This window comes from Diadema setosum, chromosome 12, assembly GCF_964275005.1.
Source record: "Diadema setosum chromosome 12, eeDiaSeto1, whole genome shotgun sequence".
NCBI lineage: Eukaryota > Metazoa > Echinodermata > Echinoidea > Diadematoida > Diadematidae > Diadema > Diadema setosum.
In genome coordinates, this window is record NC_092696.1 from 23159425 (window position 1) to 23447782 (window position 288358).

Here is a 288358-nt window from a genome sequence, read left to right on the forward strand (position 1 = left end):
ATCAGGCCAAAACTGACGGTTCAAGTTCGACGTTTTCAGCGAGTAACACTCAAAGTAGAATAGGCAGTGACATCATCAACTCAGACCTGTCCATTGATTTGCAAATAATAAAATATCAAAATCATGTTTTCGTTCAATGATTTGTCAACTACAACCTCTTTCCCTAAACACTCATTGTTGCGAAATACTTACAAAGCAAAAATTGATTGATTACTTTATTGTGCGCAATGAAAATTCTTCGTACATTGGATATCACAACAAAATAAACAAGAAATAGAGTACAAATACGCCGAAGACATATCACAATGTCATATGAAACACAATATTCTTATCGATTTCACTTCAAAAGGGGGAGTAAATTTGTATGAAGATCACTGGGAAACTGCGAAGTAATGATCATCACCCCTGCAAATCTACGTATATTACTCAACACCCAAATCATTTAACTTCCTTATTTCTCATCAACAGTACAATGCACCCTACTTTTTTATGACTGATGTTGACATCTCTGTTGTTATGTTTATATTGTACGTATGCGCTGTTGATCATGTTGTGGATGGAGAAAAATCAAATTTAGACTTCAACCTGAACTATATGGTAGGGTCTAATATCACTGACACATGAATACTGGGAGTCCTAAACGTTATATGTATCTCCAATAAAACTTCGATCACTCTGTTGCATTAAAGACACCTTAAACATGATGTGTAGTTCTAGTCGTCAAGTCACAGACAGACTGACTACATAAGCCAGTTGCAATCGCTCACTTAGAAGTGGGGTTTGATTTTTTACTTTGGCGGCTATTTCTGCCCAGATGACGTCATAATGCCGTCTGGTCTCTTCTTTACTTGGTGCCCTACTTTTCTCACCAACGACGTGAGTTCAGTTTTTGTTTTTGTTTTTGTCTTTTTCTCTTACGTCACAGACAAATCTCTGTATTATTTACAGCTTCACTTTTGAGTAAAGGTGTGTTCATTCCTTGTTCTTGTTCCTCTTTCTTTCCAAATAATATTCTTATATCAGCTTCGTCATTTTATGGTAGCATCATTAATGTCGTTAATATGATGATGGCATTGATGATGATGATAATGATGATAATGATGACAAAGTTAAATTATCTTCGTTATGGATATTGTTGCTATTTACAACATATCATTACTACCATCATTACTACTATAAATTGTGATTTTTTTTTCTTCATCTCTCTGCCTCATCCAATTGTATTTGATTTAAGAAAGGAAACATTCTGACAATTACATCATGGATGTGGACATTAGGAGCACGTTGAGGGATTTACACAGCACAAAAGATTCCAGAATGGGCAATACGTGTACTTTTCACAGCATTGAAAAGAAATGAAAAGAAAACAAAGAGTCTACTTCGGCAGCAGCAGCAACAGCACCAAAACGAATGTTTTACTCGCCTTTTCAAGAAACAGTTATTAAACTCTTTATTCACCGAAGTTTAATATTTGCACTACAAGTTAAAAGACTTCATAAGAAACACGTTAATTTTTTCGATGTAATATACACACACATGATTATATCTAAATAATAGGATGTGTATTTCATTCATTCCCACGGGGTAACTAGGAGACGCACCCCCGTGAAGGACACCCGTCCGGAGGTGTGGTCCTCTGTGGTCACTATATAGACAGTGATGGAATACTTCTTGGGACAGTTTGAAGGTCTGCACAATTAACGCCTTTTTGAAAACTTTCATTCTATCCATTTCCTCTCAGTTTATCCTTTGCAGAATCAGTGATAACTGTGTGAAAGCGATAGTATGTTTCCTTTTTCATACCAAGAAATGAAAGTACCTTCAAAAAGAAAGCATATCTTTTCTTTTTCTTTTTTATTTTCAGACAATAGGACTATGCATGTCATTTGGTTAATGAATCTGATGTCCCGTGAACTGGCACATGTCCAAGAAAATATTATCCAAACATTTTTTTTTTTTTTTTAACTTCGTGGGTATGTGAAGTTAGCAGATCTATCGTGACAAACTTTGATAAAAGAAAAGACATCACCCAGAGGTTTTAACGATGATATTGAGTAAAAGAAGGGGGCTAAAATAAGTTTATAAACAAGCCAACATATCGACAAGCAAATGTGAAACATTCATTTCATTTTATTCATTTATTTGTTTCCATATCCAAATAATACAAAACAATTGCAAAATAGGATAATCCATTTGTGCAAGAAGGTAAAGTGTCGTGAACCACTGATACAAATCCAAACGATAATACAAAAGTATAGTACATGTGCAGCTGCACCTACAAACACATATAAATACACGTGATTTCCAAAGTTGATCATCGTGAATTCACTGTGAGTTTAAATAAACTTAAGTTTAAACAAGACCCAACGAAATCTTAAATGTTTGCAGGATAGCTCTCTGAGAGGTATTGATTACTTTCGATTACTCTGTCTTTTGGTATCCAAGTATAAGCTGTGCATTCTCAGACTTCAAACCCTTGCAGTTTCTTGGTCTTTAAGTGTGCTTGGCTGAAAACCCGTCTTCAGCCTGAGGTGGAGGAGTAGCGAGCTCGGAAGTTCAGCTGAAATATGAGGAGAAATAGCTGGATTGTGATTCAGCGTAAGCACGATGAGCCACAGGATTATAAAATGGAACATATGGACGAGGGGAAGCTAAAAATAATTTCCAGGGAAATGATTTGAGATGGTTCGTGGTTGGAAACGCGATAGTCAAGAGGGATTTTCACGATTCCATGAGCAGTTCAGAATACCAGAGCTGCAAGCATTGGATACAAAGAGCGTACTGGATCAGGTTTAAGATGACAATAAGAGGTCGGTAAATGCATAGTGCGTATAGTCTAAACGCAGACGCCGTGCATGGATAAATGAGGGATATGAGAAAGAGCCAATACACTTGTAATAATAATAATGATAATAATGATAATAATAATAATAATAGTAATAATAATAATAATAATAATAATAATAATAATAATAATGATAATGATAGTAATGATAATAATGACAATAATAATAATAATTATTATTATAATAATAATAATAGATATTAAAGGGTGTGTACAGTTCTGGTCGAGGTGAGGATTTAGCTTTTAACGTTTTGCTATGATATTCAGAAACCACTCTATGAGATGTCAAAGAGCATGCAGTTCTAAGGGGTATCAAAAGTTTATTCGATGAAAATCGGTTTTGAAATGGCTGAGATGTCCAAAAACAAGGTGAAACAAAGAGATCCTAATAAAGTTGTGGCATGTCGCCTTTTATTATTAGCACTTTTTTGGATATCTCAGCCATTTGAAAACCAATTTTCATCAAATAAACGTTGAATCCTTCTTAAAATTACATGCTCTTTCATATTTCAGAAGAAGCTTTTCATTATCTTACTTAGGAATGTTTAAAACATGAATCCCCACCTCAACCAGTACTGTACAGTCCCTTTAAATGAATGAATAACTGAATACATAAATAATGACTATATGAAAACAAAAAATAAAACTATACGGAAAGTGCGGGGACGATACTCTTATTGGCGACAAAAAAGAGCAGAATTAAACCCTTTCAAGACCATCTTCTCAAGACACCACTGAAAACGTATGAAAATAGTTTGCGGCTGACAATTACAGAGTTAAAGAGATCTCTTATTGCCGATATCCGAGTCAGCGTCACACAGGTTTCTCAAGATCAGAGGGAGCTATTCTATTACACTCCTTCGAATTACACAGAATACAGTCGACCATCGTCTGGGACACTTATTCCACCGCTATATGAGTTTCTATAAATGTGAATATTTTTTTTTTTTTATCCTGCTTTTCAGTTTTGGTTTATTCTATTTTCCTGATATTCGTGTCTTCTCTTGTTCCAACCTTTCTTGTCTCCATCAAACTTTCTTCCCCTTCTGGTCTCGCTATCAGCCTTTCAATTCCATTAATTCCTCATATTTTTAGTTTTAACTTTCCCTCTACAGTCAACTTTCTCCTCCATCTTGTCCCTTCATCTTCACCCCCCCCCCCCTCCCCCCCCCCCTTTCTCCTCCTCTGTCACCATCTTGTCCCTGCTTTGAAGAGACTGGACTGAGAAGGAATTTTGAACTTTCGTCAAAGAGCACGACGATTGCCATCTTCCCCGTTCTCCTGACACGGCCCGCCCCCAGCTGTGTCTGGAGGTTGGGATACCAGCTGGGAGACTCGAGCCTACCAGGAGGTGTTTGAGAGCAAGGTGCCACCACTTTCGGAATCCCCTTTCCCGAAGGAGATTTAGAAATGACCTGTTGTGAGCTCTCAAAGCTACAGAATGTCAGCAAAACAAACTGCAAAGCTGAAGGGCAGAATGGAAACAACAGACATGCCTTTTACACAATCAAACATAAATGATAAGACATGATAATTCGAGTACTTTGGAAATTAAAGAGAAATACTGAAAATAATTTTAAAACGCATAGACAAAGACTAACAGTAAAAGTGGAAGATTTGCCATGACTCGATATCTTTTGTTGTTCTATATTCCAGTGTGGATGCATGAAGAAAGCTACGATTCATGCTGATATTTGCTTGTTTATTCAAAACTTCGACGCATTCACTCGGAAATGGGGAGAGGGACGCATTCTTTGATTGAATGAAAGTATTGCAGTTCATTTACCATCCGTAAGAATGTCCTGTCAGTTAATCCGTCAACAGTAAATTTAAGTTCTTGGAAGAGAAAAAAAACATTTCCCATTAGTTGGCTTCCTGATTGTGTTAAACGCGATAAACTGATGAATATATTCACGTCTTTCTGTATATCAGAATGTTAACTGAAATTGCACATGATCTCGACATATGGCCTAAATAAGATTAAGGATGTAATCATCTTGTTCATAAGAGACATGAACCTCAGCCTCTACTGCAAACTGATGTGAAAACACTTGGAAAGCCTGTACCATTAAAAAGAACTTTTACGAACTTTCAGCCCATCACTCGGTCTGATTTAATGTTGGATTGGAAGTACATGATTGTAAATTTCATCTTCATACGTTAAAGATGAGAGATGTTACATGTAATCGGCAGTCACTCGGCGAGCTCCCCCCCCCCCCCATCTCTCTCTCTCTCTCCCTCGCTTTCTCATTGTCTTAGTCTTCATTTTCTGATCAATGCGCCTGCTGTAACAAATTAAAATCATTAATCTAAATACATACACGTTAAACAATTACGAATAAAAGATTTATGAATCATATTTACTGCTTTACAAGTCGTGTGTATGCATGGACCATAGAACGCCGCTTATATTTCGATTTCTTCCAATTTAGGGTAAAGTTTCGGAATGAGATTGTCTCAAAAACTGAAAAGAGGTCAACAAATAGATATGAAATATAATGCATACGGGAATAGGAAACTGAACTGCCCCCTCCTTCCCATTCCTATGTCAAACCACATTCATATAATTCCATGCATATTAATTCAAACTTTGGTCCCTTGAGACATATTCTGCCCCTCCCCCATTTTGATTCCTTTTTTTTCTCTTGTTATTCATAATACCTTTGCAATCATTCTCATATTCGTTTTCATGTCTCTCAAATGTCACGTCAAACTCAGGTGGTGTAGTTTTCGTCCTGTTCGACTGATTGTTCTCTCTCGGCAGTCAGTGAGATGTTTTGTGACAGAGTGGGGGTACTTTTATTTCACTACATCAGCGTGTCCTGCAAGTCTAAGCTTTGCTCAGTAAATATCGTGCGCGATTGCTTCGAGGGTCTTCTTACGCTCATCTAGCCTGGCGTCAAGTCGCTTTCGAGAATCTTTTTACGGATACAACAGAATGCAACACATTGGTTCCCCCATACAATTACATGGTGGTGCCTAACAGTGAGAAAATAGAGTTATTGAAAGAAGTAAATAAAGTTGCTGGCTTTGGCAATACGAGGACTGCGTTAGTACATCTTCAATGGTGTAAATCTAATTGGATCTTGTAACCGTAACATTTTGAACGCACTGTATAATGGTGTTGATCTTAAACACACTTTGCGTTGATTTTAGAGAGTAGCAAAACGGAAATGCTGATCTAACATGTCTCTATTTCTGAATTAAATTATTATTCGATGCAGGTAACAAGACCGCACCGACAGCTAGAGTTGTAATTACATTATCTTTGGTGTATGATCAAATTTATTATATTCTGATATTTTATCATTTTTCTCCGAATAAATAAAGTAAACTGTAATGATAATTATTGATTTCTAAAATTGTAATGGTCTATGTTTTTCGTTGTTATATTCTTGACCAAAGTGAGTCCTAATTATAATTTTCAATGCATACCAGTTAATTTCTAGCGGTTACACATGATTTTGCATGACAAATAGCTATCCATCTTAACAGTATACATGTGTCCTCTAAGTATACTTTGTTTCACAATATGAACATCTCTGAATTAGCATATGTCTTTACAAATGAGATTGTTGGTATTAGGTATTGAGCCGTAAAGTGCCTTGAAAACCACATAATCATAATTCACATGCTGGGGTTATATTGCCATTAACATTACTTTCATTGTGACAGCCTTTCCAATATTCTCTCATAGCCATCATTATCATTATTAATGGCATTATCGTATTTCTTGTTGTTATCGTCTGTTCAAAAGGGATTTTTGTTTTTGTTTTTGTTTATAATCCTCGCTGGTCCTCCGTCGGGACATCCAGATAGTGCAGGTTAAGGTCAAGACTGCAGCGAAGACACGTTCCATAATTCTTTGGAAAATGTGTCCCCCTTTTTTTTCTTTTTTTTTTTTCATGTCTGTGTGAAAATGAAGCACTTGGAATGGTGATACACAGAGGGGGTGATTTGGAATTAATTGAGCGGCCTAATCAACATGGCGATGAAAATTGTCCCGATTAGGACCGGAAAAGTGGAAGAGTGTAATACTGAAGACATCTCGCAATGAAATTCCTCTAACACACGTGTTTCATCGATTCATTCGCACTGTCGGAACAAGAAGCAGTATTAGTGACAGCGTAATGCATACGAATAGCGTGGGCTGAGTGGCGTACGACGAGCGGCCGCACGTTTGTTGACAATTAAAGTACCCTTCAGAGGCAGAGTCGCGCGCGCGAGTCATTTATGAAACAAAGGCAGAAGCACAAAATATTTGTTTCTCCCTTGCCATCTTCGTTCCTTTTGATATCCCCGCCGTGTATTAAAAATTTTCTGAAAATAACGAGCTCTCCTGATGGCGTACGATTTTTTACACCGTCTTCCACTTGTGGGAAGAGTGGGTATTAGTTTCTTCTTAAGGAAAACTTCGATGGTGTGGGTGTTGTGAAAAAGAAACAAACACTCAGTCGAGAAGTACAGTGACTTTTGATGGAAGAGCGAAACATTTTCTTCAATTGAAGTGACTTAATGGTAGGTTTACGTACACTGTCTCCTGTCTATGTAGTGAGATGGGAGAGCGGGCGAAGTTATACGGGATAGAAAGACGGGTTTTGTAAAGAAGTACAATGACATTCATCAGAGCTGTATAGCTGGGATGGAAACATTTCTTATTCTCAAAGATTTAGCAAAACACACAATCGAAACAATGAAACACATTCAAATAGCTCAAGAAGTAGGTCACAATGGTTATTGACTGTGCTTGGTATCTTAGTACTCATTTTATATTTGTTTGTGACATGAAACGGGAGGAGAAATCTTTGAAGGCTTCCGTGGCGGAAGAACGATGGGTGGTGTATAGAAGGCTTAACGGTGCACCACGTACATTCTTTCCTGGGTATGTATGTGGCCCTGAAAAGAGCCTACCCACTCCCGACGTTTCGCCAAGCATGTTTTTGCCGTTTTCAAGAGAATGAGTAATTGGAGAGAAAATCTGGCTTAAAAACGGGAGAAGTGTGACACGCGCAAAAGGAAGTGTGGGGTTCGAACTCCTCCTCACGAATAAGTCGCGACGATACTTCTAAAATGTTTGACGAGGTCGTGCTAGAAAAAATAGAAAAATGAAAAAGGAGAAGAAGTATTCTAGGAAAAGGAAGCGAAGAGGAGAAAAGGAATAAACGGATGATGAAGATGAAGATGATGATGATGATGATGATGATGATGATGATGATGATGATGATGATAAAGATGAAGATGATTTACAACTATACCTTTTGTTCTCGTTCGTTTACACGCTGTTAAAATCGCGTTAAATGATGCAAGCTGAATCTACAGTAACCTGCTTATCGAAATTGAGTCTTACTCACTAAAACTAATTAAACAGTCTGTATAGAAAGACCTAGAAATTCCATTCTCGATCTTGACAACTTTTTCTTACCGCTATATGTCGTCATAAATTGACGTCATGATAGCAGAATTTTCATACATGGAGTCCTTGACCGATCTTGAGATGCCTTCATCTCCTATAATTCACAGAATTTACAAGCTATGCTTCTCTTGTGAATTCCTCTTTTCCATGTAGAGTTACAAAATAAGATTGTATTGCTTACTTATTTATTTATCTAAAAACCAAAGTTGATATTACTATGATATTGTATCCATGTTTTGTTGAAAATTATGTGATTCAAAGTTCCTTAAAATATTATGTAGGCCTACTCATGTAAGGGTTTTGTATATTGCTTTGTATTACTTTATATGAAAATAAATTCATTTGAATTGAATTAAATTGAAAATGTTTTGGCTTCATGCATATTTTGGATGTCACGGCAGGCTTAAAAAAACACACAACCTATATAGTGTGTTCATAACAGATTAGGATATTTCCTCTTGGAGGAAGAAAGTATTATTTGCATCGTGGAGTCTGGAATAAAAATAGGATAATTGTAATTTGAAGCGACTTCTCATCCAGTCATTTGATGCGTGCAGACATGTCGCAACATTCGATTTGTGACTTTGATGTCGCGGATTAAAATGAGAACACTTTTGTTTTCAATTCAACTGGGAAATATTTAATATGCTGTCTGTAGATGTTGGGCAGGGCCTGTAAAATAGAGAGCTAAAGCATCCAAATGTTAGGCTATTGTTTTCGTGACAAGAAAAACCCGAACAAACAACAACTTCGATTTTCAGTAAACTTTGAACACAGCCAATCAAGAGGTCGCACTGCAGTATCACATCTCATCTAAATAACGTAATGTCTTATCCATCTTGTGACTAGTTTTCGTTCTTTGTAAAAAGATGACAGATTATTTCACCACTCAACTCACAGAACTAGTTTAAAGTACAACATTATACTTTAACTCATATAGAAGATATCATGTACAACGAAAAATGAATTCTATTCAATTCAATTCAATTCAATTCAATTCAATTCAATTCAATTTATTTCACTTTCTTCTTCCACAGAACATAATAGAAAAAATAACACAAATCACAAATGAATTCTAAAAGGCATCAGGGAATCGTTTCATTTATGTAATCTAAAATGTTTCCTTTCAAACTTAAATCATAACAAATGTCAATGTTGGCGAAAGAATAACAACAACAAATTATATATTGTCAGAAATTCATGTTCATGTTAAGATAGACATACCGAAATGTAACTAAACTGGTGTTACTCGAGTAGAGAGATTTCAAGTAGTTATACCGTCCAAGGCATAAGGCCCAGCATGTGATTGTCTGTGACTATGTTTTGAAATACTATATCTTGAGTACTTCGAAGTACTTGTAGGTCCAGCGCTCGTACATCATATCTTCATTGGGGAAATTTTTAAGTCGAAAATATGTGTTCAGAACTGGAGAATGTTTGACAAAAGGAGTGTTTTCGTTGGGGCGATACACCCCTGGGACCCCGAAGTTTACGGGTAGCAATTTGCGAAGAAAATGAAGTTATTCCTCGCCCGAATTAGTTTCAGTTTTCCCGCGAGAGAGGGCTTCGACGAGCACCGAATTAATTTCATTCTTTTTTCTTTCCATTCGGTCATTTCTTTGAAGCACTGTCAGGACAGCAACACATGTTCCCAAACCGGCTATTGTGGAAGGAAATATGTTCCAAGTTTCATTCATCGTGTTCATGTCGCTTTTTTTTTTCCTGTGAATCTCAAGTAATCAGGTACAGTCTTATGTGTTGCCAGCCTGTTTCAGGCTTTGTTTATTCCGAAACCCGCCTTCACGACATCTTCTAGATTTGACACGAAAGAAAGTATTTGAGGGAGAAAGTACTAACAATGAAATGATTTGACCGTAGTATTTGTACGTTCCCTCCCATTCTTCGTGACTTGTTTGTATGAGTTTCTCAAGCATAAAAGAAATATCATCTCAATAGAATTTCATCATCTAAACAGAGCAGAGGTTCCTTCTTCAATTTTGGATGAAAATACGCAAGTTTTGAAGTTTTTAATGTTTTCATGAGAAAGTAATAAGGACAGTGATAGGAGAGATATGACGTCTCCCCGTATCTCCTCCATCTGCCATATTGCTCTCATGGTGTATATGAATATATATACGCATACATAGGGCAACTGTTGCTTTCCCCTCTGAATCATTTATATCATTTGATATCATTCGTTTTGAAAAACAAATCAACATCGTTTGAAAACAAAATAAATAAATGTTCGCAATCCGATGATGACAACATTAGGCAATTATGCTATGTCTGATCTGTATGGAGTGTGACCCACATCTCTCTCGTGGAGAGATGTAAATGAAAAAAAAAAAAACATTTCTGTCCAATCTGAATGAAGCTTTCACTGTTCTATATGTTTCGTGTTTTTATATTTATCAAGGTTTAACAGACCAACATTTCATCAAGGGACCCATAAATTACAAGCTCCGCTTTTAAGTAGGTCCCCAACATTTCATGTTTGTAAAATTGTCTTCTCTTGTCTTCTTTTTTTAATTACGACGCTATATATGTCTGGTCTTATGTTCAATCAATTGTATCATGTTATTTGTGTTTGAGATGTGGAACAATAAAATCAAATCAAATCAAATCAAGGTTAGCTTGACAATGGAGTGGAGATCGTCTTCACCATGTCTTCACCGTGTAAAAAAACAAGAGGCAGTCAATGACAAACGGGCATTCTTTCTCAGTCCAATGTCACATCAAAGATGAGTAACTTGTTTTTGTATCATTTCCAAGAAGTCGCCTTTACAACATGCTAAGTGTTGTCTTATGTATAATCGTGATAAAAATTTGATTTGTGATCTTCAAGTCTTTTGCTTCTGTTTTTCTTAATTTGAAAATGAAACATCACCATAGTGACAAACGTGATCGATGGATGCACACGCTTTGCTGTTTTCTTTTCTACAAGCAGTGATTCACGGCAGTCACAATAGTTTTAAGTTATCATGGTTATATCCACGTGATGAGACAGAAATATCCACTGAACACTTTGAATAAAGCACAAATCAAGATTGAAATTTAACAGTTTGAAGTCTAGATTGAACTCGTTATATCATGTCAGTAAACTAAGAACAAAGGAAACGAACATTGAATCATTAACTCTGACAGTCCTTGGTGTAAATGTTTACAAGTTTCCGAATCAATGCTTTGGAGGTGTAATAAATGTTCTTCTTTAAATTTATGTGCTTCAAGGTTTTCAACGAAGTTGAATGCGTCCCATTTGTAAACTGTCTCAGTTTCTTCCTTATTTTTTACTGTGAAGAAAACATTGAGACACATTCAGTGGCTGTAGTCGATCTTTTACAATTCAAGAGGCTCTTAGTCCTCACGGAGTGATGATTTACAAAGAATCCTTACATTTCCCTCCAGTGATTCTCTCTTCTAAGAGCACTCCTACGGCAAAATCTTATCAGCATAAATTGTAAGAAAATCAATAGCTGAGATGGAATTAGCATTTGGCAGATGGTAAATACTTATTTACCAATGGAAAGTGAAGCACTTAAGCTAAATTGTGTTTTACATACACACATACATACGATGAAGATTGATGACTTATTTTTAAGGCTTCGCTATATCGTAATTTTGTTTTCAAGAATGTCCTCCATTCTCCTGATGAAAAAATTGTAACATAAGCTTTCTAACTGTTGCATGAGGACCAAGCAGCAAATGCATCAATAATGATACATGGTTGGGTCGTCAACCCAAGGACGGCTCTCGAAGACCTCATCCCCTTGACTTTAGAATGATGACTATTACTCTAAACTACACGCTCTCAGTTCTTTTCCTTTACTGGCGGTGATTTGAGAAATGATTTGTGATACAATGTCTTGTCACTTGTAGATATAGTAAGATGTAGCTCTCCCTTGTGGACTCTCTTTGATGGTTCTCACCAAAGACCTTTTCTGCCTATAATCAATGCAAGGTAATAAATTCATGCACAGGTATTTTTCCGCGCCATTGTCTTTTTGGCGCCAAAGTATGAACGTGAATGGGTTTCTATACGGCTGCCTGCTCCTCGCATGCCAACACACAGTCTACCCGAGTTCGAAGCCCCCACACATCTTTGCATCAATTCCATCATAGTTCGGCGCACTTGAACCGGCGCGCCGGGGTTAATAGAGACAAGAAAACGAACCATAAATCTTGCAATTTGCTCGGCGAATAGAACACAAAAAGCATCGATGAAAACCCAAATCCCCCAACAACCGCGAACGCTGATATACGATAGAGTCATTATTACAAACATGATGTTATGCGGCGCGGGAATCTTAATCGGGAGTATACTTTCACCGCTCTGAGCGATCTTGATGGCATTATAATGTCCCATAATACCACGAGTTGAGAGTCTCTCCATTTCTCCTTGAACAAGACGCTTGAATAGGAGTATAGTGTTTCAAGTTTCAACCACGGGGATATCCTAAAGGCGCAAGGGCATGAGTCAATATATCTCGTCTACTTCATGAAAGAAATATATGAGAGTAGAGGAGAAAATGATCATCAATGGAGGATAACAGATGAAAGAAGAACATAATGATGGTAATGAAGGAATTGAGATTAAAAAGGACATGAAAAATGAAAGGGGAAGAAGGAGAAGATGCATAGAAGGCGAAGGAAGAGGAGAGGAAGAATAAGAAAAGGAGATGAAAAACAGGACTAAGAGAAAGAAGAAGAAAAGATGAGGAGAAAAATAAACAAAAAAGTACAGAAATAAAGAGCGATTTGAGATTCAAATTTTCATGCAGTCTGAAGATATAAACGTTTGACCAAGGAGGTATGAGAGAACTCTCATACCTCCTTGGTTTGACTAAGATTAAGGGTTTTGTATGAATGTGAGTTTAATGTAACATATTTGCAATCATTGCAATATTATCATCAGCATCCTTTCTACTACAACTTGAATTAGCACCATCATTATTATTATCATAATCATCGTTATTATTGCTATTATCATTAGTTGTAGGAGTAGTAGTGATAGTTGCTGTTGTTATTGTTGTCGTTGATGTTGTTGTAATAGTATCATCATCATTATCACATTGCAGGGGAGAACTGATCACAAGGCGTATTTTTTTTCCCTGAGGCGCAACAGACTTTCTACATCTACATCCGTCTTCTGTCAGAAGTGCTTCCGGGTCAGTGTGATACGAGGACGATGTCAAAATTGAATCACTCTGTGCGAAACTTGGAGCTCGTAGCAACCAAGACCACACAATGGCTTGCACAGCCAGCCACGTCGGTTACCTGGCCTCTGTGACCCTCATGGGGTCAGCCATCACGGACTCAGTCGAAAAAAGGAGGTCACACCTTTTGCATTCGGACTGCTAAACACATCGGGCTAAGACTGAAAGACTTTTAACAGATGTGAATCCTTTATCAACGAGGGGAGTATACCTGCAGCTCGTGCTTGCGCATTGTTTGTCATTTGATTGCTTCAGAATTGGAGGATGTTTCGGGGAACTTCTAATGACAGAGAAATTTTTGAGATCATAGACATGTAACGTCGGAGCTGGCAGTATAGGTACAACAATGGTGATGGTGTCGGCAGCAAAATGACTGAGAGGAAGAAGAACTTATAGAGAATGAGCAGCAAGAGGAGTCTAAGAAGTAGTAGTATGGGTTTAGTGGAAACAGTAACAACAATGATAGTAAAGAAGGAGGAGAGGTGACAATAAAAGTAGACGTAGAAGTAGCAGTAGAATGGGCTTAAATGGTACAGCAGATGGCAATTGTGATAGCAGCTCCTGGGTCGTGGGTTTTGTGTTCCGTTAAGAGGAAATTATCTCAAAGGCTACAACTACACGTCATGTTATGTTGTACAACGGTACTAACAAATACACAGAGAATTCCACTTAATTTTCTGTTTTAAGAGTGAACATTCCCTCGGCTGGTTACTGACATCTGTATTGTCTCCCTGCCTTCTGAATGGGGTACGTGTAAAGTGCTCTTTCTTGATCTTTGGTCATGCTGGTATAGCTCCTATTAAAAACCAGCAAGCCGTCTGAGATCTACAGACTACGCGCCTGTGAATGACACACGTAACTATGAATATTCATGAGGGAGGATGGGGGTTTTCCCGTAAGGAGTATCATCCGGCGTGTCCAGAGAAAAATCATTTACGAGATGGCATCCGATGACGTCTCCTATGTCGGGTTCCGCTCCTGCTCCGTCCGTCGCCTTTCGGTCCGGTCATTGGTTTGTCGGAGAGGGAGCGCCGAGATCTTGACGAGGGAGAACAGCCATCAAGACCTGAACACCATGTTGGTCCATCCAGGGAAATGACAGAAGGACAAGTACGTTGAAGGAAGAAAAGGGGCAGAGGAAGGGAGGGGAGGGGAGAGAGGGATGGGTAGAAAGGGAGATGGATGCACAAATAGAGTAGACAGATAGATAGACAGATAAAAAGATAGAGAGAGGGGAGAGCATGATTGGAATGAATAGAAGCATAATAAATTTGTTAGCTATAGAGAGGTGACTACAGCATCAGAAGGAAGAAAAAGTGTAAACTGGGGGCCAGAAATAGAGATAGAGAGGGATAGATAGATAGGGGGTGGTAGAGCGAGAGCGAGAAACAGACAGGCAGACTGAACGTCCGAATCAAAAACGAGATGAAAAAAGTGTAAAGGAGTTTAGGACATTGATGAGAAAGGTATAGAGGATACTTGGGATAAGGAGGCCATTGTTGGGTGATGCAAGCTCTGAAATATAGAAAGTAAAATGCACTAGTGAAATAGGGGCCATCACTGCGATAAGTTGGAGGACCTTAAACTGAGCTGGAAGAAAAATGTAGAAGAAAGGGAAGAATAAAAAGAGATAAACTGAGAAAGAAAATTGTGATTTACAAGGAGAGTGAAGAGAGAAAGGAAGAGAGGGGAAGGGAGGGATAGAGGGACAGGCAAAGGAGAGGCAGGATCGGGGGAGTCTAGGCGGTGGAATGGAAGGAGGGCATGGACGGGGAGCGATGGGAGAGCAAAGTACAAAGACAGGGTCACGTAGTCCGGCTGACCCGGAGCGATGCAATTTGGTGGGACCAGCATGGGGCAGCTTTCATCTAAACACCCAGGGGTGGGGTTAGGGGAGGGTTCAGGGTGGGGCTCAAGGTGGGGATCGGGATGGGGCTGTAGGAGCTATGCCGATTGAGAGAATAATAATTCTGGTATAGTTGATATCAGTAGGAGCAAAGTAGGTCTTTCCGATCACAGGTCCCGAGTTCAAAGCCTGCCACCTGCGTACTTTCTGAGACGAGGTGTTCTACCGTGGAGCTGTCCCGGATTTGTAATGAGCACTTGGCAGCGCTGTTGAAGTAATAATGGACCCTCCTGATGAGCAGTGCTAACACTGTAAAATAGTATCACTATTGCCACGTTATTGCTATTGCCATAGATTGATGATAATACCAATAATAATAATAATAATAATAATAATAATAATAGAAATAATAATAATAATAATAATCATAATAATATAATAATAATAATAATAATAATAATAATAATAATAATAATAATAATAATAACAATAATAACAATATCATTATTATCATTATTATTGTTATTATTATTATCATTATTATTATTATCATTATTATTATTATTATTATTATTATCGTCATCATCATCATTATTATTATTATTATTATTATTATTATTATTATTATTATTATTATTGGCATTAGCATTAGCAGTATTAGCATTACTATAATTATTGTTTCATTACCAACATTATCATACTTATCATCCTTGTTGATATCATTGCTATCCTCACCATTCTTATCATTATAGCAAGATAATAACACTAGCTCACTGCAATAATTCAAATAACTGCGCATGATTACGCAGATAGAAAGTATTGTGTCGATTCTACAAGAATTGCCGATGACAAACTTTTTAATAAAAAATGTATTTTTGTCATGTATCATAGGTTGCCAAAGAGTCAAGCTTTTAGCTTATTGTTGGCAATCGTATTCTGTATGGTAATTTATAACGCATGTAATTATGTCACAGATATATGTGTAATGAAAATTGTTGAAATTGCAGAAAATAGCCATAGTGTGTAGTTCCACATACATGTGTATATATATTATGCTTGATGATATTGCTGGAAAAAAGGAATTGTAAATGATGTGCCATACAGAGAATAAATCAAATAAAATCATAATCACACACATGACCGATCTTTGTAAGGTTTCCCGCTTTAATCTCAGAAGTTGCCTTGTTCATATAGATACCATGTATAGGTATCCCCATGACAAGGCCCTGAAAGTGTCAGAGATCAAATAGCACACGTACTGAATGGTAGAAATTACATTCAACCAGAAAGTTGTGAAATGTTAAAGCTTTACATGTTTAACGTTCTAGTGATATTGGTTCCAGGCACGTAATGAGATTGCATGAGATGGATTTGAAATGGCATAAGATCTGAAACATAGAAAGTAAAAGACACAAGTGAAATCACAGGGCCACGACTGCGATAAGCCGGATGAACCTAAAATGAGATGAAATTCATTTTCATTACCAACATGAACGTGTCGTGACACTGCCAGTCATCATTCACAGAGTAGATTCGATTCTACTTGTATTACTTCCGCATCTATTTCTCTCTATTTTTTCCATATTTCCGTATCCTTTCCACGCATCCCAATATTTTTTCGATATAGTTCTGTCGAGGATCGCTGGATCTGTTTTGCCTTTCTGCCCGTTGTATTGTCTTGCTATTATGACAGTCTTGTCTCGTTCTGTCTTGTATTTAAGTCCCCCTTTATAAGTTTTATCGTCCCAGTCTTGTTTAATGTCCATTCGCCTGTGTATGTGTGTCTGTCTGTTACTCTGTCTTCTTATTGGGCTTCCAGACTTTTTTATCTGACTTTATTCCCAATTTTTCCCCTTTTTGCATCAGTTCATTTTCTATTGACATTCTGTACCTGAGGGGCCCACATTCTACAAGCATTGCCTTTTTAGTGGGTCCCTCCATTTTTCGCTATTTTGTGTAATGTTATATCGTCTATATCACTTCAGTCAATTTTCAATATAACATTATTTGTTACCCCAAGGTTCCACAATTATGTTTACTCAATTTACTCTGTTTTGATTATATGTAACCTTATTCTCTGTTACCAAAGAAAGTGAAATGTTTATGTTTTTTTCGAAAAACGAAATAAAGTTTGAATTGAATTGAATTGAATTCAAAAACGTTTCTAATTGTTTTATCAGCGTGATTCATGTTATTTGCATGCACTGTGCCTAAAAGTGTATATTTCCCTTCATTTGATCATGGAGCTCCAGGATTTGATCGTTGATTTTTACAAGGATAAGAGAAATTATAGAGACCCGCCCATTCGAATAATACGATAATACAATATAATTTCAATGCACATTATTGTAGATGCATGTACTATAGAATAAACTGCATCTATTGGGCCAAGGAAGTGTAGATATCCTCTTGAGCAGCTACATTGTATATGCTTCGCTCCATTATTCATCTCAAAATTGTGAAGAGCGTGAAAATTTCCAATTCATGTTCAGATGTTTAAATTGATATTCATGGGAAAGTTTAAGAACATGAAGAAATCTGCAAAGTGTCAAATGTTCAAATGAAAGCAAAAGTATTCGTATATCTTTGCAAAATTAGTATAAGTGATCAATATCTCAAATATTGATTGTCAATGTTTCAACATAACGATTTTACAAAATTTCAACATAAAGATTTAACAAAATGTGATTATGGGAGGGGAGTTCACTCTAAAAATCTGTACAGAAAAAAAAAATAAACAAACCTCAAGTCCTGTCTTCAAAATTCTTTGGACAAAGGGGATTTTAGCATTTCATTAGGGCCTAAAGAGAAAATCAATTCAATCCAGTTCAAATTCATGCACCTTTATTTCATACTACCGCATAACACAAGGTACAGATGAACAGGTGATACAGATTCGCGAACATGTTAATGTTTCAGATTCGCAATGAACGAATTTAGACCATGGAAGTTGTGATCTCGCCTTCCTGGTAAAGCCTCCTTATTCCGCTACCTCATTCACAATGAAATGAATATTTTTGTATTTATTTATAAACAAGTTGCTGACTGGAATGAGACTACGAATGGTCTGGCAACTAGCGAGTGAAATCACTATAGTACCAAAGCTATGTCTGTAAATGGGGAAAGGTCCAGTCATTGATGCAGACTGACGATTCTGACGAGTCATTCGTAGTTGATCCATGCATTTGAAACTAGTTACCACTAAGGTTGATTCGAGTGTATTCATCTCAAAAGTCTATCCCATTTGAAAGCAGAACAAGTTTGAGGACCGTACTTCTTTCACTGTATTTACAAATAGAGTTCAATTTTTAAACGGTGAAACGTTACGCTGACAGATGCGAGATTTGTAACGCAACTACACCATTGCTAATACTGCTATTTATCGCATAACCACTGAGCTAGTCTTCCCGTTTCCATGGTAACATTTGCCAATCAAACCATGATCAACGATCATGCTCTTGGCAAGAGACGGAAAGCAAAGTGTCCAACACTACACTCGTCACCTCTTCCCACTTTCAAGCCATCGGGCAATCGCTAAAATTGGATTAGAAGTCAGACAAGTTATGACTGACACAGGAGAGTAAGCGAGGGAAATAGAGAAGATATATATATATATATATACTGATTTGTCTAACAAGAATGTTTGGTATAAGAGCTAAAGAATTAAATCGTTTCTCTAGTCCTCTCCCCGTATAGATTAAACTCAGTTCAGTTCATTTTCAATTTCGGGCCTTTCTTTTTTTTTTTTTTTTAGACATTCTATTAATGACACTACTTCCAACACCCCACGCATGGGAAATAGAACGAGATATTGGTGCCCATAAAGATGTTGTATCTGACATGAATCTGTAGCATGCCTTACGTGTGCTACACTATTAACATGGTATCGGTATCGGTGATATCGGTAACGGTAGTATCGGTAACACCAATACTGAAAGTAGAACTGAAAGCAGTTGTAAAACTGATATATTATAATGCGTTAGGAAGAGCATTTTGAAGGGGTATTTTCATTATGATGAGGACAGAAATCTTAACTTAACAAGAGTACATAACATAACATAATATAACATGAATAGATGAATAGATACATTCATTTGTTTTTCATAGCATCATTATTTACATATATTATGTAAAGGCTCAAAACGAACATTTTCTCTTTTGGCCCTTTCGGACCACTGCAATTTTTAAATCAGAAATTTTGGTGGTTCGAAAGAGAAATAATCGGGGCCCGAAATCCACGGAATCATTACAATTCATTTTGAGTCTTTAGTGCCCAATTGGGCCCAACCAAAAGATAGCCTATTTGGACATCAATGTTAGGTGGTCCCAGGCCATTGGACCACCGCTAATGTCGAGCCCTGATTATTATACACATATACGAAAATGTATATCCATTATATGCAATCCTTAGGTTTTCTTAGTACTGTATCGTCCTGAAGTGACATGACGAGCTGCTGCAGTCTTCATGTCCAGCGATGACGGCACCGAAACTTCAAAAGTTCATACCTCTTGAACGGATTGTTCGATTATTCTCCATGCTGGAAAGAACACAGTGTCCCACAGTGTGAGAAACACAGTGTGTGAGAAACACAGTGTGAACACAGTGTGAAATCTCTTCACACTGTTACATTCAAGCGTTTTAACAGTATGAACACAATGTGAGTCATCAAGTCACAGTGTGAAACAAAACATTACTACGTGAACACTCTGTGAAAACCACACCACAGTGGGAAATCACGTACACACTGTAAAACTCGACTATGTGAACACACTGTGTTCTTTCCAGTAGGGAGATCACACTTCACAGATGTGTTCTGCTGACATGGTTTTATTCATTCAGTTCGAATCTAGTTTTATATTTGGGGTAAATTTTCTTTTTATTTGAGCCTTCCAATCGTTTCCATGTTACTTGGAAGAATCCCAATCAAGATTTGCAAAACGCCAGCCAACATATCTCCAGCTATAAGAGTCAATTTGGTGGTTTCTATACAAGCCACACGTTACTACCATGGCATACTTCCGTGCAAAATCGTGTCAGGTGCCGATTAACTACTCTGATATTTATCTCATCTCGATATGTAATTAGTGGAAAATTTGAAAGTACACACTGAACAAATCGATCAGATTCTGTCAATGATTTACAGTATTTAAAGGCATTATCTACCATTTGCAGATGAAACAAAAACCCAGTTTTAGTGCTTCAAAATAGTTCTACAATTTGAGTTAGGGATAGAAACTACCAATGTAAAAATTTAAATCAATACAAAATGTGAACAATAGTTATATCAAAAATGTTTCTTGACTAAACTGTCTACAGTTAAGGTTTATTGAGAAAAACAGTGATATCTCCTCATATTTTAGGCTATATTGCAAAATTTTATATGGTAGGATGTTTTGCGATGCAATTGATCGACACATATGCATTAAATGATAATGTGATATCTCGAACATTTCTTAAATCACTGCTCCCAATGGTAAGCAGTACCTTTAATGATAGGGAAATCGGTAGAATAGCAAGCACATTTAGAGGACAATTACGGACAAGTTAAAAGTTAGTCTGAAAAGAGAGAGCGTTTTATTCATAGCACAATAGTAAAAATGTGATCCAAATCAGACAGAAATTAAGGAAATTATGAAAATGTGAAATTCTGCTAATTTTCACAAAACAGTTCTTGACCAGTCAATATGGATATGCAAATGAGTGAGTTGATGATATCACCTCACCATTTGCCATAGTCTATCATTTTGTACACAAAATCCATCAACTTTCTTCTTATTTTGTTCAAAAGCGACTATGCCCAAGTCAAAAATCCTATTAATATGACTGCATAATCGATGTTTTGGAGCTTTTCAGCCAGGAATAACATTATGTTTCACACTTAAAATGCAGACAAATTTTTTTTTCGGGTTTTTTTTTTTTTTGGGGGGGGAGGGGTACATAATAGAAAATTACGACAACATTAACTCACTCATTTGCATATTCATATCACCTTTTCGAGGACTGTTTTGCAAAAATTAGCTAATCTTAAAGATTTCATAACTTTCTTACTTTTTTATCAGATTTTGATGAAAATTTTTATTGTTGTGCTTTTGCGAATAAATTGCTGCCAAATGCTCGTTGTATGTTCTTATTTTAAATCAAGTTATTTCTATGTAAGAATTGTCCTTTAAATCATTGTAATCAGTTACTTGTCATATTTTGAGAGGGGTGGGGAGGGGAGGGGAGGGGAGGGGTGGGGGTTATTTCTATGTCTGCCCTGGACGCACGCACGTCTCTTTTTTAGCTCCGTGTGTTTGGGAGGGACTTGGATTTCACCGGGAGCTTTGAAGTTGCCGCGCCGACGGACCCGGCGCAGTCCCAAGGGGGCGACCGGTAGGGGTGCCGCGCTCTCCTCTTCGACTCCAAATTAGATTTGTAACTCGTTTTTCGGGCCCCGGGCACTGTTATGATACAAGATTAGGAGTTCAAGAATCAAACATGGTCTACACTTGGTCTTGCCCTTTCCTTCCTGTTCTTCATCTCTCTCTTCCTTCTCTCCCCTCCCCTCTCTCTCTCTCTCTCCATCTATCTCTCTTGCTCATACTATTTGCCTATATTACAATTCCATACACACTTTAAAACCTCTAGATCTATATTCATCACTTATTTTTCAAAACTTTCTCTTTTTTTACATCGTCCTATCTCATCCTTCAATCTGCCAAATATCGCTCTGTCTTCCCACTATCTATCTGCATAATGTACGCTCCTAACTATCTACAAATAACATTAAAATGACAATAATACAAATAGCGACAGTGGTGATTAAAAATGTTGACTGAGATAATAATGAGGATATCAATATAAAAGGTAAAACATCAAAATATATGACAGATGGTCACAGTATTATCATATCCACGTTTAGTCTTTGCACGACGGCCTCGCCATTATTATGTTTGTATATTAGCGTTTTGAAACATCAGCACAGACTGCAATAAGATTAGTGATATTATTGTTACTAAAACTATGATTATTATCATTATTGTTAACAATATTCATCACATTAACGTTATAACCTTCAGTTTTGAAACCATTAAGATTATTTTCAATATCATCTGAATCATTATAGAAGTAGAAGTAGTAGCCAAAGTATAGCATAGTATAGCCATACAGTATATCACCACATGAACCACGTGATCGCAAGGAAACCCATCACGTGACAGGACTTCCCACACCTTTCTTCTTTTACACCCTCATCTCGAGGAAGTACTTTCTCGCTCTACGGGAAAGCAGTGAACCCTACAGGCTTGAATGTTTATCAACATGGTGACAACATGGAAGAAGAAAAAGCCGAGAAAGATGGGGAAGCCTTCGAGATTCAAAGTCACAGAGAGAGGAGCGTTGGAAACGCAATGAAATTAGCGTTAATCAAATGATCAAATTAGCTCCATGTGTTTGATCACTTATTGTTCTTTTTGATTAAACACCGAGTGTATGTTGTGGCCTTGTTTAGAAGCATCGAAAAGGGCACAAAGAATGTATGGATGATATTTTCAAGACGTGTTGCGCTGTTTTCTCCTTTTTTTCGGAAAATAGATCATTGCCCCTAACTAATTCGATAAGCGAAAAATCATCCAAATCAGGCTTCTCTTCCCCTCCAACGGGAGGGGGTCTTGTCTTCGTTGGATCTGACATTCTTCTAGGATACTATATGCAATTAAAAGAAAATGAAAACAATAACGGAAGAGCATGTAGGTTGAAATGAGTCTTTTTGATCCCCTCGAAGAAACAAGAAATGCAACTCATATCCGCACTGAGGATTACGTAATTCTACTGTACTTAAATTTCAAGATAAAGAAATGCCTCAAAATTGTCAAAATCAAATAAAATCGAAATTTCTTCTCCATGGCTAAGACCTCACTATCGCAGTATACGTGATTTCCTGTCTGTAAGATATGAAAACTAGAAGCAGAAGCAATGGTAAGACAAATAATTGGAAAATTAATGCAAGGTGGAAACACAGTCAAAAATTGCTTTAATTTCCGTTCAGGTTCTGTTAGATTATTTTTAGTCATCTTCGTAAAGTAGATGAATCATTTGGGCATTGCTTTCATAGTTTGAATGTATTTCCATGATTTCATTTCCCACAACTTAGCGATATGTTCTTATGTTACTAAAAAGTGACACATTGTGTTCAGCGGTCTGGGCTCACGAAGGGGGGGGGGGTGAGAGTAGCCTAAAAAGGAAGAAAATGAATTAAGATTCCACTGCCATAACTTATGATAACACTTTTTGACAGTCAACTATGCTTAACCCTTAGAGCCCTTTTTTCGAGCAATTGGATCCATTTCTATCGATGGCCTAATGATTGAACAGGGCAGCGGAGGGTGCTAAAGTAACATAACAATTATGATATACTTGTATTTTAAAGGAGGGAAATGGTTGAAATACTTAAATTTAGATAGTTCATAGTATTTCATATAATCAATATTTTGAGTAAATAATGAATGAAGTATTGTAACGAAAAACGAAAAAAGAGTGAAAATCAATAGCAGTTGTGATGAAGATATCATTACTGATATTCTCAGCTGCTGCAATGTGTTGGGTCAGTTACTATGCTTAATTCGTTAAAAAACGTTGAAATCCTTTAAGTTTTTTTTTTTTTTTTTTTTTGGCACACAGATGTTATAAGTGTATAGTTTTCGGTATCTTTTCATATTCTCTCTTTTTTGTCTATTTACTTTAATGACACCAAAACCAATCAAACATTCAGGGGAATCCCTTCCTGAATTACATAGGACTGAAGTTCATGTACTAAAAATGGAAATTGTTCGACGTAAGGTAATCAAAGGTCACCGAGTGATTATTCGCATTTGTCACCTCTGTTCGTATTCCTAAATTTGTATCCTCGTTAATTCCTAGCATGACCCCACACAGAAACTTTCTTCCATGAGCAATGCATGCAGCGCGGGTCCAATGCACACTATACTGGAAAAGATTAGCTCCAGTGACAGAACAGGAGCGCGACGCTTTATCAGAAATTAGGTTAACAAACCCGAAGTAGACAGTGACGGAGTAGTAAGAAACTTGGGTCTCGTGCTCTAGACGTCCATTTTGTCTTGACATGATAATCTAATGTGGTATCACTTCTCTCTTGATATCCGATCTCTGATGATATTGCAATATATGCTTAATCCACCTTCTCTCTTTCCTTGTCGCTTTCTCACTCTTCTTTCTCTTTCTTGCATCAATTCTCCCAGCGTCAGGGAAAAAGTTTTGCATTTCAAAAGAAAACAAAAGTTTAGACTTTGGATGATGTCAGCAGACACGAAGACCGATCTGTCGAAATTCGGAGAGTTGGGGGTTCAAAGTGACAGGTGGTTAATTCCATTAATTGGTTGTTAATTGAGTTAATCTCTGGAGGGCGAGTTGAGAGTGCTTTAGGCACGATATCGGGATATCAGTCCTCACAAAGATGGCAAAACTATCACGATCCTCACATTTTTTTTTCACTCCATGTAGAAAATAACTATTATGGCTCTTGACTAGAGTGATAGTTTGGGGGTTTTTAACAACCACCCTTCCCCAGCCTCTCTCTCTCTCTCTCTCTCTCTTTCCTCTATCCGTCTATCTATTCAATTATCTATTCATATATTCATCCTTTTATATGTTACAGTCTATCTCTATATAAATCTATCTATTAGATACACATTTTGTCAGGTTTTATTGTTAGTTGTTAGTTTTATTTTCGTCATCATTGTTGTAATTAGTACTGCCGTTATTGTTAACAAAGTGTTGCTGATTTAAGCGTCACAGAATTCTGACCACAGCCCACGCCGAGCGTGTTTAAATCCTCTCAGGCTGGTTGGAATGCGAGTAAGATCAGATAATATTTATGTTGTCTTGAATATTGGCGCCTTTGCCAAACTGAACAAACTGACTGTCAGTTTGACATAAGACTTTCCTAAAAAAAACTATTCGCATTTTGGTTCTTATTCATCACAGAGTTTTGATGGTAGTGGAATTATCGAAGAAAAGAAAGTGGATTCCGTAATAAAAACTGGTCACTATGCATCCTGACGTTTACATTTTCCCCTTTGATATGTACTTAAAATTGAAGATGGATTTAAAGGATTTGAAAGGATTTAAAAAGCTAAACTTAAAACTAAAAACACGTTACAGCACGAAGTCATTATTCCTTTTCAAAAATATGATTCAATATCAGGAATATTTATGAACTTAAAAGACTGACAAAGTACAAATTTATGAAGAAAATCGTAAAACATATTTATGATTACAAGCATTAATTATATCTTGAAAAAGAAAATATGTCATTCTGACATAAGGCATTCGTGGGGGTAGGGTAGGATGCAAAGAACGTATTGTCACGTGAAACAGCAGTTGATCCATGACTTTGATTTTTAAGAAATTGTCTTATTGATTACAAAAAGTGGCCATTTACACACATTAATATACAATTACAAAGAAAAAAAATAAAAAAAAATAATCAAAGTACTTGATTTATGAATTAGCAACTGGATATTATTTTTAAAACAAATGTGACCTCGAGGATTATGTGAATATTTCATGTGAAATATTTTATCATTTACAGGTGATTCGAGTACAGTCATTTTAGATTTCAAGTACGTTTTGCCCCATATCGCTGTAAAGTTTTCCGCGCTCTTGTGATTGTTTTAAAGTGTCTACACAGAAAACATAGTTTTTCTTCAGACGTCATTTTCTATTGTGTTTGTAATCATTTTAGCACCAGTTGTTTGTCTGATTTTCGAATGTTATCATCACAAATAATGTTTCATTTACGTCACGTTTGTGTCAAATTGATCTAAAGTAGTTTTGGTGTTTGCTTTTTTCTTCCTTTTTACATTGATCTTTGAGTATCCCTTTGTCTTGTTTTGATTGTTTTGAAAAAGAGTTTGAATCCACTGCGCATGGGGTATGGAATGTAGAAACTCACTCGCACATACAGAAGCATGGTCTCGAGGTACTTAAAGTACGGGAAAAAAAATGTTTGCCTCTGGGGCATATGTCATTTGATTACTATTTTAATCTTGCAAAGTTCATTATGTCAATTGAAATGTGTTTTTAATCAGCACTAAATACTTTGTTTTTCATAAAGAAATTCTCTGTAAAGGTTGTTCTCTCTCTAATGTGCTGACTGAAGTAACCCAATGCAGCATATCATATGTTAATTTCATTCTCCATTTTATAACATGAATTAAAGCCTCAACAAACAAACTAAAAACTTCGAATGGTTACCACAAAATTATTTAATTAGCTAGCACAAAATATGTAAACTCATAACTAAATGATAAGTTAAGAGAAAGAAAGAAACAGTGATAGATCTTCAAGAAGTTATCTTAAGTCAATACACTCAAAGCAGAGTTCAGTTGTGCAGGTCTTAGCGTCCGTGGTGCATTAAGGAAGTTAAATTTTTACTAAGATATGACTGCATTATCTTTAACCATATTCGTTCGCTCCAAGTTATCCAGAAAGATTTATTGTGGTACCAAAGTAAAACAATCAAGACTCTGACTCATATTGCTTGGAAATGAAAACAAAAGCAAAGGCAAAGGCAAAATTGTACCATACCTGTACAGCAAAACATTTGTATGTCAAATGTCACCACTGTGGAAATTGCTGTCAGTACCTTTCGTTAAGTATCAAGGTAGAGGGAAAAAAAGCATAATACCACCTGCCGCTTCGCAGCCAAGTGCTGCAGCTATTTTTCGCTGCTACCTACTTGAAAGACCTCTTAGGACATCCCTCATGTTGTTCTAACACTCGCGGACATACATGATTCGCAGAGCAGCCAAACCCTGTGCGGCCAATAATGGCCCTTGTTGCGGAAACCTATTCTGACCGCTTATGACAATAATTTCATTACACACTTCGCTCAGATTCGAGGGTTTTCAATCTCGTGCCATCTCCATCACCATCTAATCGCCACGTGTATATTGTTTGCATTTACGAAGTTCTCCTGACCTTTTAACCTCTCAATCCTCAGTGGACGTACAGAAATCAGTTTCCTCCTTTTGAACTGAGAAAAAAAAAATCATTTGAGGGATGCTCGCTGAAATTTTTGAAGAGACGATACCGGCGCTAAATTGGCAATCTCTGTATATGGCTTATCATCGGGTCGGTGCGGGCAATCAGCGGATCCTTGTAAGATCATCGCCCCGATAGTTCCCGGTTCTGCGCTCCTTGGGCCAACGCTGCTACGCAACTCCGTCCTAATCAACTACATTTGCCACAATATTGTTATCAAGAAATTTGGCAATCATTATCTTGTTTTTTCGCAAATTTAAGGCATGACTTGACAGCTTTTGAAGGCAAGACAGTGTGTAAATACCACGGCCAACTTACAACAGTATCTATCGTCCTTGGATTACGGATTTCATCCCATTTGCCAATACATGGTTAGATTGTGAATTGTTCTTCGGCTGTGGGAAAGTTGTTTACGAGGAGGAAGAACGATCGTTCAGCGTTCAATCTTAGAAGAGGATGGTCTCGTGACTGGGTACACTTTATTCGTATTATGACACAGTTCCACAACTAACTCTACACACTCCTGAGGAAAGAGCTACCGTGCGAGTGATAGCTAGTTCATCGGGATTACAACTATTCGGCTCAATTCACTTGTTATTCGGCCACGTTGGAAGGAAATACATCACAGTTTCCTATGTACAGAATGATTTTTAACAACACCAACGGGCAAATGCCCGACGACCTCATGTCGACCTTGCACCAAAAATTGCCGTATGTGGGACTAGGCACGGGTGACGAGGGCCCCGGCGGACAACACCAGCTGCTTCACCACCAGCGGGCCATGTCGGCAGGGGGACTCTCGGCCATGAGTGCTATGGCGGCATCGCACCGCGGCATCATGAGCTACAACACCGAACACTCCATCGAGGGCATCTTGGGCGGAGCTCGGTCGCGCTCGCTCAGCGGTTCGCCAGGTAAGATGCAGGCAATGTCAACACTTACCCGCTCACATACCAGCTTCCTCACCCGTTTCCTCCCCAGGGCCCACTGATCCATGCAGCCCGAAAGCCGGCTCAACCACGGCAGAGTTCTCTTCCTACAAAACCTACACTCCTGTTGCGACAACTTGGTTTCCTTTCTCCTCCTTCTTTCTATGCAATTTCTTCGGTTGTTGTACCTTGGCCGTCTGTTCTTGGTCTGTCATCATTCACTACATATGGTATTGTTTTGAGTCGATTCGTGCTTTTGGCGAACGTCTAAATCTCCACTCAGTTCATGATGAAATCGGTGCGTAAGCGTTTCTGAAATCGCCAAACTTGTGTTGTTTACATAACGTTACAGATTTGTTCAAGCACCTATATCTAACTGCAGAAATGCATTCAAGGAAATTAAATTTTATATAGCTCATGCGTCTGTTTTTCTGGCAGGGAAGTACCCAATGGTGCTCTTCCGGTTGTACGGGATCTTCACCGCGTGGTTACGGGGCGCTACATGCAAGATGATTATCAATCGATCGTAGCAAATTGGGTTCTGTGCTAGTTAAGAAAAATTGTGATAATTCTGCTGATTAAAAACAATCATCTCAAAGAGTATGTATTAGAACGTAACAGAATATAACTCAACAGCACAGATGGAGCTATAGATGTAATAGGTGAAACTGTAATTACAATTAAAAGTCTCATTGCAATTTTCCTATGTCTAGACAGCTGCAGGCGATTCTTACAACCTTCTCCGCCACTGGAAAAACGAGTCTGCCGTGGTCAGTTGGTCAAGTGAGCAATCAGAACCTTTTTTAATCCTTGTACATAGATATATGAAGAAATTTCAGTTCGTGCCAGTCATACTGTTGCCAGTATCAACCTTCACACGCACACAGACATATTCCAGTAAAGTCTAAATTTACTTAGACGCCGTGGAGTTCAAACAGCCACATTGAATTGAGCAATGTTTTTACCATGACACCTTTTATTTTGTTGTTTTTTATGAACATGTATGATAAAATCGTCAGTCAAAATCTTTTTAGGAAGTAATTCTACATTCAGATCACTTGGAGTAAATTTGATCATTGTCTTTTCTTTTTATTGGACCGCTAAGGCTCACGTACATCATGTTAATCATACTCGAGGTTACACACTTAGTTTTGGCAGACAGCATGTCTCGTAATATGACTAAGAATATCTATGAATATATTTATCAAGAGATAAATATCTTTCATAAAATCTGAAGCTAAGAGGCATTATTTCGTTTTTCATCCCTCAGTTTGTGAGGTACTCTGACAGGTGTGAATTAGACAGCGTTTGTTCCAGATCATTAATTGCCACTGGTAATTATCTGGATTTGGCTAGATGTAAACAGAGCTTGTTCTTTCTCCATTGCGCTTAGCCACAAATATTCCATTCATTCATCGTATCGGTTTATGGACTTGTAGTTATCGGTCTCAATAATTGATTGCATTCTGTTACATCCTTTTCTATTGTGTTAATTGATAGTGCTTTGATTTTGCTTTGTTTTTTATTTCTTGTTCATACATCACAGATACGTATCGTCCATTTTAAACCTATAAAAAAAATAAAGGTTCGATTTTTCACTTGGTTCCATAGTCATTTGTATGTCTAGCAGGATACTTTTAGTCTTCAGTTTAATTTGGTCCTTTAGATGCAACGGACAGTGCATATTTTCAAAGACAGAGCTTTTCTGTTTTTGTAAGCATAAATCACTTTAATTCATAAATGCGTCTGATAAAAAAAAAAAGAAGAAAAGATTGTGTGAAAGTGCCAAAATATACGAACAAGAGTTTTCCACATACATATTGACCTCTTATCGGTTATTTTCAAGAAGGCGAGACCTGATATGAGAGGTTTGATCATGTGACAGAAATGTGGTCGTTGCTATTATGAAGCGGACGTGTAGTGCTGGAAGTTTCTTGAATGATTATTGACGAAAGAAAGATACAATGAATTTTTGTCTGTTATGATTCGTCCATTATGCTTTGGCGATGAATGCCTTGCCCTTTAAAATGTTGTCAACGAGCAATAGCTTTATCAGTCCCACCCCCACATCCCCTTGTAAATCTACCTTCATTAGCCCATTTCCACCCTCAAAAGAAGCTCAGCCCACCCCACCCCACCCCCACCCCCCGAAAACCTGACAAAGAACAACAGAAAAGGGAAGAATAATGAAGGAAAAGGGCGGGACAAAACAATAACATTCTAGATTGGTAGACTAAACACTCACATCAGTTTACACAGGTATCATGGTGAAATATTGCACAAAAGATAAGATTGCACAAACTTGTTATTTCCGGGCAAATTATTTCTTGTATAAAAAGAAGAGGGAGATATATCACTCGCCGTTTGACGTCATTATAAGAGGCGAACGTAAACAGGTGTTTGACTGCTATCATATTATTTTACACGTATCAACTTCTCATTATGAGATGATGTTACACTACTACTGTGGTAACTTCTCATTATGCATTTTGTTTTGTTTGTTTTGTTCTGAATTGTTTTTAAGCCATATCAATCGGTTGTTGTTGTTTTTTCAACACGAAGCCAAGGAAACATCATTTCTCCTTTCTGCTATCATGTTGCTCGCTTCCGTTTTACGTTGATACCGCGACATCGAATGGTTACGATCATAATCATCATTTTGATGACATGTTTTTGTGCATTCGAGCTGCTTATGTGACCCAAGTTATGAGCGGACACAGTTTCAATTCTTCTACAAGAGCGATCATGTCAAAACGTTTTTTTTCCTCGGGTTGAAAAGAAAGTTGGCTCAGAGTGAACTGCTATTGTATTGGTTGGCATCCGTTCAGTATTGATTGTCAAAATGCTGGCTTAAATGTCTCCGGTGAATTTGACAGCTCTCGACGGCGCGCTCCATTCCTATGTTCAATATCTTGGCAAAGTTTTATTGTCTAACAGTTGCCGCGTCCTGAAATTAACCTTTCATGTCTTCCTGATGTTCGATGGGATAAAATCAGTGTCGTATTACGCAGTGATGGGCTAAAAATCGTTGCTATACCAGAACTTTTAATCATCTATCCTGATAGTGATTTTGAAAGCAAGAAATGAGAGAAGATTTGTAAACTGCTGATCACTTTCCTCATTGTGAAAGAGGAATTACAGTCCGGTTATATGTTAGTGTGATTAAAACGAGTAAAATCTTACTTGCACAACAGTAAAAAAAAATTGATCAAAATCGAATAAAAATTAGAAAAGTTCTGACACTGTGAAGTGTTGCTAATTTCTGCAGAACAGTTCTCGTGTAATTGATATGAATATGTAAATGGGTGAGTTGGTGATGTCATCACCTTACAATTTTCCATTACCGTGTACACACAAAAAAATGCCAAAAAATATGACGTATATTCCTGATTGGATAATTTCAGAATAGTGATCAGTTGAATATATCAGGATGTAAGATTTATTGCTTTAGAATGAAAAACTGGAAATTTAAGAATCTTATGCACAAACTATATTGCAAGTTGTGAGGGGATGACATCATCACTTCACTATTTGCATATTCATACTGGCTGTTCAAGAACTGTTTTCTTAAAATTAACGGAAGTTAACTTCCTTTTTTACATCCGACTTTGATCAAATTATCATTGCTGTGCTAAAAAAAAAAATACTCCTTTTCATACCATTTTTCAACTGCACTGGAACTTCCCATAAGTAGACCGTAATTGCCGCTTTCTGTACTACAAAACAACTGTCTTCGCAACACATTTATGTCATCATATTCATCCATATGAGGGGTGCAAAGAAAAAAAAATAAAAAGCAGTAGCTATATACATGCCGATAAATTAACATTGTTGACATTATTCTGTGTTATGACATCATGCGATTCTTTACAAAAACCCTGAATGACTACATTTTATAAGCATTGTCAATGTAAATGCACTGAGGCCAAAACAGTAACTGGGATAATTATTTTTGTGGTGAAAGTCATGATAACAGCACAAAAGAATCAGAACCTTTAGAGTGAAGTTTTTCATGCCACAGCTTTATTTCTTAATGTGCCTCTTTGACTTGGTGTTTATATTATCAGATGAGTTTTCTACTATATTTTACAGCATACTTTGGAAATAAACGTTCTGTCTAAACCCCTCCCCGCTGTTTGATATGCACTGTATCTTTTTCTCAGTCACAAACAATCACGCATTTTTTCCTCTCCATTTTCTCTCTATCTCTTTCCCTTTCTCTGTTTCTCTACATATCTATGTAACTCTCTTTCTGTTTTAATAGAAAAGTCATACATATTTGTCGTGCGTGAGAAGGTGGATGTCATATATGGTGAAAACGCGATCGCTTCTCCAAATAAGCTATGTTGCACACTCATGATAACGACATAGCCACTACCATCGTGAAATTTGCAGTACATCATTTAAAACTGTTATTGAGGCTTTTTCACGAGCTATGACGAGCGATATGGACAAAGTCCTACTCGTTCTTTATCCTCTAATTAATATGCTCTGGAGGTTTGGAAATCGCATCTGCGCGCGAGCTGAGCGAATTCGCACACCTGAATTGGAGTGAACTTGGATCTGGCCTGCAGTATTGTTTCAGATTTCTTTCACATGCCTTGCCGGGACTAGGTGGTGAAACGGACAGAGTGCAGCCATCCCATTCATAATTCCTTCCTCGTTTGATAGGCGTTGACATGCTAGCTGTATGGGAGTATGCTGTTGGTGTGTTTTCAATCATAGGAAGATAGAAAACACATATCACCAAACTTGAAATCAACATGCAAAACACTATGTTAATCACTACATTGATAAACATATTATAGCACTTTCATTTTGTCAATTGACGTCTAAAATGTGAATTTATAGATATAAGCCTTTGACTTTCTGCAGGAGTACTTCCCTAGGAAGTTTTCTTTCTTTGCTGTCGCAACTCCGCATTACCAGAGGTTCGTAGCACGAAATATGGAGTCTTATTCCTCCATCTCGACGAGTGCTCGAGGCGTTCAGGTTTCATCTCCCACTGTCCGCCCAGATCTCGTCATCACAATATGAGAGTGAGAGAAAGAAACAGAACATAGATATATACATAAAACAACCATTGCGTCGATTTTCTTGCTACTTTACCCTGGTATCCTAGATGGGATGTGATTTAGGGCCGAATCCCTCAGGTCGAAGGTCAGTAAAGGTCTGTTAAAATGTTATTTAGCAGCAAGAACTTCAGCGTAATGTAGTATACTTTTGTAGCAAAGATAGACTCATTTGGAAATTTAATGAAATCAGGGGATGAAAGGGTAAGGTCAAGCTCAAAGTTCACTGAACTTCACTAAAACTAAACGCCCGTTTTCCAGCCAATATTGTGAATGGAAGTAGATAATCGAGTATGACCAATGAATACAAAATTGGGTATCTGGTCATCAGTGCAAAGAGGGGATAAGGTCAATCTTATAGGTCAGTGGTCAAGAAAATCTCTCACCAAAGTAATTGAGGGGCCATACTTGTTGCGGAATTGTGTGATTAAGCTATATAGGCATCCCAGTCGATTGCTGTGATGATGCTTCTACGTTGGATGTGATAAAAACGATCACTAGGCCTACATTGTCTGTAACGAACTTGGAAGCAACGTTACTTCGAAAAATTTCACTTTTTTTCTTTTCCTTTACGTTCTGTGGCGAAGATTTTTAGAATGACATATATGCCAAATATCACCTTCATGTATAGGGCCTAAATGGTATCGATAGCTCTTTGGGTTAGTGTCAAGTTGTGTATTTGGCACGAACAGAAGACGTTCAGGCACAATTGAATGAATGAATAGGATTATGAAGCTGTTGAAAGTACCACAGTTTTTTTTTTTCGAAAACAGGAATTCTCTGGCTCTGAAAGTTTGAAAAAATATAAAGCTTAATAGGAGAGTTACAAGTCCTCCTGTGGCCACTGAGCTACCAGATATATTATGGACATCTTCAAAAGCAAAATTCGCGGGTAATAATGTAATAGCTTTTTATAGTTCAAGTCAAATGAGAAGAATATTCTCTCTCAAGCAGATTTGATTTTGATTTAAAACTTATAATTAATTTTGACCGTTGTAAACGCAAAGGAAACAACGGAAAAAGAAAGAGAAAGTAAACAGTGATTTGATTTAGTGTTCCCTTTAAACGATTCTTCATATTCTTTATCCATTATCGAGAAATGCAGAGTGACCACCCTTCTCCACCTTACAAAACTGAGGAAAATGACATGTCCCTCTTAATTTGTTCACCATAATTGTTACAACCTTATCCAGCCATCTTCAAAAACTACTTAGCGTTGCACAGAGTGTGTACACGTAATCATACCTAATATATGACAAGCAGTGTTCGTGATACGAAACACGCCTGTGCATCTACTCTGGATGGAAGAAGGACTAGGCAAAAAGTGGAAGAGAAAACGCGCCACAATGTTCTCTCCATTTTAATCCGGAGTCGTGCCTGAAACAAGTTGTGCGTGTCCATCTACTTTGAGGCCGGTTGTTAAATCGATAATTGCCGTCGAATTGGGAATGATTTATGATTTATAGAATCTGTGATTAGAATTGCGTCGCGGATGTCTCTACCAGGTTCTATTACAATTGCAGGAAGAATGGCGATGGTCTGTTACATGGATATCTTGGGTAGAAACTCAAGAATATTGCACCCATACCTAATAAATACTTCTGAGATATACAGTATTGATTGCATGGTCTCCTGCTATCGAGGGATGTCTCCAGAGAATAAGACAGCACAGCACTGGTTTATACGACGTGTAAATAAAAAATAATTTCAGACAATTCGCTTCATCTGACTTATTTCGGTGTTTGTTTGTTTGTTTGTTCGTTTTGGGGTTTTTTTTTGGGGGGGGTTTTTTAGTGTTTGTAACAATAGTCCAGTTTTATATAATGTATAGCTGTTTTCCCTTCTAAATCATGACTAAGTCAAGATTAATCTATACCACTTTTTGGAATAATTTCCCTCTGTTCGTAAGGCAAGCAGCTACAGTTAATGAGTTTCAGGTTAAAAACTCATCGTCTTAAAATTGTTTATGCCGCTTAAGTTTGAATTATGTATGTCCTGCCTATTATTTTGTAATGCGCAGTAGAGTATATTATTATAGCAGTTGCGCAGTATAAGTGTCTTTTATTGTTGTAATTATTATTGTTTTTATTGATATTATTATCATTATTATTATTATTATCATTATTATTATCACTATTTGACCGTGCGGTTATAAGTTCTATAATGAATGTTTCATTTTACCAACTTTATACTTTAATTTGAATGTGTAATTTTGGGATCAAACTCTCCTTTATTAAATGAAAGTGTGCTCTTTTTACCCTTCTTGAATCTGGAGAGCTTGTATTATCTAAATTTGTGACAAAATCTCTTAGGATAATCTCTCTTTTTGGTGCTGTATCATGACCATCAGTCAATGGATATGATAACTGCATACTTCAAGTTAAATTGGCTCCAAAGTCATGCAATGAATATTCCAATCTGAAACTCCACAAATCTTGCATGACTGCCTCCTTTCAATATTTATCATCAAAATAAATTTCACAAGTTCGAGTTTTTTTTAACATGCTTCATACACCCATAATATTTAGTCTTTGGCTCAGCAAATGTTATATTGTTTTGATCAAACTGTGATATAACGTGTTAAATTTAAGTTTGACATTCATTTTTTTGGGGGGATGGATATTCTGAGTTAAGATCCAAACAGAACTTTACAATGTGTTGCACTTTTCTGTAAGATTCCAATATGTCTATATATGTGTAATGATCTTTTGGCCTGCATGGTAATATATACGTCTTGTCCTGGGCAAAGCGATGTATGCTTGTTGTTGTTTTTTTTTTTTCAAATTTCTTTCAATGTTTTCCTTTGTTGTTGTTGTTTGATTAACTTCAATAAAGTGATGATGACAAATGAGTCGCTATCAGCGTATCACCTATTGTGTTTATCTCTCCATCCATTTATAAATGGATAGAGAGATAACCACATGATATTACATGAGAGAATATTCTCTCATGTAATATCATGACTATGTGGTTATACAAAAGCCATTCAGATACGTGTTCATCTCATCTTTCACCGGTTTAGTGAAATAATACAGTCACAGTAGGAATGACAGAGGATTAGAGGTGTGTCAGTGAGAACAAGTATAGAAGAAGCGATGGGAATGATAATAGTAGTCATGGTATATCAGTAAATGTTGCAATTGTATCATAGAAGTAGTATAACAGCTGTAGTAGTGGTAGTTACAGTTGAAGTAGTAGTAGAGTAGTGGTAGTAGTAGTAGTAGTAGTAGTAGTAGTAGTAGTAGTAGTAGTAGTAGTAGTAGTAGTAATAGTAGTAGTAGTAGTAGTAGTAGTAGTAGTAGTAGTAGTAGTAGTAGTAGTAGTAGCAGCAGTAGTAGTGGTGGTGATGGTGGTGGTGGTAGTAGTAGTAGTAGTAGTAGTAGTAGAGGTAGTATTTATGGTAGTAGTAGAAGTAGTAGCATTAGCAGTGGTAGTATTTGCAGTTACAGGGTAGCGGTAACAATGCTGACAGAAATAGTTTGAGTGTTACTAGCAATTTGGTATTAGTAATGTTGACTGTTAAGAAGCAGGGCCATGACAATGATTCGAAAGACGATGCACACAACACACGTGTCGACAAGGACCGTCGTCAGTTCAATAGATCAGTCCGTACGGCAACACGATTCGGTTGCCAACGTGACTGCACACGATCGATAAGGCAGTATGTCTGGTTAGCGTCAAGACACAATATAGCAGGAAAGAAAATTTCATTATGATGGATAATTCTACGTGCAGCGTTGGCCAGGCATCGCGTCAAATCACGCCGTGTCTCACACGGTGTATTCTTAATTTTCGGCAAATCCTCACGTAGTGAAACGAAGGTCAAGATTTAGTCACAGGCGCGTCTTGGCGCGACACGATGCGCTCTTTTCTTAGCGGCCGGCGTCGATTGTTGGCGATACATGAGAGTTCATGGGTGGGGACTTGCGGTTAGCGCCCAAAAAACATGAATAACCATGGCACACCGCGAGCAGAATGACCGCCAGATTAATTTGGCAACTTTTTAACCACAGGTTTCATGATGTAAGATGATGGTAACTTAATTGATGCACAGGATTGTCACGTATTCACACCTCTTTGGTGTCATGATATGTTATTGTTCTTTTTATTTACCTTTGTCATTCACCTTCGTTGACGACTGGACCAACCACATGATGTTCAAAACAACAAACAGTAAGGCTTATCAATATTTTTCGCCCATTCATGGCCTATTAGGGCACATAATCAAACGATGGCACCCTCCGCTGATAAATATAGTATGTCGGTTACAAGTGCGTGGGACGATATTAATTCGCACGCCAGCAATGCATGTTTTGGTTACTATCCCCTTCAGCCATTCAAACGCTTGTGGCAATAAAGTTGGTACGACAAATAAGTGGCAATAGTATTAAGTAGTTTAGATAATGGTGATGCACAAGAGGCGCCTGCGGCATATCATGATTTTCAGATCACTATATTATACATAGAATCAAACCCGAACCTACACACAATGCACTCACTCCAGACGCGAAGGAGCATGCTTATTAATATCGCCAGCCATGTATGCTTCTCATGGCAAAGAAGCAACACTTGACTTAGGTACTGAGAGCACATCCCTACACCTGAGTAGAAAGAAGATATGTTGATAAGGCTCGAACCTGGTCCTTCATATCGAAGTATCAGAGGGTTAATCCTCTTGAGGAAGAAGCCCCAATATATAATGACGCAAAAAAGAAAAAAAAAATCTAATAAGTTCTGCAATATAATTCATATGTGCAATGTATGGTACGGCCTACATCTTGAGTATTTTTTTTTTCTTTTTCACACTTCTTTCATTCTGATTTGAAAATTACTGTACTATTTAAGCTGAAAGACTAAAAAACTTCTATTGGAAATAAAAAGCATGTGTTCAACTGTGGCTATCTCGAAGACACGCACAAAAAAATGTAAACTTTACATGCTCCTCCCCCCCCCCCGAAAAAAAATAACACTAAATAATAATAATAATAATGATAATAATAGTAAAAAAAAAAATAATAATAATAATACACTGTGACATCTGTCTAGTGTTTAGTAGTCGGGAACTCCCCTAAACCAAAACATCAACAACCGTTTTACAGGATTTTCTCATACCAAATAAAATCGTATAAGGTATCATACCCATATCTGTAATGTAATGCTACTTTTAGGTATGAATCATTTTATTCTAACATTGTTTGTCAATAATCTTGGCAAATATTTGCGAAATCAATCAATCCGCGATTGATCAATCTAATGACAAGATATTGCATAGTGTTCAAGTGCAAAATTACATAGACTTTGAAAGGTTTCTGTTATGGAGTTATGGAGTGCGTACATTGATTGTTGGTTTATTCTTCGTTCTATCTGATTCTCTGTCCTTCTCTTGTTCTATCCATCTCTTTGTCCATCTGTCTATCCTGATAAAACTCTCCATACCGACCGTCAGCTGTTTACTTCGTTCACTCGTGGAACTTGATGAGTCCGCACGAAGCGTCAGCTGAAAATGTCACTACTGCTGATAGATGGAATCAAACGAGTGATTGTCTACCAATCACGTGACCCTGCCAGACATTCGGATGCGACTGTTATCCGTTTGTCAGGCTCGATCCTCTCCTCTTTGACTTTTTTTTTCTGCTTCCTCCCCCCCCCCCCCTCCCCTTCTCTCTCTTCTAAGCTCTCTCAAACTCTTTCTTTCTCACCCTAGGTTACGATTTTGGCAGCTTTTCCCTGTTTGCAGTTTTTCTGCCTTAATTTCAGGGTCCGATGGAAAAAGAGATACTCGTTGAATAGTAAACAGAGTATCTCTGTTTGGCAGATTCGCATCAGTCAATGCTTCTATTCATGGCGATTCGGTGAGGAGGGTGGGGGCGAGATGATCTATAAGGTTTGTTCTTCGAACAGAAACTTTCGGTATCATGGCCGGGGCGTTGCCAAAAAAGGTGCGACACAACGAGTTTAACTGTAACTAGTAAACCATCCAAGTCGGTCTAAATAGAGGCAGCTAGAGTCGCGTCGTCAGTATGGCTGATGATAGGTGACGTGGGAAAGTCTATGAAGTTTACAAAGTTTTTGAAAGGACCTTTTGACCCACTACTTAAAATAGCACTCTTAAATTCGTCGATATCTGGTTACGTACGAAGCACACAGAGTAATAAGTATTATTGGATAGTACTAAAAGATCACACTTTAAGAAATGAAACTAGCTTCAAATTCTCGTTTCTATTCTTTTGTAAAATGAATGAGATTTCTTCAAACAAACGACACGCACTTTACATTCTCTTACAATTTTGCCACAACAACTATAAAACGTAAATGGAACGATCTCACATATGATTTCCTTTCTTTGCCAATGAATGTACTGCAGGGTTCATCAGAAGGTAGACTCAACTTATGACTGTTTATGGGGTTGGGGTACCTTCAATCCCTGTCAAACCCACCAGTTCCTGAAACTGGTTTTAAAGATTGTTGAAAGATTCCCTAAGAAAATGAAACCTTCCTTTCAGTCCTTAACTTGTGTGATAGACCTTATAGAATTTCTACTTTGTGAAGGTAGTGATGAATTTGATGGCGTGGGTTGTCTCTGTATTTATGTTGATAATGGTATTGACAATAGGCGTCATCATCACTGTCATCATGCAAATCACCGTCGTCATTCAAATCATCATCATCATAACCTTAACCATAATCATGGTAATAGTTCTTGATAACAATAATAATACACCTAACAACATAAAATACACATTTTTCAAATAGCAAGAAAGGCGGTCCTCATGTATTATAATGTTAAAACTTCTCGTCCTCTGCTGATAAAAAGAACGAATATTTCGGTTGGCATAATCGCTCCTCCGCGAAGAAGTATCCAAGAAGGGCTGATTAGGTAAACGTTACGTTTGAAACCAGTCAAACAGTCAAATGTGTGTTCTAATGAGACGAAAGCTTAGTTACTTATAAAATTCTTGTTTGGATTCCAGCTTGGGTCGTTTCTGCGATAGATCTACAAATCACGGGTATGGCCACACGGAGAATTGATTTGCTTTGGTTTTATTCGATTCAACAGTGAGTGTCGATTTCGTTGGTTCGATATTGCTCTCGGAATTACCGAACACATCATACAATGTATTCAAGTTCCACAAAGATTGCACTCAAGGCAAGTTGGTAGAAGTGGTCGGGAAAAAAAGTGGCCTGTGATAATTTTACTAATCTGGGAGATTACAACATAGGCATCTATTTCTTCCCTCGTTGTCATCCTTACCCTGGTGAAATCAGCAAAGCAACCGGGCGAGAGTCCCGGGGGCCCTCGTGTCTTGTATCGAGAGCCTTCTGATTAATCCTGAGGAACATCGGATGGACACGACAGGATTTGAGGTTAGGCCATACGTCCTACGAGGGGTAGTCAAGACGTTTAAAGGTAGAATTCGTCGATATCTGAGTTATGAAAGAAGTCAGACATAACATCTCATAACAATTAGAGTAATCAGTCATTGAATGATAAGAAAAGATGATTCAACTATCCTAGAGCCAGTGGGTCCAAATTCCGTTGAAATTGAATCTGGCAGTTTTTCCGTGGTTCTGATCTCTGTGCAAAAAGAATCTTGGAAAAATACTTGTAAGAACAGCCAAGAACAGATACGGTCATAAATATGATATTGTAGATTTTCAACCATTTAAACTATATCACAGCTCTGAAAACATCCAGGAACAGACTGGTTTGAAGATGATTTGCTATGAAAATATGAACAGGAAATTTCTTTCTTGACGACAGAGGTTCTCACAGCCTGCTAAGAGTGTTCCCTTTTGGGGGGCAACTTTCACTTTGCTCCACCTATCTTTCATCAACCTTAATGATAAACCTGCGTTTGTACAGAAGATATACCGAGAGTTTATTCAGGGTGATCACTTTCTCACTTTGGTACACTGAAACATTAACACGGATGGATGGTCGGCTTGAGAGACGCCAAAAACATAGATGGTCAAACATTTTATATCCCTTTTAACTAGCAATTTGAAACCTTAGTTAATCAGTTGATTACTCAATTAGTTTGGTCTAGATTCGAATACTCGATTATTGAATAAAAGTGACAAAAAAGAAAGAGATAGACATCATACAAATCCTCCAAAGCTAACAGGTGTATCGACAATCATGCAGCACCTCATTAATATTCACATTTCTGATGCTATAATGCAAGTTGAACGCTGCAGGATATGTACCTTTAAAGATAAGTATAAAATACCTGAATACAGTCATGTCTGCAGTTTTCTAATTCATAATTAAGTACACACCTATTGATCAGACGTCCAAGCACTGATATACATATACACATATCACACCTTTGTACATATCATATAACATAATGACACATAACACATAATTGTATATACATGTATTTATGTAGGCCTAGATATACATATAAAGAAGCAACGCATTTATTTGAATAATAGAATAGACTCATTGTAAATAGATAACTTTATATAAGATTCAGAATTCTTGCAAAATAACATTGAGTTGTAAAACCAGTAATTGTCCTGAAACCGAAATGTAAATGGATAAAAGCAAGGATAGATATCACCAGTAGCTGTGACTAAGATTTCTAAAAAGACATTACATTGTAAGAAATAATTTGAAAAAATACAATAGAATTAATCCCTTAAGCAAGCCATGCACACAATGCATGAGATGACAAGGTTTTTCCCTTTAAAGTTGAGGAAGAGACTTAAACACTGAGTCACGGTCAGTTCTTTCGGCCTCAGGAAGCCCGTAGGTCAGTCTTGGGGAGTGACCAACACGAATCAGCACCGAGTGTTGGACACTGACCAGCAGGTTCAATCAGTCTCCCCGTCCAGCCGTTTTCGAGATTTAACTGTATGACACTTCTCGGAGATACGTTCTTCAGATTAGTCTTAAGTATTGTATATATGTATATAATAACAGCAACAAAGGAAGGGAACAAACTCCACACTTCAAATCTGCAAATTCAGTACACATTTGATAAAGAAAATGTTAAAAACTTAACTTTTTCCTCAGTTGTAACGATTTCATTTATTTATTTATTTTTTTTTACGTTTATACATATATGTATCTTAGGTAAACGTTGTGATATAGTTGATCTATGTATCGCGTATCTAAATGCCTGGTAATATTAGTGATGATGATGATGATGATGATAATAATAATAATAATAATAATAATAATAATAATAATAATGGTAATAATAATAATAATAATAATAATAATAATAATAATAATAATAATGGTAATAATAATAATAATAATAATAATAATAATAATAATAATAATAATAATATTAATAATAATGATAATAATAATTAGATATAGCTTAAGAGGGAAGCGAGAATGCGAGACATGTATTCCATTTCGACTTTTTCTTTAGACCATCTCTCCTTGCCACTCAAAGCAACTCATCGTTTCAGCAGTCAATCATTAGAATACAGACGAGTATTTGGAAGACAACTGCGCCATAATTAGTAGATTAGTAGAACCAGTAACACCATTAAATGCGCCTATTTTACCCCATTTTCTGCTTCGTCATATCCATTTTTCTTCCGAGTGAGCTATTTTAATCCATTCTCCAAATTACCAATGCTAACATACACCCACTCTCCCAGGGCATGTTCGGGGGTGCTATACATTTTCTTGCTCAACCTCTAATTTCTCGTCGCGCGTCCCGTCCTTCCCACATTCGGCCAGGAAACGCCTCGGACATTTGTCCTCGCTCATCTTCTGAATCATCCCTGAAAGCAGATGTCACCCACAACCACTCGCGGCGTAGCCGCATTGTCTGCCTTGCGATGTTGTCTAGGGTCGAGTCACGCCACGTCGAGCAGCGCGAAGTGAGTGGCGAAAACCCAGGGGTTGACCTCAAGGAGAGGGGCTTGCCCCCTCCCCCCTCTCTTCATCTCCATCTTTTTCCCTTCTTATCACAACTCGTAGGATTACCTGGGTGTCTTAGTTTCGATCATGCACTAGCGGCGATGATGACATGAATGTACGTCTTCTTTTTTTTTCTCAAGATATTCAACTTCTCCGTTCCCCCCTTGAATTGCTCTATAACGTTCACCATTGCCTCGGTAGTTGCGTGGTCCTGATAGCAGTACTTGAATAAACGCATTCTACTCTCTCTAAAATCCCAAATGAGTCTTGTAAAAATCAATAGCCTTTTTTGTCTTTCATTTCTTTTCTTTTTTTTTTTCTAGAACCAAATAAGTGACATGACAATTAACCAACTGAAATTTATAAGTACTGATACCAATATTTTACAAGCCCCATCATATCCAAGCTTGAAACTAGCAGGTCCGTTCGATACTTTCCCTTTAAACGAAGACATTTGAATTGCAATGTTTCTGTCGATTGGAATATGTCATGATAGTACCCTCGTGAAATTACCTGTGCTCACTATATGTTTTCGTCACTGTTGTGCTTTAAATATTTTTGATAATACAATTGAATAAATAGCGATTCTTTGGAACCAGTCTTCTTTGCCATGATTGATGATTATGTAGGAATTTAGTCTTCTCTATCATTGTCTATTGCGACATAGGTATGAACTCCCCTTCACCAAAATTTGATATGTTGGTTCAGAAAATATCTGTGCAAGATTATCAAGATGTTATATAGTGCATTTGGACCATTAGAAAGACGATAGGTAGAATATTGGAATGGTTTTTCGAACAGTCGTCTTGTCACTTTAGTAGGGTGATGGACCATGTTCATATATTATGTCAGATCTAGCGTTGTATGTTTCAAGGGAAAGATTTGTGAGAATAGTATGTCAGAAATCGGAAACACAAAACATTTTTCTAAAGATTAGGTAGCTATCAAGAGCGAAGCTAACCTGACATGCGGTTGGAGAGCTTTGGTTTATTGGACAGCAATAGGCGTCAGAATTAAGTTTGTCTAAATATTTTGTAGAAGTTGTTTGTTATAACTTGTACAGAAGATGATCCTGAATATTCAGTACATACATACTAACATCTCTAAAGAAATGGCAAATTACATTTATTACAAACCTCGATTAATTTACTTGCAGTTGAAAATGGGTGACAGTAATGTTATCACACTTACCCTTTATTTTCTTTCTTTCCTGTTGTTGTTAGTCGGAGCTGAGCTTGTTGGCGGTTACCTGTGTTGTCTTTTACACACTAGTGTGCTCACAAGGCTATACTCTTTTCTAGAAATGTTGTAATTCATCAAACTATTAGGTATTGCTTGTATTCGCACGCTGTAGTTTGCAGTTTAGTTAACTCTAACACCTGTAAAGGCATGTTCCTACCCCATCCCTCAACCTGCATCATTGACAGGGCTTGTTTCGCCCCTCTGATAGTAGAGCAGGTGACTCCTAGGATCCGGCTGGCATTACGAGTCGTGCCACGGATCATGGACTAGCGGTGGGACGCATCGCGAGCTGAACGCTGTCATCAGCCTCGCGTCTAAATATATGGGATTATATTGCCAATTGATATAATGGGTATAATGAATTGTAATTAAGTATCATTAGGGTCGTCTTGTCCGATATCGTAAGCGATTACACGATAATCCGAGGAGACTAGGGCGATCGAAAACGGTTCGCACAATACCATAAGGAATTCGGTCAAATATCAATCTTTTTGGCGATCTTTGCTGAGATTTTCTTGCAACGTAGGCCGAAGTGAATTAGTCACGGTCTTATGAGCAGGTAGTATATGCATAAATACGCATATGTCTTTATGTATCAAACGTTTTGTCAATGATAGCATAATAAGTACAGTATACCTACTTGGACTGAACCATTAATTCCCTTCTGTCATTCTTATGTGTTCATTATCCTTAACTGTTCAAATGAAGTATAAAGGCTAATTTGATACCTTACACTTACCTATTCATCTAGCTATCTAGCTATCTACCTATATCTAATATGTATATGTAGAGATAGATATAATCATGTGTAATATATACAGAGAGATAGTTCTCAATTTACTTAGCTGATGATTCGATGCGATTATCCGCCACTCTCATCATTTTGTTTGGGGGATATTTTCGACAGAAATAAAACGACAGTAATGATAAACACGTCTGTCTATCGTGTACTCCGTTGTGGTTTCCAAAGTTTTCCAAGTTTTTCCAAAACTCAAATGCTCAAACTTTACGTTGGAGCTTTGAAAACATTTCAACAACATTTATCTTTGTCACAATTTTCGACCACAGAATATCAATAATGGATTGAATACTTGAGAGAGTCCGTTCAACTCTATCTCTTAGAATATTGAGAAAGGAACTAACATTTTGATATCTTTTCGTGTGTGATTAATATGATATACAATTTCCCTTAAGTAGAATTACTTGTTTTACGAATCAATTGTTTCATGGTATTGATGGGAATGAGCAATTGATTTAGGAAAGAAACAAAAGTTGAAACGACTTCCATTACAGACTAAGAGAAGAATAATGTATCAGTATTAGTAGTGAATGGAAGTAGTAGAGCAGTAGTAGTAGTAGTAGTAGTAGTAGTAGTAGTAGTAGTAGTAGTAGTAGTAGTCACAGTAATCATAATACATATTTCGTAATTTTTTATTAAGACTCAGGTGTATTGTAGCCAGACACTGTATTACACACGACTTACAGACTTATTGATCAGCTGTATGAAACAAAATTGTATGAAACAAATTGAAGGCATACAGTGTGTATAAAGGTATGTAAAATTTCCCTTTACTCTTAGGTCTGTATATTTAACAGTAAATTACGTACATTGCACAAGAAAGATTTTTAAAAACAATTTAAAGAGCGTAAAGAACATTTTACGTAAATATTGAAAGTAAGAATAAACAGGTGAACCTGACTTGCTGTCAGCCATTCTTGGCAACCAGTCCTTTTCGCTAAACCTCCACTTGTCAAACCACAGAGCTGGAACACAATCGTTGCCACTTTTATCATGTTTATGAACAGTTTTCATTCCGCCTTGCTAGTTTTCTGTTTGCCCGGGTGTGTTTGTCTGTGTGTGTGTGTGTGTGTATGTGTGTGTGTGTGTGTGGCCAGGGTAAGGGACAAGTAAGCGTAAGCATTTGTAGAGAATTGCTATTGAATTTTATAATGCAAAACGTTGACTCGGTCACTTCGGTCAGCTGGCAGTGTCCCTACTGGGTGACATTTGCTTCCTGCTAGGGTCTTTGAAGTCCCTCTCTTCTGTTCCCTCTCTCCTCTCTCTCTCTCTCTTCCTCTCTTTTTTGTCTCCACCTCTCTCTCTCTCTCTCTCTCTCTCTCTCTCTCTCACTCTTCATATTCCTCTTTCTTGACATTCAACTACCAGTCTTTCAGTTGACTCGTATTTACCCTATTTACCAGCAGGTAATTTCAGTCGAGGCAGTGATAATGAAGATGAAAAAGATACGACTGTAGACCAATGTGGTATAGAAGAAGGAAAAAGCCGCTAAAGTATTCTTGAACAGGATGAAATGGTAATAATTTTTGTGTAGACGATGTGAAATATGGAGGTGGAACTTGAGATGAAAGCGCCAAAGGAAGTGTAACTATTCAAAGCTGAAACTTTTAACTACTCTTGGTCTTTTCCATCTGCCGTCCTGCCGCGGTGAGAATTTTGCGGCCGGCCTGTTTACAACCTCCTGCAACTCCCTGGATAAAGCGTGCGCCAACCTGATCTTGACACAGAACGCAGGAACCTTGTTTTCTTCTACGGGATAGCGTTATCATAACCAGATGTAGTATGGGAATGCATCCACGGCCTGCAAAAAAGAAGAGAAAAATATCATCTGCCATTCCCTGTCGGATCAGAAACTGGGACTGCATCCTTGGAAACCATCCTAAAGCGTGATGCGAGACGGATCGAGTCAAAGCGGGCCTGGTGGGGTGCAGATGAATCCTTCTTGTTGTGGGTTTTACTTCTGCTTCCTTCGTCCCCGCAGACTTTGTTGTTATTGTTCCTCTTGTTATGCTTCTATTGTGATGGTTGATATTGATGCTGTCATTGTCGTCAATGTTATTGTCGAGACCTTATACGACTACTACGAGATCAGAGTGGGCATTTTGTACAATAAATCATGCTGAGTATTAAGTATACTTTCATAATTGGTATTCTGCCCCTTCTCTCTATTCCAATGTCTTAAAGAAATCGAGCGATGCGCACACAAACAAATGTTAACGTCGTTTCATACCTGGGCCCTGTTTTATGAAGAGTTAAAATCAATCATAAAGTTGATTTCAACTGTAAGTCTATGGCAGACTGTGTAGTAAGGAAATTTAAAATCGATTTCATCTTTTGATAAAACGGGGCCCTGATCTATTTTTTAGAACATCGGAAAATACTGCCCTCTGTTATCACATTGGTGCCTCATTTGTCTTCAAATCTTTCCAGCACAGGCAATATCCTGATAACGCCTATTTGTAACATACATTACTATGTTACAGCTCGCAATTGGTGACCCTGAGCCCCAGACCTGAGCCAGTGGTGCCTCATCAGTGTACTTTCCCTTACCAAAATCTCACCCCCTTTTCCCGGGGAACCTCAAAAAAAAGGTATTCACTGCGCCGTCTGATGATAATTATGTAATATGTCATCAAGCTCAATTTTGTTTTAAACAACATTAGCATGATATATAAGGGGTAATCACGTGACTTTCTAGTGCTATCTCCTCTGTGTAAGCTCATCATCATGAGAGCAGAGTGTAGTGTGATAATGTATACAAGGGCATAATACAGAACTTGTCGACTTTCAGTCAGCTTGATCAAGCTAATATTTCCTCTTTTTTTTTTGGGGGGGGGGGTTGTTTTAAAATAGACGAGGCGCATCCTGTCAACGTACTTTCATTTCATCAATAACAAGCATAATTGTCTATTAACTCTTTATGTGCCATTGAGTCGAATGTGCACAAATTTCACACACATACCATGGACAGGAAATAAATGTGACTCACAAAGGGCACATAGAAATGATTCAACGTAGACGAAGTATAGGAGAAATGTACTATTCACCTCTTGCTGGTCTAGTTCGATTCTGTCTCGTATATATCTTCTCCAATCTCTTCAGCTATGTCGAGTATAATTGGAAAACAGTGTAAAATGATAACTGGTAACACAGAATTCAAATGTTGGCGATCAATGTCTAGCAAACAAATCGGTTTCGAGTATCAATCAAAGACTCACACACGTCTAACAAACTCGAACTATGCTTACAAAAATCAGATGACCATCAATACATGAAACATTCCATAAGAGCTGAAGTTTCAACACACGAACATACCAGCATGCACTTACACCCCAACTATTTCATTACAGATATTATTAATATGGACGAATTCAAAGCTAATCAGTGAACTTTGGGTCAACGCGGAAGTTAATGAGACGACAGTAAACGACAAAACTTTCAGATTCCTTGAAAGTTTTGTTACTATCCTAAATGGCGCACACCCTGGGGATGCCTCCTCCCCTTCCCTTCACCCCGATGTCCCTAACCTCGTCCATGATATCGACGTGTCCCCTCATGTGATCTTGCATCATCCGTTACCATGGTTACGAAGTAGTTACATCGGTGTCATCACGGAGGTCCTCATTTTCTTTCTATAAACACAACTCATCTCTCCGAGGTCCCCTTGTTTTCCTGTGTTCGTGTCAATGAAACGAGGCTCGTAAAACGACCACCCATATTGATATGAGCAAACGGGAGGAACAGACCGAGGGTTTGAAAAAAAAAATGGAAGCATCCATTTATCAATTTTGATTTCATGTTCTCCACAATAGCGCGGTCGAGCAGTCAAGAGCTGAATACGATATTTCCGGCGAGCGGGTAATTCGCAATCATAACTCATCGCCGTCACATTTGTCACGAATTACTGCGCCGTGCGAAACGAACACGGAGCGATGGCAACATGTTGTAGGAAACCGTACGACTGGCGGGATTTGTGTCACAATGCCGCCCTCAATAGATAATCGTACAGGGGTTAAATGTCACGTGATCCCCAGATAGGAGAATCTTTGCTCGAAGAGTTGCGTGACGAGGTGCTGGGATTTCTTTTCATATCGACAGTGTACCTCCTTTGCACTATAATCATTCAAATCTAGCCCTAATCGAACACTGCGTTACTTAAAGGGGAGCCTGTGAAACTGCCACCAAATTTGGCATGCAGTTTGAAAATGCCACTCGATTAACTCATCAGAAGTTGATTTGAGCTGATTTCTTAATTTAGCCGAAATTTCTTTACAAATTTCAGTTCATGTCTCTTGAATTACGTATTAAATTGCTTTAGAATTGCTTGATACTGGCCTCAGTTTATAAGAAATTATTTCTTGCTTCCAGACTTGAACTTTTATCAATTGTATGATTTGTGGTATTGAAGTTTGCACAAGACCCTCCTTGGCATCAATCAATTTCTTACTATTGTGATATTCTGCAGGTAGAACATCAATCACAGGATAGCTTATTAGCGTACTTCACATATCGTGGGTTTATCAGTGATTATAATGGCAAAAAATAGAACACACTGGCATACTAAATTAATAATGTATTTATTACAGAATGTCATGTTTTGTGGAATATCTGTGTATCGCTGTACATTTGAACATACATATTCTAATACGATGGTAGGAAGTTACAATAGTCACTATCGTTCTCCAGATATTCTTGCACCACGCGTAAAGAAAGAAATTCTTCGCATATGAATGAAACGATTTGGTTAAATTTGAGAATGGAACGACGGTTTTTTAAGTCTGACGTGACTTGCATGTGAGAGCATTCAAAATAGTGAAGATTTCTACTTTAGCCCTGTGGAGAGGTCTAACTTTGGTCTATTCAAAAACTCGTTTTCGTTCGTGCCACAAGACGTGAGCCCATAAACCATAAAAAGTTTCGACAAATTGTTCGCGTTATGCGTGTTTAGAAGCCCATTCAAGTTCAGCATTGATTTCACAATAGACAGCTCTTGTGACTTGATAAGGTCCATGATATCCTTGCCGCTGAAGATTGTAAAAATCAAATACAGCTGTACATACTTAATCTGCTAGTCTTCACTCTGTGCTGATCAGAATGGATCGACTTGATCAAACGGAAATCAACTGTCTGGTATATGTGTCCATAATGCGGTGGAAAAAGTGCATGTGCTCATGTTTTTCAAAATAACCTTATATTTGTTTGTTATCCAGTTGTTGTTTTTAATTGAACTCATATCCACACAGCACTCACGGAAAAAAACACGCTTTGTTTTGCAGCTGGACATGCTGACAAAGAAAAACACCTACTCACACAATAAAAACAAAAACAAGTGTCATCATAAACAAGGACAAAGGAACCCCCATGTGTGTTCACTGCGCAGGCTCGTGGCTCACCGTTTGCTGGTACTTTACCTAATTTTGGAGTGTCGGTCTCCAGAGCTTTGGCGCTCGAAAATTAATTGTTCCATAACGGGAAATGTCTAATTTCTCCTCGACAAGTTAAGAAAAAAAGAGAAACAAAAAAGTGTAGCGAGCAAGGTGAACCAGAACTGAGCCTGGAATTCGGCGAAAGAGTAGACAGTTTGGCGCCAAATCCAAATTAAAGTGACGAGGGCAAACTATCAGAACAACAACTTGTTCGTGTTTTCGATTTCTACACAAAATGGAGGGGTCCTTGGGTTTGTCATCGCACCAAGCAGTGTATTTTAATAGAAATGTTTTCAGTCGTTTGTTTATTCATTTTGGGTATCGCCTTTGTTTTGTTTTCCACCTTATCCTGACACTTGGCTCGTTGATGGTGTAAACACTTTTCCTTAATTTTGATTGAAATGACGCATGCGTTCTAGTAATGCCTTCTCGGTGAGGACTGTTTACAAGACAGGGAATGCAATCATACGGCAAACCATAGAGCTGACCGGTCTTACGCATGTGTAATATCAACATATAAAATGAAGTTGATATTATATAAACACTGTGCAGACATTCGCAATGTTAGCATTTTCCACAGCTCAGAAAGGCTGAAATAATTCATCACTCCCTATCTACTGATAATTCAAATCATGGCCCCATCATTCATCAGATCCACCTTAAAAAAAAATAATAATAATAAAGTTGACATGACTGATACCTTGATAAGTAGGGTGTCAGGGTGGGAAAGTCAAGGTTTGCTGTCCCTCCTCAGCCTTATCAGTCTATTTGATGCCCATGATGTCATCATCACATGTACATGCTTACATGTTCATTTGCTTTGTAGTTCACTGGAATCAGACAGGCAGCTGATGAAGACTAATACGTCACGAAGGGTTGAATAAAATAGCAACTCGCTACTGAACATCGAGACTAGCTGAGCGAAGGTGATTGGAAGTGATGAAAAATTGACGTGTTTTCATCAAACTCCCCTGGATGGGTGCTTGTTGACTACTCGGCAGGTGAGAAAGAGAGGGGGAAAGAGAGGGAAGAGAGGGGAGGAAGGGAGAGAGCGAAAGAAGAGAGCTCGATGAGTCCGCCAGTCCCACACGTTCATATTGATGTTCCGGATTCCAGCTTTAAACTGGAGCATGGCAGCAAACTTCAAACATGAAACTCATCTCTTGATTACAATTTTTGAGACCAACATGAAAAGCTTATGTTCGCGCTCGCCTATATCGCTCTTGTCTAAGCAACCTTCTGAGGAGATTTTTGCCTCATCGGCATAAACACAGCCTATCTTGAATTCATCACTATTTCGGTTATATTATTCTAATTTTAATGAATTCTCGCGTCGAGTTGTCTTTCTTTCCTACATCGACATTTATAAGAACCGATTATTCAGTGTTCTAGTAATAGTCATGACCAAAAAAAGAAAAAAATAATCATGGCCATACATAGCTTACTCGGGATGGATTCGAAACAATTAATGATCTTCTGATAACCTGTTTAGAGAACATCGCATGGTAGTTTTTTTTTTTTTAATCGATCAGAAGGTCGTTGGTTCGATCCAGCCCTAGTTTGTATGGCAATGATTTTACTTCTAAAACACTGAATGATCTCTTATTCTGTTTACAAGTATTTTTTTTTTTTTTGGGGGGGGGTAATATTACTGGATGTCTTATCATCATGTTCTCACAGACAGACAGCCAGAAGTTGACATGAGAGTGAACGCCATAAGCATAGCAGTACGGGCGCGTTTCTCTGCGGTAACACGCGAAAAAGTACAGGTGCAATGAAAAATTCACTCCGCGCGCAGCGCGTTGATAAAAAGCATAGTAATAAGTGGTACGTTGGACATACGCTGAAAAAAATTCATAGATTGATGCGTATGTAGCCGGTCTCTCTGCATATGAGGATATTATAGCAGGGAAAAGTGAAGGCATAAAAACATGGAAAGAACGATAAGTGAGAGAAAAAAAAAAAGTCGTATGCATGGTAATTAGTGTCTCGGGAGTTTACGAAATAAACAACTTCCCGACCTATGATATTTATTGTGAGTTTCAAGTAGTGTAACTTGCGTCCGCACCGGTTTTGGTCACTTATCGCGTTCTCTTAGTACCGGATGAAAGTCCTGGTGTCGGTTCAAAGAGACTTTTTTTTTTCTTTGTTTCATTTTTTTTTCAGATTGACAACGGAAGAGAAAAAAAAGAGGTAAGAATAAAAATTCACAAAGAACAAAATATGACCTTAAAACTGTGCTTTCCATATGCAGAACGCCAACGAAGCTAGAGATAGTGCAGAGACACAATTGACTGAAATTGAATCTTTCAGTCCTAATCCTTTACTAAGCTAATGAGCGCGACTGTTCATTGATTAATGCGAAATATGACATTCTCCTACAGATGTGCCGCAATCTTTAATGAGACGAAATCTATTCTTTACGGGGAAAAGAAAAATATTTTTCAAAACAACTAACAAAAAGCTCATATCACATAAATATGAATATAAATTCAAATTATTGCATGTCACATAGATGATCATTTCGAAACTCAGTGGACTAAAGTAAAAAAAACAATCACTTTAAATAGCTACCCGCTACCGTGCAACGTCAGCAGATTGCATTAAATTGATGTTGTTTCAAACGGTTGTGCTATTTCTAAATGATTAAAAATTACCATTCACTTTTATCGCTTTCGCCTCTTACTGCGCCTAAAATGATATTAAACTATGTTGATACCTTGATAAAAGATAAGAGTAAAAAGAGTAGTTTAGATGAAACAGGAATAGAACGAGACGAGGTATCGAGGCCAGAGAAGGAGGAGAGAGAGGGGGAGCAAAAGTGGATTGCTTCTCCCAACACCCTTTCTTTCATCTGTAATATTTGATGAATATTGTCCGCCGTAGTGCCGTCAATGGATGGCCTCCAAATTAAAGAGATAATGAGAGTAGAAGAAGATTAGAAAATAATCTGCGCCAAGTCAATTAGGAGCCGGTCGGGAACGTTTGAACGATTCGGACGGCCCGGGGTCTAATTGGTTAATTGCAGCCATAAACAGCACCGCCCAATCGTATTAGAAACTCGGCACAATATCTCGGTCTGCCCGACCCAGTATACGCGACAGTGTCAGCAACGTCCATCTCTGAATTTGCTCTTTCCTTCTGCTCCTCCTCCTCCTCCTCCATTTTCCCCTTCTTCGCCCCCATTCCATTCTTTCCTTCCTTTTCAGCCGATTTATCCCTTATACCAACCGATGTGCCACTTTGCTCAATATCTTTCCTTGCCACCTTTACGGACATTTTATGCCTGCATTTGCCTTACATCTCATACCAGCGGACATCATATCCAACATCTTTATGCTTTCTCTTTGAACTACACGGTAATATCCTTTTCGTTTTCCACTTCGCCAAGTGATTAATTATTCTATCTTCAGTGAATGCAATTTGTTCGTTTTCTTTTGCAAAAATGAAACGTAAATATGAGTTGCGTATGACATATCAATGCCCTCCATTGGTACCGTCCTTCTCCCCCCCCCCCCCCTTCTCCGTTCAGTCAAGCGTTCAACTCGTTTTTCTTTTCTCGTCTATCCATGTGTCCCTTATTTTGTTCAAGTTTTTTTTTCTCACTGTTTTCTTCTTCTACCTGTCTCTCCTCCTCCTTCTAATTCCTCTCTCAAACGTTCGTAAGTCTCTCCTTCTCTTCATTTCTTTCTCTATCTCTCTCTCTCTCTCTCTCTCCCTCTCTTACACACAAAACATAAATTTGCCCCGAAGCTACAGGCATCAGAGACCATGAGTACACGTAAAGTTGATAACACATAATCGGCTCAAAGTAAGAAAGAGAGAAGGAAGTGAAAACAATATTACCCCGCCTACTCTAATTGGAGACACGCGTCTGCAAATTAGGGAAACACCCTTCCAAATTATGATGAAAGCGATCCCCTAAAAAGCAGTCGAATTCCCAAGCGAATATCGACGGAAAGGGGGACCACAAATTCATAATTCTGGAATCCGAAGAACGCTAAAGATACTCACTTGACCTTTCAAGCAGCCGTTACTGGGTTCAACCTCATGAATATTCATGAAGAAGTCATTCTCATAATCAGTTCAAGTCAACCACTTCTTCAGAAATTATGGGAAAGGAAAATCACATGTAACTCGAAATTCTAAACCTTTCTTAACTCCACATTTCTGTTCTGGACTTTTCCCAAGCTGTTTTGTCGTCTTTTGGCGCGAGATTTGATAGGATTTTACCGTCTGCCTCCTCTCTTGATGCCCGAGGCACCATTTTCCACCTTTGATAATTGAATATAAGGTAAAAATTTTAAGTAACAATAGCATTACGGGCGTCATCGAATTCTAGCAATTTATTTCTTCTGCGGCGATGGGTTGTATGGGATCAGCAAATCACTTTGCGTCTTTTTCAACCGCAAAATCCACTTTTGCAAATTCAATAATTGCCCAAAATCAACAGGGATTTTGCTAGACGTGCGATGATATTCTTGATGGGATTCGGTAGATCTGCAAGCGCGCACTGCTGGGGTTTGGAGTGCGGTGAGGTGGGTAAGTTGGTTGCTGGAGCTAGCCTCTTCCTACATAACAGACAGACGATGAAGACGTACCAAGGTGTAACGGCTCACTTAAAGGTACAGGCAATACTTTGGAAACTTTGTTAGAGGGGGATGTCATAAATAAAAGACTGATTTCCAGCATAAAATTACTGTTTGTGTGGACACGAAAATGTCATCAATTCACATAAACAATATGTGGATAACATAATAATTCAGTGTTTCATTGTTGCCAGTTAAAGAACTAATGTGTTCATATAGGCCTACTGTTTACATATTTTACTTAATGCTTTGTAATGCTGTTTCATTGTTTGTATAATCTCATCATTATGATTGACATGGAAAAATAGATCAGATCAGATCAATTCAAACACCTATTATCCAAGGTGTTTCGGTTTTTGTCGAATAACAGAATCTCAAGGATATCCCATTCCCGCCCCCGCCCCCCTTTGTTTAAGACAGCCTTTTAGTGGCTGTTTTTTTTTTTGTTGTTGTTGTTCTGCTTGCTATATAGGTCAGTTCTATAGTGAGTGTGTGAATATCATTGAATGGTTTCCTGAAATCATTTGAGACGATGCTTGCCACACCCATTACCGGGCGTGCAGAGAGTGTGTACAGGGAAAGAGAATATACTTAAAAAGAACATTTCATTGAATGACAGTTGTCAAATAAAGGTGGCATAGTGATAAACTTGTAAAATCGGTCTGGTTGCAAGAGACTCACCGTCGTCTTTTTTATGTTATTCCTTCGTATCATTTTAAATATCACGCAAGAGCCTTGTTTTTTTCTTTACTGAATGACGTGTTAAAACACATTCACCTTAATGCCTTAATTATTATATTGCGAGCAGATGCAGATGACATGCCATTGGAGAAATGTATAATTAATGACATTTTATGCACATTATGACAAGTGCATTTAAATGACGTCAGAGCTATATGTGACCATGCACGGAAGATGGTGTAAAATGCCGCCAAAACATGGTTGACCTACTAAAATTCTTATTTTGTTAGATTTGACCCTGTGATTGATGTCGCTCATATTTTTGTACTTTTCTGATACAATATAACTTCTTTATGGCATGAATCCTCTGTCTCATAGATCTGCGAATGAAAAACGATTTTCTCAGCACAAATCATACATTTGCCTTCATCCGTATAAATAAGGTCACTAAAAGCATTAACCAGTCTTTTTTTGTTGACCATTCTCTGAGCATCTAATTGTTTTCAGTGCTAGTAATTATCCATGAAAGCATCAAAGCAAACTATACGGCATAAGATGGGAAATGATTTATGAATGCATTTGCTTTTATGATTTAATGTCAGATTTCAAATATATTTTTGTTTTATATACAAAGTTAATAGAAAAGGAGATCAAGGTAGTGCATGTTAAATAAACATTTATTCATACTTAAACATCTATCATCAGTAGATATCAACTTTGTCGACTTTAAATGAACAGTGAATCATCATCAAGATTATTAGTTTAGAATGTGAAGAATTAAAGTGTGTTCAATGTGTTCCAGTGCTGGTAATATCCATGACAGCAAAACTTTCTGAAATATTCAGAGACAAGTTCACATATTGTGCAAATACGCAGAAAACGCATATGCACAAACACATAAATTTCAATATAATTCAATTTAATTAGAATTTTCTGAATTGAACATATATTACAAATAATACGACCCATTATCAGTACATTCGAACATGACATGAAATTTACGTGTACAATAGACTGGTAATAGACTGAAAAGAACACACACACATACGTAGATTTGGAACTATTCAGGACAACGGAAAAAACAGTGATATAGTTGCCCCCTTTAAGACTACACAGTTCCCGTATTGGTATAGTATACGAAGTGTTGATAACACGTTTTTGTATGTCTGGGTGTTCGTATATCGATACGTCGTATGGATATATAACGTAATCCACACGATATTTATTCGTGTCTAAATGTTCTCATTTTCATTCGGCGTATATGCATACGACCTATATTCGTATTCTAATAGGGCCTACATTGTACTCTCATGGTCATACCACGTACTATATCCATACAACGTGTGGCTATACGATAACTTGGTGTGTCTGAAAGCGTCAATGTCATACATATATATGAGCAAGATTCTCATCTTCTGAGGTTTATCACTTGCTTTCCAAACAGTACATTTCATTTCAAAATCAACGAAAATTTGTGTAGACTAATCTTTAATTAAGTGATTTACATACCCGTGTTTTGTTTTGTTTTTCCTCATCATATCTTTTTAATGTATACTGGTTTATAAATACCTCCGAAAATCATTGAGACGTGATTGTTGATTTAATTGATTTTGACTGCATCGCATAATATCATACATCGATATTCAAATAAGGTCACCCGTCAGTGTACTATAGTTTAAGGAAAGATCATACAATTAACTTTGTGTGTGATCCGCATCTTGCTCGCAAATGGTTGGAGGAGACGAAATTTGAAGGCGTAAAATCTCCTAGCAACGGAAATGCATTTTCCCTCTCTCTCGTCACCCACTCCTAACAATCCAGGGAAGACTTTCCGATTTGTGTTGGGAGTGATTTCTGCGAGACAAGCTCCAAAAGAGCTCTTATTTTCGGATTAACAAAGGAACCAGACACCTCTGAGGATGCGTAATCCCCACAGACCTCTCTATATGCGCCAAAATGCGAGGGACAGCCATGTGTAAGCCTATTTTGACCACCATATATCGATCATCTTACTGTATTAAGGTCAAGTTGTTCGGACAATTTGTCTGCTGGCACACTAGGGAGAGTTTTGAATCGCCATATAGTTGACGATGAATGTAAGTTAATTATAATTTTCTAAAGACATATAAATGGCGGCCCCATGGTGGCCGAGTTGGACACTACGAGTTCAGTCACCATGCATGGAATTCGGCCACGAATCAAAATACTGCAGATCTGTAGGAATTAAAGATAAATGACCAACAGATCGGGTCAATAAACTTCATTTACTTGCATCAGATGACCACCAAGCATGCCAAGGCAATCTAGATAGAGGCTTTTTCATGATTCGTTTTTGTCGTGCGTTGTTGTTGTTGTTGTTGTTGCTGCTGTTCGTGTTCATTCTTTGAAACCTATATTGTTGATTTCTGTATATTTTCACTTTGAATAGAATGTTTAGATGTGCGTGCATGCAAGACAGTTAATACACTTTGAAATTCGAATTGAAAAAAAAAAATAAGTAACGTATATCTCTGCTATATATTCCTACCGCCCCCTACAAGAATATACACAAAAATGCATATACTTATGTGAATACATTTATATATAATGTGTGTGTGTGTGTGCGTGTGTGCGTGTGTGTAGGTATAAGAACCACAATAACTTCTGAGATTCATACTATGTTTCGTATACTGATATCTTACTGCCTGTTTGTCCTAGGAGTAACTAAAACAATGATGTAGCAACGTGCAACATCCAAATCGGTCCGATTTCCACACTTCCGCAATCCAGGTGCCTCTCTGCCTATAGGGACAATATCTGTTCAGTCTGAAACAAAACAAACTGCTTGAACAAATCCAGAAAATCCGAGACGATTTCCGCTGAAACAGATAACCACGACTTTTATTATTTTGTCATTGATAGCACCAGATTAGCTGTAAAATAACATCGTACGTAATGTATAAACATTTCATTCTTTCGGAACCGGAATTAGACTTTAATACATGTATATAGAATTCAATCATTGAATGGAGTTACAAACAAACTCAGAATTAATCAAATGAAAAAGTGTTTCATTGTCGAGAGAGTCCAATCAAAGATCTTTGAGATTCGAGGAAACCAGTTATAATAAACAAATATACCGGAAATATCTGAGACGGTATCATTTGTCACTTCGTTCTCTCCCAAACGTTTTATTCCATATAGATCAGTCGAGAATCGTGATGACACATCTCCAACTCTTTGAAAAACACGAAAGCACGATATCGCCTGTCATATATCACTTGTATGAACTTAGAGACAGTAATGTGACATGTTTTAACTAGAAGTCAATGAGACTTAAAAAAAACAACAAAGAGTTTACGTCTATAACTTTAAGTTTGTCAACAAAGCTTTAAAGGTTTGAGCTTTTAACCGTTTTTTTTCTCCTTTATATAGAATAATAACAATTATGCAATTTGAAATAGAATCAATGGAATGCGAACAAAACAGCAGTAAGCTCTCCGTCCATGATGAATTCTTCTCTCGCCAGCCTAGTCGGGGTTCCGATTGTGACCCAGTAGTAGTTACAGAATACATGTACCGTGGGGGTTGAGTGCAAATGACTTGATTTTGATTCAGTGTGGCTAAAAGAAAAAAAAAAGACAAAGGATGTAAGTCACTGCACATTCATACCATAGCCTTTTATTGTTGTACTGTAAAATCTGGGGAAATTACCAAATAGGAAATAATATTATCATTCGTCAAGTCGAACCAATAAAGAAAAACCAAGTGATGCTAAACTTACAACAAAAAAAAAGAAAACAGAAAAAAAATAAAGAGATGGTGACCTGAAGGAACCGTCACGTATAATGGTGATGCGTTTTTATCGGCGTTTTCAGACTCAAGAGAATATGGGTTTTAAGAAGACGTTAGCATTAATGACATGGACTGGAATGGTGCCTATCTTTCTCGAGGATGAATAATGCATTCAGCAATGCAGCCCGGAGAAAAAAGCATATAACACAATAACCTGTGAGCTTTGTGTTACGATCCATTGATATATGTAATTATGTACAATATTATAATGCATACGCATCATTCCACCACTTAGTGTCATTTTTATAAAGCAAGGGATATTTTAAAATTTGCAATGTAGGCCCATAGTCAGATGGGGAAATTCGAAGTCTTTGAGGCAGAACAAAAAAAAAATCAAATGGCAGTGAAAGGAAACCATTTTTTCCGACTGAGGATGGAAAAATATCTTCCTAAATCCCTCAAAATCTCCAAATCCGTCGATCATCCTGTACATCGACTCAAGCGCAGAAACGTGGCTCACAAAATGTGGGCCCGCCGACACGGTGGGCTTGCCATATTTTCTTAACTCCGTGGGTGTAATTTCGAGGCAAAGGGGAACGAACAAAAGATCTATGCTGAGCGAAGATAGGGTACAAATGAAAGAAAAGAAACAAATGGCGAAAAAAAAAGTGAGAGTGAGGAAAAAACAAAACGAGAGATCAGAGTCGGCGGGCCTGAAAACAACACGCTCAGATCGTCCGGTCCGCTCAGCGGCGGCACAGCGGAACGCTACGGGAGCGCACTGGGTGCGCGCCGGGGGAGTTCGGGCATCTGTCGCCTGTACTAAACATCCTCTTTTGCAGAATGCTTTGAGGTCTGGTCTGCTAATAATAGTTCACGTCTCGGCTCGGCCGGTGAGCTCGGAAGATCTCCGTGTGTTTGTCCCATCTCTCTCATCGCCTTAAAGGCAGCAATCTTCATACTACAATCCTCTCAATGTCTTTGATATATCACCGCTTACCGCCCTAGATATCATGCAAGATATGATACATTCGTGTTCACGAAACGCGACTCTAATGTGCTATTTCGAATGAATGGATTCCGTTGATTATTTTCCTGTTTAAATATATTTAAGCTTATATACTCTTCGATTGAATAAATAAAGACGTCATGTAAAGTCACGGAGTGACAGCAAACAAAATGCTTGTCGATATTAACATTCTGCAAAAAAAAATAACAATTAATTTGTCCAAGATCCCATTTACCAATTTTCACAATTAAAGCTTTACTATGCACCTGTCTAAGCTATACCTCGCTTTTTTAAACGTGTCCTTTTTCTCTTAGTCAAAGTAGCGTTCAATCGTTATTTAACTTCTTTTCACTTCTCCATCTCCCTGCAGGATCATAGTGCATTAGATTACTATTTTCTCGCTCTCTCATTCCCTATCATTGTACTTATACACATCTCCATGCCCAGTCCCTACAAACACACTTTCTCTCTAACCCTCCTCTTTTTTCCTCCTCTCAAACCCCTCTCTCTATTTTTTATCCTCACTTCCTCTTACTCCTTTTCCATGTATCTCTCTATCTTTTTATCTATAGCTACCCAAATGTCTATCTATTCATCCATCTTGCTTAGCATATGCCTGTGTAATTCACTATATATCTATCTTACTATCTTTCTTTCAATCCATCTGTTTATTCTTCTCTTAATGCTATAGCTCAGATTAATCTTCTTCGTTCTCTTGTCCTCCGATCTCTCTATAGTGTGGTGTCAAAATCGCGTTCGGACCGGCGCGGGCGGGTCAATCAAGACCGTGCCTTGTTTTCGGTGGTATCAATTTCAGCAGCCCGGCTCTTTTCTAGTTGCCGGGCGACGACGAAAGGAGATGGGTGAGGCGACACGTCGCCCTCCTCTGAACACCTAAATATCTTTTAAAAATCATCTCAGCGAGGAGAAAGCAGAGAAGAAACCAACCAGGAGGGTCAAAGAGATGGAAACGAACAGCTGAACAGACTGATGTACCGCGTTCGATGATAATATTGATAATGCGTTATTTACTTGCGTGAGGGATTGATTCTATCGCTGTCTAATGTGGCTCGTAGATACTTTGTAGTGATCATTTTTGCGATACGAGGAATTGCAACAACAAAAAACAATTCAAATATCATGTATGCAATAGAGAGAAAAGGAAATATGGACAAACAGAAGAATACATACTTTAGGGACATAGATAAGCTCATTGAACAATTCCCGTTATATAATTATTTAACATGCTTCGCACTATCACTGTGATTTCTACATTGTTTTTGAAAAAAATTGTGTTTATTTTGCGACTCTCAGATTTCATATGTCAATATCTATTAGCCTCTTCACAATCTTTACAGCCAGTTCAAGTAGAAATTCAAGTGCTTAGATAATATTTCATTATTATTAATATGTCAGGGCTTGTTTGAAATACTGAATCAAATGAATGAAAGTAGTTATACCATTTTGTATGGCAACTATGTATAACATGGCAGTAGGCTATAGAATTTGTATAAAAGTATGTAGTGGCTCAGTTATTTTGCTCGCCTAACATCCTTGATTATTCTGAGATAAGACTTTACACACGTAGTTATATATCTAGTTTGGCAGTACCATAGTCAAGTTTGTAACACAAATACAGGCTCCTATTCATTATAAAGAGTAAAAGCTATGGCATTTTATCATCAATTCATCAACAGCTATACAGCAGTTCATGTAGCGGTAGAGCTGTTTGTAGTTCATGTTATGCTGTCATGAAGGAGGAGAAGGACAAGATTTATTTTTAAAGACTGGTGATTGTGAATTATAACCAATGTAGGCCCTTTATACATTAAGAGAAGTAACTTGCATCATGCACGAATTAATAGCTTTTTAAAAGCTCCATCCGTAGTAAAACGAACACAAAGTTACGCTTCCATATAACAGTACGAATTACGAAAATAAGTGGAATCGGTATTCGTTGGGACGCTTTTTTAACACGATCAAATCGATTATGGGAAAAGGAACATAGGTTCAAATAGTAATTTCAGAAATACAAAATAAGTTATAAAGGTTAATATCATCTACATCTATATAGGCTAAAATAAAGGGAAAGAAAAGAGACTGAAAGGCAAAGCTTGTATTAGTATGGATTGTTTCAAAGAACTGGCGATGATTCATTCCATCAAGGAAATAGTCACTGATAAAGCACTTTCCTTGAAAATTTAAAGAAGCATTGAGTTCCTGCACGACGTTCATTTTGGTTGAAACGGATAAAGGAGACTTTTGTTGCGGTTTTACACTTCTTGTGCGGAGGTACGCTGTAACAACGATCAGAGTAGGCCGGGAGATGCCGTATCGAGTCTAACGGAGTGGGCGGGTAGTTGGGCAACCGCGAAATGACATGAATGAATATCTGCTTTGCTTGGTAACGCTGTTACCAATTTCAGTTTGTGTACAATTCATTTACCAGTTGACAATTTAACAATATCGTGCAAACTTATATCCCCTTATACAGTTATATATCTCTCTCTCTCTCTCTTTCTCTTCCTATCTTTCGCTTAATTAACTTGCTTGTTTAACTGCAACATTTGCGTTTCTTTAACTCTATTCTTTGTGTCAACATTTTAGAAACACTATTTAAAGCGCTTTAGATATTATATGTTGCATTGGTATGACTATATTCTCATTATTCTCCTTCTTCTAATTGTTATGGTGATGGTGATGGTGATGATGATGATGAAGATGATGATGGTGGTGGTGGTGGTGATGATGATGATGATGACGACGACGACGACGATGATGATCATATGATGAGGGTAGTGAGGATGGAGTGAAGACAACAACTGAAGGATTATAGATGATGAATGACGCAAGATATATTCAGGATACCTAGACTATCTGTGTATAAAGTTTCCCTTCCTGATGGTGTCAGTTTCATCACTGATGCTCTTTAATATCTTTTCATATGAAGGCCGCTTAGCTGACTGATAGGATAAGTTCGCACACATATACTAGTAATAGTCAGCCATTTTGATTGTTTGTTGTCTATAAGTTCATCATTAGAAACACGACAAAGACAAAGAAATATAGTAACAATACTAAATGCTTATTTTACAGAAAATACATGCAGACGATACAACAGAACAGATGACAAGAAAGTGATGGAAACATAATTTTAGGAAGCATAAGATTATGCACATAAAATACAAAAGTGATACATTATTATTAGCATAATTTAAGAAATTTATGAATAAGTTTTTATACACATATTTATTGTACATGTCATTCTTTTCCTGGAGAATATGACGCATAGAATAGTTATTTATCTATTGTTGTACATCGTAATTCACTCCCCATTAAAGACGTAAATCCTTAAAATAAAAATAAAAATCTACCAATGCATATTCTATTCATATATAAGAACTGACTTAGTTCAGTTTCACTCACGTCAGTGTAAACTGTTTTGGCAATGCTCTTGGACAGTATTCCTCACAGACGTTATGTGTTTGAACTGCAGTGGAATATTCTGCCTTGCCTTGATAGACAGTAGTAATAGAGATTCGCCTACATTTGATTTGCTTTCATGTGACTTTATTTGGCGCAGTAAAAGATAAAACTCAAAGTCGTGAGGATTAAAAAAAGAAAGAAAAAGAAAGACAGTGTCAAAGATTGTTAGCAGTTTTATATGTCTCGTATTTCATTTTTCTCCGGAACGTTGAACACTTTTGCCAGAAGGAAACAGGCCTCTCTGTGACATGACAACTCGTAAAACGTTTTGTCTCATTTCAAGCGAATGGTAGCATATTCGTCAGCATTATTTCCGTGCATGTGCATGATTTAATAAAAGCCAAATATTCGATAGTGTAACTTTGGGATACCATGGTATTTGTGTCCTCCTACATCCTGGCATGAGGCATTTGTTCGACATCGTAGCAGATAGCTGGGAGATTGAATGTTGTCAGCAAGCTGAGCTATCAGCCGTGTATCCAGCGTAACGAAGCCCTGGATTACCCCGATGAATACCATCCTAATGACCCTACTCCGTCTTCCTCACACGGCTACGACTGGGAAGAATTACACCCCGTCGACCGTCGTTTGCATGGGACAGGATAGTCATCCAAATAAAACAGTACATGGACTATAAAACAGCAACGACATCTGCGCGCATGCGTTGTCACGTCTGCGCACGCGTCTCTCTAATGCTCGCTGTCTTTCGACGCGACTTGCACAGTCGACAAGGAGCGCTATAGTATCCTATCGTGCAACGCGTTACGTATATCGGTGAATCTTCTTTCTCTTGTTCGCGTTGGACGAGTGTTATCAATTTAAGCCGCTCCTATTACCTGTAATGTATGGCAATTAAGTTAAGGGGTTTGTTTCCTTACGAATTAGCTGCACGACGAATCCACCGCCACGCCCCTTTCCCTTAGTTCTGTATGAAGAAAGCCAGGAAACAAGTGCAAGTTGTAGCGATGAATCCTCCTTGTCGGTCCATAACAGACCGTATTCTGTGACGAATCCTTCCCTATTGCTATTCAGATTTTACTTTCTTTCATTCTAGGCACCTCAACTTGTGTCAAAATAATTCGTTGAAAGACTAGATTTATTTCGTCATAAACTTTTACTGCAAACACTGTTTAAGAGGAAAGAAAAGTTTCAAAGTTAAGTTTCTCCAAACATTCCCGTCTTGACTTACGTGATTATACGTTACGCAAGTCTCCCTCATCGGTTACTTGCAGAAAGTTTTTTTTTTTTCTGCTTCTTAATGAGGAATCTTTCTTTAGGTTATGAATATTTCAAGCATTTATCCCGCTAAGAATCATCAAATAGTGTGAACTTGCTGATAATGCAGTCTCATCACTGATCTCTCATCATATACAAATAGCGAGTGACTTGTGGAAATCTACAGGTTTATGACTTTTTCGTCATGATTGTGTTGATCTAGAAAACCATTATCCAAAGCAAAGCGATGTTGGCATTGCATTATTGACGTGCACATCGGAATCAATTGAGTGATTTTTCTTCGTTAATGCGAAGTTTCACTTCATGTCTAGTTGATCGTAGTGAAAAGTGTAAAGTTGAACAAACAGAGCATTGTAGTTTCATAGCAATCGCACAAAGATAGACAGTTACGGAAGTGTAAGTTTTACTATGTTTTCACGATCTATTCATTCAGCATTTATATTTTGGTTTTTATTCTTGAACAGGGCCCATTTTTTTTTCTCTCTCTCTCTTCTTTTCTTTTTCTTTTTAAAGTTGCAGCAACAGCAAAGAATGACACTGCGTCTTTTTATGGACGTCATCTGAGCGTATATTGATTTGCATATGAGTTTGGCCAGTTTGTATTGAAATTCGTTGAATAAGAAATATCTAATGATAATCATGACAATGATAATGTATTTAATCTTGATAGTATCAATAATGAAACAATAATGAAGAGTAACTTTTGCAGTTAATCACTATCATTACAATATCAGCATTATTACCATGGTAGTTATAGTGACAAAAACTTAAGTGATGATGATGAAGATAACAACTTGAACGTGAAGTGGATTTTCACTGCAAAATCCAAGTATGGATTTTTCACTTCAAGGCAGCCTCTACTTCACTTAAAGGCATTATTTACCATTTGCAGATGAAACAAGAACCCAGCTTTAGTGCATCAAAATAGTTCTAAAATGTGAGTTAGGGATAGAAACAAGTGATGTAAAATGTTAATAAGTATAAGCAATGTTAAGTATTGTTAGATATACAAAATGTGAACAATAATTATAATACAATTGTTTCTAGAATAAATAGTTTACAGTTATGGTTTTTTGAAAAAGAAATATATATCCTCTTTATATTTTAGGCTTCATTGCAAAATTTTTGTATGGTAGGATGTTTTGTGATACAACTGACCTACACATATGCATCAAATGTGATAACTCGAACATTTTTTGATCACTGTTCCCAATGGTAAACAATACTTTTGATTCTCCTAAACGTCAATAGATAAAGGATGCCATTTGGTTCTTTATTTGCTTCTTCGCATGACATTGAGTTGCAAAGCAAATCCTCTATTACTGGGCAGTAGAGTATATACGTTGACATACTCTTTGCCTTATACAACATCTCAATACGTATGGAATAAGGGCCTACGTTATCTCTATAGCCAAGTAAATTAATTCTAATGATAGTGGAAATAGTCTTGTTTTGTTTGTTTGTTTGTTTTTTCACCTTTTCATCGTCTGTCACCTATCGTTTTTATTTGGGTTGGTTTCATATAAACTTCAATGATTATGCTTGTTTGTCCTTTTTAAACGATCTTACGGAATACGGCAATGATTCTTTGACGTAGATATCTTCGTGTGAAAGAAAAAGAGAGAGAAACAAATATGGGGCTTGAGATAAATTCCATGTGAACAATGAGTTTTCTGCGGCTCACGTAGCCCACCCGTCAGCACTCCAGCACTACCCCGTCAGCACACATGGGCAGGTCATCGACGCCCTGGTATGTCCCCTGTGTGCGACCATTGCACTTTGGTCGGTAGGGGGAAATAGATACATCCTCCTGGTACCCTCTCTGGGGGGACTCCCCCTTAATGAGTGAAGACTAAGATAAGGCTAACTCTTCTACTCGTCCTTAATTGATCCTTCGGTTTAAAAGAAATGATCCCCCTCTCCCTCTCTCGATCATTCTCTCTTTCTGTCCTTCTATCTATCATCTCAAGATCCTTCTGTACCATTCTATATAAACTTCTACATCTCTCCACTATTCCTCCTTACGTGATTTTCAGAAAAGTCATTCATTGATATTCCCACATGAAAGTTTGGAATATTTAATTTCGTAAACTCTGTATACGAATAGAGATAATCCGAGGGGACTGTACGATTGTTGCCGAAGTATGCTCGTAACCATCGCTTCGTAGGGAAGGTGGGAGGGAATGCGGGAACGATAGAACACGGAGCCCGGAGTGAAGAGATTTGCATAATTATCCGAACTTTGTTGAAATATGCAAGGTCGTGGTTCCATTTGCTATGTATCATGTTGTTGTTGGGGTTGTTTTTTTTTTTCGTGCGTGTGTGTGTGTGTGTGTGCGTGTGTGTGTTTATATCATATTCAAATCAACATGAGACAAAACTACACCTCACCGTTAACGAGTCCCCACCAACTTTCTCCACCATCCCCACCCCCCCCCCCTTCTCTTCCTCTCTCCTACTCCATCGAGAAGGAATGGGCAAATCAGTAATAAGCCGTAATATGTTTTGAACAGTTTTCATAGTTTTGGTGTACATGGTCAAGATCAAAAGTTCGCTGATGTGTCGGTATCATACGTGTTTACACCACGGTTCATTCAGTGTATTTTCGCGTAGGCGTCGTGTGCTTTGTCACTCTTCCCCTTTTCTTTCTCATAGAGAGATTTCAGTAACAACTGTCTTTCACTCAAACTTTTTCATCGTTTGGCCTATTCTCCCATAGCCCCTGCACACCTCTCTTCCCCTCTTTTCTCTCTCTCTCCCTCCCTCTTCCACCAAACTAATTTCTTCCGATAGTGCGATCCCAAATTCTTACTCACCTCATTCTTATAACAATCAATTAACGTAATTGATGACGCGCGCACGCATCTTTCGCCGGGCGAATCAAGTTTAGTCAAGAAAAACCTCGTCTGACGAAAATTGTGGTCCAGCCAGGGTTGGTGGTGGTGTGTGTGTGTCCGTCCTCCATTTTGTAAATGACTGTGTAACAATTTTCCCTACGCTTCGAAGCTTACCTGTGTGTCTTTCATTTCCTTTCTCATAATGTATGTGATACTTTCTTCTTTTAGAAATAAAACGGTAGTTTGTATGTGCTATTCATGAATTCCGATTTTGCTGTTGCAGTTCTCTTCCGTAAACATCACATCCTTTTTATTATGTCCTTGTTTCGTGGAATAAGTATAAGGAATAAAAGCCACATTTAAAAGTAGCCGAAGTACACATTTGAATGTCCATATAGTCAATAATAGAATCAGCCATTTCAAGGACAGAGTAGTGTGAACGTAATTCAACTGGAAGAAATTGTTTTATTACTAGAAATGATATATGAAGTAGGTCTTATCTTATCTATTATAATCGGAGTGGGGTAATTATGGTTGATAACTCCAATCGGTTTTTCATGTTTTGTTGTTGTTTTAGGGGTGTTTTTTATCTTTTTAAGTTTTGTCTTTTATATAGCACTTTTCTTTCTCTCGATCTACCTGCTCTCACTCGCACGCGCGAGCACGCACTCTCTTCCTCTCTCTTTCCAGCCATTATCCGAGCAAGGTTGTTGAACTTTGTTCAAATCTCGGTTATAGGCGTACTGCCAATATGACTGCTTATTCCATTCACGTTTGTATTTTCACCTGCCACGTTGACTTAAAAACAAAGCTCCCGCTTCCCCATGACAAGAGAGCAAACAAACAAAATTCAAACAAGCATTCCATCAGAATAGGCCTCTACAGCAGTTGAATTGTCTTTCATCATGGACATTTAACTGTTTAGACTGAGCATTTTATATTAAACATTAATTTTACGTCTATAAGATGGTTGAATATCTGCAATGAATGCCGTTAAATGAGCGTTCATTCTTTTGTAGACTATTATGCAAATCTGTGGTCAATATTCTATTTTGTTTAGTGCTTTGAGATTATGGTTTCTCGTGCATTTACGTCGGATCAGAATGGTGATGACCAATATAATGACAAGTTACAATATTTAATTAATCCCCATTGCTGTGACTGTTGTCGGGAGGTGGTATGAAAATTCAGTATTCAATCTTTTTTCTTCTTTTTTCAGAGCGAAATCAAGCTGAGGATAAAACCTCATCAGTGTATAGTCCCGCTGCAATGTTCAGATTGGAGTATCGAGCACAGGCTCTTTGGAGTTCAAAAGGAAAACTCCATTCAAGTGAAAGAAGCGGGAACAGTGAATGTTCCATTGAAAACTTACAACCGTTCAACATTGGTTAGTTTATTTAGTACTCTAGGGTCGATGATAAAGCGTGTATTATCCTTATCCCTTAAAACGGGCTCTGACGATGGACTTATCCCCTAGCTGGTGGAAAAACTTAACCAACTGGATTCTAAGCTCTGTGGGCTTCGTCGCCACTATTTCTTATTATTGCTATCAAATAGCAAAAGTGAAAGAAAATGTAACCAAAACAAGGGGGCAGTAATAAATCGTCTTCTAAAAGATGTATTGTATTACTCTAGGCCTAAGCAGCCTTTTCGCAGTCCTCACCTATGTCACAAACATACTGCAATTTACGACCCCGTGTTCTGGGTTTCTCTCGTGGGCAAAAAACAAGCTAAATGGCGTACCGTCAGGTCGGCGGTCAAATCGCAAACCATCGGAATCATTTCCGCATTTCGAGTCAGTCGTATATAATTAGGGAGCTTTTATTCAATGCTTCCCACATAACAGTTTAAGTACACCTTGCCCGCACCCATGGTATTTCCCCCTTCGAGACCTTCTCTTTATAACATCGTTTTTCGTTACGGTAATTTTAGTTTGGAATGAGTTCTTATGTTGATGAACTGCGATAAAGTAGAGCCCTGACCAAGTCGTATCGATATTCCCCAGCGGCACGACGATGACCCCCCTACGCGCACTTCCCTCAAACGCCTTAAGCTGGCCGGCGGAATTCTTGAAGGAAGAGGCCCTGATGGCTTGTCCTACGGACCCCACAGAACGCGTGGGGAGGCCCCGCTATCCAGTGCCTTTGCACTTGGCAACCAGGGTTCAGGGAAAAGAGAGTCGGGTATGCTGGCTCACATCGCAAGATTGTATTCCATAGCCGATGACAGGCCGGTGTAGAACGGAGATTTATGCATCGGGCATATTTGACAAAGCGCATAATACAGGATGGAGTTACAACGGTATTATGTTCGAACACATGTTTCGGACGTCGACAAGGCATACCAGCCATAGCCAAGGCGTGATGAGTCCCCCTTTTGACTCGCGTCTGTCGTGCACAGCGACCGAACGATTGCTTGACAAGACCCCCAGGACTCTTGCGGGCCGAGACCACCCAGGACTCGCTCGATAGCTTCAGCGATACGGAGTGCACTTGACGATAAAGATATGATTAGCAAGTATGAAATATGGAAAACAATATGTTCGTAAGCTGCTCTCTCTAGCATCCCCACCCTCCGCTCGGTGAGTGTGTCGCAGACGGTCACAAATTATCCAGGACTTATCGTGAGTCAAAACCGTCTACTCCATTGCACAGCATGACGACACAGGAAACATGCAGTACAAATTGGCGGTGACCTTTGACATGTACGAAATAAAAAACAAAACCCGCCATACAGGATGTAACAGTATTCAAAGGTCATTGATTTGTTCTTTGAAGCCGACAAACAGAAGAAGTGATTCCCCATGGAGTGAAATGTTTGTAAAGTGTGTGCAATAGTTGAAGAGCTCAGAAAAGTCAAATAACAGGAAACAGAGATAATAATTCATACATACTTAGTGTGTTGTGAAGTCCCATACTTAGTACATCGAATAAATATGAACACACAGAAAGATACTTGACATTAAAACTCATAACAAAGTGCACAATGTATATGCAAAAACGTTATGACCATAGTCTACCCGAGAAGGTACTATGTACGTCTTTGGTCTTCGATTTATATTCTGAAATGAACGTTGCTTAAGAGCTGCATATAACTTAAACTACACATTATTAATTTTATAGCATCTAGTCGATTTGCTTATACAAGATTACATCTCGGTATTACGCAGACAGACAACGTTGTCTTGTTTTTCTTGCGAATGGATTTTTAGTGCATAGTTTTACTTACTCGATTAACAAAGTTTTTGAGGAATCATTCTCAGAAAGCTGACAAAAACGCAAAATGTTTTGCCATTTTCTGTCATAAAATGATATCCGTTTGTCTTTGAGAATTTTCATTCAGCAAACTCAAAACATATCCCATAGTTGCTCTCAACTCAATTAGTAAGGGGTAAAATATCAGGCCTACATTTGCTTTCCTTTTAGGAAAATCGTCTCAAAGATAATGCTATTTCAAATAAAAACAAAGAAAGCAATTTTTTGTTGGACAGACTACATCAAGAAATAACGAAAAAGAGTTAGGTGAATAATATGGCAAATATCGATAAACGTTTACCTGACTTCAGGTACGCCTAACATGACAATGTTTTGATTTTATCAAAGTTATTCTGGAATCTAATAACTGTGACGTCACTTTGGATAGTGTTACAACTCATTCTGATTTTGCACTTATTACTGTCTTAGAGTACAATGATCATATTTTCAATTTTATGAAAAAAAATCCAGTGAGTTTGCCCAACACAGAGCAGAATACTTGAGCTGTTAAAATTATTTTAAAGAACAAAAGAACAAAAGAACAAGAAGTACGATTAGAGGTGGAAATGAGATGATGAAAGCAGTGAGTCTTTTCGTGGAGAAAGCGAGGACTACCAAACAAGAGCATTCCCAAGTTTACATGTTGGATTGAATTGAATTTATTTCATTTCCATCAACAGAAATACATCTTCTTTTTTACAGGCATAGTTAGCAATATACATAAGTGACATGGAAATAATTCACTGTAACTTTTTTTTCCCCTGCTGAGCAATTTTGCCCATAATTTACTTATACACGTCGCTACTTTGATACAAAACTTTGCGAGATAAAGGGAAATTTTCCCTTAAAATCTGAGACGTGCAGCATTTTTGATTTCTTGATAATGTCTCTCATTCTCAACCTATTTCTAAATTTTCACTTTCATTGTGTCCACGAGTCTCGGTAACCTTTCGGCTTAACACAGTTCCCTTTCCAAAAGCAGTTCCGCATGTTTGGCGGGAAGGAAATGTCATATCAGTTAAAAGCTTACCGCGTGAACGCAGACTAGAGTGTAACGAAAATGGTATTTTTATGACATCGGGCGGATTTACTTGCATGATTTCCACCCACCCTTCCCTCTCCGAGCTCATCAATGACATTTCACGAGGAGGCACTTGACAGGTATTTAACCAAATCACTGTCTGTGTCAAACTTCTTTTCCACAGCAATCTGGTATCACTTTCCCCTAGCACCGGCATGACAAAAATTATGACGGCATGTGCGATTGTCTGCTAGCTTCAACTGTTGTGTATCTCTATAACAACGCGTCGCCAGCATCTGATTGAAAACAACCGGACTGAAGCCAGCCAAGAATTGATACGCGCGCCAGGAAAACCATAGTCTATTCTGGACAGACCCCTGACAGAACTGCTCTAAATACTATGCAACTCTATGATGGAAATTAACTGTACCATGTCAAAATATCATGCGTGGTGAGTTATTTCTGAAAGCATTTTGTGACTGACTACTTGACACAACCATCATCAAACGTCTGGGGAGAGGAAGAAAAGGGATTTTCGTAACTATAAAGCTATTGATTGAAAAAAAAAAACCCGAGAAAAAAGTTTCCTCTCTCTTTTTCTACTCACAAGTAAGAATAACTCATACTTTATGAATGTGTGTACGGCTCAAATAGGAAAAGTGATATCAGATCATATTATTGACTGACGTACCAATTTTGTTTTGTTTGTTAGTTGGTTTGTCTTTTTTGACTGAAAGAAAGCAGTGGTGCTATTTTCACCTTCCCTTATCCTTGGTGGATATGTGTAGCGTATCTTATCCGAAGCAATCTTCGTTTTCTTAATCTTATTATTCTTTTTCGAGACGAAATCTGTACCAGAATTAAGACCAGAGCATGATTTTGTTGTTCATATCAAATAGCAAAATTCCGTGAAACATTTCCATCCGTAACTGCAGAGTTGACCCAACTTTGAATTTGAAACTATGTAAGTGTCATGGTACACTCACCTGACGTCATGCACCGTGTGAAGTGGTGGTATATAAATCACAAACGTGAACGTGTGCAAAATGTTTTTCACTCTCGCATTTAAATTCCCTTAGGAAGTAAACAAACTTTAATATCTAAACATTCAATCCATGTTACGTTAGGGACAATTTGACTATGTTGCGTTAGACGTACACTCAATACATAAAGTGTAATAATTTTTTACACTTTCCTCGTGTGGGACAAGACTCGGGTGTTTAGTGTAGGATTGTAAAACTAAGTGTGTCATACACATGAGATCAAGCGGTTGAGGTGTGCACCGGAGACAATGATCAGTCTTGAGTTCAGGTATTTCGATCGCATGTTCTTGTCAATCAAATAGAAGTCGGTTTTATATAGAGTGCCGGGGGAAATTTCGTGAACGATTAATCGCCAGCGGAATCAGGTGTCTGGTTGAGAGATTGATGCAGCAAGTGGATGTCTGTGACGGAGAAGTGACAAAATGTGTGATGATTGATAGTATGATCTAATGATTGACAGGTGAAGTGATTTCGATTGATTCATACATTGATTGATCGCTGATTATTCGATTGACTTGAGTCCTGCTTGACTGACTGGAGGGCTGTTGGATTGACGGTTGCCTCGAATACTGAATAGCTAGTGTGTATTGTGATGGCAAGCTGAAATTCCCTGTGGTTAGTTACTCATTCTCTCGTTCACGGATTGTGTTTTTTCATTTCGTGGTGTCGTTAAAAGCTATTTATGGATTTACGATTCCGAGCACACGACTACAGATTACGGTCTTCGCTTGGATCAGCTTCCATAAACCCTGCCTTCGTTGAGAAGCGTTGCAAGTTTTCAAACATGTCACAGCAGTGAAGGTTGTGCTCGGATGCGTTCTTTACAGACGATTTGAATTGTAATTATATGCTGATGTACATGAAAATTTCGCTATGCCACTTTTTTCTTCTTCGAAAAGTAATAATCAACTTTAAGTACTACAAAGCAAAAACTACGTGATGGATTAGAGTAACTTTTCAAGGTTTCTTTGTTGTAATCTCTCTTTGAAGAAGAACTCAATAATATTTTTTAAGCGATAGAAAGTTACTGATAGTGGTATTCACCTGTGGACTGACTTTAATACTCCACAATACACACTGGTGTATTCAGGTTCTGAATGGTGTTTATCATTTTTATATCACGATGAACATTAGGAAACATAACCCGCGACGTTATTGTTGATTTTGTGTATTTGTGATACTATTTTCGCCTTGTATACATCTTCTCATCTCTGAAGAATCGCTGATCAAGAAGAAAGCGGGTAAAAAGAATGGTAACTATAATCGCGATATTTTGATATGCGGCCTCGATGTCCTAGACTATACTCCTCGTCAACCAAGTCTTAAAAGGTTACAGAAAGTACAGTGTCGGCCGTTCATCAGTGACGGATGATAAATCCAAGAGGAGAAAAAAAAAATCTGAATCAAAATAAAACCGGGTAGGATGACGAATTAAAATAATCACGCAAGGTTGTCGTATTTTTCTTGATTCATATTTTCTCTCCTTCATATTATTCCCTATCTCTCTTTTTTCTCGTTTTCCCCTCTTCGCTCTTTTGCGGGGTTATTTTCCCCCTTTCATCTTCGCTGCTGAATCTTGAGAGGAAGTTGGAAGACGATTTCCGCTCCCAACTCTCTGTGGAGAGGCAGGCTTATTCCCTGAGCCAAGATTCTGGACAAATTTAGTTATCATGACTCAGAAAACTTGCGGAGTGCAGATGCAAACGCGGTTTGTATATGGCCTCATTTCAAGCGCTTCGACTTGTCTTTGAAACACTTACGGACTTATTTGATAGGACTTTCTAACTTCTCTGTTTTTCTGTGGATGTGATCACCAGTTATACATACCGGCAACTGATAGCTTGGATCAGGAAACCCAAGAATCTGAAATTAGTGTTCGCTACAAGGTGACGAAGTTAATGAATCTCTTGAAAGCAGACTATATTTCTCTTGTGGGAACATGTTGACTGTACTATGTTCACCCAGGATAATGTATGTTAAACGTAGAACATAACACCATGGAGAACCATATTATAGTCAATGTTCTTTTTATATTAAGAAGCAGAGAGGCCGGAGGATATCAGGTGGTAGGAAAAGCATGAACTTGCATAAAATTTTTTTTTTTTTGTGTCCAACTGTTAAAATTACGCGCTGTAGAGTATACTAAAAAGCTGAATCCTCATCTCAACCAATACTATACCATCCCTTATATTGTTCCTATTACTTTGTACTTCATTGCACTTGAATTACATCTATACATATATTTTTTATGCGATCTCAAAATCAAATGAGCCAAGTAGCACATAGTCGGGCTAGAAACATTGGTTCTTTTGTTGTTTTTGTTGTTGCTGTTGTTGTTGTTGTTGTTGTTGTTGTTGTTGTTGTTGTTGTTGTTGTTGTTGTTGTTGTTGTTGTTGTTGTTGTTAGATTGCCATGATCCAAGAGACACAAGTCAATGATAAAGTCAGGCAGAATCATGATTTATTGCGAAGGTCATGGCAGACGCGGAGATCGAATGTTGATAAACCATTCGTATACTTTCTAATCAAATCATTTTTTCACAAATCTTCTCCATCTTGTTTGGCCTGTCAATCTTTTCTGCTTTATTTTTGTATTATCATCTGGCATAGTTAATGCTTTCGAAGGGAAATATTGATGTAATAGTTACGTAGACATCAGTTCACCCGTTCTCGTATAAAAGCTGTGCTGTCATTTTGGCAAGTTGCTAAGGGTGACCAAATTTAAGGGGAAAAAAAGAACAGGAAAAGATGAAATGCCGTGTTATGTGGTTTCAGGCTCTATGGATACTCATCGCTATACTATGCAACCTGATGCGGTAAATTTCCCTAAAAGACGGTATATTTATGCGATGATTTTAACAAGGTTGTGTTAGGAAAATCCACTCTGTCACAGATAGAAGAGCGGTGTGGTACACCTGTGCAAACATGTAATTATTTCATGTTCTATACCACATGTGCACCATTTTACTCATATTATATTGATACTTCATTCAATGTCACACACTTGCAAAGCAATTGAACATTTTGTATGGGGTGGGAAAACATGATGTGAGAATCATAAATTGCTTTCAAAAATGGGACTTCGCTGTGCTTTGAAAATCTCATTTTGAATTGCTCCTTTGGGAACTTGCGTATTTTTCAGCTGTTCAAGTTATTAACTATGATAGTTTTATCAATGATAATTATGTGAACGTACATTCTTATTGCCGTGGGAAATTGAATGACTATAATGGTGAACATTCTAACCTGTTTCAGTCCGAATATGTTTATTTCGCCAAGTCACATTCTCTTTCTTTTTCTATCTGCAGTTTATTTATCTGTCTTGCTCCGTCTCTTTCCTCTCGAACCTGCCTTCCTTTCATCTTACCTCTCTGCGTCTATTCATTCTTTGTCTGTTCGTCTTCTTGTTTGTCTGTCGGACTGTTAATCACTTGTCAGACATTGATCGAGAGGCAAGACAGTTTGCAAGGTTATCTCAAGCGAGTTAATCCAGTGTCTTCGATGTCTTGTACCTGTAAAAAACCATAACCAAACGAGAGAAATATGCTGAAAAGAGAGAGAAAAAAAAAGTAGAGATGAAACGGAAGGATAGACGGAGTGAGGAGGAAAGAAAAGGAGAATTCGCTTGTAGAGGGATGTGGAGAGACTACATCGTCATTGGGAGCGGCAAAAAATATTGTTCAGATCTTGTGTGTCATGATCGGCCGACTGATACGGGGCTATTGTGGTTTGCCGGGCACTGATCTCCCCGTCAAGGTGCCACCTGATGATTCATTTATTTCACGACAGCTCGCTTGGCACTCCACCTTTTACAAATGAACCTCTTACCCCCCCCCCCCCTTCCATCCCGTGTGAGCTCCAACCACTACCCCCCCCCCCCATATCTCCAGTAGACCTAACCCCCATCCTCAACATCTCTCTCTTCCAAACCAAACACAATCATCAAGATACCATATTCAGGATAAAGTATCCATACTCATCTTATACCCTAATACAGCTATCAAACCTTTTTTTCCAATAACATGATTGAATACATTAACCCATGACCAAAATCAAACTTTATCCATGAATGCATCCGGCACTCGCAGTCTGGTATTAGAGTGTTGCCTGTACGCACTCCTTTCCCATGACGTTGGCATATAGCATAGTATTTCGGAGATGCGTAAAAACTCGTCAGGGGTAGATAAGGCCAGGGAATGAAGATGCGAACCCCACAGGAACTTGGACCTGCCCGATCAAAGGTTACGACTGACCCCGAGTCCAACGATGAATCGCAACTCGATTATCGGTCAGATAATGCGGCTGGTGTGAAGCTATATAGGCTCTGATTTGTCTGGATTCCACAGCAAGTGGTCCATGCTACACAACTCTTATTCTCTACGCCACAACACGATTGCCTGTCTAATAGAGAATAAAAAATCATCTTTATCGTTCTCCCTTCTATTCACTTTATTCTTTCTTTCTTTTTCTCCGATGTTAATGTTTCTTACCACTGTGTTGTTTAAATCAGTACAAAACAGATTTCGTTAACGGAATTATCATTTCGTTGACGAAATGTTCATTTGGTTACAAAATGTTGTCATTTATTTATTTATTTATTCATTTATTTATTCGGCAAATGATAGAAATGAGGAGCAGCAAATATGAACTTTAATATTTGATCTCATAAAAACAAGAAAATTTGTTACTTTCAAACAATAGCAGGACTTTAAGATGACTTCTCTAAGGACTCAGTCAATCATATTCTGTTTGATTTGGAATAAACCTGTAGTTCCGTTTTCTCTAACCCTGGTTCACGTCGGCAATTATCCCTACACTTATGATGATGATGATGATGATGATGATGATGATGATGATGATGATGATGATGATGATGAAACAGCATTTATAGCGCCATTTATCAATAGAAACATTCAAAGGCGCCCGGCTCCCACAATGTGCCACACATCATTCACAAAGTAGCAGGAAAAGATAGTCTTCAGTTCAGATTTGAAGGTATTTAGGTTGTTACAATTCAGCAGCGGGACTGCTGCTCCACCCCAACCCCCCCCCCCCCCCCCCGTTGCCACCCTATCCCACCCTACCCCCATCCCACTGCGATCCGTCGCACATCCAGCCCCATTTAGGAAGCTTAGTCCTCGTCAGGGCCGCGGAAACCTTGTCCGGCTACGTGAGCTGACACCGTGGAGGATGTGGCGAGAGACGCGGAGGCGTCGCGCTGGTGCGCTAACGCTACTTTTGTTCGTTCACAACGGAGCCACGTGACATAGACTTAAGGCTGTGGTTTCCCCGAAGAACCCATGGAAAAAAAAAAAGAAAAAAATATGTATATGAGGAAAACGATTCCTATAGAAGGTTTACACATGACTTTTCATTGCTATGTTTGGTTTTATTTGTTTATCTCTTTTTTGGGACGACGAACGTCTTAATATAATGTGAGACAGGGTCCATTGTCGTTAGAGTGTGTTTGTGTGTAGTGTGTGTGTATGTGTATGTATTTGGGGTGTGTTATTAGGTCTGTGCACAGCTTTTAACGTTATATTTCGACAGCCTGTATAAATTATACGTTGTAAATGTAGCATTATTTTTAAAGAAAATTAGTTTTTAGTTTTTTAGTTAGCTTTTCGTTCTGTAATTTTAATGATAAAATGCCCGTCAAATTTTGATCATGTGATATCGATTAAGAGAAAAAATTAACTCAGTTGCAAACCCATGTTGAAGACCGTGTGTTCTCATCAAACTTGTCACCAGGCTTTGTTTGATGCATAAAGTATCACTTTTATTATCGTTGTTATAGCTATTGTTATTGTTGTCGCTGTTACCATCATTAGTGTTATTGCTGTTGTTGTTAGTATTATATTTTCATCGGCACAATCATCAATAGTTTTGTGAGGTAACAAACACTTTTTGTACCTCAGCATTGCTTTATAAAAAAATTTAAAAAAAAAGATCGTTACTAATATTTGTCAGCATCGCTTGTTTGATTGTTTGTTATGAATATTTGTCCCTGATCGTTACGTAAACTTTCGGATGTTTTTGAAGAAATAAAGCATATATCTAGAGACTTTAAAGACCCTGTCAACCGTTGGATTCATTATTTACTACACAATTTTGAAGAGAAAAAAACCTACATTGATACTGTAACATACATTCACTACTTTACTGACGTCTACCCTTATATTTGTTTCAATACGTAATACCGACAAATACGGCAGCTTAACATTTATTGTAGTGAAAAGGAAGATGAGAGGAGTTAGTTATCACATAGTGATTGTTTGTTTACAGTTTTTTCAGTTGTTAAAAACAACTGTTTATTGAAAAAGCTTAACCATTGGTGATACAATAACATTGCTTGTATCTGTCAACTTCTATCATGTGACCAGCATTTTAATTTCTCGCATTTGTAGAACACTTCACTTTCATATATTTCCTGAAATTGTAGATACAGTATACTCTGATGTGATATGAGGAAAATTATGTATTTTTTGTGACCGTTAATTGCACTGTGTTATCTATTTGTTGAGAGGCAGACACAATAATTATCGAAGAATAGTTCCTTACGTTCGACTGGCCAAACAAAGAGGGGAAAAAACGTATTGAACATATTATTGTTATACTAGGGGGAGTCGAATGGAGACATATTTCTTGTTTCATGTGGGTAAAAACCAATCGCTGATTACCCGAAGTTGAAATTTAAAGAGATAAAGTTGAAATCAATTTAAAGACTAGATATGGAGATGTTGTAACAACTACTGTTAAGGAGGGCCAGGAAGTAAATACTGAGGTATGACTTGTTGCATTTTGTTATGTATGCAATATCGAAGGGAAAAGCTCCTAACGAAAACGTGCGATCATACTTCGTGTACTTGAAAGAACAGAATGGTTAAAATCACATCGATGAGATAATCTGTGTTTGCAACCCTTTCCTATCTCTGGAGTATTCGTTTTAAAAATAGTAAATGACATCCCAATTAGATTATTTTAAAATTTTGTTTCCAACTACCAGAGCATTCAGCGACCAGAGTTCCTCTCTGTGTGGATACACAATTCCTAACATTCATCAACTATTGCTATAATAAGCGTTATCATCATAATCGTTCATTAAGGTTTTGGAATTTCCGATTACTACAATTTAGATGGGGAAGAAGTGATACCTTAGCCTTGAACATGTGTTGAGATAAGAAAATATTAATTCGACTCACGTATTTTGCACGTGTTTTACCAGCGTTACGATCGAACACTTGGCAGGCGGCCGGAAGGTGCCTCATATGCTCAAACACCATGAGGAATTCAGTGATTATTTCTAACTTTTTGCCCGCTTCCAAAATCTGGGGCGGTTATATCTCTGATGTGTCGCGTGGTATATGGATGTCTATCGTAAATTGATACCATCTAAAGGAGATTGCAGGGATATTTGTAGGAAAGGGCTTTGAGCCTGAGGACTACTGTCCCAAAATTGGTTCAGCACGAAGTAGAGTAGACTTTCAAAAAGTATATATAGGTCCTATAAATATTGCCAAGCGCTTACAGCCCTGATTTGATGTGCTTCTACAACCAGTTACAGAAATTGGTAGTTTGCAAAACTGGAGTGATGATTTAGTCCTCTGGAAAAGTGCTGAAGTTGATGCCCTGGATAAGTGATTTTATGAAGGCCTACATGCAGATAATACGTATGCGATTGCTTTAACCATGACCATATCTTTTACTATTGACACTATAGTTATAGAAAATCCCTTCCAGTGTCCAGTCCAGGATCACTATTTGATCTCTAGTTAGCCATAACATGGTTTTTAACACGGACTGGGACAACGTTTAATGTGTGACAAACGGGCCGGACCGCATTAGGCAAATTGATACAGTCATTGAAGATAATGCTTCATCACGTCGTACTCTGATGTGTTTGACGGCACACCCGGTGGTTTAGCTTCGCTCCTCACTGGGACCTTCTCCAAGGCTCTAGAGGGCTCCTGCGGGCGTGCTAGTCACTGGGTATCGAAAGGAGTAGCACAAGTAGCCTTCGGTCCCGTGCATAGCGTTTGCTGTCAGGAGGAAGGATGAGTAAGTCGAAGCTCTTTCCTGATCATCCCCAAATCGGGTGTCTTCTTTCCTGTTTTTATCTGGCAGTTATTTGTCACTTTTTCCGACTGTCATTCTCGGCCCCCGTCAAAGAAGCTCTTTGCCCGCCATCCTTCGAACAAGCAAACATGTCTCACGCGATCAGCAGCCGATCGAAGCCAGGCAGATTGTGAGGAAAAGTGAGCTCTTTGAATCAGAAGTGAGGTAGAATCATTGGATCCTTGTCGTCTCTCTGAATATTCTAGGGGGGGGGGTGGGGTTGCCAACTTCAAACGATTTAAACAAATCAAAAACATAGGACACTGGTGTAGTGTGCTCAAAATTAGCTTTGTCATTGCGAAAGGAAAACTTCTATATCAATTTAATTCCGACGCAAATAGTTAACTCAAACAAAACAGAGCAATGAAAGAAAAGTTAGGGCATCTAAAATGTTAAATTATTTTCACGAAAAATGATATGAGTCACATCCATCATGCAAACGATATATGGCGATGACATGCGTTTCTCAACTCTCCCATTGGTTGCACAAAAAAAAATGTTATTACTGTTTGTCAATAGTTAGCATCTACAACTTAATACCCCTCCCCCCCAAAAAAAAAAAAAACAAGTATTAAATCACCTGCACTCTAGAACGACGACTATAAAAGCGTTTCATCCGTGAGAAGGTCATTAATTCAGTTCCCCATTGATTAGTCAACTTTGTCAAGGACATAATGCTTTCCCATGAGCGGAGGCTAGGGTTTTTTGACAAACCTATTTTGATACTATGTTACTGGAGGCAGATATATCTGTTCTATTGTACACATACATGTAGTTCCCAAAATCCTTTCTTGCAAATCAGTCGTTCAGGACAATTATGTTCACAAGTTTCTTTTGAAATGAATTGTCGTCTCTAAACATGCAAATGGGTGCTTAGATGGAGTAAACATCTAGGATTGTTTTTTTCTTTCTAAAGGAACTTATCAAGTTGCATCATTTTAGTCTAACTTAGCCAGTAGATATCATAGGCCTACTTGTAAATCGCAAAATATCTTGTCATATAGCTTATTTGCATCACATCTATCAAAACAGAAGCATCAATACTAACTATCAGTGCACCCTCGAATGATCGAGGAATCGATCCAAGCTACTGAAAAGGTAACCTGCTATCTTTGATGATTAAGAAATGATCAAAAGTGTCTTCCAGGCTTCCTCAGACAAACAATATTGCCGCTGATGTGCGTATTTGCGCTGCTAAGATTGAGCAATGTTCATGCACGAGGGACAAAAGCGAGAACTTGATTTCTTTCAGCACAGTTAGTGTCATCATTTCATTTTGCAATTTTATGCGCTTTTTTTTTTTCTTTTCTTGTAATGGAGACCAATAATCTACATAGGGCTCGTAAATAAGTAAATGCTCTTAAAAAAAAAATGCATTTCACTTTTCACTCAAATATATACGTCATTCCGCGTCAATGAAAGTCTTATCTGCACTTATCATTTCGTTCTTCCGTCGAAATCAGACATTCGTATCCGCTTTTTGAGGGGAAATACACTGTCTTTTCGAATATGTATCGAGATCTGATTAATCCATTCGACAGGTTTTCTGAATCACACACAAGAAAAGCAGCCACGAACGAATCTCTGCTTCCCACGACCAGCCGACACTAGCTCAAAACAAAAACAGGCAAAGAAGAAGGATGTGTATTAATCAAATCCGCAATCTGTTCTGGTCCCATCGGACGAAACAGGAAAACACGAAGGCTGTTACGAAGACGACAACATCGGAACCCAAAGAACAATATCCCGTCGTCTATTTCCCATGTGTGTATGCCTCTCACACGCACGCGCGTTTTTTTTTTTCTCTCTCTCTCTCTCTCTTCTTAACTTTGACCGTATTCACCTTTCGACACTAAGTAATTCTGTCCCAGCATAATTTCTTCCTATCTTCTGTTACTACCTCGCTGGACGTCCAGCCACGTTCATGCGGCCGCAATCGTGGTCAGTGGGGAATTATACACGAGAATATGAGAAGGACTCTCTTGCTTGGTGATTTACCTTTCACATTTTGAAGAAGAAAAAAATATGGCTTCTGTTCCATTTTCATATTTCATTCAATTATGAGCAAGTCGTGATAAGGTTTTATTTAACTATTTATTCACTTGTTTACACCCATGGGTAGCCCCTTCAGTTGTGCTAATTTTCAAAGGGATCCAATGGTTACAAAAACAAACAATATTATATGCAATCACATGTCACAAGTCGAATCGAAATAGTGCAAAGTTTTCTTGTCTGAAGGAAATGCCGACGACTAAGCAATTATAAAAACCCTTATGATTATGACTGTGATCATAGAAGCTCCAAATTGTTGCTACACCAGTATCGACATCTTTTCCATTACTGATTATCATCATCACCCCCATTTTTGCGACAGTGAGATCATTTTCGTCATTATAAGTAATTGTCGCAGTGGTAGTGGAAGAATATGTCCAGCGCACCAATAGTAATGTAAATAAGGTGTTAAGTGATTTAAGTTTACATTTATTCAACCTCATCAGTAGCGGTATTCCACTTTGTTATAGTTTTGTTTTGGGTTCCCCCCCCCCCCCCCAGGGGTAGTGATGTGCTGAAACGTGGCAAAGTCCATTTGATTTCGTTCCTGTTGTTTCTCTTAAAGTTAACTATCAAGCTGTCTTTTCAGTCGCTTTTTTTATTCTAAACTTTAACATGTGCAAAGACAAAACTAAGCAAAATGTGTCTTCTAGTGTAACTCGTCAATTTAGTATGTGATCGTTTTATGTAAGTTTTTCGTTATTCATTTTCATTGTTACTATCAAATTACTTTGACCCTTATAAAAGTGTTCATCACCAAACAGGCTAGTGCAAGATTGTCACGGTCATTCCACACCCTCGGTCGTTTAGGGCTTTTAATGAGCAGATACCTGAACACTTACATAGGTAAGTGTTCAGGTATGAAGAACGTACTGCAAAGAAACTTTGAAAGGAGTTATTGTAATACTATGAGAGGTAACAGCCACCTTCTCACAGGAAGCCAACGTTGAGCACTTTTGAGGTCTAAGCGTGAAAAGAATCGCCTCCGGAATGCCCGAAAACGCTATTCTTGGCGCCAGCTGGGCTTTATACTGTAGTTAAATCTGAGAATATCCGCGCAAGTTCTTGAGCGAGTTCTCATCACTTTACTTCAGTGTAACTGTGCCTTCTCTGTCTCATGAGGGCGCAGAAAGAATTATCACGGTTAAATAAATGTTCCATCTTGGAGTTTGTACATGATCGAAACACGAGTGCCAAATTCCATCTTAAGGAGAAAGTAAAGATAAGATGTAAGCTGACATCCCCAACAGTGGCACAAGAGCAGATGGTGTACTTTTTTCTGTAGGGAAACAGGCTTCGTCAATATTTCTCTTTGGTTCCATTTGATATTAGTTCCTATTTATCTCACTCAACGTGCTCATAGACTTGTGTTCCATTGCATGGAGTAATTAGCGCGTATTGATGAGGTGCCAAAGGTTTCTCTTTGTAATCATTGCAGGCCACGTCAATTACCATCTGTAAAATTAGTCCCAGGAAAAGTCTGCGTTAATTAATGCACAAATGTGTCTTTGTCTCCGACAGGAAGATGTTCAAAGCAAACGTTTGCTGCAAGGTGTACTTTGGGACCTGGGATAGGTAAGAGTCACCCCGGGGCGTCGGCTCGCTCTTGTACTTTGTAGTTTGACTCGTCGGGGAAATGTTAGCCTCGAGTAATGGCTCGTTGAAAGCAGGTGTTATCTTCGAGCTAGTCAACTGGTATTATTAGCTACTTTGCAAAAGAGAATTGTATTGTTGGAATTAACAACTTGTTCGTGTGTTATACAATTAAACGAGCGCTGAAGTAGCGGTGGAGGGGTGTTAAGAAGGGGAAAGCTTCAATTCCAATTCAAACGCAATTTGCAGTTAAACGAATTACCAGGAGCGCGCGGCGAGCGGGCTGAAAATAGAGGCCATAACGTCATGGCCAATTTGAGGGGTGAGGAACTCGTCAATTTTAAGTGCAAATTAATGAACATCTTTCAGGCTCACCACTCATTTGTTTTGTTCACTGGAAAGTTTAGAAAAAATTTCCGTGTCCGCCTTATACTGGTTTACTCTCCTCCTCTTCTTTCTTCCTCTCTCTCCCTTCGACAATGGTTCTTGGAGAAGTAGGAGGGGAGTTCCCCCAAGCTTGCGTGTAGGAATTAGAGCATCCTTGTTCAGGCTGGACCCCTCCCAGACCAAGCATCCGGCGCTTCCGACTCGGGACAGACTAAACTCTACAAGCGACGGAAGGACGCGTTTAATATTTTAGAGAACCCAACACGATGACACATACACCGGGACTACATGAGGAGTCGGCAAAGTGAGAGTTTGACTGAAAGAAAAGGTGCAGGGCGTGGGGCGAACCATGGAAAGTCTGAACGGCCTTCCTCTCTGGTGTTTCGAGAGCGGTAATTAAGTGTTGCTTAAAACACGACAAGCTCACACACAGGAAAAGCTGGAGTTGCAGTGGACCGTTGATCTCACGTCTCCTCGGGCCGCTTTGTGTCGTCTGCTAAATTGGCCGGCGAAGCTTGATTGGCGCTCAGAAGTTACTCCAAAGCTCACGGCGAGAGAACACAGCCTGTGGTACATGCGATTCCCGTTGAGAAGGGCAGCCCAAGCCGAAGCTTAACTTTTCGACCAATAAAAATTGCATTATTGCCTGTGTGGCGCTCGAATGCGATACTGATTTTCTGCAATCAGCGCTTGATCGTGCGTTAACGAGACACTTATGCCCTAATCGTCGATGTAACTCAATTGGAGGATTTCATACAGCGCACTCGGCATTGGAGGATATAACAAAAAAGACCAAAAAAGTGGTGACGGAATTTCGAGCTACTGGGCTTGCTCAACATTAAATTTGGTCTTGCTCAGAGTGTGTCCTGTAGGCTCTATTAGCCAGCCCAAATATGATCAATCTGTTTGGATACTTTCTCGATCGAGAGCATCACGACGCGGATAACAGGGACGGAACGCCTATGGATGAGTCTACTTACTGCTCGTCACCGCGTCTCCCAGGTAGGGCAACCTGTCGAGGTCAATGACACGTAGAGATCGAACGTAGAGAGCTCCTTTTTTATTCTTTAAAGTTAACCAATCCTGCTTTCGTTTTTCACGTTCAAAGCTGGTAAATCGAACTTATTGATGTACATGTATTATGTCAATATAACGATGATAGTAATATACAGTCAAATGTACTGCTCTTTGTTCTGCTTGTCAATAATTGATGATAGTGAGACAACGTCATTACCCTTACTACGTCAGACTTCATTATCGTCATTTCGGTCATTGCCATCACCGTCATCATCATCTTTATCATCATCTAGATTATAATCGCGGTCGACATCATCACCATGGTCAATTTTATTATTCTAATCATCATATATCTTTACCATCATATCTGCTTCGATCCTCGTCGGTAACATTCTGTGACGTAAGTTTTATTTATTTGTTTATCTTTGACTGCGCCATCATTACTATGACGTCACATCCACAGTCACATTGCGCAACATGATTGTTTCTTATCAAAACTGGGTCCTATACAGTCTCTTTTGCTCTCATCATCATTCTCATATCGCCTCCATTACAATAACAATAGCATTATTACTTTCATCATTGTCGCCAGAAAGTTGCTTGTTATTGGATAAATTGTCCTCTACAAGTTTCTCGGCATCGGCAATTGAGATTACATTACGGCAGACGTAGCATACGTTAAGACAACCAGCAGCTGTTGTCATCGATACCACGTCAGTGAATTCATCATCATTGTCATCTCCACATTCGACAGAATTAATAGAACATCCTAACTCTCGTCAGTGATGTTTGTTTGTGTAATCAGTAAATGACGTCACGCTGGCATCAATCCGTCGATCAGAATGACTGCAGTCACACACCAACATGGCTTCATAACTGATTTATGATGCTTGGATTTCTCACATTGGTCATTGTGACAGTCATCATGAACATCATTATAATCATCATCACCAACACCACTGAGAGCGTCATATGAACTTACACATGCGCGTACCCTCCACTGCCTATATCTAAACATACATGTCGTCTGATACCAATAGTCTATAGGGCTGAAGGAGACTGATTCAGTAAAACAAAAGAGAAAAAATGACATCGTCTCTGCCGTAATCACCGATAACACAATTGTAAGTTACCAAGTCAGTTTGTCAGCTCGCCTGACTAAGGTCTTCCAAGTTTAAACCAATAATAAGATATTTATGTTGGTGTCATTTATTTTTTTCATTCTTATAAGAAGCACAATGCATGGACAATGTCATCACTCAGTCAGTGCGAACACCATGAGTTAGCGACACTTTTAGATGTCTCTACTCTATGTGATGTGGTGTATCAATACAGCATCGACAAGCTTTTGAAATGTTCCTCTTTGACACCCTAGCCACTATCAATTTCATCCCACAACACTTGTTTCCATGTCTCCTTAAAAGATATCTGTATGTATATTTTTTAATGTCTAAAATGTTTAGCTCAGTGCCCATGTCTCTCTAATTTCCTATTCTTTCCCATATTACAAGAGATACTATTATGAACCAGAAAATCCAGGATGCTTAGAGGAAATTTAGTGGCTGATTTATGAGTCTCCGAAATACTCTCCGAAATAATTCATGGCAATGATAATAATTCTCAAACTCAACGTTGTGGAAAATTGTTTTGAAAGAGTACGATATGTTCGTTCCGTGACATAAACAGTCATCACTGATTTACCATCTATAGTAGAAAGCAGCAGAGTCGTATCATACGAATAGTGTCCATATTAGGAGCTGAAATGTGTAGTGCCCTCGACAAAGGAAGATAGAAATCTCCTAGCGGTTTCCCAGGAAAAAACGCCTTTAATATCTACGTATTCAGACGTTTGTTTACGTCATGTTAGCATACGCCTTGACCCAAGGCTAGTCACAACGTTGATGGCGCATTAACTATCCGAATCAAAGATACACCACACTTTGCGATTCATCAGTTTAGAATCGTGGAAAATAGTCTAACCTCAACCACGTTGACAAAGATCTTTTGACGGATATATGAGTCCCAATACACCGAGTACTGGGAGTTCCGAAATAAGCGGGTTCATGTTTGTGTTGTTTGTTTTTGTTTGTTTGTTTGTTCTATTTGTTTGTTTGCTTGCTGGCTGGCTGGCTTAGGGGCTTTGCTTTGTTTTTGTTGTATTTTTCTGAGTTTAATTTGGATACATTTATGGCACAGTTACTGGCGAGTTCAAAGCTTGGTTGTTGGGGGACTAACTCGTTCTGCTGCATCTATACCCTGTTATATCCATCCCTGCATTTTCGGAGGCTAAGGCCTAATTCTACTTTGCCCCTCTCAAGCACCGTTAAAGAAAACTGACATAATTTTGTTATTATCATGTTTTTATCTTTATGTAGGTATTTTCATCTCTACTACGTCATCAACATCCCACTTACTTCAACTGCAATCACTACTGCTATACACTATTACTACACTTGCTACTTCCAGTATTTATTGTTTCTTCTATATACGACTACACATGATTTCGAAAGTTGCTGTAACGTTTTGTTGGAAAATCATAAGTTTCGATCGAGGTAGACTTGCAGATGACGTTGTTGGTAAGCAATGGCTGTTGTAACAGCGGTTACGAAATCGCAAATTACACTCCTATAACTATACTCATAACTACACCTAATGCGTCAATAACTCTGCTATTTCTCTAATACTTTTACCAACACTGCTATGGTACTATAGGCTAATTGTTATGTCGGAATAGTGGGGAGTACAGACTTAACGTGTGTTGCTGGTTGGGCCGCGTGTAATGACTGTGTGAACTGAAATTTCGCCATATGGTAGACTTGTCTTACACGGAATGAGATAGAAATATTGCTTTCAAATTCAGAGTGATCAACCTTGCAAGTTGTTGTAGGTCACATCTTCGTGACGAATTGTTTCTTTGTGGGGATTAAGGTCTCATATTAATGTCCCCTGGACGTTCACCTCTGCAACAAGTCGCTTCAATTTTCCGCCGCGTGCTTCCGCCCCATCGTTCCGGCGAGTTCCCTCGGCCCGCCCGGGCCGGCCGTTCTCCCGACAGTGACGGGATGTGGTTCATTACCATTTCGGACGAATTTATTTGCACCCCTTTCCCTTCTCCCTTCTCTAAGCCCGTTGATGGCTCTGGGAATCTGGCAATGCATGACAAGATGACACGGTAGACACAGGCAGGGAAAAGTAGACATAGTAATAACTGACAGAGTGGAATAAGTGATAGAATCAAATTATAACATGCTACCATGTTTTGTGCACCAATGGGGTGCTGTTATGTGAAATAACCGCAGAGGTAACTAGAGCAAATTGTTAGGAGACATCATCTGCTACATATTACAAATGCGAAAAAAAAAATCACTTTGAATTATAATGTATAGTTTATTACTTGTATATCCATGTATACGTATGAATTGCGGATATTGTACAATCATTTTGACGTGTGAAGGTTTGCTTACTGTATCGCTCTCTTCTTATGGTTTCATTATAAAAGATCTGATTATTCAGACATTGTCCAAAGTCCTCTAGTCTTATAATTTTCACACAGTGTTACCTGAATATTTCCATTCGCATATTCTTATGGGGTTTTTTCAATACGAAAATAAATTTATGAACTATAAATTATGTTTGATAACAAAAATGATAACAAACTAACAAACCGTCTGTAAAAAATAAAAAATAAAATAGATAAATGAAATATTAAGAGTAGATACGGATAACATATTGAGCATGGCAACAGCTTTGAGAAGGCAACATGAGTGTTCATTGTATGCATCCTACGCGGCAAACTGTATTCGAAGATAAAATCAATGGAAATGAAGTCACCGTGTATGGGAATTAATAGCAGGCTTTTCGTCCGTCTGCAGATGGTGCGTGAAAATGCAGAGTTTTGCATTACGTCTGCCAGAGCTCATTAATCACAGCGAATCATCGCTAAGCGCCCGGAGTGAAAACCCGGGGATTTCTCGTGGAGCATACAATGCCTGCTATTCTTCAACCTCTAAGCTGGAGTCACGATCTCGCCAGTAATGACTTTTTGACCTTGATGAAGAAAAAAGGAAGAGGATTCAAACACTGGCAACTGGTAAATGAAAACAAGAAGAGATAAAGATGAGCTGGCCATGGAAGGAAAGAGAACAGAAGAGAAAAAAACAAAGTAAACAAGAGAGGGTAAAGGTGCTTTTAAGGAGAAATCTTCGAGCAACAGTCGCACAGTTTCCTGGTTGCTGTTAACTAAGCCTTCAGTGTAAAATGGAACTCCATTAACGGGATTTCAGTTCAGATTGTATCACAAAGCATTTCAAGATAGGTGCTGGTACAGGTTATTAACCAATGTCATGTCATATATGACCGCTACATAACCTTCTAAACTTTGATTTGTTCATACTCGTGTGTTAGTCACATATTGATAACGATATCTAATTGATTATTGTACAGACTGCAGAGGCCGTGGTTTTGCATTGCTTTGCTTATGAAACCTTGTTTTCTCTTACCAAAGAAAGTGAAATGTATATGTCCTTGTCGAAAAATGAAATAGAATTTGAATTGAAATGAATTAAATTGAGAAACTTGAAACGACGTGGTATCTTTCGAGAAGAAACCTTCTTCATGATCATACAGACACGGAACACCTCCATCTATTATATTTGATATCTTGTCATTGCTATCGTAATGAAAAGAGAGCAATCACAAAGTGTCACGGTGTTATTCCTTGAGCTCTCTGAATCCTGTTGCAACATAACTCTGTGTAATCGAGAAGTGAAACAATTGTCTTCTTGTAATCATACTTACTGTAACCACTACTGAGATGTGACGTTGATTTGAAATAATACTGGGTCTTTTTTATACTCGTGAGTCTCAAGTACCTTTGCTGAAAACTCGACAGAGGAAGTTTCAATGAAATTTTTTGGTCAACGCATAGTATTCTGCCAATTACCCATTCCACTCTCCTGGAACTGAAATCTGGTAATTGAACGGCCCTACCTTGGGTCGCTTCACTATCATCATTTTCTTGTGAAGTATGCCATGCACAGACAGGTATGTTTCATGACTAGGGCAATAGTGATGATGTCACTGGGTAACCCGATATTCCACCACGTGGATCTTTTTGGCAGAAAATTTGTACATTACACAAATTTGAAATCATCGTGGGTGTTATCATTTCATTACACGCATAAAAAGTGAGTGGTCACAGTTCGAAAGGAATAAACATAATCCTGTGCTGAATTCTTCCTTTAAACATTCTGACACGCTGAGAATGTTATTGGTTTTAAACAGTTTTTGGTCTTGCTATGGTGGAGAACTAAACAAATTACCTTAGCCGTGTCTTACTAGCCATCTGGTCCCCTCTCATCACGTTTGGTAAACAGACACATCGGTAGCAGACGGTGGAGGGTAGAACATCATTCTCCTACACCTATCATTGAAGTGAGGAGGAGGGGGTGGGGGGGGGGGGGGGCAAGTGAGACTCGTTGAGTGAGAGAGCAAAGATCACGACGCCGGGCACGAAGCCCACCTATACATATATTCCCGTTGGTCGGCCAGGGAGAAAGCCCCATCTCCCTGGGTCGACTATACAATCAGCTCATTTACATGGACACCGTACCCCCACACCTATCAGGCTGGCTATTGTGACCCGGGAAAGCGTAATGATATCAGTGAGAATTTGCATAATTTTATTTTTCTTGGTGATTATGTTGACAATAAGATATGGTAATATCACTGCCTCGGCTGTTTTCTATTAACCTGCAGATTGTCTCATAACTTCCTGAGTTTAAAAAAAAAGAATATGATTTTTTATGACTGATGTCGGTCGCATATGACTTAGGGACTCAGCATTATTGACAAACGAGAGATGGGGTGTAGTTGGTGAACTATTGAATAAAACATGATTTTCGTAATGGCCTTTTTTCAACAATTCACTTGAAGATATGAAAAGAGATGCTATCATCACGTTATTTCATTTTACGTGTGTTTTCTACTAATATTACTATTTTATTAAAAAAAAAACAAGTAAAACTTGTAATGCCCTGTACTCAATTTATCTCCGACTTAAATGAAGCATTTTATGATTACGTTTTTTGTTTAAGGGGTTTTTGCTTTTTGTTTTTGTAAGAGTTTTGGTTAAGATGAGGCTTACAGACTTTAAGTTTTTGTAAGATAATGAGATACTACTAATGAAATATGAAAGAACATACGATTCTAAGAGGAATTCCACGTTTGTTTAATGAAAATCGGTTTTGAAATGCCTGAGATATCCAAAAGCAAAGTGGTACAATTAAAATTTGGGCCCTAACATTTAATAATTTTGACCAGTTTGTTTTTATGATAGAAATAAAAGTTGGGGCCACTCTTATTTTGACCAATTTGTTTTGGGATAATTATATTATTCATTTCAAAACCAAATTTTCATCAAATAAACTATATGCTCTTTCATATTTCATAAGTAGCTTCTCATTTTCTCACCAGAAGAAAAAAAATAATAAACAAAAATCTGAAGCCCCATCTCAACCACAACCATACCATCCCTTTCATTTTATCCCTTATGTTCGTATTTAGCGCACAATTCCGTTTTAAAACTGGAGTAATTAGACGCAAAGACTCGGGAGACGCTGGAATTGGCGCAGATTTATGCCATTCTCCGTAGCACACATGAAAACGACTTTATAAATCCATGGAGTAAGAAAAGCTAGTTCAAGGATACCTAATTATGACGGAATTTACTACTCATTGACACTAATCCCTTTCCACTATTTTCTTACATACTTTGGCTTTATTCTCCCTTCTTTTAATATTTAACAATTTATTAATTCTTTCATTTTCATTTGCTTATCTGATTTTAATTGATAAATTTAGTTGTTTATATATCCGAATATGTATGCACTTATTTGTTTATCTATTAATTTATTTATTCATTCATTCATTTTGATGCTTGAGTGCAAAAGAAGTAGCAAAATTCGGGTAAGAAAGTTGTGGTATATATTCTTTTAAAGAAACAGCATGCTAGCAAAATATATCAAACTGAGCAAATATTACAAGAACTGTATTAATGATGATATCGCTGAATTGTAGAAGCACAGAGACAGGTTTGTGGGACTAAAGAAACTGTGTGACGAATATAGAGGAATGGTACATTGGTTGGAATTTTGGTCTAATCGCGTATTCCTGTTTTTTACCGTTAATATATATCATCTTCTTATTTCAGTGCAGGGGGTGATGATGTAGAGTGCGTTTTTGTTTTATTACTTCCTGGTGTGCATGACTTCTTTACCTTTAAATCATGTAGCGTGTATTTGGTACTCATATAGATATATTACATTAAAGATAAATGGAAACTTTGGCACTAACGAAAGCTTCGTACAGGCATTTCTTCTTATGCAACATACTGAGTATACGATATCCATACAATAAAGTTATGTAAAACCTGATTGGTGTTGACAAGTCCAGGCTAACACGGCGTTCCTCGGAAAAGTTCTCACGCTTGAAAGCACACGTAGTTCAGAATCTTGAGAGTTCAATATGAGGACACGGTCCAGACCTAGGAAAACATGTGATGAGAGGATGTATACACGCGCAAAAAGAAGAGAAAAAGTTGGCAGACCTTTCTCGCAAATGGTTGTTTAGAAATGACAAAACCATCCCTCTCCCTAGGGATTGTTAATGGTTGTCGAACAAGTACCCGCTTTTGTCAAAAGTTGTTATTCTAGTAATTCGTTTCATGCGCCTAAAAGTGGGAGTGAAATTGGCAACGATGATGGATTGATCAAATTTGAGATTCCTTCAAAGAATCGGTGATAAATCGGAGACTTTGATACACATTTGATATATAGTTGATTCTGCCATGGAGCTGATACTCTAGCTAATACTCTAGCTCCATGATTCTGCCGAGGAGTTAGCTTTCGAATCTGGACAGCAAACTTGTGAAAAGTGTGTTCAGTCAACCATTGGCTACTAAGGAATTGTCAGAAATATACTCGGCACCATAGCAACCATTTATATGAGAAGATGACGCAACTGAGCGATATGTTTTGATGGTTGGTTTATGTCTTTGTTTTTGTTTTGGTTTGATTGTTAATTGTTTTCTTCTCCTTTTCTTCCTTATTTCTTTTCTACTTTACTACTTCTACTGCTACTACTACTACTACTACTGCTTCTACCTCTTCTTCTTCTTCTTCTTCTTCTTCTTCTTCTTCTTCTTCTTCTTCTTCTTCTTCTTCTTCTTTTCCTCATTGAGTGGGCTTACTCACATCCAGGCTAGATCTCTAGGGATACGCATTAATTCTGGGCAACTGCTTCCGTTATGAAGGGAAAAGGTGTCAAGGGATTCAGATCGACCCATGAAAGTCTTGTCGTTAATGGTTCTACAGTGCTTGACTGTGCTACTCACTAGCCTACTCTATCTATTCTGTCCCAAAGTCAAAGTCCAATCCATGGATCATCTTCATTTCGATAAACAAAATGCATGAAAAGAGAAGTTTTATGTAACAATAAAAGTTTCATCAAAGAAAGGATAGATATTAAATTCAAATGATTGCCTCCCCGTCCATGGTTGTATGATATTAGTAACAGCTTCACACTCAAATTAGATGAGGAGATGACGTCATGTAGTATCACAAGCATACAATTCGCTGGCACATAAATTTTTCATATAGATTTTCTTTTTAGATGACTTCAAGAAGGGGAATGCATGTTCTTCGCATCAAATTGTTCTATAGAGTTGTACGATCTAACAATGATAACATTGTAAAAGGGAGGAGTATAGTTACTGACTTGATGACAAAAAGAATCAAGATATGGTATCTATACCAACAAATAAGAGAGTGGAAAAAAGAAGGTACATGACAGTTTCGCCAAACTATGGTAGATTTCAAAATTCCGTATCTGTCTCAGTGTGTCAGATCTAAATTAAGTTTTAAATTGTTTGACTTCAGGATTGATTCTTAAAGGTCCTGTTTACCTTTGGGAGCAGTGATTTAAAAAGAAAATCAAGATATCACATTTGATGCATATGTGTAGGTCTGTTGTATATCCTACCATATAATAATTTTGCAATAAAGCCTAAAATATAAGAAGATATCAGTATTTTTCTCAATAAACCATAACTGTAGACGGTTTAGTCTGGAAACATTTTTATTGTAACTGTCGTTCACATTTTGTATATTTAACAATACTTAACATCGATTATACGGATTAAAATTTTACAGTGGTTGTTTTATCCCTAACTCACATTCTAGAAACTACTTTAAAGCACTACTCCTGGGGTTTGTTTCATCTGCAAATGGTAAATTATACCTTTAAGATCGACTTAAACATGAAGTTAAATTCCCCTTTTAAATGGTGTGTACAGTTCTGGTCGAGGTGAGGATTTAGCTTTTAACGTTTTGCGAGATATCCAGAAACCACTCTATGAGATGTCAAAGAGCATGCAGTTCTAAGGGGTATCAAAAATTTATTCGATGAAAATCAGTTTTGAAATGGCTGAGATATCCAAAAACAAGGTGAAACAAAGAGATCCTAATAAAGTTGTGGCATGTCGCCTTTTATTATTAGCACTTTTTTGGATATCTCAGCCATTTGAAAACCAATTATCAAATAAACGTTTGAATCCTTCTTAAAATTACTGCTCTTTCATATTTCACAAGAGGCTTTTCATTATCTCACTTAGAAATGTTCAAAACACGAATCCCCACCTCAACTAGTACTGTACAGTCCCTTTAAGGGTAAATGATCCAAGAATAGAAGATGCAAATGTTTGCAAGCTTTATGTAATTAGACGTAACTGCAAAATTAGTGGTCATTTAGAATGACGCTTGACGTAAGATCACCAAAAATTTTAGTAACTCTTTCTTGCAAATCATGGAGTGGATATATTATGATTGAAAGCTGTTCAATTCAGCTCGCAGAGTCTCAAAATACTCCGGTTTTTTTTTATATTGTGAAAAGAGAGTTTTCACAGGACACCACACAAGTCTATCGATACGTGACGTCATGCACACTTATAACGTACCTGTGCACGAAACGAGAGAGGCATAGTAATTAAATAAACGTAGATCAGATGTGTGTGTATATAGTTCTTAAGACTTTGAGAAAAAAAACATGTGAGGAGACAAATTCTTTATCATCCTGCATGCAACGACTGTTAACAACACGACTACGAACAGCAATAAGTTAATTCAAATTATTGTCATTATTCTGTAAGTAAAGCGAACATGAGTCTATATGAAAACTTGAATTCCCTTTCAAGGCAGTAGATTTTAACAGAATCTCTTGAAATCTCCTTTAAGTCACAAAAGCACAAAATGTCTCAAAACCCATACACCAGACATGAAACCTACATCTACAACCCAGTGGATTAGCTGAGTATCAGGCACAACAAAATTATTGTATCATGACTTAAAATGAGTATGCAGGTAAACGTTGTCAACTAAGTTTTCAAAATCATCTGCGTTATTTAAATATTTTTCCCATCCCTTTTAGTCAATCTTTTATCCCTACCACGTGTTCTGTGATGGCTTCTTCAGACAATAATGAAATACCGAGGAAACAGTAAAAGAATACGATGTAGTCTCCCCGAACTATGATGTGGGTGTGTCGCTACAGTTATGATATAGCATCCCGTGACTCTACGAAGGTCGCCATATCAACAACGGGAGCGTGCAACATGAAAAATGTTATCACGGAGAATTCGCGGAAGAGTGAGAACAGCCCAAAAAGTGAGAGGAAAACGGGAAAAGTGCATCGCGGGTCATGATATTGCTAATATCATCTTGATGTCATGATCTTACGAGAATTCCAGCTCATGATGTGTAATATGCGACGCATACCTGATTCGCGTAGCAGATTTACATATGCAAAACAGGTTGGGGATGTTTGGTTCATCATGTAAAATGCAGGGAGCTTTGGCTTGTTTGGAGACGTGATGAATTCTATCGCCTCCTTGGACAACTGCTCCTCTTCTGGCGGCAGGTCTAAAAGACTCCCCACGCCGGCAACTTCGGCGGGCTTCTAAAGCCTGTGCGGTAATATCAGAGAAAGGTAGCGATTCCTTGCCTGTGCCACATATAGCATCCCCCCCCCCTACTCCCAATCTTACGTTGTCATTACCTTTTCTCACCTTCACCGAGTCTTCTTCTTGTTTTCAATGGCGCTCACTCTCTTTCCAGTCCTACATACAACATTTTCATTGACTTGATGGGGCCTACTGATTGCTTTTACTCGCCAATGCTTGCTCTTATGTTGGTTCGCTTTACCACTGACTTCCAGAACAATGCACAAATGTGTGAACCCACGCACTTTTAATCAAGTTATCACCTGTAAATATAGGATAGGTCCTCTCTGAAATATTTTCCTGGAAATGTAATGGAATATATACTATAGAAAAGGAAACGTTAAATCCACCATGTCTTTGCATGGCGTCATTAGTCAGACCTTTATACCGGACTATATAGAATTTATTTTAGGTAAAAGAAAATGAAAGAATTCAAGCAATTAAGCGAACCTATGATGTAACTTGAGATCACGCTTTTTAACTCATCGGTCTTTAAGAGGTTTTAAAAAAAGCAACGCTTTCAATAACTAGGCTGTGTTGATCTGAGTGAAGAGGCCAATGTTTCCACACATTCAAAGCAAAGCCTACTGTGCTAGGATTAATCGCTCATTTCAATCCGTGAATGGTAAGTCAGAACAATGGGGCCCGGCGCGTGTTCGCAAGCCGTATAAGGCATTGTTCTTGTTCCTCAATTCACCGGATGTATACACCTGCACCGAACATTCTGCTTGCAACCAGTTGTTTGGCGGGTCTGAGGTCGAGATGAAAGTGGCGCCTTTCTTTGAGCTACAGAGTACCAAAGTGTTACGTCATAGCTATTCATCGCCATGGAAACTGGTTCTAAACAACTTCACCTGGCCCGGATATCTTCTGCACACTGTTGTTGCTAACTATACTCGCACCTGGTTCCGACCCAAGCTATATAGCAAAAGACTGTGACCATCCAGAGTTTGGTATAACTCTATGAAAGAGTGTTGAACTCGAACTTTCTGGTTTTTGCTTCCCCATACTACAATCAGTAACAGAGTTGCAAACATGATTTTAATGTAACAACTTTGTTATAACAACATTCAACTATCCTAACGTTTATAGAGAACTCACGAGCAGTTTCAAATAACAACTTTTTATCTGCTTTTGGCTTAACCCTTCGGAACGGAGACACAAAATTTAACAGCAATAGTGAAGATATTACAGTAATTTGTAGTAGAACCAACACACGTGTGCTACAAGCGAAAGTTAACGATATGTGTACTTCAGTAACAAACTGACGTAGTAGGGTAATGAATCTCATTCTCTTATCACGGATATCAACTTTTGTTTCGTTCTTTTCGAAGAACGAAGTGCCGGTACTCTGAACACCACCAGCCTATGCTATAAGCCGGATAAAATTCATGTTTGCATTTTGTACCTTTTCATTTCCATGACTTCAGTGATTCACCTGAATGTTGCCGGGCAGAAAATCGTTGCTTAGCAACTACAGCACACAATAATCTGTTTTGACAGCATTGCTCCTCCTATTCTTACACAGCAATGAAATCATGTGCACATGAATGACTTTTTTCAATGATACACCTGTAAATTTTGGCAAAGGATAAACGTAATATTCTGTCTCAGAAACGAACGAACAAACTGTTCAAACGTTCTATATTTCAAGAGGCTCATCGACGGAAAAAGCAAAATAAATTATAGGAATTAGGGATTTATCTCCTGTAATACATAAGTTGCTTTATCTAAATGAATTTATGTCTTGTAATATGTCTTTTTTTTTTATAAATCTTGCATTTGCTGATTACAGATATTTAGGAAAATTTGTACATAGAGATATTCCTGAAGGAGCCCCTTGGTAATCTAACTTTCATGGATACAGGATGTGAATAAAGTGGGAAGAAGTTTAAAATATACTTGGAAAAAAAATATTTTGCGCAAAGTGCAGGAAACTTGGATAAAAGTAGACATTGTGGCCACAGTGGTTGCAAATTTATTTTCGTAACGAGTTAGGCGCGTATTTTTTTTTTTTTTCGCAGCCACTTACACGACGATCATCAAGTACGACTGGCTTACCATACCTACATGAGGGAAAAAATTATCATATATACAAAGACACTAATTACGCTTATCTATAAGTGTGCTTTTTATCGTTGTTGTTGTGACTGCTGTTTTTTTTTTTTTATTGTGTATTCCTGGCCCAACACACGTCTAATTCTTATGATCAAATTCACATCTGTAGGCAAGGAAATTTGCGGTTTATAACAAGAAGGAAAGTTGTTCATCTACGATACTTTGTATAATCTAACTTAGATCTATTGTCTTCGAATTTTCACTGATCTTTTTGCTGCATTATTATGTTATTTAAAAGTTTTACATACACTGTTGATTCTGCCAGCAGGACACTTTGTTTTGTTTTCTATCCGTTGCATTATTTTCATATTCATCTTTTATGACAAATAGATGGATGTCATTATGCACTACTTCAGAAGAGCACTCAGACTGACTAATGTCTCTCACTAACTCGAGCGTTATAATTATTGGATATCATCTGAAACATCTACTTGCCCAAATGGAGCGGATCCCTTCATTTTACCAATACTAACATTTTAAATCCATTTTAGTGTAGTTCAGTTCAGTTCAGCTCAATTGAGATTTATTTCCATTCCATTCGTTCACAAAAAACACGTAAAAATACCAAGTTTTAATCAACTCTTGTCTGTATTTACACGCCGTAATTTTCCTTTAACTGAGATCATTCCAAATATACATGAACAGCTTCAATGCTGTCATCTAAAAGTTGATTTTGTTGGAAACAATGACGGTGCAGTTACTGCTTTTTGGAATTAACGTCACAATCATATTATGTATGGTCAAGCGGCGTATACTTCGTGAAAACGCGGAATACGTTTTTGTGTGCTAGCCGTTGATGACACTTCATTGCGATATAAGCGAGGAATCTCGGTATATTCCACTGAAGCCGGTAATGACGAACGAGTCTCGAATTAGCACCTCGTGTGTTTTTCGCAACTTTTTTTTTTCACTCGATGCGAATCATAACACCTGTACGTCACCATCAGCAACAGCAATGTAGACTACTACTGAGAAATGTCTCTATAGGGGAAATTGCAGTGCAATGTAGTTCTATATGCTGTAAGTTAATCTAGGAAAAGCAGAGGTGGCCGTTACGAAAGATGAGCCCACGGAGAATGAACATCATTCTGACATTTCCGTATCAAGTGATACATAGGAGCACTCCAACATCATTTCATATATCTACCATGTAAGACTAGTTCTTTCAATTGTGTCCGTTTTCAGTGAGTGTTTTGTTATCGTGAGTTGTTGAATAAAATGATGACAGCGATGACGATATAATGGTTAGATTTCTCCTTCAAATTATTTATACAATCAACGTCAGGATACACAACTGGAAAACAACACTTCAGTTTCTCTCTATAAGACCAAAGGGTTCTTAGATAAATTATGATTTGATATAAGCAACACTTTCATCTTTTTAACATGATCGTCCCGTGCAGTTGAAAGCAAAAGTCTATTAAGTAATATAACCATAATTGTCATCAACCATTATTAAGCATAATTATAACCACATTGTCACCAAAACTAATCTGAAATTTGCAGTTGATGATCATAAACCAAAGAACTAACGGTAATCAATCTCTGGTGAATCTGTTTCTGGAGCAAATGCCTCCAAAGCAGAACTACATTACAAGACGGGGATATATTCATGGAATTAGACCAGTTATTAGAACAATTTGTTCACCATTCTCAGAACTACTAACCAGAGGCAAGGTGAGAGGGGTTGGGGACAGTTAGCACGCGCGCAGTTTGGTAAACGGTTGTCTGTAGCTTTCAACAACTTGCTGGCGTGACGCGAAAGATGGTTTCATCATCACAAACCCCATTCCCATCTTCATTCTCGTCGACTTTCGGTGACTTTTCTTTCCTTCCAAAATAGTTGCAGGCTCCCCCCCCCCCTTATTTTTTCCGTTAAATGCTTTAGCAGATCAAATTATTATCGAGGAAAAAGAAGGGGGAAATGTTTGCTGATACATCGATTTAAGCGGCTGTGGAAAAGTACAAGCAACCTGACAAAGGGGTGAAGTGCAATAACAATGAGAAGAAAGAGAGAGAGAGAGAGGGATGGAAGAATTAGAAAGGTAGAAAGAAAGATGAAAAGAAAGAGTGCGAGTGTATCTGTCTCTGGAAGGGAAGGGGCAAGGGACTGGTTCTAAGGGGTGCAAACCAGAGGAGAGGTAGATGGCGATGGGGTAAGTCTAACGGACTGTGGGTCACAGGACACAATAATGTGTGGGGTATAATCATACTAAAGTTATACAGAAGAAAAGTAAAAAGTCTCTCCATGTGTAGCCGGTTTTACACAAAGAAGTAAAAATGAAACAAGTGGAAGAGTGCACGTTTCACTGAAATCGCATATGCGATCGAAAGAGGTATTGGTTATCGATTCGTTTCAAAATGGAGTGTTTATCGTACCTGCAAATGAACCATAACTTAGTGAGGCCATTGCCTCATAAGTCTTCAGTTGTTCTGTCGTAACCACTTCTTACTTATTACTATTCTGTAAGTGCTTGATGTGATGAATGCGCTTTATCATTTCAGTTTCATTAGAGACAAAGATAATTTACCAAAGATTTATCTTTAGATCTCTAAGTGAAACGCGAGGACATAACCTCATCTCATCTAGACATTAATTTTGTGGCTTGAACCACTTTTTCATGGAAACATGCGAAACGTTAGAATTACATCCTTTTTTCCTTATATCCCATATAATGTTACATTAGACAGTTATGTTTGTTTGATTTCACTCACTTTGTCAAGGTTAACATGATGGAATGAAGTTTCACTTAAGACCAACAGTGCAAATATATGGAATGGTCGATGCATTCAGTGGTTCCGGGATACAAGGATGTAGAGGCAAAACTGAGATTGAAAAGACCGGGAGGTATACCGACAGAAAAGGTGAGAATATGATTGTTTGGAGAGAAAAACTGGGTAACCAGCTGACAAGGGAACGTGGAAGATGGGGAGATAGAGGGGAAAAAGAAAGGAAATTAGAATGTTAGTGAGAGAGTAATGGTAATATGCACCTTATCACTTGAATATCATTAAAGAATAATGGCAGGACACACACACACACAAAAAAAAAGAAAACCGATCAATTTTTAAATAAGCCACGTGCTGTCTGTTTTGACGAAACAAATTCTCAAGAATACAACAATCTCCCAGGTCATCTGTATGACCTTGGGAAAGAAATCAGTGAGTTGCGATAACTGACATCAGCATCTACTTGTTGGTCATAGGAGTGCGGACAAGTTTTGTCCCTCCAAGTAAAGTAGATATCAATTCATATTTCCCTCTTTGTGTTTGAATCGAGAGCCATCGATCCTGGTTGAGAGTCATATATGCTATAATTATACTTCTATATCGAACACTTCAAGGTAAATTCAAGGGAACTCACAGGCCAGAACATCCCTGACATGCACGACATGTGCGTTCTCAGTGATGGAAATGTTGCTATGGACATGTGGTGGAGATGGAGACGATGTAAGCGCGAGACATTCTTCTCATTCTTCATTAAAACTGGCAACGCCTTGCTCCTCTTCGAAATATCATAAAGCGATGCCGATGTTGCGTAACACATGTGGGAGGAATCGACAGAATTCAAAGAGTACAATACGTAGAACGCTCATCATCACAACATAAGGGGACAATACTTAAACTATCAACGCCTTGACAATGGGCGTGACGTTAAAGAGCCTTCGAGCACCGGTTTCTTTGTTCTATATAAGAAGCGGACCGCCATCTCCCTCTGAAGAATGGCTCGTGCCTTTAATAGGGACCTTTTTACCGCGCACACGCGTAGACACACAATGCAGACACTTCGCATTGTATCCCGGTGTCAGTGGTTTAGTCTCATTTCAATAATAACTATAGCTACTGAAAAACAAAGATGCGTTTAGGTGGTCTGATGGGCAGAAACATCTTGGAGTTTATTGAGGAGGGAAGATACTAGTAGTGGAACGTACAGTCAAGTCACTTTAAGTCTTAAAACATCTGAAAATAAAATGTGTAGGTACCTGGGGGTACATCCGTCCGTATTTGGGAAAACTGTCAATGCATTTCATTGATGAAATTGTTCTTGCTCCTCTTCCGATTTCTTTTCCAGGATTTCATTCCCTTAATACAAGTCCAAACATCCTCAAGATTGATGTTAAGATTTAGAGGGAAGTGGGATGACGTCACAAACGGTGGAGTTTATATGCTCGTTCCGTTGGAGGTGTTAGGATTCCTTGAAGAGTTATCGAATGACTCTATGACGCTTTCTTGACTGTAGGCATTCACCACTTCCATATCCTGCTACTTTTCATGTTTGATTTAGTTATCAGCATGCATATGAGACAGACAAAGAAAAATATGTGCAAATATACCCAACAACTGAAATTCCTTACTGACGAAAGTAATTAGCATCCGTCACGAATTAACATGTCACATACGAGTATCAATTTCGTTATCAAAGTATTTTGTGTGCTCTGTGTTATACAGGTGGGCAGAGCTGTCGTGGAATTGACAAAAAAAAAAAGTGTTATTGGTTCTCCCTGCTCTGCTTAGGACTTTGCTTACAGGGCTCAACATTAACGGTGGCCCGGTGGCCCGGGTCCACTAAAAATTATGTTGGACCACCAAACTTCCAAAAAAATTATCTTTTTGTGGCCCGATTGGGCAGCTTAGATTTCGAATACATTGTTGTGTTTACTTCGGGCTGCTACATTCATTTTTCGGGCCACTAAAACTTCATATTCAAAGATTTTGGTGGCCATAACGGATCATCAAAGAAACTAGGTAATGTCAAGTCCTGGCTATTATATAGAGGAGTGTCAAAAAAATGAATAAGACTGAAAGACGTGGATAGGTGAGGGATATAAGGGAGAGACAGAAGGGAGATGAAGAGGAGGAGGAGAAAGAGGAGGGGGAGGGAGAGAAAAGAAAATGGAGAGGTCAAACGGGGTAGAAAAACGTCATCAGGTGTGAGTGAAGGCATGTCCCCCACACTTCGTTCGACAGCCCACGAATGAGGCCCGTTGATACCCCGTTCACCTGCGTTGATTGAGCCCTCTCCAACCGACGTCTCTTAGCACCCACTCAAAATGACCCCTTGATTAATGCTGATTGCTGGAGTCGTACTCACTCTAAAGACTCGCTTATTCCACATGTCCGCACCAACCTGCAAATGGCATACTCCTGAATTTATCAATGGTTTAGAAAGCCATGATATCATATGATCACTAATTCTAGGTATAGATATTGCTGTGATATACGTTATGTTGTGTAAGTTTCCACAGCGCATCAGAACGCATTCTAAATAACATTTGACAACTGTTGAGATCACACTTCTCCAAGATCGGAAAAACGAAACTGAAACAAAACCTCGTTGGAATGTCATCACTTCTCGCTAGTGCAAAATATACCAGCAAGTTGTTTGTGTATTTGATCATTCAAACTCTTACTTAGATATCACAATGATGTCAGTGATGCTTGCACAGGGCGGGATTCGACTTCTGGTCCTTATTTTAAGGAGCCGATCATACTACCACTGTACCTTGGCGATAGAGGTTCCATACATAACGTTTCATACTTTACTACCCACACAGCATTACGTATTTCTTATACAAATTGAAAAATCATTCTGATTTGTGCAATGTGTACTTTGCATTTTGTTTCACTCTTTTGTTGGATGGAAATAGATGATAATTGAATTGATACAATGGCGGGTATAGGGAAGTCTGAATGTTTACCTGTGCAAGCTGAACGTGGAATGTGTGTCAACGAAGCATTGAGAACTTTACAGGTATAGTCTTGGCAAGGGGATCGCAGGTGTGTGTGTGTGGGGGGGGGGGGGGGGGAGTAGCCCAAGACCCAGCGTAGACTCTATCCTTACAACTATCTCATCCAACAATCATGAAACAGCTTTCAATCAATTTCTACACGGCGCATGTGAATTGGTTATAAGAATGGTTTGGACAGTAATAACCATGTACTCTATCATCGACTACGAATGGTGTCGTCAGGTAATAAAAGATGAAAGCATGAATTCATCACATCTTAACAGACAATGCTTTAACGAGATATTACTTAGAGGGTATCATTCTTTGTGAGTGTGTGTGTATAGATGTTGGTTTAATTGGGGCTCAAAGTTAATCGTGATATTTTTTCCCGGCTAATTTCCCTTGAAAATTCATATTTTACTTGCAAATCCCTGTGACAATGTTCACGGTATACAGGTGTGGGCGTAATCAAGTAAAGTCCTATGATATACAGATACAGATATTGTAGATGACTGTAAATGGGGTCATTAGTCAGTGGAAATCCAGTGTGCAAGTAGAATTAGAACAGACAAATTGTTATTTGTGAATTAAATTGCTCTTACAGAAGTTGACAATTATGGCAATTTTGATATGTGTGTTTTTAATACGTTTGGTTGATATCGTTGTTATTTACTACACCCCGGGATTGTTTAACTGAAGAGATCTCATTTTCTCGCATAAATGAGCATAAGCTCGAGGTTTTGGTCATCATGTACAATTTGTAAAGCAATTAAACAGACGGTTGCCTTGGCAACACCTTGAACCTGTCGTCTGGTCGCACGCTGACACCAAATCAACACGTATCCAAATGATTCTGCGATTTTAATCAGCCTTGTTTGCTGACAACGCCGCGCCTTTGTTCTACGAGTTGGCGAGAGCCGGAGATATAGGAGCCCAGCGCAATCAGCACTTTCCCTGTGAAAATCATTACGGGCCTCTCGAGTCTAGAGAATCGGGTGCCCGAAATTTCATATCAACCCCCCCCCCCCACTCTGTCCCCTCACCCCCACCTCTTTCCTCCCCATCTCTCATTCTCTCTCTCTCTCTCTCTTACTTCTCTTCTATCTATCTATCTATCCATCCATCCATCCATCCATCCATCCATCCACTTATTCATCTATCCATGTCCTTACGTATTGTTAGTCAGTCCTTTCTTTCTGTTTCGTACTCGTTCAACGTACCATGCAATAAAAAAAAAGTGGCATTCTTCCCAATCGATTTTGAAAAATCTTCATCAAATTAGCTCGCTCGCTCACATGTCCATGTACCGTATAACACATTGCGTCATCTCGAGATAGTCTGTCGTTTGGATACATAGTAGTAAACATGTTTATCTTCCTATTAATGTGCAGCGTTAATTCATTAATCTGCATTTATGACACATGTGAGACGCGGTCGTGGGCGACTGCTAACAGTATCGTGTAATCTAGAGGCTACTATGCAGGCTTCACTATATTACGTAGTTACAAAAATCAAAGGTGGTAATTTGCATGGTGGCAATGGCCCACATTTTATGATAACACCATATACATACATACACACACAAACTCATAAACATACATACAGATGATTGTCACATATTCTTTATCATGAATAGAATGATAAACACATGGGTAGATAGGTGTAGATGTATTGTATAAACCTGGATGTAGATATCTTTACATGTACTGCAGAATAAATGAAACGAAGTATGTACTAAGGTATGCTTTGTGCAATTAAAGTTGTCGCTGCATGTATTAGTTTCTTTTAATTTATTCTAGCTATTAAAGGGGATGGCTAGTAACTGATCAGTGGGAATCAGTGGGAATGCTGGAGGATGATTGTTCCAATCCTTGTGGGATTCATTTAGGAGTACATTATATATCTACTGTTGTGTGAAAATTATTTGCTTCAGAATGGTCTCATATTCAAGTAATGTGCAGTTTAATGTTTCCACGTTAGCGTGCCTGGTCAGTGACGGGGCATTAATCTGCACATTACTTGAATATGAGACCGTTCTGAAGCAAATAATTTTCACACAACTATATATATAATGTACTCTTAAATGAATCCCACAAGGATTGGAACAATTATCCCTCAGCATTCTCACTGATTCCCACTGATCGGTTACTAGCCATCCCCTTTAAACTGTCGGTTAGGCGTCTCAGATTTACGTGTAGATTGAAAGCGAAATAATTGTACACAATAGAACGAGCTGTTTCTCTTTTTTTTTAATTGTTGTGTTGACAGAAATGCCCCATTTACATTCTAATTTTCTTTGGCTGAAAGCTTTTGTTTGTTTGTTTTTTACATTAAATGACTGTTATGATGGATAATATTATTTTTATCTTTCTTGTTTAAATATGAGAAATAGTTTTTAGGCGCAACAGGTCGTCACAGAGGGCAACATTAAAAACAGAAAAAAATGAGCATTCAAACATTTCCATAACTTGCAGCAAGATAAATCACGAAGGAAATTGTTTGAAAAGAAAAAGAAAAAAAAAACGTTTTTCACACACACACGCACACAAACACACACACACACACATCAGACAAGACTATGGCTTCGCAGCAAAAAAAAAAAATATTATACGAACAAGTTTTTGATTCATCGCCGCTCCTTATCCATTGTTTCCAAGTAATTAATTAATAAGTTCCCATGCTGATTTCAAGCCTGCAAGTTTGCAAGATACAAGCCACTGACGGCGGCTGATACGACTTTCGGCTTTAGTCAAATGAGCATGCGCAGAATGTGCATGCACGGACTGCCGCCGAGACGTGCCTGTGTGTCAGTTCGTGTGGTTTTAGTGAGCGAGCAAACAATCGTGCGACGAAGCGGCTTTTGACGTCATCAATCCCAGACCCCCTCACAAACTTCCGGTCTTCGGCCGTGATCTCGCTTCGATGGCCAACGGCGATAAGAAAACCCCCAGCAGAACAAATGACAAACAAAAACAATACAAAACTTTGCGTTTTCACTTCCTCTCTCCTCACACAATCTATCGCGCACACACTCTCTCGTCTTGCTTCTTCTTTCAGCTTCAGAAAAACACATCAACAAAACAACCCCCACCATTTCCCCACCCCTTGGCTCTTAAAAATAGTTAAATGTCTATTTTTGGAAGGTTATCATTGCAGCGATGATGCTAAAAGTTCAAAGTGGGTGTGGGACGTAGAGATTCTATTCTCTGTGCCACATCCTCTCCTTGCATGGGACTTTCATACTTCCGAGTGTCAGGATTCATTAGGCGAGAGTGAGCGACTTTGTTAAATCCTTCCTTTGTACGCTCACAGGTAAACGAACATAACACTACCTCCACACGCACACGCAATTCATGATCTTAAAACACGTAACGTATCATACAAAGACACATTAAAACGCAAATTCACTCTTCATACACAAGTCCCCTATATCTGCAACACAATCGGACATCCTATGGAAGAATGTACGCCTAAACTCTCATGCAAGTCGCCATTCATTCTGAAAAGGCATTTTTGGTTTGTTGGTACCATACACATCAAGTATCAATTCGCTATAGTCAACCGTTTGAAGAATTAGTATTTGAAATGCCATGCATGTGTTTTTTTTAACATACCAAGAAGGTCTAAGATGTCTCGAGATGAAAGTGACATGGCGATAGATTGTCACCCCAGCCTTGTGGAGACACCATCGCGTGCTTTTTTAATGAGACTCTTGGAAACAAAGGTTGGTGGGACAAAAAAAAATCAAAAGCAAAACAGTAGTCTTCTTTCATAATACCCCCTCCCCCTTGTGCAGAATGAAATTCAAAAATATCCTCTCCGTGTTTACTTTGAATACTCAATAATATTCTTCGCCCGCACATTGCAATATATCCATTTTGCATAGAACTTGGCAACAGGCTTGGGTAATTCATTACATCAAGGTAACAACTTTATACCCTTACAGTATAATAACCCAAATTACAATCAACGTATTCCTGAGCTGCGTAGTTCTAACAATACTTGGATACTCTGTGTCCCTCCATGTGAAACAAACAAAATAAGTTCATCGTTAGTAGATGTCTCTAAACCTAATTTGAAGAAAAATTATTACCGGTATAGTAATGATAATCTGTATTAGAGCAGTTAAATGATTCCTTAGAGTAACAACTGGCTTTATCAATGTATGTCGTGTCATGTTTCAAATGAGTATTGAGAAAAAAAAATAATGCTATATGACGAGGGACATAATCCTGACATTAAAGATAGAAAATAATATATCAGAGAATATTCAACGCAATATGGTCACAGAGGGTGCATGATGACGCCTCATTTTTCTTTGTCAATGTCCGCAGACAAAATCATATACAACTACTAACATGGTCCAGAAATTAATTTCAATATTACCCTCAATCAATCTGACAGAGATATTTTACATATACAGGCCGATAGAGTCACATGCCTGCTAACATTAACTTACATTGCCTCTCCAATAATTACGCGAATAGTCAAAAAGCGCAACCTTGATGTTGTGACAGTATTTTCACCGGATGAATTTGAAATGTGTGTATATGCAGTATTATATAGCATATAATTATAATTTTTTGTCCGTAGTTTCTTTGATCTGTAGTCAATATCAGAAGAGAAACACGGTCAATCAAATTCCCTCTCTGTCATCTCTTTGTGACATATTAATCCGGACGTCATGATCATATCAAATTTATTTCATGTTCTCATTAATATTACAGTCTTTGGATAAAGGATCTGGAAAAAGGGCTTGGAAATTAACATTTTACTCAATGATCATTATTGTCTACGTTATGTGTGAGATATCGAATTTCTGCTCACGTCTATCTTAGAGTTTGATTGGTCAGGATATAAAAAGAAAAAATAATCTCCACCGTATTGGGCGCTTGTAAGTTGTCCACGTGACCTAAATATTTAATCTTCAATCACATGTGTACAACTCTCCGTGGAAGCTTTACATTAGAACTGCGTCACTCCAGCCATGTTACATCAAGGTTCATGGTGCTATGAATTCATTTTTTTTGTATGATATCAGTGTCTGCAAGCGGGACATTGCCTTTATATTCTCATTTTCAAAAAGGTTTTTGCTTGATAGAACGTAAGTAATTCATATCAAACATATCATGTTTTAAATTTTGATGGCTGTAATAATGCATAGTTTCGCCGCTTGTTAACATTTTAAGAATTAATGGGTGTCTTTCTCCCTACCTATAGTGCTACATATTTTCCCTCCAGCCTGTAGTGTACGGTTGTCGCCGAATTGCGCGCGCGTAATTCTTGTGATTGATTAAGAAGGAATCGAGCGATGTCAAAATCATCAGGCGAATAATTTGCCTCAAACGACCCGATTAATTAGACAAGTCATGGTATTTCTATTACTCGACTGGCACGCCACTTGTTATTTTTCAGTTTTCCCTACTAAAGGAGAAAAAGAGAAGAGAAAAAAATCCCTGTGAAATGAATTCCCCAGTGTCTTATCACCTTTCTTTCCCGATGTTGTTGATGATGTTGCTGTTTCATTTATACTGTTTTTGTATATTAGATTTCAATGTGTGTCGGCATTATAGGACAGAAACCTTGATACTAGCCGCTTTCTTTATTTGAAGAAGTTTCATTTCACCAACTCAAGATACTTGAAAATAGCATTGCGTCACTTGGCGTGAGAAAATACATGTTGGTGAGCTTATACGTGTATTATGCGCCAGTGCTATACGTTTCATGATATGCCGATCACTTGAAATAATCATTAAATCATAGAATACTACTGCGTCATCTGGCTTGAGAAAATGCATGTTTGTGGGATTATATGTACTAGTATTATGTTCCATGATGATATATTATACTGATCATTTGCAATAATCATCAAGTTTGGAGAGAGATTTTAACCTTGAAATAGACAAAGTCCACGTATAATATAAGATAAAGAAAGAAAAAATAATGTATATATTTATTTGCATGTGAGAAGTCATTCCTGGTTTATAGATTTGCAAAACTCTTTCTATTTTTATTTTTCGGAATGCCCTTATGAAGCTTGTGGTTTGACAGGGGCTGTGATATCAAAATAACTATTCAAGTTTGCAGCTATAAAAGGCTTGAAAGATGATGTAAACGATCCATATATTTCTCCACGATAAAACTTTAAAACAGTTCCCCATCAAAACATAATGTAAGCACACAGTAATCACTATCTTACATCTACTGACAGTGTTAAGTATGCCTGCTGAGTATCGTAAATTTAGAACCAAAACGACACAAGTCTGATGAGTTAACGTCTGTCTGCTTCTCAAATGACTACGACGCAACATCGTGGACAGAGTTTGTATAGAAGTATGCATTTCATTCTCTCCTCCTGAAATGACATATCGCTCCATGTCCATTTCACTGACCAGAGAAGAGAGAAACAGATAGAAGAGCACAAATTTCATTACAGACGTTCAGGTAGAAAGTTGCGGAGCTTTATTTGTGTTTCACATGTTCAAAAACAGTGACATGCATCGCGCAACTGCGTGTGAAATTAGGTTTGGTAATGTCTTCGTCTCACAAATCTTTCCTTATATCATCCACAGAAAGAAATTTATTGTGTTGCATTAATCTAGCACTAACGACTTCTGGGAGGAAAGAAATGTAGCTGCTAAATTGCCGACAAAAACACAATTTCGATTTTCATGAGACCTATGTGAGAACTGTAACCTGATGACATCATCACCTTAGCATGGATTTCCCCCCACGTGGTTGCACTCGATATCACTACCGGTGAAAACATGTGACGCTAATCATTTCTTCTTCCAGGTATAAAATGTTTGTAAGTTCTCAACCATATACTGTTCACTTGCTTTTACTCAAATAATTCAAACCAACTTGATTATGGAGTGGTATTACGCTGAAACGAGTTTGAAAAGTTCCACGTGTCTTTTTCCCCAGTGTCGCTTGGTGTTAGATAGTCATTATCAGGTGAATCATAATACCATGTCAGATAGTTTACTGACATTCAGTTGGTCTCACATTGATTATCAAACTGAGATTTTCTGTTGTGATGTTATAGCTCCTGTTTCAAAGAGAGATCTCGTAGGAGAAGTAACCCCAGTTCGTTCTGTATGAAAATCAAGGGAAAGTGGCCAACTTGTTGCTTTTTAATTACGATAGTGAAAGGTCAGTTTTATGTCGTTTGTCTTTATGTGTATAATATAACTGAGAGAGAAGTATTCATCTCGCAAGCTCAACTTTCCCCCTCCTCTCTTCCGCCCGAATTCTAAAGCCCCCTTACAGACAAAGGTCAGATTAGTGTTACCCCGCGTCCTGTGTCATTTCTTTTGCGGGGGTCACTTTTTCCGCCAAGTTATGATCAATCGTACAAAGGCACCTGACCACACTATTAGCCAATGACCGACGCGCTATCCACTGGGGTATATCATAACAGAGCAAAGGATCGCCGACCGCGCTCTCACTGCACGCCGAAAAGAACCCCGCCGCGCTCCTTTGTGTGTTAACCCTCTATACACTCTCGCCATGTGTAAAGAGTTCGGGCCCTGCATTGTGAAGCTCCAGCGAACCCTTACAGCTCGCGTGCGAGTGTGTACTTTGACTGATAGCTTTCTCACAATAGTTGTATAAAAAGTGCGGCACGCGCATCGCTGGAGAACAGAGTTCGCCGCAAAGCTTGGCCGGAGAAGTCTCGGGGAAATCTTCGGATCTCTTGCCCTCTCACTAGAAAATCTTCTCGGCAACCAAATACTCTTACTACTTTTTTTTTCTACTCGAGCCTTGATCGCCGCATTGGTTCCAGTTTATTATATAATTGTTTTATTAAATAACCCCGTGGAATCTACTGCTCTTCACTCACAGTCGTTGGGTAATCGTTGACAGGTCCGGGTGTGTTTGCTTCGTGTAGCGGCTGCTGTCATTCTATCGCTCTTTGGATTTCTTTTTTGGCCAAGTTGGTGATTCGTCATTTTCATGTTGTTCTACCCGTCTATGCCGTGTTTAGCGACATGTAAGTATGACCTCTTCACCCCGGATAATTTTGTTTGTAACTTGCTAGTGAGATTTTGCAACGTTCCACCTATATGTTACGTTCTGGAAAAACTATAATCCTGTTTGATTTAAAGTACGATACGTTCTGTTTGATTGCAGTGTTAGGTAATAAATAGTTATGTCCCACTAATTTATAAGAATTAACTATGTGTGCATCGTCTGTCAAAATAATTTTCTGGACAGCAGATATTATGACACGATACTTGTTATTCAAATTGTAGGTCGCCCCAATTTGAACGGTCCCGATGGACTATTTTTTTCTGATTCACCCTTGATTTTCTACTTAATTCCGGAGGATATATATTTCTTATTAGGCCCTTCTAAGTAGGTTTGCCTCAGGTAGTTTAATGTACCGACAATAAACCAATTTTATGCTCATTTACCGTTAAACATCTATCAGTCGGTTGCTTAAGTTGGGCTTTCGTGATCCATCAATGATTAGTCCAATGTAGTAACCGGCGAATATGATTTGCTGTCTTTTGTACATAAGCTCAATACTCATCCCCGTTGAAAGTGTACACCCTCGCTCCGTATATACAGTCAGAGAAGTGCTGCACATATTATGCGGCGATGTAGTTAGTCGAATCAGCTGCTAATTACGAGAAAGTAATATGGGGTACAAATCCTGTCAAGTGCCAGAAACAGCCTTCTGTATCCCGCATTTCACTGCACTGCAAATGATATCCCTGTTGAAGTCATAATAGACTCCATGATGAGGACTGATCATGAATGATGGTTTGGTGTGTGCCATAGTACAGTCCTGGTGTCTTATGTGGTTGAGACGAACGTCAGTTCATCAAACTTTACTTGTTGCAAAGTCTTGTTTTAAGAAAATGCCATGTGTAGTCCTCATCTTAATAGATGTGATAAATAATAAACATATACACTGCTAAATACGTATTACGTTAGTTGTTTTAATACATGTCTAATCATAAAGCAACACTGAATTATTGAATGTGACAAAACAGTCTGACTTCTGGCATGATGATATTGTTCAGAATGTCCATGACATGATGGGATAGCCGGTAGAGAACTTACTGGAAGAAAGACTTCAGACAAGTTCAGGGAATTAATTACCGGTGAAACTACACATCTGACATACGGGCAAAAAGGACCTTGTCAAAAGTAATCATGTAAGGTCTTATATTTCAATTTAGCTTACAAATAAGTTTAAGAAACAATATATTTTGTGGTTTAATGATAATTGGAAAAAGGATTTCATTAGGGCAGGATGTGAATTCACTTCAAATGGTTCACAGCCTGACAGCATAATTTCAGTGTTCTTTAGGAAGTCTGTGCAATGTGCAAGTGTTCATTCCAGACTCAGTCAAGCTCATGTACAGTGTATGATAACATCGGGGACTGTTCGGCTGTTCATTTCTACAGACTATCACGTTTCCTACTCGTCTAGCGACGATTAGCACAGTGAATGCACACCCTACAGCACATCGGCATCTATCCAAATCGCTGCCCCATTTTGAGCTTCATGATAATATTCGTTCATTTCCTACTTACAAAAAGACACATTTTTATTTGGATCTTAAGGTGCAACGAAATTCTTTATGCTATATTAACGAAGAATAGTGAGTAGGTGTATGAGTTGTCGAATTTCATGTTTTTAAGACCCAAATATCATTTTGAGTATCCTGAGATATTCTCTGTATTAATGACACGCAAATGGTACATGTGTCTGCATGAGTTCCAATTCAATGTATAACGAGACACCAAATGTCATGTCATTGCCCCATCAGTGAAATGATATAAATTCACAAGAAAAATAAAATGAAAGCATGCAAATTTTGTTTCCTTTGGAGTGATTTTGCGCTTTACGTCTCGGGGGGAACATGTATGTCGATGTGACTGTAATTCACCCCACCCTAAGTAACTATACAGTTGTGAGAGTGAAATAATATTTACGTTTTTCAGTGACCCCTAGGTCACGCGTTTTACGTAATATTTCGACGTGTCGGTGACAAGTGGCAGAAGCATGGTGCGCATTTATCACTTCCCGCGACGGAATGTTACAGACATTATTGTGGGAGCTATTATTGCCCCGCTTGCATTTCTGCCAGTTGTTAGCCGCCAGAGATTTAGTTCATGGGATAGTGGCTACCGACGATCGCGGGGAAGATTACGACTCGAAGGTCGTCGAGGGTTTCGAAAATGCTTTCTGCATCTTCCCGTTGCCGCGACAAAATTTTCCAAGAGAGGAAAAGCAATAAAGTCATCCTCCTACCTCCTGCGTAAACCGTACGGCGCTGTATATCATCAGTCTGTGTGTCGAAAACATTTGCTATTGGCCGTAAAACACTTACTTTCTTATGGGTGCATATTGCATTTTACCCCGTTGTGCTGTAGAAATGGAGTGGGATAAACAAGACGAGTCTTGTGTTAGCTGTGAGGTACTTTGACCATGAGTATCGTTGTTGTCCTCTCTTCATATTTCCCCCTTGATAACCAACCCCTTCACTCAACAGATCGAACAAACTTTTCGTTAACCTTCAAACTTTCTTTTGTCTCACCCACACATCCTCCCTCTTACCTACTCTTCCCCTTTCCCCTCTCCTTATTCGCCTTGTCACGTGACCGTCTTCTCCTCCACGCATTCATTCCTCTCTTCCCCTTCACTTCCTGTCTCGCTCCGTGCACGCCATCTACGAATAGTTCAAACTCTGTTACAACGTGAGCCTACTACACTGCGCTGTAGCGGATATCCACAGACAGCCCACGTTCATAATAGACGAAGAATCTCCACTCGTATACATTTGTTGCTCCTCCGAACCGTCAAAATCAAATTGTAGCTCGCTGTAATGACATTGTGCGTGCATGCCGTTTATTGAGGAAACAATACACGAAACTCAAAAATGTGGTGTAGAATGAGAAGCTTGTACATGTAGGCCTATTCCATTGTATACCCCCCCCCCCCCAAAAAAAAAGCCAAAATAAAAAACCCAAAATAATTGATCATGTTCATGTGTTGTGACGTGTGATTCTGGCAGCTAATCGCCGCAATGCGTAGAATCTTACTAGCTTATTGCTCATAATTCCACGAAGACATAGGGCCCGCTAATTCTAGGCAAAATACATTGATGGAGCAACCACAGTGTCCCTCCCTTCCAGCCCCCTCCCCTATATATTTCTGCCTATCTCATCCACCTCTTATTCCTTATTCCCTTTCCCCATATCCTGCATGCTGATTTATTCAACTTGTTCTCCAATATCCAATTTTCGTTGTACTATATAGGTCTACATTCTTTCTACTTGCTGGTTTCCGTTTATTTCTTTCACTTACAATGGTGATATTTGTGAATTTTATTTCTCGTGGTGCTTGTCGTCAATATCACATAAGATTTCTTTCCTCTATCCTTTGGCATACCTACAATGTAATCTAGCACATCTCACTTACTGCAGTGTGTTTTGCTTTTGAGACCCATTTGGGCATCAATCGTACCAATTCAAAAATAGGCAATGCCCATCAGCGGTTGTGTGTGTGGGTGGGTGTGTATCTCTTTGTATTATTCATTGGAGATGTTTCACGGGTCTTAAGATATCAATTCTCAATGGACGTGCTCCATGATTTAATATTCACAATGCTGTAATCATTGCAACCTTTTAGCTGCTAAGTAGCTTGTAATGGATGATCACAAAATGTTATGCTTTCTCCAGAGTTGTATTACTTATGTCCCCACAACACACTTTTCAGTTTGTCCTTGAGCAAGAAATACCCACTGAATGGATGTTCCTCGTAAATGGGAATCATGCATGGCTCTCAACGTTGATGATGCTTAATCGTCAAAATAAAAGAAAAGAGAAAGAGATAGTCACAGAATGTTGGCATATGGATATATGAATGTGAAATGAAATGATTAGTTCAGGGCAGTGTCTGTTTATGGCATGCCACACGAGTAAACCCGTGACAATTATCTGTTAATTCAATCAGAGAAAGCCAGAGTAACGTGGAGAGCGAGAGGGGGTGAGGGCATGGAGCTTCACTAGAATGTCTACGCCTGTCATTCTCTTTTTTGGCACTTCTTCCCTACCGGAAATGCCGTACCCTGTTGGCGTTCCATATCAATATATTTCCCATGATACGTTTTGACAGTCTAGTAAGGATATTGTTAGTATGTTGATGTATTTTACACGGAGCGGGGTGAGTGGAAAACTATCACGCGCATTCTAACCATTTTCACGCTGTCAACATCTAGCTACACGGAGCTGGAAGAACAAAAACGTGCACACACAGAAGAAAACGAAACAAAAATTCATAGCAATTGAATGTGTAATAGAGTAGCGCCTTTTATGAGGATACTTGGTAGTAGTATGTTGTATCATAAGATTCCGATTATAGATAAGCCTATATAATTTTATAAAACTGTTGACATCCGAATGGATAGACCAGAAGAATGATAGCAGGTCTATCTCCCGCATGCGTCGTGCATCATGCGATATAATCATTTCATATTTCAAGTCATACAATTTCGTTATAAAATATCAAGTCAACTTCATTTCTTTGACATGGGTTTGTCTTCAAACATCTTTTCCATTCACAAAAGAAGTAAAGATTTTCAAGTGTGTACCCTTCATCCATTTGGCAGTTATCTTTCATAAATCACAAAATACAGTCCTGCATATGCTTTCATTTTGATCACTTGTTTTGTTGTTGGGTTGTTTTTGTTTGTTTGTTTGTTTGTCTCTTTGATGTAAATTTACACATTATATATCTTATATTCTCTTCCCTCTTCAGACCCCGGTCAGAACAAAGATATGATCCCACTAACCACGCCCACTACGCCGAATCCCACCCCTCTGGGTCCGCCTACTGGCGCCACCACGACCACGACGACCAGTCTCAAACCGGCCGGAGACTCCCCGCTGGCCGACCGTGGCATGGACACCTCCACGCCGGGCCTCACAAACAGCGGCAGCGGTATGCACAAATCGTCGGAGCAGGACTCCACCAATAACAACGCCGCCGCCAACGGCAAGAACGACGACGTCAAATCGCCAGGTGACGCAAAGGACGACGACAAAAATGACAGCGACAGCAAGCGAAAGAAGAGGAGAAACAGAACGACGTTCACAAGTTATCAGCTGGAGGAAATGGAGAAGGTACAACATTGTACAATAAATTATTTCTTTAATATCATCAGGGTAGTTCACCTCCCTGATATCATTATACACTCGTCAAGTACGTTGACCGGAAGTCCCTTCAATGTACGTTAAATTCCGTTTGAACATAGCGCATTGTATCATAACAGCATGCGTTAAAAGTCCACTTCAAATCCCCAGAGATTAAATGTTTTCCATAGATTTACTTTTCTTATATAGAAAGCCATTAAAACACCATCCAGTTGCACTACAATAATTGTAATCTCTTTTTAGTAGCAAATATTCCCTACCAAAGACTCTTCAGGTTTCCTTGACTAAGAAACAATGCCCTCTGCAAGATTTTTATGTAAATCTTCAGTACTGTCTTCAATTTGCCCTAACATTGCTTTGATAATAATAATAGTAATAATAATAATAATAATAATAATAATAATAATAATAATAATAATAATAATAATAATAATAATAATACAATGACAACATGGAGTTATTTACTCAGGGTGGCCTCTTCAGTGGTAACAATACTCGCCCAGAGGGCTCTGCCATTGTTACCCCAGATATTTCAGGAACCTCATATGTATACCTGGGTTAAGGGGGCGTTGGGGGCAAAACATCTTGTCCAAAGATGAGTGCACCAGGCAGGATTTGAATCCAAGACCTTCTAGTCACAAATCCCTGGTCTTATCCACTATGCCATGGTGCCTTCATCACTAGAGAGTGCAACAGTGTGTTTCTTCGATGGCATATACCCACTATGTTGTTGATAAAGTGATTGTTAGTAGTTGTCTTTGTCATATAATGTCTAACGTCCTCATCCACACGAAATTAAACAACAATATTTAGGCCTATCTAAGTCAACAACTTGAATGCTCTATGGACATTAAAAAAACGAACACCATGCCTGTTTGGATGGTGTGGAAATCATAACAGTTTCCCCCCGTCATGTCTGCAGATAACGTATCTGATATAACTAAGTGTGTTTTATTCTTCTAATGTTTGTTTCGTTTTTGAACTGACAATCGGCTCAGATGTACAGATGTCTTGCTTTCAGTTTCAGTCAGACGTAGCATTCATTAGTTTGAAATTGACAGCCGAGCTCAGTCTAAACACGAGTTTACGTCATGTACTTGACAGGTATTCCAAAGGACTCACTACCCTGATGTCTACTGCAGAGAACAACTCGCCCTCAGGTGTGACCTCACAGAGGCCAGAGTGCAGGTAAGCTGACGTCATATCTTAACAATTGTTACGTCACAACCTCTGTTTGTCTGCTGGGCAGCGGCCCTGTCTCACAGTCCAATGATATCGATGGGTTACAGGTGCAAGCGTTTGATTGTTGGCGTGTGACGTTACATCCAGTCCTCCACTGAGTTTTGCGTTCCCTAACTAATGGATATTGATGACCGTGTTGCTGTGAGTGCGTAACGAGAAATGAATTAGATCGCGTCAAAGCCGGACACTTAACAAACGTGTTGGATGGGGGAGAGCTGATGCATTCAAAGTGAAAGAGTGTCGATCAAATTAAATTGAAAACAACACCTGGTTAAATATATGTACTATTTACAAACGTTGGGACTGTAGTAATCAGCTGCTATAGCAACAAAACTGCTACGAGAGCAATATTACAATTACTTATATGAACAAATGGGCTTTGAAAAATACTTAACTTTCAATAATGCCTCGAGGAACACGAGGTCCTTACGGTGTCAATTCTAGAAGAACCGTGTGGAAGGGGAAGAAGCCTGAAGGGGTTTTCAATATGAAGAGAAAGAAAATCTTGGCATCGGATGCCGTGTAAATTGAAGATAACCCTCTCTCTTCGCAAACAGCGGTGGACCTGAATGACTGCTTCCGCTTCTACCCCTTCACAGGTCATAGAGGTCGGCTGGTGGGGTGGGGGCAAGAGATCCTATGGTAAACCACTAATACTATCACTATTATATTTAGGTGCTTTATTTTTCCAAATCTACTTGAAATTGTTCCAAAGACATCCAGTCAGACATGAGTGAGACAGATAATGTGTGACTATCATTAGGTTGGGTCATCAAAAGTCTAAATTTAGTTCATATTGCTTTTTTTTTCAGTAACATTATGACAGTCTTAACAAGTGGTAATCTTCTTGTTCTAAAATATTCTCATGAAGAAATTGAACTAGAAATTGTAGAAGGTTACGGCAAATATTTCATATGATCCTACATGAAAATAATAATTTGACAGCACTTTAGCAATTACAAGAAAATCAATGAAGTACGAATAAATGACAGCGACTTTTTTTGGGGGGGGGGTGCCACTGGATCTCCGAGTTGAATGAATGAGAAAATCAATATTCTCTGCAGAAAGCAATCAAATTTTACAGAAATTTGCATGAAAATTACCTCGTGTTATGTCCATAAGAAGCGAGCTCATGTCTGACGTTACGGAGCTCTTGAGGATCTGCTCTATTTTCCGAAACATTGAGTGCTCTTTGCTGCGACTTACAATCTCGAGGCAGATTCGACGAATAGCTCTGATGACTAATGTGATATGGAAGGGCTAAATACTATTCAACATGAAAAATTAAAGAAGAAGAGAGAATATTGTCACAGATATGGATGCAAATACACGAAGAACTTCGCTTCGATGAGAGATGATCCATCTCTATATTTGAGCTGTTTTAACAGGTGGTCGGCTTCCTGCCCGAAACATCACAACCCCCGACAGGAAAGGGGCAAGGGACTTCCCGAGGGGTAGGGGAAGACCCCCTGGGCCCAGGGGGAAAGACCCAGGGGGAGAAAAGGGCGCGAACGGGAAACGGATGTGTATGTTAAAAACTTCGCTTCAGTCTGAATGATCGCGTGCGAAAGCATGGCTTTCCCCTCTCTCCCCCTCCCCTCCCCACTCTTACTGTGTCTTCCTCCGTACGGTCCTTTCTTTTACTATACATCTTAGCATTTATTTCCATCTTTCATTCGCAAAGTCTTTACTATACATGGTACCAGTCATACAAAAATTATCTTGAATTCAATAATCACCAAAGTTATTTTCCTGAATTTTCTCATTGGAAACCTGCGTTGTAAACGATGGTCATAATTGATGGGAAAGCAGGCATATACACACAATGTTGGAAATGTCATATTGCTTGATTTCACTGTATGTTTAGTGATATGTAGAAGCTGACGGCATTTCTTACTTCTTGCAGCAATTCGAGCTAAATTTGACTTTCCCGTAAAAATTTGATCGAGCACGCGACAGGGTAAATTCGCCAGGAACCGGGCAATTATCTCTCTTAAGTTAGAACAAATAACCAAAAATATACTTCAAAAATCGAACCAATAACATGATAACGCGTACTTTTAAAGTGATTGCTCCGCATTTAGTGGTACATGTGTACCTTCCAGTTGTTTGGATTCACGTGCGCCCATTCAATTTAAAAGATCGGATTGAAATCCGAGAGTCCACGGTTCGTTTTAATATTTACAAAATCATTTAATGTAGCTCCCTCTTTCGATTGCTCAGTTAAAATGTCATATTAAGGAAATACCACGACTAAAATAAAGTATGTCTGTTTGACCTGTTTTGATATATCACATCATAAATAACCATGGACCCTAACACAAAAGGGTTCATGTTCCAACAATTTTACACCATTTCCTCATGACGATTTTCTCATCTGAGAAACTTTTTGGAGGCGGGAAGGGGATATCTTCACCCTATGGACAAGCCCAGCCTTACCATCACAGATTTCTTTGGACTGCGTGACACCCATTGTGTTGTTGTGTGGGACGTGTGCCCAGACAGGGGTTACGTAATGTTTCCGGGGTGATGAGTAAAAGGAGGGATGAGTACGCATCCCTCCCCTTGAGGTGTCATAAACAGGACATGGGACAGAAACTATCCACCCATATTAGTCTTCTTTACAGACTACGAACACATTTGATGCCAATATATATATACATGTATATATATATATATATATATATATATATATATATATATATATATGTATATATATATATATATATATATTGTACTAGTACATTTATTTAATCTTTTCCTGTGTAATTGTTCGATAAAGTATGGGTTTATTGCGTTCATCTGCGCTTAGATTCTTTTTTCTTTAATTCGGATGGAAAAAAAGTAGGATTTCGGCAATTTTACACGTTGTATGTCATTCGTTGAAACGTTTCTCTGAAAACTAAACTAAATGCTGTATCGACCCTTGATTTTCTCTTTTCACGCGACGTTCAAAACAGATGAATAAGGCGTGCGATAGCTATCGTATTTTGTCCGGGAGAAGTCTAGAGCATGAAATGGAGCATGGAGCAAGTTTCATGAGGAAATTGCTCGACACTTGATAGTGTGTGCCTGCTCCCATACTACCCCCGAAAAAGTTCATGGAACTGAACTCAGTATAAAAGAAAAAATAAAAATAGTTTGAAAATATATGGGATGAAATAGTGCTCAAGCGCAAATATTCATTATCGATTAGTCTGTAATTAAAATGCGACTGGGTCAATCGCAGCCTGCTTAATGATACTCAAAATTGCACTTTGCCTTTTATATGTAAGTCATTGATATAACTTATCCTTTCAAACACAATAATTGATATCTAGTGTGTCAAAAACATGCGATTATACTTCGGGTTAAACTTTATGTAGCGATGGGACATATTGCTTTTCTTAATTACTTTTTGCGAGCATACGTTGCATTTTCGTCTCAAATGTCTCAACCTCTTTTAGACTGGGGATTGATATGACCAGAATCATTTGACATGACAAAGACAGATCAGTCACGTCTTAATTTATCATATTCCTCCGCACTCTATCTACACAGGGGAATAATGTAGATCCCTTCACTGATCCGCTCTCCTCACCTCTAGGTGCACAAAACTGCTCTCATGACGGTTCGACGGAGAACAGCGAATTGTGACGTAGATAGCATGCAAAGAATGTTGATCTGTTTGTTTATTTTGCGCAGGGACGTTTCGTCCTGAAACCATCTACCCGTCTTCCTTTTGCGATTGCCTGCAATCGATATGACACATATCTATTCTCCGGCCCACAAAGCAAGAATGACAGATACGCTGTGATAGATGTCAAATTATTACGCATTGCCATCTACAGCTGTGCTAGATCTGGCGAAATGGGGTGCGTTTGAGTCGGAGACTATTTTGTGCGTTACTTCGAGTGACATATTGAAAGACAGTTGATGAAACGCTCACAACATTCTTAAAGAAATTACGAGCACAAGGAGCTAGAAGGAGAGGGAAACCATCAAAGATGCTCTGGATATAATTTGTGATCGAATAAAGATATGTGATTATTATGATGCAATAAATTTTGTAACAGAAACGAAATAACGACCGTTGCGTTTTAAGACTGGAAATTCATACATGTTCAATCCATCACATATTGTAGGAATGTCGCATGGAATATTGGATCGGTACTAAGCGAGTGAGAGACTGTGACTGTGTGTGGAGGGGGGGGGATACATACTGAAAAGTACTCGTGGCCTTGTGGCCCGAAAGCATGAATATCATCTTGATATTTTCCCATCTTGCTCGAGAAATGATATTTCCGGCTGCGTTGAAGTCTGTGCCATGCCCGCCGCCAGAAGGGGGAAAACAGCTAATGGTTTTGCCAGCGACGAACTGTGAGCCCGACATCGTCTCCCTAGCCGCTCTCTCCGCCCAGAGTTACCCGGGCGTTGTATGGTAGGAACGGCCCCCTTTTGGCGCGGCGGCATGTCGAAGGCAAAAGCGGCCATGATCTGCCGGGCATGTGTTTGCACTCTAAAGGTTACGGCTGATGTCTGCGGAGGTTGCGCGAAAGTGCACCGCTCGGCTTTCATCACGTCCTAGCCCTCAGTCCCACGTGTAGGCAAAACAAGTGGGACATAAATTTATTGCCGCCTGTCCTCACGTTGAGTTGATATGCCGACGATACGAGAGTGTTCTTCACTGATCAACCTTATATTGTAGCGCCATAGTTTTATATTTTTAATGAACTGTGTACTTTTATGAGCTCCCATGGACAGGAAAGGTCTATGAACCTTTACTAGTGATGGCCACATTTTGTTTGGCAGGATAAGAAAGAGAGAGAAACAAGTACACGCTTCTTTGGCCTGAGGCATGTTTCAGATTAAAGTGGCTTGAAACCTGTTATAATTCGAATGACACTTAAAACACATTTTTAAAGTAAATGAAATGACACTTTAAAGCCTCAGAGTAGTTTACCTTGAAGATTTATTCCTTTTGATAAGGACATTGCGCATTGTTGGGGAAAAAAAAAAACTTGATCGACCTGGAAGCTGAAAAATAAGAAACATGCATGTCTAATGCATGGCAGCTATGGCCGTATTATAGACGCACTCCCCATGTCCACCGTAGGCCATATCCGTGGGTTGAGATGGGTTGGGCTTGTAACATTGGATAGATAAAATTGATGAAGGGACGGGACGGCGGGGTAAATACATTTGATAAAACACGTAAGGCATCACAATATTCACATCCTGTGTGCCTTGAGAGGAAGAGCACATCAAACATGAATATAATTAATTCAGAGGGGTTCACAAAAATGGAAAGTTGACTATTTATGATTGAAGGGTATTGGATCCAAGAGTGGGAAAGCATTACTACCATACAACACAGGCAGAGAACACGAGAACAGAATTATTCGATAATTCAAAATTACCATACCCTGTGCCTCAATACATAAAATACATGGACATATAAATGTGAAAATTATGAGATCGGGCTTCGTTCAAGAAGACTATCACGTTAGATTGTCCATTTGTAAACAAGATTATTTTATGTTTATTTTCTTTTGATATAATGCTACTTTACCACATTAACAACCGATTTGTCTTTATCATGAAAGAGGAGGGACTTTTTGTTTCCAATCATTATAAAACAAGATTCAAGTGAAGATCGTGAAAATCTTATCTAGTCACAAGATATTCAGTTAAGTCAAGGGAATTTTAACGAGGTACAGTGATATTCTCTCAGAATTACGAACTGAGATATCCGTTTTAAAATTCCAAATCAAGGGTTGCCAGGAAAGCTGTACTTCGGGAGTGAAGCGTTTATCTACGAAGAGATATTTAAAATATAGAGCCCTTCCCATGTGCAACTGAATTTCATTTGATTACAATTGTTAATCTCAAAGATTCTCTCGCACCTTCGGAATATGTAAAAATAATAACGTCAATGATGAATTTACACTTGTGCAGTAGTTGACTTTAAAAAATGTTTTACTCGGACTAAACCATAAATCTGGATCTGGGTCGTTAAGGAATACGGGGAGTGGAGGAGTTTGGTTGGCGGGTAAAGTGCTCTGGTGAGAGAAGTGTGTCGATGCTTGGCTTATCGAGGAACCGTCCAATGACGGTTTTCTAATTTTATGACAACTGGAGTCGAGGACTGGGTTTGAATGTCGTTTTGTCACCGCAAGAGATTAAGGTAGAGATTAGCTCAAATTGGAAAAAGAAACACGAGGTATTGGCTTTAATGCCACGGTATTTTTGCAACCTTGGAACAAACTGTTTATCCCTGTTGCTATATAAAGTATTCAGCGCGTCCAGGGTTTTCTTGCTAGCAAAGAATATAGAAATGTAAGGAAGAGAGAGAGGGAGAAAGAAAGAGAGAGAGAGAAAAAAAAAAGGTAGAGAGACAGAAAACTCTGTGAGAGACTGAGTACACATATTGACTACCTTGTAGGAGAAGGCAAATCGTCCGCAACCATGCCGACACAGCCCGGACGCACAGCGTCCGTGTGTCGCCGCGGATGCCGGCGTATGTACCAAGCCGACTTGCGAGGTTGAGTGATGCCGACCTTGAGCGGCGCTGGCCTAAGCAGACGAGATCCCTTTGGTGCATGCCGCCGAGATGCAGGGGTCTCCTCTCACCCGCACCCGATCATGAAAGCCGAGCGATCCAGAGAGAGCGTAGAAAAAAGTGTAGAAAACAGCAACTTCAAAACTTATATTAAGTGGGACTTAACCTTTCAAACACCACGGAATGATTGTCAGACTTACTTTCACAATGGTAGTATGAAAATTGAGGTCTCTAGGGTTAATGGGTCTTGGGATATCTACGGATTTGTAACAGCCTTGCAAGGAGACGGGGAACGGAGTTGTTCGTCATCCTGAACATAACTGCACGTGGAATGTCGTGATGTACATAGCGACGAAATGCCATCTTGGGTTTCACATTGTTAGTTATAGCAGTATCGTATATTTTTGAGAATGTAAAAGAAAGCGCTACCATACGAACTAAAGCCGCAGCGTAGAGGTCTCAAGCAAAACTTACAGCTTCGTTCAATATTCGGTTTCTCGTTCTTTACCCTATTTGTGCCCCCTCCCGCTCCCCCTTTTCAACTAGAAGCCTGCCCAGCAAATCCCTGCAGTCGCCGCTACACAAAGGACCCAGCTTTACGCAGATTTACTAGACTTTACTTGTGATCTGGAGCTTGGCCTAAGAAATTTTGGGTGTCCATGTCACGAGTCATCCCCTAGATTTGCTGCAAAAGTTCTCTTGATTATTTGCATAGCTAATTACTGCATCGGTCCTCTTGGTATTAAGTTGCGAATTGAACCTCCATATTTGACAGACGCGCTTGCTATGTAAATATGATAGTCCTATTTTGTTCTTTCTCTCCGGTTTGGTTGTGGGTTCAGAAACTGTGTCAGACGAATTGAATTTCACGTATCGGAGAAGGGGAATCATCTATCGCATGAGAATAGCGTCCGAAGTGCGCACAACAATACTGAGAAGTGCACTCGACGCCAATCTCTGATGAAAGTGACACTCGCGGTATTCCAAGACCGCCGCAGGAGTGCGCTTAATTTCTCGTCCATTTCATCGCCCTCTACTCTCGACAACACCAAGTTCGTGCGAATTCCCGATTACAGTTTTCCGCTGGTACAAACGTACGATGAATAAAGTCGTATAGAAGGTTGGGAAACAATTAATGTGGATCACGTATGATTCAAATTTGTTGACTCATTAGGTATCAGGTCTTCCTCTTTCATTCTGTAAATTTCTGGTATGCATTCTTTGTTTTAGTTTTTCACCATCAGCTTTCATGACACCGGGTGGCACTTGGCGAAGACGCAAAATAGCGAGTATGACATGGAACTTATTTCTTCCCCCCTGATTCTTTTGGGAAATCAAACGCGATCGGCTTTGATATGGCAGAAAATTTCTGATCAACTTTTAGGCGTGTCGCATGGCACCCTGGGAAATTTCGCTAACGAAGCGCGTAATTGGCTCTTGGACACTTAAGGCAGCTTAGACTCCCCTGTCCAGTCTCATCCTTAAATCCGATCTCATCGAATTTAATAGCACGGTATTAATATCATCGCTGCGTTGCGAATAATCCTCGTCTTGGCGATGACGTAGTGTCTGGGCCGTTGAGGCTATCGTGTCGGGGTGTAGGATTCCGAGTGCTCAAACAATTTTCTTTGCGCATTTTGAGGGATTTGGCGCGCTTGCCGGGTGGCTGCATGTCCAAGTCGCCAAGCAACAGACGACCGCTGCCGTATATAGTCGCTGCACCTCAAAGAAGAGTTTCCCGCAGTTTAAAATACAACGCGTGATAATATGAAAGACGCATACTCGATTGGCTATGGAAGTGAAACTTCCATCAACACACATATACATACCAAAAATCACGATTAGTATTGCATAGGAATAACAGGATGTCGAAATGGTCCGGAGGGAATACGTAAATGTTGCGTAATACTATGGTATATCTCAGTCAAAGCAAAACACCAGTAAAGCCATTATCTTTCTCGATATATTTTTCTGTCCCCCCCCCTCTCTCTCTCTCTCTCTCTCTCTCTTCTTTTCTCTTCTCTTCTCTTTGCTCGGTAGCCGTCATAAGCTTCATGATACGAGTATCAAAGCACGTCAGTCTACCCCTTCTCCAATCACGGAGGAACTAATATTACGAGCCCCATCCAATACCCAGGAGCTCCACGATAATGTAAGCAATTCCCATGCAAATAACAAGGGGATTCCCGACTTTGCCAGTTCAAAGAACACATGTGCATGCATTTTATAATAAGAATTGATACCGAGAGAAAAGGACAATGGTAGGCCTACATTACTTTCAGATTGTACAGCGCATGACAGAAATTCACGATATAAAATCAAAATTGCCGAGATATTTCGATACCTAGACTGTCCGCCTTCTCTTTTGAATTGTCTTATTTTACTGCTGCTGATTTACGTACGCGTAATTGGTAGGATCGTGAGGGGAGGAGACATTGGAGAGAGTTCATAAAATGAAATCGAATCAAATCACAATGCTCAAAGACCTCGCTAAACTCAATTCAATTGGTGCGAAACCTTTGGGGAGCTATTTCATTGCTCTTGTCGAGCTTGTGTTGTCAGCTACTAAAATGGAAGAGCTGCTAGTAGTTTAGTTTGGGGGGGGGGGGTATTCTGCAGTGACCTAGAGTGCTTGTAAGGTAAAGAACATTAATTCTTTTTTTTTTCATATCAAGATGGTATTTAGGTCTTATTCCTCATGAAAGAAATATTCATGTTTTAAGCGTAACGTATTTTTGTTGCTCTAAATCTGTGAGTAACATGTAACTCACATATAATACCATTGCACAGAAACGAGGCTGGACATTTTAAGTTCGCTTTGCATGTAGAGAAAGCCAATAAGATACTAGTGCAGAGTCATCATTAGGAGATAATAACTCTTGCATACGGTAACATTTTATTCCTTCAGTCAATCGGGGGAGGGGGTCTTTGTATCGTGTGGGGTGCTCGTCGTCCAACCCTAGTTACGAGGAAACAAAAAAGAGAACGTTTCGAATGACCATACTGTTTGACAAATGAAATACTATTTTCGTCAAACTGTTGCATTAGATGGATGATAATAAGATTCAAATTGACTTAATGATTGACTTTTACTGAATCTGGGTCGAGACCACGTGTTAGTCACTGACAACTTCGTAGTCAGTGGAAAATGCTGACGAATTAATGGCCCTATAAACGACTAAGAATTGAATCACTCCAGAGAATTTAGAGTGATGATCGACGTGTCGACGTGTTAGATCCAGTAAACTCTCAGCAGCATTTTATGCTTTTGCCTCTTTTCAGAATCTTTTCTAACATCTTATCGTAGTTTGCTAACAACTTATTCTCAAGGATATGTGTACTTTAGAGGCGGCAATAACTGACGATACGATTATGAACATGGTATCGTTGGTGATTTTTACCCCTTCCGCACTGTTAAAACAAAAACAGTATATCGTGTACGCTCGTCGGGAATATTGTGCTTGGCTTTCCTTTATTTTTAACTCCAACAGAAATGAACAACTTCCCGTGTCCTTACTGAGTGAGATTAATTCCAAGCACTCTTTGTTGTTGTTGTTGTCTTTACACCCCCTCCCTCCATTTCCTCATTGAATATCAGACGAGGAACGAGCTCTAGACTGTGTTAATCCACGTACACCCATCTATACGTGAACGTCGCTTGGTAACAGTTCTAGGCGATATAGAAATTAACATGCAATGACTATGCCATGGCAAAACGATGACCCCGATGTTTAATTTTTAAGATGTAATGGACGATGATAAAGGGTTAGTTACAAACACCGCATAAAACATTATGTCAAGATGATGCTTACACTTGTCACATGGAGGTTTTACCACGGCCTTGCATAAAGCAAACACTGTTCAGTGAATTATAGGCATGGGTGGCCCATGTACGCGTTTTCTGTATCGAATCGCGCATGATTTTGGCACATGCCGGGAATATAAAGGAACTAATGGGCGCCTACATAACAATATTGAATATCCCTGTTGATACTTTGTAATTGCGAATTCTGCACGTAGCGTATTCAAACAGTGTTTTGTTTATAAAATCAGACATGTTTGGCAAAGATTTCCGCATTTTTTTTTTTCTCTTTACATTTTGGCCCTCATGATATTAGAGTTCCAGAAATGTTGACATATTTCACGTAACTATTCTCCGTAATCGTTGCATTTTGCAACGCATCCTTTAAACCGAGCAATAATAACTCATATGTATTAATTATGTATATCACGTCTGATCGCATGCGAATTGCAGGCATATTTATCATCAACAAACTATTATACTCCAATTTGATAAAGGGAGAGAAATGTATACAATTTTGTGTTGATCTAGCGCCGCGGGGAGCGTTTGTATTGACTCAGGCGAGTGTGTACTGACGGGCACGCGCTGAGCTAAATAAACTTAGGCAGGATTGTGGAAATCCGGTTTTTCCCTCACGCCCCGAACTGCATACATTTACCATGGTGCCGGGATAAACGGTACCGCTGTCTAGTGCTCTGCTCTTATTTATCAGGAAATGAAGATAGAAAATCAAGCTTCTTTATATTGATGGAGATATAAAATGGACTCTGTTTCCCTTTATCATACACATTTTTGTGTATAAACTGGGCTCTATAGTGAGGTCAGGGAGGTGAGGTTTAGATCAGTTCTTTTTAACGTCTGACCAAAAGCTAGTCCAAACTAGAGAGAGATTCGCGATATTTTGAACGTTAGTCATAGGACATACAGCACATTGTTTCAAATTCAACGACAGTACAGGTTAAGTACCCTACTATTTTTCACAATTAATTTTTAGGCCTATATCTATAAAGGTAAATAGATATTACCACTATATCTATCAAAGATTGTAGCACTTTTATATGTATATAATATAGGGGACCTATAAGATTTATGTATTAAAAAATGGAATTGAATCGCCGGCAAAATTACAGAGAAATTTTACTGAGCTAGAAGTTATTCAAATTGAAGTGTTTTAAAGATCAGTTTTCGAGGCATAAGTCCGCTATCTGATGCTATTGCGATATTTGATCAAACATGTAAGAATTGTATTCAAGTATTACTCCACATGTAGTCTATAGGTTGTGTATATGAACGTGGTTGATATCAGTTGACAAGATGAGGCTTATACATTCTGCAATTGCCTAGTTCAGACATATAGTGACTGATTATGATTTTTTTAGCTTTGTTCTTTACCTATGTTTATTTCTTTGCGATACAAAAGACATTTTCTCACTTTTCGCCAAGATCTATACAAGAATAAAAGTGCGAATTTCTGTAGGAGAGTCACAAACTTTACTAGGAATCAAAAGTACATTAAACTATATAGAGTGCAAGTGAAATACGATCAAACCTACTCAACTCAAAAACAAACGTGCCTGAAAGTAATAGCCCCTCCGAGCAAAAAGAGAAAAATATGACGGACCGAGAAGGGCAAAAGATTGGCAGTCAGTGAACAACTCACATGAAGAATATTGGAATAATTCTTTGGTATGCGCGCCATTGAATGAACTGATATAACGAGAAAAGAGGGGGTTGAGGAAAGAAGAGAGAAGGCAAAAGGGAGAAGTACATTTCAAATCGTATATTTCGTCTTGTGTATTTCATAAACTGTTTATGCGTAGATTTCAGGCCACCGACTATGCTGTGCACAGTTGGAAAACAGTAGGAGTTATTTATGCGTTGGCTTGTTCATTTCGAGAGCTCAGCGGGACGCGCGCGAAAGTCAAAAACATGCAACGCGAGAAGACGAGAGGATGGAAATAAGTACGGTATCGTGTATAGGAGCGCCTTTGGGTCCTAGTCTTTGCGGAGATAAGTGTACTAACATAGCATACATTGAAATCATGAAATGCGCGGAGTTTATGAATAGCCATTTTTGGTGAATTAATAGCCACTACAGTATGTATATTGATGACCCGATATGTCTTCGCTTTGTTTTCTTGTGACTAATTTCATGCAAAGTATTAACATGCTTCGACTGCTCCCCTAAAGTTGACTCAGTTTTGAACTCGACCGGGTGCCAGTCTCTTACATGGGCCGCGCAGCGCCCGTTTCGCCTTCCCTGAACTTGCCCGAGGGCGAGTCGGCGACGATCCCGCTGAGTTGTTTATGCGACTCGGGGCATCATCCTCGCGTTTCTCGATAGAACTCGTGTGAAAGTTCATCATTCTTTTCTCTCCCCCTCTTTCGATCATATTCATAAAATTCTATCAGATTTATGTTTTCCTCCGTTCGACCTTGGGGACCTGAGGGTTTTCCTTCATTTTGTTTGTCTGTTTTCTTTTTATAACACTTTGTCGCACTTGTCAATGTTACTCTAAAGAGCGTCGGTTTACAAGTTATGATATCAAGGCATCACTCTGAATATACCAGTTGGTTCCATATCACTCATTATCCTTGCACACATTACAGTAAATTTTAGATATGTGAGGTTATATATTTAATTTGTATCATTCTTTGCCGCGGTCCATTCATAATAAAATACTTGTTTATTTTATATTAATTTGTATGAATGTACAGCACAATTTTGATACTGATCTTTAAAAAAAAAAGCAGTGGTCTTTAAATCGGTCAGCGATTATGACTCGCAAGGATCATTAATCTTTGTAGAAAGTCCAACAAAAAGGTAAAAAGTCATGTGTATGTGGGTGGGAGTGCGTGTGGGTGTGTGTGTGTGAGTAGATGTAGCGAATAGCGGGGGGCCCCAGGCACGGAGTTCATCGGGAGCCTGCTGCGCGAAAAATGCAAATCAGCATGCAGCCGTAATTAGACCCGACATGGGCATAGCGTGGCATCCCCCGTGTGGGGTAGACCACATGTATATACGCACTTGTACAGCCGTGGTTTGAGATGATATCGCTGGTTGGATTGTGTGCTTTAATTCCAGGGTGAGACAGAAAGATGGACATGAGAAAAGCGGTGAGGGTGGGAAGGAAGAGGAGGTAGAGAAATGAGTTTCTTGTCGAGTCTGGGAGGGCAACCTATTCGTACCGATAATTCTCGTGGTGAGACCACATGTTGGCAATAAATTGAAGAACAACAAGAATTCAACCCATGAAAATTGAGACACGCTAGGATGTGATTCGGGTTGATCTACATTGTAATTTATTTGTGAATGATACTGTCGATGCAGACCTTGTTTTGCCTTCAGTATTGGGAAATAATGACAACAGAACAGTCAGTTTACTACTTCACAAGACCAACAATAAGAAATAGACCTACTAGGTCAGCCATCAAAGAAAATGAGTAAAGTGAAAATATTCCTAAGCCACAAATGTACAAGGGAGTAGAATCTTGAATGGGAAGCCAGTTCTGCTTACGGAGGAAGTGTTCTTCTGTTTTGTTTATCAACCCATCAATGAAAACAATTAATAGGCAAATGCACAAATCAATGACACCATAAATGTCAAGATCACAGCTGAAATCCGACCATCACTGCACAACTTGTACACCTATAGATAAAATTCGTATTGTAAAACTTTGTAAACTTCGACATTGTAAAATCTGATGATCAGAATGCATGTGTACATCATGGATTAAAACGTGAAGAGACCGGTAAACAAGTGTAGTAAACCTTTGTTTGCCATATTCAGACGTACAAATGTATCGAGCCGCCATCCGCTATTAGTCGTCACTTTGTGTTAACACAACAGCACTCAAATTCAAAAGTTCGCCTTCCTGCCAGAAGACGCTGTGTTGTATGTGAAGAGAAGTCCCACCATGTCCCACGCACATGAAGTGATGTGATGAATTTTGCAGACTTACAAATATCAATCTGGGGACGCTCAGAGAGTAAGGATCAAAGGGAGGAAACTCAAATGAGAAGACGGCTGGGAAAAGGGGTTCCCGTCACCCCTCCATAAAGTACACTTCAGATCAACAAATGGGGAAAATCTAACTAAACGACATCTAATTCTAAGAACATTACATCTATTGCAATGCAGAAACATACTGTTTAAAGAGTAACATTGATCTCGATCAACAAATATCTTTAAAATGACATAACCCGCCTCCTTCTCCTCCAAGGGAATCAAAATCATAATGTGGCCTATAAAGGTCTTTCTTCGTCGTCTCATCAACATTTTGTCGTAATTTTGATGGAGTTGCTGAATTCTTCCCTATATAGTTCTGACTACATTATACTTGTCCTACTTTGACCGCAGGGTACAAGTACAATATTGCACCCCAATCAGAGCATTGCTTTCTAATAAATCACATGCTCCAAAACAAGCAACCAATACCGTGGGTGCTTTGTCCGTGGTATGGTGACCAACATGCTGAATCAACTAACCCACTAACTATGGCTGCATATAACATTTTCAGGAGGAGATTAATTAACGCCCAGTCATGCCGTGACGTCATTGTTAGACTCATTTAGTCTGTCATATTAACAGACAATCGCGTAACGTATCACTTCCGGTGTTATGGTGTCAACACTATACACAAAGCAATATAGCTCTCGATTTCCTTTGTCTACATGAGATGTACTGTGAGGAAAGACAGCAATCACACAGTCTGACGAAGCTGCGATACAAGCTGTCAAATATGTCCTCAGCATTGAGAAACCTTCTTGAATGGAGACTGGGTGTGTTCAACCATGCAGAGAAAGATGGAAAATGTCACGAATCTCTGTTGGAACAGACAACGCAGCAAGCTGTATTGATACGAAGTCAAGTTTTGCTATGCTGAGAAGATGACATAATTTGCTTTTGATTTACATAATATATAATAAGATAGATAGATATAGATATAGATAGATAGATATATGCCTATACATGTACTTTTATGTCAAGGAAAAAAAGAATTTTGACTACAATTTCACATCGACATAAGCTTTTGTGCGCTAGTTTTGAAAAAAAAAAACAATTTCTTTAAACTTTAAAATCACGTTTCACCTTCTAAAACACGTGAAGAAAACGCTTAAAGAAGAGATATCATCTACATGCTATACGCGTCACGGCCAATTTATTTGGCCATTTGTGATACGTGTCGCGCGCACGCTCCCACGCTTAAATTGTCTCCTCTTTCTAATAGATTGTTGCTTTACTGCGATTTTCGGAGGTATAAAGGAGAGTAGGAAGGGAAAAAACTCTGAGTAGTGGCGGTATTTTCTCTTTTCCTTGTACGCTGTTATCAATAAAAAATCTGCGTTTTCTGTCATCTTTGTGATCCGAAGGTCGAAGCGACCTACGATAGAGGTTAAGTCGACAATCCCCACGACATAATGGCTATAACACAACGCGGACACTTGGGACTGCGAACAAGTATAGCAACCAGCACTCTTGCTCACACACACACACACACCTACATGTACTAAACATAGACTGTAATAATAATAATAAAAAAACTTTCTCATATGAGTTTCCTTACAAACGTGTATTTTCTGGATCTTCCAGATACCTGCTTTGGGCCCTTTTAACAGTCCTGTCAGAAAATTATCATTATCATTTAAATGGGCCATAAATGCAACGAAAGTACGTTTAAAGAGTTACAAACGTTGGGTGAAAATTAGACTATATTATTGTATGTTATCAAGAGGTGGCGCTAATCCATTCGTAAGATGAAATTGAATATTAGATTTCTTAATCCTGAAGATACTAGGAACAATGCCGTGCACACGCCTTTGGGTAGAGGAGCGGATATCTACTGTTGATGTTGTTGTTTTCTTCAAAACAAGTGAAATCAGTGACATTTTATATTCAAAACAAATAATACCACTGATAAAACCGGATCGGCTGGGTTGAGTTTCATGATGATGTGATAATATAGTAATGTAACATACAAGTATAATATGACAATACATCTGTTCTCTCTGGGCTTGATATACATGTATATCTTCTTCTTTTTTTCAAGTTACAGTTAGGTTGTCATCACGTTCTTCTTGTCTATAACATGGAGCTGAAAGCTGATTTGTTCCTTTTTTGTTCAGTGCACATAGAATGTGTCTGCTTACGATGTAAAAATCAAATTAAACTAATACTTTGCAGTTCCACAGTGGTGAAAGACAGTTTGGTAATGTTCGAAAATATTGATGCACAATGTCTACATACTGAAACTTAAAGTGCAACGGTCAGTAGAATAGTCCTCTTCTGCTATCTTACACGCTCTAAAAATTCCTAGCTATCAGCGCGCTTAAAATTTACGACACACCGGCCGCGCGCGCAAATTCCGGGCGAACATGTAACGACGCTCAGCGGAGACAGAGTGACTACTGCTCTTACGTAACCGTTACAGTTTTATGTCACCCCCTTGATGATCGTCAATTTCCAGACTGACATAATGCGATGATTGCTGCATAAACTCCCTTGTCAATGTCTCGTGATGGCTCCATTAATGTCAGGCACCGACCAAAGTCGCTGCGGCCTATTTTATGCGGACCGTTCTGCTGCCAGCGTTTTATCGCTCTGGCTTGCGTATCAACAACAGCATTGGATCATCAAAAGGATCGCTTCCAAATGAAACAGAACACGTGCACAATGACATCGGTTTTAATTGTTATAACTCTTGAAGAAATCTTGCGATGCCCCTGATAGCGTAGTATCCCTACAAAGCTCTTCATACACAATGAAATTACATATGATTTGGTAGAACTGATGGTAAACATAATTTCGTATACCATCAAACCTTCGTCGCCTAATGTCCAACATTAGGTTCCAAGGTTACACTAGCCTCGGCCCAAGAGCATGTATTTCTGGTTGTTAATTTGACTCGTCGTTAAAGCAGTCCGTTGAACTGGGGTGCATTTTTATTAGCTGAAATTACTTCATCGTAATTAAACATAAGACATGATGATATGGCTTGACTATGTGGTACATTGTATTGAAAACTATCCCATGACTAAGCACGTCTAAAATACATTGTAGCCGTATACTTTGGTGGGGCTAAACTGTTAAAGGTGTCAAATCAGGGAGTAGGGGGATCTCCCCGGTCAAAGAGAATGAAACCACTGATGTCAACATATTAAAATGGACTGGATGGAAATGGCTGTATATGCTTCCAAATAAAGCTAAAAGCTCTACGTGCTTGTCTTGATATTTCTTTTCAGAAAGCTGCTATGATTCAAGTTAATTAACGCTTATATAAATTCTGATTATATATTTGGACATAGCTCTCACTGCAAATATTCCCCTACATTTGGCAACGTACTTTGATATCCAAGTTATGCACATTTCTTGAATTCGGTTGAGAACGCGTGTGGGAAGCTCTTCCTACGAACTAATCAGACCAATTGTTCAGCTCTCCAGTGAAATACCGACAATGATATTTGGGATGGACGTATTCAGTGACACACTTTTCGATGCTTTGTTTCTTTCATTCAGTAAGCTTTGCAACGCTGCATTGAAGTTTGCAAATATATATCGACGAGTATGTTACAGTCTCATGCTCACTCCCCCCCCCCCCCGCAGCCGCCATATTATTTTGATCCTTCTTATTCTCTGACATAGGCAGAGAGAAGGAAAGGTGCGTAACATACAAAATGGGTTGAAAATGAGTTTAATTTTTTTCTCTTCTATCTTTTTTCCGTCTGAGAAGCGGGGTTCAGGTTTTCGTTTTCAACCTGGTTTCCCTCCCGCATCTCTCACTTCGGTCCCCTGCCTCCGCTGCTCGCCTGAACTCCCCGGAGTCGAAACACGAGAGTATGGGTTTGTGTGTGATATGCCGCCTCTTCCCACTAACCGTCGTGAATTCGTGTGAGCAGATATAGAAACGAATTACAGGAACTGTCATGTAGGTATTGTTAGTCTAGGTAACCAGACATTTCTCCCTGATAATCAGCATGCAAAGAAGCTTAATGTGCTATTACTGTAAGACACTTAACGAGAAACGCCTGGAAGTGTGAAACAAAGTACAATTTATGTGCCTCCAGAATACCCTTTCACTGGTTTAGAGGGCGTTAGGAAATGTCGGATGGAACGGAGCTACAGGGTGTATGATTTATTTCTATCATAATCACGCTCTATTACTATAAAAAAAAAAGTAACATAGCCAACACTAAGCTTGTAAGAATATCGATGAAAACATTCCTTGGGCATAAATTCAAACGCAACTCAATGCAGCTATATGACATCGTTCACTCTATGACACTCACTAATTTGCAAGTTCCTTCCCGCAAATTGAAATCGGAAAAATCTGCATGAGAAAGTAGTCAATAGTGTTGCTTCAAACGACAGTAACTATGATGAGAACGCATAATATGTCTTCTAAGAAGGTGGCTTATCCTAGTGCTATGGACTGATGTCTCGACCAGTTGATTCCAGTGAAGACACAATGTCGTATCATGAAGGGGGAGATTCTCACGTTGTCCTTTTCAAAGTTGAAAAGGGATGAAAGATCAGAAACCATCTTTTCCTTACTACGGTTCATGCTTCGAGTTGATTTTGATCGAGAGAATTCAGGCGTGTCAACATAATACTATACTGTGGAGAGGTCAGAATGTTTGAGCAAGGAGGTACTAGTGAACAACATATAGACAGCATCTTATATGAGACAGATCTGTTTCTAGTTCATTCCTTCTTTCACATAGGGGGCTATATCATTTAGTGTTGGCAGGTGTTGTTTGATAACAACCAGAAGAACTGCTATATTTATGAATCTACCGTCTTTAAGTATTGCATGATGATAAGATGAAGTGTAAAAGCGATGTAATATCTACGAAGAGAAAGATGACACAGGGAGAAAACTTGGGCCCCATCGGGTCAAGATGAAATAGAGGGAGCGACGTCTCCTACGTTTCGTCCAACCATTTCATATTCATCGAGTAATTTCTCCGAGTCCCAGATGTGTCAAGTTTGACGCGTATACATTCCGCATCTTGTATCAAGTGTCTTGTGAAGATTAATCGGACTAACACTTTCAGAAGAGAGAAGACTTTCAGGCTGGGGGGGGGGGGAGGAGGGAGGGGGATGGGGGATTATCAAATGTGGGCCCGTGTGATGTGGGCTTGTCTGTGCGATTACATTGGACTGGATCCTTTACTGTGCTCTCACAACAGAGCTACAGGACACCCCTGATCCAAACTTTCCGGTTGCTAGCATGCGAGGGACTTGTACCGATGCTCCTCTTTACATATCCGCTCTACGATGTCGCAGCTTTGTTTCAGGCCTCTTCTCCTTTCCTCAAAACAATCCAGGCATGATTGCGATCATCATTTACTTCAAGACACGTTCCAGTAGAAGTCTTTCTTTGCTTCATTTTTTCCACCAATCCGAAAGTGTCAGATCCTTCGTCATCTCCTACGGCTCCTTCTCTTCGCTGGACTCCGGCGCAGTCGCCCAAAACTCGTCTCTCGATTACCGTAACGGTATTCCAAGGTTGTCGCTTCCCCGTTTCCTTCCTTCGCCCTTTGTTCTCGCCGACTCTCTCGGCGTAAAGTTCCGCCCTATCCCGTTGGCCTATCCCCTCGTCGCGTCTTTAAATTGATTCACTCCGTGCGATGACAGCTTCGTCCCAATTTCTCTTACTCCATGCCTAAGCTCTCCATCTTCCCAGCAGTCCGCCCCCCCCCCCCCCCCCGCCCTCGCTCGCTCTCTCTGCCCAACCCTTTCGGGTACTCTTCACACATCTACAACATTCTGTGCGTTATCGTCACATTGAACACACCACCCCCCCCCCCCCCCCAATACACACACACACACACACACACACACACGCACACACACATACATTCACACATACTCCCTGGATGAGCCTCGTCTATACCAGGGAGGCGAGCCCCTCCCTGGTCCTACCAATCGTGTGTCAGGCCAAACTCGTCCACACAATACATGTATTTCAACTTCATCTTCATTTTCATCGCGATAAATATTCATCCCCTCTTCTTTATCCTTCCTTCGTTCTTCGTTTATGTGCACGTGAGGCGACTTTGGAGGGATGAAGAAAAATGAGGGTTTGAAATTCCTGCTATAACAAATATTGAAGTAACATCAAATCCCAGTGTTGTGTATGGACAAAACCCCATGGCAAATAATAATTCATACTTGCCTTTACAGTAAAAGAGATGTTAGGAATTTTTAATTTAAATTTATAGTCAAAAGCTGTGATCCAGGTAAGTTAAAAAAAAAAAGCACAGAACTATAAGAACGTTCACGGAGAAATCAGAATTAGAACATCTTTTAGCACGATGGAAAGTGGGTGGGGTGGATGTCAGCTCTTGTTGTTTCGGACATACCTGCAGGCAAGAATGTGGAAGTTAGAAAGCAGTACCAGAGTGTTGCAGAATGAATAACCACGGAGCTATGTAGCTCCATGGAACAAGCAACGCGGTAGGATGTTCCTGTATTCTTTTGGATGCATGCCTGAAATCCAGAAATACAGTCATTTTTTCTCTTTTTTATATCATTGAGGTGAGGTGGCGTTCTTCTTGTGTGAGAGCGTAACGTTTGAAGATGCTTCGTAATGATCATTTCAGGTAACGTTGGTTACCACTGACATAACAGACAGACGTGTGCGGCGTGACTGCAAAGCCTCAGTGAGGAGCGAAAGAGACTTCGGAGAGAAACATCAACATCACTTCTCCGGCAAACTAATCCCCTTTGGGATTTCCCGCTTTTAGCTGCTCTTGGATTCCCCGTTCAAGTCCGCCTTCACGATTGCTTCCTCACCATACGCAGAGTATAACACCGCCGTGTGGTGAGAAAATTCCAACGGCATATGGTCCGTGCCTTGTGCCCCTATGTAACATAAACACTTGTTTTGATGCACCAAAAACATTCGTGTATCCATTGCGCTTCTTTGATTTCACAGACGCAAGATTTCCGAAAAACACCTGTCCACCAATTGTTCTCCGGCATGGCCTCACTTAACCCTCACAGCGTCGTGACGAAGATCCCATCATGCCGATTCCGCTGAGTTTTATATCTCAGCGAGAACCGAAGACTTAGCATACGACTCGGAGACATTGCGTCTCTACACTCCTACACGTTGCAAGCATAGGATGGAGGGAGGAATAACTACCAATATGTGTGCCATAATGACTTAAACGTTGGTCACCATAGCAACCGACAAAGCCGACAAACGTGTTCCTAAGTCAAGTAATATACAGAAAGGACGAGATGGAGGAATTTGATCGCGCATTAATGGCGGGGATGTCAGTCAGTGCAGTATTCTGTTTCCATATAAAAGGGTCGCATACGGAGCGAGCCTAACCTCAGTTGCATTGTTTTCATACCAAATGGATTAAAAGAATGGGGATGATACGGTACAGGGGAGTAAACTTAGCCTGTCAGTAGTGGAAACCCTATCAACACCCTCTCACGGTATTTAGTAAACTTTTTCGAACACGAGACGACCTACATCAGCTTCTCATGGAAACACGATCCATAGACAAGCGCTACACTTACCTGAACTATAAATGTTTTGTACTTCTTATCTCCACGTAAATGTTTTTATTTTCATTTCGAGGCCTCGAGAAATGATCTCAAGAAGATCATCTAATTGCACTTGCTCATTTTTGCTATGTGGTTACAAGCTTCACCTGAAAGGTATGTTCTATAAACTGGTGTGGTAAGGCTTTCCCCGCAGACCGGCTGGAGATAGCAGGACCATAAAGAAACGGTATCTAGTATTTTGTATTCGGGCAGTTTTACAAAGTTAATAACGTTTTGCAAATGATAATTCCGCACTTCCCTAAGATTTCAAATCGGCTTATTTAACCTATAGCGGCCCAATTTCCTTTACAAATAAATGTACAGAATACTGGAAATTTTGGGAGGTAAGCAGAATCCACTACGACGACAATGAACGAAGGTTCGAGATGATTGTCGAGGTTTGAAGATGGCAAAGCGTCGGTAATATAAAGCCATGTCTTCCCGAGATTGTTAACATACGTGGGTTACAGAATACCTGGGTATTTTTAATCTGGCGAATTGACTTCCCAAGAGAGAAGAAAAATGATTTCGGACACCAAACCAAATTGAAAAACACCAGCGGGTGTCGTTGTCATCACTCTCCAAGTACCTACCCCACCCCGACTCGCGTCTCCATACCCCCCCCCCCCCCAATCCTCCATAGATCCATCCACACTGTTGAATCAAGACATGACATGCACCAAACTTTCTTCATATGTGTGAGTTTAATAAGGCAACACGCGAGTATGCAGATCGAAAAATGTAGAGCGTTTAAACGCGATACATGTGCTTACTCTCGCTGTGAAGGAAATTAATATTTTCATAACTTTTCCGCATAGGACTTACATGTAGCATAGCAAACATGTCGGACTCCATCAAATAGTGAGTCATCGATCTCATCAGTCAGACAGTGATTGAGATTTGTTTACTTGCCATTTTTTTTCCGTCCATTGTTTCGTTGTTTTGTTTTGTTTGGTTTTTTTTTTCAATATCTCTCTCTGTTACTTTTTCTGTAGTTTTTGCTCACTACGCTCACATGGGTGGGCCTATATTGTTACAGGCCTACATGAGTATGTCTAGGTCACAATTCTCATCACTCGTGCGTCTCTTGTGAAGACTATCACGACCAATCTAAATTCTTCCCTCTGGGTTCTCAGGGGAGCATATCGCGGGAAACGTGTGTTTTTTAAAAGCGGAAATGATTTTGATATCATGACTAGATATCATTCCATCGGTTATCACCTAGTAAGCAAACGTGTGGAACAAAAATAGATCAGTTAACTTGGCAGTGATCATGCATTTGACCCAAAACCAGGTCAGTGTCAAGAATTTACGAGTAAGTTGTCTTTACTCTGCGCGTCCATTACCATAGAAGCAATAGCCATTAACTTGGTACCAAAGGCTGTCAGTTTCCGAAGAAGAAAAACATTGAATGTAAAAAAAATACATGCATATATGTGAATTATGCACCTGAAGTACTATGTATTAGGACCTATATCTCATGGCAACGTGTAAAAGTGAGACGAGAGAGCGGTTTAGGGCCATTGGAATAAGAACCTGCGCGACCCTTTTCTCGGCTCGCCGACTCCCAGGGGGCTTTGCCCCATTCACTCTCGGGGCTTCCTTGCCCAGATTTTGAACTCACATCCAAACACTGCTTATATTATACATGTATGAGGGTGTATCAAACTCTTAGGAACACATGGATTTGATGTGCGTCAGCAAGAGAATCAATTCTTCTTCTGTTTTTTCGCAGCACAATACTTGCGTACGAAGTAACGATAATTTGAGATTTCATTAAACCGAGTTGATCTCTGGAGGATGAATGTATGATCATTTATTTGATTGACAGGACTTCGTGAAATGTACGTTGTGTCTTAGCATACGAAGTAACGTACGAAGTAACGATAATTTGAGATTTCATTAAACCGAGTTGATCTCTGGAGGATGAATGTATGATCATTTATTTGATTGACAGGACTTCGTGAAATGTACGTTGTGTCTTAGCATACACTTTGTGTCTGTGAGTCCATTGACAATCATCGTAATGTTGAATGACTGAAATTGTCATAAACAGGACTGTCTTGTCTTAATCTTAGTTTTCTCCTGTTTGTTCTTGATCCAGGTATGGTTCCAGAACAGGCGCGCTAAATGGAGGAAGCGGGAAAGGTTTCAGCAGTTCCAGAACATGAGAGGACTAGGACCAGGATCTGGTTACGAGATGCCGATAGCACCCCGCCCCGACGCATACTCACAGGTGGGTAATAGCCTCGCTTCCCCTCCCCCTTGTTCGACCACACCCTATATCGAACATGCAGCACTGCTTTTGAACGTAGCAAACATACACACACACACGCACACACCTACACAGCAAATACTGTCGCTTGTATGCCTACATCTTACTGTATCTTCCACCTGGAACCCCAAAATACTCCTATTTATATTTTTGCAAAGAAAAAAGTTGTGCTGTTCATGTGTGAAGTAACCTTATTACAGTACTTGTATTTGATGTATAAAACTTTTATACCGAGCATGCGCTAAATATGTTAATCTCTCTCAAGCTGTACTCATATTTGCTTGCATGATCGTTTTTGATGTGATACCACCATAACATCTAAACTTGAATAGTGTGAAATCTGACCACTTCCAGCAGTAATAGTGTGTGTATCTACTAGCGTAGCTCGCGTAGATTTTGTTTCGTGTACTTAGCATCAATGTGAAGCTCTTATACCTTCTGTCGTGTATAGTCATCACACTACTTTTCAATGAATCTCTCCCTCCAAGATGAAATAGTTGTAGTATGTAATATAAATTTTGTCAGAATATCGTGGAATTTCAATGCGTTTCTAGGTGCTTGTAGAGGAGAAAGGTTTTTGAAAACCCACCAAAATAACAGACTTGCACAAACAAATGCAAACTAATTAGCAGAACCGCAAATTAACTTGCTACCAACCCACCTAAACTGAACAAACAGGTCAATTCTCCTGGATTCCATGTGTTGGGTGACACGCACCAGCCGCCTGCTCCCGTAGAGGGCGCTATGCTCCGGATCTGTCGAAATTTGCAGAACCTCCGACGGGAGTTCGACTCGAGAAAGCTAGGCTGTCACCCGTCTGGTTCAGTCGCCGGAACGCCTGGCACGAGTACCACTGAATCCCAAGATACACACCCCTCCATGGTAAATGATATACCACATCGCTTTCGAGTCTCCTTCATTCTCATTCCACTCACATCTCGTTCAATCAAAGTTTCTTTCTTTCTCTTGTATTTTCTCATCTTCACTCTAGATCTTGTTTTATCTCCTGACATTTATAAATTCTTCCTGTTGTTATCCAACCTTTTAACCTCTCATTCTTCAATGATTTAATCTTTCCTTTTTCCTTTTTATCTTTTCTTCCTCTTTTCATTTTCCCTCCCTCTTTCACTTTCCTCACACCTTCAATCTTGTAATCTGAAACTTTTGGCTGCTGCTCAACATGGTGCACAAAGAACTGATCATCATCCATATTTGTTTTCTTTTTTTGCTTTCCAAATGCACTTATTTGATTGCCAAAATAGACCACATTTCTCACCACTGCATATCCTTGGAGGAGGGAAATTTTCTTTGAGCTCATACAGGCAACTCTTCATCTTCATGCCAAGCTCTAATGCTATTTATCAAAGAGCATCTGCATGGCACTCCTTTCACAATACGTGTATACTACAGCTGCATGTCCATGTTTTTGCTTTTCATCATATCGCACTGTCTTCTGTGTTACATCATATCATTAATCCACATATCCCATACCACTGACTTCTATTCTTGAAGATATGTTTCTATGATACACATGTGCCTGCTGACTGTGTGAAATATAAATTCACTGTGCATATTCCACTGGTTGGCAGTAATTGTTCATGATGTGATACTGCACTACCAGAAACTATTATTGCCCTCATTTAGAAACACTATTGGAAAGATGTCTCTGAATCATTATTGTGACAATGCGCTGACAATGACGTCTGCATTGAGTAATACAGTGGACTCCCGTTAAAACAAAGTCCTCGGGAAAGGCAGTTTTCTTTCGTCATTTCGAAATTTTGTTATACCCGAACAAATAAACAATAAAAACCATAGAGCGGATAATGGTGCGGCCTGAATTTTTACTTCATTGTAACCAGAATTTGTTATAAACATTTTTTTTTTTTTTTTTTTTTTAATATAACGGGAGTGCTCTGTACAATTTGTCACTGCTTACTGAACTAGGAATTTGAGGTGGTATATTATTCATAATATCTTCATATCACCAGCTGCCTTCAAATGGTGTTGGGCAGAAATTCACAGAGAATTAGAGGGATGAAGCAGTTCTCATAATTTTGGGATAATGACCATAATCAGAGAGATCAGATATGTCCAAACACATGAGACATTCCCTCCCAATACACTGTTTACAAATGAGGGTTGAACTGAACTGGCTTCGTCTACGGCTAGATCCCTAGTCATTTTGAAATCCACATATTTATTGAGAATGTAATGGAAAGAGAGTTTATGCTCATGACCTAGGAAAACAGACAATGGAAATAAGAGTTTTCCTTGACAAGAGAGTTAGTTTTCCAAAAAGTAACATTTTACTTAAATTACAATATACACTTTACATCAGCTGTGAATTGGAATACATCTTTGGGATGACAAATTTATCAATCACTGCTTCACACTTACTCCAAGTATGTAATAATAAACTTCTAAAGCGCAATGCTGAATAAATTTCTTTAAATTCAGGTCACTGACCAACTTGCCAAGATCTCATTGTATATAGTTAATTTGCAGTCATAGCTGAGTACTTTTACTAATGAGGAACATACATGTAAGTACTGAACATTATAAGAATGACATTCATTCAAGCACCCTCCTTGTAACTTGAACTCCAAAATTAGTACAAAAACAAGAAACAAATCGTGGCATGTGGAGCTCACTTTTGACCCCATTCAGGCCCACAGTATCTGATAGAATCAAAGAATGCAATAATGACTACATTAATTTTGATATTTGTGTCTTAAAGGAGCTTGTTATTAACCATAATTTTCCTTTTTGATTAACTTGGTTCTCTTCAGCTCCATCAAAGCTCGCCGTGGGCCACAGCAAACATGGCATCCCCCCTCGCATCCTCCATGTCTCCTGTTGCCCAGCAACCACAGATGCCCGGACAAGCCCCCATCAACTCCTGCATGGCACCACAGTCCTCACTCCCTTCATTCATGGGTGTGTCCAACCAGCATATGAACAGCGCTGCTGCCTCGGTCATGAACACCATGAGTCAGATGAGTTCCATGACATCAATGCCGTCCAGTATGCCGCCCTCTACAGTTGCTGGCTCAGCGAGCAGCCCTGGCTCTAATTTCATGTCGCCGTCTGGGGTGGGTGGGCTCAATGCCTACAATGGTCAGTACACAGAAATGCACTCGGCCGTGGAAGGGGTAGGGGGCGTTGACAGACGTACTAACAGCATCGCCGCTCTCCGACTGCGGGCAAAGGAACACAGTTCAGTCATGGGAATGATGAATGGATACTCGTAAAACCATCTCATTCTCTTACCTCTATCTCACTTAGAAAAAAATAAAATAAACTTGAAAATATTATGACTTGTTTTTCAGCAGTATGATAGATAGAGATTCTACCACTAAAATGACCAGCCACAGTGTGGGAATATGCTACAACCAGTGACTTCTAAACCACCCGATACTGGAATGCAAAAAACAAATGCTGAACAATTCATGACATAAGACTAAAGGTGTAGAGGTGTACAAGTAGAGTACTCTGCCTTGGTGAAGTACAGTAAGAGTGTATACTGTAACTATTCACATTAATCTAATTACATGAAGTGCAGATATGACAAACTCCCAGTATTACTTCTAACACTTTAAAGCACATGAAAGGAATAAAAAAATTCAGTTAGAAACAAGATGCTTTGTAAAAAGCACAGTTTAAATGGTGTAAAGACCTGGTTATAACAGTGTTTACCTATATTTGCCCTAATGGTAATACATCCACCATTCACCTACCTGCCTATTCACTATTGATATTTTGATCATTCTACACAATGTGAAAGAATGTACAGAGCAGTGTGCATTAATATCCTGCCCTGAGCCAACATCTGGTCAAAATACACAGTACTCTGTGTGACCTCTTCCTTGAGTAATGCAGTTTTCGGGAGCCAGTCTTGTGACTACAACACTTGAACCAACACATTGCTCCATGACGCTGGACTTTCTGTCATCATTGACAAAATATCTAATGGTGAACAAAGTTTGTACCACAAGTAAGTTCCAAGTTATAGTGGGGAAAAAAAAATAATTTTCGCTGAAGTGAGAGTAGTGGCTGCAACAGTGGCATTTTTTTCCAGTGCAAGAGACCAAACTAACTGAATGTACATTTTTGACTTGAAAATATGATAGTGACATTGAAGAGTCCTGTAGATAAAAATGTGATGTCACTACTCCTGCAGCAAGGGAGAGGAGAGGATAGACATGTGTATGACTTGAGAAAAATTATTAAGTTTAGAGGTAAACACCAGTGTGGTCACTCCAATAATTATGAAAGTACTTGTGTATACAGGCTTTTAAGCATTTGATACGAATCATAGGTTTCCCCTCTTTTGTGATTTCCCTCTTCTTTCAATGTACTCTGTACACATGTGCGCATATTACAATGTCAAGTACTTAGTCCTAAAATTGTTAATAATCCCGTTTCCATATTTCCTCTATTTTTTCCTTTATCTGTATTTTTTTTTTTTTTTTTTTTTGGTGTGGATATGCAAGTCCTTTTATGTAGACAAGATGTACAAACTTTTTAGTGTAAATTCAATCAATTCAATTAGCAATAACTTATTTCAGAACCAAATCAGTTCAAGGATTATGTGTGTATAGAGGATAGAAATATTTGCGATGCCATCTTGCAGTAGAGCACTTGATAGAAGCAATTGCACAGGAGTAGAAGAAAGAGTTGTACAACAGCTGGTAAGACTGGTACCAATGATTTCTCCCTACGGAGCTGGAAAAGGGATCGATGAGATTAAATGTAAATATTTGTCACAGTATTCTGCATGGTCAAAAAAAAAAGAGAGGTAATGTGAGTCATTTCAACTTCATCAAAATGGCTTTGGAGTTGATGATCTGTTTTGGTGTGTTTTGTTTTGTTATCTATTGGATGACGATGACTAAAATACAATCAGCAGTGTGATGACTTATGTGTGCACCCAAATTTACAAGGACTGAGGGATGGAGAAAATGCTTAGCTTTACTTTCCAAGATTTCCTTGTTCTAATTTGCTGTTGCCCATGATGTTAATGCTTTGCATTGTCAGATAAAAACCAGACAATACTTGTATTCAGTGTGTATAGGATTCAGAGGCTAGATGCTATATAACTTGCTTCACTGTAACATCTAGTCTGGTGGTAATATAGATGTGTCTGTTATAGGCACCTCCAGTAATGTATTCACCTACTGGCTTTGCAGCACTTGTTAAGTGTAAGATGAAGGCTTGTTTAAATGGGTTCTTAATGGAATAAATCTACTCTTGGTCATGTAAATAAACCCACACAAGAGTTTTCTTCACCATATGAAAATGGGATTGGGATTCATTTTCCTTCAGTCAGTGTATATCCGCAATATCCTTGCATTTTAATGAAATTTCTATTTCTGGATTTGGCCAGCCGCTGGCGGCATAAACGACTGCTATTATTTTTTTTTTTCTTCTTTTTTTTTGGGGGGGGGGGGGGGGAGGTATACTAAGGATGCAATTATCACTTGAGTAATCAGAAATGCTATCATTAATCACAGGGTAATAATACCAAAACATATCCTTTCATTTTGTGATACATGTACTTTGCAATCACTATTCAAGTTTAGATTCCTAATGTCACATGCCAATGTCCATTCTACATGGTCTTTGTGCATTTGGAAGTATGCTGTATCCAGCCAACACTCAAGTATTCACAGTGTTTTATTCACAATAATCTTTTGAAACTTCTTTGTATTCAGAAAGTAAAGTGCACCTGAGTATTCAGTAGAAAGGCATTGTAATGAGTTTTCTGTATTCCATGTCAGTTGACTTCTCATTCAGAGCACCAACTATTCAAAACTTTTTGAGTACCTCAGTTTTTATTTTTGTGTAAAAGTGGGATTTATTGATCTGTATGTATGTGAAATGGTGTGGGGGTACAATAAATTCACACTTGTGGTTCCATTATGGATAATAGGAAATGCTGGCTTGTAATGCATTTGTCTGGGTTTTTTTTTTTTTTTTTTTTTGGTCAATTGAAGCTCTCATAGTTTTTAAGTGATTTTTAATATCTATCAATTTTTATGCATAAAATGCAATTGAAACACAACATGCAGGCTTTTGTCTTACTCGCCTTACAACTGTGCTAATGGGAAACAGACCTACTCTTTGAAATTTCTCCTGTTCTCTTTCTGAATGTTTCTGGCATCTTCAAGTCACCTTCACACACAGAATTCCATTTCTAATGTCAATGACCAACAAAGGTATGAAGCTGATGTTGTGTCATTACGTTTACAAGAGTTCCCATCCAGCTAGTTGTGAGCCTGCTTGTTTTTTTAGATTCCAAGAGCTTTTGCTTTCAGTGCTGTAAAGTGTGTTGTTCTCTTGTGTCATCAGCATGCACCGTGAGTGTACATATCTGTAGTGTGCTTTGTGCTTCCCATATATTGTGACTAGATTAGAAGAGGGATGATGAAGGCTTACTCTCAGCCATGGCATAAGACAGTCTCACCATACTGAAGTGTGATTATAATTATTTCTATTATCTCTTTTTTGCATTCACACTCAGTCACAGTTGGACCAACAAGGATGCAGGCTCCAATGATGTCAGAATAGATAGGAAAAAAGCAGGCAATCTAATGTCATGCTGAAGTACACTTGGTCATGCTGGACAAGCGCTCATTAGGCAGAATTATTTATTTGAAGATGTGACTTCATAGTATATCATTTGACAATCACTTGTCAAGTGAAAGATTCATGCTATTAAACAGATTTTGCTGAGTGAACTTTTTAAAATTAGTTATACAAATTTCATTCAAGTATTTCATTGCACCAGAAAGGTATTCCTCTTTGAATTTTCACACATCTTTGTCAAAAAAGTAGCTATGTGAATACATCATGCAAACTTTGTGTCAGTGGTCATAGTTGTGGATCTTATTGTGTACTTCCTAGAATTTGTTTGTATAATTAACTGTACAGAATATTTGTTTCACAATTTTGTTTTTCATATAAAGTGAGAAGTGAGTTGGATGTGTAATTATTATTTTCTTGATCTTGCTTGGACCTCATTTTTTGTGTTTCAAGTTCGCAACACATATGTATGAGACTTTGGATACATGCAAAATACAGTATGGTTAGCAGGTACAGTCCATGGCTGCAGTGTACATATTAAACAGAACCCTACCATGTTTTGCGTAACTTCTAAGCAAGCCATTCTCGTATATGTCACATGCAGGACAGAATATGCCTAAACTGAGGTAAATCATATACATTTAAATCATCACAGAATGACAGTTCCATCCAATTTAAAAGCACACGTGTAGGAAATCACTGGCGCATATTGCAAGTGATCGGGTGTCATTTATCCTCTCTATGATGAGTGAGTTTTGTTAAAATTGATGCAGATACTTCACTGTCGAGCAATAATTGCAGTAAATGATCCTGCCAAATTTCTCTCTCTCTCTCTCTCCCTCTCTCTCTCTCATGCTGTCTCTCTTTATTTCCTTTGTTACCTGCACCATGATGGTTATATGTTTGTATTCATTCATCACTATCGTATTCTCAACATCCACAGGTGATACAGTGTACATTGATATTGTGGAATAGGTTACAATGTGCTTCCCGATACAACCCCTTTGTGGTATTGTACTTTGTCTTTTTTTTTTCTTTCTTTTTGTACAAACATGACTGTTTTGTATAAAACTATGCCAATACTTTGGTTGTCATTCTGTTTGTAAAGTTGAAAATAGAGTACAGATCAAGATATGTTTTTATGTACAGAAATGATCTCAATAAAAGATTGGTATCATGACTACGTGAATATTTTATTTGTCATGGAGTAACTGATTCTGTCAATGGCGATGTTAGAGAGAAAAGATGGGGTGAGAATGGAGAAAAGAGAAGGCATCAAGATGGTGACATGTAAGAAGATAGATGGATGAGCAAAAAAAGAAATGGATTGATCAAGACAGATTTGCAGAAAAAATATATATATTGATGAAGACTCAATATATGTATAAAGAGATGTGTGATCATAATGTATGTGTACATTAAAGGACAAGTCCACCTTCATATACATAAGGATTAAGAGAGTGCAGCAATATCAGTAGAACACATCAGTGAAAGTTTGAGGAAAATTGGACAATCCATTCAAAAGTTATGAATTTTTGAAGTTTCAGTGCCACCATCGCTGGATGAGAAGACTACAGCTCATCACGTGCGTAGAACGATATAAGGAAAGTAAGAAGAAAATTCAACATATTTTCACTTTTCTCGCATAATAATAGCACACAATAGCACACTTGACTTGCCTCTTTCAGAAGGCAGGGGAAATATTACCCTTACAATATGTCAGTAGTCAGTCAGGGGAATGTATACTTTTTTCAACAAATGAAATTTTGTGGAATTCTCTTTATATTTCCTTATATCGTTCAATGCACATGACATCATACACTGTAGTAGTCTTCTCATCCAGCAGTGACTGTGCAAAAACTTTAAAAATTCATAACTTTTGAACGGATTGTCTGATTTTCCTCAAACTCTCCATGATGTGCTCTACTAATATTGCTGTATTCACTCAATCCGTATGTATATAAAGGTGTACTTGTCCTTTAAAAAAGATTGATAGAATATTTAGTGGTCATATATTCAACAAACTGGAAACCTGTCCATTAACCTTTCAAAACAACTTTCATAGCAGCACAAATTTTCTGGCACAATGTAGAGATGAATACATCTTTTGAAAGCTTAAACTTCATCTCCCAGATTTTCTTGTGCCTATCTATAACTTCACCACTCCTGTGTGACTACAAAGCAAATGATATCTGTCATAGCATGGAGCTACTAGCTTGATGGTCATAGCCTGTGTTAACCCGTTGAGGACGGACTGATTTTGCCACAATATGCATTTCCCACAGACACCAGCCTGAATATACTTGGGACTAGTCTCCAACAGGTTAACCCGTTGAGGATGGTTTGATCTTGATACAACACGCATTTCCCATAGACGCTTGCCCGAGTTTACTTGGGACTCGTCTTCAACGGGTTAAGAATGTTGTAATTAAGGGGACAGTAATGGAAAGAATTGCATATATTTAGCAGCCATTGTGTCTCTTACTTGTGGATAATGCTTGAAGCATTAACACTAAGAATCAAACGAGCACACATTTCACTTCTGACTGCTAAACCAAAACATAAGCAGGGCTAGTCAGAGGTTTGAAACCTCTTGCAAGCTTCTTTGTCTACATCTGCATATGCTATTAAGATCTTTATCTGTACTGGTCTATATTACCTTCCTTTATCTGCATCTTTGAAAGGCACCCATTATGTTTAGCATTATGGATTGTTTTTTGTTGAACTAGGCCATGGAAAAGATGCAGTATTTTCACCATGCCAGCAAAGTGCTGTAACTCAAGCATGCTACACCCACTCTGTGCTATCATCTTACTGCTACTCCCATCTCACCTACCTGTCACAACTCTAGCATGTCCATGTAAGCTCCAGAGATGAGGTTAGACTGGTGTATAGACAGCTTGTCCATCAGGTCATCTGCAATGGTCATCCCTTCTTCCTGTGACTGCCCATCTCTCAGCACCACCTGATAATTTCGTGTACAAAACATGGTTTCAAAACCTTTATTCCAACATCACAAAGTTTACAGTTTAAATGGAATAAAGTCAGAATTATGAATGGCATGGGAGAGATTTTATCACAATCAGACCTCACATATGAACATTATTGAATTTTGACATTTAGAATCGTTACAAAAAAAAAAAAAAACTATGATATGAGGAGGAAACATACATGCAGATTACATGGGGTACTGATATCATAGCCTCACGAGTCTGCCACTGACCTTCTCACAAATCTTCACTCAAGTCTCTATTATGACACGAAATCAGAATGTATTTTCTGCAGCACTGTCGTCTAGATAACTTCAGTGATTTGAAGATATCTTACATGCATACGTAGATTCAACAATCATGGTGTACAGAGGCAATTTTGGACAATTGCTGGTTCCACACTAGGGCTATGTGCATACTATCAACTAAAAATGCATGGTTACAGTTTCAACTCTTGGGATTTTGTAATCAAGCCTTGAATTGGACATTCATTTCCATTGTAAATAAGGCAATACACTAAAGTTTACTCACTATGAACTGAGGTGCATGAATGTAAATATCTGATGCACACCGCATTTGAGAGCACTGCAGATACCCATACACTACCCTATAATGGCAAGCAGGTCATGGCATTTGCACTGCTGCCTGCTAGTACATGATAAGGTAATTTCATTAATCAGAATATCGATACAACACTTGATGCAACGAATACAACACTTTGTCACACATGCCACATTCATACTAGCAGATACTACCAGGGCAGATGCAGAAGTAAACCTGAACCATTCAATGTAAAAGATAAGGGTTATTTATTACAACTCACACATCCCTGTACAGTAAAAATTAACTTCATTTTCAAGTTGATTCAAATAAACAGAGAACAATAATACAAACAGAATAATAAAGGATGCATTAAAAACAGGTACAAGGTGAAAAGAAATGGAATTTTAAGGTTCAAAACTTTACATGATGTGATTCCCCGCCTTACAAGTTTCCCATTTATGTACCTAGAGATCTTCACAAAATTTTCTTTTTAGACATTAATTTAGATGATCTCTCAAATCATCCCATTCAGATTAAGTAACAATTTGGAAGAAATCAAATTGCAAGGGGAAGAAGGGCTTACAATTGCTGACTCAATGACCAAAAGAAAGATATTGCCTATACATGAACAAACCAGAGGGAGAGTTGTGAGTGATGACATCATTGCCTGGGCTTAAAAATGTACATTAAGTGTGAGATTGAGACCAATATCACCATTCTGTGAAGACTTTACACACGATGGAGACTCTCCATTTGAAGAACATGGGTACATTGTCACAAATCAATTCCACTCTTTAATGGCAGCTGCCTGCTATAGCTATTCAGTGATTGTAACTAAGCTTGCCGAATCTAAACAAGTAATTTAACTAGTCTAAAACATTAAAGTGTGTAGTAAGATGAATCCACAATGTTTCTCAAATTCTTTGCACTCACCTCAAGCTCCATGAAGTTCCCCAAGTCTTCTACTTCATCTATATGTACCCTGGTTTGACCAACCATAATCAGTGTCCGTGTCTTCTTCACAATGCCCCTCACTCCCAGTGACATTCCTAGGGTTCTCTGTCATGGATACAAACAGAGAAACGGTTTACAACATATCATGATATCTCTAGGGATGTACAAAAGGCACAGTAAGAATTTGAAAGTAAATTCAGCATACTCTGATGGAAAGTGATATACGGGATACGTGCACACATATCACAAAATGAGGAATCTTCTTTTGGTAAGATACAGCTAATGCTCTAGAAAGCAAGTACACATGTGCGCACGCGCGCACACACACACAAACACACACATGCACATAAAGAAAGATATGTGTATGTAATATCTCAGATGTTATTTTAAATCCTATTAAAAAAATAAATCTGTTATAAGAAACTAGCAACGGCTCTGAAGATTACTTTCCATGAAGATTATCATACGTACTTAATGCCCTTAAAACTGAATATACAGTACCATTCTGAAACACACATATCTGGCATTAAGTCAATTTCATGGTCCGGAGATGTCACAATGTGCCAGACTGATGGCAAAAAAATAAAAAATAAATGATATATTATTACTTATATTTTTTCTTCTTGCTTCATATATAATGTTTTCTTTGTCAAGTTGATAACATTGTCTGTTTTGGATTTCATTATATGCTACTTATTGTTCTGTGTTTTTCAGTTTCTGTATGTCTAACCTTTCCCTTTTTCTTAATCAACAAAACTAGCTTGAATTTAGCCAGTGGTTGCATCCTTGCATTACTTTTTCTTCTAAAAAGTCTCTCTCTCTCTCTCTATCTCACACACACACACACACACACACACACACACACACACACACAACTTTGTTGGATCTCAAGTTGTACAAGCAGGGGTCTGATAAACACATTATAAGAGACTAGAGCCCTTCATAACCAGTGACAAGGGCAGGTGCCAGCAATTAAGCAAAGGAGACTCAGGGCATGATGTGCCACGCCCTTAGCAGGAAGGGACAGTTAAGCCCCCTTTCCTCCATGGAACTGGTCCAGTGTACAGACACTGGTCAGGGAGACACAGAATGCCCCTCTCGTCTCTCTCAAGTCTCAGTGGGTTACAAGAATTTTAGTAATATCCTGTAACCAGAAAGAAGTGTGACAGATTATTTTAGCAGAACACATAGTTGCGTTTGTGTGCATTATTTCTCTTGGTGTGCCTTCTGTAAACCTCTTTTGGATTGTTACATGCGAAATTCTAAATGCTTCCTGATTTTGCATGAAATTGTACTTTCTTTCCTCCCCTTCTCTTCAGTGAAATTCAGGAAACATTTCAGGGATGTGGTTTCATTAAGATATTTCCCACTGCATGGAAAACATCACTTCAAGTGATTTTATCAGGCTCCTCTTTCCACTGAGGTCAAACTGGGCAAAAACAATTTTTTATGTGACTCATGCATTTTCAATGCATTGGTAAGAGTGAACAAAAGATAACAAATAACAAGAATACTTCATTCTGCATAACCTGTAAGAGTCATCTAGGATACTCAGACTGAAGAATAAAATTTTTCTTCTACCTTCACTGTGGTAAAATCATATCATAAATTCTACAAGGTATTGTTTCAAATATTACATCAAATGACAAACAGAGGTTGTTGTTGTTGTTGTTTTGTTTTGTTTTGTTTGTTTTTTTGGGTTTTTTTATCCAACACAAAAGCATCACATGCAAGTGATCACATGGCATGTGTGCAGTGAAAGTTTACGTGCGGGGTTAAAGGGATGGTATAGTTTTGGTTGAGATGGAGCTTTAGATGTGTATTTATTTTTTCTCTTTTGGCGAGATAATGACAAAGTACTTTTGAAATATGAAAGAACATACAGTTTTATGAGGAATTCAAAGTTTCTTTGATGAAAAACGCTGGTATAGGTTGCGAATATTTAAGAATTACTAAGAGTAGGTTTGAACAAAGAAATATTACACATATTATGCTCTTGGTCAATAGTTCCATATCTACAGCTGCTCGTTTTTGTCTAAACAAAAACAAAAACAAAAAAACTTGCTGCTGGGTTATAACAATGCTACATTGATTTGATGCAAAAAAAAAAAAGCAACCAGACGTAAGCCATTAATTTTCATCAACATAATTCAATTTGTGTGTGTGTGTGTGTGTGTGTGTGTGTACAGGTTTGTAAGAGACTTGTGAGGTAATTATATTTTCTCCTCGTTTAGTTTGCATACCGGTATGTGGTTGTGAAAAATACTAGTGTTCTGTGAAAAACAAGAGATCCAGGGGTCTCGCGCTCACCTGAGTATCGCGAGTTCACCTTCCATGGGTTCTTGCAGACTCTTACCTCAGAACATTGCAAACTTGGGGGGGGGGTAGCTTTGAGAGCTGGGGGCATTGTGTCCATTTGCATATTCCATCACACTGGTAAAAATACCTGTCAAGCAAACTTTACATGGAAAGGTTTTCTATGCAGTTTGGAAAAAAAAAAACCAAACAAACAAACAAAAACTTCTGCACTTCTGCAGAATGATATTTGTTAATTTTTATTCCTTAATTTGGGAGGTTTGGGCCCCCTGGGCCCCAAGGGGAGTATGGTGCCCATTTGAGCAAATATAGATCCTATCCCCCTAGGAATGCTACCTACCAAGTTTGGTGAATATCCTTACTGTTGTTTTCAAGAAGAAGATGAAAATGTACAATTTAGGCCTACATTTGAAAGTTTTGAAAGTTGAAAGCTTGAAAGTTTTACTTACAGTTTAGAAAAAACAAACAAACAAACAAACAAAAACTTAAAGCTCGATCACTTCTACAGAATAATATTTGTGGATTTTTATTCCTTTATTTGGGAAGTTTGGGCCCCCTGAGCCTTAAGGGGAGTATGGTGCCCATTTGAGCAAATATAGATCCTATCCCCCTAGGAATGCTACCTACCAAGTTTGGTGAATATCCTTACTGTTGTTTTCAAGAAGATGAAAATGTACAATTTAGGCCCACATTTGAAAGTTTTGAAAGTTGAAAGTTTGAAAGTTTTACTTACAGTTTAGAAAAAACAGACAAACAAACAAACAAAAACTTAAAGCTCGATCACTTCTACAGAATAATATTTGTGGATTTTTATTCCTTTATTTGGAAAGTTTGGGCCCCCTGAGCCCCCAAGGGGAGTATGGTGAGCATTTGAGCAAATATAGATCCTATTCCCCCTAGGAATGCTACCTACCAAGTTTGGTGAATATCCTTACTGTTGTTTTCAAGAAGATGAAAATGTACAATTTAGGCCCACATTTGAAAGTTTTGAAAGTTGAAAGCTTGAAAGTTTTACTTACAGTTTAGAAAAAACAAACAAACAAACAAAAACTTAAAGCTCGATCACTTCTACAGAATAATATTTAATTTTTATTCCTTTATTTGGGAAGTTTGGGCAACCTGAGCCCCCAAGGGGAGTATGGTGCCTATTTGAGCAAATATAGATCCTATCTCCCTAGGAATGCTACCTACCAAGTTTGGTGAATATCCTTACTGTTGTTTTCAAGAAGAAGATGAAAATGTACAATTTAGGCCCACATTTGAAAGTTTTGAAAGTTGAAATTTTGAAAGTTTTACTTACAGTTTAGAAAAACAAACAAACAAACAAACAAAAACTTAAAGCTCGATCACTTCTACAGAATAATATTTGTGGATTTTTATTCCTTTATTTGGGAAGTTTGGGCCCCCTGAGCGCCCAAGGGGAGTATGGTGCCCATTTGAGCAAATATAGATCCTATCCCCCTAGGAATGCTACCTACCAAGTTTGGTGAATATCCTTACTGTTGTTTTCAAGAAGAAGATGAAAATGTACAATTTAGGCCCACATTTGAAAGTTTTGAAAGTTGAAAGCTTGAAAGTTTTACTTACAGTTTAGAAAAAACAAACAAACAAACAAACAAAAACTTAAAGCTCGATCACTTCTACAGAATAATATTTGTTAATCTTTATTCCTTTATTTGGGAAGTTTGGGCCCCCTCAGCCCCCAAGGGGAGTATGGTGAGCATTTGAGCAAATATAGATCCTATTCCCCTAGGAATGCTACCTACCAAGTTTGGTGAATATCCTTACTGTTGTTTTCAAGAAGATGAAAATGTACAATTTAGGCCCACATTTGGGCCCCCCCCCCAACCCCCAGCACCCCTGGATCTGCAATGAACAAACTTGAAAACTGCAGTGTACCAACTCATGGTATCAACTTCGTGTTGTCAGTAATCACTTCTGGTTCTAGAGGAGAAGATTTGTAAATATTCCTTAACTTGAAGAGTTTGGGCTCCCTGGGGCCCCCTTGGGGCCCCCAGGGCCGGGAGCATGTTGCCCAGATAATGAAATTGAGATCCTAAAACCCTAGGCATGCTACCTGCCAAGTTTAGTGAAAATCCATCAACAGGCTTTCAAGAAGATGAACATGTACAATTTAAGTACCAGTACCCATTTGGACCCTCCCCCCCCCCCCCCCAACCATAAAGGCAGGGGGCACCCCTGATTCTACCATGAACAACCCTGAAACAGATGTCATCAATGCATTAAATCATAGTATTAACTTTGTAGCTCTATCACTTCTAGTTCTGGAGAAGATTTTTAAAGATTCCTTAATGGGGGGGGGGGTGGGCCCCCTGGGGCCCCCAGGTTGGGTATGGTTCCCATTTGAATGAATTGAGATCCTATCCCCCTAGGGATGCTACCTACCAAGTTTGGTGAAAATTGAACAAACTTGAAACTACAGTCATCAATGTACTAGCTCACAACTTAACTCTATCACATCTGGTTCTAGAGAAGAAGATTTTTTTTAGATTCCTTAATTTACGGGGGTTTAGGCCCCCCTGGGAGCCCCTAGGTGGGGCATGGTGCCCATTTGAACAAACTGAGATCCCATCCTCGTAGGCATGCTACCTGCCAAGTTTGGTGAAAATTGGTCACGGGGTTTTCAAGAAGATGAAAATGCAAAAAATTTGCACATGGCGCATGACCGATGCCGGACGAGCTGGACAAGCCAGACGAGCGATCGCAATAGCTCACTTGAGCCTTCGGCTCAGGTGATTTTAAAAAAAGACAATGAAACTTGAGAGTTTGTACGTCTTTAGGTCCAGTTTTGATGGGACCTCGATTATTCTGCATACAGTATACTGTGTGATAACAGCAAGGAGGTATATTATCATTTGTTGCCACTTACAGTAGTAATATTTGAATGATTTGAATTTGATCTCATGACTTAGAATCTACTGAATCGACGCCTTGGGGTTGTTTTGAATATCGCACAACAACCGTATCTTCATTTTGAGATGCAAGATATAGCAATCCTCTCAAATTTTAGATTCATTTAAGTCATAAGGCATCTCTTTCACATTCTGAATATTTCTGCACATCAAACTGGACAAGAAGGTTTAAAGAATAAACATCTACTGACATCAAGAAAATTTTGCACAGTCATCATAAATGACCCATAACGAACATTCTTTACATAACATGTTCATTGGTCTGCACTTTTGTGAGTTTTGAATCAACAGAAAGTATTGGTATGTATTTACATATTAGTCTGAATGTTTGGCCAAAATGCAAAACTGTGAGTGGATTATAATATGTGTTGTGTCTAGTTTCCTTTCCTTTGAAGTATTACTCATATTAATATTTGATATTAAAATATTATTCTGAATAAAATTTCTTGGTGACTCTGCTGGCCTGATTAGAATCACTGCTTGCCTAGAGCTGAAAGGCAATTATCTAAACATAGTTATGCAGTGGAACAAATGAAGATACTTTTTATGCAAAGTGTGAATATGTCTTGATTAAACTTATACTTGTCAGACCTGCACAAAAAGAAAAACAAGGCAAGTGCCAAAATATCTCTCGCCCATTTGCGTAGAAAAAATTAATGTCTTTCTAACTCCCGGAAGTTCATTGAGCCTGCCTATGACCTTTGACCTTGTGGTGACCTTCAACTCCCCAAGGAACATTTACCAGCCAAGTTTGGTCACAAATGGACATATGGATCAAAAGTTATGAGCCATAATCAAAACGTGCCGTAAAAACTTAACATAGGGCCCTAAAAGTTTGTTGACCCCTGCCTGTGACCTTTGACCTTGTTGTGACCTTCAACTCCCCAAGGGACATCTACCATCCAAGTTTGGTCACAAACTGACATATACATCAAAAGTAAATTATGAGCCATAATCGAAATGCGCCGTTTTAAAGTTTATTGACCCCTGCCTGTGACCTTTGACCTTGAGGTGACCTTCATGTTTAGCAGAATGTGTAACTTTGTATAACCACTCTTCCCACCAAGTTTGACTAAAATTGAAGTCCTCAGCAGAGAGTTATTCAAGTTTTTGTAGCGTTACGGATGGACGACGGACGGACGGACTGACAGACGCCGCAGGCGATCCCTTAGTCTCCCCTCACCTCCGGTGGGCTCGACAATAAGGACTTTTGTGAAGCAGCAATTTCCATATACCTTATCACAAGGTCAATCTTCATAGCTGAACTTTATTTCAGTGACCAGAAAACAGCATGTTTGATAAATCTTTGAGCATTGCAAAATAATGGAAAAATAAGATGTATGTAAATCATATTACCTTTAAACTCTCTGCATCATCGATTAGGGTGATAGAGTAATTAGACACCTTTGGTCCTTCAAGATCTGCTCTTTCATAGTAAACAAGCTGAGCTGGGCTGCTTGGCTGGTTCTGTATACAGTGCACAAAACAATACACAAAGATATAATACCAGTGTTTCTCATTACATGTTTCATTTACCTTCTTTTTTTCGTGCAGAATTGCACAAATTCCATTAAACAATATTGATGAAGTTAAACTGTATTAAAGCTTTAAATGAGAAAGGAGCATGTCTAAGCCATTGCAATGGTATCCACTTATCCCTCATCTAAATGCACTCATTCACAGTTTCCAAGATGAGGAATATACCAATACTATAAAATGTCTCAGCAGAATTGCCTGTGTAGGTGTAAATGTGAGCCAATACATATATATTTTGACTGTATGCCTAATACTCGAATCTGTAACTATTCATGAACTCCATTTATTCATTTTGTATGAGAAGGAAGCTTGGCAATGAGGTGTCATAAGATTACACAGCAGTCTCTGCACATCGTTAATAAAGAGAAATGATTGGTAGATTGATGAGGTGTCTTCAAGATTTCGCTTTATCTCAATAAATTCATGATTACTCTGGATAATAACACATGTATAACCAAAGACTAAGAAGTGCCTCTCCGACATCTCATGAATGGCTGTCGACTAATTTTGCTTTTTTAACATGAAAAATTAACATAAAGAAATCACAAAAGTGAGTCAAATTACACAAATGAACACAAAAGTTTGATGTCATGATAATAAAAACCCCAATATTCAGCTATGAAATTGTAAACTTACAGGAATAGAATTTCATTGGTACATGTCATTTTCACACAGGAACTGCCCAGGCCTTACAAACTTCTGTCAAATTAAATTATCATACAGTGCACTCCCGTTACAACGAACACGGTTATAACGAAATTTCGTTATAACGAAGTAAAACTTCTAGTCCCAAAATAATCGCCATTAAAGTTTATGGTACAAAATTTGCTTATAACAAACACGGTTATAGCGAAATTTTCGTTATAACGAAGTCTTTTCCGGGCCCCACTGACAAAGAAAAACAAAAGAAATGTGCTTCATTGTAACAAAATGCGGATCGCTTTCGAAAATATGTCGCAGAACAAGCATTTTTATAGCGTCTCTGCATGGGAGAATGCTTCACATCACCGTGTGTTTGCTCCATGTGTCATGCACAGTTTTAAATGTAATATTTAAAAGAAATTAAAAAGGTACCATCCCATTTCACATTGCTTGCCAGTGTACGACGAGTATTCAACAAACAGAATATAATACTATGCGTGGTTTCCTTGTTTTTGTTATATATTGTGTTTGTTCCGTTATAACGAAATTTCGTTATAACGAAAGAACACTGCCAGTCCCAAGCATTTTGTTACAATGGGAGTGCACTGTATCTCTCAAAAGCAAGTCCACTTAGAAGCGAATTCTACTGAGGAATTTACAGCCATCGACCAGATTTACCTAGATCCTTTAAAACTGATCTGTTTCCCCAATTAACTTGATTATTTGTGGTACTTTTTTTTTTTTTTTTTTCTAATTGGGCTCAGAAAGATCGTTGTAATGATACTTGTATCAAACCAGTAGTTCATTCCATTATGAAACACAAAGTTCACTGTTTATTTTCTGGTAAGAGAGGGCAGCATTTCACTCAAATGAACAGCATTGATTGCTCAAATGCAAGGATATCACAACCTCATGTGTTAGAATTCTCAAGTTGCAATAAGTACATGTACAACATGTAGTTGTCTTTTTTTCTTTTTTTTTTCTTGTGAAACCTGATGTGAATTAGTTTAAGACAGCACTGATGTGAATTAAATTACGACAGCTGGATGTCAGTGTTCATACTGACAGCCATCTCATATCAGTCGCAGACAAATGGCAGATCAGGTCTTGATTTGCATGTTCAACATGTGGCCAATGTGAATATAGTGCAAGTGCTTTTGGCAATTACAACTTTGAGCAGCATGGTGCCACATGCTACAAGTATCTCTGATACTATGTCAAAATGAAGCTTCAATAAAATTGCAGTTAAAAATGACTGTTTACGGCCAGAAACAAGTAAATCTGTGAGTAATTAGATTTTATTACAATCTATTTTCCTCAAACATTAGTCATGAAAACTTCCCCAAATGGCTTATAAAAAAACATTTGCCTTGTATCTTTGTCTACTACACATATGTGTAATAGCATAGATTTTGAACATTGTGCATGCATTAGTGACTTTTCACCTATTTGAACATTATACAGCTCGATCAGCAAAGATAATCAATCTTTCTCTCTCCCTCCCTCCCTCTCTCTCTCTCTCTCTCTCTGTGTAATTGAGCTGGAAAAGCTTCAACTCATATCACAAATTGGTAAAACTTGGGCAAATGACTGAAAATACAGAGAAAGGTTGTGGTGTTTACAACTGTTTGTCTCAGTTTCAGTCGTCCTCTATGGCAGTTGAAGAAGGTGTCAACCTGCTTCAGCGTGTCAAATCTCTTTTCATCTGTGAGTCCAAGAGCCAGTGATTTAAGCCTGTCGGTGTCACTGATGCTGGCTTTGATTTCCACGTTGGATTGTATCTTCGCCATGGTTCCTTCACCCATGCACACCTGCCTGAGACCATGGAAAACTGCGGACTGGTGTCTTTGCAAGACAAGTCTGAACATTCAGCAGGGCTCCTGTTGTCTGTATATTAAGAGTACAACATTAGTTATCATTATAACTCATCAGTTATCACTTTTTTTGACAAAGAATTAAAATAATAATATCAATTTATGAAGGACAGAACCTACATCAGGGACATAATTCTTCTGAGCTTCAATGAGCTTCTTACATGCTTAACAATAATGAACAGTTAAATAAAAGTGTGTTTTGATTATTGACTATAGTCGTTATAGACAGCCACAGTTGGGGATTTCCCAATTTCTGTTGGTAAATTTATTATTCCACAGTTTAGGAGCTGCACAGGCAAATGCTCAGTATACTGATGTTATTTTTGTTTTACAAATTATACATGTTGGGACTTGTAGATGAAGAGTGTCTTTAGAACTGAACATAGGTTATGAGTGTGTTTTTAAGATTTAAGTACTGAAAGTTGAGTAATTTAACTAGGGATTTTGATCGCAAAGTGCCTTGTATGCAAAGTGCCTTGTATGCAAATATACAATTAGCAAGATCTTAAAGGAGACTCACTGGCAAATGTGAAGCCAGTGTAGTTCTCTCAGAAGAGGAGTGATACTTGAGAATTCTTCTCAAAACTCACATTACTGTTTAATCAGTTGTAATTTTTTTTTTCTGGAGGCACACACAGTCAGTTAATAGTTATTGTATCACTGTATCACATATATTTTTTCTTCTTCTTTTGTTACTGTTATGCTGGTTTTGCTAATGTTATTGCGTTTTCTAGTCTTTTTGTATGAATAGCACCAGTGCGCTTAGAAACACCAGTATGAAGCACCATATAAATGCAATTATTATTATTATTATTATTATTATTATTATTATTATTATTATTATTATTATTATTATTATTATTATTATTATTATTATTATTAATTACTATTACAATTTTAATGCAACATATGCAAACTAGTCCTGCATCTCTGAGAGATGATCTCTCTCTTCAATACTCCATTCCCAGATCACCATCATTTCAAATAAAGGCTTACAATGTGCTGTATGCTGCATTTTTCCCTCCATGAATATTCCTTCTGTTTGACATTAATATGTCTTCACTGATTTCAAAGTTTTATTTGCAAGTTCTGTCCACATTATTTTCTGTTGTCAGAAATGGACTGAATTGAACTGAACTGAATTACTGGTAGGGCCTATATAGTGTGTTTTAATTATGGCCACCAAGGAAACAACCAACGTCTTTGTTAAAGCAGGTAATTTAATCATGGACTGACAATTTGTTTTAGATTCCCTCCATGGGACAGAAGGTCTAGATTGATGGTCTACTCGTCTAGATTGTTCTATGCAATTAGGATTCCTAAATGATCTATGAGTTTATGACTCGTGAGAGAGGAAGTACCTTGCTTAATTAAAGTCAAGTACCTATATAGTCTACTCCTAGTAAACATAGGGCAGGGGCACAAACCACTTCTGGTACTGCCAGAGACTAGTCAAACCATAGCCCGACCAGCGACTTACACTTGTGTACAGCGACAGGGCTGTGTATAGTTAGTCAAACCAGGGACCTCATCAAACAAAATTCAAATGATAGTCTTTGGTCTTATCAACTGCAGTGAACCACATCATGACATGAACATGATGTAGTGTAGAGGGCCTGTATCACTTCGTGTTCACCACTATTTACTAAAAATGAAAAAAAAAAATAGTTCTAGTGGTAGTGAAGCTACTAATTCAACTCCAAAAACACCTAATTAGCCTATTAAGTCAACACTTAACTGTCACTGTCACTATGTACGGTGTGTGTGAAATTACCAAGAAATGTTGGTATCTAACCATTACTAACTGAATAGTGTTAGATTTCTACTAGGATCTAGATCTGTTCTAACAGTTAGGCCTAGGCCTACAGCACACGTGCCACGTGGTATTAGTGGTGCAGCTATCTAGTACAGTAAAACTAAAATTCTATGATTCTACTTCTAGAGCTTTGCGTTTGAGCGCTTTATAATAGAACGTGATCCTACCATACACTCAAGTCACAATGCAGCCAATGCCAATGGAGTTTTGCATGCTGGAACACAATCGACCCTAGACTCTACACTTATACCCCCCACAAAAATAAAGGCATGGGACTGAGCTTACACTTCTTGACTAACGTGTTCACACCAACTACGACAAAGCAAGATACTCTGGAGATACTTCATAAAATACTGCAAATCTCACCTATCTTAGTGATATATATGGTCTAGTGGTTGAATCACTTCTAACACCAGTCCGCTCAGAATTATTCGTCTATTTTGCTAATCTCGGGCTCAATTTCCTACTCGAACACGATCTGGAACGTCGTCTGCATCTTAACATTCGCCCTAATTCGTTGTTGTGACCGCAGCACTCATAGATTTAAGAGATTTATACGCCTCCGTTAAATATCAGAGAAAGAACAAAGAAATATTTTAATTTAGGATTGCATATTGTAAAATATATATATCTTTTTTGCTAATTTATGAAAAAATGATCAAAGTCTTCACATTCGCCATTTCATCGTGAACTATATTTTATCAAACCACCAACTCTAGATATGTGAAACGCCCCTCTGGCTCTAGATAGCTCTGCCAGCCATTTTGCAATCCTACTGGAATTCTATGCATTTTACGTACATGTACATCGTACAGTGTCGTGTGGGATAGTAATTGGAAGGGAACTTGTCATTTGTTCGATGTTTACCATCTCACTTCGAAATTTTAGGTAAGTGTAGCAACCTCATCGTATATTTAAATAATTTCTTTTGATCATTAAATGTATCAAATATTGATTTAAAAATTACAAATTGCAATAGTATCACAGTTTGTATTCGAACATATCGAACGGTGCAGGCAGCGTAACGTTAGAATTCTCAGGGTCTAAATAGTTACACTACACACGTACACTAACGGTTACAGTAAACACACTCCGTATACCCGGTACCGTTTGTTGTCTGTAGACCAGTCAGTGTCTGTGTAAATTTATGTTCCAAATCATTGAGAAGTGGGCGCGACGCTTGTAGAAATATAATTTCTTATTTCTCATCGTTTTTTTTTTTTTTTTTATCTTTTGTCCATGAATCCGTAGTGTGACTCCCAGTGAGCTGCTCGCATTGTGATTGTGTGCAACAATACATGTCAGACATTAGACTCTTTTATACCGTTCGTATTCGCGTGCACTCGACATTCTTATTGTCATTGTGCTATTTTGGATTCGCAAGGCCATATCGACGTCATAATACGACCACTGGTATGCACTCACAGAATCGTTTCTTCACTCGCTGAGTAGGGAAATCCCGGTAGACGCTCCCTTAACAGGAAAAAAAAAAGAAAATGAGCCTTAATATTAAGGGATGGCACAGTCTAATGGTGGAGGCGAGAATTCTTCTAGGCTTTTAAAGGACAAGTTCACCTTCATTAACATAATAAGGATTGAGAGAATGCAGCAATATTAGTACTATAATAGTAGAACACATCAGTGAAAGTTTGAGGAAAATTTGACAATTGATGCAAAAGTTATGAATTTTTAAAACTTTTAGGTTGGAACCGCTGGATGAGGAGACTACTAAGGCTCGTGATGTCATATGAGTACAACAGTATAATTTATAAAGAAAATGTAAAGAAAATTCAACATATTTTCACTTTTTTCGCATAATAAAAGAGCACCTGACTTGCCTCTTTCTAAAGGCAATGGGAATAATATTACCCATAACATATGTCAGTAACGAGTCAAGGGAATGTGTACATGTCATTTCAAAAGATGAACTTTTGTGAAATTCTCTTTATATTTTCCTTATATTGTTGTACACATGTGACATCATACACTGCAGTAGTCTTCTCATCCAGTGGTGACTGCACAAAAACTTCAAAAATTCATAACTTTTGAACTAATCAAATTAATTAGATCCAGTAGAACAGTACTACAGTAGATTTCTACTGTAAAATAAATGTTCGCATGCATTTTAATTTCCAAATGCATGTGAAAATTCTTGTCTACACTGTACGCGGGCGTAGCGCAGTGAATGTTAGACTTACAGGCAACTTGCGAAAATTTCATGCTGCAAAAAAGGCCATCGGCTCCAATTAGTGAAAATTTCATGCCGTGAAAAATATAATAACAGAATCTTGAAAATAATCCTTTTTTTCTACAGGTAAGTAATGTAAGGAATGTAAATATATGTTTTACAGTAAATCATGATGCAGAATTTTATCTTCTTGTATTTACTCAAGTGTGCTATTTATGTTTTTACCTATAACACTTAGAACAAACAAATGGTGATTTAAAGACTATTTTCAAGCCTGTAACCAAAAGTATCCTCTTTGAGCAAATAGAATTGGCATGCATTTCGTTTGTCCTTTTTTCCCCCTGTTTTCATTCCTGAATTCCTTGAAATGTTGGTACTGGTATTCAACTATTTTTAAGCTTGCTATCTTTGAAAACCCCAAAAAGTGTGGAGGGCTTTGGATGTTCAATTTCAATATGATTAAACAAAAATTAATGAATGATAGTAAGAAATAAATGAGTGTAAATAGATAAATGTATGTTGTACACTGTACACTGTACACTGTTTTTTGCATTTTAATTAGAATTTGGAAATAAATGAAATGAAATGAAATGTTACAAGCTTTTTACACGTGTGTATTATTTCCACCGCTCAATTGGAACCACAAATTGTTATATTTGGACATATTTTGGCTGAAATACATTGCCCCTCACTAGGTCTAATGGTTTGAAATTATACCCAAATCCTTCAAAGTAGGGATAAAAGGTATCTGATGTGCATTACGACAGTAAATTCACTCGGGCTACAGAGCTTGTGAATAACCAAAAAATAAAAAATAAAAAATACATCATGCAAGTAATGTACAAAAGTAATCCCCACACTACAATGTGCTTACCTTAAAATCAAAGATATAAGAAAGTATAGCATATAACAAGCAAAAACTTTGCATGCTTTTTATTTTTGCCATGCTTTTCGTGTAGTACGAAAATGTCCACTGTTTCAGTTCATGTATTATTTAGGGTTGAGATGAACTGAAATCATTGTCTGTCTCCTCTCTTAAGAATAATGAATCACTGTTGAAATTATATACATGATATTGTTTTTAACCCGCCATCCTGATTGATGGAATAGGAAGTGGCTGTGAACCTGCTATGGTTGTTGGGGGAGGGGCCTCCTCAGGCCCCACACGAGGCACCACCTGCAGCTCAGGAATGAACGCCCGAGAGCTGGCAGAGAATGATGACCTGGCAACCAGTCTAATCCTTGATCCATACCTCACCTTCACCACCCACAAGATGAATACAAGGTGAGATACTGTATATTGCTCATGTAGAATAACATAATTTGTTGTTGTCCCTTCTATTCATGAAAAAACAACTACTTTGCCTCAATTTAGGAGTTCAGCTGATGTTACACTTTTCATGGAGGGATTGAATAAGTAGCAAGAACACATGAAACAAGTATCCATGATATTTTCCAGGGCACCAATTCATGAAGGTTGTCAACCATGACAAGTTGTCAGTGTCTGACAATTTCAGTAAAATCCTTGATTTGATTGGCTGAGAAGCTCTGGTCACTAGCTGTTACTATGGTAATTGTCAGAGACTGACAACTTGTCAGGGCTGACAACTTTCATGAAATGGTGCCTAGGTCTCTTTTTCATCCAGGAATAGAGATATTTACATAAGTGGCAGGGTAGATGACCTTGAATTGTGTGTCGTCCTTTAACGGTATACAATTTGTAACATAGTTTCCATATTTGTGCAGAAACTGGTAATTTTTGCTCAAAAATAGACACATATAAGGCCAAGTAAAAAAAGAAACCAGTTTCTCGTCCTCGCGCGCATCGATTTTGGCCGCCGCATCGATTTTTTTACTATTTACTATTTTCAAAATGGCGCTGAAAATACCAAGAAATTCATAATTCTCGTCCCAGCCCGCTCCCCGCCCGCATCGATTTTCAGTTGCCGCATCGACTTTTTTGATATTTACTATTTTTTCGGCCGCCGAAAAAAAAAAGATCGACAATTCACCTAACAATCGTGACGTCTCATTTCTAATTGTTACGCCTTGCGTCCTCTACGTAGCTGTAGACTGTAGCTTCTGTGTGTAGTGCGTATGTAATAACGCATGTATAACAATGCGAGCTCGGCCGATCGGCAAGGAGGAATGACCCACAAAGCAGTCGAACTGCACTGTAGTTGGATGGGCGGCGCGGCGGGCCGGCCTACTGGGCTGTGATTTACAGCGCACTCGGTACGTCGTGAACGCGATAGCGGCAACATTTTTGCGAACAATCGCCGATATTCCACGCACATTTCGCGCGTTGTTCGTATTTTTCCCCGTTTCTGATATTTTAAGCGGATGAATTGTACTGTACAAATGCTTGTGAGGATTGTACGGTTTATAGTAACCTCGTCTACAGCCACTATGTCTATTTTCCAATTGGTCTACTGGCATATCGTCTATTACCGATTAGTCTAATACCCATTTGGTCTACAACTCGTTTTGTCCAGTACCCATATTGTCTAATAGTCACTTTGCCCACTACCCGTATTGTCTAATACCCAACTCGTCTAAGGAGCATTTCGTCTACAAAACAATTGATCTAATAGCCAAATCGTCTACACTCACAATGTCTATTTGCCATGTCGTCTAATATCTATTTTGTCTACTACTAGTTAGTCTACTCCCACCTCGTCTACAAGTCATTCAGTCTACATTCACTTTGTCTAGTTATCATATCGTCCAACCCTTAGTTTGTCCATACCCAATATGGTCTATACCCATCTGGTCTACTCCCAACTCGTCTACCCCCAAATGGTCTACTACCAACTGGTCTACTCCCAACTCGTCTACTCCCAATTGGTCTACTCCCAATTGGTCTACTCCCAATTGGTCTACTCCCAATTGGTCTACTCCCAACTGGTCTACTACCAACTGGTCTACTCTCAACTGGTGTACTCCCAACTCGTCTACTCCCAGTTGGTCTACTCCCAATTGGTCTACTCCCAACTGGTCTACTCCCAATTGGTCTATACTCGTCTATACCCAATTGGTGTACTCCCAACTGATGTAGTTTTACTCTCAACAATTTACCCAAACTGATCATTTCCATCTGGTCATGCTAATAATGAATATACCACTTTGTCTAGTGTCCAGTCCGTCTCACTGTCATGAACTATTCATATCAAACCCTGCCCTTGATTAGCACAAAAATCAATATTAGACTATTCTAGTTGTTACGATGTGGGCGTGTAGTTGGATGGATTATTATTCTTATGATTGTGTATCAAAGTTGAATGGATGGAGTGTTGAAGTTTGGACATATAAATGCTTATTTAGGGTTCCTCGCGAAACGTGTATTGAGTACATTGCAGGCAAGTAAATTATTCATCTTAGTAGTAGCTATATATTGGCATGAATCATATTTTTGTGTATATGTTTCAACCTTTTTTGGTGCATTTAACCGTTTACATACATCAGTACGTGCCAGACAGAATAAAAAATACTGATAATGTACTTATAAAGTGTTCCTTTTCATTTTTACCATTCTCATGATTGTGTATCAAAGTTGAATGGATGGAGTGTTGAAGTTTGGACATATAAATGCTTATTTAGGGTTCCTCGCGAAACGTGTATTGAGTACATTGCAGGCAAGTAAATTATTCATCTTAGTAGTAGCTATATATTGGCATGAATCATATTTTTGTGTATATGTTTCAACCTTTTTTGTGCATTTAACCGTTTACATACATCAGTACGTGGCACACAGAATAAAGAATACTGATAATGTACTTCTAATGTGTTCCTTTTCATTTTTACCATACTTATGATTGTGTATCAAAGTTGAATGGATGGAGTGTTGAAGTTTTTCACACTGTGACATTATCTTTTTTTCCTAAAAAATTGTCATAATTAGAACATAAAAATTTAAAGGGGATGGCTAGTAACCGATCAGTGGGAATCAGTGGGAATGCTGAGGGATGATTGTTCCAATCCTTGTGGGATTCATTTAAGAGTACATTATATATCTACTGTTGTGTGAAAATCATTTGCTTCAAAACGGTCTCATATTCAAGTAATGTGCAGATTAATGCCCCGTCACTGACCAGGGACGCTTACCTGGAAACATTAAACTGCACATTACTTGAATATGAGACCATTCTGAAGCAAATAATTTTCACACAAGAATAGATATACAATGTACTCTTAAATGAATCCCACAAGGATTGGAACAATCATCCCTCAGCATTCCCACTGATTCCCACTGATCAGTTACTAGCCATCCCCTTTAAACCAAATGGGGCACCAAGAGTGTTCAACCTATTTAACTGGGAAAAAAGAAAATGGATGAAGTAAACTTAAATAAAAAAAATAAAAAAAAAATATATATATATATAACTAGTAGTAGACCAGTTGGGAGTAGACTAGTTGGCAGTAGACGAGTTGGCAGTAGATATGGGTTGGCAGTAGACGAGTTGGGTGTAGACCAATTGGGAGTAGACGAGTTGGGAGTAGACGAGTTGGCAATAGACAAGTTGGGTGTAAGACTAGTTGGGAGTAGACGAGTTGGGAGTAGACCACTTGGGTGTAGACGAGTTGGGAGTAGACCAATTGGGTGTAGACCAATTGGGAGTAGACGAGTTGGGAGTAGACCAGTTGGCAGTAGACTAGTTGGCAGTAGACTGACTGGTTATTAGACTAATTGACTATTAGACAATGAGTTGTAGACCAATTGGGTATTAGACAAAATGAGCTGTAGACTATTCTATTCATAGACCTTATGATTACTAGACGAAATGGTCAATAGACATAATGGGTGTTAGACGAAATGTGACTTAGACAAATTGGACATTAGATAAAATGGCTAGTAGACGAAATGACAATTAGACTATTTGGCATATAGACAAAATGGTTGGTAGACGAGTTGGTAGTAGACGAAGTGGGTTTAGACGAGATGGCATTAGACTAGGTGGACAGTGGACAGGGTGGGTGTAGACGAGGTGCCAATTTACCGATTGTACGGTATCGAGTTTGTATACATTTTCATGTCATTGTGACTATGTGCATGTGTGTGCAGTGTCGGAATGTACGGTGCCAGCAGGGAGGTCCACACCTCCCTGGTGCCAGTGCAGTGGCCGTGCCGCACCCCGTATATCGGCAAAGTGTGCATGTTTTGTAGCTGTCCAGGGTCCCCATCCCCTGGTCTGTCACGGCGATGCATTCTATTTTGAAGAGAAAATGAATGCGCTTTTCCAGCAAATGTAGAATTATTAAATGGGTGTATCTACAAAATAAATAACTTTTCCACGGATTCTGGTTTGTCTCGTATTTCTGCGGGATACTTTTCTTCACGATGTAAATTCACGGACACAGCCGTGAGTGGTATCATCTGTAGTGTGTACTGTTATACAATCATTCATCATCCAAATAATGAGTGATTATCAAATGTCTTTTTAGAATATGAAGAAACATCTTCAAACGTTTAAAGCTAGAATGCCATATCAGTATCATTTTGACATCCATCTGCAATTGTACAAGCCAGTTTCCAGTTGAATGTGCTACAATTGTACTGTGAAGAACTGCAGATATACATACCAGCTGTGTGCACACAAAAAGTCACGAACACCAATAAATAAAGCAGTGTTTTGAATATCATGGAATTTTTTTCAGTCGTACATTTGTTGAAAGACATGTTTTATACCTGTTTCAATTGATAGCACAATACATCAGAATTGCAAGAACACTGGTATCATTACAACACTAAATACCAGTATTAAGATGGTCATTTTCCCTTGACATCTGTAGTGGAAAGAAAAAGCAAATGTATTTCTGCATGCATGAAGTTTCATTTCAAGTATGGCACATATATCTATTTGTTTGAAAATGCACAGAGTGCAGGCAAGACGTACACTTGGGACCTGGGCCCCGTTGCTAGTAGCCTTTTGTCAAGGCCCTCTCGCTGTAATGGGCGAGCGAAGCGAGCCCAGCCGAGCGCGCCAGCGCGAGGGCCTTTTGAGATCTGCTTTACACATTATTATTCATGAACGTGAACCCTTCTGAATACTCATTTTAACGGGTTCCGGTCAACCAATGGAGTGGCGCGCTCCCCGCATCCTCAGCGCCTCGGTGTTGTCATGCCTGTTCGCATGCATTACTGACCGCCCGCGGAGGTCTGCCACAGAACTCTACACACTCTGTGTGTATAGAGTTCTGTGAGGTCTGCGGCGTGCATTCGCTCTATTCAAATCGGGTTCGAGCAGACAGACACGCTGATTGGTCGTCGACTTTTGCTCCCAAAATCGGGGAGCAAAAGTCGGTAATTCAAAGGGCTAACAAAAGGATGCGAAGCAGATCTCAAAAGGCCCTCGCGCAACCCCACTCAGCTGGGCTCTCTTTACCATACAGCGAGAGGGCCTTGACAAAAGGCTACGTTGCTAGAAACTTTGCGTTTAAACGCAACTTGCAAGTGATTGTCACTGGCCAATCAAAATCATTGTTGCATGCATGTCTTCTTAATAGGGCAGACCCTGAGCCAGTCAGAATGGTTGTTTCAAAATTAGCAATTATTTGCAATTGATTGCAACTTTCTTGCAACGGGGCCCAGCTACCAGAGTGATATTTCATTTCATAAATTGAATATAGAAAATTGTAAAGCCCTCTCTCGTTACCTTTCTCAGAATTACCGGACGAGAAACACATAGGCCCTATTACTTTCATTTTCACGATCCTTGAAAAAATAGTAAGATATCAAATAGTAAGGACCTCCCTCATCGCCTTGCTCAAAAAACCCGGACGAGAAACTACTTTCTTTTTTTACTTGGCCTAATGTATGAGAAATGTGTGATATTATGCTGTAATAACACACAATTTCAATTGGGTAATGACAAAAATGTGAAATATTAGCCAAAAAGGTATGCCAATAGTATCTTTCTATTGCAGTTTGCAAACATATCCAATCATGGTTTGCTGCATTGATTCTTGATAATCAACAAATATAAACCATGGATTTAATCTGAACTACCAGTGTTTACATACTCCCAAGGGTATGTCTGTATTCTGTGTCATTTCTCTTTCCTCTCCAGATTCCGGCCTGTGACGACCCGCACAGAACACCTGCGTTACATACTGCGTATGTTCAAGAAGGACCATAATTATGATAGGGCATATGAGAGGTTAATGGCATCTGGTGAATGGGCTCATGTCTTTCTCGCCAATAAATCAAAAGCCCAAGTCCAATCATTCAAAGAGCATGTAAGTTTGTAACTTCGTAAGAACATGACTGTTAGTTATTGTGCCATCATTGTTTTGTACAAATTTATATATTGTGGGAATATGTTTCAAGACTGTTTGTCTGCTTATTGCATGCCTGCAGACCACTGCAGTTATTACGTTATGTTTGAAGATTTGTCTGTGATTTGATCGCTTTGTGGATCAATTGCACCAAATGTGTAAAGGTGAACTGTTGCTATCTGAAATTGCATGGCATTTACATTGTTTCTTCTTCTTAATGCCAACAGTCAGATTTTGATATACTTGGCAGCAATCATTCATAGTGGTACCCTTAGGTGATACAGAGTTGTTGTGTTTGTTTGTTTGTTTTTGTTTTTTTCTGGTGGTACATGTGACCGAGGGCAGGGGTTCTTTCCAGTAACTTTAAAAAATTACTCTGTATTAAATCCATATCCAGAAGTAGCGTAAGGGCTACTGCTGGTAGAATACTTTACGTAAGTAATTTACGTTTGTAAAGTCTTCAAATCAGCAGTGGACATAAATTGTTTTGTGTGTAGGGACCTTTGTAGGTAAGGAATGACTGTTATTAATTTCAGTGCCATTGAAGAGACAGTCGTAGTAATGGCATACCATGAATATCATGTACATGTGTTGAAGGGACATTCCAGATGATTTATATAATTTCACATCATGTAATACATAAATCTATAGTATCATACAGATTTGTGGAATTTCTTGTGGTCCTTGAGCAGAGAAACCACTAACTCTGAAAAAGCCAAAACATAATATGATGACATAAATGGTATCCCAGGGTACCAAATAAAAATCAGCCGTTTTGTTGAATTATTTATTTTTTTAAAAAGGTTGTACCCTGGGTGTCAAAAAGAGGAAATTATTTTGGTGCTGGAGCTAGCACGCGCTAGCCACTGCACTGCACTGCACTAAAGCACACACTAGTGGTATCGCAGCTTCCATGCACGCATAGTGTAACATGCAGTGGCATGGGAATGCTATGTACACACACACACAGTGCATGCATTTTTCTCTGGCTGTCCTCGAGTGGACGTGAGGTGGCGCTACACAACGCGGTTACCCGGGGTACTACGATACCCCAGGGTAACGCGTGATGCATCATATACTGAATAAGGATGATGACATGGCAGGTTAACATATTCCAATAATTTTGCAGTGTACTGTAATTCCATTACAATACCACTTGCGTAACAGCTTTACCTGTATAGAATTTGTGCGTGCTCTCTTATTTTGTTCTGCTTCCTTGAGCACCAAATCATGAATTAGGTGATCCGAGTATCCTCTCGGATCACCTTCTGTATCTGTACTGAATCTTTCTTCTTTCTTTGTTTCTTTCTTTATTTCTCCTCAAAAGTTGTGCAGAGGTTAGCTCAGAAAGTGCATTGCCTCTCAATGTCAAACTTATACCACATATGTATCATGTCGCAAAGACGACAGCGCAAGTAAAATCATAGTGATCAGTCGACCATGACGTAACTATGACGTCATTATATGAAAACACATTTTCATGCATATCTCATTAATGGAATGGAATATTTCAATGAAATTTACGTCACATATATTTCAAGTCAAGCGAATTCTACTCATATTCTCAAAATTCATTTTTATCTCAAAACGCGCGCGTACGCGCGCGTTGAAATGTTTGTATGTTCAAATCGAGCTCAAAATTTTTTTGCACACGTTTCAGACCATTTGGAGCATTTTTTGAAAAATTAAAAAAATTGGACGTACGCGCGCGCACATATTCGCACGCACAGCTAATATGAAATAGAAATTTTCAAATTTTTCACACGGATCGGATGTCCGAAATGTCAAGGAATGTTTCTACCAAGTTTCAAGTCGATCCGATTCAATATGACGTCATACAGGCCCGTCAAATTCAAAATTCCGCGCGTGCGTCAATGGGGATACACAGTGCAACTATGCCAAAAAACCGCAAATTTTAAATCGGATTTTACTCGTCAGGATGGACGGTGACCCCCCATTTTCTTGACATATTCTGAAAGCTGATGAGTTGTACATGTCATTTCATGGGCTGGCTATGCTGACAAAGTGATTAAAAGATATCAAATTTCTTGATAAAGTTAAAAAAGTAAATTTTCAAAATGATGTCATCAAATTTCAAGTTTACTCGAGCGTGTCTCACTTATCCTTTGCCAATTTTCACCTAAATTTCAATATGTTGTAGCTTATGAAATGCTCTTTCATAAATGTAATTACACAAATTTGATTAGATGACGACATCACCTCGAAAAAATGGATTGAAGGTAACCCTGTCAAATTTGACCAGTTTACGTGTAATCTCTATGGGAGTGCAATTCTTATGGAAATGAAAATTGACATGACTATCTTTATCGAGCACTAGCTCACTTATGCTTCGGTGAATTTCTCTAAGATTTTAATATGTTGTAGCTGAGACGTAGGTCTATCGTAATGTGCCCTTCATTTTTTCATACGTTGTCAGGATCACGTGAAAAAACTTGGTTGAAATTAACGCTTATCTTCGAGGTATTGTAATATTTCTTTCTTTTTACAACTTTATGTGCAATAACTCAAGAAAAACATACCCTATCACCACCATATTTTGCACATGTTTAGTTCATGTCACGAACATTATTTCATAAAATAACAACTACTTGATCAGACGCCATCTTGGGTATGTAAATTAGGGTCAAAGGTCATAGATGTTTCATCCTGTATCTTGGTGAATACATGTCTTATCTTTCCCATATTTTGCACACGTAAAGACCATGTTACAGGGATCATTTCATAAAATAACCACTTTTTGCTCAGATGCCATCTTGTCTGTGCAAAGTGGGGTCAAAGGTAATATGTACTTCTTTTTCTATCTTCGCTATGACGTGTTATCTCTATGGGAGGGAATTTTTTTAGATGTGAAAATTGACATGACTCTCTTTATCGAGCACTATCTTACTTATGCTTCGGTAAATTTCTCTCAGATTTTCATATGTTGTAGCTGAGACTTTGCACTATCAGGACTCGAATCATTGATTAAAAAAAATCGGATCACCCTAATTTGTCAGTGATGACAAATTACAATCTCTAGTTCTTATGTGAAGCTGCATGTCATCATCCGTGTTCATTGTGATTTGATATGAATTTTGAAAACATTCTTATTCCCTATCCCAATCACAATAAATTCTGAAACTCTGTACATACCCAGTATTATAACCAATTTATAAATGTTCAAATGCAAATGTCTGAAAGTCATCCATAAGTGTCCTTATCCTATTCTTTAAACCAAAGGTCAAAGTTCATGATAATATGGGCCCTAGGAGAAATACCTTCACCCATAATTTCAGGAAGGTATTCTATTACAGTGGACTCCCGTTACAACGAAGTCCTCGGGACCGGTGGTTTTCTTTGGTTATATTGAAATTTCATTATCACCGTACTAATAATAAACTAAAAATGTCGCTATGGCGACTGATGCCTCCGCCATAATGCATGATTCTTATGGTACAATGTCTTCACAATGTGTGAATGACAGTTTCACAAAACTGACAAAATATTGAAATGACAGGTTTGTCAGAAATATCTTGAATGTTCACTTTCCTTATTTGCATTTAAACCTGACCTTTGACCCTTAACCTTTGACCTTTGACCTTCTGGCTGGAAATTTCTCAGAGAATCTCCATTGGGGAATACATGTATATATCAAGTTTTAGTTTTAAAAATAATAGTGTAAGCATTGCATATACTAGTATATGAGGGAAATAGTAAAATTTTGAGGAGTTGCCTTGACCTTTGACCCCCTGACTAGTGACCCATGACCCCTACATTCCCTAGAAAATCCCTGCCAGTCAGTACATGTGTATGTACCAAGTTCCATGAAGATTATTGAATCATTTGCAAGAAAAGTGAAATTGTAACATATTCACCTAACCTTTGACCTTTTGACCTTTGACCTTATGACATGAAACTCTCTCTGGAGAATCTTTATGCAGTAGTACATGTCTACACTAAGTTTCAAGATAATACCTTTGGGCATTGCATGGATGTGGGGGAAATAGCAACGTTTTTAGCATTTGACCTTGACCTTATGACCTTTGACCTCTTGCCAATGTCACTGAAATCTACTCAACTAATTGCCCCATCATACATCATCCTTGGACCAAGTTTGGTGAAAGCTGCTTCATCCAGTTTTGAGTTATCACGTAAACAGATAAATTTTAGGATTTGACCTTGACATTTGACCTCTGTCCAATTTCACTCAAAAACTAATCCAAGTAATTGTCCCATCATACATCATCCTCAGACAAATTTTGGTTAAATTTGCTGAATCCAGTCTTGAGTTATTGTGTAAACAGATACAATTTAATGATTTGACCTTGACCTTTGACCTTTGGCCGATTTCACCCCAAATCTAATCAATTAATTGCCCCATCATACTTTATACTTGGACCAAGTTTGGTAAAATTCCAGTCAATATTACTCAAGTTATCGTGTAAACGAATGCGGACGGACGTACGGACGGACAACCTGAAAACATAATGCCTCCGGCACCACTTCGTGGCAGAGGCATAAAAAACGTAGAGCGGATACTGTTACAGTCTGAATTTTTACTTCGTTGTAACCGGAATTTTGTTATGACCATGTTCGTAATAACAAGAGTGCACTGTAATAACAGAAATATGATTATAATGGAAATATTCACTGCATACTTGTCATGTTAATTGAATGCATGTTAACAACATTTCATCAATAATTTGTTTTTTGTAGATACATCGTTACCTTGGCATGTTCGACATAGATTCTGGCTTCGAGCTCAGGCCATGTTACAGATACTCACTTGAAACAGCTGGGGGAAAGATTGTTGCAACGCAGCATTGGTAAGAAGCATGTGATTACATAGAGTGAGTGTATTTACACTCAACTCCCGGTGTGGTAAGCTTGACAGGATTTGAAAAAAAAATTATCAACTTGGTGACATTCAACTTCTGTGTATACAGAGTAATATCACGAAAGGCTATGAATGTAAATATCATTTTACTTTCATCACCTAGCCAATTATTTGAGTGTTATCCACAGGGACTGGAAAAAAAAAACCTCCCACTTACCAGAGTTTTTACTTACACAATAGAATTGACACATGTTTGTATCCCTCAGGGGTAGAGTCTTTCTTTGATTTAACCAGATTTTCGACAGATGCAAAGTCAAATTAGGCGAGATTGACTGTAGATTAATTGAACTGAAACAAAGATTCTGTGATATAATAACTGTTCTTAATCCTGTTAGATATCAAAGTGTGCTGAAAACTAGGGTAAGATGAATGCTTTATGTGGATCTGAAGACAGATAACTTTTTGGTCACTGTCTAGTTGATTCCTGTGCTAAATAGAGGTGCCAGTTTATTTGTACCAGCTGAAAACTAGTTAGGTGTAGGGTTACTTAAAATTGTGAATTTTGCCCCTTAGGACTGTTCATCATGCATCATGTTCAATAGATCTCATCTCACTCTTACTCCCTGCCACTCTGATACATCCTCTCTAGGGCTAAGCATGAAAAGATCAGCAAGCTGGTTGGATGCATTGCAGAGCTCACAGACATGGAAGAAAACACCTTTCTGAAGGCAGGAGTTAATGACTTCAGCGTCATGTATTCAATGAGGAAGAACTGTGCCCAACTGTGGTTAGGGCCAGCTGCTTTCATCAATCATGGTGAGAAGTTTGACAGGCAAACAAACTCTTAGCCACTTTGTTTTGTTAAGTTCTTTTTGGCACACTGCAGATTCTTTAGTGCATTTCACATTTTTTCCCCCATTCTTTTCTCTCATTATTTTACAGGTTGAAAAAGCACATTGATATTGAAGGCAACTCTTTCTTGTGCAAATATCTATCAAGATTTTTTCGTTGTTGAGTCAGCAACAAGCAACCTTGAGACCTATGTTGGGGGACAAGTCATAGAATGCTTGAACCTTTATCAGGCAGTTGGCCAATATTTTATGGCCTGAGCAACCGTTTCTGTGTGTACAGTGCACTCACGTTAAAACGAAATGCTCGGGACTGGCAGTGTTCTTTCGTTATAACGAAATTTCGTTATAACCGAACAAACACAATATATAACAAAAACATCTGAGGAAACCACGCATAGTATTATATTCTGTTTGTTGAATACTCATCGTACACTGGAAAGCAATGTGAAATGGGATGGTACCTTTTTAATTTCGTTGAAATATTACATTTAAAACTGTGCGTGACACACAGAGCAAACACACGGTGATGTGAAGCGTTCTCCCATGCAGAGACGCTATAAAGATGCTTGTTCTGCTATGTATTTTCGAAAGCGATCCGCATTTCGTTATAACGAAGCACATTTCTTTTGTTTTTCTTTGTCAGTGGGGCTCGGAAAAGACTTTGTTGTAACGAAAATTTCGCTATAATCGTGTTGGTTATAAGCGAATTTTGTACCATAAACTTTAATGGCGATAATTTTGGGACCAGAAGTTTTACTTTGTTATAACGAAATTTTGTTATAACCGTGTTCGTTGTAACGGGAGTGCACTGTATCTTTCTGTTTGTACTCGAGTCACGAATGAAGCTGATTTGCTGAAGTACCATGATGCAGAATGCATCTACTTAAAGGGGATGGCTAGTAACTGATCAGTGGGAATGCTGGGGGATGATTGTTCCAATCCTTGTGGGATTCATTTTAAGAGTCATCTTCTTCTCGAGTCACTACGCAGAATGGAACGTTAGATTCTTCCAATCCAATGTTGGATGCACTGCCTGGCACAGGGCTTTAGAGCTGCCAGATCCTCTTTTGTGCAAGGCTCTGGTAGAAGTGGACAGACAAGGAGATGTTGCATAGTCTGCTCCTCTCCGCACAGGCAGGTGATGTCATCATTCTCACTATACCCCCACTTTGCTAGGTTAGATTTGCAGCAGCCGACAGCACTTCTTAAGCGATTGCAGCAAGACCAGAAAGGCCATGCCTCACTGGCGCCTGATGGTGTAGTTTCCTTAGGGCCGGTAGTAGACACTGTATGCGGTGTATGGGTAAAACATTCAATCCACATGGATACACGCTGCTTGTCAGGGCTTTTGTTCAGTGCCTCTACTGAATGCATGAAGCTGCGCCTGGATTTTTGCCTCTTTCTTGAATGATCATGATTAAAGAGGGGGTGGCGAGGGTCATATTCTTGCTTCAGCTTTTCCTTCTGGGATGCAGCAGTCCTACGGATGCTTGGAGGAGCAATCCCACTCGGTAGAGGTCTTCAACCTTTGTGGGCTTAAGGCAAGCAGTAATAGCACGAGATGAAGAATTTAGAACATTGTCAATCTTGGTGGCATGAGCTGATCTACTCCAGACAGGTGACGCATACTCAGCTGTAGAGTAGCATAAAGCCAGTGCTGTTGTACGTACTGTCTTTGCATCAGCTCCCCACTTCGTATTAGTGAGCATGCCTGTACAGTGTCAGGGCAATCGTTAAGGCCTGTTAACCCATATCGGGCCATCTACGGGATATTCCGTTGTTCGTCCAAACGCTGCAGGGGCCATATACGGAATATCCCGTAGTAAAAGAAATGACATATAAACGACGTCATTCTAAAGTTCTTTCACCTTCTAACCTTTGACAACATATCCCAGAATGCTTTGCTACACTGTCTTCAATAATTTAAGAAAGATTTGTCAGTCGAACCTCAACAATATCGTAAAAATCATCGGAAAAAATTTGTGTTTACATGGAATAACGCAAATAACCACGAAGCATCAGTGGGTGCTATCTACAGGTATATGGATAGATTTTCTGCCACAGTTTTTGAGGAGGTTTGGACACTTGCCGGGCGATGATTTGACTATGATAATAGTCCCACATGTACATCCACATGTATGTACAACAATTGTATAATTCAGTCGAAACTGAAAAGCTGTAGAAGTGTATCTATCGAGACGAGTTTCGCTTCAACAAACTATAGGATGCACACATTATACTATCGAATTAGCATGCACTCACAATGACTTCATCGTCATAAACATAAACATAAATCTGTGATTATTGTATCAATGGTCATGGTATTTATATGTCCAGAAGGCTGACACTCTTGATCATTTCATTTCCGGTACTGGATGTGTAAAATTACAGCATTTGCTATTTTTAATCCATGAATGAAAGCAAACGAACAAATTGATTTCGTAATCTAATGGCAGCATGTCATATACCATTTTAAAGGGAATTTTATCCTCTTTCAAATGACATATAACTTGTGTATGTTTTGTTCATTGCTTGCTAATGAAGAGCGATTGTTTGGAGAGTTGTTTGCCTGTCGGCGTGTGTGCGCAAACAGTGCTGGGCCACTGCGGTGTTTTTTTTTTTTTTGGTTTTGTCAATCTTTATGTTTTTAATGTTCAATGTTACTGATTATCAGTGTTCTACCATTATTGATTTTATTATAGATTGCCGTCCAAATTGCAAGTTTGTGGCAACAGGCCGGGACACTGCCTGTGTGCAGATCTTGAGAGATATCGAGCCCGAGGAAGAAATCACTTGTTACTATGGCGAGGATTTCTTTGGCGAAAACAACTGCTACTGTGAATGTGAGACCTGTGAAAGGTAAAACAATGAAGATGGAGAACAATTAAGTACTTATAAATCCATACAAATAGCAATTTTTACAAAGGTAGTGCACTTCTCTGTGCAAGCATTTGAAATATTTGCTGGTTACACTGAGTAACATATGTCATGTCACATGTAACACAAAGTAACAATTAATCATTTGATATATTTTATAATGCGAGTGTCATTGCTTTCATATAGAGTCCTGCTTATTAAGTGGCAGGCCGCCATGTCGGCCAAAAATGAAATAAAGAAGATTCATTCACACAGAGAGTGATAAAGTGTACCAGTATGGTTATGTGTAAGAATATGCTTAATACTTGTGCAGACATACATATAACTTCAAAGATGATATGGTTGCAAGTTTAAGTGGCGTGGGTGTACAGAATCAGTGTTAACTGAAGTTAAAGACAGATTAAGTTGACACATCACAAAAGTTTGGATTGATTTCTTCATTGAATAGACTTTCCCAAAGGTCAAATATTGAATTATGTAGAATGCTTTGATGGGTCATTTGGTGAGGAACATGCATAGTTTTCATAATTACTATATTCATTTTGATTGATCTAGTGGTCAAGTTTGATGTATTTGTGATTGTTGATTGACAGGCGGCACAGTGGTAAATTCACACTGAAGGGCTCACCAGACAAGAAGATAGAGGCGCCGAAGTACAGTCTCAGGGACACCAACAAGCGCATACTGCGTCTCAAGAAACAGAAGAAGAACACATCGTGTGGACAGAACAAGCCCCCTCGTCAAACAATGCGCAGAAATGGTAGGTCCATGAACACCAAGTTGATGGATGTGCTTTAATGGGCTCTAAACAATTGAACAAAAAGAAAATGTGAACAGAAATATTTTTTTTACAAAAAATTAGTATTGGCACTCTTCAGGCTCTTCATGTGCAAGTGACGTTAATGCCTTCTGTATTGATCATGAAGAAAAGTGTTTCCATTTGCCAGTTGCTTTCCAAATTACACTTGAGTAATGACTGTTCGTGGTTGCAAGTGTTCTCACTCTTGGCATTATATTCATATTTTCCCATCCCTTTACAGATTCTGAGAGCAGTGTAAGTTCTGGACGAAGCAGCAGTCCAATGCCTGCCAAAAAACATGTCCCGAGCACAAAGCCACGATCCAACCGCAGACCCCTGTCCCCCTCAAGGTCCACCAATCAGGCCCTCCTTGTGGATATTTTGGCAGAAAAGAAATGTCTCTCCCGATGTGATGCAGAGCTCATGCTGGCAGAGGGCTACAAAGTGCGAAGCTCCAGCAGTCTTCAACTAAAGCAGGCCAAAGTACTTCTGACTCCTCACAAATATGAGGAAGATAAGACATTTACAGTGAGTACAAGTGAGGAAACTGGCAGGTCATTACGCGCCAGGACTCGCCGATGTCTTGTTCAAGATGCAGGGAGAAGTAGTCGGCGGCGGAGTGACCGTCGGAGTAGGCTGTCTTCTGCAGGGATTCAAAGGACCAAACCGGCCAATGTGGTCAAGCTATGCAATTCAGCAGGGAGACGAGACTTGCTGGCAGATCGTGCATTAGCCAGTCGGTCTAAAAACAAGATTCAGAGGCATGTTGATACTGCAACTGAGCTACAGGTGGATACCAGCTCTCGAGCCAGCAAAAACATAGTTTTAATGAATCTTTCTCAGTCACCAATGGGATCATCAAGGTTGTCGATATCACCCTCAACAGCATCTCCTATGCCATCACCATCATCACAGGGAAAGTGTCAGTCGACTGCAATACGCTCTTCAGCACTGTCTCCCTCAAGACCACCTCTGTCACCGTCATCATCGTCATCATCACCTTCTCCATCACTGTTGATGGCAGTGAGGTCTCCATCAAGGTCCTTACTTGAGGAGAGACTTCGACTGCCCATTGATGCCAAGCCAGTTTCTCCTGTCTGCTTAGCTCAAGAAGACGAGAAGTCCAATTTCAGTGCCAGTGTCATGACTATTGGTACAGGCATTTTTGATAATGAGAAGGATGATTCTATTATAGTTGTAGACAGCAGTGAGGATGGTGAGGAAACTGAGGAAGAGTGCTGTGATGCCATGGAAGAGGAAGTCTCATGCTTGTTGCAAAAAGGTAGACATCAGCAAGACCAAAGGGAAGACTCATGCAGCCAGTCACTTGTTCATATTGCAAATGAACCCGATGAAGTGCAAGGTATCAGTAGAACTCAACCCCCATTGCAAATAGGAATAATGACGTACAAATCTGAAATGTCTGAATGTCCTACCAAGTTGAAAATTAGAGGAATGTTTGTATCTCATCAGTTAGAGTCTCATTCTGATCAATGTCCAAAGCAGAATGAAGCAAACACAAAACAGAATGCAATGTGCAATGTTCAAAGACAAAGGAGGGGACAATCACAGACTATTCACAGAGGTAACCGGAAGAGGGCTTTACGGACAGACTGCACTGGCAATGCTAAACCTGCCAAGAGTGGTGGTGAACTGCAGTCTACAGGCACTCTCAAAATACCACGTTTGAAGATCAGAGTCAAGGACCCAAATGGAGAGATTAAAGAAATTGTCACATCATCCTCAGACGAAGAGCGAAGTCCACAGCCACAGGATGATTTCAAATGTCAAGATGTTGAAACCGCAGCTTGTTTGAGAAAATCCCCCAAGGGGAAGAGTGCAGTTGCTTCTTGCGCACAGAGAGACACCAAAAAGGAATTTTGCAATAGTACTTCTGAGAGCAGGTTTCAAGGAGAACAATCACAAAATCTAGAGAACAGGCAAAACATCGTAAATAGTGTTTCAAATCTGCTGCAAACAAACTCACATAAATTTTCTCTGAGCAATTTTAAACAGGACATGCAGTCCGAATCAACTTCCCCACCGTTACTCCCCAAAATAGAATCAGATGATGAAGATGTCATTGTCAATGTGGAAGATGAACTTGATATACCTCCTCTGGAGTGTGTTGAGGGCCCTCCAAACCTCTGTCTGCCCACAGCTCAACCACCGTGTGGCGTTGAGACGCAAAAGGTACGTTTCAAATTGTGTGAGGGCTCCTCCATTCAGTTTCATATGCCCATAGGTCAGCATTCCCAAAGTAGTAAAACTTTTTCAATATCTCAGTATTGACCTTACAAGCACCGGGGTGGTACTTCTGTGTCTACCCTTCATACACATTGTGCAATGTTTGGAGTGTCACACTTAATTCACTCCTGCCTGGTTTTTAAAGGCAAATTCCAGCAAATTTTCAGGACTCCCAAACAAAACCCTCTGTTCGTCTTGAAATTGTCTTGCTCAGTTGTAAACACATAACATTTGTCGCATGGTTATGGAGTTTAATTGAGCACTACGTTTATTATTTCCTGCAACATAAATAATATTAAGCATTCAAAGTTGATAAAGTATTCATTTTTCATTCGAAACAGGTAAGCTGTTCAATCTTGAGATTTTAAACTTCCTTTTTTTGAGCCATGTTTCATTTGCACATTTAATTTTAAAATGGAATTTATATGTCATGAAAGGGAGTGCTTGTACAAATTGTATGATTAAACCGTGCATGTAGCTTTGAGCCAAATTACAATGATTGGAAAGTACTTGTACTCCAGAATATTTCTGCAATTGTCAGATTGCCTTGAATAGTTCCCGCCAGATGCCTGTTAATGAGCTGGTCAGGGATGGACACTTCTGCCTTTATTCATCCAGGGGGGCAAAGAAAATATAAACATAGAGCAATTGTTTCATTTTCAGTGTACTAAGTTTGTGCCAATTGATACAAATTGATTGATAACATTATTTTAGGATGCAATCTAGAAATATCTTCTTCTTTTTTTTTTCAAATTCTCTTTGTTACAAGCATCTATTTTTGACCAAAGAAAAGGTGGCATTGTATGCAGAACTTGAGTTCCATAGCCACTTCATATATACAAACCCAGGGCGGATTTTCAAAAAGTTTGGCATCCATGGTTGAATATTAGTGCCGCAATGCAGCTATGTTGATTGTGCATCATATTTTACACAGAGAATTAATCAAGGGTATCAAGATTACATTATGTTCGTTGTTAATGTTTCTTGAGAAGTGTTCCAAGAAGTAATGGGGCCATTGACATATTCCGTCATATGGTACCACTCATAAATTTCTTGCCCATGTAAAGAATTAGAAAGAATATACATTGTACAATGTAACAGTCCATCAGGATTGAAGGGGCTGTGTGACCACAGACAAATATGATCAAACCTGTCCTACTGTCGCATGTTGGGACATAAAAACAGATTGTGTAGCTCTTAATCGTCGACATGCTGTATTCATGGTACCTCTTAAAAGGTATTTTCAGGTGTACACTGTATTTGCTGTCATGAAAATGTTAGGATATTGTGGTAGTGGCAGAATCTTTGAGTAATAGATGGGAGAAAAGATAGAAATTGATGATATACAAGATTTTGTTTGTGAGATTCCTGTTTGCAGGAGTTAACCCAATAACTGTGAAGGCAAATGTTAGATAGCATCAATCACTCTTAAAGGGATCATATAGTTTTGGTTGAGACCTAACTTCAGGTTTCTAACATTTTTGGTGAGATAATGAGAAACCTCTCATATAAAATATGAAAGAACCTGTAATTCTAAGAAGAATTCAATGTTTATTTGATGAAAATAGGTTTTGAAATGGCTGAGATATACATGTATCTAAAAACAGAACGATCCTAATAAAAGGTGGGACTCACGTTTTATTACAACCGCTGTCTTCAGCCATTCCAAAACTGATTCCGCCTAATAAAGATTCAAGATTCAAGATTCAAGATAATTTATTGTCATGTATAAAATATACATAAAATTTGTTTTCGGACATACATAAAGATAAAGGTGCATAAATATTGAATTCCTCTTAGAATGTTATGCTTGGTACTATTTTATAAGTGGTTTCTTGGTATCTCACAATAGTTAAAAGCCCAATCCTCATCTCCACCAATACTAGACCATCTCTTTTTAAGGTGATCATGAAGGCGTGTATACTGAACCTTGTCTGAAACAGTAGGAAGTACTTTGGTGTTACATGTGTTTTTGTTTGTTCTTTTTGAATGGAATTTTGTTTCCTAAAGCTTTCACTTTGTCAGAGTGTGATTGCATTTTTTTAAGGTTCCCTGGATGCAAGTTTTGTCACTGACAGAATTGCCATGATCTTCAAGTTCAAATGAAATTTCAAGAGAAATGTAAGCTCCATTTTCTAAGTTCATACAAAACATAGTCCTCAACTATTTATTGATTTGTTTTATTTATTTAAGTGGTGTGAGAAATACAGGCTCGTTTGTACTCTGCTTCTCAGTTACTAAGGATATTAGCAATGCACAATGACTTACGAACATGTTAGCGAATGCATTGCACATTCATGTGAAGCCATTTGTAGTAATATTGGAGTATTGTTTCACAACATGAGTACCCATTGCTTACGTGTTGAAATGCAAAATTCGGGTTCTACATTCAATTACCTTCAGATTTACAGTCATCATTCTCATAGTGCCATTTTTAGGTTTGATATTTGAATATGTTAGGAGTAGTCTTTCGATATGTAGTGAAATGGAGATGCGATATTTCTTGGCACTGGTGTGTAAATAACATGTACATAATTTGTAATAGAAGTATGTGAACATCACTGTAGTATAAAGTGAAGGATTGAACTTCAAATGTCAGTGGTAGTGTAAATGCATCCAAAGGATCATATATTTTTTCTAGCCATGTCCTATAGAAGAAGTACTTGGCTCATTGAATGCATTTTCAAGTCCAAGATGATTGGTAATTTATTTTGTGTAATTGAGCCCTGGATTTTGTTGATGTCAAAATCAAAGTAGGCTCGGTGTCAATACCTCATTCTTTTCTACTGTCACATGAATTTGTCAAACCTTAAACAAAAGGGACTAATGTTGATGTACATGTATGTGTTGATAGCTCAATCTCCTTCTATGGTTTATGACAAAATTTGCATCTTAAGTAGTGGCTGAGACTCTTCAAGCATCCCTGGGGGCAAGAAAACAGTATTCAAATACTGACTTTACATGTATGCTGGGTTTCACATCTATAGTAGTTCACTGCAATTGAAGTGTTTGACTTCACTTCTAGATGGTCACTTAATTTTTTGCATTCAAGGAGACTTCTTTGGTTTCAGTGTGTTGATCTACATTACTTCATGTGAAAATTGCTTTGTGATAGGTGTGACGTAGCAGGATTACTGGATGTTCTTGCTAGCAGGTTCGTGATTGTAGGGGAGAAAAATAAAAGAAATCAAATAATAATTCTGCAACTCAGTCTCTGCTGCTCCCACCCCCTGCAACTTTGATCCCAAGTCATTTTAGTCTATGAAGAAAACTGTCAAACACATCTTGCTTTTCACCGGCTGGTATGAATGAACATTCAATCTCAAAGTGTTTTACTGTGGTTGCCTTTGACATTCATTACTTGCAATGATGGTACCTGGTAGTACATATACACAGAAGGGAAATGAGGATTATAAATGGTGTTACTGTATGGAGCCACAGAGCTATTCCATTGTTGATAGTCTCTTTGACTAGAGATACGATTTGTCAAAGATAGAGACCATAAGAACCACCTGCTCATACGCTCATTTTGATATTGTTGGTTGCAGCTAGAATCTGTTTTGCTGTGTGTATTCCTGTCTCTTTTAAGGCATATTCATTTCCTACAACTTTTATTCATTTTGTATGAACAATTATTCTTTTAGAGTATCACAAATCCAATTGAGAAGCTAACAACCAATTAAGAGAGGAATGTTCTCCTTATGTTTGGAATTTTTATGAGATATGCTGAAAAATGATTTGATATATCAGGAAAATACAGTGCAGATGATGGGTAGGATGGGCAGCAATTGTGATTCAAACCAATTCTTTAGAAAATGGATTTAGGTAACTAGATCTGAAGACTGTCAAGTCTGGTGGGAATAACATATTTATTTTCAAACAGATTATTTAAACAAATGTCAAAGTTGTCCTGTTTTTATTTGCAAGCAGAACTACATGACGTGTTGTAAAATGTGATTCTATTGGAATCAGGTATGATGTTCTGTAATGTACATTGATGTGAGTGTGGCTTGAGATAGCAAGAGAGAAAAGAAGGGAGTTTGGCGCAGAGAGAGAGAGAGGGAGAGAGGGAAAAGGTGGGGTGATCCTGGGGGCTGTTACAAGAACTAAGGGGCAGAGTGGCAAAATGTACAAACATTGAGAAAACTCAAATTATTTCAACTCCATCAAATCATCAAACAGGGAAATCCCTTTGTCTTTGTTAGATTTAAGAGTCATAATACAGTAGTAGTGTGTCATGACTCAATCAATTTTGTGGTTTAACTGTTCTCAATTACATACGTGTAGTTTTTCACGACTACTCAAATCAAGGACATACAATGTATATTCACATCTGCATCATACATGTATATACATCTCTCATAACAAAAAGTTGAAAAACTGAAAGGAAAAGAAAAACGGGTCGCTTTCTGTACTCGAGGAGCAATCATTGTTGCTTTTGTGTGATCGATCAAGTACACTCTGGTAGGACACCTGGCATTCTATTGTAGGTGTGCTTCAAATGTGGTTAATTTCATGGTTGCCCAAAATTGCCTTAATGTCCTGTCATCAGTTAATTTGCTTGCACCTTGTGATTACATTTAACCCCTGAATTTGCTTGTTACAGACAGGTCTGTATTGTAAAGTTGTGTACTACATGTACTGGTTTATCCCATCACTATCACCATTATAAGATGACAAAGACAATCGAGATGAAGAAGAAATCAAACTGAAGATATGATGACGATGGTGATGGTGATGATGATGATGATGATGATGATGATGATGATGGTGATGATGATGATGAAGATGATGATGATGATGATGATGATGATGAAGATGAAGACAAAAAAAAAATATGAAAACAACTGAGAAGAAGCAAGCTCTTGGTAACGACGTTCAGCTACATAGCTAGTTGTACATTAGTACGTGTAGTTGTATAGATGCAGATAATGGTGGTTGGTATGTGGCAGGGGTGTCGATATGTTTTCATGGGGGGGGGGGGGGCTTGGAGTTGGAAGATCATTGCGAGGGGTTATATCCCACACGAGGGATATTTTGCATTTTCAGACCTGAAATTTAGAGATCTGGTGCAAACAGAAATATTTGGAATTTTGCCTATCAAAAATGTGGAAAAAATACATGCAAATATTCACAGAAATGTGAACGACTAAATCGCGGCAGTTATACAGTGTATATCATTTGAATCAAGGGCAGGTGGTAGATACACTACTAGAATTTTTCCTTAATTCATTTGAAGTTAAACGGCTGAGGAAAGTTAATTGCTGAAAAATCAGATGAACAAGTAAAAATTTTTAGTCAACAGATTCCACAAATTGTTAACAAGGAGTGAGAACAGCAATTAGCCATCTTGGAAGATAAAGGCTAATAGGAGAGCAGAAACCTCTTTACAAACAATATTAAAAGTTGATGGCTTGTTACATCTTACAAGTACATTGTATAGTTTAAGAGGTTGAATTGTATCATAGGTAAGACGTACATTACTTCAAAGAACTTAGAAGAAAGTAGGAAATGGAGGAACTCCATGGAAAACAAACACAAAAACAATATTTCAATATCGTTTAAAGATTGATTGAAGTTGAAACCATGAGACGTTGAAGTCCACTTCCTGAAGACACCCACAGAACTATCAAGAATGTATATAAAGACAAGCCATCTATAAAAAGCATACTAGGAGTACCTGAAAAAATTCAAACATTCAGGAAAGATAATGAATGCAAATTTCACAAATAAGAGCAAGTGTGTGAATGTGTTAAGTTGAACCGCCAACAACAGTTTGCTCTTTTGGAGGAAACAACTTGAAGAAAAATTAGAAGCCATGATGTCTTTTCATTCCACAGATCTTGCAAATTTTAGTTGATAAGGCTGAACATATTTTTATTATCTAGCTAGTTTGAACAAGATGCGGGAAATGGTAGAACAGAAATCTCTTAATAAAAGTGGTTAAAATCTGATGGATCATTTGAAGTGACATACCCAAAACATTGAACCATTTGAAAGAGTCTTGGTAAAATGCGAGACAGAGAAACTTCTTTAAAAAAAAAAAAAAAAAAAGGAAAAAAGTGAATGAATGGATGTGTCTGCCAATTGTGTCAACATAAAAAAAAATGTAAGTTTAAGGAAAACCCAAAAGAGCAATGGAGAGTATCAAAATTGAAATGGCATTTGAGGCAAATTATACACTGTATTTAAGGAAAAAACGGAACTGCATGGTAAGTATACAGATCATCTACAGCGTACTATTTGCTCTCAAACAGCAAATAAAGTTTGTTAGTTGGAATTTGCTGAGAAATCAGAGAAGCTGGCAAGGACTTAAATGATAATGACAGTCACTGTTTATTCCCCATTCAGATCTTGCACAATTTGACAAGCTGAAATACTGAGCCAGCAAAACCTCTAGAGAATGACAAGCAGAATCCCAACCATGTAAATTTTCAAAGGCTGAAGGATATAATATTCTCAAAATTTTATGAAGAAGTTTGATTTCAAGAATATTAAATGAGCTTAAAAGTGCCTGGAATAATTGCAAAATGGAGAAACTTCCTGAAAATACCAAGATGAGGTTGTATGTGTATTCTACAAAAGGGGTTATGATGAGCTGAAAAGAAGTTGAATGTAAAGAATTATTACCTATCTCCAGTGAATTTGGCAAAAATTGCAAATAGTAGAAAATCATTAGAAAGTACAGAATGACAAGTTTCTACAGCTCATTCTGAATTAGTTGATACAAATGTACGTTGATTCAAGAATACATGGAATCTAGAATCTACAGAACACCAAAGAAATGAAAGCTAATTTATTTGTTATCTAAAAAATAGAGTAATTTTTGCTACCTTAAAGTCAGCAAGACTACAGACAATAAGAAACCAAAAGCAGATGTATACTCCTCACATCTTGTAAAGTGGAGTCATTTGGTTATGTCTTCTGTTACTCTACATGCGTTGATACTGAAATGTAAAGTATTTTCTTTTTTTTCCTCTCCCTCTCTTTGGATGTTTTATGTTCTATTGGTTAAAGTGTTTGAAATTGAGCTTGCCTTTATGTTTCCATCTATATCATGTGATTATATCAAGATAATCTATATCACTGGAAATTCAGTGGTGGACACTGTGCCATAAACTTACAGGATTTAAGTGTGTAGGGATGTAGTGGGCAAGGATTTACAAAATAAAGACGTTACAGTGATGTATTGGTAGATATAATTTCATTTCGTAAGGCCACACTGTCATAAGACAACCCATTCTTCATGTATGTGTTGCCTGTACAAGTGATTAATAAGTACAAAATGTAATATGATAACACATGCTCTCAGAGACTAATACTGAGCGGTACATTTATTATAACAGTATAGTTCAAATTATCCTGCTAATTTGAAATGTTTGAACACGTACACGTCAAGTGCTTACTTGTATTTGAAATTGAAGTTCTCTTGGAAAGATAGTTTATTGCTTATCTCATGGTCATTGAGCTGGAACTTGAAAGCATACTAACCTTGTCTTGAGCATCATTTGAATAGCTTTGTCAAATATCCTTATTTCCAGCCTACTTCACACTTTGAAGTGAAACACACAAAGTCATACATGTATCTTCACAACTTCAAATGAATGTAGATAAAAGTGTCATCTTTTTTAAATAGCTTTTGTCAAATATCCTTATTTCCTATCTTTTTCACATTTTGAAATGAAACACATATCTTCACCAGGGGCCGCGGAACCGGGGGGGGGGGGAGGGGGGCTGCAGCCCCCCCTCCCACACACACACACTTTTTGTTCGTGAAAAAAAAGAAAAAAAAAGGGGAAACTCGGGGAAAAATCACAACACCCATGAATTTGAATTTCCAAAGATTCCGCCCTTACACAAAGTTTCCGTCTCTATAAGCACCGGCGTATAGCAAAAAAAAAAAAAAAAAAAAAAAAAGGGGGGGGGGGCTGATGGGGGCGGTCGCCCCTTAAGATTCTGAATAATTCTGAGTGCACAAGACTTATCACTTATACATTCCGATATACATTCCGAAAAATCAATAGTCCCCTCATGAACAAGGGGGAATATCCCCAACCTAATCGGGTGCTGTTCGTTATTCCGAAGGTTCGCTATTCCGAAGGTTCGTTGTTCCGAAGGGTCGTTAATCCGAAACACGCAAATTCCCTATACCTAGAGGTTCGTTAATCCGAAAATGAAAAGGGGTTCGTTAATCCGAAAATTTGTGCCGTTATTCCGAAGGTTCGTTATTCCGAAGATCGGTTAATCCGAAAATGAAATTCGGAACAATGAACCTTCGGAATAACGAATCTTAGGAACTAGACTCGGAATTTGTCAACACTGACAAATTAGGTGATCCGATCTATTGGGAAATCAATGATTTGAGTCCTGATCCCAATAGGCATGACCATACAGGTTTCATCTGTGTTGAGGGGACATTGGCCATGTGATGTTTGAAGTCTCATTTAGAAAAGGGAGTCAGACCTGCCATCTTTGGTACCGAATTCCGTATGCACTAACGAAGATACAGAATGAAGTATATTTTGACCTTTGACCCCATTTTGCACACCAAAGATGGCATCTGAGCAAAAAGTGATTATTTTGTGAAATGATTCTTGTAACATGGTCTTTGCGTGTGCAAAATATGGGAAAGTTAGGACAATTATTCACCAAGATACAGGATGAAACATTTATGACCTTTGACCCTAATTTACATACCCAAGATGGTGTCCGATCAAGTAGTTGTTATATTATGAAATAATGTACGTGACATGAACTAAACATGTGCAAAATATTGGGGTGATAGGGGCTGTTTTTCTTGAGTTATTGCAAAGAAAGTTGCAAAAAGAAAGAAATATCTCAATACATCGGAGATAAGCTTTAATTTCAACCAAGTTTTTTAGCATGATCCCGACATCGTATGAAAAAAAAAGGCACACAGACGATAGCGCAAAGTCTCAGCTACAACATATTAAAATCTGGGAGAATTTCACCGAAGGGTAAGTGAGCTAGTGCTCGATAAGGACAATCATGTCAACTTTCACATCTAGAAAAATTCCCTCCCATAGAGATTACACGTCATAACGAAGGTACAGAAAAAAGTACATATGACCTTTGACCCCATTTTGCACACCAAAGATGGCATCTGAGCAAAAAGTAGTTATTTTGTGAAATGATTCTTGTAACATGGTCTTTACGTGTGCAAAATATGGGAAAGATAGGACATGTATTTACTAAGATACAGGATGAAATATTTATGACCTTTGACCCTAATTTACATACCCAAGATGGTGTCCGATCAAGTAGTTGTTATTTTATGAAATAATGTACGTGACATGTACTAAACATGTGCAAAATATGGGATTGATAGCCATTGTTGTTGTTCATCTATTGCACAGAAAGTAGTACAAAGAAAGAAAAATAAAGAAAAAATTATGTTATTTTATAGAAATTTGAAGGAGAAGCATAAAAAAAACTAGACTTGGAATTTGTCAACACTGACAAATTAGGTGATCCGATCTTTTCGAAAATCAATGATTTGAGTTCTGATCCCAATATAGGCATGACCATACAGGTTTCATCTGTGTTTAGGAACATTGGCCGTGTGATGTTTGGATTCTCATTTAGAAAAGGGAGTCAGGTCTGCCATCTTTGGTACCAAATTCCGTATACACTATAACGAAGATACAAAATGAAGTACATATGACCTTTGACCCCACTTTGCACAGCCAAGATGGCATCTGAGCAAAAAGTGGTTATTTTGTGAAATGATCCTTGTAACATGGTCTTTACGTGTGCAAAATATGGAAAAGATAAGACATGTATTCACCAAGATACAAGATGATACATTTATGACCTTTGACCCTAATTTACATACCCAAGATGACGTCTGATCAAGTAGTTGTTATTTTATGAAATAATGTACGTGACATGAACTAAACATGTGCAAAATATGGGGATGATAGGGGGTGTTTTTCTTGAGTTATTGCAGAGAAAGTTGCAGAAAGAAAGAAATATCTCAATACATCGAAGATAAGTTTGATTTCAACCAAGTTTTTTGACGTAATCTCGGCGTCGTATGAAAAAATAGAGTGAACCTCGACGACAGTTCAGAGTCTCAGCTACAACATACTAAAATCTGGGAGAAATTCTCCGAAGAGTAAGTGAGCTAGTGCTCGATAAAGACCGTCATGTCAATTTTCATTTCCAGAAAAATTCCCTCCCATAGAGATAACACTTGAACTGGTTAAATTTGACAAGGTTACATTATATCCATTTTCACGAGGTGAAGACATCATCCGATTAAAACTTTGATTGAAAAAAACTTAAAGAGTATTAAATTGGCTACAACATACTAAAATCTGGGAGAAATTCACCGAAGGGTAAATGAGCTAGTCGTCGATAAAGACAATCAGGTCAATTTTCACATCTAGAAAAATTTACCTCCCATAAAGATAACACGTCATAACGAAGATACAGGAAGAAGTACATATGACCTTTGACCCCACTTTGCACAGACAAGATGACCTCTAAGCCAAAAATGGTTATTTTGTGAAATGATCCTTGTAACATGGTCTTTACGTGTGCAAAATATGGGAAAGATAGGACATGTATTCACCAAGATACAGGATAAAACATTTATGACCTTTGACCCTAATATACATACCCAAGATGGTGTCTGATCAAGTAGTTGTCAATTTGTGAAATAATGTACGTGACATGAACTAAACATGTGCAAAATATGGTGGTGATAGGGTATGTTTTTCTTGAGTTATTGCAAAGAAAGTTGCAGAAAGGAAGAAATATTTCAGTACATCGAAGATAAGCTTTAATTTCAACCAAGTTTTTTGACGTGATGCCGACTCCGTATGAAAAAACGAAAGGCACACTTACGATAGCCCAAAGTCTCAGCTACAATATACTAAAATATGGGAGAAATTCACCAAAGCATAAGTGAGCTAGTACTCGATAAAGATAGTCATGTCAGTTTTCATTTCCAGAAAAACTGCACTCCCATAGAGATAACACGTAAACTGGTCAAATTTGACAATGTTACTTTCAATCCCTTTTTACGAGGTGATGCAATCATCCAATCAAAATGTTGTTATTATATGACTGAAAGACCATTCAATAAGCTACAACATATTGAAATTTGGATGAAAATCAACAAAAGAATAAATGAGATATGCTTGAGTGAACTTAAAATTCGATGACGTCATTTTGAAAATTTACTTTTTTTATTTTATTAAGAAATTTGATACCTTTTCATCATTTTTCCAGCATCGCCAACCCATGAAATGACATGTACAACTCATCAGCTTTCAGAATATGTAAAAAAAATGGGGGGTCACCGTCCATCCTGACAAGTAAAATCGGATTAAAAATTGGCGGTTTTTTTGCATTGTTGAACTGTATATCACCATTGACGCGCGCGCGGAATTTCAACTTTGACGGGCCCGTGTGACGTCATATTGAGTCGGATTGACTTGAAACTTGGTAGAAATATTCCTTGACATTATAGGCATCCGATAAATGTGAAAAAATGGGAAATTTCTATTGCATAAGAGCTGTGCGTGCGTATATGTGCGCGCGCGTACGCGTCCGTCCATTTTTTTCAATTTTTCAAAAAATGCTCCGATTGGTCTGAAACGTGTGCAAAAAAAATTTGAGCTCGATTTGAGCATACAAATATTTCAACGCGCGCGTACGCGCACGTTTTAAGAGAAAATATGAATTTTGATTATATGAGTAGAATGCGCTTGATTTGAACTATATGTGACGTAAATTTCATTGAAAAATTCCATTCCATTAATGAGATAGGAGTGAAAATGTGTTTTCATATAATGACGTCATAGTGACGTCACGGTCGACTGATCACTCTGATTTTATAAAATTTGTCGTCTTTGGGACATGATACATATATGGTATGAGTTTGAAGTTGATACTCTGAGTACTTTCTGAGTACGTAGATACACAACTTTTGTCCAGAAATAAAGAAGAAGAACCAACAAAGAATCCGTACAGATACAGAAGATGATCCGAGAGGATACTCGGATCACCTAATCAGAAAAAGATAAAGTAAGGAAAGGGAGATTAAGATTAACTAAAGAAAAAAAGAACAAAAGTGTTTAGAAAAAAAAAATTGGCAGGGGTGAGCCTCGAACCAGGGACCTTAGGATTACGAGTCGGATGCGCTACGCAATGACCTATTTCATTCTCCATAGGCCCTGTGTATTAGGCAAAATGACGCTGCATCGAAGCCTCGTGCCATTTTCAACCCAGTTTTTCGACGTGATGCCGACATCGTATGAAAAAATGGAGGGCACATTCACGATAGCCCAAAGTCTCAGCTACAACATACTAAAATCTGGGAGAAATTCACCGAAGCATAAGTGAGCTAGTGCTCAAAAAAGAGAGTCATGTCAATTTTCACTGCCAGAAAAACTGCTCTCCCATAGAGATAACACGTAAACTGATCAAATTTGACAATATTACTTTCAATCCCTTTTTACGAGGTGATGCCGTCATCCAATCAAAATGTTGTAATTATATTAATGAAAGATCATATATTAAGCTACAACATACTGAAATCTGGGTGTAAATTGACAAAGGATAAGTGAGCTACGCTCGAGTGAACTTGAAATTTGATGACGTCATTTTGAAAATTTACTTTTTTTAATTTATAAAGGAATTTGATATCTTTTTTTCATTTTGCCAGCATCGCCAACCCATGAAATAACATGTCCAACTCATCAGCTTTCAGAATATGTAAAGAAAATGGGGGGTTACCGTCCATCCTGACGATTAAAATCGGATTTAAAATTGGCGTTTTTTTGGCATCGTTGCACTGTATATCGCCATTGACGCGCGCGCGGAATTTCAACTTTGACGGACCCGTATGACGTCATTTTGAGTGGGACTGACTTGAAACTTGGTAGAAATATTCCTTGACATTTCAGACATCCGATCAAAGTGAAAAATCGGGAAATTTTCATTGCATATGAGCTGTGCGTACGTATATGTGCGCGCGCGTACGCGTCCGTCCGATTTTTTCAATTTTTCAAAAAATGCTCCAAATGGTCTGAAACGTGTGCAAAAAAATTTTGAGCTAGATTTGAGCATACAAATATTTCAACGCGCGCGTACGCGCACGTTTGAAGTATATAGATGAATTTTGAAAACATGAGTAGAATTACGTTGACTTGAACTATATGTGACGTAAATTTCATTGAAAAATTCCATTCCATAATTGAGATATAATTGAGAATGTGTTTTCATATAATGACGTCATAGTGACGTCACGGTCGACTGATCACTATGATTTTATAAAATTTGTCGTCTTTGGGACATGATACATATATGGTATGAGTTTGAAGTTGATACTCTGAGTACTTTCTGAGTACGTAGATACACAACTTTTGTCCAGAAATAAAGAAGAAGAACCAACAAAGAATCCGTACAGATACAGAAGGTGATCCGAGAGGATACTCGGATCACCTAATAAAGAGCCTTCGGAATAACGAACCTTCGGAATAACGAGCTGTAACCATTTTAATTAACCATTTCCTCTCTATAAAGCTCCGTCGGTCGCATCGCTCCCTAGCATGTAACCACCCCCAAGATCATATCCTGAATGGCTACGCCGGTGCGTCGTAGCGGAGGGGGGGAGGGGGGGCTTGTCAAGCCCCCCACCCGGTGTCCCGCAGCCCCCCACACTGAAAAACGTTCCGCGGCCCCTGTTCACAACTTCAAAACATTCAAATGAATGTAGATAAAAGATAACATCTTTTAAATGGAAGTGTATAACGTACCTATGGTATACACATCATGGAATGTTTATGTCATGTTTTGTGGGATGATAAATATGATATACTAGGTGTTTGCTGCATGTCAATCACAGAATGATGTCTCTTCTATATGCAAGTATTGTAGTAAGTGATCAAGACTTGTATTGCCTGTATACTGTTGAACATGCATTTGTGTGTGTTTCCTGACATTGTCCTAAGAAATGTCCACCTTTGTTGTATCACAGGCTCTCCCAGAAGCAAAAATGAGGCTGAGGCAGCAGGTTGTCAGAACAAATTAAGATTTACATGTATCATCAAGAGTTCTGGTGAGTGTCGACCAAAACTACTCCAAAAAGCCTGCACATGTCTTCATTTATTCCTAATTTTTTTCTCTAATGCCCTACTTTTTCGCTCTCATGTCCTATACTTCTTCCTACGTACTTTTTAAAAGATTTTGTTCTACTTTATTCCTACTTTTTTACATTATCCCACTTGAAAGCCTGATATCAGCTTGACATCAGTGTGCACCAAGTATATGGAAGTTGACGGGGAGGGGGGGGGGGTATAACCCTCCCACGTGCACGACAGAGCTTTTGCATTTTTAGAATAGAAATAGAACAATTTGATGCACATTTTTCTGTGGATTGTTTTGGGATATTTTCAATCCCCAAAAGTGTGCCGAGTCAAATCTACGGATAGGAACTGAGCGGGGGAATGGTAAATTAAGAGGACGAGGAAACTTTTGAATTTATTGGAATTGAAGTAACAGATCAGGGCCCCATTTCATTAAAAAAAGTTGATACAATAGCATCTCATACTGGAATGGCAATTATTGTCAAGAATCCAGCTTCCTGATTGGCTGTTGCTATATTGGAAGTTGCCATTCCACCAAGAGTTGCTATCGAGGATCCTACCATCTTTTATGAAATGGGGCCCTGATTTCATTTCATTTCAGTTCATTTCAATTTTATTTCAGCACGGCAAATGATTCAGCCAGACGGCTGTTCTTCCTCATGTCCGTGCATCATGAGGTAAAAATGTTTCAAAACATACAGGGCCGGCGGAGCGTTTTCAAATGTGTGGGGGCCCACTTCCGGGTTACATGAGCTAACAAGCAAAAAAAAAAAAAAAAAAAAAAAAAAAAATTCGGGTTTCTTCAGCTGACAAGCAACTCATCTCTCCCCTTCCAAAAAAAAAAAAAAAAAAAAAAAAAATGGTCTTCAGTGGAAATATTTAGTGCCACTTACCTACTTCCGGGTTAAAAAAAAAGTGTGGGGGTCCAAAGTGATGACACCTTATGTATTCCTTTGTATGGTGCACAATTTAAAGTGTGGGGGCCCGAGCCCCCACGGCCCCCACGGTTCCGCCGGCCATGACATACACATGTACATGAAACATATATACAAAATACAATAGATGAAACAAATCAGAGCAAAAATAAAAAAGAAAGAACAAAATATTTACAGAAAAAATTCATACATGTTCGGTTTACTTGGAAAAAAAAATGGGAAAGGGGTACGATATCATTATGGTGTCAGATACAAATTTAAACCTCCGTCTATAACCGCAAAATGATTGTTTGCTGTTTTACGCATGTTGGCAATGTATTCCATATTGTGATTCCATAAAGTGATGCACACTTTTTGATGAAATATTCTGAAATTTGTTCAGTGTACCCGGTACTAAGTGTATGGAAAGGGACCTAACGGGGGAGAGATTCTTTGCATTTTCAGAATAGAACTCAACGATCTGAAGGCCCCATTTCATAAAAAGTTGACATGATAGCAATTAAAAGTCTTGCTGGAATGGCAATTGTCATGGTAACGACAAGAATCCAGCTTCTTGATTGGCTGTTGCTATTGGAAGTTGCCATTCCAGCAAGCTTTCATGAAACGAGGCCCAGGTTCACAATATGGGTGAAATATTCGGACAGTTTTCTTTCATAAAAAGCAGGAAAATTTTCCTCATTTCTGGAATTATTGGGAGACGAAAATTAATGACGTGTTAATGACTTGTTTATCATAATCTCGCTTTGTTTTGTTGTCGTTTCCATTGTTTTTAAACTCACTTTTTGTACAATTTGCTCATATTCACATATACTTTGTATATTATATATTAAATCGGAAATAAAGATTGAATTGATTGAATATTCGGAAATCTGTTAGTCTAAAAGTGTATTTAGTCTATGAAAAGGACCGATGGGGTGTGGCCCGGGGATGTAGGGAGATTTTGCATTTTCAGAATTGCCTACCCTTTGCGTGAAATATTTGAACAGTTTTCTGTCAAATAAAAAAAAAATCCACATCTCGGGAATTATTTGGGGCGGCAAAAAAATGATATGTTTACGAGACTTTCACTGATATGTGATAGGCCTACTTGCTGTATTAACTCAGTCCAAGTACCAAAGATCGACGATCTTTAATACCGTATGTACATACTAGTACGCCGTACTTGTACGTCTGCCGGCACGGGCGTTCACCCTCTCGACTCATGCGGATGCGTGCCATTGCGCCATAATACTAATACAGTGTAGTCCATATTGTACAATAAACCAGTGAGAGTGATCACCTCGACCCTGAATACTAGTAGAATCTAGTAGCAAACTGTCGTAAATCGCATGCGATAGATCCGGGCGGGGTGGTCGGTAAAGTTCGGGGTGATAACATTATACGATACTGGTATACACATTCTATCGATTCTGCCAAACCTACCCGACAATCGATAGATCGCCCATCATGTAGCGCAGTCATGCTCAAATCCGCTCACGCGCGCGCGTACGATCTGTCCGCGATTCGATTACGATTGCTGCCGCCGTGCCAATCAGGATGCCGGCCGTGCGCTCGCGCTACCAGCATTAACTGATGTCGCACTCTAGTAGATAGCCCTGTTTGTTAGCTGTTTCCCTGCTGGCGCCTGCACTGGTCTATAGAAGCTAATGCTAACCGATCCTGTTGTATGTAATGGGCGGGCGTTTCCAAGCCCTATGCCTCCTCGCGCGCGCGGTAGCTGCTTGCTTGCTGGAAGTAAAGTGTGTACATGTGTACGTGCATAGCTAGATCTAGGTACTTTAGTATTCTGCTAGCTAAAATTTACTATAGTATTTTACATATAATACTTGATCTAAAGATCAGATATTCTACATCACACGCCCACGAAACAATCCTCCTCTGCAAGTTGTATAAAGACGTAGTAGACAAGGACCACAACTCTTTTTTGGTAAGGACTCGACTAATAAGGCAAGGACAAGGTGCGGTAAGTGAAGCGGAAAGTGCTGCTGTTGAGTGTTGTGTTTGTAAATAGTGTTAGTCTAGATCCCAAGTAGCCTAACGTTAGCTATTTAGGCCTAGGCCTAACGTTTATAGACGTAGGCCTAGGCCCTACTACGGTGGGTTCTCTACGAGTACGACTTTACGTGTTCTAACGTTACTGTTTGTATTTTAACTTAACCCGTTGAGGACGGGCTGTTTGCTGCAACACACGTTTCCTACTCCTAGGTTCTAACGTCTACTTATAGACTCTACCGTATATAGAATAGACATAGGCCTACCTAGGCCCTATAGGCCTACTACTAACGTTAATGTTAACTGTTAGATCTAACAGTTAGTCTATCTAGGTCTAGGTCCTACCCTACTAACGTTATTAACTAACGTTTTTAGAACAGTTCTAGAGCCTAGCTAGATCTAGTATTATCTAGCCTAACGTTAACGTTAGATGTCTACTATTAAACAACACGTTGACAAAATTTAACGTTAACAATGTCAGATTGTCGGTCTACGTTTGATCTAACAAGTTAGACACTCAATAGGCCTAATGTTAGACTAGTACGTCTAACGTAACTCAACTGCGACCAGCAGCCCCAAACGCATTACATACTGTGTAATGGGCTGCTGGTCGCAGTTACGTCTAACCTAACGTTAGGCCTAACACGTTAGCACTCTATAGACAATCTAGTATTATAGGATCAGGGATGCCAAGTTCAAAAAAATTTCATGAGTGAGATTTTCATGACTCGGCATCTCGGCGAGCGAATGTGCGCGCGAGCGAGGGTGTGGGAGGGGTTTTTCCCCCTGTGGCCTCCCACGGTAGGAGCTTTTTCAATTCTTAGCTCTTAATGATGCGATCAGGTGCATACTTAAGTGACTTTTTTTTACTTATTTTGAAAGACAAAAGGAAAATATACCTTTAATTGCAACTATCATTTTAATCTTTTGAGCTATGCTCATTGTTATAGGCCCAAGTTGCAGACTTCGCCCGATGCGTGAGAAAAATGGGTACCATGCGTGAGATCGTGAGACGGCCCCTAAATGCTTGAGTCTCACGCAGAATGCGTGAGACTTGGTAGCTCTGTAGGATGGGGGGTTAGACTCTCACGTACTGACTTGCTTATTTTACTTTGAATAGATCCCGCATTTACGCACAGCTCCTCACTGATAAACAACTGTTTACGTATAGGCGCGTCAATCAAACCAGACGCACTTTACAGTACGTGTCCGGTCCCACAACAACCTGTCCGGACACCCAATGACTGGGTATACAGGTGCCTACATTTCTAGATCTAACATTAACTTAACAATGCAATAGACGGGGTCTAACGTTACTGTACTGAGTGAAAACCCCTAGGGTCTATAGCACTGCCACTGGGAGTGATACCTGCCCTAGTGTAAACTGTAGACTCGTCTTCCACGGGTGAGTAGAAACAATAAGCGTAAAAAGAGTTAGTCTAGTATGTTGTAGTAGACCCTCTAGGCCTACCCTATATTAGACACTCTCTAACTGTTTATGCTCAAATGTCACATAAGGAACGTCTACAACTAACATTATTCTAGTCCGGCTGGTCTAACGTTAGACCTAACCGTAGGCATATTCTATGCATGTGCCTGCTACATGACAGTATTACTGTTTTGTTTTCTAGTGTCAGTGTTAATCTACATCTGTAACATTAGAGTTAGACTTTTGTTAGAGTCTAGAAATCTATCTATCCACATTACACTAACGAGTAGGCCTAACGTTAGAGATATTAGAAATCCTAGATGTAACGGTTACACACTAACACTCAGTTGAGTTAGTGACATACATTTCCCAATTCTAGGGCGCTGTAACCAATGAATGTATTGCATTGGGGTTGTTTGTGCGGTTACTGTATTTCCTAGACTAACGGTAGTATAGATCTAACAGTAACACCGTTAGTGTTAATTGGAGAGTCTAACCATAGTCCATATAGATCTACCACAGTGTGATCTAGAGGCAAAGAGCTAAGAATAAGATCTAGGTAGGCCTATCTAGATCTATTTTTTAATCCTAACATTTCATTTTTTTTTTTTTTATGTGCAAGACTAAGACTGAGAGGAACTTAAAGGTCCAGTTTACCTTTGGGAGCAGTGATTTAAAAAATGTTCAACATATCACATTTGATGCATATGTGTAGGTCTGTTGTATCATAAAACATCCTACCATATGAAATATTTGCAATAAAACCTAAAATATAAGGAGGTATCAGGGTCTTTCTCAATAAACCGTAACTGTATACGGTTTAGTCTGGAAACATTTTTATTATAACTATTGTTCACATTTTGTGTATTTAACAACACTTAACATCGATTATACGAATTCAAATTTTGACAGTTGTTGTTTCTATCCCTAACTCACATTTTAGAACTATTTTAAAGCACTAATGCTGGGTTTTTGTTTCATCTGCAAATGGTAAATTATGCCTTTAACATGCTTTATCTGCAGCTGCCTTAATCTACTGTAGACTTCAGTCATAATTTTTTTTTTTTTTTGACCTGAACTTTTCCTTTGATTTATAAAAATGTTGTTATAATCATGACATGTTGTATAGAAGATGAGAACCATAGTTATGGGTAAACTCAGCCCCCAGCACGTGCATTACAAGTGAAGTGGCTGAGTTTACCCATAGATGGGTCTAACTGTGGTACCCTGTACCCCTGTACAGTACTTTATTAGGTGATCCGAGTATCCTCTCGGATCACCTTCTGTATCTGTACTGATTCTTTGTTCTTCTTCTTCTTTTTCTTCTTCTTTCTCCGCAAAAGTTGTGTAACGCTAATCTCGGAAAGTCCTCTTCCTATCAATGTCAAAATTATACCATACATGTATCATGTCCCAAAGACGATCCTTATAATAAAATCATAGTGATTAGTCGACCGTGACGTCACTATGACGTCATTATATGAAAACACATTCTCAATCATATCTCTTTAATGGAATGAAAATTTTCAATGAAATTCACGTCACATATATTTCAGGTCAAGCGCATTCTACTCATATAATAAAAATTCATATTTTCTCTTAAAACGTGCGCGTACGCGCGCGTTGAAATATTTGTGTACTCAAATCGAGCTCAAATTTTTTTTGCACACGTTTCAGAACATTTGGAGCATTTTTTGAAAAATTGAAAAAATTGGACGGACGCGTACGCGCGCGCACATATACGCACGCACAGCTCATACGCAATAGAAATTTCCCGTTTTTTCACACTTATCGGATGCTTTAAATGTCAAGGAATATTTCTACCAAGTTTCAAGTCAATCCGACTCAACATGACGTCATACGGACCCGTCAAAGTTGAAATTCCGCGCGCGCGTCAATGGCGATATACAGTCCAACAATGCCAAAAAACTGCCAATTTTTAATCCGATTTTACTCGTCAGGATGGACGGTGACCCCCCATTTTCTTTACATATTCTGAAAGCTGATGAGTTGTACATGTCAATTCATGGGTTGGCGATGCTGGAAAAATGATTAAAAGATATCAAATTTCTTAATGAAATTAAAAAAGTAAATTTTCAAAATGACGTCATCAAATTTCAGGTTCACTCGAGCGTATCTCACTTATCCTTTGCCAATTTCCACCCAGATTTCAGTATGTTGTACCCTTTTAAATGCTCTTTCATAAATGTAATAACAACATTTTGATTGGATGACGGCATCACCTTGTAAAAATGGATCGAAAGTAATCTTGTCAAATTTGACCAGTTTACGTGTTATCTCTATGGGAGTGCAGTTTTTCTGGAAATGAAAATTGACATGACTGTCTTTCTCGAGCACTAGCTCACTTATGCTTCGGTGAATTTCTCCCAGATTTTGATATGTTGTAGCTGAGACTTTGCGCTATCGTTAATGTGCCCTTCGTTTTTTCATACGGTGTCGGGATCACGTCCAAAAACTTGGTTGAAATTAAAGCTTATCTTCGATGTATTGAGATATTCCTTTCTTTTTGCAACTTTCTTTACAAAAACTCAAGAAAAACAAGCCCTATCAGCCCAATATTTTGCACATGTTTAGTTCATGTCACGTACATTATTTCATAAAATAACAACTACTTGATCAGACGTAATCTTGGGTATGTAAATTAGGGTCAAAGGTCATAAATGTATCATCTTGTATCTTGGTGAATACATGTCCTATCTTTTCCATATTTTGCACACGTAAAGACCATGTTACAAGGATCATTTCACAAAATAACCACTTTTTGCTCAGATGCCATCTTGGTTGTGCAAAATGGGGTCAAAGGTCATATGTACTTCTTTCTTTATCTTCGTTATGACGTGTTATCTCTATGGGAGGGAATTTTTGTAGATGTGAAAATTGACATGATAGTCTTTATCGAGCAGTAGGTCACTTATGCTTCGGTGAATTTCTCCCAGATTTTAATATGTTGTAGCTGAGACTTTGGGCTATCGAAAGTATGCCCTCCATTTTTCATACGATGTCGGGATCACGTCAAAAAACGTGGTTGAAATTAAAACTTATCTTCGATGTATTGAGATATTTCTTTCTTTCTGCAACTTTCTTTACAATAACTCAAGAAAAACAGGCCTTATCACCCCCATATTTTGCACATGTTTAGTTCATGTCACGTACATTATTTCATAAAATAACAACTACTTGATCAGACGTCATCTTGGGTATGTAAATTAGGGTCAGAGGTCATAAATGTATCATCCTGTATCTTAATGAATACATGTCCTATCTTTCCCATATTTTGCACACGTAAAGACCATGTTACAAGGATCATTTCACAAAATAACCACTTTTTGCTCAGATGCCATATTGTCTGTGCAAAGTGGGTCAAAGGTCAAATATACTTCATTCTGTATCTTCGTTATAGTGTATACGGAATTGTGTACCATAGATGGCAGGTCTGACTCCCTTTTCTAAATGAGAATCCAAACATCACACGGCCAATGTCCACTAAACACAGATGAAACCGGTATGGTCATGCCTATTGGGATCAGGAGACTCAAATCGTTGATTTACGAACAGATCGGATCACCTAATTTGTCAGTGTTGACAAATTCCAAGTCTAGTTTGATGTTGTTTTTAGTAACTTAATATGTTAACTTCTTGCTCACATCCACAGATGGATGAAATAAAAAATTCAGTGTAACAGTTATCTGGTATTGTGATTTTAAAAAAAGAAAAAAAAAAGTTTGTTCATTTTCCCCCTGGTATCACTGAAGCCTGTTACTGTGGCACACAAGAACGTCAATCATGCCTCGTGCGCCAGCAAACACCAAGAAGCAGGGAGGTGGGAAGAAAAAGTCAGGGATGGACGTTCCCACAAAGATGGACTTTGATGATGATGCAAGCAGCATGGAACATATTGAGAATGAAAAAGGTTGACAATAATTCTAATACAAATCTAATTTTCTAATTTGAACTGTTGCTTGAGAAAATGTTTGTAAGTTAGGCATGCTTCCTTTCGATGTTCATTTATGAAAAACAATTGCTTCAATAATGCACATTATAGATCTGTATGATTAGACATGATGTTTGTGGCTTTGATATTCAGGCATGTGGACTAAAATACATTGTGAATATTAATAATAAATAAACAGCTTCAACAATCTTTCAGATTTTTGTCCCATGGTATATGCTAAAATCTTTTAAAGTTCAGTTTGCTATTGAAGTCCTCCACTCCTATAATAGTTTTGACTGATGGTCATATTGATTTTAAAGAAACTGAATGTATTTTTCTTTGTTTTTAGAATGTGCTGAAAAGTTGGGAAAGGGTATTCATTTTTATGTGGGGGTGGTAGGGGAACTTCAGTACTATTTGTATTTTTTTTTTTTATCCAGCAGACAACTCATAAATGTACTTTGTAGTAAGCATTCATCAAGATCATTAAGAGTCCTTTATTTTTAAAAGATTAGGTGAAGGCGGTATATATGTTTGTCAACAGAATTCTTTTTTTTTTAAACAAAACCTACAATAGTTTATGTTAGCATGTCAAGTTTTGGTTAATCTTGAAAAAAATATTGTTGACTTATGCAGAAATCTCTAATAAAAAGATTGCATATTTTCCGTTATTACCATTTTTGACTGGCAAGGTATTAATTTTTATCTTTCAGGGGGTCCACTATGATATGATCATCTTTGCTTTTTGTTTATTTTTTGTCCATTGCCCATCCTTTGCCATCCTTGAATTTTTCACATTTTCACCTACTTCTTTAAAACGCATAGTCAAAAGTTAACCAAACTTGGCACAAATTGTAAAGGTGCCAGGGATAAAAGGTTATTTAGATGGTTGAGATGGCCCCCAATATGGTCCAGGTGTGGGCCCACAATTTGGTAAATATTTGAAGTGTTTTCTCCAGTTCCAGAAGCAATGCAGCCACAGGATACACATACAGGTTATTGGACCCATCAAATCCTTGGGTGAAATTTCTGCAGAAATTACATCTTGTCAAGCATCAGATTAGCACCTCTGAATTTCACTTTCTTTCTTATTGCGATACGGAAAGATTATAGGAACTGCTCAAATTCATAAAATCTAATATAACAGAATTAAGGAAACTGAACCAATTAGAGAGAAACGAGTAATCTGTCAAAACTTTAATCTGAAATGTGTCACTGGAATAGAATCTGTTATTGAATAATGAGGCTCTTGAAAAGTCTGCAACCAAAATAAGCAATAGTATATGAGCAACAGAGGGCTCAAATGAAGTTTGACTTTAATGCCTCCTTCCAAAGGATGCCCAAGGATTTAAATGTGTTTAGTTTGTTCATCCATCCCTCCATTACACCTTGTTAGAAGCAGATGCATCCCACTTGGCTGTGCACAAAAGTTGAATTGCTCTAGTTTACGCTACGTAATGATACACTATCAATTAAAGTAAAATGTATTTTGAAAAAAAAAAATACTGCAACAAGCAATAGAAATGTGCCTTCAGGGGCTAAAAGGGTTAATGCAGATATATAGTAGGATGGTATTCAAGTTGTTCAAGAGGGGTCATCCCACTAGACCGACACCCATGATTACGATTGAAAACGGGTCCATGAGTCATACAGCTCACAAATCATACAGCCCATGAGTTCGGCACTATAGGTAAAAGCAGCCCATGAGTTCGACAGATAACAGTCTCGTGGGCCTTGTTAGCTTTGTGTTGAACTAATGGGCTGTATGACTCGTGGGTGTCGGTCTCGTGACGTGCACCCGTTCAAGACGGGGACAATAGTTGCCTGATTCATCACCCAATTTGGTAACACATATAGTGTGCAGCCCAGCACTGAAAATTAACATACCTGGAATCACCAAGCCAGACTTTGCTGGAATAATTTTTAGGAGCATGGTTTAAAGGTTGTTCACATTGAAGATGTTTCAATCCACGCTGGAGCCCATAAGGAAATGAGGGAAAAAAATCCAACACTAATTATTACAGTTATTTATACTCGGGACGTCCTGCCCTAGTATTGTATGTAGATAATACCCATATAGGGGAAAACATACTTTTAGGACAGTTCTAGGGGTACCCCCCCCCCCCCAAAAAAAAAAAAAAAAAAAAAGAGGACCCTTGATTTCAGTCTTCACAATGATGAATTACCAAGATTCGGGGGAGGGAGGTAATCATCTCTGGTGGTAGGGCATGCAATGTATATAAAAAGGTATTTAAGTGATTCCCTTGGGGGGGCTCAGGGGTGGGCTGACAGAGGGTAAAAACACAATTTCAAACACACACATACAACAAAGTTGACATATTCCATAGTGGAGAAATGTAGAAATCTAACATTATACACATAATTGTTTACTTGTTTGGTTGTTGTTTTTTTTTTTTTGTAAATCTTTTAAAGATGAATCTGGGACAGTGGCTCCTAAGAATACAAAGAAGAGGAGTTTTGATGAGAGTGAAGAGGATGAGGATGACATAAACTATCCCACAGAGGTCAACATCGAGTAAGTCCTATGAAAACTTTGATATTTGTATGCATTCCTTCCCAAGGATATTTCATTATCAGTGAACATTAACAACTGTCAGCTCTAGCAATGGTATTCCCTGCTTACCTTGCATTTCATACTGGTTTTTTTTTTCAATACCATCACTATTCACATCATTGTCTTTCATTACCCTGTACTTTGAATTGTAGTTAATAATTATTCTTTGTACTTTGATTCTCTGTTTTTCATATTGGCAACAATAGAGTAAATCAAATGGGGTGGGGTGATAGTGGTTTCACTGAAATCAACTCTAAAGTAAAAATTAAAAAAAGTTATTGAATTTTAAAGTGTCATATGTTTTCAGGGAACAGTGACATAGCTGAATCAAATGTAATAATGTCATGGCCGCACAAGTCTCCAACTGATAGACATGCATATCTTCACTGAGTTTCCCTTCTTGACATAAAATTAAAGAAAAAATGTAGTGTATCCTTTGCATCAAAGTTTTAAAGTGTTCCAATAATCGTAACAATGATGACTTACAGAGGGAAAGGATATGCATTTGCAAGATCATGATTTGATTTTTTTTTTTGCTCAAAACAATAGAGATTTGTTGTTACAATAGATAATTTGCAAAGTTTGCAAACAAACTGCATGTACAAACAAATAGCAATTTGTGATAAAAATGAAAAGACTGGGACAGGAACTGTGTACATTATGTAATGTCTATTCAGCTCAACCATGATTTGATTGACATCCTGGCAAGTAATAACATACATCCCAAGTCACCAGCCTCTATGTGGTGGTGTTAGTAGGCCCTGGGGCATTTACATTGTAGAAATCTGGAATGGGGAAAACTGGGTTTTTCGATGTAGGCCTACAATTTACACTGCCGGAAAACAATTAATAATCGTTCCATTGTTTTGGTAGGAAATGAACATGTGCAAGGCACTCTGGAATATTAGGGGGGGGGGGTTGAAAGTAGCGTGCATGTGCCTGCAACATGCTGCTGTCTTACACGAGTGTAGGCAGGCAGGCATTTTGAAAAGTAAGAGTGGGGCAGAAAAAGAAAATCTTTTCTACTGAATCCACCACGGTGGTCAACATCATTGTTTTATGTAGTTTTCAAGATTGCAATTTTTAGGGGTTTTTTTTTCTGACAATCACATCAGTCTCGCTGGTTCACTGTCCACTTTGTCATTTAGTATGTCATATTTAGGTTTCACATCATCTGTAAACAAAGAGACTGGTAGAGATGCACTGAGATGTCTGTAAAATGTTTATAATAACTTATGCAGAAGTGAAGCTATAACTTGGAAGCAGAAATGATAATACAATTCTATTCAATTCCTTTTTCATCTACAGTGGAGAGATGCAGAGTGTGTTGCAAACATTTGGGGGTAAGTCATAATTTATACCATGAGGTCTCAGACCTCTAGACCAAGGGTAGGCCTGCTGGAGACATTATGGCTTCAGGCTATTTGTCTCCGTTTTCACATGTATATGTTTGGGGGGTTTCATTTGGGTATTGGGCATTTACTTTACTTTACTTTGATTTACCTTAATCCAATGATGATGTAGGACAATTTCTGTTCATCAATCAAAACTTGGTCTCAATGTTTGTATTTTCTGAGGACTTGTCAAGTTGAGTGTGTGGGAAAGGACAGATGTGTTCAAGAAGAACATACAGCCTATACTGGTTCATAAACAAGATCATGGTTTTTTGACCAGTATTTGTCTAATCTATTCTTGAAACTACTTACAGAGGTTGCTGAAATGACATACACTCTGTATTCAGGAAGACCTGTCCACAAATCAGCAACTCTTGCTGCAAAAGTATTTCCTAGCATCAAGCCAAGAATACTGTTTGTCCAGTTTCATACTGTGGCCTAGCTCTAGACTTCCTGTGAGCTGAGTGAAAATATTATATTGAGTATCATATATTCCAGTCAAATGTTTAAAACCCTCAATCATATCACCCCTCCTACACCTCTGAGCAAGAGTTGGTTAATTATTTGAATTGCATTTATCTGAGCTTGAGCTCAAGCTCCCTCTCTCTCTCTTTTCTTCTCTCTCTCTCTCTCTCTCTCTCTCTCTCTCGCTATCTCTCTCACTATATTCCTCCCCCCCCCCCTTTCTGACTGCATCGTAAATTGATTGTGTAAATCAAATTTTCACACAATTTACGTGATGTGCATCCGAAACAGCAATAGTTGGGCATTTATAAAAAGATTTTAGAATGTCAAAGTCAAATAATTTTCATTGTTCATTTGCTAGGGTTAGTAAGATGAGAAATAAGTAACATAATCTTAATAGCCTGACATGCAAAGATAGAAAGTATGACAATGATATGTGCTGATCAGATTTGGAGCAAAATTGATGACAATCTGGCATATAAACAGTCTTAAGTTCTTGTCAGCAATTGCAGAACATATGCATCTTCCTTATACATGATGTCCATTATATATCTCGTTTGCTCGTTAGCTGACATTGAACAAAAATTGTTACATTTATAATACCATGATAATTCACATACTTCATTGTTTACTAACTGTACTGTGATCAGAAGTGTGCTTTCTTGTTTACCCTCTTTGGAAGAAGTACAGGGATTCCCCCTTTGTTACTTTTCTTTCTTTCTTTTTTTCGCCATAGCAATCAGTGTCGTTACAAAAAGGAAAGCAGATAGAACAGTTGAAATGCATGTCCACAGAAGTGCATTGCATGCAAGTATGTGATGTGATGCCTCTGACACATGAGTTCCTCGTCTTGAAAGGAGAATAGCAAGTACTTGACAATATTTTTGTCTCGATGACGATTGTAATGCTGTAGAATTGTTGCATTTGACATTTTGCAGTGTGATTAGAGCAAAAGTAAACCCAACAACTTCCTGGAAATGCAAACACAAACAAAAAGCCGTGAGCTTGTATGATTCTCTGGATTGTGTAGGTCTGAATTAAACTCTCTGTCTGTGTTACTGGCATCATGATACATCATCCGCAGCATGTCCTACAGCTGTTGTAATTGATGATATTTTATGAGAATTATGAGCCTGATTTTGTTTTTTAAGTTGTTGTTTTACCTTAAAAACATGATTTATTTGGTTAGGACAAGACAATATTTTTTTCATAGGCAGAAGTCATCCAAACATTTCTTCCACAATAGGTGCTTTTAGAGGTTTCAGTAGTCCCTTTACCACCCTTCAACACATCTGACACCCCCCCCCCCCATCAAATATAGGTATACATTGACATACTTCAAACAAAGACTTAATTTGCTGTAATCTGCCAACTACTAAGTATAACTAAGTTGGTTTTGTTGTCATTTCTTCTTCTTTTTTTTTAAAGGGTCTATGTTGTTCTCTTCTTTGCATTTTCATTTTGGTGCTATAGCATCCAGGCATGATGATTTTGCATTTCTTGTGTGTGTGTGTGTGTGTGTGTGTGTATGTCTGTGTTTTATTGAATCTATCTTCCATTTTGTCTAGAACTTCCCTTAGAATGTCAGTTATTGGCAAAGATTTGTTAAAAACTCAGTGGTATGTCACAGTTTTCTTAAGTAATTGTCCCCGCCGAACGAGTTCGAGCAGGGGACTATGAAACGGGCTCCGTACGTGTGTGTGTCCGTGTGTGTGTCCGTCCGTGTGTCCGTCCGTGTGTCCATGTGTGCGTCCGTGTGTGATCAAAATCTTCAATTTGCTACTTCTCTGTCATTTATTAGCCAATTTTGATTCTGTTTGCTTTATATGATAGCACTACATGGGAGCTTTGAAACTTCTACACAGAATTTCAGTCGTGACCTTTGACCTTGACCTTTGACCTATATTGTACATTTTGATACAAAATGCTACTCCTTCGCCATTTCTAACCCGATTTCGATTCCGCTCACTTTATGTGATGGCACTAGGTGAGGGCTTCAAAACTTCTACACAGAATTTTGACCTTTGACTTCTTTGACCTTTGACCTTGATTTTTGACCTATATTGTACATTGGCTACAAAATGCTACTCCTTCACCATTTCCAACCCGATTTCGATTCTGTTTGCTTTATGTGATGGCACTAGGTGAGGGCTTCAAAACTTCTACACAGAATTTTGACCTTTGACTTCTTTGACCTTTGACCTTGATTTTTGACCTGTATTGTACATTTTGCTACAAAATGCTACTCCTTCGCCATTTCTAACCCGATTTCGATTCCGTTTGCTTTATGTGATGGCACTAGGTGAGGGCTTCAAAACTTCTACACAGAATTTTGACCTTTGACTTCTTTGACCTTTGACCTTGATTTTTTACCTATATTGTACAATGGCTACAAAATGCTACTCCTTCGCCATTTCTAACCCGATTTCGATTCCGTTTGCTTTATGTGATGGCAGCAGGTGAGGGCTTCAAAACTTCTACACAGAATTTTGACCTTTGATTTCTTTGACCTTTGACCTTGATTTGTGACCTGTATTGTACATTTTGCTACAAAATGCTACTTTCGGCGGGGACATATATTACGCACCGCGTAAATTCTACTTTTCCTTGTTTCAGGCTGGAATGTTTATGTCACTCATCACTGCATTTTTAGTTCCCTTTCTTACAACAACTAATACGAGCTCATGTCTGACCATTTCCTTTCTTCAACTGTCTTACAGCCGACATGAGGAAGTCCATGTCAGGGAAGAGAAAGCGCCTTGAAACCCTCACACAGCAGACCCTCAAGTCAACAAACACCAGAGTGGAAAAGATCTGGAAGATGCAGCAAACAGAGAGGTGGGAGAATTTAGATCCCTATTTTCAGACCTGTGTTAAAAAGCCCATAATGTAAAAAGGGCCAGCATGTACATGAGTACCCTAATTTCCAGATAAGTACATGATTATCATTAATGATAGATTTGTCTCTGTTGTGTCATAGAACAGAAAATATACAAATTAGCAGTTTTCTATTGGGAAAGAATAACTTTCAAGGGTTCTTACATAGCTTGTCAATTTCCTTATTAAAATTCTTGTAGAATTATTATCAAGCATCTTTGATTATGCAGTATGTAATTTGTTGTCTGCTAATCCTATTCTTGAAATGGGTCACACTGGTGTTCATACTTTGAATTCACACTGACATGGTACTGCCTGTGGTTTCAAATTTTGTAATTATATGGCTTTTTTATAGCGTCGGTCAAAAGCCCTCTGACTGTAAGAAGTACAAGAGGAGCAAGCAGAGGATCATTACATGAGACTAATCAAACAACCAGCAAGAGCCAAGACCCAGTGCATTTTGTAATCTACATGTATGCCTTCAAATTACCATATATTCCTGCCAGTATGTGGTGGCAAAAATCACAACCAAAGAGCAGAGTGTCACCAGAAGTAACTAGCTCATACAAACGTGATCACACTCATCGAGGCAATGGTGAATTGGTCAAAATCACTGATCAAAGTAGCTCTGTGAATTATTGAATAGGAGTGGTACACAGTTAAGGCCGTCTCCCAGTCATGAGTGATAATCACAATTACAGATCTTACAAGGCTCTCCTGCTCGCAAGCTTGGTTTTCACTCTAGCTCTTTGCTCATGACTGTGATGGCTGACAACAGCATGAGTGCCTTAGAAGAGAGAAAAAAAAAGGCTAGCTTTATTGTATATTCAGTTTCAGAGGGCAATTATGTCTGCTTGTATTCTGCTCTAGTTATTGGATACATACATGGACAAGTTCATGTGTATTGTGCTATTGGTGACAAATAATGTCATGCTCAAGTCTCATATTCTGGTTTCAAAATGTAGGCAACGGCTGCACACGGAGTATACCAAGCAACTAACTACTGTCCTGGATCAGTGGGACAGTGACATGAAGAAGATGAAAGAAAATGAAGACAAGTTACAGGTACTCTATACTTGCATGAAATTGTTACTAAAATTCACTGATTTAATCAAAGGGGGAAAATGCACCATTCCTTGTATTTGTTGATCTATATGACTGAAAAAAAATCCTAATGCTTAACTAAACAGAGAAATAAGACAAAGTAAACAAGACATACGGAAAGCAGTTTCAGTTTGCTAATTGTGAAAGCATGGATTCGTGATCAGGCATTCTCTTGGACTGCCTGCATGATAATGAATCTATCAGCAGCCTCTATGGTGAATTCATGATGAGATGTATTGCAATTAAGACTAAGTTACTGGAAAAATTGACACTCTTAGTTGAGCCAACCCTGTGAAATTGTGATTCAACTGTGAGTAATTCATGTTCATGTATTGTTTCAACATAGTGCTTATAGTAGCACCTATATTTAGTTAGCTTTATGCTTTACTATGGGTGATTTACAGGTATAGATGGAGCAGTCTGTACAATATGATAACCTTCTCATGTATATCTTCCTCTCCTCATCCATTCCAATGTAGAACATGTTAAAGCAACAGCAAAGGAACATCCAGCAAACGTGCATTGCAATGAATCAGCGCCTGAAGAACATTAGGCAGATGTTCGAACTGTACAACAAGGTCAGGCCTCTACTTCAACATCCATTGTCACATCCAGGAAATGCAATGAGCATAAGTGCACAAACATGTAATCAGTGCTTTAATATATCACACCATGGACCATGATCACACAAATGTAAGCTGCCAGATCATCCAGTTGTGAGGGGTGAGCAGATAGAAGAAATAACTGCAATAGAGCAATCCCCTCATTCTTGTATCACAGCTATAGATAAAGGAAGATGGACATATTATGTGAACATGCACAAATCACTGCATGTTTTACGCTAATGCTAATTCAAGTGAATTTTAAAAAGCAGAGACTCCAGATGTAGGGAGGGAGAAAATATGAATGGTTCAAAGATGCCAACCAAACATTTGCATGCGTATACAAATTGTGCAACTGTACTAGCGCAACTAGTGTCACTTGACTTTTGATGATGTAAATCTTGCTTTTCCAGATGTTGTAAGGCAATGCTCAGGATCTTAAAAGCTCACTGATTCAAAAGATCAAAACCTAATGAAAAGGTGGATAGAACAGAGAGACAAAATATTTAAAGGGGAATTTGAAATGCACTATATATCTCACAAATTCAAACAGATTACACTGGAGATGACTAGTTAGGAAAGAAAAATCACCAAGCAGCAACCAGAAGAAATTGGATCTTTCACTTCAGTGGATAATGATAAATCACTGTATAAGTGCTTGAAAACATCAGTAGGTTGATATCAGTCCCTACAACACAATCATTTTTTTTTCCATTGTTTAATTTTCAGAATGTTAGATGTCTGTCAACATTTAGTGATGAAGAGGAAGAATAATTATATTAATTTGAGTCTATGCATTTTTTTTAATGTATATCAGTGTGTTTATATGCCATGATCATTACTTAAAAAGAAAAACACACAACAGCATCTTTTATGTAATCAAAATTGCGTTGATCTCATAAATACTTTTTCATGCCTCAGCACAAGTGATCCAGAGACATCCCTCTGTACACAATTAGTCCCATATTATTTCATTAAATTGATGGAGTGTTCCATTAAGGAAGGACACAAATTTTCATTGGAGATCTTATATGGGTCTTGCTCCTTGACTCTTACAGACCATGGGAGATCTAGAGCAGTGTCACCAGGGGCAGCAAACAAATGTCCAGAGTGAACTGAAAAAGGAGCTTAACCTGCTCCATAAGAAGATCCTTATGGATACGGTGAGTATAGGAATTAAGTGTACCCAATGCACCAACATAGCATGTTGGTGCAGCATGCACTTGTTAGTGGATGAACATTGCAGGCTATCATCAGTCACCAAAATATGTACTGCGGCAGGATAGGTTTCAGAGAGCTCTGTGTAGTGCATACAAATTTACTGACCACTCTAGGTTTAGATACACACTGCTCTTTTCGTTTACATGAGCTTTGTGTGCCTCTACTACATGTAGCATCTCCTAATTTTGCATTCTGTTGAAGCAGGGCTGAACCCTATTACAGCGGGTAAGGCATTCTTTCCTGGGTCAAGAGACCTCTGTGACAAAGTAGAGAAATCTAATGCTGAGACCAGACCTACTGTTCACTGAGCTGCATTGCCACACAGAGATGCAGTTTACACCAGGTAAACAGATTTGTAGAGCATACTATAAAAGTTGAAATTTTCATATGAGTGATTTTTTGGCTTGGCAGGGTAAGATGAATTTTGCATGTTAAATTCTGCAGGATAAAAACATGAAATAATGTTACACATAACAACCACAGATATTAATATGCATTTATTTTTGCACTAGTTTCTGGTCATACAAAATGCACAAAAGTTTCTTCACAGTGAAAATTTCCACTTTTACATTACTGATAGTCCATGGGTTTAGCAGTGGATTACTCTGTCCATAAATGTACAAAGGAAGAGTCCCCTAAATTCCTGGTACAGAATAACTGATATCGGTGGAAAAAAAAAAATCACTTATTGTATGTTCATAGAATCCCTTTGTGTGGCATACTGTCCCCTAGTTCACCAGAAATGGCACGAGAAATGAGGGTAAAAATGATGAAATATCATAAAGACTGTCCAATGTGTATCCACCACCTACCTCATAGCTTGGCAAGAACCTCTTATATGATTTACTAGCTACCGTATCCGGGCAATTACCCCCAGAGGGCAATTACCCCCCCCCCCCCCCCCCCCCCCCAGCCAAATACTGGTTAGTGGTAAGGTTAGAGTAAAGATTAGGGTTAGGGTTAGGTTTAGGGTTAGGAGCTTGGAATAGGGTTAGGGTTAGGTTCAGGATTAGGATTAGGATTAGGGCCAGGGAAAGGGTGCGGGGTAATTGCCCAGGGGGTAATTGCCCTAGACCCACTAGCAACATCCCTGGCCAAAGAAATGCAAGTAAAAAGATAGAAGAAATGACAAAAGACACAGATGTTTGAAATGTTTGGTATCCCTTTTCCCTAAGACTTCATCAGAATTACCTACCCTCTTTCTGCTTCCTGACAGAGGATCGCTGAATATCCTTTTCAAACTCTTACATATACATCATTATCATTTACACCTTGTCGAGCATATGGCACCAAACAATGATAAAGTAGGCATAAATTGGCTTGGTATCAGATAATGCAGAGCAGGTCCCAGCATACTGCATAATTTATGACATGTGGAATAAATATCCTATACAGTCACATTTTGATGACAGTTGGTCTTTGAGCAGAATGTCAGTGAAAGTAAATGATACTTTTATTTAACCCCTCCCCCCCCCAAAAAAAAAAAAAAAAATAAATAAATAAATAAATAAATAAATAAATAAAATAAAATAAAATAAAATAAAAAGATTAAAAAATGTAAAAAAATTAAATAAATGAATAAATAATAATAATGATAATAATCAGTAAATGAATAAGCATGACTTTGGAGAGGAGTGAACGCCGCCTGGATTTTCACTGTGGTGTAGAGGGAAAAAAACTGTAATAGCGCCCTCTTGAGCTTTTTTCTTTCTTTCTTTTTTTTTGGTAATGGAACACAGCAGGGCCACATTGTAAATGCTATAAAATCACGATCTTTGCTGAGAGTGACACTCATGGGCCTTCATCATAGAGACTTCAAATATAGTACTTGGTAGTATAAATTGCAATTGTTGAAACTGCCACAGGAGCAGTGAAATTGAGTAAGGGTGACTTGGCTAAGTTGCCATTTTTATAAGCAACCACAATAGCTATACTTTACAAGATAGTTTGCACACTTGAAAAAAAAAATTGTAATACTTGTTCCTCCCTTCCCCCCCCCCCCCATCCCATCCAATTTCAATTCAATGGATATTTATGGTCATCAGAAGATGTAATGCAGTGTGGAGTATTTTCTGCTGTCTATATATGCAGTTTTGTTGTTGTTGTTTTTTTCATTTGTCAGATGTGCCTAAACTGTTGCCAATTTATTGTTTTGTATTTGTCTTTGAGATGAAGTTGCTCTCCTCTAAAAGATAATTCCCTTTATATTCACACTGAATTAGAAAATAATGCACTTGCAGTACGGTGCTGTGTCCAGAGCAGTCATCCGCATTCATAACAATCCAAAGTGCCTTTTGAGAACAATGATAATGGTGTATGGTACATAATATTAAGGGGATCGTATAGTTTTGGTCGAGACCTTATTTCGGGTTTCTAACATTTTTTTTTTTGTGTGTGAGATAATGAGAAACCTCTTATGAAATATGAAAAGGGTATGTAATTTTATGAGGAATTCAACGTTTATTCGATGAAAATTGGTTTTGAAATGGCTGAAATATCCAAAACAGAGCGATTCTAATAAAGTGTGGGACCCACCTTTTATTACGATTGCTTTGTTTTACTTTGTTTTTGGATGTTTCAGTCATTCCAAACCCGATTTTCATCAAATAAACTTCGAATTCCTTTTAAAATGGTATGCTCTGTACTATTTCATAAGTGTTTTTTTGGTATCTTGCAAAAAAAGTTAAAAGCCCAATTCTCATCACCACCAAGCTAGACTGTCACCAATAGTTACAGCACCCTCTTATGTTAATGGTTTCCTTCAATCTGAGTGATACCATTTCACCTTATCCACATGAGGAATGATTGCTCACTCTACACATGCAAGCAATTCTGAATACAGTTGATCTGGAGCATGAAATTGCTGAAGCTGATGTAGAGAAAGCTAACCTAATCAGTGCCCCCCCCCCCCAAAAAAAAAAAAAAAAATATATATATATATTATATATATGATGGTATACTAGTAGCTGCACATGTCATCTTAAGGCTGCGTTTTTCTAATTTAGAGTGAGAATCACGTTTCAGAACGCATTTGAAATTGTGTTTGCGAACTTGGTTTGAAACGCTATTCTGGGTGTGCCTCGTTTATCTAACCATCATACAATCGCAATTTGAGTGTTGTCACTGCGCAGCTGCTTTGTGCCGTTTGACCCGGGAAGTAAAGGTCAACTGCATACCACCAAACATGGCTCATCAGTCACACACAAATAATGGGCAGAGAGCACAACCGGAAACAGCTGGGATTTGACCTTGAGATATAAACTCGTTTCATAACGGCATTGCGTTTATCTACTCTCAGAATGGCAATCGTGGTCTCAAATGCGTTTCAAAACGCCCTTTGAAAAGAGTTTCAAAACACCATTTCTAAACACATTAAATTGGAAAACATGGTTGCATTTATCCAACCCCTGAAAATGCTTAAACGTGTTTAGGATCATGATTCTGCCTCAGAATATTTTTTAATGAACACAGCCTAAGACTTATTAATATGTGTCACTTCACTTTACTTGCCTAATAATCAGAGTGCTCTATTCACATGGACTTATTCATATGAAATGGTTTACTCTTTCAAAAAATCAGTGTTACATCATGAAAAGCAAACAAACTTGTCGTATGTCAGTGTGCATGATTTTTCTTTCTCTGTCCCACTATTGCATTTCTGATTCATGCATGTTTTTGGGTCTCCTTATCAGAGTAATTTGTTTTTTTTTATAAAATGTCAATTTTGCTGACCACAAATACTCCCCAATTACCATTCTATTATACCCCCGCCACACATAGTGTGAAGGGGGTATATAGGAATCACCGTGATGTTGGTCGGGCGGGCGGGCGGTCGGTCGGTCGGTTGCAAAATCTTGCGTTGCGAACTCCTACAGTTTTGAAGTAATTTAAATGAAACTGAGGGTAAATGATGTTATTGAGGTATAGGTGTGCAAGACATGTTTTTTGTGTTTGTGGGACAATGCGTTGCCATGGTAACCATAATTTTACCAAAACCTTGTGGATTAAATAACTTCCATAGTATCTTAGCAATCAATTTCAAAATTGGTATCTATGATGATCTATAGGTGTAGTTATGCAAGACTCGTTGTGTTTATGCTTGACAAAGCGTTGCCATGGTAACCGCATGTTTTCTTCGAAATCTTGTGGAGTGAACAACTTCCACAGTTTTGAAGCAATTGAAATCAAATTTGGCAGGCATTATGGCCTTGAGGCATAGATGTGGAACACATAATTTTTGTGTTTGTCGGACAAAGCGTTGCCATGGTAACCATAATTTTACCAAACTCTTGTGGATTGAATAACTTCCTCATCATTTAAGCAATTAAGGTCAAATTTAGTATGTATGATAATCGGGAGGTGTAGTTATGCAAGACATCAATGTGTTAATATAAGAAAAATGTGTTGCCATGGTAACCACTCATTTTTGTATCAAATTGAACCATTTAATCTATGAAGGTGAAATTTGGTGTGTCTGATGCTCTTTAAGTGTAGTTTTGCAAAATGTCCTTTGTATTTGTATCGGACAATGCGTTGCCATGGTAACCGCATTTTTTTTTAAAATCCTGTGGAGTGAACTTCTTCCACAGTTTTCAAGCAATTGAAACCAAATTTGGTAGGCATTATGGCCCTGAGGTATAGATGTGGAACACATAATTTTTGTGTTTGTCACACAAACCGTCGCCATGGTAACCACAATTTTACCAAAACCTTGCAGATCGAATAACTTTTCCATCATTCAAGCAATTAAAGTCAAATTTAGTATGTATCATGATCTCAAAGTGTAGTTTTGCAAGACACCAATGTGCTATTTAAGGAAAATGTGTTGCCATGGTAACCACTCATTTTTGTATCAAAATAAACCATTCAAGCTATGAAGGTCAAATTTGGTGTGTATGATGGCCTTTAAGTGTAGTGATGCTGGGGGAAACTTAAGCATGTTTCCATTTGCTGTAAGTTTTATACTCAGTGTCAACTCTGTAATTGTACAGTAAACTAAAATTATTCTGTTTCCAATTCAACAAATGCACAAACTTGGTATCAACGTCATTGCCCTCATGACATCACATCCTATAAAGCAACACTAGGAGAGGGGGTATTAATCACCTTCCGTGATAACACTAGTTATGACACACAGGTGTGTGTTTCTAAGTTGAAACCATGTGGATTTGCGCCCTCACCCTGAGACATGCGCTGTCCTAGAATAGGCCCGTTTACACTTGCTTGGAAAAATCACGATTTTAGAAAAATCGCGACATTTGGGTGCAAGTTGCTAAGCAACTACACCCAAACGCCCTCGAAACATCGCCAGAAAAATCGCCAGCCGGAGTGTGATTTTTTGAAACATCGCGAAGTTTGAGGCGAAGTTAACGAGTGTAAACCCAAGCTGCAGAAATTTTGCAATTTTTCATCACGTGACTTTCGGTATCGGATTGCACCGGGAGTTTACGCATGCTCCCCATCCCTCTTTGGAACGTGTAGAGAGTACGTCGGTCACTGGCCAGAGTACTAGGTACACGGTACAGTGTACAGGTCTAAATGGCCGATCCTCGATCGGCTCGTGGTCTCTCACCTCACTCTCCCTGATGAAACTAGTACGTGAAAACTACTACTAGTAGCAAACCTGAAGTTCTCCAACCACGTATCATCACCCCATGACGACTTAACAAAATAATGTTCTCCCAGAAATGCGTTGATTGTGGGAGTGCCCATATTGCTCTCGATATTGTTTGTGGAATACAGGAGTATGTAACAAGTGTGAGTTCTTGCTGTCGCCTGACAAAATACCAGTCCTAACTTCCAAGTCCTACTTCTCATGCACTTTCGTCATATCGGCGAAATTTCATGATCCTCCTGAATGCTGCTGTCATCAACTTTTCCATACTTAGATGAAGTTTTACACACCTACTACGTATGTGATCTAATATAGCAAGCTATATAGTTTTACCATAAGTAAACAGTCTCGAGAAGCACAAATTTATGTGTGCATTGGTGCATTGTACTGATAAAAAGCCCTGGCTCAACGTTCCAACCAGCTAGCTGTGATCAAAATATACTGCACTGCAGTGAAAACGAACAGAATAGCGCACGCTTCCACTCAGCTACCGTGTTGAAAAGAGGTAAATTACGCATGCGCACTACCGACCAAAAAATTGCGATGCTTCGTGAAGCTCAAACTTCGCATGGTTTTGCGCAAGTGTAAACGGTGGAACCAAAATATCGCGATTTTAAAAATCGCGATGTTAGTAAGTGTAAATGTGGCTAATGAGATATTTAGGGTACCTCACTTCCAAGCTTTCCTTCACAATCACAATGGGTCACACACACGTAGGAGTATAACGCACCATCTAAAACATAAGAGCTTGTTCTATGTCATATGCCAACATACTTCATGCAGACAAGTCCAACCACAAACTGATGTCTCCTGAGGCTCACAACAGTTGTGACCTTGAACCTTTACTGAACTGTAACTCCTGTAAAAGTGTCAGTAAGGTACAAGAAAGGTCTGGCATTCACAACATGCACATACATGTACTATAATCAGTTTCTTGGGGCCAAGATGATGAGCTACAACCCAAAGGAAGAGACGACATCAGTATATCAATGGTAACTCAAAATGTGTGGCATGTCACGGGCAGTATGTCTTAGATTTTAGTTGGATGGATATTCTGAAGGGAAGATTACTTTTAATTCTTGTGCAACTGTGCAAGGGTACTCAATAAATGTATGAGTAAAAATAAAGAATAACAGTTCATACAGACACTCATAGCCTCTCAGTGAGCTTGAATGCTAGCTTTGAGCCTTTCTAGACTAGTCATATAGGACTCTTCTGCAAATGTGGCCACAAATATATTCATGTCACTTCATTTGTCATTAGTCTGGAAGCAAACTTTAATTATATTTCTCCTTATTACTTCTCAAAGCAAGTTTTGCTAGTTGTGATCTGAAGATGTTTCCCAGTTGAGTTTTTCCAGATTCTGGAGGCATATATGTGGTTGAATGGTTTGGCCTCGTAGACATGTTCGAGAAAGTGTACCTCAACTAGACATTCATTCACTTCCACTGACAAACTGCATGTTATTCAAATATAATTATTTTTATGCATGGTGTGTCCATGCATACATAAGTTTGTGTTTGCAAGAGCATGCACACTGGCAGCTGTGTTTGGGTTGATAAGCCTTTGAGCTGTCATTGTATTATCTTTTACAGTTTGCTGTCAGTAGGGAGACACATTCAGAGTCTGAACTGTTTATCACAGTTTAATATAAACTGAAACATGTATTACAAATGATATTTGTGTAATCTAACAGCCAATTCAATTATTGAATGATAGTCATGGTCTTGGCTAAGAGTTAATGCTCCTAACAGAATCCGCAATATAAATCAACCTTTTCCACTTCCTGTGGATATCACTTTTTTGTTCCTTTTTTTTTTTAATTCCCAAATGTACATACATGCACCTGAAACTTCCCTTAATTTCTGGGGTACTCATTAGTGTCTCATTATGCCTGATGTGCTTTGTTTATGTGCAATTCTTTATTTTCCTTGCAATGTCCTCTTTTGTTATGTTTCCTCTCTGGCATGAGTGCAATTCAGATTTCACTCAGTGAGACCAGGTTTTTGTCAAAGCCTGACCTTCTTTTTTTCTTTTCCTTTTTTTTTTTTTTTTTTGACAAGGGGAACATGTATGGATGGATTTTCCTTGTTTGATCTGTTTAGTCGGTCCATGGTTTATTGCAACCTAGTGGCATGATAAATGTTTTTCCATTTCCGGGCCTTCATTTTGCCTCTCCTCCCTGCTGTCAAGTATTACTCCACATTATGTTTTTATTTGTCCTTGTTTCTTTGTTGTTTTTTGTGGGAGGATAAAAAAGAAATTACTTCTAGCTGTTAACAACATGACTGCCTGTCAAAGCAATTGTATGTAACAGCTTTTGCATGGTAATAAGTAGCCATCAATAAACATAGCATTCATTGCATTACAGATTTCCAAACAAGACTTGACATAAGCAATAATCTATGATGCCAGAAGTCTGGAAAAGTTGCTTGAAAGAAAGTTGAAATCCTACATTGATTCTGTATCCCATCAGTACAACCACATTCATGACTTCGGTATAAATGTCCACTGATGTCAGATAGTTGGTGGATAGTGTAGGATAAATGAATAGTTATTTGCATGAACATAATAGCAGTGATTGTTGAAGGTCAAGAGTCACACTCTGGTTTACATTTTGTGGTCATAGCGTTTGCTAGGAATGTCCTCTGGTAATACAGTAATCACCACATAATAGGGCACCTGATAATTGGGAACATGACTAAATGACATACACCTCTCAGAAACATTACCAGTGCATGCTACTTTTACTGGATAATTGGATGCAGACCTCTTATAAGCGGGACACTATTTTTTCAAGTGATCTTTATTTTATCATATTTTACACAAAAAATGAAAACTACCAAAAAACCAATACAACTTTAAAAAAGATTCCCTATCAGTTTGCTGTTTAATATCAATATGCGTATGGCTCTTATAAAACAAGTTTTGGATTAGTTTTACAACATCCATCCAGTAAAACCATGAACTTGCGCTATTTCATGATTTGGAAAGCTTCACAGTGTGCACTTGATGAGCTGGCTCGATGAACGTACGATTCATCATTGGCAATACACGTACACAGTTAATTATGCACACATGCGCTAGATGGTCATGAAACAGTGATCAAATGCAAGTCAGGAAAATCAAAAACTGACCTGGGAGGCATTTCATGAAGCGTTTTGTTAGATACTTTTTTGTGACAAACTGTTATAAGCTGCTGAAATCTTTGCATCTGATTGGCTGAGAGCAAATCTGTCTGACAAATTTGTCAGACAAACCGCTTCATGAAATGCCCCCCCCCCCCCCAATTTCATTATGAATTACGCTTTTCTTTTTCTCTCTCTGACATGAATTTGATGGTAACTTTTCATGACCCAGACTGGCTGAGCTTTTTGCATAGATTCTTGGTAATATCAGTGCCTTGAATATACAAAAGGTATTACATGCTGAAGCTATGACTAATCGCAGAAAAAGAAATATGTTGATCTAGGCATACCAGAACAAATTTAAGAAGGCCCCTTTTTTTAAAGAAAGTGTCAACTTTTTAATGCATGTCTTTTGTGTTCAAACAACAGTGACAGAGGAATCTGGTTGCTCTTGATGTGTGGTAATGAGAGATCGTAGGGGGAGGGGTAAATGTACAGTGGGGTGGTGCACATGCGTGTGTAAGCACTTGTGTAGTATGTATTATTAATACACTGAGTGTATGGTGCGTGCTCATCTGAAAATTGAGCACCCTGCATAAGGGAACCGATTTTGCTACTCCCAGCCCATTTAGTAGGGCTAATGTGACAAGTACTGTATCTGGTATGAAGGTTAAAATAAATCAACAAATGTCTTAAATGACAGGAGTGAAGGTCAAATGTCAAAGGCAAATATCACCAAAATGTAGCATTTGATGACATAAATGGTATCCGGGGTACCAAATAAAAATCCGCCATTTTGTTGAATTATTTATTTTTTTACAAAGGTTGTACGGACCCTGGGTGCCAAAAAGAGGAAATTATTTTGGTGCTGGAGCTAGCGCGCGCTAGCCACTGCACTGCACTGCACTAAAGCACACGGTAGTGGTATCGCAGCTTCCATGCACGCATAGTATAACATGCAGTGGCATGGGAATGCTATGTACACGCACACACAGTGCATGCATTTTTTTCTGACTGTCCTCGAGTGGACGTGAGGTGGCGCTACACAACGCGGTTACCCGGGGTAACGCGTGATGCATCATTTATTATTTGAATTTTGATGCACATTGCACCCTTGTGATTCTAAAGACAAATAATTGTAACAAGAAAAAAAAGGCAGTCAGAAATGGGCACAGTTCAAATTGAAAATGTTCCTGGCTACAAGCACTGTGAGTACTCTCCATGCCAGCAGTAGTCCATTTGGCCTGTTAGATTTATTGGCACTTTCTCATGACAGTACCTGCTAATTAAGTGCTATCATTATGCTGAAAGTACTTACCCATCTTATGGATAGCTGTAAAATTTTATTCAGTAGATCATCTGATTTCATGGGAGCAATTTGTTTTTTGTTTTTTGGTTTTTTGGTTTTGTTTTTTTATTTGTCACTTGACTGCCTTTCAATTGTGTTGCCAGAATCCTATCTATTTAGGGGTGGTATGACTGATGATATATCAATCCATCAAAAACATTCATAAAGCACATGTTCTTGCTACCAGTGCTACTGCTACCTTAATGTCACTGCCAGGTACAGGAGTACAAGAGAAATATAATCATTGATAACACCTGTCATTGCCATGTCAAAACAACAACAACAACAACAACAAAAACAAAAATGGGGCTTTGCATATTTTACTCTGTGAAATCAATATACCACATGTGTTGTACACACTATGCAAAAATTACATGAATAGTACATGTAAGAGAAAAGAATTAAAATGTACTTCACCGTGGCTAAAGATGTGTTTACACCATGCTTCTGTCGGCCATGGGAGTCCCGTTTGCCCGAACTGTTTTATTAGTTCACCTGAGCCAAAGGCTCAAGTGAACTATTGCGATCGCTCTTCGTCCGTCGTGCGTTGTGTGTCATGCGTAAACTGTTTACATTATCATCTTCTTCTTGAGAACCCCAAGACTGATTTTCACCAAACTTGGCAGGTAGCATCCCTAGGGGGCTAGGATCTCAATTTGTTCAAATGGGCACCATGCTCCACCTGGGGGGCCCCTGGGGGGCCCCCCCGGGGGGGGGGGGGGGGGCAAACCCCCTAAAATTAAGAAATCTTAAAAAAATCTTCTTCTCTGAGTTAGTACATTGATGACTGTAAGTTTCAAGTTTGTTCATGGCGGAATCAGGGGTGCCTCCCTTGGGACCCAAGAGGAGGGGGGTGTGGAGGGGTCCTAATGGGGCCTCAATTGTGTATTTCCATCTTCTTCTTGAAAACCCCATGATGAATTTTCACCAAACTTAGTAGGTAGCATCCCTAGGGAGATAGAATCTCAATTCCATCAAATGGGCACCAGGCCCCACCTGGGGGGCCCCCAGGGGGCCCAACACCCCCTGGAATCTTTAAAGGAATCTTTAAAGATTTTCTCTTGAACCAAAAGTGATTGAGCTATTAAAGGGGATGGCTAGTAACTGATCAGTAGGAATCAGTGGGAATGCTGGGGGATGATTGGTCCAATCCTTGTGGGATTCATTTAAGAGTACAATATATATCTATTACTGTGTGAAAATTATTTGCTTCAGAATGGTCTCATATTCAAGTAATGTGCAGTTTAACATTTTCAGGTTAGCATGCCTGTACACAGTGATGGGGCGATCGTTAGGTGGCCTTTAACGATCACACAATTTCACACAATTTTCACACAATAATAGATATATATGTACTCTTAAATGAATACCACGAGGATTGGAACAATCATCCCCAGCATTCCCACTGATTCCCACTGATCAGTTACTAGCCATCCCCATTAAAGTTCATACAATGAGTCAGTATATTGATGACTGTTGTTTCAAGTTTGTTCATGGCGGAATCAGTTTAAAAATCTGACACGGCATCTATGGCAATCATGGCCTGTCATGTTTGCCTATTTTGTCTCACTGTGTTGTCTCGTGTACATCCCGTTTTATCCGCAGTGGCCTGCAATGTGACTGCTGTGGCAGCCAGGAACATGGTGTAAACGTAGCATTAAAAAGTCACTTCTGAAGCTGCATTGGTAATGTGATAAGGAGATAGAAATAAATTCTTTTCTTCGTGCAGAAAGTGTCAAGAAGTGGTGGTCAAGAAGTAAGCTTCATCAAAGTGTAAATGAAGGGCCATGTTCTTATGACAGATGTAATGTTGCATGACGGGCAGAAGCATACCAGCCTAATGTGCGTAACAGTCAAATTACACTGCCACATTATTTACTGTCAGCTTTCATTCAAAATAAACCTCCCTTTGATTGTCCTTTTTTACCCTAGTACATAGTACATACTGTAGTTCCACAAGAAGATGAATCAATAGTTCATATGATATTTTTGTAATCAGCCTTTTTGAGATCATAGTGCATGGAGCATTCATTGTCTTCACATTGATTTAAGATTGGGTATTGTTTTACCCAAACATTCATTAAATGTTCATTCATTAAATATTAAACATTCATTAAATGTTTGCAATCAAAGTGTAAGGAAACAGATAATAGCTTGATTATGATAGATAATGCTTATCTTCTTTGGAAGGGGTTGTCTCATTCTGCATGGGAAACCTGGTGCTTAGGGATTAATATATTGATGCTAGTTATGCAATTTGAAGGCATATCACAGTTTAACAGGGCTCAGACGGTTGTGACCGAAAGTGTGCAAAAGACCAGTGAAGGTTTTGAATTGTGACATTGCCAGTTTGGACAGTCTGGCTGATTGGTTTTGTCAGGACCATGGTAGACGGCCATGATACAGCTACACTTTGTTATTTAAAAGGAGTATGCAATCCTACCAGTGCTTATTCTCATCAAAGTTTCAAGGACATACTGATATCATTTAGCTGCCCTCATCATGACAGTGAAGTTGTTGATCTATTAACAAGGTGGTAAACACTGGTGTCAGCTTGCTTTCTCCCAGGCAATTACAAGTTCAAGCACACTAGATTTATGTCTGTGTGACAGATGATATTACATTCGGCAAGCAGTGATGATCTCTCGATGTCTGGTTTATCACTACTTTTCTGGAAATGAAAAGCTATCAACAGTAACAGTATAGCTCACTGTTGCTTATCTTCTTGACTACAATGCATGTTTACTTTATGTGTCTTCACTTTTTGTCTGTGAAAGCATTGGCAAATTAACTACAAACATGACTGCAACAATGGAGCTACACCATGCTGCAATTGTATTAAATTGTAGTTTAATGATAAAACTTACATTAAGCTCACTGTCTTCTCACCTCGTGAAACAGCTGTCTGTTTCTTACGAGCTCCAAGATCATCTCGTTTGTGAACAATTTTTTAGAATGAAATTCATACATTTTTGCCTACTTGTGAATCAGTTTGTTTACAGATATTTAATTTATTCATTGTAAAACTAGATAGAGAGTGCCCTTAAAGATTATGGCAATTGTTTCAATATCAGCAAATAATCAGGTGCATGATGCCTTGCAGCACACACATACAGACTCCTGTATTTGCAAGGAGAGTACAAGACACATAACATAGTGAGACACTATTTATCAAGGACTGCCTGCTGAAAGAAGCAACTGGCAGACTTGACATTTGCTACTTTTGAGTCACTGTGCAGATGATAAAGCCCCCCCCCCCCCCCCCCCACTGAACACAGACAGTGCTTGCAATAGTAAGCAAACTTCTTTCATCTTACCTCACTGACCAAGCCCCTTGGGATTTAGCTTCTATATGGTACCACATACGTGCATATAACTACATACATGTGAATGTTTGGTATAAGACCTTTCAAGAAGAAATTCAGTAACTCTATTTGAGATCTTCTCATTGTTTTGTTTAATTCCTGTGAGTCAACAAATTATAAAAGGTTGCTTTGTTTTGGCATGCTTGTGAACTCTGCATATCAACTCCTATTCTGTTTGTGTTTCCATCATTCAAAGTGACTGAAAGTTGGTTTTTCTTTTGTACAAACTATTAAAAGAAGCCCTCTATACCATTGTACAGCATGAGAGGGATGTGTTATTTACATTAACTCCGAAAAGAACATCAACATTTCTTTCTCTTTGTTTATAATTATCCTTCTATATCTCTCTCACTGCATAGTAATATTATTTCTCCATCCTGAAGGGTACTGGAAGCATTATGTTTTCAGGTTGACCATCCATCCCACCATGTTATACGTGTGCCATATGTATTGATGTAACGGGTATGCATGCAAACAAAACAAATTTCCAGAAATGGACAATAAAATCGAATTGAATTGAATTGAATTGAATCTTCCATCCATCCCATAAATCACATTATCAAATTTGATGAAAGCATGCCTGATTGATTTTCTTGGTAACTAGCACAGGCCTGAAGAAACATGAGGTGTAGCTGATCAGATAAGAATTTAGACATAACCCCTCAAGGTCAAAGGCTAATGCACTTTTGCACGCCATTCCAAGTCATTGCTTCAGCTAGGGCTGTCCAGTGATGGACAGGGTAGATCTAGTTCATGAACATTACTTGCATGAAACACATTGCTGCTTGTAGGTCAAAGGTCAAAGTAAGAGGTACCTTTATGAAGGTTACATATGGCATTCTCTACATGATGCTTCAGCTAGAAAAGTTCATTGGAAATATTATTCAGTGAGATTGATGGAAATTAATAGAAAAGTACAGTAGTTGCCTGAAACGACATAGATGAGAAAGATCAAAGGTTAAAGCTCGCCAACATTTAATTAGAACACAACTTTCTCGCCAAAAGTTTCACTGGATGAATCAGATAATGATGTTTTATGGTACAGTCTGTATAATAGATTTATAAATAAAGTGGTATGCATTTTTTAAGGTCAACCCTTGGGCAGTTGTCAAGATCAGTGAGCTTCCTCAAAATGTAACTGGAATTTACCATAGTATACACCTGGCAGACTTCAGAGAAAGAATACGCATGAGTGCTCTTGGCATTTTGCCACCTGAACTTTCTTTTGTCTACCTTGATTAAATCCTAATACATGTACAAAGGCAAGCCTAAACAATCAATGGCCTCCTAGTGTCTTAAAACCTAGGCACTGAAGCGCAAAGACAATTAAAGGTGGCATTCCATTCCATTCCTATTGTGTAACCCAGAGGGCTGGATAACAAAAGCATGGATAGTTACCTTGTTCAAATAGAGCTTATAGATGGCAGACTGATTAGCACCCTTGTCAATCAAACAGGTGGGAGATGGTTCGTTCAGGCTCATCAATTGTTTTTCCTTGACCACCTTGCCATGGGGAGATATTAGCAATCTTTGCAATTGCAAACCAGTTCATGAGAGGATCAGATAGAATAATAAGGGAAAAAACCCCAAAGGAGAATGTATGCTCTCATGTAACTCAGCAATATCAGTTCCTTTTATCATAATGTGTATTATGGCTCTGGCTCATGCACTGCCTCTCTGGACTGTCTCAATTCTAGCCATTTATGAACATTATGTTTATGCTGTAACCATCGTAGCATAATTCTGTTTTTAATATCTCAGCATGTGGTATGTTCTGTTGTATTTTACTTGGAGGAATACAGCCTGAATACTGGGTTGATTGACACATATGTTGGTACCTTGTTGCAGTCTGGTCATACAATCAAAATTTTTTTAGGAAGGAAGTGATGTGGCACCACATTGTCATTCCTATGACAAACTATCAGTAAAATGTATTGCAGGTGTCTTCTAAATAGTTGGGCGTAAAAGCAGTTTCCACGTCCTTTCCAGAACTGTGCGTGTTTCCAGGATTTAGCAGTAAAGTACTAAGCAATCTTATAATGAAAGACATTTTGGTTTGCTGTCTGTGTATACATGCTCTGAAGAAGATGATTGATTTGGTTAACTTAACTTTGAACAGTGAATATACATACAAGAGGTATCACCTTGTTTTCTGAGTCGCTTGGTGCACAATTCACAATCTAGTGATAAATCTATTTTTATCATTGTCATGATTTGTGGATAACAGCTTTATTCCTCTTTGTTTTCCCCTTCTGTACATTTTCCTCTTCAGCAACACCAAGAGATGGCAAATTTTCGCAAGTCACTCCAGTCTATGTTCTTCTAACATCGACAAGTCACATTGTAAATGTCAAAACATGAATGTAAAGATGACTTCCAGGTGGCAGTAGACCAAGTTATAAGGACAACCCGTATTGATTGGGTGGTTACATTACAGCATGCAGCATATCAGCATGCACCAAGGGAAGGATTCTCACCTGCAGTTGATACCATCCTTACCACCGTGGTCTACATTAATCAGCAGGTTGTGCTGTTTGTAATGATGTCATATATAGTAGAGCATACAATGTAATCTTCTGTGATGAGACTTATTATGTTATCATTATATCCCTCTGTAAGACAAATTATATTGAAGTCGTTAAACAATCAGTCTGAAGGAGCATTGTTGATATTAGTTGATGTGGAATTACGAGTGTTTATTAAGGATCAGTTTTTCCCATTTTCTTTGCTTGGATCTTTCAGATGGTATGAGGATCCATTTTTCTTTTCTACAGAATACTTCCTTGAAGTGTTCAAGCAAAGCGAAGCAAACTATTTGTAGCCAAAACACAAAAAATTACAGTGTAACAGCATTCTTACAATACAGTAATGTACACGACTCTTAATGGCTTTAATGGAAAATGACTCAAGCTTAAAAGTTTTTTTAGTAATTTGCCTTTAATAGTTTAGACGGAGATGTTAGGATACTATTACGATTGTTTCTTTGTTAGGAAATAAAGTGATATACTGATAATAATATGAATGTATAGAGCGCAGAACCTATGTTATAAATTGCAATAATTATCAGAATTCTAGAGTAGTTTCTTCAGGTGATTAGCCTGTTTCTGTTCAGTGAGCACATGTTGCTGCTGACCCCATAAACTGCCAGCTCTGGAACGCAGATTGGTCTAAATTTGCCATATCTTATCTGGTGTTGGCACTGTGATTAAGAATGTTTAATACTGTGTATTCCAAGACCGGGACATTACATGTTTCCAATTCAGTATTGTCTTTGTGCATGTGTGTGTGATTGTGTGCGTGTGTGCGTGCAAGCTAAGGTGTGTACAAACAAATCTATCAATTTAAAAATGTCGTTTTCGCATGACGCGACTTTGCCAATGCACTTTTACAGGGCTGGTCATCATTATTTTCTCGTTTATTGGAAGATTCGAATTTCTTGTCTTATTAAAAAAAATAATTCAAGGTTCTCGTTCGTTGTAGTGAGTTACATTGGAGACTGTCAAGTTACAAATACGATACATGCACTGGTTTTATGAACAGTAAGACAATCTTCAACTGTTCCAATGTTCTAACTGTTACCACTATTATCATGCAAACCCATGGTGTGCCATGTGTTCAGTGGGCGAATAAACACCCAAAATAAATTTCGTCCTTTGTATGCGTGAATGAATTTGTGGTCTTATTATATCCATACATATTGTTTCGTAATACACGTTGTTCTAAGTCTATTTTGATCACGATCAAACGAACGTGACTGCCCTTTTTATCATGCGCTTAAGCGTGAATTTGCGTTGGTTATTGCTGCTGTGTGACCCGGCACCTTTTCTACAAAAATGTGATCATCCATGAAAATAAATCAATAGATTGAAATGTGCGTATTTTGCAGAATATATAATAATAATAATAATAATAATGCTTAGTGTATTTGTTAAGTGGGAGGGTCTAGTTCTTATTATTGCCATATGTGGAGATCATACATCTTTTCCGCCACATTTCTGATACATGTAACCATTTCTTGAAGATGTTTGCAACTCATCACAGTTTGCGATAACATCAGTTGCGGCGGCAATGGCTTAACTCGTGACAATTGTTTTCTTACCGTAGTGACTTTAGAATTTCTGTTATGAAGCAGGCCCCGGGTTGCATCTGCGGATCCCTGGAGCGATTTTGGCGTACGGCTTTGTTTTGATGATATGTTTCTCGATATTGATACATATCATTCTGTTTGCATTGAAATTGGGAGTTTAACTATTATTGAGTTACCGTGACATCGGCCTCTCTCTTCTAGAGGCTCAAAAGTTGCACAAGAAAACAACAAGCTGCCTTCAGATCGCCCATGTTCGAAATGTTCCGTTTCGGCGCGTCGCATCCCCATGGGGTCGCTCTCCATGACTTGTTACGCACCTGCGTTCACGCCATCCCCCCCCCCCCCCCCCCAAAAAAAAAATCGGATTAGGGTTTTTTTTAGTAGACTTGCTAAGGGGGTAAACGCTGCATTTTATAGTACAAATGTCCTACTTGGTACAGATGTTCCCTAGGGCAATTGAAAAATTTTCATCTAAAGAGACAATCTGTATCTATGCAAATAAGCCTTAATTTGCATAATTTATGCAAAAATACATTAAAAAATTATTTAAAAATATATGTGCATCCAGCAGAAATACCTAATTTGTTAGAATTATTCTATAGAGTAAGTGAAAACAATTCCTGCAAAAATTGATTTCATACCTATGTAAATAAACATAAAATTTGCATAAATACGCAAGTTATTGTGCAAAAATCTGCATTTTTGAGAGAAGTTCTAAACTATTAAGCACTGGATCTTGTAGTACAAAGTTTGAACCTGGGATGGATGTTCCTTGGGTCAAAAGTAAATGATTCATCTGAAGAGACAAACTGTCTCTACGCAAACAACCTGTTATTTGCATAATATGCATATCAATACCTACGCATCTGTAGATAATCAGAACAAACAAAAAGCCTTAATGTGACATGTCTTAAATCGCTTTGAACTTAACATCCAAAAGCTAATAGAATAAGACAATATTCTCACAACAACACTTTTCAGTTGCTTAAATTGTTTCCATATTATTTAATTAACTTAGGCATTTTATGCATAAATTATGTGAATAAGTACACGAGACGTGAAATTTCGAAACATATTGATCTTTGAAATAATTTTTGCTATCAATTTTCCCTCATTGCATAAATGCTTTGCAGTGTGGGAAAAAATAGCAATCGATAGTGACACTCTTTAAATATGATTATGCAAATCTAAGAGTAGGGCCTACATAATTATGAACAGATGCAAATCGGAATATTGCTTACAAAAGGACTGTTTTTCCCTTCCAAACAGTACACAACTGAGGTCATGTTTAGAAAATCATTACAAAATATACTACCATAGTGAAAGTGTAAATTCTGATTTCCATTGTATTTTGTAGGCAATCAAGCGAATAAGAGGCTTTTTACATCAAACTGATCATAAACTTGTGCAAATTATGTGGATGCAAGGGTATCTGCACACATTAAGAACTTACAAGCTTGAGTTAGAAACAAAGTCTGTTTCTGGAAAAAAAAATATGTTAACTCAGAATACTTTGAGCTGCTATGGCATGGAAACTATGCTAGGAAATTTATACACAATAACATTTTGATAAGGCAATAATATGCAAAAATTGTCTTGTGAACAATATAGGAGATATTATACTTTAAGTCAAATAATCTCAGTCTCTGTCTTAAAATCAGTCAATTTCCACCATAAATCAAAGCAGAAATAACATGTTCATAGCCATAAAAGAGTATATTCGATGGCTTTTACAATTACTAGGATGTGATTTGTCAACAGATCGTCACAGGCTACTGTTTACGAGAATCGTAAATGTCATATTCTCCCTGGTTGTGATTGTTTTCCCTCGAAATAATGTAACTCCCTGGCGGTCCAAAGAATGTTATATTCCACCACATATCAGCTAATACCTGTTTAGATGATCATGACCTACATGATCTTGAAGCTTTTTCCCAAAAAATAATTATGTTAACTGGTTTAGTGTAAAAATGTCAGAGGTTAAATTAAAAGAAATACACAGGTAGAAATGTAAAAGGTAAGAATGTCAGAGGTGACATGTGTGCATCAAAATTAACTTTCATGCGACCCATACATTAAAATGTAATGATGGTAATGACTATACCATGTCACTGAATTCCATGTCCTTTCCTACTTATCAAGAAGAAACAAAAACACCTGAGAGGGGAGGGCTTAACATTTTTTCGATAATCAACAAAGGTATCACTGTCAGGTAGAACATCGCAAATATGTACTTACTAAGTTTCATGATATCTTGATTCACATTCAAGATATGAAGGAAAAAGTGAAATACAGCACTTTCATCAGCGCTTTGACATTTTGGCAGGAAATTTCCCAGAGAATATCCATTAGGTAATACATGTATATATTAAGTTTCAAAAATCCTACAAGCATTGCAAAAACATGAGGGAAATAGTGAAATTTTGAGGGCCCAATTTACCTTGATCTTTGACCCCTGACCTTTGACAAATGACCCCTAAATTCCCTACAAAATCCTTGTCAGCACCAAGTTCCATGAAGACACCTTGAACCATTTGCGAGATACAGAGAAAAAAAAAGTGAAATTTTAACATTTTCACCTGAACTTTGACCTTTGACCTCTTGACCTGAAACTCTCTGGAGAATCTTATTTTGGTAGTACATTGTATTCAGTCACTAAGTTTGAAGAAAGTACCTTCAGACATTGCATAGATATGGGGAAAATAATGAAATTTTAGCATTGACCTTGAACTTTTTGACCTTTGACCTCTTGCCGATTTCACTTAAAAACTGCTTAATCACTTGCCCCATTATACGTCACCTTTGGACCAGGTTTGGTGAAATTTGCATAATCCAGTCTTGAGTTATCGCGTAAACTGATACAATATGGAGTTCTTAAGTCGACCTTGACCATTGACTTCTGGTACATTCGGGTATTAATATGCACAATATGCTAATTAGGTGGTATTTGCATAGACAAATAGTGTTTTGATATTACAAACCATTTCCTTTTGACTAAAGGAAATGCATACTACTTCCATAGTTTTTATCATAAAATGCAGTTTTTAGACTGTAAAAAAACTTTAACAATAATATTTTACTTTACTTTCTTTATTAATTATGCAAATTAGCTGGTAACGATGGTTCAATTATTCATATTCTTTTCTCATTTTGTTTCATAAAGTCTTTCTAACGGGTTATATCTATCTAGGATGAGATTTAAGAGGAGTTTCATTAAGGCTTCATTAAGGCTTGTTGTTTGTTCTGATTATCTATAGATATGTAGGTATTGATATGCATATTATGCAAATAACAGGTTGTCTGCATAGAGACAGTTTGTCTCTTCAGATGAATCATTTACTTTTGACCCAAGGAACATCCATCCCAGGTCCAGACTTTGTACTACAAGATCCAGTGCTTAATAGTTTAGAAATTCATTCAAAAATGCAGATTTTTGCACAATAACTTGCGTAATTATGCAAATTTTATGTTTATTTACATAGGTATGAAATCAATTTTTGCAGGAATTGTTTCCACATACTCTATAAAAGACTTCTACCAAATTAGGTATTTCCACTAGATGTACATATATTTTTAAATAATTTTTATATGTATTTTTGCATAAATTATGCAAATTAAGGCTTATTTGCATAGATACAGATTGTCTCTTTAGGTGAAAAAATTCCAATTGTACAGAGGAACATGTGTGCCAAATAGGACATTTGTACTATAAAATGCAGCGATCACCCCTTTTTTCGCCCTTAGCAAGCCTACTATTTTCTCCATTCACAAAGTAAGATTTCGACATTCAGATAGGTAAATTCACTGCAGTGATATGAAGATCATTATCAAATTCAATCAAATTTGATGGAATTCCTTATTGTATTTTAAGTGTTAGCTTTTCTTTTTCAACTAGTGTCAGAGAAAAAATTTAAAACGTCATTTAGGATATCTTTGGTGTGTGTAGTAACGAAATGTGCCACTAAGCGTAATATGTGGCGCCCTTGGTAACGACATTTAGGGCACTACATGTATGTATTCTAAGAGCTGAGAGCGGCCATCCCTACGGCCACCTCCCCCGTCGCATCTTGCTTTTGTCTCACTCCATTTCTGAGATGTTTGGACGCGGGTTGGTTAGCACAATAGCGAGCTTTAGATCTGCGACGCGAACGCCAAGACGACGCTAATTAAGAAAAAAAAAAATGGTGTTCTGCACATGCGCGAGACAGCTGTTTCGATTGTCCAACCCGGGCGGCTACGTCGTCTTAGCGTTCGCGTCGTAGATCTAAAGCTCACTATAATTATCAAACCTTGTTTGAGGGCGACCCCCGTCTTGTTTTGGTATTAACCCAGCATCAGTTAGCGCCAAGCACAATGATTTGACCGCAGTTGCTAATCGAACTTTGTTATGAAGCCAGAAGATGTGGACCATTTGCGCATGACCTATAAAAAGCTGCAGATGAAAAATAAATAGGACTGAAAGTTGCCTAGTGGGTTGTTGTGGGATATAGTTTCTTTCTTTAAATACTCGTTTTTCGCTCGTTTTTCACGCTCGTTTTTCACGCGCCTTCTGAAGGGAAATTTTCAGCAGCTTTACTATTATTGGCTTACCCGACCAAACATGATGTGGCGACACAACTCCAGTGGGTGATATTTAGCGTAAAATACATCGATACCGAAATAGCGACCGCAAATATTGCAAAATTATTTTTGGGTTCTATAGAAGTGAGTGGCATTGAACGTAGTTACGATTCAGTTGAGTTAACGCCCTTTGTTGCGTCGGGTGAAAAAACAAATGAAATTCAGTGAGGCTGTACTAGATACGAATTGTATTTGATTTGATTGTTTGTCTGTTTTATCGTCATTCATGCAACGTGACGTGAAAATCTCTGACCGCCAGGTTTCCCCAAACCTAAAAAAGCAAATTGAATGCTAGCCAGGAGCAGCAAGTCGATTCTTCAGATTGATCGATCGTTCGCATAATCGAGTTTTGCAAGATTGTGTCTGTTTGGTTGGTAATGAAGGATTTCTTACCTTGAGTGCGACTAGGTCACATGACATCTATACCGACAATTTGTTTCGAACTTGGTAATGGATATTATACGTCAGTATTAGTATTACAAAGTGGGGGTAGAAGTGAACAACCCAACGAAAGTTATTTCCAGTCTGTTTTTAGTCCCGACGAGTGCTCTCAACCCAAGTCCTTTCTTGTTGCGATAAAAATACGAGTCACGAAGGTATTTAGTCTTTGTCATAATAATCGCGAAGAGGGAGATTTTGATTGTAATTTTGACGCATATAATAATGATGTGTAGTAAATTTCAAGACGCGTATGAGATAAAATATTTGAACTCATTATTATTTGAAAGTAAGGCTGTTTGATAGAGTTTCTGCCCTGAAAGTCTTGGGAAATTTGGCGACACCTCATCACGGGTGTTATCTGTATATGAAATTACGGGTGCTGTTCGTTATTCCGAAGGTTCGCTATTCCGAAGGTTCGTTAATCCGAAACACACAAATTCCCTAGACCTAGAGGTTCGTTAATCCGAAAATGAAAAAGGGTTCGTTAATCCGAACATTTTTTGGCGTTATTCCGAAGGTTCGTTATTCTGGAGATTTGTTAATCCGAAAATGAAATTCGGAATAACGAACCTTCGGAATAACGAGCTGTAACCTTATTACAGAGGTGAGTTTGGTCGGAAAGAAAACGTATGAGAAGGAGAAATAGCAAGGGTGGGAAGAGTAAGAAGAAGAAACTGAAAGTAGGACAGGGAGTAGGAAGATAAGGAGAAAGAGACGAAGCAGTGGGAAACAATAAGAAACCAAAGCCAACCATGCGATTCTTAACGTCAGTTTCCGACGTTAATGCTTGTTATGACGTAATCACAACTACAGGCAATCGATATTTCCAGAGGCCTGAGCCGCACCCTTTTCAAAGGTGTGTGAGCGCGTTTCGATACTTTTCGGGATGTGTTAGGCAGTCTGTCGGTTGATAATTGTATTATGGCCTACATTGATTTGACATTCAGGCTTTCTCATGTCTTCTGGCTCGAATCGTGCGTTTGTTCCAATAGTGACGCAAAAGAAAAAAAAAAGTAATAAGCTAACCTGCAGATTAGTTCGATCCACCCAGTACTCGTTAAATTCACAGTGGAATCCTGGGATTTGTGATCTGGAATCGTAATCAAAATGATCTCTCTTTATCTGTCTTTATATCTACAGCATCTATCTTCATTTATCGCTATCTTTACATCTCTATCTTTGTGTGTATGCCTGTATGGGCCGACTATATATTTTTGTGTATCTGTATATACCTATTATCAGTATTACGGAAGAGAGTGAAATCCTGGTGACACAACATGTCACACATTTTGAAAACAAATCACCACCACCATTTATTCTACCCTCGCCTCACACGGCATTGTCCCAGTCTCGTCTAGATCCATCTTCTTTCCTATGTGGTCCGAACAGGCCTCACCCACTTTGTACGAATGCATATTCATGACACTCTCTTTTTATGTAGAATGTATCTCTATCTCCCTCCTCTCTTATTTATTTTAAAGACCACGTTAATTTTCTCGGAACCTGGAAATTTCATCTTTTACTTGCTCTGTTCTTGTGTCTCTTGTATCGGAGCATGGACGCAAGCCAATTTGAGTTTTACGTACATCGTACGGTCATTGGACCATTGCGACTTTATGAACAGACGTAGGTCTCCAGTACTGTATGCACCCCAAACACCATGACATGTCATCCGATTTTCATAGATTATCGCTTTTACAGTTTGTTACTTACAACAAACAAACAAACAAATCGTACTTGCCACAGACACGCGCTCACGAGGCAAGAATGCCTAATGATCATTGACGTCAGCCGTCTTTGTTGTGTCCCTCAGCCATGACATTAGGTGGCTACGGGCCCAACAATCGGGCTGTTCCAAAAGGGAGCATTGTATGGCGCGACACTGCCTGACTAATAACAATTACCAGAGGCAGGAAGTAACGTTAGGTTCAGTAGTTTTGAGGTTTTCAGCGTTTTATCTCTCTTGCAAAGCAGTGATACAGCAAATTATCGTGGAATGCAACTAATGGCTGACGGACCAATAAGCAGGGGATGACGGTATCGTAATTTATGTTTTCGAAAAAATGTTCTCATATCTATTCATAGAATGTATAGGGATGAACAATCTTGAAAATCACGCTACCATGTTGCAAAGTGCGATGGGACGTGCCTCGGTGTATGACCCCAAAAGTGAACACCTGTATCATTGAGGGCGCAGGTTGCAAAAGGCCAGAGTTAGTAACAGCTGTATTTGTAGTAATGTTAATTGCCTGTAAACATAAATTATGGCTCTGGCACCCATGTTTTAGGAGCCAAAATGACCCTCTAGCTCCCTCCCCACCCCATTCTGCCGCCCTGCATGGAGTTGTAAAGATGGTAGAAGGAACAGTGCATTGTAGTTGAAGTCGCAAAAGTTGGAGTACAGACATACGATCAGCAGCAAAAAGTGGAATGATTACAGAAAAGCCATAATACACTTGTAATACTTAAATTGCACCTAAAGGGTGTGGAGTTCATGTCCAGCCTACAGCATTATTGTGACATCTCCCCCCCCCCCCCCATCTGTTTAGAGAAGGCATGAATCATGAAGAAAAATGCATATGCAGTAATCGTAGTCAACCACCTTTTGATAAACTTAGCTTTCCATCAAAAAGTAGAAGCAGTACATGTACTTGGAACACCAGTCTACTGTTCATGCCCAGGCATAAGTGTGTAGCTGAAATCAATATTTTACCATCACAGGCAGCCATTCAATCTTTGGTGTTTTTTGTGTGTATTCAAAATGTTGTAATGATTATATTCCTTCCCTGTTCAAAATAATCCCATCCCCCTTCCAATCTTTCTCAAACTGATATCCCCTAATTTTGCCTCATTCTCTCTCTCTCTTTCCTCTCTCCCTCCCTCTCTCTCTCCCTCACCCTCCTTTCTATTTTCTCCTCTTCGTAACCATGCAACACTTGGGATAAAAAAGGACAATATCATCACTTGTTTTTCCAAGATGCTCATATTTTTATTACCAAAATATGATTACAAAATTTAGTCAGTTCACATAATTCTCACCCATATTTCAGCTGCATGTAGTAATAGGCACAGAAAGGTGTCATAAGTTTACCATCAAAAGTTCCATTGTTACTTTTTATCTGAAAGTCGATGCAGCAATGAAAAAGATCGCATCTATGGGCTTAATAAGTTAAAATGTGTGCATATAAATAGATGAGGAATGGAATATATCTAGACACCTAGGTGTGTTTCTACTTAACTTACAACAATTAGACAATGCTTTGTCAAGAAAAGGCATTCTGAGTGAAATCTTGTGGATTAAAGTCTGCGTACTTGATTATGCTTTATGAATTTAAACTTACCACTATTAGAGTGGATATGTGGGCAAAAGTTATTACTTACTTCATGGTGTATTATCAAAGGAGAAAGCTGTGTTCGGAATCCGAACACTAAGTACATGACATCAGTCCCTTCACGTGCATGTAATTTGAATATGTGTACACATGGTGCTGATTACTAGGCCCATCCTGTGTGCTTGAAGAGTCAAAATGTATCTACCATAGAATTTTATTGGACGAAGAATACATCCGATTGTGTGGTATGCAATTTGCAAGAGGTTTAGAGTATAAGGCAACTTGTTTACTTATGGCTGATTGGTGACTACAGATGTGCAGTCACTGCCCACCTACGCTGATGAGGACTCGGTAGACTGCTGGCCAAATTAAGGCATCCTCCTATATTACAGCAATCACCATGATGGCAGTTTGCCACATGACCTCACATGTTTGAATATTTTTTTTCTTCTTTTTTTCCCCTTGATATTCTCATAATTAAGACTTGTCATATAGATCGTGGAAACAATCACTCGGGCCAGGTAAATTGCTTATTTCTGGTGGATCATGCCACAGAGTGAGCCTTTTAAAACTCAGATGATTGTACTTCCAACAGGAGAATGCCTTAAATCTGGTCGTTTACACACTAGACCATTTAGAGACCATTTTACAGCTTTCTAAATGTCACTGCAAATTCACCATTTGCAGGTGATTTTCAAATCTCTAATTCAAAAGTCCATTACAATATATCTCTTAAGTGCACTTTATAAAGCATGCTTCTAAATGTGAACTACACTGCATACCATACAATGCCATCACAATCACACCCACATTTGTGTGATGTGTAAGAAAAGAAATGTCTGTTCCATGGGATTTAAACGGGAGCAATTCTAGCAAATATGTATTTTTTTTTTCTTTCGGACCTAAATCATCTTAATTTTCTTTCATCTACTATTTTGCATCACAGCATGAAAATATTACTGGATCGTTTAGGTGAGTGTGCCGCTCATTAGTAACAACACTGAGAAACCCATTTTCACATGCTGCAAAATTTATGGAACAATTGTCATTCACTCATAACCAATACTACCAGTTGTTCATGGAACATACATTGTAATTGGCTAAGGCACATGCCTCAGGAGTCATAAAGATTTTTTCAAGATCATGAAATAGAATACAATAATATTTACACCCACATATCATGATTACAGAAAAGATAGCTACAAATATGAAATCATTAAGATCATGCTTCACCTTATTACAATATGTAATTATTACGGTAGCAGTACAGAACCTCCTCACCCTAAGGCATAGAAGTAAAATATTTACAAAAATCACAATCGGTAAAAAGACAATCTTCGTTTCGTTGATTGGTCAAGCAACTCCATCTTACACATCACATTTCCCCTGGAAGAGCAGGCAGGTGTTGACCAGGCACAAGTCACCACTGACCACTTAAACTAGCACAAACAAACACTTACATGTTTGTCCTACTCATTCATTTCCATTACTAACAACAATAATGAATCTTGCAATACATCAACAGAAAAAAGTATACATTGTTTAGTACTGTAAATCTTATCTACACATTCCATAAATAGAAAAACGGCAAGAAGTGTCAATGAGAGAAGGCCATATACAGTTTCTGACTTCCATTTTTACCATGGGAAGTTGGAGCGAGGTGATAGGAAAATAATAGATAACAGCTACAGAGCTGTCAGATTATCACATCCAACTTGTATTAGGTAAGAAAAGAAAGTATTCATCAGGGTTTGTGTTAAAAAACAACAACACTTGGTCAGATTTTTTCAAGGAGCATGGCAGGTGAAGTAAGGGCAGGTTGGATCGCACTCCTCAAACCATCTCTGTGCATTTTCTTTGAAATCAGACCATACGCTGCATCTAGAAAGGGTGGACAAACTGGTAGACCAACCGCTGTGACACCTCGGTCTTCTTCATGATCCCTTTCTTGTAGTACTGACGAATGGAGCGTGAGAGCTTGTCGTAATTCATGGCTGGTCGGTTCTTCCTCATGCCCCACAAACGAGCCACTTCCACGGAGTCTTCTATCTTGAAGATGCCTAAATGAAAAAGCAAGGAAATATTGATAATGGAATTCATTATCTCCACAAAATCTTAGCAACTCATAATTTACATCACTGCTACTCAAGTTCAACATTTCAAATAACAAAAAAAAAAAACAAACACATTTTGACTGGGTATATGCATTTTTTTCTATGTCTATCTCTTTGTTATAACAAGGAACTTTATCCAACTATCTCGAAACGGACGTGAAAGGACAACTCCTCCTTCCTGATGTATAAAGCAGATGTTGGTTCTGTAATTGCCATCAAAGAGTGTCCCCTTAGACTTTTATTTTGTCTTACAACAACCACTACCAATGGCCCATTGATAATAATCCTATGGGTTGATGAACTCCATAAAAATTTGCGATTGTACCATTTCCCCTTTTCCCCCATGACATCATCCCAAAATGAACCTATGTCATGCTCCATTGCATCATCGGCAACCAATCTGGTTCTTTCAGGAAGTACGTTAAAAATTTGCATTGTAACCCGCCCTTGCTACCACTTCCTGCCAGGGTCAAACACACATGTACACGTCCTCTCAACTTCCCTCGTGGGCTCTAACTTTTGTATCACACCAATTAATCCTGCTTCCTTTTCAAAGATGGTTAACTGACTGCATAATTTATCATTTTTGTCCACATTCAAAAAAAGAACCTCGACATATGACATTTTTTACAGTTTATAAAGCAGCAGTATAAGGTATCAGGAGCATATCTGATTGACACACCGATCAATTTGACACTTATGAATTGTGTTACTTTTTCTCATAAAACTTGAAATGACTATGCCACAAAGTTTGCTGGTAGCTTTGATAATCCGTAAGTTTGCATAGAATGTAACCAACACCACAAATTCTAGATAAAATTGTAATGCGTTATGCTCTGTATTGGCTTCCTCCTGCCCAACAGGGAGAGAATAACATAAATTTGCAAGCTTACTGGTCAGATGGCAGAGTAATGAACATAAGAAAACAAAATGCCTTGTTGCCTGATAGGTGCTGGTAGAATGATCAACACATCAAGGCTCTACTTTGCACTTGTAAGTGATACTATACAGGACTTGTAATGGATACTCCTGTTTGTGTTTTGTAGCAAGAAGCTTCACCATGCCATAAAGCATTTGGGGATCTGATATGCAAAGTCACGGTCACATCATCCTTCCAACTAATAACCTTTTCCTAGAAATTCCAAAACGAATGTCCATATAAGGACAGACTGAAGCTCCATTCCTTTCTTTCCTGCCACATTGCACCACATTTCCTGCTGGCAAACTTGTACCAGTCTGTACCACTTTCAATCTACACAGACAACCACACACTGGTTCTACTTCCTTCCATTTATGTGGGCTGTCCAATGAGATGATCCAATTGATACTGATCATCTACTCGGTATACAGAGGGAGCTTCCGCCAAGGCAAAAGTTATTTCCTGCCCATTTTCGATTCACCCTCCAGAGTCACACCACCATTTCCTGGACTTCCTTTCACCCCTCTCCTACAATGGTACAGTCAAAGCTGAATCTACTACATTATTACTTCCGACACTGATGAAGTCTACACTCACCTTGGTTACGATCTAGCCATCGGATGCAGTACGTGTAGGAGTTGGGTTGGAGGAGCAACTCCTTCAGAAACTGCCAGAGCTGGATGCCTCCAGTGTGGTTGGGTGTCATGGATGTGTTTGGTCCACTTGGAGCAGGAGAGGAGGCGGATTCTTCATCTGTTCATGTAAATGTGTGAAAACATGCAATACATTACAGATGCTGAACAAACTCAAAATACCTTTTTGTCATTCTTTAAATGCTGTGCACTGTACTATCAAGAAGCCAACACTTTTTGCCAAATCTTTATTTAAGAGAAACTTGTGCAAAGTGACATTCCAGACATTAATCAAGTCTCCTACATCTCTCCTAATTGCTCTACACACTGACATTCTATTGACAAACATAGTATATACATGTACAGTAGTATCCCTCATAGAGCACCAAATTTCATTTACCCAGGAAGACAGCAAATCTTTCTTCAATGCAAATTCCCTAGTTTATGATACAAGATACCTACAAAAAATTATGTTAAAGCAAAATAATAAAAAAGGGTCATTATCATGCTACATGTTCATCACTTACCGTCACTTGAAGAGCCTGAGCTGCCGCAGTCTGAAGGTGTGGTTGGAGGGATGACAGGCATATTTCTGAATATTGATGGTGATGGTGTGTCTACGTAGCTTGTGGGTACCATGGTGGTCTGGCTAGGCACATGTTGGTGTGGCTGCATCAGTGGGACACTAGGAACCTGTGGAACCACCTGTGGCTGCTCCATCTGAATGGCTGGAGGTACCATGGGAGTAAAGGAGACACAGAGAAGGGTGTGGTCAGAATCTTTTCTTTGGCATCAAGTCCTTTTGACAAATTGTGCATAATTGCCTCAAAATAGGAAGTTTAAATGAGAAGTTACTTCTTGAAGTTTGATTGTTATTTTTTGAGCAATTGGAGGTGAGAGAATTCATGACTCGCACAGATATTTCATTAGTCACTGCTCAACGTCTGGCTGTGGAAAGGATACTATGAAAGCTATATTATTCTTACCTGACTTGAGAAGTGTAAGAATGCTGCACAGGATGTCTCCAGCCTTGGGGGACAGTGTCTTGAATTGTTCGTCCGTCATCGAGGCAAGAGTCATGCCGTCCATGAAGAAATTGGAGAGGTCAATTTCACCAAGCTCGTAGCGGCGAACCACACAGGCAACCCACCGCTGCACTTCATGTGGTGCCCATGAGTACATATCTGGATGGGGATAAGGAAAAGAACCAATCAAAATCTGGTTATAGGCATATTGCTGTTATCATAGCAAGTATAATATCAAGACAACTGTTGCTACCATTTTGCTACAAATTTCAATGTATTTTGCTGCTCCTCCTTTTTGAAATGAGCACACTCAATTTGAGTGAGCTTACATCATCAATTCCACTGTCTTGCTGATAAAATCAGGTAGAAAATAATAGGCAAAGTCATTACAAAATTCCAGTGTAAATTCATCACTCACTTGGATGAAGGTTCAGCTTGTGACAGTCTTCAACAATACTTGGGATCATCTCTCTCATCAGCAGTCTTGTCATCTCGTCTTCGGCTAACTCTGACCCTTCCCAGGACTGGTCGTAGGGTACACCACCCCCCATGGGTGCGGTTTGGAAGGCCCCATCACATCCCATTACTGGATCTGGGTACATGGAACAGTTGAAACTGTCTGGAGAGGCAGGGTTGTAGCTGCCGACAGAGAAAGGGCTACAAGATTCGGAGGAGCGTGCGTAATGTTGCTGCTGCATGTCCATGTCTAGGAGTGTGCTGCCTGCCTGGATCTCTGCAATGCGTAGTGCATCCTACATGTAGGAAATAGGAAACACAGGGTTGACATTTACATATCAGTTTCTGGTAAGATATGTGACTTTTTGAAGTTTTATCTCTTACTGGTAGATTCAACACATGACTGAACACATACATCTAGCATCACAACATACAAATATATGTCAATTTGATTTTTTTTCCACTCCTGTACTAGTAGAACATACAGAATGAGTCAAGCTCAACAAAATGCTGCAGCAGTATGACTCACTGTTGTACAAAATATACATCATTGGAAGTGGTGGGAAAGTTGCACCTTATTTAAATTTTGATATTCTAGTTAAGTCAAAGTTATCTCACATGACATATGATATATGTATAGGGGGGAATCATGGTCTAGATTCTAGGGAAATGCATTGTATCCACTGTCTTTGGAATTTCCTCTTTTGGTTTTAGCTCTTTAAATAAGTTTCAAAACACTTGTTCTCACTATTAGAAAAAAAAATCTCAACAGTGCTCACAGCAAATTTGATGAAAATCACTTGAAGAGTAAAGCAGGCTGCCTGTAAATACTTGACTTATATAGTTTCACTCGCTCGCTATTTGGAAGCATGACAGCATACAACCAATAAATATGTGAACACATGACGCTGCACAGAGTGGGAAAGTAATTGGGAAAACCCCTTTGGTTTCGCAGCTCTTGAAAGCTGAACAGTTGGTACTTTGACATGTGAAACAGTGTAAGATGACGTCAACCTGGATGCCCCCCACACACACGCGCGCAAACATTGAGAAACGCAACAAGGAAATACACCCTCCCTCGTGAAACAAAACAAGCTATCATGGATTTCCCTGCAAGTCTCACTTTCTCTCTCTCTCTCTCTACCCAAAATCACTTTTTGATCTCACTTTCCGAATCTGTGACCTTAGAACAACATAACAGAGTAGGCAGCCAGTTGTTTATTGAGAAAGGTCTGAATGCTTTCACAGGCTTCGATCTTTGCCCTCTTCTCGCTGTGGTATATACAGTAACACGCACAAACAATGACCTAGTAAGGTTCGCGACTGCCAGTACAGTTTACACAGCATGCACACATCAAGGCAACTGCAGCATGTGTTAGTCTAACTCTAACCAATGATAGCGGCCGAGTTGCTACATTTACCGACTAGAGAGGATCGAGTTTCATGCAAGTTTTGTGTGTACATTATTATCGTCTGTGCCAAATACTGGAAAGATCTACCCCAAAGCAATATTCATTCACATACGACAATTGACATTTTTACCGAAAAGGATATTATTTACCATAAAAGCACATATACACTGACAGTAATTCAAGTTGTAAAATGGGCGATTCGGAGAATATTCGCTTACCGGATCGTTGGCGATGTTAACGGGTTGGAGAACACAAATGTCGCCAGTTGAAAACATACTGCTTGACGTGGTGGTGATCGTGTTCTGATTAAAATCTAGTAGGGAAATGATAATGAGAATAGACGGTAATATTAAACTTAGATATGTGCCATAAAGTAAAATTTAGTCACACACACAGAATCATTGCCATGATTGCATGCATTGATAATATCAAATACGAATGCAAACCTCAGAATCAAGCTTGCCATTCAGTGCACAAAACTATATTTATTGGGTTTCGTGTAACATTTCTTTAAACAACTATCAATGCTGTGGCAGTTAGTGCCGTTGGCCGTTGAATGCAAACTTGATTTCCATCTTATCTAGTTAGCTAGCTTGTTTCGGTCTGTACCACACAATTTCCCTCTCCGCACTTCACGCATGACAATGCACTGTAAATGCACTACAGTATCATACCACGTGTACACATATGCCGGTTAGGAGAGACCAGCAAGATCCCCTAAAGCCGTGAAGTGTTGTATGGCTACACGACTTGGCAGTACGTACTGGTTTCGATAAGTGTACACAGTACAGTAGCTCCATTCTCCAGCTGACCCAACTTACCACTTGAAGTGTTTTTTCCCTCTTCATGACAGATTAGTTTCGATACATAGTCGATAGTCAAAGTCTTGAGCAATGGTACATGGACAATGAGCAGATAATCAACTACCTTGACTACAACCACGGACACCACGGTGCAAACATACAACAGCATAAAATACAGTTCCAAATCGTTACTTATATTCACACATTCACCAAACATGAAAACTTACACAAAATTATCCAACGAACATGATCATGGTTTTCTTAACTACAAGTATATTCACATAATGCAATGGTCTCGTGAGTGAATATCAACAAGTTTCAGCTGGCATGGCGCGAACTCGGGCAAAGAATATTAAAAATGTAATTATGCAAATACTGCTGTGAAGGCAACTCACAAGTGCTGTTGAAAAACAGAGTCGCAACGAAAACGTTGGAAGATGAAAGACACAGTTGGTGGATATATTCCTTTGCTCGTAGTGTGTGTGTGTCGCACGGCAGAGAAACTCAATATAGTAAACATTTACGGGCCCAGCCACAATTTATACAGCAACACGGTGTTCTGTATAGCTTGCCCTTTATTATATTTCCCCGAAAGAATGACATCATCTGCCGTCCCAGTAAAGATGAATATTCATAGTTGTGTGGCTTTTGTGATTGGAGGACAGCGCTGAACTTCGATTGGATTAGTCGATTGTGATAGTGGGGGTTCTAACAATGGTCGCTTAGTGAGGAGCGACGTCGGCGATTCCACAGGTGGGTGAGCATTAGAGCAGTGGACCATGGAGCTACCATTGGTAGCTCCATGAGTGGACTACGAAGCATGAATGAAACTTGGCTTTGTTTTCTTTTGAAGTTGCACCTGGCAAGGAAGTTAGACCCATTTGTTGCCTTGCACTGTCGTAATCCCGCCAATTGAACTGGGGTTATTATTGACCATATTATGCTTGTAAGTTCCACCCTTCAAACTTAAAAGAATGGCCTACAGGTAGCACAACTATGTAATCCCTACAAAGAGTCAATCTTCACGCAGATAATGGGATGAACCATGACCTCATTTTGAGAGTGTTTTATCCCTCGCTTCATGTCAGTACATCTTCAAAAGTTCGATACATATTTCATCGTTCATGGCGATGTAGAGAAGTATGGATTGATATCCAATAAACTATCCAAAAGACAGACATTTCAGATGTACTGTAAAACGTTTTTACCAGCGCATACAGCTTGTTTGATGATCGGTTCTGAATTTTACATTACTCAGTGGATGCAAAGTAACATAATTATCATTAACTGATTTAGAAGTGTGTAGGCTTGTATCATGTTGCGTTTTGTATATGTATGTATGTATGTGTGTGTGTGTGTGTGTGTGTGAAAGAAATTGTATTTTGGTTCACTTTGCTTTAGCTTGTATAACGTAATTTTGACAATTTGCATTTGGGATTGATATCGAAATAAGGACCCTATTTCCTCTTAAAGTTCTCTAAAAGTTATATTCTTTTGTGGAAATATCTAATTTTTGCGCATTAGATATAAACAATAAAGATTGATATTTTGAGGCACACATTCCAGCGTCTATAGCTCATTTTATAGCTTTTTACAGTTAAGTAATCACTTGATATACTGATCGCTGAAACTATGAAAACAACATGATAATCCTGTTTACTATTCTGGGATATGTTGGTTACATTAGTAATGTATAAACGTATGTACATAATATATTATGTCGGGGCTAGGCGCGAAGTTTTTTATCTCCCCCCCCCCCTCTCTCTCTCTCTCTCTCTCTTCTCTATCTTTATCTCCGGTGGCCCTTTTGGGCCTCTAAAATCATTGAATTTGAATTTTGTTTGCCCGAAAGAAAAGGAAATAATATATATATATATATATATATATATATATATATATATTCTTTTTTTTAATATAGTTGCCTGATCGGGCCACCAAAAGATAACCCTTGATAACAATTTGGTGGCCCGACATTTTCTTTCTTGTGGCACCAGACCATCGCTGATGTCGAGTCCTATTAATATGTATTATATTTAGGTATATATGAGCATGTGTGTGCCTTTACGCAGTATAATGTGTTATCCAGAATAATTAATGTAATATAGCATAGGCCTAACGTAATCCATCAGATGTTTAGTGAAAATGTCCACCAGATTCTTTTATGAACACTTATTGTATGTTGCTTCCGTGATAATGAATGTGTGTAATTTTAGCGAGAATGACAATTCTCTACCCTGTGGCGATCCTGACGTTCAGGGCAAAACATAAAGTACATTCCTTAGTTGGCATAGACAATAATGATTATATTCGCGGAGCTATTTTCAACGTTTCTGCATATTTTTCGCATGGCTGGTTGCACGTACCACGGTTTGATAAAGAATACAATCAAGGCAAACCTTGGATATTTGTACTTTTAAGAGTTCAGTGCTCAGACTGAAACAAGTCCTTGATAAGCTCGCCGGAAGAGCATCACCTTTCTTTCGTCTTTCTTTCACCTCCGACGAGATATTCATTATTCGAACATAATATTATGAACGTACAAATTCGGTATCGTATTGTCTCCAACTGGTTTGAACACATATCTACTAATTTTATTAAATTCATTCGTCAGAAGTGATTTCAAAAAGAAACAGAATATCCTTCGTAATTAAGCCATCGTCTAATGCTGTCATGATTTGCTATATACAGTCATACGCATTTTTCTCTTACATGGGCCGGCCTACACGTTTGGTTCAATATTCCATAGAGCCGTCATTTTTTAATCATCAACAAAAAAACAACCAAAAAACCCCACACAACAACACGAAACCAACGAAACTTTGGCGTTAATTCTCGTGAACGCAAGTTGAACCTCTACTCATGTGGCTGTTCTTTCCCTTCTTTCTTCCAGTCTGCCTGCGCACCTTAATTCGGTCAGCCTGAGTAGAGGGCACAGCTACATAGGACAAAACAACAATAACCAACAATAACAACTATTGTAAAATAACAACTATGATGAGGCCTCAATAATCATAGGAGATAGCAGAGAGTGACCAAGCTGTCATTGTCATGGCCAGATTCTGGTAAAAGCCTGCAGCAAAGTGTGTCTTGGCATTGTATCGAGGAGTGTACCACCACAACAGCAACTGACCCAGTATACTCTGGGAAGCTCTAAGTCCTTACGTTCTTCATGACAGTGCTCTAGACAATGATTATCGTTGTGACGTCACAAGGGGAATAAAAGACTAGTGAGAGCAGTAACATTCCAGTGGCATGCAAATCGACGCAACCCCTTTTGTTCGGTGATTAAATTCGAATTCGATGGCTGTCAAGCCAGGCGCGAGGGGTTTAACCATTCAGAAATCGCCTCTGGTCAACGTAGTCGTTACGTCAGCTAGATTCGACATCGATTTCCCTGTCTGCTTGGAACACAAACGCGGAAGGTAAAAACAGCCAGGTAAAAACTCGGTTTTGAAGGGATCGTACAGTTTTGGTTGAGACTTAACTTCAGGTTTTTATCATTGTTGGTGAGATAGTAAGAAACCTCTTATGAAATATGAAAGAGCATGTACTTCTATGAGGATTTCAACGTTTATTTGATGAAAATTGATTTTGAAATGGCTGAGATATCCAAAACAGAGCGATCCTAATAAAGTGTGGGACCCACATTTTATTATGATCGTTTTGTTTTACTTTGTTTTTGGATGTTTCAGCTATTCCAAACCCGATTTTCGTCAAATAAACTTTGAATTCCTCTTAAAATGGTATGCTCTGTACTATTTCATAAGTGTTTTCTTGGTATCTCGCAAAAAAGTTAAAGCCCAATTTTCATCTTCACCAATACTGTTATACCATCCCTTTAAAGCTGACAGTAAATGTTGGATAAAAATGAGAAGTTGAGATACATTGAAGTTGTCATAAGTTGTCATGTCGACGGGATAACAAGATCGAATGTAATGTCATACTCTATCCTATTGCAACAATCTTAATTCTCTTTGTTTTTGTTTAAATACAGAATTATCTCGTTTATTGAAATTAAATAAATTACAAGAGGGCGTGTGGATCGGAGACACAGGCATTGTCAGCAACAGGGAATTTGTTGGGCAGGAACGACACAGCGTGCAACGTGTTCCTGAACTGGATAGGATATAACCTCCACACTCTGAGACAGGGTAGAGATGCTGCTCGGGATGCGTCATTTTCTTGTCTACCGTCCGATTTTCTCTAAACTGCGGAGTAATCAATGTCAGTATCGCACTGCATTAAAATGAATATGTTGAACAAGATAATTAATTATCACTAATATCACTCCTCTCATTCTCTCCCTTTTGACTCCAACAAACAAGTCGGCCTGCTGTGGAGTGCATGCATGGTGTCAGGTTACGAGCGGGTTTTACGTGGCAAACTGATGCGGGCACGGCGAATGACGCCTTTGAAGTTCAAAGTCTCATGTGTTTAGTCCCTAGTTACCCTATACCTTCTTGAAACATAATAACACCAGTAGGATGCTTCCAGGTATAGGTTATTGAACCAGACCGCTTTTTTAAGTTCTGGTCCGAACAGAAATTGCGTTCATCTACTTTTCATTATCTGAAGCAAGTTCCTACCGGAAACATTGGAGGTACGAATCATTCCCTATTCCCCTTCGTCTATCTCCGTTGTTATGATTATCATGACTTCAGCAGTTAAGAACATAATAATATAACACATGGCTATTATGTTCATGTCGTCTTCTCGCTACGCTTCTATAGCAAAGGCGACCTTCTATATGGTTGAGATAAAATTGACAGACTCAAACATTCAAACAGTTTGGATTCATGAAATATGGTAGTTATGTATCCGGACGAGTCGAAAGTTGTTATACCATGCAACAGTGACAGTTCACAGTGACATAAAAACAGTGAGTAAAGGATGGCGTCGCCGCCTGACAAGATTTCCACCTGCCTGTGCCATAATAAATGATGAAGAATCATTCCTACGGCATTTCCATTAAATAACGCTGTGCAAGAGGGATTGAAGTTTTCTAATTTTCGATCAAGCCCATAAGCTTATAATTATTTATACAATTTTGAGGATTTTTAGTCAATGATATCATTCATACCATCTAGTTCTTCTAATTTGAAAAATGTTGTCACGACCGATCACTTGTTCATGAAAACAAGGGAGACTATCGACAGTCAAGATTTTTCCTTCTCTTGTATCTGATTTTGATGAAGCTTCTACCCTTGTGTCTTTTTGACTTATACGAACGTGAACTTGAAGGTGGATCGCGTTGCAGTCTCGTGTGTATACACGGGCCACTGTAGAGAAGTAGAACATGTTCTGAGAATCGCTGCGGTCTTTTCCTGGCCACCAGCCAAAGTTCGGAAACATTCAGGAATGGGAGGTTTGATCCAAGTTGCCTGTTTTCTCTCTCTCTCTCTCTTTTCATTTTCCATTTACGAGTGCGTGTGAATGTCCTCCGTGTTTACATTTCTTCATAGTGTATTTGTACGTTTGTGTTCGATCGGGGAGAGAGAAAAAAATACTAGGATAAGTATACACGTGAGTCACGTGTCTACTGCGATTATGAATGATATTCATGATAGCCATGTACATTGAACGTGAAAACCTATAATTATGCACAACTGAGCATGCACGTTTCTGATGCTGTCTATAGCGAACGGACATATAGATATTAATCGAATCGACGTATAAAGTTGTTCCTTTGTTAAGCAAGAGATTGTTAAAGTGTGAATGATTATGCTGCCTTAGATTAACTCAAAATCTCGTGTTAATTTTCCTCGGCTCTGGCAAGAATGAGAGCATTTTCGAGTGGCAATTTTTGATCGCGAAGACTTACTGTTCTGATTTTGTTGGTATTTTTTCCTCTGGTTCTTTAAGTGTAAAGCTATGTTTGGGCTAATGACGGCTTCAGCAAGTAAAACACCATTTGAATAACTAAATGGCAGAGTTTTCCTTACGGACTGACCATGGAAAGTTCAATTTCTAAGATTCATGTTTTTGAAAAAATAATTCATGAGGAGTGATATCACATTCCAGTTTTATCAAGCAAGAAGGGAAGGAAAGCGAATAATGCACAGTTTTGTTTGTTTGTTTGATTCCGTTTGTGATAGTATAGGTCATTCAGTAGATAATAGCTTATGACAACATAGCGACTAATGTAACTGTCACTGATTAGGAGAAGTCATGTGACACGCATTACCAATGTTAGCCAAACATCGAGACATGATTTCACGCAGTTAAGACCATCAGCTATAAGTACACGTTGCACAACAGCAATGAGAGGCCGCTAGAGTGATAGGAAACTGTAGAAGTTGGATTGGTGTTCCGTGAAGTGCGCCCTACAGCACGCCCTATAGCACGCCCCCAAAAACTTCAATAAAACAGTAAGAAATAAAATGAGTTCTTAGAAGTTATTCGTCATATCTCCAGTATGACTTGGAGCAATCCATTAAAAAAAAAAAAAAAAAAAGAGAGAGAAAAAGCGATATTATACTGAGCTGACATGCGATGATTATGCATGATTATTAATTAAAATGCTTGAGTTTATCTAATTCAGCACGGATGTTCATTATACCAGAGACTTATTTACGGAAAACATCACGAAAAATCAAGAGCCTTTCCATATCTTATCTTCTTCTTCTTCTTCTTCTTCTCCTTAGCGATTATATTGGAAAAAATCATAAGGAATGTATTCAGGTGAGGCAATAGACTGAATGTTTGTTAATTAAATTACCGATTTGTGTAAGAGAGAGGAAGAAAATTATCTTAATAATAGCCTCACAGCTACCTGCGTAGTTCTTCAATTTTAACTGTTTAAGTTCTTCAATATGTTTCCAGATTTTGTTCTTGTTTGTTCGTCTACAAAGGAACACAATTCAAAGTTGGTGTATTCAAGCCTGTATGTTTGTTTGTTTTTTTATGTAATCGTGTGCAATCTCCCCGAAAGTACTGGTCACCACAAAATACGCGGTTCGCTGTGAAGCATCTTCCTCATCAGTGAGAAGCACGTACCGTGCCTGATTGCTAAACTTTGATTATAAACACAGCAGATCGTTCTGCGAATCGCTGTGAAGTTTTGTTCACCAAGAGAGCCTTTTTTCTGTTTGAGATCCAATAACGTTTTTAGCTTTTTTTTTTTTAAATAATGTCGAAAACTCTTTCAATCTTTTCAACACTCTGTGCATCGTTGCAGCCAGCCGTTTTCATGGAAACGCCCCAAAGGTGCACACAACACTGAGAACCAAACATGACTAGATATTGCATCAGCCCCCCCCCCCCCAAAAAAAAAAAAAAAAAAAAAAAAAAAAAAAAAACTTGCGGGAGGAAATTTCCAGCCTACCCTCCCTTAAGCTTATTGTTCTATCGCTATTAGGGCAATGACTTCTAACGCGAAACCGCACATTCGCCGACCGTGAACTTGAAAGCAGTGAGTAAATGGTTTGCTCAATCAGCTACTGAGTATAACACAATAAAGCACACAGGCTGGTACAAAATCGCATTACAATTCATGGCAAGGTCACGACTGCACTGGTTTGGAATTCTATGGAATTTACATGATAATGCGTTCAGGGAAATGATTATTGTGATGTATAGGACTGCATGGTATAATTTGACACAAGAATAAAAGGAAAGGGACAAAGCGCATTTCACGCTGATAAACTCTGCTTTACGTATTTATAAGCGGCACTCATAATGACAAGCGATCGACTGCATTATTTTAAAAGAGATAACAGAGTTATAACCTACAACAATTAGAAGGAAAATTAAAGTTTTAAGCAACACCGATGATCATCATTTTCACCGAAAGTTAGAACTTGTGCTGAAATATAATGCTGTCAGATCAGTTGTATCTGTGGACAGTGAATGGTAATCATACTCAAAAGGTTCGTTGATAAGAAATGAGATTAGTATTATTTGGTTAACTCGATATTTCAATGCTGCATCCAGTTTATTCTAATGATATGCCCTTCATGACCAAAGACCACCTTCTTACTCCTAACTTTCCGTTAGGAGATTTTGAATTCAAGGAGTGAAATAAAGCAGGAAATTTAAAATACTTATCGAAACTTGAACAAAGTAAAGATCTACATGCGCATGTATTTGGGTAAATGGCCTTATATTGTTAGGCCTACATAAACTTGGAACATAAATATCATGTCAGTGACTTTCTGTGATCGTTCGTTTGTGTCATTCTAGCCCTCTGTGCTGAATATCTTTGGCATATTATGTGGCAAAAAGCCTTAATTCCTTCAGTATGTAAGATTTGAATCGTATTCCATTCCACATAAAAACAAACAAACGAAACACTCCCCCTAAGTGACGCCGTTACAATGTGGGACACTCTCAGACCTGTAGGTTGTCTATTTCAGCCATAAATGATGGGGGCTTCATTGTGCCTATCACGTAGCCTGTACGAATATCTCTGTATGACCTAGCGATAGTTGATTTATGCACTGACATAGCAAAACACGTGGATCATTGCTTCACCATTGAAACATCCTTTCTTCTTATTTTGGAAGCCTCAGTTATGGCAATGTAGTGTTTTGAAACTGAATAGTTTATGGGTATGGACCCTTTGCGGGTAGGGGGGTTGCACAGTTTTGGCATGATTTATCTACGTGCATTCGATCAGTCAGGAAATGATTGTGACGAGACAATACACACGTAACACAAAATACATCATGCTGCGATATGCGTGTTGTAAATTGAAACAAATGATTTCAGTTCGACTTCTACTAATAATCCACAAAGGAAGCTGTGATTCAAGGTGTTTTCTCTGATTGACATAGATTTGTTATTTTTACATGGTTGAAAACACCATTTCCAGAGTCATTCGTTTGCTTGTAGTATAGTGATAAAAACAAACAAACTTGTGACGTGTTTTTGTTATAAAAGCTTTGTTTACCCTGCGGGTTGCTCGATTTGTTATGCATCATGATGTCATCCTAACTATAACGATGTGAAACATCCACATTATAGAGTGTTAATGAGTATATATGATACAGACATGATCTACCTTTTGTTCTGTGTGAGTGTGTGCTTGCTTTCACTCATTTGTTTTACCCATGACACTGCATGAGAAATTAATAACCACACGCGAAGATGGCAGCGTGAGGTACATCTTTCCTGCCGCAGCTGAAGAAAGGGAAATTGAATGCCAAGGAGAAAAAAGACAGACAGAAAGAATACTGTTGCAACCATCCGTACTTTTAGAGGTTTCAGTGGTTATTGGTTGGTAACGCGATAAGTCCAATCCAGTTGATAACCACGATAGGTGTAAAAAGTGCATGACATTATTTATGAACACATTACATCTTTGCAACTGATTGACAAATTGCCCTACATCGACGCAAGAATTTCATGAGTTTGAATAATTACGCAGTACCCGCTGCATGCTATAAGGATTAGAACCAACACTTGCTGTCGGGCGAAAGCTCGGTGGTCTAGTGGAGATGACGCCTGTCCGATGATCAGGAGGTCGTAGGTTCGAATCCTGCTCGAGTATGTACGCCCATGATTTTTTATCATGGCTACTACTAAAACACTGATCAATTCGGTGCTTATTTACGTCGATGTGTAGGGCAATTTGTCAATCAGTTGCAATGAAAACATCTCGACGGAAGAATTTCATGAATTTGCACATTACATCTGTTGTAGGTAGTTCCCGAACGATAAGTATGATCAATGAAACCTACGAGGACCACGAATCCAAAGCGTATGAAATGAGTCGAGATATACCAACACTCTAATAGTAGTGAAAGTCATGAATAGCAAAGCCCTCAAGGGGAGCTCAATGAGAAGCAATGATTTAATGTTCGGATGTGAGGTCGGCCCACGCTCTTCCGCACCGTCCGTGTTTGGTAGGAAATCAATGCTGCCAGTCAGTATAAGGGTTGCGGGTTTTGTTGTCATGTTCACGTGTTCTGGTTTGTTTGTAGGTTGGTTTACTTGCAGGCTTGATGAACAATGGTGACATATAATATGAATATCCTCTGTGATTTGAAATTAACGGATATGTATCTCTTTCACCATATGAGTGGTATGCCTCGTCGCGTTTGTTGCAGAATAACTCACAGTGTATATCAACCGGTTGCACAACATTGCTATATCCATATCCACCCGTTTCACAGTATGACTATGAACTAGAAATCAGTAAGCTGTTGGCCAGGCAAAAATAAATAAATAAAGAAAGAAAGAAAGAAAGAACTCTGAGGCCGTGCTGTGGAGACTTTGTGTTGTTACATGACAGGAATTATCACAATATAGTATTTTGCTTCATGGATGGCATGTTTACTTTTGATCTCGTGGATGAGCTAGTATTAAAGAAAAAAAAAGTGATTCTTACGATGATTCATCATGAATGGTACATGCATGACTTAGCTGTCGTTTAACTATACATATAACTTTTGATGCACATCCATGTAGAGAGATCAAAACAATGTAATTTTACTGTCATAATCATCTGACACAATATACTCGTTTCCTGAGTGTAATAGATTTCGTCAGTATATTGGCACTGTAATCGTTCACCGTTCGTGTTTATCTTTTAGTATTATAGCATGAGAAAAGCTGAGGACAAATTCAAATTCTTGGTGCTGACCAAGATCACTCATCAATGGTGTAAACAGAGGAAGAATATATAGGGAATTTGGCGGTCAATAATCTAAAGAGTGCATCACTCCCTGCCCTGCAACATATCAAATGTGTATCTTTACAAATTGACCGCAAACACGTCATCACGGGCTGGCAAGCCATATCTTACGATACTCCATTCAGACCGAATATACCGCTACTGCTATTACGTGTTAATTGATTAGAATCGCCCAATGCGATTCCCACTTCTGCGAAGTGATAGCTTTGCATGGATGATGGTCAAAGGACACCTGTATTAAAACCACTCCATGGTAGCTTCATTGAGAGAGCGAGCGACCTTGCTTGGGTGACTTTCACGATTATTGTAATGGACGGGCAGGTAAACAACAGCTTTTCGCTCATGCGTTTACGCATTACGTATAGGGAATTTCCCGTTTGAAGTCCCGTGGTAGCGGGTTCTCCGTATCTTGCCCATTGATAATAAACCCATCTCTTCCACAAAGCGAAACTAGTTTTGGCTCTTTCCGTAGGTCTCACCCCCCCCCCCCCCCCGCATGCCATTTACACGCACACATACACATACCCAACACACGTTCTCTCTCTCTCTCTCTCCCTCCCTCTCTCTTTCAATATTTCTCGTTATCTTTTCTAAATCATCAATGGTAACTATCAAGTTAGATAATGTACATATTGTTACTTTGTAATAATTGCGCATGATTTGGATATGGAAATGAATGAAATGAAATGATATGAAATAAATAGGAAATGATATAAAATGAAATGTAATGAAGTTGTTGACTGCAGAAAACTGTCTGGAGACAGGTAGGGTCGTGCGACCAAAGTGGGGTGAAATGTCAGGGTAGTTAGGGTAGGCTGGATGTGGCATATTTGTGGGAGTGTTCATAGTCTTACACTCTAAGGGCATATTATCTCGGGATTTTGTGACATCGCGAAAACAGGCATTTGACATATTTCTACAAGACAATTCCATGCTAAGACTACGGAAAAAAAAAATGATAATATAATATTATCAGACCGAATGGAGTTTGAACAAGGAAAAGTAGAAATTACGCGGTGCGTAATATATGTCCCCGCCGGAAGTAGCATTTAGTAGCAAAATGTACAATATAGGTAAAAAGATCAAGGTCAAAGGTCAAAGAAGTCAAAGGTCAAAATTCTATGTAGAAGTTTTGAAGCCCTCACCTAGTGCCATCACATAAAGCAAACGGAATCGAAATCGGGTTAGAAATGGCGAAGGAGTAGCATTTTGTATCCAATGTACAATATAGGTAAAAAATCAAGGTCAAAGGTCAAAGAAGTCAAAGGACAAAATTCTGTGTAGAAGTTTTGAAGCCCTCACCTAGTGCCATCACATAAAGCAAACGGAATCGAAATCGGGTTAGAAATGGCGAAGGAGTAGCATTTAATAGCAAAATGTACAATACAGGTCAAAAATCAAGGTCAGAGGTCAAAGAAGTCAAAGGTCAAAATTCTGTGTAGAAGTTTTGAAGCCCTCACCAAGTGCCATCACTTAAAGCAAACGGAATTAAAATCGGGTTACAAATGGCGAAGGAGTAGCATTTTGTAGCAAAATGTACAATTTAGGTCAAAAATCAAGGTCAAAGGTCAAAGAAGTCAAAGGTCAAAATTCTGTGTAGAAGTTTTGAAGCCCTCACCTAGTGCCATCATATAAAGCAAACGGAATCGAAATCGGGTTAGAAATGGCGAAGGAGTAGCATTTTGTAGCCAATGTACAATATAGGCAAAAAATCAAGGTCAAAGGTCAAAGAAGTCAAAGGTCAAAATTCTGTGTAGAAGTTTTGAAGCCCTCACCTAGTGCCATCATATAAAGCAAACGGAATCAAAATCGGGTTAGAAATGGCGAAGGAGTAGCATTTTGAAGCAAAATGTACAATATAGGTCAAAGGTCAAGGTCAAAGGTCACAACTGAAATTCTTTATAGAAGTTTCAAAGCTCCCATGTAGTGCTATCATATAAAGCAAACAGAATCAAAATCGGGTTAGAAATGGCGAAGGAGTAGCATTTTGAACATTTTGATCACACACGGACGCACGGACGGACGCACGGACGCACGGACGGACACACGGACGCACGGACGCACGGACGGACACACGGACACACGGACACACGGACACACACACGTACGGAGCCCGTTTCATAGTCCCCTGCTCGAACTCGTTCGGCGGGGACAAAAAAGTGACGTAGCGCATACAAGCTGTCAGAAATGAACTAATGCAAATACGGAGAAAGATAGGGAGCTGATTTCTGTTCGAAGGCATTTCTCTCTCTCTCTCACTCTTAAGAAAAAAAATCTTCTCGAGTGTGGTGTGATGACGTCATTCATTTGGAAATTTTGAGCGAAATACCTTCATGAATCTGTTTGAGGCACGACCGTGTCGAGGATATGATTTGATCTAGTTGGTAATATAACATGTACCTATTGCGCGCTTGGCCAATTTCAACAAACTTTAATTGTTTACAGTTTCACGAGTTACAGCATTTTAGTAGAATTTGATAGCTACTAAAATACTTGCGTTTCATTATTTTCGCCATCGTGCAGTCGAGCGCGGAATTCGGCAAAGTATCCCATAAGTTTCTAATCTTTACAACATGCTCCCAGATAACATCTGTTAAATGGAAGAGTTTGTAAGAGTTCTTTTTAATAACCTTTAGGGGAGAAGAAACTTCGCTGAGCTCATCGTATCAATAGTCTATTAAGAAATCAAAGTAAGAAGTATTTTCGTAATAGATATGACTTTTCGCCATCTTTTTCATCATGATTTTATGCCATGGCATCACATTACTAGTATACCACAGTATTCTTAAACGTTGACATTTACTGACATCGCGTTACGAAATGCTACACTATAACATAATTGTTATTGTAATCCCTGCTGCGTAGACATGCATACTGTAATATTATATCATTAATTTTCCTTTATATCGTTGTTTATGCAAGTCAAACGACTCTGTTTCCAATATACTTTGTATGTTTCCCATGTTCATGATTATGTAATTTATGTATATATTGATTTGCAGAAAATAAAGTATCTATCAAAACAAACAAACGAACAATGCTATTCAAAAAAAAAAAAAAACATCGCGCTACAAAATCCTATATATATCCTTTATAACTTATACTTCTTTCCTTCTTTGCTTTGCATACTTTGTATTATGTATCGTTTTGTTTGATGGAAATGAAGAAATTAATTGAATTAAATTAAATTGAAATGAACTGAACTGAAACTATGGCAAGACTTGCAAAATGGAAGTCACGGACTGTTTCTTGTGTGTTTATGTGTAATAGAGAGTTGTAGAGAGAGGAAGAGTAATACAAAATAGTGGTTGAGGATGGAGATTCAAGGTAGTGGTGTTCCACAAGGAGGTGTCACATCATGTAGCTCCATGGTTACACGGTAATAAAGAGGAAGGTGGCTTCGTTCCGCATCGTTATCTCTGTGCACAATCAAGATTATGTAATACCAAGTAGCTTCAAACACACTTCGGCATGTTTGCATTTGGATAGAGGGAGCGCAATATGCTTAGCTTGATAACACGCCTCCCTCCCCATTTGCCCATGATGAAGGTTTTAAGGGAAATCCCCGAATTTAACTGTGATTTATTTGTCTTTGCTATCCACAAGACAATTAAAAGATAACTGTAAAGCTCTTTGGCTCCATGCAGCCATCTCACCATGGGCCTTGTTCAGGTCCAATTGAATCCAGTATATCCACAGTATAAATTATGGTTTGTTTAAAGTCTTCACGAAGGAAAAAACTAACGACTGGAAACCAGTACCAACAACTGAAATTTCGTATCGATAGATAATACGACACTCCCGCGACCCCTTCCTCTTTACAATATAGGCGAATGTTAGGTTGAGAAAGGGTCGCTGTACACCAATACTACATTCTTCTGTTTTACTAGTATTTAGTGTATAAACTGTATGCAGGTTTTTACCCACGAAGTATCGCTCGGTTTTGGAAGTTGATATTTTCACTTTCACCAAGAAAGAACGTAAAGCGGGTTGAATTATGTCATTGTTCTACATGGCATATGCATGCATCACGACACATGAACATTGTTTTTGCAGGATCACCGTGGAGTGCCCCCCCCCCCCCTTCATCGCTTAGAATTCAATACCTCATAATTCCATGTATCATTTCAGTTATCTGACGTGATAGGCTCAATACACAAACGAGAATAGAAGTTAAAATATTTCAACGGATTCATCAGTGTTATGTGAAATAGGACCTTGATATATCATGTGAAACTACATTGTATAGTCTTTTTGAGGGGCGGGTGTGAGTGTTTGAGGAGGAATGAGGTTGTTCGTCAAGGAATAACATCGCAAGCCCATGCATGGTTATGACGTATAGATAATAATTCGGACCCCCCCCCAAAAAAAAAAAAAACAAACAAACAAACAAACACCACCAACAACAACAACAACAACCACGAGCAAGCAAATAGAAAAATCCCCCCCCCCCCCTATGGTGAGCTGTGTCGGTGCCAGCAAGAATCATAATGCAGTAGCTGAATGAAGAGATAACCTGACTTGTTATGGCCTCTTCGCTGGGATCCTACAAAACAAAGTCTCCCACATTGCCCCTCTGCCGGATGCCCCTTCATCTTTTCACAAGAGTGCAATCCAACACGTCTAGTACTTGCTGATGTATTTCCTCATTTTTGTGAATATCAATCAGGAATTTGATGTCTTCATTTTCAGCTTATATATATTTGAGTAACCCACTGTTCGGATGGAATAGAGCTCCCCTGCCGACTACTCTACTGGTCAGATACTGATGTAGCAACTGTCAAATAACTGATATTGTGTATTTGATAGCGATCGATATTTTCTTCACCATCGTACTATTTTCCTGTATAGCAAAAAGAATTGTTATAAAAAAAGAAAAGAATTTCCAATCATTTATCATCCAGAAGGCGTTGATGATGTCAATATACCTTACTAATAGTAAATATTATCTACTCTCCCACATAATTATCATGAGATTAAAAATTAAAAATTTTCTCGAGTTCTGCGTGAAACGTTGAGCATAGACGCTGATATCGCTCGGTCGGACAGCGTTCATACTGATCTTTATACAGACCACCTCCCTGTATAGACCCACTATTTTGGAAGTTGGTCCGAGTGAAGGAACCCTGATTCGAAAAAAAAAAATGACTATGGGATAACAGTACTATCTATGAAAGAACACGACCGCACTAAACTACCAGGATTTTGCAAGCCAAATAAATAGATGTACATGTATGAAAACAACATCTCGGACTATATAGCCGTCAACATCTCACAGACATTTTAGGATTGTGCTGAAAAGAGTTGAGTTTGTATAACATGCTCTGCTACTAGTACGTACTTTTTTCTGTAAACCTATATTACATAATATACAGGACCATTGTTTTCTCCTCGCTGACTACAAGACATCTTTAGAAGGGATGATTGTGCTTCTATTGTATCTCAAAAATGGTAATGTGAACGATTATAATGCCTGTCTGTGTGTTTCTGTGTGTGTGCGTGCGTGCGTATGCGTGTATATGTATGCACTGGGTAAATGGTAATGTTATGATGATGATAACAATAGATGGAGGAAAAGAACAAGAAGGGCCCAGAGATTCAAACACTATATTTTGCAACGATGTGAAATCAAAATCGTCAGTAAAATAGAATTTATTGAAGATAAACATGTTACCAAATCATTGGGCACTGGATAACAATTCCTAGTGTAATTTTTCTGTGACTTCAAGGTAATTGCCATTCACAGAACGAATATCTGGTAGAAAAAAAAAATCCGGACATGGCCCATTCTCAATGCAGGAATGGCTGTCCAAGACGCCCAAACACACTGTCCTTGTCTCGAACATTCAAATGGGATTTCGAGAAAATGTAAAGAGAAACCATATTATCTACGGCTTCCAGTCAAATTAAATGTAGTGGGGACAGGAGCTTTATCTTCACCTCCGGGATCTTGAGTCCAGTTAGGCCTACCTACCTGAACGTGAAAAGAGTGATATTTATCAACAACAACAAAAAAATACAAAGAAGTGTGTAACATTCGAGCAATTCTTCATCACGTGATCAAAACGTCAATTATATTGACAATTGGCGTAAAGTGAATGAAACCCAAATATATATTATATATTGTGAATTGGATAAATGCAGCAAAACGTTAGCAAAGTTTGAGGAAAATCAGACAATCCGTTCAAAAGTTATTAAAAAGGGATAGTACAGTATTGGTGGAGATGAGAATTGGGCTTTTAACTTTTTGCGAGATACCAAGAAAACACTTATGATATAGTACAGAGCATACCATTTTAAGAGGAATTCAAAGTTTATTTGATGAAAATCGGGTTTGGAATAACTGAAACATCCAAAAACAAAGTAAAACAAAGCAATCGTAATAAAGTGTGGGTCCCACACTTCATTAGAATCACTCTTTTTTGGATATCTCAGTCATTTCATAACCAATTTTCATCAAATAAACATTGAATTCCTCATAGAATTACATGCATTTTCATATTTCATAGAGGTTTCTCATTATCTCACCAGAAAATGTTAGAAACCTGAAATCAGGTCTCAACCAAAACTATACGATCCCTTTAAGTTGTAAAGTTTTGGTGCAGTCATCTCTGGATGAGAAGACTATAACATCATTTTGTCACGTCCCGCATGGAAAACGACATTAAGAAAAGATAAAGAGAATTCCACAAAATTTCATTTTTAATGGAAAGTACATATTTCCTCGTCATGTTACTAACATAATGTTAAGGACACTGTATTCTCCCTGCTTTCTGAGAGAGATAATTCATGTACTCTTTCATTATGCTATAGAAATGCGAGGATTATGTTGAATTTTCTCCATATTTTCTTCACATCGTTTTTCCATACGTAACGTCACACACTGATGCAACCTTCTCATCCAGTGATGGCTGCACCAAAAACTTTAGAAACTCTTAAATTTTTGAACGGATTGTCCGATTTTCCTCACATTTCACTGATGTGTTCTACTAAATTGCTGCTTTCACTCATATACTGAGTTGCATACCCCTTTAGCTATACTTGTGTAGTCGTAACTTCTTTAACTTCTGGTATCTTAACAATATTTCCTTCGCTAATAAACCCGTAAGCACGTCCTCTCACCAAAACACACGGCGGAAACTGTACTCAGTTTTTCGAGTTTGGTATATTTTACAGGTCTAGGAAGGAAAGGATACAGTAAGGATAAGAATACAATGGCATGGCCTTCTAAAGGTGAAAGCCATTCGATGAGAAGAAAGTGCTTTACTAAGGACACTCATTGGGACGGGAATCATAAAACTTTGAGAATCTTTATCAAATCCCCTGAACCTAATATTTGATTCTTCATCCTGCTCATGTATTAGATATGATATGTGGTGTGTTTGAAACCATCCCATGCATTATCCCCAGCTCAAAGCTCCCTCTGTTGGTTTATGACCAACACCCTTCGTGGTTTCACTAACCAGATACACTAAACGCCATGTTCAATACTTTTTGTCATTATCATCCTATAATCATGTATATCACGTGTTAACGCTTTGATGTTTTGGCAAAATGCTAAAATACGCGGCATAATTATTATTCTTGACTCATCATGATGAAAAGTCGAAAAATCACCACTATTGGTCAAATATCGCATCATTGGATGCTTGCAGTAGACAAATTGGATTCTCCACAATGTAGAAACATAATCCCTTTGCTATATAAGCAGTGCATTTAATATTATCTCTGCATGAATAAAGCGTAAAGGTAAACCTCACTGTTGTTTTAAACATCATTATAACTCATTCATAAAACAAATTGCCATACACACTTTACGCTTCTATAAAGAAAAAAAAATGCATGCATGACGTATTACTACACCCATCTGAATAACCATTATGTGATATTCATAATGTCTGACACTCCAACCCACCCATAGCTATGACCCCCTACATTCATATTTATTTTTTGTTTTACTGCATAGCGGTCGCGATCGTAAATTCTAACCTATCCGCAGTTGACTTCATTCATCGTAGCATATGTCGACAAGATTGGCATGACTGGAACACCACAGCTTTCGACGTCTTCGATATCAAATAAAATGGATATCAAAGCATTCGTGAGGGGAAAGAACAAACTTCAGAGTCCAAAGATACATTTGTGTACTGCTAAAAAATGTCGAGACAATTGTTTGTTTTAGGGTGTTTTTTTTTTTCTCAACGTCGTCCAAGCATACATTCGACTTAAAATAAAGACTGTATTTTTTATACTTACTGCTGTGAATCTAATGGAACAAAGTGACATCAAGAACAGCGGTATGAATGTATTATTACAGTGCAATTCAATGGTTATAATAAAATACATTTTAACTTGCCGAACAAAAATATGTAAGGCCTATTTACACACATTTTTCTTTGCCCATAATTATGTACCACATCGCAGAGACCGTGAGCAGATGTTCCACCATCGGGTATTAGCTGGTTTGCTTAGTTTCAGAGTCTTTTATAATGATAAATCTTTCAATATCAAAACAAAGTGCAATTGATCTTTTTCATTAGCATCAAAATGTTAACCTTCCCTCTTTTTCGGACCCCTACCACTATCTGGTTGTACAGCTACTTTCATTTTGTATTGAATAGGCATTTGTTATGTATAATACAGAGCCGTTTTCCCATTTGTTTTTATCCCTTCTGTGCAAATGAGTCTAATGTGCACAAATTTAACACACAAACCTCTGTACAGGTCATAAATGTGGCGTGCAGAGGGTTAAAGTGTATAGATTATAACGGCCAACTGAGGAAGTTAGTGTTTTTCAGTCTAGTATGTTATTATGTATCATTAATCATTCTGTCCCGCGGATTATATTAATCGGCGCTTTTATGTAACGGCTAGTTTAAGGCATGCTAGACGCCCAGGAAGAGCTATGATGATTGTAATATGGTAAGGAAGAGTATTATACAACTGTTCACACGTCTAATTATTAGTTATACGTTCTTATTGATATAAAGTATTATATAGTTAGTGTGTACTATGATGCTGTAGAGGGCATATATAATTAAAGGATCTCCACTACGTGTCGCAAGGAAGGGGGGGGGACTGGGACTCACAAAATAAAATATATAAAAAAAACACCAAACAAACGAAACAGGGGATATCCCGACTCGACGGTTCCAGGACACCTCATTTCGCGTCAGTTATGATAACGACTATTTTATTTACAAGACCTGGATGAACTCACATATCACTAGTATGACGTCAGAAAAAGATTGGTTATGGAACCACCCTATTGATATGCCCAGGTCTTACTTCATAGAGCACCTAGTAATAATCGTTATTACAATAGCAACAACAGAAACAAAGATAGTTGACTGAGGCTCTCCAACTTCAGTGTTCGCGATAAAGCATCATTGCTAGCCGGAAACTACACGAGGACCACATAATTCCCTGCCAATACCGAATGATTATAGCTCTGTGACTTTACGCGAAAAAAAAAAGAAAAAAAATCGATTTATTTGCTGCAAAATAATTTGAAGTTGCGATAGAAGTCAAGATGTAACGTTCTGTGTTTTGGTTGCCATTTATTAAAGCTGACACAATGAACACATAGTGCATGACACAGCCAGTTTAGCAAAGATATTGTAACATTGTATTAGATATCCGCTGGTTCTCCAGTGTGCGGCGTTTCCTGTATAGACTGTAAAGAAAACTGAGATAAGCTCTTCGCAGGAGTTCATGTTTCGATGTGAGATATCATCATCCGTCAAATCAACGGCTTTTATTTGCGAAGTCTCCAAGGTACATTTCCATACCCTATTCATCATGGAAGTTGCAACCATTAGGTATAAGATGTACCAGTCTGATCTGAAAAGTGGACCTGTGCGCTGTACAAGTAGCCACTATTATTGTTATTATTATTATTATTATTATTATTATTATTATTATTATTATTATTATTATTATTATTATTATTATTATTATTATCATTATTATTACCTGACTTTTTGAGAAAAATTAGCACTATATAGTTCAAGCTTTGAGCTACCACGGTCACTAACTTGTGCAGATACCTATACATTGAACGGCATAAAATGTGACCTAATCAAAGTAAATAAAAACATATCATCGATGATATTTTACAGGTTTCATCGAGGAACTCAGTATTTCCCTGGGAGTATTCCTTAAAGAAGCATCATTTAACATACTTTAACTAAAAAGTGTATCTTCGATTCGTTAATGTGTGTATGAGGTGGTGGAGTGGTTAGATCGTGACTCCCAACAGCCTCATCATCGTTCGAGCCCTGATTAAAAGACCGTGAAAGTTCCTTGAAACTAAAAAGTGACACCACGTTCTTATCTCTCTCTGGCGAAGTATTTTGTAAGGGTGAAGAATGTTTAAAATCACATGACCTAGTAGACAACACTTCATAGGTTAGGAAGAATGATGGACATATATCAAGTATTTGTGAGAGCTTCCGATGTAAACCAGCAGAGCTGAGAGTTCAGTGGTCAGTCGGGGTAAGTCTGTCAAAACTCAGAATACTAAATCTCCTTTCCTTCTTTTTCTTGTATTGTACACAGTCCACCGCTGGCGTATTATCGTATCCCTATAATAACTGAATGCGGAATGTATGACAAAGATATTTTACGTTTCTCTTGTATCATTATCTGCCGGCTTATCTTTCAATTTCACCAGAACAAAGGGAAATACAAAACTGATAGATTATCATATGATCATCACAAAGATCGATGTGATCACATAGAGCTATCATTTTGTCTCTTATGCCTTGAAACGGATCTGATTATTACTGGGAAAAATGAAGAGAAAGTACCCGGTGTGTATAAAGATAAGTGAAAAACAATAGTTGAATGCAGGCATACGCGCGTTTAGTTTTGATTTGTATTAGCTTTCCACCACCCTTATCTAAATATAAGTTTTAAGGAGTGTTAAGAAGAATTTAGAAGAAGTTAATTGTTAAGTATAGAATATGTAAAGGCAGAATGGTACCGTGAATTTGAGTGCTTTCATAAAACCAAATCGTCCCAAGTATTTTTTTAGCAAACCCCTTCATGACAGTTTTATTTTTTGTTAGAATTGCCAAGAGTAGAAGTAAACAACTGTTCTCATATAGCTATTCTCATATTGAACCAAGGTGAATTTTCTATCATGACTCGAAAATGGGTACGATATTTGTACGTCTTTATTTTGTATTCATGATGTGACCATGATAGATACACTATAAGTCTCGACTGAGGTTTGTAGACAATAATGTCTTCTGGCAAAATCCGGCTTTAGTCCAGGCACTTATAAAGAACTCGCCTAGCATCATGTTGTTGTACTAATATATGGTGTGGTTCTCTGAAATCATAATCATTTCACATTAAAACAAACATTCCTTACACAAAAGACACAAAGGAATGTTGCATCGCAAATAGAGCACCATTTTATGTACCCTGGCTGCTAGCAGGATGATAGGCCTGAGCGTTCGAAGAACGTGCTTCTAAAGCTCCTATTGTTACATTGTCCCAGTTCGTCGGCCATTCAAACAGAGGGTATTCAAACCAGGGAGGTGGAAAGAGCAACTCCCTGTTCAAACAGAGGCCCGCTGTCAGCTAGATCGCAGGGACGCATTATGAGGAACATGACATTGGGACAGTCCCACCTCTCGCCGATACTCTTCCCAAAGCTCAGTTCCGCGGAATTTTCCGGAGAATAATTTCCGAGAAATGTACCCCCGCAGCAGGGGTCGGATGATGGCTTGCGCGACACTGTATCAGGCACCTCAATAAACTTCTCGTTCCGCAGGGAGCAAAGTTCGACCCGTTTATCTCCCCCCCCCCCCTCTCTCTCTCTTTCTCTCCGTCTCTTTCCATATCTTTATCTATATTCATTTGTGTGCACGTGATGGACAAACACATGATGAGAGATTTGTTTTTTCACTTTAGCTCTGTATAGTCCACAAGTATTCTAGATTCAGTCATCTATGATTCTGTGCCAAACAACACATTTCTGTTTACAACAATTTTTATCTACCTGTGATCACCCCTCATCCTCATTACAATATGTGCGAAGATTTCAAGATATCTCGTTATTTTAGTGCCAACTTTGTTCATCAGAAGAATCAATCTTGTAGTATAAAGTCAGTTGAGATGGTTAACACAACTTAAAAGAGCAACCCAGTCGTCTACCACAGAAAAACAATTCTACAGGTTAAATTATCCCGATTTATGTGTGTTGGTCAGTCTACCAATCGGCGTAATATAACATCCATACTAGACAGAAAAATCTGTCTGTCCTTCGGTGTTTGTTTGTTTCATTTTTTCAGAAGGGGATTCCGTTAACCTAGACGCAGTCACAGTGGAACATATCCCCGACGACAAGATACAGACCGATCTTTCGGTTAATATTCATATCTAACCTAAAATGAAAGACAGACGCATCGGAAGCATGATGCGTATATGGATAGTACTTGTTACTATAATCAGCCCACATGATACCATAAGAAACAGTGATTGGGATTACTTTCAAAGGCAGACGGTAAGAATGGGATAAGGAGAGAAATCAGTTCAGTCAGCAAGGGTCAATGGAAACCTCATAATAAGGTCACATCGGGTCACTGTATTTCTGCGTATGAGATTTCACAGGGCTTGTCACACATCCTCTTGCAAACTTTTAGAAGCGAAAACTTTGAGTGTAAAAGACTGCGCAGAAGTGAAGGAAAGAAACATGATGTGTTGAAGTACATCACAGTCACATTGGAAAAGAAAATTGAAACTTTCACAGCCATGTAGTGCCACAATAACATCATGATAATGACCTCAACGACCCCTTTATGTCCGCTGATAATCGTCGTAATATTGATACTGTCAGTACGAACTGTGGTTGTCAGACTTGATGAACAGGTAAACAAGTGAATCATAATTATATTTGTTTGTTACCATGATTGATGCCTGCTCTTCTACTTTATTATCATCATGGTTATGAACCCAATACCAGTTCAAACACTCTGTTCAGCAAAATATTTGCATAAGAAACATCATGCAACAAATAACCCCAACATATTTCGCTGGTTGAGTGTTTGCCAATCACTACATGGCATAACGCTGCTGTTACACGTGACCTTTGATCAAGTCAGTCATGCGGTGTAATTGAATGCGTAAGTCTTAGAGAGAGGGAAAAAAGAAGCAACATTAAATGGCATTTGATATACCATGTTGCAGGTTTTTATTTTTGTCTAAGATTAGATCAGTTGAAGTCGGCTTCATTAACGTGTATGTTTCTGCTGGCGAAAAAAAAACAAACAAACAAACAAACGACAAGATATGCACAAACATATTTTGCACTTGATTATCTCTACGTAAACGGTAGGCCCATACGTTATGTTGTAATACATGACTAATGTACATGTATGTTGCAATCTAGGTTAGTAAATCAAATCAGCAGTAAATCAAAGTATTAGACTTGTCATGAAACCTTTTGCTGGTATTTGTTATAGTGAACTAGAGATGAGGGAGAATAACTGAATCTTTAGTGTCATGTCGACGGGGGATTGGTTCCAGTATTCCGTAGTTTGGTCCTTACAAGGACAGAGAAAGTTTGACGAATTAAAAAGCAAAGAAAAATCCTGCCTTCACCTTTCTACTCATTTTCTTCGCATTCTTCATCTTTCTGAGAGTCCTACCGCTAAGTGATGTAGCCGTAAACCCATCTTCATCTGTTCTCGAGAGTCGCACATTCCAAAGTGATATACGATGTTAGGTATTGATTGGGGGAACAAAAAAGATACACATATATCATTCCAACGAGAGTGAGTAAGGAGTTTGTATTGTATGTATGGAAATTTGTAAACAAACTAAAAATATGAATGTGATCATTCCCAGTGTTAAGTCTCTTTTCAGTCGGATCATGGGGATAATATCTACTGTTTGTATCATTTATGATTCAGGGGGAGCAATAATTACAATGACGAAGACTAGAACACTCAATACTTCTGTTTTTGCCATCATTTGTTAGATATCACCTTGAATTTGTCAACGAGACCTCGATATGTTTGTTAACTGTTTTACGAGCCGGAAGAAAAGGTACGGAAATATGGACCAGGATGTCATGATATCTCATCGAGGCACGTATAATATAGAAATAAAACTATAATCATAAACAAGAACAACACTGGTGAAATCAAATGGATTGCTCTATATATCAAGTGTGAGGGTCACTGTTATTTTATCACTCTATCGCCCCTCTTTACCTGCATGCATAAAGTCCTTTACATACAACGGTACACATCCATAAACTGTGTAAGTATGTGTATATATATATATATTCATATTCCTTTTATGCATATCAGTACACCCATACGTCGATATTTATATGGTATATTTGGTATACGATATATATTTATATGTAAACTCATTCATCTACAAATCTACGTGTGTGTGCTTTTTTTTTCAATCTGTTATCCATTGTGATTTTATATTAGAATTATGTAGGCCTATATCGGTAGTACGTCTTTTGTTTAAAAAACAATGCTGTATTTCATTTGTTATTATGTTCAATGCAGAAAATTTTGAGCAGATTTAATTGAACTGAATCTTTGTCTTGAAGTTAAAAGTTGTGATTTAAGCTCCAGGTTGTGCCTTCAAGAAGAGGATCAGTATTCTTGTATACCTCTTACCATGGATGTTACATATCAAAGGTCGTATATCCTTTGCAAACGTCACAAAATTTGATTGAAGAATAATGTCTCTTAACATCATGTACGAAATGTTATGGTAATACACCACAGTTTTTAAAAATTAAAACAAACACTAACCGCATGTCACTTGAAAATACTCTCCCCTTTTGTACCTAGAATAAGGGTAGGATTTTTACTCCTCTGTTATTCAAAAGTTTCCAGTTTTATCATTGTGAGGAAAGGTCTGAATTAAATACCAGTTTCTGAAGGAATCTAATTTTGAGGGTTGCAAAAGGGACACACAAACCTTTAAAGGCGTACCAATCTGCATTGCTGCATTTGAAGAAATACATACCGCGGTATGTTTGACGACCTTGCCGCTTCCTCCCCGTTCAGTATCAGAGACAGGAAGCTCTCGTGTGGAGGCACGTACACTAACCAACGAGTGTATGCACTTTTCTATTTCATGCAACAAGCCAACATTTGCGAGAACCAAATATCATTATCTTTTCTCATCCTTTCTCCATGCTCAGGAAATCTAATGAATATTGATGAACAACAACGCGAGTTATCACAGCTCCTACAAACATAGACATAAACATTGACGAAATTATTTCTTCCTTCAGTGCTACACCATTGGAACATGTTCGTTTGTGAATTGTTTAGAAATCCTTCTTTTTCTTTTTCTTTTTAGTACTTTAGAAATCCTGTATGATGTAACGGAAAGCTCCGAATTGACCAAAGCCCGGATATTGTCAAGGGTGAATGAAATGATGATTTTAGGATATTGTGCACATTTTTTTTTTTCATTCTCTAAAACTGTTTCTGTATTTTTCCTAATCACATACGAGAAGGTCTAAACGCATGTACACAAACACACACACACATTTGAATAACAATTCACAAAAAAAAAAAAAATCTATGATTGCAGTTTCAGATCAATCTTTACTGCACGCATTATCATTATGCACAGATTCGTTAATGACATAAATTAAATTCCACATGAGTATTAATATCAGGTGCCTTTAGCAAAAGACGTTTCCCCGATTACACTGAGGAGTGAACGCTCAACTTAAATTTTCCTTCCCTTCCTATCTTTTGCAGCGAAACTTCACTCCCTGTTCAATTTCAACTGAATAAAAAAAACAGTGAAAGATAAACAAACAGTTTCATTAAAACATTGAATGAAAATAGGCAGGGCATGAGAATCTCGAGCTTCACGACATCGTGATATCGATTATAGTCACATAAGAAGTATGCGAATTACATGACGTGATGATATCATAAACGTAGCAAACTTTCTTTGTTTCTGTGTTTGATTTGCGTTTTTTTTTTCATTTCTGACAGGTATCATTGCATCACATAAACAGGGATGACTTCATTACCATAACTGCCTGACTGTTTTAAGCGATTGCGCCTGAAGCCGTACAGTTTTGATGTGATGATGGGTTTCATTAACTTTACCATACAACACAGCGCCCCTTTTAGATGCCGTCTTGATGCACTGCGACTTAAAGGACGCTATTTTCATGTAGATGTCGCTTGAAGTGTAAAGTACTGTACTATAATATGATATTGTTTCACTGTAGAATCAGCAGCAACGACTCGAGATCATCTTCCCGGCTTCTGCGCACGAGCGCACACATACACAAACGCACAAACTCACATGGTCCCATACAACTTCTGGCAATCAAGATGCAAGAGCATGCACAGAGCCAAGTAGGGACATTCAGATCATCGTTTTTATATCAAATCATTCCATGTCAATACATCTGTACAACATCGTATGCAGTTTACGATGGCGCACTGAAATACTGCGATCAGCTGTCAATACGCTTAGGGCCTACACGTGTGGTTACACACCCACATATCATCAGGTGAATGTGTTGCGTGGTGCACTTTACTTTTATGTAAAGTTGAGAGAATAATTCTTGAATATGCACAAAAAAAAAGAAATGAAGCAAACGAAAACTACATTTACCACCTGATTTAAATGAATCCTCCCACCCTTTATCTTTCTCACTCCGTCTCTCTCTCTATCTATCTATCTATCCGTCTCTATACTTCTACCTTTTCTCCCCTTTTCTGTCTCTCTTCCCTTCTGTCAGTCTTTTTTTCTTTTCTTTTGTCTTTTTTTTGGCTTCCAATGCCTTTGGTTTTGTGGTCGTCATTGATATGGTTTGCCTGAGTTCCGAACCACTGCGGACTTCCGTCCGTTGTACACCGGTCATGCAAATGGCAACGCGACTCTATCGTGACGTCACAGACTAGTGCGGGTATAGTAGAAAAGTGTTTTACCCTCGATGGTAGGTGTTGCTTTGATAGACCCCCTTGACTCGGCTAAAACTGATACCCTTCAAAGAAGCATGTGTATATCCCTCTACATGTTATTCCAACAGTCTTGTGATCATCTTTAATTTGTCAGGTTGATTGATTCATTTCTCCGACTGGGTTTTGGTATCGGTCTCACAGCTCATCAAGTGGTATCGATACTATGATACAAGAATGACAGTTCTATAAGATTCATACGCCTTGTGATAGCTCTGTGACATAATGGTCTTTGTAGACTGAATCACATTTAAGACGCAGTGCTGAAACTTGAGATCCTTGAGTGTGATTGTAGTTTGACTTTCTTCCATGCATAACTCCAGCTTTCACTTTCTAATAGAGATTCGATTAAATCTACTTCAATTTTAAGGTCTTTGCAATGAGCAAATCTAAGAAGAGCTTTTTGTCGGAATTCATTCGTTCAATAAATAGGACATGTATTCGAACGATAACACGACTCATGCACATAAATGTCAGAAATATACAATACTTGAGAGGGAAGGTAGACATTGAAATGAACAGAAGAAACATGAAAAGATTCTATTATTGTCAGGTTCTGTACATACGACACAGTCAGTTGACAATGATTACTAAACTATTTGATTTGAATAAACATAACATGGAGTCTTCTTTTTATTGCATTCTGTTCGTTCACGTTTAACATGACGTGGTAAACTCTCCTTGGCTACACAACATACACAACATTCATTCATAATGGTTGAAAAAGCATGTGTTTCGGCGTGTATACCATTATTTGCTATTTTTCATATGTCTTCTTTTTTCTTTTTCTTTTTTGGTAGTGTTTAATAGGCTATGTTGTATGTCCATTACCCCAATAGTGCAGTGCACCAAGATCACACCTATCGACACGGACCGGTGGTGAAACTTTATATCAGGATTTTAACCACGACCTTCGTGTGAGGCAAACTCACTTATAAAGAGAGAAATGACAGTTGAGAAGACAACATCACATATTGTCAAAATGAGATCCGTTTTTCGAGATTCTTTTTTTTTTCAAGAAAGTAAATAGATATTAACGATGATATCAACTATTATAATTCATATTTTCCAACCATGAGGAAGGCATCATAGTTGTTAAACGAACTTATACCCACCTATTGGAAAATAGCACGTCTGCCTCCAGATCCAAAGGACCCAGGTTCGATGCTCGAGTCTCACTGAGCAATGTTGTGTACAATCATACCGTCCCCTCTTGTAGAAGTGTATGAGCGAGTCACAACTCCCGCTTCATATATTCATCGCTAAGGTGCTAGAACCCAGTGACTAAAAGCATGAAGCTCCTTGCTAAAAGTAGTCACCACCTACGAATTATATACCCACACAAATTCCACACACACACACACAAAGTTTTTCAAGCAACTTTAGAAGTGTTCTCCCAGTAAGCTTTAGTTAATTACGGGTTACCATAACGATACCTTGTGCTACAACTCTGAGGAGATAATTCGTTAATTCAAGAACATTGGGGGAAACTGCATTTGAAGACCAAGTGATTAATTAGTTTAGCCTTCAAAGAAATCACGTCTACCCCCGAATGAAAATGAGACGATGATGTAAGCGACATATTGCTTCATACTGCCTGTAGGTTCAACCGCAGTGGAATGATTTTCACGCGACTGAGTGATTAATGATGTCTAATAACTCCCAAGTGATAATAATTGACATGTAATCACCGATGACCAAAATGACGTTTCGTTTGGTAAGGAACGAACGACCAGTCATAGTGTTTGTTTGCTTTGTTGGCCTCAATGTATACATGGAATTTTAGGTCATTGACATCTATAGATGACGTAATTATCTATAATGCACGAATCAGTTCGATTGGATGGAAATCTCTCAGCCTGCCTGAGTAACGCGGCATAGTTGAAACGGCGACAAGAATCCGCGGGTGAACCGTTTCCCTACTTCCGGAATACGTGTGTATTTGCAAACAAGACTTTAAAGGGATGGTATAGTTTTGGTTGAGATGAGGATTCAGGTTTTAACTTTTTGCGAGATAATTAGCAGCCACTTATATGAAATATTAAAGTCTAAAAGAGCATACAATTCTATGAGGAATTAATAGTTAATTTGATGAAAATCAGTGTGGAAATGGCTGAGATATCAAAATACAAAGCAATTAAAACAAAGTGGTCGTAATCAAAAGTATTCTCTGCACCTATCCATTTTGTTGAACTCTGTCTCCTGTCGTTCTGCCTGCTTGACATTTTAGTGACATTCTCTGTCATCTGCACTCTTCCTAGCAACAACCACATTATTCAGCAAAAAAAAGCTTCAAAAAAGCATCACAATATCTCATTGTTCATTTTCACACTAACTCCATAACCAAAACATTTCTTCTATTATTGATACAACCATTACAGTTGCAGCAAGAATTAAATCAGCATGATGCTGTAGCTATATGAGGTGGTAATATTGTCTTGACGTCTTAATCAAGGCTTGTGCTGTCTCTGTAACAAATTAGCATAATTTTTGCCATATCAAGGTAAACTTTCTGTCATAATTTCAGCCGTCGAAGTAAAGCAAATGCTAACGATGGAAGTCTCCTTTTTTTCATAATTATCTCTAAGAGATTAAAGACATGAGTACATGGAAATCTATTAATATTGTTTTTAAGGCACATGATTTTACTGAATTGTGACTTCATTATATTGTACTGCATTATTGTTTATACATTGTATTCAGTTATGACATCCTATATGTAACGTTACCTAAGTATATATCAAAATGTTATTATGTATTATTTGTTTATGTTTGAAAAATGCAGAAAAGAAAACAAGGTAAATCAAAACATAATTTCCGTTGACATTCTGGTAACGTCAAAATGGTGTTTGTTTGTTTACTTCGCGTGAAATTGTAGCAGTCATGGAGCTTGCTAAAAGCTTGCATTTCGTTGTATCGATTTCCTCACATAGTGTACCAGTAGAATAGTCTCGTTCTACCGTGACGTCACATTCATATTGAATGTTGAGGGCATCAAATCACTTGGACTGGAAAAATACAAAAATGGAGGAAATGCCGGAATGACAAGCGTTTATTTACTGGGGTTACAGTACTGTAGAGGAAAGAGTATCAGTGTTGATGTAAATACGTGTTACCGATTATGCCAGGAAGTCACTGTGATGCTTCTACAAGCCTGTTCAAGGTCACGGTGTACCATGTACCGTGTGCAAAGGATCTTCTCGGGATTGTTTTCAAAATGAATAGGCCTATATCGTAACGCTGTCTTCAGCACTGATACAGGTAAAATATATAAGAATAGGTGATTCATTCATCAAGGGCTTATTAGTCAAAATACAACTTACAAATGTATGTAGGACAATCCTTGTCACCAAAGCCATATCATGAGCAGACATACCTGGATGGAATTTGTTCTAGGAATTTTTGAAGAAGCGATAGTCTGTCGAGATACAGGGTGGTGGCGTACGGGGCTAGTATATCAACCTTTTATATACTTATACATATCAATAATCTTGGTAGTATATGATACAATATTATGCGGTAAAGACCCTTAATTGTCAAACTTTTTATAGCTGTCATTGAGGACTACGACGCTTTCTCCTTGTGATAAATCAAAACGTTTGAGCAAACTTGCTGCTTTTACCTGTACTAAACATGTCAATCACATTTGATAATCGTGAAATATTTTTGCTTTAGATAAATGAGACTTCAGTTTAATCAAATAGGCACGGCTCCGGTGAATATATAGACAGATCACAGAATAGCTCGCCCTATGACTGTCTGTGAAACATTTTATGCTAACTCGATTGTTCTTCTTATTAGAGGCAGGTTCCCTTTGCTAATTCTCCAAGTTTCCGAGTACCTTATGTTGCAGATGGACTCCAACACCACAGAAACTTTGGGAAACTTTCGGATTGCACTCTACCGTAACTTTGTAATTCCAGTATGTGTGCATATCTTTATTAGTTTGTTGATTACCATTGATTGTCATACTTTGTAATGCATATATTATGCTTATGATTGAATTTTTGATTTACTTTGTGTTACGTTTTGTTGAAAGAAAATGAGAATGAAATAAATGAAATGAAAGGAAAGGAAATACCGTGAAGAAGAAGAAAGACAAAACAAAACTAGCTAACATTCCTTCAGTTTGGCGTGGGTGGATAATGCATCATGGTCTCTGTCGATTAAACGTTTGTAATTACATCAGTTCATGCAAGAAAGTAGCACCTTTGAGTCCTATCATTGATTGGTTTTGATGGGAAATTCCGGTCCAGTTTAAAGTTAGTCCGAAAAGAAAAAGTAAACTTTATCAGCACTATATACAGTAAAAATCTGATCGAAATCGCATAAAAATTTGGGAAGTTGTGAAATTTTGAAGTTTCGCTGATATTTGCAGAACAGTTATCGAACGGTATAAGAATATTCAAAATGAGAGACCTGATGATTATTATCACTTCGAAAATTTCCATTGATCGTGTACAAACAAAAAAAGAACATGACGACAATTGACTTTTCTGCCCAATAAGTTATATAAAACATAGTGTTGTTATTCCGGAATAATTTCATATAAAAATGATCATCAGTCAAATACAAATAGGACTTGAGATTGGGGCATGATAGACTGCATGCGTTTGAACAAATTATAGATTTTACCACATTCGTTCAAAATATGTGGCAAGTTGTGTGGCAATGACCTCGTCATTTCACTTATTTGCATTTTCATAATTATTGACTGTTCAAGAACAAATTGCTTTGTAAAAATTAATTGGATTCACAATTTTACAACAGCACTTCTTTAATGGTTTTGTGCTGTGCTTCTATAAATTGCTGGTTTTCTTATCAGACAACTTTTAACTTGTCCAGAATTCTCCTTAAAGTCGAATATGAGACTTAGCATTTTCTGTCAAACAAAATAAAGTTACAGCTAAGTGGCATTACTAATTATACGGAAAATACTCCTTTCATAACAAGTTTAACGGTCTCATACGGTACCACGCACAAGTACTTATAAGATAGGCGCCCATTAGTGCACAAATCCGTACAATCGACAATCGATAGTACAGGTCTTGGATTAAAGAGGAAGTCCAGACGATTTTCATAATTTCACATCATGTTCCTCATCATATCATAAATCGACAGCTTCATGTTATAAATTTGTGGAATCTATTGTCCTCAGGCAGAGAAAAAACCCAAAACAAATTACATTTAACAAGGATGATGACATCTTTGCTACCTGTATATCATTTCATAAAATGTATGTCAAGTATACTGTAAGTGTAGATTTGTCCTTTTTCAGTCAGTTGCTAATTATGCTACATTTTGACATTCTCAGTTGCCACGCGGGATTTCATCGCGAATTAATGAAGCGAAGTGTAGAGGCTCATATTACATTGTTATTGTTATCTTCATTATTGGTATTAATTGAACAAAGGATTAGGAGTCTAGCTCTTCTGCCAGAATGCGATCACAGCCTATTCCTTGCTCATGCCGTCATAAGGAATTGCAGTTTCGTTGGAACACCTGACCATTGCGTTTGGCATCAACTCAGAACGAAACCAAGGAGTTATAACCCAATGTGATCACGAGTTTTACCCCCTTCCACCACTGTCTCCACCGAACTGTCTCCTGGACTCTTCCTCTTCGTATAGACTTCCTACTTCCTCATATCATGCAGCACTTTCTCCTGTAATCCGACCCTCCACACGTGAGTGCACAATCCATCACTGAATGATGCCGCCACGCCAGATCAGTTGTTTACAGCGGGCTACGTGACGTCACGGCAGTAATGAATACGAGTAATATAGAGGGCAATGTAAATGCCGGGGAAATACCCCTATTCACGGTGGTCATTTTTTGGTAGGTCAGTGACGGTTGATACGGTTGATACGGTTACGGTCGAATGGGCCAGTGACGTGTTTCATAAATAGGCCTACGTCTTTGGTGTATTACAAACACGGCATCCATTAGTGTGCTTATCCTGTTGTTCATAGGATGGTCTCGTCACTATCTATTTGGACGAAAATGTTTGCACGAGCAGTACAATAAAAAGAAAGCAACAAACAATAATCCCAGCTACAATGGTAACAGCAAAAAAAAAAAAAAGATAATAAATGAATAAATAAAAACTCGACATGCAGTCAGCTAGGCAATTGCTAATAGGGATATTTTGGTTGTTGCAGTTGCCCTAAGCAATTGCAATTTCCCCCTTATTATTATTTTGAAAAGGATTCTTCAAGCAGTGTACGTGGAACCAACGCTATACAATGGAGTTTTATGTGGTATCACTGTATTGATATTTTGCTACATGTATCACTCAAATTAACTCTTTCCTACGTGATATTGAACAGATGACTGCATGAAATGCCAAAATACCCCTTCCTACGTGATATAAAACACATGGCTACATGAAATGACTAAATACAAGTACGTGTTTAGTCCAATTATATTTCTACGTGTCCCGTAATCTTCAAAAAATATCATAAAATTTTAAACAATAGCACATGTCCTACACAGAAACGTAAGTTATCATAAAGTTTGTAATTGCTAACACTTCTGCAATCACTGAAATACTGTAATTTGCAAGTGATTGGTCACTGTTAAGCAGCTACCGTGGAAATTGCAACAAGTTTTCGTTGCAATAAAACCTTGCCTGGCACTGAATATAACAAATACATGTACTTGCAAAAACGGGTTGAAAATTTGTAAGTGATAGATATCTTCCAATTCTCTATTTTCCCCATAAACAGGAATGTTAGAATACGTCATTTCAAAAATGATCTACTGGCCTGGCTTTATTTGTTTTTACTTATCTCTATGATGTGGTGGGAAAGGTAGAGTGTACGTATAGTGCAAAGAATACAATCTTGCATATTATGCTCTTGATAATTTCTCTGCAACAGCTGTTGATTGATAAAGGATATATCACAATTCTTGCCGATGAATGTTACTAAAGTGTCATTTTGCTAAAGAAGAAAAAAAAGAAAATTATGATGACGCATGCTCTCTTACTACATACAGCCTTATAGTTTTGTAGGAACGAGACTTTCTGTGTAACGAGTGGTTATGAATGACTGTAATGTCGAGCCTGTAAGCCAGGTACAAAACTTATTTGAATTGGACGAAAGTTTTGCCCGTTAGGTACCGAATAGAACTATGCTGGATCGTACAGTTTTGGTTGAGACCTATGTTCAGGTTTCTAACATTTTTGGTGAGATAATGAG

The 288358-nt window shown here is 38.4% G+C and overlaps 5 protein-coding genes and 1 non-coding gene across 6 annotated transcripts; 4 read left to right on the plus strand and 2 right to left on the minus strand.

Annotated features, from left to right (window-relative positions):
* Positions 1-27994: 27994 nt before the first annotated feature.
* LOC140236365 (uncharacterized) lies at positions 27995-147564 on the plus strand. Its single transcript, XM_072316321.1, has 6 exons — positions 27995-28274; positions 118492-118856; positions 119991-120074; positions 144140-144271; positions 144989-145192; positions 147103-147564. Exons 1-6 carry the CDS (start codon positions 27995-27997, stop codon positions 147562-147564), a joined length of 1527 nt encoding a protein of 508 aa, XP_072172422.1.
* LOC140236366 (adenylate cyclase CyaB-like) lies at positions 146230-167007 on the minus strand. The gene is made up of 6 exons (XM_072316322.1): positions 166869-167007; positions 164435-164699; positions 161991-162101; positions 155365-155490; positions 153735-153863; positions 146230-147510 (listed from the first exon to the last, which is right to left on the minus strand). Exons 2-5 carry the CDS (start codon positions 164678-164680, stop codon positions 153738-153740), a joined length of 609 nt encoding a protein of 202 aa, XP_072172423.1. The 5' UTR covers positions 164681-164699; positions 166869-167007; the 3' UTR covers positions 146230-147510; positions 153735-153737.
* Positions 167008-167291: 284 nt separating this feature from the next.
* LOC140236368 (uncharacterized) lies at positions 167292-191473 on the plus strand. The gene is made up of 8 exons (XM_072316324.1): positions 167292-167390; positions 169801-169975; positions 175758-175926; positions 180682-180791; positions 181452-181618; positions 184356-184512; positions 185124-185290; positions 185571-191473. The coding sequence occupies exons 2-8, from the start codon at positions 169821-169823 to the stop codon at positions 187619-187621; spliced, it is 2976 nt and encodes a 991-aa protein (XP_072172425.1). The 5' UTR covers positions 167292-167390; positions 169801-169820; the 3' UTR covers positions 187622-191473.
* A 12871-nt stretch (positions 191474-204344) lies between these two features.
* Positions 204345-237341, plus strand: LOC140235608 (synaptonemal complex protein 3-like). Its single transcript, XM_072315615.1, has 9 exons — positions 204345-204594; positions 209826-209983; positions 212438-212540; positions 213888-213922; positions 217159-217276; positions 218281-218380; positions 218899-218997; positions 220080-220184; positions 235970-237341. The coding sequence occupies exons 2-9, from the start codon at positions 209857-209859 to the stop codon at positions 236021-236023; spliced, it is 741 nt and encodes a 246-aa protein (XP_072171716.1). The 5' UTR covers positions 204345-204594; positions 209826-209856; the 3' UTR covers positions 236024-237341.
* Positions 237342-245807: 8466 nt separating this feature from the next.
* Positions 245808-254022, minus strand: LOC140235626 (SAM pointed domain-containing Ets transcription factor-like). The gene is made up of 7 exons (XM_072315634.1): positions 253934-254022; positions 252954-253048; positions 251286-251619; positions 250829-251026; positions 250370-250570; positions 249808-249963; positions 245808-248237 (listed from the first exon to the last, which is right to left on the minus strand). Exons 2-7 carry the CDS (start codon positions 253008-253010, stop codon positions 248059-248061), a joined length of 1125 nt encoding a protein of 374 aa, XP_072171735.1. The 5' UTR covers positions 253011-253048; positions 253934-254022; the 3' UTR covers positions 245808-248058.
* Positions 254023-262955: 8933 nt separating this feature from the next.
* On the plus strand, positions 262956-263028 carry Trnai-gau (transfer RNA isoleucine (anticodon GAU)). Its single transcript has one exon. It is a non-coding gene; the product is annotated as a tRNA-Ile (tRNA).
* The last annotated feature ends 25330 nt before the right edge of the window (positions 263029-288358 follow it).

Coding starts and splice junctions, on each gene's coding strand:
- LOC140236365 (XM_072316321.1), top strand. CDS start 27,995: ATGTACAGAATGATTTTTAACAACACCAACGGGCAAATGCCCGACGAC. Junction 118,857..119,990: donor AGCTGGAGGAAATGGAGAAG/GTACAACATTGT, acceptor TGTACTTGACAG/GTATTCCAAAGGACTCACTA. Junction 144,272..144,988: donor GCCCCGACGCATACTCACAG/GTGGGTAATAGC, acceptor CTGAACAAACAG/GTCAATTCTCCTGGATTCCA.
- LOC140235608 (XM_072315615.1), top strand. CDS start 209,857: ATGCCTCGTGCGCCAGCAAACACCAAGAAGCAGGGAGGTGGGAAGAAA. Junction 217,277..218,280: donor AAGATGCAGCAAACAGAGAG/GTGGGAGAATTT, acceptor TTCAAAATGTAG/GCAACGGCTGCACACGGAGT. Junction 218,381..218,898: donor AAAATGAAGACAAGTTACAG/GTACTCTATACT, acceptor ATTCCAATGTAG/AACATGTTAAAGCAACAGCA.
- LOC140235626 (XM_072315634.1), bottom strand. CDS start 253,010: ATGTTTTCAACTGGCGACATTTGTGTTCTCCAACCCGTTAACATCGCC. Junction 251,027..251,285: donor CAAGCTGAACCTTCATCCAA/GTGAGTGATGAA, acceptor ATCCCCATCCAG/ATATGTACTCATGGGCACCA. Junction 248,238..249,807: donor ATGGCTAGATCGTAACCAAG/GTGAGTGTAGAC, acceptor TTTTTCATTTAG/GCATCTTCAAGATAGAAGAC.
- LOC140236368 (XM_072316324.1), top strand. CDS start 169,821: ATGGTTGTTGGGGGAGGGGCCTCCTCAGGCCCCACACGAGGCACCACC. Junction 169,976..175,757: donor ACCCACAAGATGAATACAAG/GTGAGATACTGT, acceptor TTTCCTCTCCAG/ATTCCGGCCTGTGACGACCC. Junction 181,619..184,355: donor AGCTGCTTTCATCAATCATG/GTGAGAAGTTTG, acceptor ATTTTATTATAG/ATTGCCGTCCAAATTGCAAG.
- LOC140236366 (XM_072316322.1), bottom strand. CDS start 164,680: ATGTTCAGACTTGTCTTGCAAAGACACCAGTCCGCAGTTTTCCATGGT. Junction 162,102..164,434: donor TGAAACTGAGACAAACAGTT/GTAAACACCACA, acceptor CACTGTATACAG/AACCAGCCAAGCAGCCCAGC. Junction 155,491..161,990: donor ATGATGCAGAGAGTTTAAAG/GTAATATGATTT, acceptor TATCCATGACAG/AGAACCCTAGGAATGTCACT.